The sequence below is a fragment of the Accipiter gentilis genome, unplaced genomic scaffold (assembly GCF_929443795.1).
Source record: "Accipiter gentilis unplaced genomic scaffold, bAccGen1.1, whole genome shotgun sequence".
Classification (NCBI taxonomy): domain Eukaryota; kingdom Metazoa; phylum Chordata; class Aves; order Accipitriformes; family Accipitridae; genus Astur; species Astur gentilis.
This window is the reverse complement of record NW_026060952.1, coordinates 1,370,164-1,608,596: the sequence shown is the minus strand read 5'-3', so window position 1 is coordinate 1,608,596 and position 238,433 is coordinate 1,370,164. Positions and strand designations below refer to the sequence as shown.

Genomic DNA, 238,433 nt, shown 5'->3' with positions numbered 1-238,433 from the left:
TTCATGCCCCCAGCATTGGTCCCTGCCACAAGTTATGCGGCACATGGCCTTGCACAATCTTGCAGCCAGAGGTGCCTCACGAACAGAGCGCAATCTCTTTGATTACCAGGATACAGGCCAGGAGAGATCTTTGGCCTCCGGTTCACGGCAGTTGTCCTGACTCCCCCAGGCCACACACTGTTCACACAGCGGGAGCGAGAGGCCTGTGTCCTTGGTACCCTTGGGGTGTCCTTGCTAGCGCCGAATCCTCCAAGCACGAGGAGGGGATGTACTAACCCCATCCCTGGCATCCCGTAGAGTGCAAACAGCCCCAGCGCCCCGACACCGGATGTTGGGCAGAATCCAGTCCTTTTCTGGGAGCACGCGGCGGCGGGTACCGTCTCCTCCGGGGTGTCACGCACCCAGGGAAAGGGCCGCCCCCTCCCAGGGGGATCCAGAGCTGCTGCTTTTCCCAGCAGGAGACTGAAAGACCTGACAGCACTACTGGAGCGAGGGCTGGGGGAAAGCGTGCCACCGAGCGACACCGCGTGACCTTCCTTCGTGCCCTCGAGGTCCTTTTTCCTATTTCTGCCTCGCTCCGGTCAACGCAGCGAACAGAAGCGCGGGCAACGGTCACAAACGCATTTGCCATCTGGCGCAAGGAGGCTGCGGCTGCAGCTTGGTCCCCGCTTGGCTCGGCTGAATCAACTTGTTGTTCTTCCCCCACCGGAAAAATACTGTTGAAAGCCAAGAGCATTTGCACCCGCAGACCCCGAGAGCCGCCTGTAGTCCCCGGGGGCACCCCAGCCTCCCTTAACCCTTTCCCTCCCCAGGAGGAGCTGGGGAGGCTCTTGAGGTGGGGTGGAACACAGGGAGCCCCCACATTCCTTCCGGGGAGACGCCAAAGAGTCCTTGGCAGCCAACAGCCAGAAGGGACCATGGCGCGGCCACCAACGCAGCTCCCACTGCCTGGGCCCTGTGGCCCCCCGGCGCCCCAGCTTTTCCAGCCATTCGTGCTCCCCAAAACTTTCTACCCTCGAGGTAGGGACCGACCCCAAGCCCTGCAGCCCAGGGATGCTCTTGGGGGGCAAGAGCAGAGGTGACCGCCGGCCATCGCTCCTGTCTCATTCTCTTAGGCTCAGCCAACCCGTGCCGCCTGCCCACGCGGGAGCAGCCCTTCCCTGCAGCCCGGGCACCCCGGGCCCCCCAGGCACCACCAGCAGATATGGCACCCCAGTCTGCTCTGGCACCTTCGCCATCCCCATCACACCCGTTCCCCCGGCACTTTTCGCATGGGGGTTCAGCAAGCCCCGGTGAGCATCCTTGCCCTCGCCCGGGCGGCGCGTGCCCAGTAAAGCCCATCTGCAGAGAATTCCCCAAATATTTGGGGCCACCTCTCCCCTTTCACCTCCTAGATGCCAGTCTCCTCCCCGATTTGCAACCCTGTCCCACCGGCACAGCGGCTCACCCCGTGGGGATCACCCTGGCCACAAGCTCCCCACGCCCCTGGCCCAGAGCTGGGGGATGTCGGCCATCGGGGCTGGCTCAGCGGGTGCTCCTGGACAGCCACCCCGGCCCAGCACGGTTCCCCCCTCACCCACACAGGTCTGCAGAGGGCTCCATGTGGCTGCCTCTTCGACCCCCGGGTCTTCTGCATCCAGTGGACAACCGCCGACCTGCCTCCACCGGCCACCGCCACGCTCGGCCAAGGCGCCGCTTCTCTGCCGGGTGCTGCCCTGTGGGGTCCCGCGGGCTGCGGGGCCCCCCAGGGCCAACCATGATACCTCACACCCTACAAAAATCAGAGGAGTGGGGTGACCCCAGACCCTCTGGAGCCGCCAGTGTCCATCCCTGGCTACCAGCACAGCGAGGGGCAGCTGGCACAGATAAACATCCCCAGCACGGCCACCCCTGTGGGGGCACCCCCGGGCGGCGATGTCCACACCAGCCCCTGCGCTGCCACCAACAACGAAGCCCTTGGGGACACTGCAGGCGACCTTGCAGTGTCCGAGGAGATGGTCCTGGAAGAGGCCCTAAGGCTCTTCGGTTGCTCCCTGGATGGAGTGGGGGTCAGCCAGGATGCTCCCAGCAGGAGCTCCGTGCCCGAGGACGCTGGTGACACCAGCACAGACACCCCAGACCGCGACTTCAGCTCGCTCTCGCTGCCTGAGGAGATGCTCACCCCCGACTACTGCATCCCCGAGCTCAGCGACGCCATGCCGAGCCTCAAAATAGTCAACGGCGGCGGGATGGAGCCCCAGGAGCCGTGGCAGGATGCGGGGATGGACCTGCCACCGTCCCCACCTGCCACGGCCGGCAAGCGGAGGAAGAGGCAGGCGCAGAGCTCCTTGCCAATGGCACCCAGCAAGCGCAGGGCTCTGGCAGCCAACGTGAGGGTGTGTGTGGGGGTGGGGATTAGACAGGGGTGAGAGGGATGGAGATGGGGGGAGTGGGGGGGGTGGGAGAGGAGGGGTGGGGTATATGGCAGGGGGGGTGGGCGGGGGTGGCTAGGGAGGGGTTAGACCAGCTTGGATGGGACCTTTTCTCTTGTCTTTTCAATTAAAAGCTGTTTCTCTAGAACCGCTCGGTGCCTATGTGGGAGGGGGAGGGAGCACAGGGGGCATCAAGAAACAGCCCCCAAGAGGTGCAAAAGCCCCACTGAGCCCCAAATCCGAGCCAGCAAGCCACGAGGGGAACCCAGCCACCCCCAGGGCCCAGTCACCACCAGCGGGGCAGGCGATGGTGGGGGGGGGACGGGAACGGGAACAACTCCCCTCTCCCCTTCCCCAGGGGAAGCAGCCCTTTGGTGGGGAAGCCAGGACAGACAGGTCCCTGCAGGACTCACGGACACGGCCCCATGCAGAAAGCAGCACAGAGCCCCTGCGACAACGACAGACCTTGGGGGCCGGGGGGGACACGGGCACACGCGTCAACAAGGGCTGCAAGGCCTTCGTCTTGAACACCACCAGCGTCCCCTCCAGCGGGGACAGGGCTCGGTGCACAGCCCTTCAAAGCCTCAAGACCATCACGGCCTTCCTCGGGTCCCACTGACCTCAGCCCCCAAGAGCCCAGCTTTGCCTCACTAACACAGCAAAATAACCCCAAATCACCCTAAGAATGGCGAGGGAGGAAGCTGCAGGCCAGGCAGGGACCCTCCTCCACTTCTCTGGCTGCACCTTGGGCAGCTGTAAGACCAGCAAGGAGGGAGAAAAAATCAGAAGGAAAAAAAAAAAAAAATCACTGCACCGGCCAGAAAGTGCCTGAAAACTTCATCCCTCTTCATTGCCCATTTCCCATGCGAGCTCCACAACCTGGGAGCAACGCAGCCAATAGAACCTTCGAGAAGCAGACTCACAGCCTGCTGCAGCTGGCCCTGCTCGAGCAGCCGAGGTGGGCTGGATGATCTCTAGAGGTCTCTTTCAGCATCCATTCTGTGCTGCTGTGACTCTGTCTCTATCATGGTTTAAGCTATAAAAATGAGAGCTATAAAAATGGAACGCTGTGTTAAGAGCACAAGGCTCTGCTAGCAACGACCTTGCTGTGGCTCCTTGCTGTGCTGAGCCCAACCGCGTTTTTAAGAGTAGATTCTTAGTGTGAGCAAAAGTGTGATTATTTTATTTTGTAATTTATGTAAATAAAGTGGGTTTGGTTTGTGTTTTTTTTTTAAATAAGACTCTTCCAGAGCTCAGGTCAGGCTGAACCTGAGGGAAAGGGGCAGACCCTCGCAGAGGGCAGAGCCACATCATGATAGGGGGGCCAGCAGGATCAGGGGGCCATGCGACACCCCCTGCTCACGTCCTGCCGGCTCCAGGAAGATGGTTGCACAAAGGACTCGGGGCGCAGCTCCAGGGACAGGGGTTTGGTGACCTGGCTCCAGCGCCTCTGGGGCCAGGGGCTAGGAGCTGTCGGGGGCTTCAGGGCTGTCAGGGGCTTCGGGACTGGGGGCTGCAGCCCTCCGCTTCAGAGGGACGATGCAGATGCTGTTCTTGGCCTCTTTGACTCTCCACCACGAGCCAAGCCTGCAGATGAGAGAGATGGGGGCTACCCTCCGCCAAGCCCTTGGAGGAGCAGGGGGGGGCTGTGCCCCTGGGCAGCACCAGGGAGGGGGGACAGTACCGGTGCTGCTGTCCAAGGCCAGCCACCAGGAAGTCACCGGCTGCAGAGAACTTGAGGCTGTTAACAAAACCCACCTGGAGGGGACAGGGCAGGGTGAGGGGCTCTGGCAGCCTCCTCCTGCCGCCCAGGGAGGGGAGCCCCCGCCCAGAGATGCCCCAAGCCCAGCTCCAATCCCCCACCTCCCCATCCATACCAACGGGATGTCCCAGAGGGGCTCCAGCTTCCGAAATCCCTCACCGCACTTCCAGAGCTTCACGCTGGCGCTGTGGGAGCCTGGGGCAGAGAGAGAAGACTGCCGTGCACTCCCACCCAGGTAAGGGAGCAGGACGCCCCCCTCTCCACACCCCCACTCCAAAGCAGCTGCCACACACCTGTAGCCAGGAGGTCCCTGTTGCGCAGGGCGGCCACTGCTGAGATCCAGTATGGCTGCTGCAGGCCCTGGGCATCCTGCATGCCATGTGCCTGCCGGGCCAGTGCCAGCGGCTTCTTTTTCGTTAGCCCCCACAGGGCTAGGGACCTGCCAGGGAGGGAAGGGGCGAGGGGGCCGAGGGGGGCACCGCCTGCGCACCCCAGGCACCACCCCGGCCCTGTGCTCACCTGTCATCGGCGCCTGACACCATGTGCTCCTCACTGATGAGCTGGATACAATCGATGGAGCCCCTGTGAAGAGAAGGGGCAACTGCCATCAGTTATGAGCATGCTTTGGGATCCTATTTAGGAGACAAGGGCTCACCGGGGCATCAGCATCCCCACAGTGCCGGCAGGCTCCTAGTGATGCTTGGCACCTGCACACCGCTGCCCCAGCCTGACCCCCCTGCCTGCAGCCCCCTCTCCCGCCCCAGACCTACTGGTGCCCGTAAAACACAAGCTGCGACTCCTCCGGGATCTTCCAGAGCCGCACGGTACCGTCCCGGCCCCCTGCCGTCACACAGCACTCCCGGCTCAGGCTGTCCAGCCCCGTGATGACATCCTGGTGCCCGAACCTGGAGAAGGAGATGGCAAAGTGCTGTGGCAAGCAGGGCCCTCTGCTACCACAACTCCCCCGGGCCTGCTGGCTCTTGTGACTTCTGACATCCCCAGGCAGGAGTGGCTGCGCAGCTTGCGGTGCGGGCAGGAGGCAGAGCTGCCCTTCCTGCTGGGGACGTGGAGGGGAGGATGCTGCTGGAGTCAGAGCATTGGTGGCTTTGTAGCTCCCGAGCTCGGCCACGTCAGCCCAAAGCAGCACAGGATCCTTGGACGGTGGGAGGCAGAAAAAGGGATTCGCCCCGGCGTGGCCCCGCAGAGGGGAGGGAAGGCTTCAGTTTCAACTTTGGCTTCAGCTTTGGCGTGGCCTTCTCCTTCCCTCTGTTTCAACAGCCCAGCAGAGCAGCTGGTGCTTTGTGGCAAAGATGAAGCGCGTGGACAGGCGTTGTCCTAGACCACTGGAAAGAGTGGCTGTCCTGCCACTCTCCGGAGGCTGCCAGGTCCTCCTCCAGCTGAGGTGTCTCCTTTCCTGTTAGACCTCAGGAAGAGGAGATACCCCAGCCTGCAGAGCATCCTAGGGCTGGGGCTCCAGCGTTGTCTCTGCCTGAGCAGAGTCCTCGCTGGGGACTGAGTGTGACCTCATCCGTGCCCTCGTCATCTGTAAACTCAGCCGTGGTAGGTTAAACCTCGACTTCAGCCTTCCTCGTCCCAGGATGAGGAGTGTCTGAGTTGCCAGGGAGGAGACCAAGGGGCTGGTGTCTTTGCTTGGGCCTTGAAGGACTGTGGGGACAAAGCAGCAGAGGTGAGGTGACAGCCCCATATCCCTTCCAGGCAGGGCACATTGCACCTCACGATTCCCAGGGCCAGGAGGGAACCAGGGGGCAGATGGCTCAGCTGGAAGCTGCTGGTTAGGAATACGCCCCTCCCGAAACACCCCTCTTCCCACAGATGTGCTGGGAGCAGAGCCCCCCTTGCCCAGGCTGGGGGGGGAGCTCCATGCCAAGGTCCTTCCTCCTCCCCGCTGCCCTCACTCACTCTCTCTGATGTACTTGTGCTCGTTCTTGTGCTCATCCACATCCCGTCCAAGGAGTCCTGGGGGGACACAGCATGTCAGGGACCCACTGGCCATCAGGGACCCACCAGCCAGCCTGTCTGGCCACACAGCTCCCTGGGGAGGGCTGACCCCAGGGTGCAGCATCGGGGAGGGGATGGATGAGCCTCCTGCCAGCCCTACCTGTGCAGGCAGGAGTGGGAGAGAGTGAAGGGGTGCCCCACAGGTCCTGCACTGGGACACAGGGACCCTGGGAGAGAAAGGGACCCTGGGGCTAGGGGCTCACCGATGAACCTGACAGCCTCCAGCCGCAGGGACTCCTGCGGGCTCCGCAGGTAGGTCTGCCTCTTCCACAGGTAGTACGTGGCCCTGCTCCTCTCCCTGGCCAGCTGGAGAGAAGGGTGCAGAGTTGGCACAGAGATGGCCCCCCCGTTGGGCCATCCCTCCACCAAGGACCACCCTTCTTCTCCCCAGCAGGACATTCCCAGCTCTCCGCTCTCCGCATTGGGGTTCGGAGTGAGCAGAGGGCTCCCAGGCAATGCTAGGGTGCCATCCTGGTGGCGGGGTCCACTTTGGGACCCCGGAGGTGAGGACAGCCTGGAGCAGAGCCTGTTCCAGGAGGGTGCATGCAGCTGTGGGGACACTGCCCTTGGTCCCCTCTGCTGGGCACGGGCAGGGCTTACCCAGGGCAGATCCCAGGGGTGTTCGGGCTATGCTTACCAAGCACTCGCAGATCCTCCATGCCTGCGCCGTCTCGGCCAGTCGCACCAGCTGCCTCCACTTCAGGAACTGGCCAGCGCTGCGGAGGGCTTCCTGGGAGGCCTGGTGAGCAGCACAGATGCTACCACCACCATGGGGGGCACAGGACCCTGTGTCCTCCCTCCTGGTGGGGCTCAGAGCCTGTCCTGGACCATGCAGGGAAGACGCACCAGCTGGGGACTGATGCTGCCAGCAGGTTCAGCACCCCAGGGGAAGAGGAGGGCAGCCACCCTCTCTGGCTGGAAGCCTGTCGGGGCTTCAGCGTTTCAGCTTTGGTGGCCCCAGGCTGCTGCGGAGCCGTAGTCCAGTCTCTGGGGCTGCAGGGACCCATGCCAGGGGCTGTGTGGAGGGAGCTGGGTGGGAAAGGGACCCACCTGCCCATCCACCAGGCAGCAGGAGGAAAAAGGCAGCAGTGGGCAGGGAGGGGGGCTCTGCCTGTTCCTAGGGACTCAACAAGCTAGACCTCACAGTGCAGTGTCAGCATTGCCCTCCCCAAAGGACCAGTCAGGTTGGGAATCCCACCTTGGCCACACTCTCGTCCTGGTCATGCAGGTGAAAGAGCAGCGGCAGCAGGCTGTCCCACACCACCTTCTTCATCTTCTTCTTTTCAGCACCCACCACGAGCCCCATTGCAATTTGGAAGAGATGGATGGAGAGCTCCCGCACCGTGTCCAGCTCCTGGGGGAAGAGGGGAGGAGGACCTCAGCCACAAGCCCATGGCAAGCAAGGGGCTGACATGGAGACAGACATCCCCAAAATGGCTGCAGGCAGCCCTGCTGCAAAAGGCAGCGAGCTGCGGCATGCAGATGGTCTGCCCAGGGAGACTGGGGTCTCCGGGGCTGAGGGCCAGAGAGGGAGGCCCTGCAGAAGGCTGGAGGATGCTGCCAGAGCAGGGTGTGCATTGGTGGGGCTCAGCACGCCTGCTGCCATCCTGCCACCACTGTCCCCCGCTGCGGCAGGGAGGCCGAGCCGGAGTGAGTCCTTGGTGGGGGGTTTGTGACACAGCACGGAGCCACCAAGGGCAGCAATGGGGTCTGGGGACTGCAGGGCAAAGCATCCCCCTGCAGAGCACAGGGGCTGCAGTGGGAGGCGTGAATGGAGGTGCCCAGGAAGGGGGACATGGGGCTCTCCCCCAGCCTTACATTGTTGAAAAGCAGCAGGAGCTTTCCAGCCAGTGCCAGGGCAGTGAGGCTGAGTCTCTTCCCCTCCAGCAGCCAGAGCATGTTGCCAAGCACGGGCAGGGCCGCGGCGCTGGCATCACTGTCATCGTCCAGCAGCTGGTCCATAACGTACGGCAGCAGGATAAGGGCTTTCCTTTCCTGTGTGAGACATGCCACCTCCTTTTTGTAAAGGAGCCACCGATCACAGGGGTGAAAACCCTCTCCACGAACACCGGCCTCCCCACTGGGTTCTCTGCAGGCAGTGCAGGTTACGAGGGCAAGGTCCCGGCAGACAGGGCTCACCAGCATGCCCATGGGAAGAGCAGGGCACAGAGGGGGAGGACAGACAGCACTGGCTCCTTGCCAGCCCTTCGGCTGCCCCCTTCTCCACCAGACCCCCCTGGATAGGCTGGTGGGTGACTGGCGCTGCCTGGAAAGCTGCCCAAGCTGCCAGCAGCCCCTGCCATGGCTGCTGTGTTTCACCCTGGGGCTCAACACCTCACGGCCAGGCCCTGCAGACCCCACGCTCAGGCCGGTTGCTCTGCTGCCAGCATCCCTGCTGGGACGTGCTGGCAGTGGGAGCCCGTTCCCGTCAGCACTGCTGCTTCTCTCCTTGGCATGGCACAGCCATGGGGCAGAGGGCCGGGGAGGCAGGAGAGCTGGCAGCAGCCAGCACAGCCCACAATGCCCAGGAAAGCCTGAGCTGCCACGTTACCCACTGTTCCACCCTGGGCTGCTGTCCCGGCTGCCCCCTACTCACTGTGTCAGGCCTCTCGGTGAGCCTGAGGATGGCCCTGAGCACCAGGCTGGGCATCCCCAGGCACTGGCTCTGCAGATAAATGGGGAAGATTTCCAGGGCACGGACCAGCTCTTCACTGATGTTGGTAAAGTCCAGCATCTGAAACACAGGCAGTGGGAGCTGGTGAGGTGTGGTGCTGGCTCCAACCATCAGCTCAGGACAAGGACGCAGGGCAAGACCAAGCCCAGACGGAGAGAGGCAGCAGGGATTGCAGAGAGTCCCCGTGCCCCACACCACAGCACATTGCTTGCTCATCTGCTCCTCCATGGTACCAACCAGAGCCCACCCACTGCCCCAGCTTTCCCCACAGTGGTGGGCATGGGAGAACCGAGCATTGGGGGGAGCTTGGAGTGGTGCCATCAGGCTCACCTCAATGAAGAAGACCATAGCGACCATCTGCCAGGTGGGGTCCTCTGTCCGGAGGAGCTCTACCAGATGGCAGAAGATGGCGGAGCGCAGGCGCCTTGGCATCTTCATCATCTCCCTGACGGGGAAGGAGGCACTGTCAGGCCTGAGCCAGGCAGGCACAGCTTTTGGGGGTTTGCACCAGCCTGGACATCGCCAGTCTGTACCACTTTCTCCAAGTAATGGGGACCCCACTGCCATCAGCCCCAAGGGAGGGGGTGGCATGGGGTACCCTGTCCCCAAGGAGCAGGGAGAAGGGGCTCTCACCTGGCGATAATGCGCACTCCCATGAGGTGGGTCTGGGAGCTGAGCAGGGTGTCCCAGCCACCCTGCGCCTCGATGGCCAGTACCTGGCTCTCAAAGCCCATGCTGCAGAGCAGCACTTTCATGGACTGCACCGCAGACCTGCACAAGGAGAAATGCTTAGCTCCCACCCTGGCTTGGCTCCGGGTGGTTGGCAGGGATGAGAGGAAAGGGATGGAGCACCTGATGGGAGTGAGCTGATCCTGTCGGTGCTCCGTCCAGAAGATGTGCACTTCCTGCAGCGTCAGCTCCGTGGTGAATGACGCTTGGAAAAGCAGCGCCAGGAAAAGCTGGGGGAAAATTGCCTCCACCTGCCACAGGCAGACAGGCTGCAGGAGGATCTCGCTTATCGCCCTGGTTGCCTGCAGAAGACACCCGGACGCTGAGATGTCCCCTCATCCCTGGGGAGGTAAAGCCTTGGGGCGGGCAGGGAAGGGGAGCAGGGGCCCCGGACAGCTGAGATCAGCCCCGGAGGTCAGCAAGGCTTCGTCCAGCAACTCACAGCCAGGGAGAGGATGCGCGGGTTGTCCTTGGTGGAGGTGGAGGTCTTGCGCAGTGACTGGTTCACCAGCAAGCTGAGCAGCTCCCTCAGCACCTTGTCCGCAGCCCGGAGGTCAGACATCATCGCCCTCCACATGGCCCTGGCGACACTGCAGGGACACGGGGCTCTGTCAGCAGGGACACCCCAGAGGATGGCCGGGCTGAAATCCCTCGGGAGGGTCTTGGGGCCCCTCTCCTAGTGTGAGAGGAGCCCCCAAAGGCTGGTGGTCCCCTTACCGGGTGCACGTCGGGGAGCACTGCAGCAGGCTGGCCACCAACTCCCTGGGGTGTTTGCGCACAAGCACCACCAGGGCCCTGTCCAGGCTTTTGCGGGCTACCACCGCCCTGACGGAGGGCCGGCTTCTGTAGATGGCCCACACAACGTTCAGCACCTGGAGGGGAGACACGGGCGGGAGTGGGGATGTCAGCATGGTGAGCGCGGCCATTTCCCCAGCTCCTACTGGGAGCTGCTTCCGTTCCTAGTGCGGTATGCCAGCTCGAGACGGCATCAGTGCTAGCCAGGCACAGAGCCAGGGGAGGAACAGTCCCCCAGTGGGCTGGAGCATCAGCTGTGCCACCCATGGGCTATTCACCTGCCCCGGCTGGAAGGCACGGTCCGCCACAAGGACATCCACCATGTGGGCAGCCAGCCTGATGCTGTAGGCGCTTGGGTGTCTCAAGCTCTTGATAGCCATGAGGATGATGTCTGCCTGGTCGGAGGACTGGAGGTATTTTGTGAACATCTGCAGGATGAAGGAGAGGAGGGGAGATTTGTTGCCTCACCCAGAGCATCACCCAGAGCATCTTGACTGTGCAGTGAGAGCGGGGCACGGAGCCAGGCTGCGCTGGGGAGGAGACTGATGGTGGGCATCAGGGTCCCGCAGGGGACTGAAGCTCCCTGAGGGCCTTTGCCTAGGGAACAGCGTGAGCCCCTGTCATCCCCACGCATCGGGTGTCCCTTCACTCACACTGAGCCAAAGGCACTTCTTACCAAGAAGATTTTGCGGGTGTGGCTGATTTTCAAAAGCTGCCAGGGCTTCATTGCTTGCCAGTCCTCCTGGAGCTGCAGCTGCTCTGTGCCATGCAGCCAGGGCCACCTGCCTGGGGGGGAGCAAAAACGGGGTGCTTAGAGAGAGGGTGCAGAAGTGGAAGTGCAGTCTGAGAGCATTGGGCAGAAAAGTTGCTGGCAAAGAAAAAGGGCACCAGACAGGTCCAGGGAGCAGATACCCAGGGAGGGTCCAGGGCTATTGTGAGCGGGGGCAAGGCAAAATGACTTTTCAGACTGCAGGCAGGCAGGCAGGTTGGATAAGGCTTTCTCTCGTCAAGGAGAGTGGCCCCTGACTGCCCATGCCTGGGGGATCCAGCCCGACACAGCTTGTCTTACTTCTCTGCTGCAGGACAAACGTGTGCAGGTGATAGAGAGCTTCTGCAGCCTCAGGACGCATCCCCTTGTCCTTGCAGGTGCAACAGAGGGTGAGGTGCCCCACCAGCTTCCCCAGCATTACAAACTGATGTGTCTTGGAGCACTGATGCCTGCGGACTGTGGCTTGGGCAAAGCAGGGGCAGACCTGGGGGAAGAGAGGCAGTGTGAGCACAACGGGAGCCCCAGCTGCTCCCAGAGCAGCTAGGCAGCAGCCAAGAGCAGGGCAGGGCTGCCGGACCCAGGTTCCTGCCTGTGCCCGGGGCAGCCCTGCCCTGCCCTGCCCTGCCCTGGGAGAGAGCATCGACAGGACAGGGGCAGGGCAAAGACCCCTGCTCCCGACCTGCTGGCTGGGTGCCCAGCTTCCCTGGGAGGTGCCGGGGCTCAGGGGCACAGGGACAGGGCACTGGGGCTGCCCAGACCAGGAGCTCGGTACCTGCGGCAGGGAGTAGGTGGTGATGAAGTTCACCAGCCTGGCGATCCGTGCCATGGCCCTCTCCTGCACCTCTGCCAGCTGGGAATCGGTGAAGGGCAGCAGCAGCTGGGAGGAGAAAAGCTGCTGGTGTGCCAGGGAGGTGGCATGGCACAGCATGGCACAGCCAGGCTTGCTCTGGGGCAGTGCCTGGGATGGGGCATGTGTCCTTCTTGACCCTCACAGCAACCTGCTGCGGGCAGGCAGGTCACTGCATCCCGCTTCTGCTGCTGCCTCTGCTGCCTTCCATTCACTCCCCACCAAAAAACATCCCTCTGCCTCCCACCCAAGGACTCCAAGGCTTTGGGGTGACCACCTCACTGGGGACCTGTGGTGGGGGCTCTGGGATATGGCCCATGGTGAAGCTGGAGGGGGAAAGCCCCAGGGCTGGGCTCCCCTTGCCAGACAGGCAGGTCCATCTGGGAGGCAGTGTTGGGGAGGACGGGCAGCGGGCAAGGCTGCAGAGGTGGCGTGGGCTGGGGCAGGAGAAGGGGCTCTGGCGGGAGCCAGGAGGCAGGGGGGGGGGGGGGGGGCATGGCTGGTAAGGAGAGACATTCCCTGCCCCCCTCCTTGCACCAGGTGCTGGGGGTGGGCACCGCTCAAGCCAGGGGTCACTGCCCATGGGGACCCTGTGCCAAGGTCAGACCTCCAAGATGTTCTGTAGCTCCACGATGCCAAGGGTGCCGGCACTGCGTACCAGCACCTGCAGCATGCTGTCCATCGTGGCCAGGGTCTGTGAGGGGGACAGAGTCTTGGGGGCAGCCCTGGAAGCCTGGCAGGGGACGGCCATGGCCCTGCGGTGCCCAGGAAGGGGCCTCGCAGCCAGGGAACTCCCCATGGTTCACCCCCTGGCACACCTTGGAGTAGAGTGAAGCATCAGGGCCCTGAGTGTCCTCCTGAGGAGGCAGGTGGAAGATGTTGCAGAAGCAGGCATACAGGAGGCTGTTCTTCTTCTCCTGCAGAAGCAGCCCCGCTCTGCTGTGGGGACAGAGGAGGAGGCAGACCCTGGGCTTAGAGACCTGAGCTGAGCCCCATGCCATGGGGGACCCCTCAACCCTCCATCACACTGGCACTTGCCTTTGCAGGAAAAACCCTGTGGCACCCCCTGCCCTGTTCTCTGCCTCCCTCTCAGACCCAGGACTGGGGATGCCCCCCACCTGGGACCGGTGCCATCGGGGCCACCAAGCTGGGGGCTGGGGCAGGTACCTCATGGAGATGATGGCCAGCATGGCTTGCTGCTGCACCATAATGCCCTGGGGGCCAGCAGGCTCCTCTTGCAGCAGCACCTGGGGAGCACAGCAGCGTGGGACAGCTCAGGATGGGGCAGTTTCCTTCACCCAGCAAGAGCCTGTGGGGCTGGCAGAGCCCAGGTGCCCCCATCCTGGCACCCCCTCCCCACCCAGCACCCAGTGGTCCCAAGCCCCATGGCTGGAAGGGCTGTGGCCATCACAGAGCCACAGGCTGGCCAAGGGACCTGCAAACATCCAGCCAGGCCGCCCAGGTGGCTTTGGAGCATCTCCAAGGATGGAGACCTGGAGCAGTGCTCATCCGCAACCCCCCTGCCTGGCCAAGCTCTCATCTGCCCCCGGGGCTGTGTCGCTGCCTGCTGCCCCTGCCCCTGCCCCTGCCTCAGCCTGACTGGCCGTCCCCTCACCTCGATGGTCTCCACCACCTCCGGCTGGCAGAAGTAAAGCATGTCCCACACAGCGGAGTCCACGCTGGTGGTGCTGCAGACGGTGCAGATGGAGGCCAGAAACCTCAGCTTCTGGGCCTCTTGCTGCCAGCCAGGGAGGAGACAGACAGACAGACAGTGTCAGGGGGGAGAGACAGCCAGGTGGGGGGCCCAGCACAGCCCCCAGCACCTTCTGAGCACGGGACAGGGGCCGAAAGACAGGCTGGGAGACACGGGCACAGCCTCATAGAAGTGGCCACGGATACCTTTGGTCTGCTCCTGAGGAAGGCTCGAATGATGTCCAGGGTATTGTCTTCCTCCCTGGGCAAAGCCAAGGCAGAGCAGCACAGATCTGGCCAAGAGAGAGCAGGAAGGGCTGGGGGGCAAGCAGCAGGGAAAACCCGAGCCCTCTGCCCAGCTCCCAGGGATGCCACAAGCCCTTGCTCAAGGCTGGGACACCGGTGTCCCCTGTGTGCCCCAGGAGAAAGGGTGTGATGCTGGAGGGCAGCACAGGGAGGGGGCCCTGCTGTGGTCTGGTAAGGGATGCGCTGGCACCAGGGCACAGGGAGAGTCCCTGTCCCAGAACGCCAGAACAGAGCTCCCTTCCCGGCCACTGCGCTGTGGGAGCTCTGATGCCAGCCTGGCTGGGGGATGTGAGCCTGGCCCAGGACAAGGCAGGGCAGGCTGGGGAGCCCCCTGCTCCACAGCACCCGCACACTCACCTGCCCGCAGCAGCTGGACCTCGGACATCTCATGGGGCTTTGGCCTGGATCTGGGAGCCGGGGCAGCTCCAGCCTTCTCCACCCAGGCCTGCCTAACGTGGCCAGGGGGTCTCTCCGCCATCCTGCAGGAGGGAGGGAGGAAAGGGGTGAGGAGGACCCCCTGCCACCCCAGGGGTGGTGGGGGCAGAGGTGGCTGTGCTCAGGGGCTCCTCGCTCCCATCCTGTCCCAACACTGTCCTCCCAGACACTGCGGGAGCAGGGCTGGCTGCCACAGGGTGTCGCAAAGTACCCCAATGTCACTCCCCTAAGCCCCCTGATCCCCCCTCCCCAGAAGCCCTCTGGCTGCCCCGGAGCACATGGACCCCTCCTCGCCCTGGGGGGACGGGACTGGCTCCCTCTTCCTCCTCCTCCCGCTATGGGGCTGGGGTTTGTCTGTATGGGGGCATCCCCCTTGTCGCAGACACCCCTCTGTCCTCTGTCCCTTCCCTCCCAGGGCCTGGTGCCACCCCCACCTATGGCCAGGCCGAGCCGGGGAGCAGCCCCCAGCCCCTCAGGCACGCCGAGGCTCTTCCCTCGTCCTCAGGAGGCGCAGGACAAGGCCCGCCGGGCTCCCCTCGCTCGAAGGCAGGTGGGCACACCGGGACACCAGAGGCCTTCCTGTGCGCTCAGCCACAGCGATCTGCGACCGTTGGGGTCTGCTGGCTTGCCCTGGTTACGGCTGCCGCGGCAGGCGGCAGGGTTCCATCGGCCGTTCGCTGGCACGAGGGAGGGGGGGAGTCCCCCCTCCCCCCCTCCCCGGGGCCTACGCCCCCGCTGGGCTCAGCCCGGGCCTGCTGGGTCGTCTGAGCGGGCGCGGGGGCCCGGGCCGGGGTGCTGGGGGACGCGCTACGCCCGGGGGGGTGGGGCCGGGAGCGAGGTGGCGTGGGCACAGAGGGGTCGGTGCGTGGGGACGGGCGGGAGGTGAGGCGAGAGGCCGGTGGGCAGCGGGAGGCTGCGGGTCGGGCCGTTGCGGCGAGCTCGGCCCAGCAGCGGGGAGCAAGGCGGACGGCAGCGGCGGCGGGGCCGGCAGGTGGGTACGGGCGGGAAGGGGACGGGAACGGGGGAGCGGGGGAAGAAGGAAGGAAGGGGGAAAGGGGAGGGGGAGAGGGGTCTGGTGATGGGTCAGGGATGGGGTCGATGAGGGGGTCAGGGATGGGGTCAGGGATGGGTCAGGGATGGTCAGTGAAGGGCTGGGGGCCACTTGTCTGGGAGGTCCAGCCGTGGGGTGGGCGCAGTGATCAGCTGGGTGGTGCCGTTCAGGTTTGTGCAGCCTGTGCGGGTGTAGCGTGGTTTGGAGCGATGGGGGGGTGCAGGCAGGGTGGGCTGCGCTGTGCAGGGGTGCAGTCTGTTTTGGGTGCTGGGGGAGGTGCCCTGGACAGACGTGTCATTCATGCTGGGGAAGCAGAACCAGGCGCTGGTGAGCCGGTGCAGCGGTTCCTCCTGCGCAACATTCTTAGGAAAACTCTCCTTTTTCTTTCCTTTTCCTTGCTCCTTCGCTTCCAGATCTCCGTGGTCGCAGTTTGTGCTGCCTCACCTCCAGCACAGCGTGCAGAATGAAACGACGGTCACAGAATTCGTCCTCCTGGGGTTCTGCAGCACCCCAGCCCTGCAGCGCTGCCTCTTTGGCCTTTTCTCTGCCCTCTGCTCTGCCACTCTGATGGGAAACGCACTTGTCTTTCTGCTTATCTGCCTGGACTACTGCCTCCCCATGTACTTCTTCCTCTGCCACCTCTCCATCGCGGACATCTGCTACGCCTCCAGCAATGTCCCCCGTATGCTAAGGAGCCTCCTTGGACAAGGCAGAACCCCCTCCTTTGCTGGGTGTGGGGCACAGAGCCATCTTTATTTAATCTTTGCACTTACGGCGTGCGTGCTGCTGGCCATCATGTCTCACGTTCGCTATGTGGCAATCTGCCGTCCCCTGTGCTATGCCCTCATCGTGATCTGGAGGCTGCGCCTCACCCTTGCCACGGTTTTGTGGGCTTTGGTGTTTGTATTTGGTACACTGCAAGCCTCTCTGGCTTTACACCTGCCTTTCTGTGGCCCCTGCGAGGTTGTCCACTTCTCCTGTGAAATTCTTGCTGTCTCAAAGCTGGCCTGCCCTGCCGCTCCTGCCAATAAAGTCCTGATCTTTGCTGTTTGTGTGTGCTTCTTCCTCTTCCCTTTAGCCCTAATCCCGATTTGCTCCCTGGACAGCCTGGCCACCGATCTGCGCATCCGCTCTGTGCCAGGATGGCACGAAACCACCTCCACCTGTGGCTCCCACCCGACCATGGTGGGTGTCTTTTATGGAAACGCCATCTTCGTGTACGCGGGGCCCGGGAGCGGTAACTCCTCTGGGAGGGAGAAAGTTCTTTCCCTTTTCTACAGTCTCGTCAGCCCCAGTTTGAACCCCGTCATTGACAGTCGGAGGAACAAGCAGGTGAAGGAAGCCTTGCTGAAGCTTCAGAGAAGGAAGAGGGTCTTTCATTCCGTCTAGCTGGCGCTCTAGGCTTTCACCTGTCTCCTGTCTTTCTGCTCTTTCTTCTTGAGCTCTTGCAGTATTTCTCACGGAATGTTAAGTGGTTAAAAGTGTCCTCGTTTCAGCTTGGATAGAGTTAACTGTCTTCCTAGTAGCTGGTACAGTGCTATGTTTTGAGTTCAGTATGCAAAGAACCTTGATAACACTGATGTTTGCAGTTGTTGCCGAGGAGTGTTTAGACTAAAGTCAAGGATTTTTCAGCTTCTCATGCCCAGCCAGCGAGAAAGCTGGAGTTGGCACAGGACACAGCCAGGGCACCTGACCCAAACTGGCCAACAGGGTATTCCATACCATGCGACATCCCATCTAGTATAGGAACTGGGGAGTGGGGGGGGAATTGCTGCTCGGGGACTAGCTGGGTGTCGATTGGTGGGTGGTGAGCGATTGCACTGCGCATCATTTGTACATTCCGATCCTTTTATTATTGCTGTTGTCATTTTATTAGTATTATCATTATTAGTTTCTTCCTTTCTGTTCTATTAAACCGTGCTTATCTCAACCCACGAGTTTTACTTCTTTTTCCGGATTTTCTCCCCCATCCCACTGGGTGGGGGGGGAGTGAGTGAGCGGCTGGGTGGTGCTTAGTTGCTGGCTGGGGTTAAACCACGACAGAGACAGAGTCACAGCAGCACAGAATGGATGCTGAAAGAGACCTCTAGAGATCATCCAGCCCACCTCGGCTGCTCGAGCAGGGCCAGCTGCAGCAGGCTGTGAGTCTGCTTCTCGAAGGTTCTATTGGCTGCGTTGCTCCCAGGTTGTGGAGCTCGCATGAGAAATGGGCAATGAAGAGGGATGAAGTTTCCAGGCACTTTCTGGCCGGTGCAGTGATTTTTATTTTTTTTTTCCCTTCTGATTTTTTCTCCCCCCTTCCTGGTCTTGCGGCTGCCCAAGGCACAGCCAGACAAGCGGAGGAGGGTCCCTGCCTGGCCTGCAGCTCCCTCCCTCGCCATTCTTGGGGTGATTTGGGGTTATGTTGCTGTGTCAGTGAGGCAAAGCTGGGCTCTTGGGGGCTGAGGTCAGTGGGACCCGAGGAAGGCCGTGATGGTCTTGAGGCTTTGAAGGGCTGTGCACCGAGCCCTGTCCCCGCTGGAGGGGACGCTGGTGGTGTTCAAGACGAAGGCCTTGCAGCCCTTGTTGTCGTGTGTGCCCGTGTCCCCCCCGGCCCCCAAGGTCTGTTGTTGTCGCAGGGGCTCTGTGCTGCTTTCTGCGTGGGGCCGTGTCCGTGAGTCCTGCAGGGACCTGTCTGTCCTGGCTTCCCCACCAAAGGGCTGCTTCCCCTGGGGAAGGGGAGAGGGGAGTTGTTCCCGTTCCCACCCCCCCACCATCGCCTGCCCAGCTGGTGGAGACTGGGCCCTGGGGGTGGCTGGGTTCCCCTCGTGGCTTGCTGGCTCAGATTTGGGGCTCAGTGGGGCTTTTGCACCTCTTGGGGGCTGTTTCTTGGGGTCCCCTGTGCTCCCTCCCCGTCCCACACAGGCACCGAGCAGTTCTGGAGAAGGAGCTTTTAATTAAAAAGACAAGAGAAAAGGTCCCATCCAAGCTGGTCTAACCCCTCCCTAGCCACCCCCGCCCACCCCCCCTGCCATATACCCCACCCCTCCTCTCCCACCCCCCCCACTGCCCCCATCTCCATCCCTCTCACCCCTGTCTAATCCCCCCCACACACACACACCCTCACGTTGGCTGCCAGAGCCCTGCGCTTGCTGGGTGCCATTGGCAAGGAGCTCTGCGCCTGCCTCTTCCTCCGCTTGCCTGCCGTGGCAGGTGGGGATGGTGGCAGGTCCATCCCCGCACCCTGCCACGGCTCCTGGGGCTCCATCCCGCTGCCGTTGACTATTTTGAGGCTCAGCATGGCGTCGCTGAGCTCGGGGATGCAGTAGTCGGGGGTGAGCATCTCCTCAGGCAGCGAGAGCGAGCTGAAGTCGTGGTCGGGGGTGTCTGTGCTGGTGCCAGCAGCATCCTCAGGCACGGAACCTCTGCTGGGAGCATCCTGGATGACCCCCACTCTATCCAGGGCGCAACCGAAGAGCCTTAGGGCCTCTTCCAGGAGCATCTCCTCGGACACTGCAAGGTCGCCTGCAGTGTCCCCAAGGGCTTCGTTGTTGGCGGCAGCGCAGGGGCTGGTGTGGACATCGCTGCCCAGGGGTGCCCCCACAGGGGTGGCCGTGCTGGCGATGTTGATCTGTGCCAGCTGCCCCTTGATGTGCTGGTAGCCAGGGATGGACACTGGCAGCTCCAGAGGGTCTGGGGCCACCCCACTCCTCTGGTTTTTGTAGGGTGTGAGGTATCGTGGTTGGCCCTGGGGGGCCCCGCAGCCCGCGGGACCCCACAGGGCAGCACCCGGCAGAGAAGCGGCGCCTTGGCCAAGCGTGGCGGTGGCCGGTGGAGGCAGGTCGGTGGTTGTCCACTGGATGCGGAAGACCCGGGGGTCGAAGAGGCAGCCACATGGAGCCCTCTGCAGACCTGTGTGGGTGAGGGGGAGCTGTGCTGGGCCGGGGGAACTGTCCAGGGGCACCCGCCGAGCCGGCCCCGATGGCCGACATCCCCCAGCTCTGGGCCAGGGGCGTGGGGAGCTTGTGGCCGGGGTGATCCCCACGGGGTGAGCCGCTGTGCCGGTGGGACAGGGTTGCAAATCGGGGAGGAGACTGGCATCTAGGAGGTGAAAGGGGAGAGGTGGCCCCAAATATTTGGGGAATTCTCTGCAGATGGGCTTTACTGGGCACGCGCCGCCCGGGCGAGGGCAAGGATGCTCACCGGGGCTTGCTGAACCCCCATGCGAAAAGTGCCGGGGGAACGGGTGTGATGGGGATGGCGAAGGGGCCAGAGCAGACTGGGGTGCCATACCTGCTGGTGGTGCCTGGGGGGCCTGGGCTGCAGGGAAGGGCTGCTCCCGTGCGGGCAGGCGGCACGGGTTGGCTGAGCCTGAGAGAATGAGACAGGAGCGATGGCCGGCGGTCACCTCTGCTCTTGTCCTCCAAGAGCATCCCTGGGCTGCAGGGGTTGGGGTCGGTCCCTACCTCAAGGGTAGAAGGTTTTGGGGAGCACGAATGGCTGGAAAAGCTGGGGCGCTGGGGGGCCCCAGGGCCCAGGCAGTGGGAGCTGCGTTGGTGGCCGTGCCATGGTCCCTTCTGGCTGTTAGCTGCCAAGGACTCTTTGGCGTCTCCCCGGAAGGAATGCGGGGGCTCCCTGTGTTCCGCCCCACCCCCAAGAGCCTCCCCAGCTCCTCCTGGGGAGGGAAAGAGTTAAGGGAGGCTGGGGTGGCCCCGGGGCCTACAGGCGGCTCTCGGGGTCTGCGGGTGCAAATGCTCTTGGCTTTCAACAGTATTTTTCCGGTGGGGGAAGAAGAACAAGTTGATTCAGCCGAGCCGAGTGGGCACCAAGCTGCAGCCACAGCCTCCTTGCGCCAGATGGCAAATGCGTTTGTGACCGTTGCCCGCGCTTCTGTTCACTGCGTTGACCGGAGCGAGGCAGAAATAGGAAAAAGGACGTCGAGGGCATGAAGGAAGGTCATGCAGTGTTGCTCGGTGGCACGCTTTCCCCCAGCCCTCGCTCCAGTAGTGCTGTCAGGTCTTTCAGTCTCCTGCTGGGAAAAGCAGCAGCTCTGGATCCCCCTGGGAGGGGGTGGCCCTTTCCCTGGGTGCGTGACACCCCGGAGGAGACAGTACCCGCTGCCGCGTGCTCCCAGAAAAGGACTGGATTCTGCCCAACGTCCGGTGTCAGGGCGCTGGGGCTGTTTGCGCTCTACGGGATGCCAGGGATGGGGTTAGTACATCCCCTCCTCGTGCTTGGAGGATTCGGCGCTAGCAAGGACACCCCAAGGGTACCAAGGACACAGGCCTCTCGCTCCCGCTGTGTGAACAGTGTGTGGCCTGGGGGAGTCGGGACAACTGCCGTGAACCGGAGGCCAAAGATCTCTCCTGGCCTGTATCCTGGTAATCAAAGAGATTGCGCTCTGTTCATGAGGCACCTCTGGCTGCAAGATTGTGCAAGGCCATGTGCTGCGTGACTTGTGGCAGGGACCGATGCTGGGGGCATGAAGGCAAGCGCGCTTCTAAAAGCATAAAACTCCATTTCATTTCAGAGCGCAGCTGAGCCACCCCGCTCCTCAAGACTCTGCCATCTGCACCGCTGTGGCTGGGACCGGGCAGTGCTGCACATCCCAAAGGCCACCAAGTCACACCCGTGTCCCTGCTTTTCCGGGAGCTTCTGCGATGCGAGCGATGTTCTGGGGGCTGATCTCTTGGACTACAGCTACCCCGTCCCTGACCGGCAGCTGGCCAGGAGGGTTGTGTCCAGGGTGGAATTCCACCTCTCTGACAAGAACCTGGCCAAGGATGCTTTCCTCCTGAAACATGTCCAGAAGAACAAGATGGGCTTCGTCAGCATCAAACTGCTGACGTCCTTGAAGAAGGTAGGCAGCGCGTTGCGTTGGCCAGCCGAGGTGGGAAGTGGCCTCCATGTGGAAGACGCCTGGATGTCTGGGTGTCTGGGTGTGCTCTGGCTGTCTGCCATGGCCAAAACACTGCTGTGTTATCAACAGCTTTCTAGCTACCAGTACAGAGCACAGCACTACGAGGGCTGCTGTCAGGTAAAGGAACTCCAACCCATCCAGATCCAATACAGAAGGAAAGTGGAGAAACAACAGAGGGAGCAGCCCAGGGACACAGAGCCCCAGGTCTCATCTGGCCGCTCCTGTGACCATACGGTGTATGCAAAATCAAATACCTGAAGTGCTCCCTTAGATGCAGTTTACAGCCAGGGGACAAGAAGGTGGCAGTTCTGCATTTTGCAGCTCCCAGGCTGGTGGCAGAGCCAAAGCAAAAAAAACAAACCCCAAACCAAACCAACCAAGAGAGGTAAAACTGGAGCGCAGGGAGCAAATGCTTTTCTTTCACCTTAGGCCAACTGCTTGGACGCTCTCTATGCTGCCCTGCCACAGAGGGCATCCCTCTCGTACCAGTAAGAGACATAAGAGTGAATTAAAGCCAGGACCCCAAACCACACCAAAAACCTGGTCGTGATGAAGAAGAAAGTGGAGAATGCATCAAATATAACAGAAAATTATTTTGGACATTCCCAGTTTACATTTGGAAAAAAGAGAAAAAAAAAGAGGAGGAATTAGGTATTAAAAGAAGAGCACTGAATGATAAAGCCATAGCAGTCCCTCTACCACTACAAACCCACACCCCCACACACACGTACGCACACAGACTTAACACCACCAAACTCCCCTTGACTGTGACGTTCACCTCAGCTTGCTGGTCTAGAGATACTGAATGCCTGAAGCACACCAAGGATAACTGAAAACATCTGCATGGCTTTAATGGGAATCCTCCAACTGAAACAAAGCACTTTCTCCCTCTGTCTGCGTTGGCACATCCCCGAGTCACGCTCTCACTCCTCTCCTTCAAAGTCAAGATTGCTAAACGGGAAAAGCGGGAGTGGGGAAAGGCGAAGGGAAGAGAAAAAGAGGGAAAGCATCATCAGTGGAAGACCTGCCAGCTGCTGCTGATTCAGCCCTGTTTGGGGGACCACCCCAGCAGAGAGGAGTTGGTTTGCATGCCACGGTCCTCACTGCCTGTTCCCAGGGACAGGCCGTTTGCTCAGCCTTGCCGGCCAAAGCGTGGGAAAAGCGTAGGTGTGCGCCGTCGCTTGCTGAGGAGCACGGTCACGATCACATGCAATCCTTTACCTTTTTCCTCCCTGGATTCAAAGGGTTTCTGTCTTCAAAGTGAGAGCCTTCCATATGGTCGTTTGTGACATTTCATCCAGGATAACAATCTCAGAAGGATCAGTCCTGCAATAAATATTTTACATAGCAATCCGTGATTATGGGAACTGATGCCACCAAGGGCATTAGCATCAGCAAGAGGAACAGCGGAGCCCCGAGAATCAAAGCTCTGCATAACCGTGGGAGGTTTTGCTGGATGAGGAGTTTTGGGAGGCAAGCCGGGGAGCTGCAGAGCAACAGCTCTGTGCAAAGGCTCTTGCTGGGGCTTAGCCCCGGTCCGGGTTCCTAAGCCACTGCTGGTACAGATCACGCCTGCAACTCCTCATGTGTTAAGTATGAGGATCTCCAGCTACCGTAAAAGCACTGATGAGGCAAGGTTTGGGGGTCAAACGCGAGTGCTGCAGCCACTCTGCTTGCGGTCAGAGCCTTGCAATCACTTCCTGCAGCCCTGCCCCCGAATTCGATTTTCCCACCAAGCTGCCTGCTGGTTTCTGTGGGATGCCCCACAAAGAGGCAAGTGGAGAAAACTCTGCCAAACACCATCAAGCTAATCTTGCCGGGGGTCCTGGCGCTTGGTGGGGCTTTACCCGTCACTGCTTTGCTTTGGGATATCCACGTCACTGGTCTTCCCCACGTTCAGCTGAACTGAACTTGCAGCAGCAGCAGCTTCCATGGCCCTCCTGGACTCCTGATGTAAAAAAGGGACAAATCACGTTCTCTGTCTTTGATCAAAGTGGAGATAAGCTGAATGCCCAGCACAAACTTAGCAGTCTGCCCTCCGCTTCTGCCCCTTGGCAGCTATAGGTATTAGTGCAGCAGGGGAGAAACCGTTCACTCCAAAGATTTCGGGGCAGGGGGACTGTGTGTTCAAAACATGATTATGAGCAAGTCTTGCCAGCAGCAGCAGCCGCAGCAGCATCTAATAATAATCATCATAATGATAATGACCTTTGTGAAAAATGACTCGTTTTAAAAATTACACCTGTATTCAAGCGTTCAGCTCACTGCTACTTGAGGAAACAAAGGTTACAAAAGTTACAGGCTATTGGGATCTATTTCGATTGAGTGCTGATCTTCCCCCAACATTTCCAGACAAGCTGTAAGAGAAACAGGCAATCTCACAGACACACGGAGATGTCCAGCCCCGAGGACACAGCAAGCCTTACCTCTTCTTCTTCTCCGGCTTCATTTCTGGCATCGTCCAACTTCTTCTTCCTTTCTGGCATAAGGTCATCCAGAAAGCTGAGCTCTCGCTTTGAGAAGCAGAAATCCATCGCTTTCCGGACAAATACGAGAGCCAAAACCTTCATGAATAAGAGGGAAGATGCGGTGAGCTCAGAGACGATGCCACCTCTCACAACAACGCTGCAAACACCCCGCTGCCGAGCGGTGGCAGCTCTTACCATCATGGGAAAGATGATGGCGGCACGGGACACCTTGATGGTCCAGAGCAGGACGAGGCAGGTCAGCTGGATCGCCGTGAAGAAATGCACCTTTCGCAAGGGCACGTGCCGCAGGTAGATGAAATCCGGCTGGTGTTTCGCTGGCATCCAAAACAGCTTCAAGCGATCAAAGAACTGCGAAATAAAAGGGAAAGGTTGCCACCTTGGGACTGCGGCAAGTTTCTGGCCCTCTCGAGACGTGGAGGCACTTTGCAGCATCTCGCTTGCCGTCAGAAATACTGGATCCCACCGCATTCCTCCTGGGAGCAGCACCCATTTTCCCTTCGCTCCATCTAGCAACCGGCTTGCCCCTGAGAGCTGCCCACCAAACGGCAACTATTCCATGCCATTCCATTATTAGCATTTCTCGGCCCACTGAATCCCCCCGCGAGGATTTCCACCAGTGGTAGAAACTGCCTTCCCTTTGCACCAAATTCCCCCGCTTTTCACGTAACCAAACACTGACCTGCCCTAAACCCTGCAACAGAGAGCGCTGAACTTGCCTGGTCCTCCCAGCCCTCTATACCTCCTGTGCCTCCACCAATCTCTTTCTTACACAAAAGAGTTTCATTGCTTGCTCTGCGAGAAGTTTTTCCCATGCCACTGCTTTTTTCCCTGCTGCTACAGAGACAAAATACCAGGGAGCCGACATGCTGCACGCTGTAAAAGAGTCCGTACCTGAATTCTTCTGAGCGACAACACACCCATGTAGAGAAAGACGCCATAAAGCACAGGCATTGGTATAAACTGGGGGGGGGGGGGGGGGAAGAAAAAAAAAAGAAAGAATGCAATCGTTTCTTTTTCTGTATTGCATTTTCAGTATTACCACCCTCTTCCACAGGCACTGCCTAAAATTGCTTGAAGCTTTCCAGCTTCCATTCAGGCTTAGAGATGGGTCAGATATTAACCATTGTTTTGCCATTTTGTGCGCACGAATGAGCTAAGGCTCTGCTTTAGGCTGAACTTGGGAGTTATCTCTCCTCAGAATAATCCTATTTTCCAGAAAGGTTGGAGGAAAATAGGCGATTTCACCCGTGCTACCCTATGCCGCATTCTCTGGCGGTAGAAGAAACACTTCTGCCTATTCTTGGGGCAACAGGCAAAGGCCACAGGCCTCCTTTTAGCCTAGAGACGAGATTACTTTGTGGGAGGAACGTGCAAGGAAGCCCACAGGGATGACCTCAGTGTGTTTAGCTCCTGGGAACGGCTGCTCCGCGGCATTTGGGGAGCAAATTGCAGCCACTAAAGGGCTGCCTGTTTGAAACAGAGCAGATGTGCTTGTCTGAATATGCTCAACTGTAACCCATAAACATGGGTGGGCCTGAAAGACACCCAAAAATTCAAGCAGTTGCGTTGCTTGCTCGCCTCGAGCACACCAAACGGGGGCCTGAAGGGCTGCAAAACCTAACCGAGGCTGGTTCCCACCGTTGGTCAAGCCCCAAGGGTTGGGACCACCTCCTCCTCCTCCGCTCCACAACTAACTACTCAGGCCTGCAGAGAGGGGAGTGTTTTTCTGTAACCTCCAACAAGCTCACGGTTGTTGGGTGGTTTGCATTTTCCTCTTACCTTTAACACGGAAGTGAAGAAGACAGAGCAGCCCATGAGCACAAAGATCAGCAAGCCAGTGACTCTCTGCTCTCGTATCCCCAGCAACTTGGGTTGTTCTCCTGGAGCTGAGCAGTCAGACTCTACTTTGAGGCTATTCACGTGGGTGATGGACAGGACGGTCGCAGCCACAAACCAGGGCAGCCCCATCACAGAGCACACCCCGAGCATCACGGCCACCACAAAAAGGTCCAGGTGGTACCCGCATCCTTTCTGCAGGCAGGAAAACAAGAAACAGAGCATCCCATAGCACAAGAGCAAGGATAACGTCGCAAGTCAGACTCAAACCCTGCTCGAGCACAAGTCAACTTCTTCAGAATTCAAAACAAGAAATGGAAACAAGCAAGGGTGTATGCAGGCTTTGCACAAGCACCTGGCATGAAAATCTGGCAGGAGTTCAGACACAATGGATATGCAGAGCTTGTGCATTAAATACTTCTCCAAAAAACAACAAGCCACAACCCAAAAGCACCAAACCATTTTTTCCACTCACAAAGAAAACTGCACCACTTGCAAGGAAGGTGTGACTCTGAGTTATCCCTGGCAGCGCATCAAAACAATTCATTCCCCACACCTGCTGCTGCTGCCATTTTAAAACAAAAACGCAGTTCTCTATTGCTCCAAGATTAATTTGCTCCTCCAAAAGGTTGCTCATCTGAACTGCCCTGTCACTTGCTCCCTGCATCATCGTTAATCCAGGAGAGCATCCTGCCACGCAGCCTGACCTTGTCCCAAACCAATGCCTTCAGAAAGCATCGGGAATAAGAGCTTCCCCCCAGACCTGCAGCCCAGAAGGGGCTGGAGTCATCTCTCGCAGGCCCTTACCTTCAGCTTGTGCTCCTTCCTGTTCACAATAACGGCACTGATCTGCTGGTCCATGAATATCAAGATGGTGCAGAGCAGAGCTGGGACGAGCGCAGCCAACACCGTCCACCAAGGGTTGGGTCCTATGGGGTTGATGAACCACCCGCGGTCGTCTCTGGTAGGCTGCAACAAAGCCCATACATCAGCATCGTCTCCCAGCCCAGGCACTCCACTGGCTTTCATTTTCCCCTCCCTCCTTGCGTCAGAGCACCTCCCAGCCCTGGCTTCATGTCCCCCTCTCCCGGGGGCTTCAGCAGTGCCAGTCTCCTCCTTGCAAGCAGCTCTAGATACTTCCCCTGTAGGTATCTAGTTTTGGGGCCATCTTCTCATTTCTAGGAGGAAGCAAGGCACTTGGAGGTGGAAGAGGAGATGGTCACACCACCAGCATCTCCTCCAGACTCAGCCCTGCCCTGCCCCGGCATCACCTTGTGGCACCCCCACGTGCCAAAACACCCCGTACCTTGAACGCATGGGGGACCTGGAGCTTCGGCAATGGGATCCCAACCACAAAGTCAAGGAGCACCATGATGACGATGGTGAGGAAAACAGCAAAGTTGCTCACTGTGGACCGTACCTGGGGCGAGAAACCAGAGGTGAGAGGGGCATGGCAAACAGGGCCGTAAGGTGAGATGCAAGAGTTGCAGACATCCACAACATTAAGGCTGCTTAACCAAATCCCACCACCCCTCTGAGCACATGCAGCCTGATCCCTTGCTTAGATACTGCTGCTGTGTTTGTCCCTGTGAGATCTGGGGTCAGACAATAAAAAAAAGCTTAACTAGGCCAACAAGGGTTGGTTTAAGTCAAAATCTAAAAATAATAATAATAATATTAAAAATAAGAAAACACATGTCTGCCACTACAGCTACACTCACAGCTACAATGGCAACAAGGCACTGAGGCATCCTTTAGTCCTCAAAAGGAAGCTCCTCATTCGAATCTACTTTCCACTCGAGCACATAATGCGCAGAAGGTAGGGGAAAAAAACCAAACCGAAAACCCCAACCCCCAAAACTTTGGGAAACCTGACTTCCTACTACCTGAGGAGAAGAAAAAAAATTAAAAAAAATCAAACCCCAAAAATCTTCAATCTGGGGCAGGTCACGAGGCAGGTGGGAAACGCTACGATGATTTTGCACTCATGGAAATGAGTGTGGGACATCCAAGCTCTTGGAGGGCTTGGCCTGCAAGGCCAACGTTTCCCAGCTTGACCAAGGCAGGGCAAATACTGCTTAGTGCTCCAGGAAAGCCATTTTGGGAAACGAGTGCGGAGATGGACACTGGCCACCTCCTTCTACTTACTCTGGTTGGAAAGTAGCGGCTGGTTTTAAACTTCTTCAAGAAGCTTGACAGGGCAAAGGTGGCGAAGAAGAGGATGCAGCACCAGAAGAACACGTCAGGCGTGTAGGGGCCGTCGCGTCCACAGGCAGGTCCTTGAAACTCCCCACGCAAATACTGACATTTCTGGAGAAACAGAGCGTCAGGACACAAAGGCAGTGCACGTGCGGCAGGGAAACCTCGCATAGCTAGGGGGTTTTGAGGATCTTGGTCCAAGATCCACAACCCTGTAACTGCTCCTGCCAATGGAGATTTATATTTAATGAGCAGCAGCAGCTGAACAAGTGACACATCGAACTACACAGCGGAGAAATGAGATGTGAGGAGACACCATACGCTAGTAACACATTACAAGAAACACTCATCCAGGTGACACTCTTCCATCAGTTGCTTGCATTCATAGCACTGTGTTTCCTTAACTGCATCTGGCTTCAGTCCTCACATCTTCCCGCAAAAAACAACATGCCAGGCTCTCCCAACCCTGTGAAGAAAACCTCATCAGCTTTCCTAACTAAAAAGTAATTCTTTTAAAAATTATTTTTAAACCTGAAAAGGACTAGGATTCACAGGACTAGCATCATTACATTCACTTCACAGTCCTCCTCAAAATGGGAGAACAAAAGATAATTGACGTGACAAACGCCACAGTTACAGACGTTCCTTCCTGGGGGTGCAGTTCGCACACCTAGGAGCTCATGCATGCACGAATGGGTGACGCCAGGCAGCAGCCTTCTTACGTGCCTCTGACCTCAGGAAGAAACAGATAACATGAATACTTTTACTCCATTTGCATCCTGAGGACCAGAGATGAAGCCCAAGATTTGCCTAGATGACACAGTCAGTTCCTTTAAGGGATGAAATTGTTCGTTTGAGTTTGGCTTCAAGGACTCCCACAGCTGGCGATTAACTAAGAGGTATGCTACAGCGAGGAGCCCGACACACAGACTGCAGGACAACTCATCACGCCAGGCCTCTGAGCTTGCAGTTCTCCGCAGGGCCCGGTGCTGCCTGAGCAGGTGGATGGACTTCCCAGTTCCAGAAATACAAGCTCGTGAATCAAACCCTCCTCAAGCACGCAGGCAAAACTGGCTGCGCTTTAGCGAAGCAAACCAACAACGAGGCTTCCTTTGTTTGGGTGCCTCCTGTCTGACGATGCTCTGGGCTACTTTCTCTTCCTGGCAGCAACAGGAATAAGTTGCTCTCATACCTACCAGCTTCTGACAGAGAAAGAGGATGATCTCGTTCTTGCCTGCTAGGACCAGGGGTGGCAATAACGCAGTCTGCCGAGACTGGAAGGGGATGCCTTGGAGGCGGAAACACGCGGGTGTTCATTACTCCTGGGCACTCGGAATCACGGGAGGAGATGATGCCGAAGGGCCTGATCCGATTCACAAACTGACGCACCTTAGGACTGAAAAGGCTTCTCCTTCCACTAACTTACTTTTCTCTGCAACAACAGCCTCAGGAGAGTAACTTCTCCGTAACCCTTTACACTACAGCAACTACAATACTTAATCCTAATGTACCTTACAAGAAAACTACTGCGGTCTTCTCTACTAGAGGGCCAACGCTGCTGCGCTTTACATTTTATTAACCTTTTGAAACAACGCACTAGCTTTCCTTGCAATCGCATTACGTGGGCTTCCTGGGACTTTATATATGCACGTTCGTTTTCTCTGGCTAAATCAGATTTGGAACGCAGGGGTGGCCATCTGAAAACACTGCAAAACATTCTTTTTACATACATCAGTTCTCTGGTGAAGGCAACAACTGAGGAGGATCTTCAGCTAATGTAAAACTGCGAAGCTCAGAGGAGTCGTACTCCAGCTAAAGATCTGCGCACTACTAGGCAGGAATGTCAAATTAAGCAATGCCCAACAGATACAAGTCATTGGACCTTTTCTTTTACAAGTAGGAAAGAAAGGGTACACAGAAAGATAGTGGTCTGTAGAAAATGCATGTAAATCATCAAGATTTCCAAGGATTACTCGAATCGCTTCCTGGAGAGGCCAAAACAAGAAAGGAAGGAAGAATATTAACAAGATAGCCACAATCCCACTGCCAAGTACAGTTTTCAGGCTTGGGAAAAAAAAATAACATTACAGTTTGCAGGAGTCATGGAAGAGCAGGTTCCAGATATTTTGCTTTTCCTCCTCCCCTTCTTCCCCCTGCTCCCTCCCATCACCTTAGAGCACGCTGCCCTAACAGATTCACAGAAACTGAAGTGAACGAATATCTTAACCCTGAATTAACATAGAAGCAATACTATGGAGAGTGGAGGTGTGCTTTTAAATTTAACAAGTTCTACATTTAAGAAGCCTCCTCCTTGCCAGCACAACACATGCAGTATTGACCTGTTTCAAAAATAAACATATTCCCCTTTTTCGGAATATTGACCCAATTCAGTTACAAAGGAACTGTAATTCAGCCCCAACAAACTCCTGCTTTATAAACGGGAAACTTTTTCTAGGAATACCTTTTGTTGGGAAGTGGCTTGCTGAAAAAGGACATGGGCCTGTGGAAAAGTTCACACAGAGCAGAGTTCTGTGTGAAAGAATGTCAGTTTGAGCAACAAGACTAGGCCTTGGCTGAAAATAGCTGGCTTTACTGATATTGGGAGAAAAACAACAGCTGGTCTCGCTGTTATCAGGAGAAAGACAGGGACGGTGTGACCTTGGCATAACTTCACAAGTAACTTTTGAAGAAGTTCTCATGAGAAAGTTACTGAACACGCGTAGCTGCCAACCACAAGTGGGTGTGTTTTAGTAATGAATAAACATTAGCAATGTACCAATCATATTAGGACTAGTAGGCATAATTATCGCAAACTGTATAAATATGAGCTATCCGTGCAAATAAAGTTGAATCACTTCTATCACTCATATTGGGTCGACTTATGTGCATTCCTCCGCCGCTCCAACAAATGGTGCCCGAACGGGGACCGAAGAAAGGGGAATAATTGGAGCGACGGACACTGAGAAGCACCGGTAGCAGCGACCGGGGGGCAAAAGATTAACCGAACGCTGATCGTCTTGGTTGGTGTGTTAACTCTCGTGCCTGGACCATCCAAAAGGGGTTCGCCGTCAGTGAGGGCTACTGGAAAAAGGCTGCAAAGACTTTTTAACCGAGGTCCCTTAATCAAGGTAGCACCCAGGAGTATCAAGAAGCCGGCCGGCAATGGATCAAGAGGTAGCCCTAAAATTATTACAGTGCTTTTTAGAAAAGCGGGGAGTAAACTGCATTAAGCAAATTTCGGGGTTGGTCGCGTTAAGGGATGCTTTAAGAATCCAGATTTATTATTTAAGGAGAGTGAATGGCGTAGATTAGGAGACGTATTATGGGATATGGTAACTGATGATGATAAATCAGCTAAAAAACTAATGAAGCAAGGACAGAAACCTTTCAATTAGTGTGGGTACAGCTTTTGAGCTTAGTACCTGGAATGCTATCGGAACCTCCCTATGGGATGAAATTAGTGACGGGTCTAAAGAAGTTAAAGATCTTGTAACTTTATGGAAATTGATTAAGACAACTCTGTAAGAAATGAAAGCAGATCGTAAAGCGTCTGCGTCTGCTTTTGCTGCTCTCTCTCTCCAACCGCAAGCGAAAGGGAAAAGCGGGGAGAAAAACATAATGCAGCGAGAGAGACTTTTTGGAGCTTGTTCGCCTACTCTCGTGCCCTTGACTTCTGCTCCACTCCCTGGGACTGCCGATATTAATCAGCCATCCGACAGTTCCCAAGCCTCCCTAACCGTACGATTAAAGGAAACCCTACAGAATCAGGGAGTGAGTAAAAATCTGCCTACGAAAAACCAGCCCTCAGATACCACCGTTCAACATGAACAAATTATACCTAGCATACACCCTGATTCAAATAATGCAAACAAGGACTTGGCTACTCTAATAATAGAACAAAAAGAGACAATGTTAGAATTGTTAAAGGAAATGGGGAAAAGAGACGGGGAAACCAACCGCACCCGTGACAGACGCAGAGCCGCCTGTAATAGCCGCTGCAGAAGAAAGGCAGAGACATTGGAGGGGTGTAATAACAGATGCCATTATAGAAGGGACTATGCTCTAAGCATTCCCAGTTATTGCATCAAATGGACAGAAAAAATGGGAGGTGTTTGACTGGAAGGTCATCGAGAAATTAAGGAATGCTGTGAGTCAGTACGGAATCAAATCTGCGTTAACTCACCAAATACTGCAATTCATTTTTTCTGCTGATACGCTGATACCTCGAGATATTAAACAGCTAGCACAGTTGATTTTGACACCCGCCCGAATGTTAGTGTTTTTCTGGCAGTGGGAGAAGCTCTGTGATAGGGAACAAGCAACATCACGACAACAAACAGATCCCCTATGGGGAGTAACCGTGCAGATGCCGATGGGTGCTGGACCCTTCGCATCAGGGAACGCTCAGTTACAATGTGTCACTGAGGTTCATCATCTATCACAGATCTTGGCGTATCAAGCTTTTCTTACCGTACCAGACAATATGTACAGCCATGCTTTTACCCAGGTGAAACAGGAGAATACAATTTATGACCACCCTGACATGAACGAGGGCATGAAAGAAAACATGTTCAAAATACTCGCTTTTGAAAATGCTACTGAAAAGACACGCAAAGCATTGTGTAATTTGCCGAAAAATGCAGACATCGTTGATATGATAGAATACACGGATCGATCAGTGGACTCACAGAAAGTAGCCTATGCTGCCACAGCTCTCCAAGGAGCTACAAAGAAACACAAGGCCAGTAAGACACCCTTGGTCAAGTGTTCTAACTGTGGCAAACGTGGACACATTAGGAGCAAATGTACAGGTACTGTTAACAGTAAGTGCTGCAACAAGTGTAAGAAAGATAACCATACCACCAAGAATACAGGAAGAAGGGAAACTTTACACCGACTGCGAAGGCCCCTCGCGCGACGACACGAACGCAAGGGGCTTGAGCTGCCAGCCCTCAGGCAGCCTCGCAACCACCAGATCCGCCACCGCAGGAAGCTCCAGAGTGGATGTGGAAACCGCAGTCAACATAAAGGGACCATTGGGGTTTGGACTTAGTGCATTTTTAATGGGGCAATCTTCAACAGCTCTAGAAGGAATTCTGGTGCTCCCAGGGCTTATTGATGCAGATTATTGTGGGACTGTGAAAACTATGATTCATGTTTTAATCCCTCCTGTTTCTATTCCTAAAGGTACCAGAATAGCACAATTAGTTCCATTCAGGTCGTGTGTTCCGAACCCAGGTGAAGTACAACGTGGAGATGGTGGATTCGGCTCCACAGGGAAACCGCAGGTATACTTTGCCATGGACACAACAAGAGGTAAACCAGAAAAGGTAGTGCAATTGGAAGGGCCCGATGGAGTTGTTGTCAAGAAACCAATGACAATCAATACAGGTGCTGATGTTATGATTATTTCACAATGCATTTGGCCTCCATCATGGCCATCGATCAATCCAAACTTTGGTATTGCAGGGATAGGGGGCACACAAGCCACCTTAGTAAGTCAGCTACCAATTACATTTGTGTTCCCCGATGGTGAACACATTACGACGTGTCCGTATGTCATGACTACCCCAACTGAATTGTTTGGCCTCGTAGCCCATGATTTATTGAGCCAAATGAAGGCAATGTTAGTGACGCATCCTTTTTAGGAGCGGTCACTGAGGGGTAGCCGATTCTGAAAATTAACTGGAAAACAGATGAACCTGTTTGGATTGATCAGTAGCTGCTAAATTCTGAAAGGCTACTAAAAATACAAGGGTTAGTTGAGGACCAGTTGAGAGCGGGACAAGTTGTTCCTTCTACTAGTCCATGGAATACATCAATATTTACCATTCCCAAGAAAAGTGGGAAGCGGAGACTGTTACATGATCTGAGCTGTGAATGTGGTGATGCACAGTATGGGAGCCCTGCAGCCAGGTCTGCCATCTCCAGTTATGCTTCCAGAAGAATGGGATTTGTTAATTATAAATCTAAAAGATTGCACCCAGATGGCGCTGAACGGTTCGCCTTTTCGGTACCATCGATTAACAAGGCAGAACCCTATAAGAGATACCATTGGGTCGTGTTACCGCAATGAATGCGCAATTCCCCCACGATGCGTCAGGTGTATGTGGCCTGGGCATCAGAGCCTGTAAGAAAGCAGTTACCTCAGTAACTTGCCACAGGATGAGATTTTAACTCAATTGCAGGACATCTTAAGCCATCGCGGAGTAATAATCACTCCTGAAAAGGTGCAAAAGGCAGCACCTTGGAAGTATTTGGGGTGGCACATAAATGCTAGCAATGTTAAACCTCAGAAGGTTCAAATAACATGAGAAATTTCAATGTTACATCATGTCCAGAAGCTTGTGGGAGATATCCAGTGGGTGCGGAATCTTTGCGGTATCACTAATGGCAATATGACCCCTCTGGTAGAACTCTTGGGTATGAGAACACTGTGCAGATGAGAAACGGGAAATGACAGAGCTGACCAATTGGTTGCAGCGCCACGGGAGCCTCCTCCAGGGAATCGTTTTCAACAAAGCACGGCAATCGCATGCGTTCTTGCACCAACCCGCTAGGATGTTAGCAAAGCAATTTGACTTACCACTTACTGATGCCCAAGGTATCCTTAAAGCATGCCCTGATTGTCAAAAGGAAGGGCTCGGCTTGGGCTGTGGGGTTAACCGACGAGGTCTTTTGCCATTGCAGTTGTGGCAAATGGATTTCACCCATGTCATGTGGTTTGGTGCAAAGCGTTCTGTGCATGTGTGTATTGATACCTATCCTGCTGCCATGTGGGCCACGGCACGAACTGGAGAAAAGGCCTTACATATTGAATGACATCTTCACGCTTCTTTTGCAGTACTGGGTGTGCCTCAAGAAATTAAGATGGACAACGGCCCAGCCTGTGGTTCTACACGATTTGCTCGATTTTGTAATTTGTGGGGAATTCACCACGGTACCGGTATTCCACATCTTCCCACAGGACAGGCTATTGTCGAATGGGCCAACCAAACCCTAAAAGAACATGCTGCAAAAACAAAAGGGGGGAACCCAGGGCTTACTCCCAGAGGAACGATTGGCCAAAGCCTTATTTGTGCTAAATTATCTTAGATTGACAGGTGATCACAAAGACCCACCAATGGTAGCGCATCATGTTCTTTTACAGGCAGAAAGGACGCAACAAAGTACAGGAATCATGGTAATGTATAAGGACCCAGAATCCAGGAAATGGTGCAGATCAGCAGAAGTAAAACTTACTGGGAGATCCTGGCTAAGTGGGACAAGCCATGGCTTCGCACTGATGCTGGACCCGGAATTGTTCCAATGGCGACTGGCACGGCACCGGCGGGTGCTGGAGCCACTGATCTGACAGATTCTAACTAATAGAGTATTACTAGTGGACACGGAGTCCTTCAGAGAGGTTTTCAGAACAGCGTGCCTTATTGTATATAGAACCTGCTTTAGGTAAAAAGTGTGTAAAGCATAATTTGATTAAACATAGTGTGATTACGGGAAGACAGTGTGGGGTAAAAGTTAGTTAAAGCCAAAATTAGGGGTAAGGTCTATTTCCATTAATAACCTGGGAACGAGGTTGATTGTGTTTCCACAGATACAGGCCCACGATGGACTCCTGTTCGATTTGCATGACCATCATCATCTGGAGCATCATAGATGATGTGGCAATATGAATACTACCTCAGCCAAAAACTAATGTATAGGTCACCTTGGCTAACATAACAGGTCAAGATTCTCTGTGCATCGCAACTGTATCGTAAAGCCCATGAACCAATAGACAAGATGGCTATGACTCGTGCAGCGCGCCTGGCCAGCGAGCGCATGCGTCATAGATTGCAACCGAGGCGGACTTTTGGCACCCGCTGGCCACGTGTGCTAAAACCCGTTCCTCTGCAAATGTATAAATACTGGGATTTTCCGAAGAGCATCGGGCTGGTGTACGGTGAGGCCATCGTTGCCTCTGTGGGGACGCCCACGGAAAGCTGGCACCTACCGATTGCTGGGCTGAGTTCGTGGAGCAAGATGGCACAAGAATGTATAGATGGTTCATTTTCCTCATGGTCTGGGTCATTAGGGGTAACGGGTTGGCTCAAAGAATTATGGGCATTATTGTAGTTACTGTGATTTTAGCTATTGTAACAGTTTTACCTTGTTCAGCTTATTAAGGAAAATGGCATCCCAAGTTATTAAGCAAGCCTGGATTGCTCAAAAACAAAAAGAGGGAGAAAGATTTAAACGGAGACCTACAGTGGATTCAACCTTGTTGTGGTATTACAAATACAGACTTACAGCCGCTGCTGGATTTATTGAGGGGCAGCGATAGCTTAACTTCTACAAGACAACTAAGTGCACCGGGACGGCAAGCCTTGACAGCAATTGGACAAAAAAAAATCACATCCTCCATGTCTGGCAGATACGTTCCTGATTTACCCATAAATTTGAAACCTTATGCTGAGATTGATATGGAACACACTGACTGTAGTAAGCAGCATGACAGTGACACCGGTGATTGATCCACATCGGTTAACACCATGGGACAGTAAGAATGTTTGGGTGTCACTAGCTAAAGCTATTAATCAAACCTCTTTTTGTGTGCTTATGTATTTTATTAGGTATAATGTTGTTTTTACTGTGTTTAATTAATTGTGTTCACAGATCTTTGCAAAGGGCAATACAGCAGGTGTTAAAATTTTACCTCAATCTATATACAAACAAATAGATTGGCTGAAGAAACATACACAAAGATCCAGCAAGAAACTAGTTGGTTTGATGGAGTGTTACAATCAATATTCGGCGGGATAACACTATGGGTAATGTCATTGATTAAGGAAGCCTTATGATGGTTGGGTATATTGATATTAATCTGTGTAATAGTTAGAATTCCGTATGGGTGCATGATAAAAGGAGTCTCAAAGCTGACACACCAAGCTCTACTCGCACAAAAAGAAAAAGGGGGAATTGTTGGGAATTGGCTTCATGAAAAAGGACATGGGTCTATAGAAAAGCTGTGCGAGCAGAGTTCTGTGTGAAAGAATGTCAGTTTGAGCAGCAAGACTAGGCCTTGGCCGAAAATAGCTGGCTTTGCTGATATCAGGAGAAAAACAGGGACAGTGTGACCTTGACATAACTTCATAAGTAACTTTTGAAGAAGTTCCCATGAGAAAGCTACGGAACATGCATAGCTGCAAATCACAAGTGGGTGTGTTTTAGTAATGAATAAACATTAGCAATTTGCCATTGTTGTCCAGGCCCATTGCCTTTTCCAGTCTGGCCCATTTCCAGCTTGGAGGTGCTCTTAGGATTAGTCTGGAGGCAAAGATCACACTGTTGTGCGATCACACTGCCTCACCGTGGCGTATAAATTCCTAGCCACAATTTCTCCTATCAGATGATTATACAGGGCTTCTGTTCCCCCATGTCTTTTCCTATGTTCCTCCCCTATCAAATGCCATAATAAGCAAGAGGGAACGATTAGCTTTCCCTGTGGGGTATGAGCCCACCCCTCTTCATTATATGACCCTTCTAAACCTGTAATGAGCTTTTGATCTTCCTTAGTGTATTCTGGCTTACCTTCTAGGGAAATCCACCTATCAGGAATTAAGGCCCCTTCTGTTTTTACCTGTGTTTTGGCCACTTGTTTTGCCTCTCTGTCCGCCAGCTCGTTCCCTTTTTCCAAATCTGAGCTCGCTTTCTGGTGTGCCTTAATATGCATAATTGCTACTTTCTTAGGGAGCTGGACAGCTTCCAGTAACTTCAGAATTTCTTCTGCGTGTTTGATATTTTTCCCTTGAGAACTCACTAGTCCTATCTCCTTCCAAATTGCTCCACGTGCGTGTACAACTCCAAAGGCATATTTTGAGTCTGTATAAATGTTCACAACTTTGCCCTGGGCCAATTCCAGGGCGCGGGTTAGAGCAATTATTTCTGCCTTCTGTGCGGAGGTGTTCCTGGGCAAAGCCCCCGATTCTATTACCTCTTGGCTGGCAGTGACGGCATATCCCGCGTGTCGATTACTGTTTAGGACGTAACTGCTTCCGTCTGTGAAGCGAGTTTCCCCGTTTTCCATGGGGCCGTCTTTCACGTCTGGGCAACTGGCGTACGTTGCTTCGATGGTTTCCAAACGGTCACGATGTACCGGTTCTCCTGTGTTCCTGCTGAGAAAAGAAGCTGGGTTGACAATGTTAGCGACTACAATCTCCACGTCATCCCGCGCTACCAATATAGCTTGATATCTCAGGAATCTTTGTGGAGAGAGCCAGTGTCCGCCTTTTGCTTCCGGTACTGCTGATACTGCGTGAGACACCAGAACAGTCATCTTCTGGCCCAGAGTAAACTTTCGGGCTTCCTGTGTATTTAGTATCACAGCCGCAACCGCCCGCAGGCATCCAGGCCAACCTTTTGCAGTCGTGTCTAACTGCTTAGAGAGGTAGGCAACTGCCCATCGATACGGGCCCAGGTTTTGTGCTAATATTCCCAGAGCAATGCCCTGCTTCTCATGGGAGTAAAGAAGAAACAGCTTACTCGCATCTGGGAGTCCTAAGGCCAGGGCCGACATCAAAGCCTTTTTCGGTAGCTCAAAGGCTCGTTCAGTCTCCGTATTCCACTCAAGGTGTTTCTGCTTAGTGGCTGTCAACGCATACAGTGGTTTAACAAGCAATCCGTAATTATAGATCCACAATCGGCACCACCCTGTCATTCCCAGAAAAGTCCATAACTCTTCTACTGTCTGAGGTCTCCCAGTTTGACATATTGCCTCTTTACAGGCCTGTCCCAAAGGTCTTTGTCCCGCACTAATTTCATAGCCCAAATAATTCACTTTGCCTTGCATTACCTGTGCCTTTTTCTTGGATACCCGGTACCCCTGAAGTCCCAGGAAATTCAACAGACTCGCCGCCCACGTCGTACAATCTTTCTCTGTTTTGGTGGCGATCGGGATATCATCCACATACTGCAACAGCTTCCCCTCCTCAGACGGGGTTTCCCAGGATTCCAAGTCTTTCGCAAACCGATTGCCAAAAACGGTAGGCCTATTCTTAAATCCTTGTGGCAAGGCCGTCCAAGTGAGCTGGGTCTTTCGACCGCTCTTGGGCTTTTCCCATTCAAATGTGAGTAAGTCTTGCCTGGCTTCATGGAGAGGGAGGCAAACGAAAGCATCCTTCAAATCTAAAACACTAAACCAAGTCAATTCAGGTGTTAGTACGGTTAACAGGGTCTATGGGTTCGCCGCTACCGGGTAAAGATCTTCAGTTATCTTATTCACCGCCCATAAGTCTTGGACCACCCAATATGACCCATCGGGCTTCCGAACAGGTAATATAGGGGGATTGAATTCAGACTCACACTCTTTTAATAGTCCCAACTGCAAAAATTTTTCTATCACCGGCCGGATTCCTTCTCTGTCTTTCTTCTTTAGGGGATATTGTTTAATTCTTACCAGCTTTTGGCCTTCCTTGATCCTAACTTCAACAGGTGGAGCACTTTTCGCTCTTCCAGGTGCATCGGTAGCCCATACCCCCGGGTACACTTGCTTTAAGATGTCCTCATTAATGATTCCTTCTAGGGGGAGACTGGTTAAGGTTAGGCTCAATATTTGAATATTTTGCTGATCTTTTACCTCCAGAGTAATTTCTCCCTTCTTGAATACAATTTTTGCTCCCAATGGTTCCAACAAGTCCCTTCCCAAAAGGGCCTTTGGGGAGTTCGGCATATATAAAAATTTATGAATGCCCCACTGTTTTCCTAATTTATATTCTAAAGGTTTACAAAACTATGCCTTTTCACTTTGGCCAGTCGCTCCTTTCACCGTGACATAATCATTCCCCGGGGCATCAAAGCCTGATTCAAAACCGAGTATGTTGCTCCTGTATCTACCAAAAATTCTACCTCTTGTTCTGTTTTCCCTAGCTTAATTATAACCGGTGGATCCGCTAGGGTAGATTCCCCAGGTTCTCGTCAGTCTCCCTTCACAGAGGCTACTGTTCTTCCTGTTTGAGCCCTCTGATGCTCCTTGTTCCCTGGGCATTCCCTCTACCAATGACTGAATTTCTTACACAAAGCGCATTGATCCTTGCCCAGTCGGGGCAAGTCTCGTCTAGGCCCTCTTCCCCTTTCTTCCCGAATAACAGCCATTAATTTCCTTTGTCCTTGCCTATATCCTTCTTCTCTGTTACTAAACACCCTCCGTGCTTTTGTGGTACAGAACAGAGATGTAGCAAGAAAGGAAAAAAAAGAAGGGAGGGAGAACAAAGGGAGAGAGACACAAAGACTGAAAGAAGGACAAAGGGATGGCAGAAGAAAAAAATAGTGATAGGCTACAGGACAGAGATGGAGGAGTTCCAAAAAGACACAGGGAGCATGACAGAACGAGAGTGAGAAACAAGGGACAGAGCAGGACAGCACTGGAGGAAAAAACAACTGTCATTGATAGGCTGTGAGAGAGACATGGAGGAAGAGAGAAAAGAGAAGGGACAGCTAGCTGGAGAGGGGGATACAGTTAGAAAGGATGGAAGAGGGAAGGGAACAGAGAGAAATACAGAAAAGATGGCAAGAGGAAGCAAGGCAGAGGGACAGCAATAGAAGAAACAAGGGACAGGGATCTGGACAGATGAAGAAAAAAGCAGGAGAAACATACAACATGATACGATGGGACAGAAAGTAACACAGAGCGTCAGATGATAATAATGACAAGAGATAGAGAGAGACTATGAAAAGCACAGGAGGTTGGAGAGAGAGAGAGAAGACATGAATGAAAAGAGTAGAGAGCACCACAAAGGGTCAGGGAAAGAGAAGGACAACAGAATAAAAAAAACCCTCACATATTACACACACGTTATCCACTCATCAAGCCCATTTCAGAGTTACACAGTACCTCAGCCCCTTTAAGAAAAGTAACACATGCGCCCGAGCCCATTTCGGCGCCGCACCGCGCCCGAGCCCATTTCAGCGCCGCACCGCGCCCGAGCCCATTTCACGGGTCTCTACCTACAGCTCCAATTTCAAAGTTCTGCAATCACTAGAGGAAGGAATGCACCCCCTTTCCATTAACCCAGCAGCAGCTACATTTACCTCAAGGTATCTACAACTCGCCCTTGGATGCCTAATTCCAACAGACACTTTCACTTACTTCAACAGCTAAGTTTACCTATGGGCACTAAACGCCCATGCTTCCCTCTACGCTTCCCTTTGTGATTGCCATTAGTACTGTAATTCCCACAAGGACACATAATTACCTGCCTTTTTTACATTTTATTTTTAGTGCTTCATTTGGTCCATTACTCATTCCACATAGATTCAGCTATGTCAGTATTTCAATCCAATTCTACAATGTACTTTTTCTACAATATATAGAAAAGACTTATGGCCTCACTCGTCAAATATTTGACACTATTAGATTTAGTCCTCTTTTAATCACTATTTTTACAAATACATGTAAACTCCAAAAATTTAGCATTACCTGAAGAAGAAATGCCACTATTTAGTACCTGCAATGCTCTACGGAGTGGTCTTTTCCACATTCCTCGCTCCCATTACATACATCGCTGCACATCCAGAAGTTTTACTCCCTGAGGTGACATTACCGCCATGATCCCTGTTCCCGGGCACCAAACGAGTGACCTCCAATCATCTTGACAGCCCGTCCACTTCCACACCTCGACACAAAACCAGAAATTGAAAAATATCATTACATCACAAGCTACAAAGAGCAACCAAATATTTTACAAACCCACCACAGACAAATACAGTTACACTCACGCACTTCACAACCCTGGCCTACTCCATGCTGGCCATCTAGTCCAACTCCCCCCACAAAATCCTCAACTGTCTTCCAAAGACCATCCACCGAACAACATATCTCTCTGTGCTGACTGGCAATTACCAGGTTCCAGGGGAGCGCTCCACAGGAACACCGTTCCCGGGAGCCTTGGAAAAAAACAAACAAACAAACAAACAAACAAATCGCCCTGCCTTTGAAAACCCAGGCCCGAGGCAGACCCCAGTCCAAACACTGGCGATCAACACTGCCTCATGGAGCAGCTGGGACCAGGGAAAAGAAAAAATAAATGGGGCAGGGGAGGACACACCAAAAACCAACCCATATCCCAGCTGGGGTTTTTTATTCTAAGTTTGGGGTTTTTTTCCTAATTCCCTGAAAAACATCTCAACTCTACATCCAACCTGAAAGGAAAAAAAACCAAAAAGGCTTAACCACAGAACCCTACAAGGTTAGAGACATTCACAACACACCACTCGTTCAGATCACATGAACGCCAGCCCTCACTCTCAACTCATCCATCATACCGTCCACAGGCCTCAAGAGGCCGTCACCCCGTCTGCAGCAGCAGGGGCCTCAAAAAAGCACCCTACCTGCAAAAACCCAGGCCCCAGCCCAACCTCCTTCCAACCAACCTCCCCACAAACTGCCCTTCCGTTACACCAACATTTCAACACGCACCATCATCTCCACCATCCGTGCATTTTCAACCCGATAATTAGCTTTCACAGTGCCACGTGTCACAGTCCAACCTCCGTAGCGCCATGTCACCTAAACGCAAGGTTCCTTCAAGCACCTCTCGTGCCCTGTCATCACCTGCAAAAACAACACACAAAGCTTGTCAACAGACACTTCATCCTCGAGAGAGAAGTCCTCCACCACTCCCCTACCCTGCTTCCCACCTATTCCAAAAATAACACATCCTCACAGCCAGTGTCCTCCATGACACTTGAAAAAACCAGAGCATCACAAACACAGAGCTGTCCCAAAGTTACCGATCGCTCCAAGACCCATCACGCTGCTACTTAGACCTCAAGGCCTTGACCATTTCTAGAGACTTGCCACAAAGCATCTGCATAAACAAGATGAACACCATTGCCCAGTTCCTGCCTTACTCAATGCTAGTTCACAGTCCAATTGCGATCCCCTCAACTCTGCATGCAAAGAGCCCAAAGTCATTAAACCTTCTACGCTGCCTCTACAATGCCATACAAGACACACACAAACATAGAGCCATGTAATTCACATGCAAATGTAATGCCATACAAGGCAGTACTCTTACCTCAGTCAAGGCAAAACAACTCAGAGCCTTGCCATACCAGACAAAACAGAACAGGGCCAATGCAAGAGACTCTCACGTGACAGTCAATACAAGTACAGACCAAAACAATACAAAACCAATACAGAACCATAGAAGGCAAGGCAGTCTCAGGTGGCAATCCATACAAGTACAGAGCACTGCAATACAAAACACAATGCAGGGCCAGGCAATGCGAGACAGTCTCACATGACAGTCGATACAAATACACAACAAAACACCACAGGGCAAAGGCAAATACAGACCAATACAATGCAAGAAAACTGCAAAACACAGCAAAGCAAAGCAGTCTCATAGAGCCACCGGATGCATCTTCCTTCAGAGTCCACTCACAGACTCAACTCCTTACAGTGCTCTGCTGCCTTCCCCCATCGCTCTGTGGGACACATCCTGTCCCTCCACATCTGAAAAAAACCCAAACCAAACATATTGAATGAGTCACCTGGATGCAGAGCAAGAGCTTCACAACTCCAGAGGTCTTGATTCCATCTACAAAGACCATCTGGAATGCAGCTACAGCCTGTCATTTTAAAAACAACAACAAAAAAAAAACAACACACAACCAAAAAACAAACAAAAAAACAACAAAAAAACCCAACACACACACCCCCCTGCCCACTGTAGGGTTCAATTATATGGAACTTAGTTACTGGCCCTGAAAGTAGCTCATGGTCGCAAGAGAGTTCCAGACACCTTTGAAGGCTCTGAACAGAACAAACAAGAAGATAGAAGAAGAAAGATCCCAATTAGAAAAACACAGGTGCACATTCCACGATAAAGGGAACTTGGCACAACCGACCTCAATTCAGGGGCTTATCTCGACCAGTTGGACTAAGACAAGTTTTGCATGCTCTAACATAGCCAATTATATCCTGTGTGTATGCACGTGTACAGAGCGAGTATAACTAACTATCTTATGTTTCTACGCGTGGACAGTATCGATGTAACCAATCACCGCTTACGCTTGTGCGCGTGGACACCACATGCTTGCGTGCAGCAGCCAATCAAAGCTTCTAAACAACTTAGAGAGTTGTGTAAGAATGATCAGCTAAGCTCAATAAAGGGGCGACTTTGATCATCATACTGGTGTTCTATCATCCGGGCCCCGCACGGAGTAACCCTAAACCCTACACCCCACCAACCAAAAAAACCCAGGGCCAAACTTGGAGCCCATCACGTGCAAGTCTTAACACCTTAGAGACTCAAATCCGCTTCACTGCCCCTCAACAACCCCTGCCACACGGCTCCAATTGTCTCCGTGAAACACTATCGGCACGGCTGTCCGCGCAGGCCGCTGATGGCTACTCGAGCCGAGATGACTGTACAACCCTCGCCTAAACGGTCTAGGCACATCAACGTTTCACCTGTAGACTCTTATCGCTGTTCCACCTACCCCTGACTCCACACCCCCCCAGGCAGAGCAGCTCCAAGCCAAGCACACCGTGTGCAGAACGTCACCACGTGGAACGCCACCAACGAGGTGATTCAACGAGAGAGAAAACTCTCAGCAAGAAGAATGACCCCTGGACGGGAGGCGCCGTCGGGCAAGATGACCTACGGGGCCGCAACCGCGAGGCCAGGAGGCTCCACAGCAGACCCAGAGGAGTCAAATGGAGCGGCCCGTTACAAGACAGCACTGTCAAAACCCAGACGACAGATGCGCCAGAAGCCTGGCGTCGAGACCTAAGGATGTCAGGATGCGGGGAAGAAGTCCCACTCCGAGAAAACGGACGGCTAGAGAGCAGAGCTGCCGATGCAGGCTGAAAAAATGCTGCCATAGAGCACTGACCGGAACCCGCCAAGACCGATCCATGCTTTAGAGCTCCGAGCGCAAGAAAAGAAGCACCCGATTGGCACCAGGCCAATGAGTAAGAGCATTCAAAACCCTAGGGACAGCACCCGAAGCGCATGCCTCGCTCCTCTGGCGCAAAGCGCGACAAGGACATCGAGACCCGAGGAAGGTCTAAGCGCACAAGACAGACTACACAAACTACACGCCACCGCGGACACGGGCTGGAACTGCCCTGCCCGGCACACACGGGTCTCGTGCTGAAAAGCAACCCGCTCCCTTCTCCTGCGCAAAGGCGACTGCTTTGGGACAGCCCTCTCTCCTGCGCTAACTTTAAAACTCCTCCCTGCTATTCCCAGCTTTGTCCCTTCCTCTCAGCCTGGTCCCTCAACTTAGCTTTCAGAGGGCTGAGGGTCCAAATCCATCCTCCACAAAACCACACGGGCTAACTGGGATGTTCCTCAAGGCGAACATTGCTCTTCAACATCTGCAATGAAAAAAACAAACACAAACAAATCAGAAAAGGGAGTAAGCATCCCGCTGGCCAACGCCAACTACTTCCCCAACTCCCCCCTCCTCACAAGTGCCACCGTGTTCACTTCCCCGCTCATTCCAGACTCAGACCCTGCAGCCATCATCACTCGTGGTATCTAAGGTACCGAGAGAAACCACGTTAGCGTGGCACTCGTGAGAAGCCATCGGCCCCACGCTCCTCCTCGCTAACCCACAGCTCACCTGAAACGCTCATCCAATTCAAAGATAGCCCACACAGCACCTCCACAACAGAAGGTAAAGGCTGAACCGAGCAGCCCCATAATACTTTGCTATTCAACACCGACCCGGCCGACGACCGCCTCACCTTCTCGGACCGCTCACCGGCATGCAGCTTTTCGGGAGACCTTATAGCAGACTTCACGGTACGTAAAGGGTGCCTATAAGAAACCTGCAGAGGGACTTTTTACAAGGGAGTACAGCCATAGGACAAGGCGGTAATGGCTTTAGTCCTAAGGAGGGTACATTTAGTTTAGGCGTTAGGAAGACGTTTCTCACTAGGGGTGGCGAGGCACTGGAACGCGTTGCCCAGAGAACCTGCGGATGCTCCCTCCCTGGAAGCATTCAAGGCCAAGTCAGATGGGGCTTTCAGCAACCTGGTCTTGTGGACGGCGTCCATGGGGGAGGGTTGGAACTAGAGGATCTTTATGGTGCCTTCCAACCCAAACCATTCTACGATTCTATGACATTCAAATCCAACTGCAAAACTCCTCTGAGAAGGGCTGGTGAACCCTCCTCCCTTTCCCCAGCAGTCCCAAAACTTAAGAAACCCCTTTTCTTCTCCTCAACTGTCAGGAAAGGAACCCCACTGCTTCCTGACACCTCCTGCCCTCAATCTGCACTCCTGAACCCCCTTCAGTGGCTACTCCTCAAGAGCCGCTCTTCTGAGCAACATCCCAAATTCTGGGGGCACCCCCTAACCTACAGCTCCCCAGAGACTCTGAGCTCTGCTACATGCCCACAAAAGAAAGTCAAGTCCCAAGCCTTGTAATCTACAAGGGGCCTGCCACCAGCTGCAAAGATTCTAAGGACAACGTGGCATTCTGTGGGCAATGAGGAAAGGCACCCCAAACCCTGAAGGGCACTGTGCCTCACGGCCCTTCTGCTTTCATCAGTAGTACTAAAACTCCATATACAAATACATACAAGATGCTCACCCTAACCCCTGCTAAACAATGTCACCATCAGTCCCGTTAAGAGAGATAACAACTTACACAGCAGAACTGTTAAAAAACCAACGTTCCTTCTTCAATAAAGTTGGGAATTGCAGGAAAACACAATGCATGAAGAATAAAAAAAAAAAACAAACAACAAAAAAACCCCCAAACAATGCATACTATTAAACCATCTTTCTACCCCTGAACTGATGCAGAAACTGACACTAGGCCTAGTAGATGTAGAAATAGAACGTATGTTTAGACTCAGTGTATTGCTAAATAAAAGACTCAGGAATTTGTTAGAAGGTTAACAACTGCCTCTGTAAGTTGATTTACATAGACAAGCCAAGGACATAAAGCACAAGATTCCTGTGTCTGTAATATAAGACAAAATAACATGCCCTCTTTGAGGAGGTATTCTGTTTGATAAGAAAATATGTTCTGTCTCTTGTGGTGACTGAGCCAAAAGCTAGGTGATAAGCAGAGAAGTTGTTTGTGGGGCCCAGAAGGGGATCGTACTGCGCAAACTCGTACAACAAAGTTCAAACAGCGGACAAGTGAGGAAGCCTATGGAAGACCACCAGAGGACTCCAGAAGACCACCAAAGACCTTCAACACGCATGCATAAAGGACATTTACATATGCTAATGACTTCTCGGAAAATCAATGAATATGTATATTATTTCTCAGAAACTTTATGAATATGTATGTAAGGCAGGTATTTAACCTATACAATTAGTCCCAGCCAGAAAGCACATTTGGAGGAGCGATCCTCCGTTCTTCCAGCGCTGCAATAAAGAATACTTAACTCCATCACTGAATGCTCATTTCGAGAAACAGAACACTCGAAACAAAATTACTGACCTGAAAAAAAGAAAGGGGGAAAAAAAAAAAGCTGCATACAAGTGTGTCGTGGTTTCAGCCCAGCCGGTAACAAAGGACCACGCAGCCGCTCGCTCACTCCTCCCGCCCCCCTCCGGTGGGATAGGGAGGAGACAGAGGAGAGAAAAGGAAAAAAAAAAAGGAACCTCAAGGGTTAAGATAAAGGCAGTTTACTGGGACAACACAAAACAAAATTGCAACAACAACAACAACAACAACGGTACTAACGAAAGAGTAAACAAAAAGAGTGATGCACAGTGCAACTGCTCACCACCTGGAACCCAACGCTCCACCACTTCCCCCACCGAAAGTCGAGCGCTCCCCGGGCCCGATCCCCATTTATATACTGAGCATGATATCACATGGTATGGAATAGCTCCTTGGCTAGTTCAGGTCAGCTGCCCCAGCTATGCCCCCCACATCCCAGGTTCCTGTAAAAATTAACTCTATCCCAGCTGAACCCAGGACAAAGTGTTACTTTCTACCACACATGCTGCTGAACCTTGACTGGTCCTGAAGCTCTTACCTCAGGCAGACAGCTCTTCCCAAAGGGCTGAGCCAGCTCAAAAGCTGCAAAGCACTCAAGGAAGAACTGAGCACCAACACCAGAGAAACCCAGGAGCACAATGAGCTCCCTCAGCAGAGCCTGTGGCTCAAATACCCCCGAGCCCCCGCCCACCACCCTTAGCACAATCCCCTGGGAAAGGGGAAGGGCAAACCACCAGCAGCTATAAAGTCAGCTGGAGGAGCAGCAGCACTGTTCTCACCTGCCTTAAATTTACAGCAAATGAGACCCTGAACAGAGAAAGTGACCCTTACTGACAACGATGATACCTGCTCCTGTGCTACAGCTACACCTATTGCATCAGCAATGGGACCAGGTAGGGAATTCAACTTAATTTGTCTGGGGCCTAGATAGAAAACAATAGATGCCCTTCCAAACTAGGTAGGAAACTAGCTCATTAAATGCAATGACAATGTTGTTATCAAAAATGATGTGCTTTAGTTTCCTATAAAAAAGCCAAAACACTCTGGGGTTATGCTTCATTTCTAGCAAGACTGTGCATACCTCCTTACTTCTACCAGAACTACCTTCTGGATAGGAATGAATCAAAAAGCAGAATTAGATCCCTTAAGAATTCCGTCTCCAAAATATCTCTGGTTGCAAAACAAATTATTTCCTGTGAATAGCCAATGATGCAGAGTCCCCCTGAGCATGTCTCCAGCTGACTCCCTTAACAGAGGTACAAGAGCCCCAAAGCACAAAAGACACCAAAAAAACCCCATGGAAATACATGGGGGGGAACAGGCAGCAGCCATGCCCTACAAGGACAGGCCAGGGCAGGGCAGGGGGGCAACAACACCCCCTGCAGTCATGCAGGAAAGGGTCAGCAGAAGCCACACCCCCGCGGTTTGGGGTGGGGGGGAGGGGGGCTGCAGCCACAAATGACACCAAGAAAACATGGAACTTCAGGGATACACAGCGGGTGGGGGGAAGGGGGTGATGCCCCCACCAATCGGCATGGGAAAAAACTCACAGGGAAGGTGGGTTAGATGGCTAGTTTGCGGTGGTAAGATATGTGCACAAGAACATGCACAGGCTGGGGGGGGTCATGCATGAGGTTTACCTTCACCAGGGGCTCCACCCAGGTAATCCAGAGTAGGTAACCTCATCTGGGATAATCTGCAACAGCAATTCCGCTCTGGGTTCTTGACCCAACACCAGATAATCCACACTGCCTGCCCCATGGAGGGGGTGCTTCCCACAGGATGGGGCATCTGTTGAGCATCACCACACCCTTATGACAACACATCTGAAAAATTAAAATCACAAACTGTATTTCAGCATATTAAGAAAATAACACCAAATGAGTAGAGGAATTCCAGCAAAGGGGGAGGCTAGCAGCTGCCCTAATTAGGACTCGAGCTAAACAGGTCAGCTCACAATACAACACTTCCTTTAGAATGTAGACTGATGAAAACTGGTTTGCTGTTAGATAACTGTATAAGTGAGATTTGATAAATGATCATGTATTAACATTATTGTTGAAACAGTAGACAAAGGGTACCTGGGGACATAATTACAAAAGTGTAGTGAAGTGACTAACTAGTAATTATTCATAAGTTTTGCAGTTCTTTGCTCTTATGACTAGATGTTCCTGTACGCTAAATGAGAACAATGCTGAAACTGACCACATGTGATTGAAACTGCATTAAGCTTCAAGATCAAAGAACAAGGACAAGAATAAAGACTTCGAGGACAGCCAGCAAGAACTTCAAATAGGTCGGTGGTCGCAAAAGCAGCCCTTCATCTCAAATGGATCCTTCATTGCGCATGATTGGATGTAGGCAGTACTATGATAATTGGTTGCCGTCGTTTTTATGTATATGTGTACTAATCTGATTAATAAGCAATTAGTTATTCTATATAACCTGTTTGTGCTAAAGCTGTGGCATGCACACTAGGTGGAACTATCCCCCGTGCATCCAGCACTGCAATGAAGAATGCCCGCTTTCTAAAACTCCAAAACGAGTCTTAGGGAGTTTCTTTGACCAGCTTTTCAGTATCAGAGGTACAAGGGAGGAAAGAAAAAAAAAAAAAAAAAAAAAAGAAAAAATGGGCAGGGGTGTGGGAAAGAGAAGGGACCAGGGGAGGGACCAGAACGCCGAAGAGGGGAGACGGGGCCCCGAGGGCCCAGGGCTCACCACAGCTCTTGTTCTTGGCACTGCCAGGAGAATTTGCCAGTTCAGATGCTTCTTTCTGCTCCTCTCCTGCTCCCCACCTCTTCTGTAACTCCGGCAGCACGGCCATCCTCCCCCTAGGAGTAACACAGGTCTTGCAAGACGAGGCTTCCTAGGCACGGAGCCTCGCTCGCTCGCACGCTATGTGGCCGTGCGGCATACGGACCCCGCGGTGCACCTCAGCAAGCCCCAGGGTCTGCTGTATCCTTCTGCATGTGGCATCAGGGTTGCAGGAGCGACAGCAGCCAGGCAGCAGACGCTGGCGAGAGATTTACAACAAAAAATAATGCCTGGTTCAGGTGACAGCCTGAAGGCAGGCCACAAGAGACCCAAAGCTGCTTCGTGCCAGAGGGGCAGCTCTGTTCGGCAGGAAAGGCCGCGGCCCAGCACACCAGATGCGAGCGGCCCACCTGCAAGCCAGCGATACCCCGGCGACCCTGGGGCTCGGTCGGGGTGGGCACCTCCGTGCTATCAGAACGCTGCTCTCCTAATCCTGCACGCACGCAAGGCTTCTTGCGCGGGGCTTGTCTCTTATCGAAAAGACGCTGCACAGTGTTACTTACCGCCCTGCCCTCTGGCGTGCAAAGTAATCAGACGTGAGGCAGGGAAAGCAAAGAGGCCTGTCGGGATATTAGATGTCCTCAGCAGAGGACCACAGAGCCCTCGAGGTTCCATCTTTGCTCCCTACAGGAGCGTGGCTCCGCACTCCTTGCCGCTCCTGCCAGCAAGCGTCACAACTGCCCTTTGCCGCCTGCAACACGGCCCCAGTACTGCCGCTTACAGAGCGAGAGGCGCTCGCTATAAAGCGGCGATGAAGAACAAGGACGGCCCGTCGAGATGGCAGGAGGAACACAGAGAGCCTCCAGCATTAGCCAGACAGGGCTTGCAACTCACCTCGTGTCCTGGTTTAACGCCAGCCAGCAACGAAGGCCCACGCGACCGCTCACTCGCTCCCCCGCCCCCAGCGGGACGGGGAGACAATCGGAAAGGGCAAAAGTGAGAAAACTCGTGGCTTGAAACGAAAACAGTTTAATCATCATTAAAAAGAAACAACAACAACTTGTAAGGAAAAGAAGGAAAAAAAATTACAGAGAACATGGTGCAGGCAACACATCAGGGGTCTGGAGCCTGATGGATGATGGGGGGTGGTGGTGTGGAATACGGAGGAGGGAAAGGAGGGAGGCAGGGCAGGAGACAGGAGAGCAGGGGGCGCAGGGGGAACCAACTCGTGTGGGTGAAGGGGGTGGGGTGGAGCAGCGGGGAGCATATGGGGGAGACACGGACACAGGGGGTAGGGTATGTGTGGGTACAAAAGTGCACGGGGTGTACTAAAACAAGTTGTGCTGCTTCACAAAAACATGGTCCCACCTGAATTCAGTAGGGTTTCTTCTGCTCTTAAACATTAATCAGGCACTTAAAGCCTTCAGTAGACTTGTAAGTCCAAACCTCCAACAATTTACGTACTCTTATCATTTCTGATATCCATGATATGTGAAAATAAATCTTTGAGTTTAATAGTTGTCACTGAGAAAGATACGTGTTAATCTAAACCACACAAGGGGAATAATATCATGTTCGCCATGTAGACTTTACTAAGAGCTTGAAATTAACTTCTCAGGATCTTTTAAGCTTCTAAGCATAAAATAATTAGTGTAGCTTACAGATGTGGAAGAGAAATATTTTGGTATCATAACCAAAGTAGTCTTCTCCTCTATGAATGGCAACACAATCTGTAATACTGCATCGACACTTCAAAACCCATTCTGTCTCTCCCCTTTTGTCATCCAATGTTGTCTTTTAGATATTTCAAGAAATTCTTTCATGGTCTATCCCATAAAATGAGAAGTAGATTATTACGGAAGAGCTCCACAGATAAAAAGTTAATGCATTAGACTAACTGTGATATAAAAATCACTGGAGATATATTTATGTGTGATGTTCTGATGAATTATCTAGTTGTTTACAATTGCTAGGACTTCTCTCAGTAGTAAATCACTGGCAATGTGCATGAACACGAGAAACTATTCATGGGGCACATTCATCCTTTAGCAGTTAAATGAAGTTTTTAAATCACAAAATTGGCTGTTACACAGTCTGTGTAAATTACATGATAGTAACCCAAACCACAAGACCATGTCTCTCCTACTTTGCTCTGTTGCAGAAGAATCTCAGCTTGCAAAGCACATCAGTTTTCCGTAACACAGATAACCAGGGTTCACACAGTCAGACTTTTCAGTCAGAAGGCCACAGAAAGAATCATAAAGAGACCAAGTATCTTTTCCTTAAGCATCCTGTTTACAGACAGCTATGGTACCTCCGAGTGCTATGAACGTTACTTTCTCTAAAACTATCTTCCATTTAGTTTTCCTTTTTTTTTTTTTTTCCTTTTCTTCCCCTGAAAACAATCTTATAGCTTAATCCTTATAGGATTTTTTTCAAGTTTTGGTTTTTTCTAACGAGTATCAACACATGAACACTCTAAATAGTTTCAGGAAGGTCAGTATTTGCTACAGTTGCACTTGATCCAACATCCCACTTTTTTTTCCACCAAGCAAAGGAGTTCAACCAAGTTTCTTTCAAGAGCCATACAGGAGAAAGTACAGATTCTGCTCTGTCTGCTAACAAGCAGGCGAAGGAGCTGCTACCAATTTGAATACTATACAGGCTCTGCTGTGCCCATTTTCAACTGGGGAAGAGAAATAGCCCTTCCTGTTTCAACATTTAGGTCCACTTTTTCTCATTTGCAAAGCAGATCCACTGCCTTGGGAGACTGACCAGAATTACCTGGAACAAACATTATTTTTGCCTAGGATCTGTTTGTTAGTTGAGAAAACAGTCACTACGTCCCTGTGATAATATGACACGATTTCATCAAGACATTTCTGTCTCAAGGGGCCCAGCTGTATTTTATTTTCTAGTAACACAGTATCTATCCAATTCCGGTCTCTGACTTAAGAGATGAGCAACATGCAATTTCTTCAATGTCTACTTATCACGTGAGGAAGTCAACAAACCTCTTTTCACAGTTACAAGTGTAAGAAACTATGAATATGATATTGTTTATTAAGATTTATGTCAAACCCAGTATAAAGATTAAACTGCAAAAAGACATGAGATCACTTATGTAATAAACGGGTTAAATTTGTTCAGGAAATCAAGAAGGGGGAAGAGATGTTGAGAGTTAACATGCCTTGTGTAAATGACAATACTTGCTCGAATTATGTGTAGAGGTCCCGGAAAGAGGGCACTTGCTATAACTTACTAGATAAGGGGGAAAAAGTAATGGGTATCACTCCCTAGATAAGGAAAGGAAGAACAACAGCTGCATTCCTCCACATCAAAAGACATTCCATATCAAAGGACAGTCATCCTTGAGAAGATCTACCGAATCTGCATGATAACAGACTTACACCAGTGAAGAAAGAAGAAACAGGACAAGGCGGAGACTTACAAGAAAAGGGTACATGAAATGTATATAAGGAATGTAACTGTAACCAAAAGTACGGCAGTTGGTGGAGCGCAGACTCCCCTGCCGTCCAGCGCTGTATTTGCTCATATTCTACTTGCTATAATTAATAAAATTTTAATTGGATTATGATCCCTTGTGGTCGCAATTTATGACAATTTTGGTGCCGTGACTCGGATAAGGAACGGTGGGCTTCTGTCCTCCGGGGAGGCGCCCCGCGGCAATCCGCGGCCCCGTGACCGACAGCCTACCTCAACCTTACCGACGAACCTAAATTCTAGAATAGTGAGCAAAGGAGAGACCGGTAAAATCCCATAAAAATTCTGTGCACGGGAGTCCGGACGAAGACGCAGGACGCGTAAGTATATTGCGAATTTGTTCGCGGGTTTGCCGTTCGGGCGGGATTGGGTTTCCTGGATTATAACAAATGAGAGGTTCGATATACTGAACCAAGCGAGTGTGGACTCTTAAGTACTGCGTTTCCCATCTCCCGCGAGGGACTGGGCCAGGAACAAGGGGAGCGAGTGAGTGTGTGTGTGTGGATAATCCAGAAGATGGGGGCGAAGGGCAGCAAGCCTTCGACTCCCATGGGAAGGGTACCCACTGTACCTAAGAATACCCCTCTGGCATATATCTTAGACGATTGGAGATATTTCCCTAGAACATTAGGGAAAGATAAGCAAAAAAATGATAGAATATTGTACTAAGGTATGGGGAGGGAAGAAGATTTCTAAAAATGTCTTTTGGCCAGTCTATGGGTCAGAAGAAGATTGGGTAAGACAGCAATTAAACCTCTGGGTTAATAATAAAAAACCCCTTAACCCGGAGGAGAGTCAGTATGCGGAAGTGTGGCTAGAAAGACCGGGAGCTAGACTTTACCCACTGAATGAAGTAAAAATTAAACAAAAGAAAAAGAAGGAAGAGTTGGATGAAACCCTTCTAACCCCCCCCCCTTACATTCCTCCTCCTGCTCCCGCAGCCCCTCCAGAGGTCCCCAGAGCGCCCACTCCCCAACCAGAGTCGGAACAAGGGTCCCCCCTTCCTCCTAGACGTGTGACTAGGAGCCAAAAAGGGGCAGCTCAGATATATCCTCTAAGGGAAATGCCCATGGGGGGGACCTCAACCTGTGATTGGATATATTTCTGTACCCCTAAGCTCGGCTGACCTGCGAGATTTTAAAAGAACCGAGATGGGAAACTTAATTGAAGACCCACTCGGAGTGGCAGAAAGATTAGATCAATTTTTGGGACCAAACCTTTATACTTGGGATGAGATGCAATCTATCCTTGGTCAATTATTTACTACCGAGGAAAGAGATATGATTAGACGAGCAGGAATGAGACTGTGGGATGCTCAGCATGCCCAGGGACCCCAAGCAGATATTAAATGGCCACTCCAAAGACCTAATTGGGATAATCAGGATCCGGTGCATAGAACTCATATGCAGGACCTGAGAACTATAGTAATTCAGGGGATTAGAGAAGCAGTACCCCGTGGCCAGAATATCAATAAAGCATTTAATGAAATGCAAAAGAAAGATGAGAGCCCCACTGAGTGGCTAGAACGACTGAGGAAAGCCCTTCAGCTGTACTCTGGGGTAAATCCAGACGACCCTTTAGGACAAGCGCTCCTCAAAACTCAGTTTGTGGCAAAATCATGGGAAGATATCAGAAAGAAAATTGAAAAGTTGGAAGACTGGCAGAATAGAGGGTTGGATGAATTATTAAGAGAAGCTCAGAAAATCTACGTAAGGCGGGAAGAAGAGAGCAGCAAGCGACAAGTAAAAATGATGGTAGCAGCAGTCAGAGAGGATCGCAAAAGGCGGATTGATGAACATGGATTTGCTGGAACGAAACAAGGAAACGTAGTAGTAAAGAAGGAACAGAGATGTTGTTTTTACTGTGGAAAGAAGGGACATATGAAGAAGAATTGCAGAGAAAGGATCAGGGATGAGAAAATATTGAAAACAGAATAGGAGAGTCAGAGGCTCTATATCTTAGGGGACCAGAGTCATCATGAGCCCTTGATAAAATTAAAAATAGGTCCCCATAAACAAGAGTTCACCTTTTTAGTAGACACTGGGGCTGAGAAATCGACTATTAGGCAAATACCTGAGGGATGTAAAGTTTCCCCTGAAAAAGTACAAGTAATTGGAGCAAAAGGGGAACCCTTTAAAGTAAGCAAAATCAAAAATGTGGTGTTCGAAACTAAAAATAAATTTGGAATGGGTGAACTCTTGCTCGTCCCTGAAGCAGAATTTAATCTGTTAGGACGGGATTTAATTGTCGAATTACAATTAGAAATTAAAGCAAAAAACCAAGAGCTAATGGTGTCAGCTTATCCTTTAACTATGGACAATCAAAAACAAATTAACCCTGATGTCTGGTACTCTCCGGACACAATAAGTAAACTGGAAATCCCACCGATTAAAATTCAAATCTCCGAACCCCACATACCTGTGAGGGTGAGGCAATATCCCATATCCCTAGAAGGACGGAGAGGATTAAAACCAGAAATTGATCGATTGTTAGCACAAGGAATCTTAGAGCCTTGTATGTCACCCTTTAACACCCCTATTTTGCCTGTAAGGAAGCCAAATGGGAAATATCGGCTTGTACATGATTTAAGGGAAATAAACAAAAGAACTATCACCCGGTTCCCTGTAGTAGCAAATCCATACACACTGCTAAGCAAGCTAGGACCCCATAACTCCTGGTATAGTGTGATTGATTTAAAGGATGCCTTTTAGGCCTGTCCACTGGCAGAAGAATGCCGTGATTATTTTGCATTTGAATGGGAAGACATAGAGACAGGCCGTAGACAGCAATTGAGATGGACCGTGCTCCCCCAAGGGTTCACTGAATCCCCTAATCTGTTTGGACAAGCCCTGGAAGAGCTCTTAAAAGAATACCAGGTACAAACAGGAAACGTACTGTTACAGTATGTAGATGATCTGCTCATAGCAGGGAATAATAAGGAGGATGTAAGAAAAGAAAGCATTCGACTCCTAAACTTTCTTGTACAAAAGGAACTGCAGGTATCACAAGAAAAATTGCAATTTGTGGAGGAAAAAGTGAAATATTTGGGGCATTATTTGTTTAACGACAAGAAGATATTAGATCCAGAGCGCATTAAAGGAATTTTAGAATTACCTATGCCTGTCACTAAGAGGCAAATTCGACAGGCATTAGGGCTATTTGGGTATTGTAGACAATGGATAGAGAACTACAGTTTTAAAGTTAAATTTTTATATGAACAACTGTCTAAAGACAAAATACCCAAGTGGACCCCTCAGGATCAAGAGCAGTTTGCCAGTCTCAAAAGGGAGCTAAGTCAAGCACCGGTTTTAAGCCTCCCAGATTTAAAGCGGCCATTCCATTTATTCGTTAACATACATGAAGGAACGGCATTCGGAGTATTAACTCAGGAATGGGCCGGACAAAAGAAACCGGTGGCATACTTATCAAAGCTGTTGGATCCTGTCAGCAGGGGTTGGCCAAGTTGTTTACAAATCATTGTTGCTGCTGCCTTATTACTTAAGGAAACGAATCGCATTACCTTTAATGGAGAAGTTGTCTTATATACACCTCATAACATCAGGGGAGTGCTACAACAAAAAGCAGAAAAGTGGCTTACAGATAGCCGATTATTAAAGTATGAAGGAATACTTATAGAATCCCCTAAACTATCTTTAAAAACTATTGGAGCAGTTAATCCCGCTGAATTTTTATACCCAGGAGAAGGCAATGAACTATTGCACAATTGTTTTCAAACAATTGAACAGCAGACACGCATTAGGCCAGACTTAGAAGAAGAACTACAATGTGGAGAAGTATTATTTATAGATGGGTCATCACGAATAGTGGAAGGTAAACGATTATCCAGATATGCCATCGTTAAATTGGAAAAAGGAGAATTTAAAACAATAGAATCAGGCCCCCTGAGTGCCAGCTGGTCGGCTCAAGCCTGTGAGCTGTATGCATTGTGGAAAGCATTAGTGTCGCTGAAGGGAAAGGATGGAACTATATATACAGACTCACGCTATGCGTTTGGAGTGGTACATACCTTTGGAAAAATATGGGAGGAAAGAGGATTTATTAACTCACAGGGAAAAGAACTGATACACCCGGGATTAATTCGGCGAGTTTTGGGGGCATTGAAAATGCCGAATAAAATAGCAGTTGTACATATAAAGGGACACCAGCGAGGTACAAGTTATCAAGTTAGGGGAAATAATACAGCTGATACAGAAGCAAAACGAGTGGCAGGCAATTATAATACGATTTTGACTATGCAACAAATATCTGTTAGTAAAAATTTGAGCTTTGAGTCTGCAGAAAAGGAAAAATTAGAGCAAATGGGAGCTAAGGAACAGGATGGTAAGTACATATTGCCAGATGGGAGAGAAGTCTTGCCGAAGGGCATAGCACTCGAAATATTTTCAAAAATACACAGCAAAACACACTGGGGAACCCAGGCGTTAGTTGATCATTTCAATCAACAGTTTGCCTGTATAGGCGTATATAACATAGCAAAGACAGTCACGACAGCCTGCGAGACCTGTCAAAAGGTTAATCGAAACAACATGAGACAAAAACCTCTTGGAGGACGTTCCCCAGCATACAGACCTTTTTCACACATACAAGTGGATTTTACTGAACTACCCAGGGTGGGGCATTACAAATATTTATTGGTAATGGTGGATCATTTAACACATTATGTTGAGGCTTTTCCTACTTCCAAGGCAACTGCTAACCAAGTTACTAAGGTATTACTTGAATACATTATACCTCGATATGGTGTACCTGATGTAATTGACTCAGACAGAGGAACACACTTTGTGTCAAAAATTGTTAGAGATCTAACAGAAAGCTTAGGTATTAAGTGGGAATACCATACACCATGGCATCCACAAAGTTCGGGAAAAGTTGAAAGGATGAATGGGGAAATCAAAACTATTTTGACTAAATTAATGATAGAAACTAAATTATCATGGATTAAGTGCCTACCCATGGCACTATTAATTCTCAGAACCAGACCCCGAGCAGATGTAGGAATATCAGCGTTTGAAATGGTGTATGGGATGCCCTATAGAATTGAAAGTCCACAAACAAATGTTTTGATTCGAGATCGTGTGATTAATGAATATGTTTCACAATTAGCAGAACATCGTAACAAGCTTTGGGAACATGGACTGATTGTGCAACGACCTCCGTTGGACTTAAAAATTCACAATTTTAAACCTGGGGACTGGATATTGGTTAAAACGTGGAAAGAAGAAACCCTAAAACCCAATTGGGAGGGACCTTATCTTGTTTTGCTTACAACAGAAACAGCTGTCCGGACTGCTGAACGTGGATGGACTCATGCTAGTCGCATTAAAGGCCCAGTGACGAGACCCCACTGGAAGGTAATCAGTACTCCAGGTGACACCAAGATAACCCTGAAAAGATAACGTCATGATAGAGACTTTATTTGATTATTTTGCCGCATTACCTTTTAGTGTAAAGTGTATATTGCTGTTTATATTTGCTATAATTACTTCTTTTTTTATCTACTATATATGGAAACATACAAAGTGTGCTAAAGGAAATTGCTAAACCTATGCGACCATACAATATTGAATATACACAAATGTAAATAATTTGAGCACTCTAGATATATGAATTAGGTGTAATAATTTGAACTATAATTATTATCCATTTGCTTGTTTCAGGTGTAAGGTATGCCAGAATAAATGGTGGACACACTGTGAATATGAATACCCTCCTATAGGAGTTTGCACACAGTATTGGAAAAATCCAAAGAACTCTCACTGAATGGAAACTAAAACAATTAGAGTCTAAACAAGAAATTATTTGAAAATCCCATGAATGGTGGGAAATTTTTACTAAAGGAATAAACCCACAATATTATTGTTACCATTCCAACAAACCAGTCCCCTTTGTAGCTGAAATCTTGGCTATAAAGTACAGAAGGGAAATACTAACTGTGTCTTGCTTTGTCCCATTAGTCAAAGCTGCAAGGTGGGAAGCCTATTTAAACAGGCAGAAAGCCCCAAACAGCTGTTCTCCTGAAGAATTCCCTTGCTGCCGAGAAGATGATATACCCCGTGGCTCGAAGCAACCGAGTCGACGGGCAAGGCAGAGGAGGAACAAACTGTGGAGAAAAGAACCAAAACAATGGGACACAAAAGCAGCAATGGTCGAACTTCCCCAGGACTGGTAAAAATAAACTTAAATTGACAAAATTGACAGACACCCTTTTTCCTGGTATACCATTAGTTTGGTTATTGATAATGACCCAAGCAAATGGAAACCCTCATGAACCTATGGCCTGGAAATTATATAATTTACCAGAATCAAAATTAATTCAAACTCAGATCGGTCCAGGAAAGTGGAACTTCTCCGTGCATCTATATTCCCTGATACCTATAGAAGGGGGCCCCCAAGATGCAGCAATGCTTCAAGTCCAATGCAAGGCATTTTATATATGTCCAGCAAGTAACCCTGGCAAAAGTTATTGTAATTATCCAGGTCATTTTTACTGTGGCTATTGGGGTTGTGAAACTATTGCTTCAAATTGGAAAACGCAGGGAGATAAATATATAGATGTAACTTGGGGACCCCCAGGCTGCACTCCCCCAACACATGATTTTAGTGGAGACCCTATAAAACCCTGTGTCGAAGTGTCCTGTAAAAGAATTGAAATCACCATAAAAAACCCCAAGATGACACATGGTTAATTGGCCGTATCTGGGGAATTAGATATTGGGAACACGGAACGGATAGGGGAAGTTACTTTAGAATAGTTAAAGAAAAACTTCCTCATGATCCTTTGTTGATAGGACCAAATCTGGTCCTGAATCCACCCACTTCTTCTGAAGAAAAAGTTGCCCCCGTAATTGTTGTAACCCCTTCTCCAGACTCTCTTTCGGAAACAACTAATGATACTGTGACTGAATTCTCCTTATCCAGGGACCTAGAGTTGTCAGAATCCAAAGACCCCTTATGGAATCTAATGCAAGTCTCTTATCGTGCTCTTAATGAAAGCAAACCAAATTTAACTAAAGAATGCTGGTTATGTTATAATGTTAGACCACCATATTTTGAGGCAATTGGAAAACCAGGTAAGATTCAATGGTCTAATGGTTCAAACCCACGAGAATGTCCATGGGATGACCGGAGGAATCATACGCAAGGAATCACTATTCAATTAGTAACAGGCCAAGGAAAATGTATAGGTACAGTGCCCAAAAAGTACCAGCCTTTGTGCAACCGAACAGTCACTAACACCAACATAGAGAAACATAAGAATCAAAGGGACAAATGGGCTATCCCGACACCAGGAGCTAAATGGGTTTGTTCAGACATTGGAGTAACGCCCTGCCTATCCCTAAACGTGTTTAATCAATCTCAGTTTTGCATACAGGTGATTATTGTTCCTCGTCTGATCTATCATACCTCTGAGGAAGTGCTACGCCACTTTGAAGGAGACCTGAATAGACAAAAACGAGAGCCAATTACAGTGGTAACCCTGGCTACACTGCTGATAGCGGGCGGAGTTGGAGCAGGTACAGGCATAGCCTCCCTAGTAAAAGGCCAGGAATTACAAAGTTTGCAGATGGCTGTAGATGAGGATTTAGCAAAAATAGAACAATCTATCCAAAATTTAGCCACTTCAGTAAAATCTTTATCAGAGGTAGTGCTGCAAAATAGAAGAGGATTAGATCTATTGTTTTTAAAGGAGGGAGGGTTATGTGTAACTCTCAATGAAGAGTGTTGTTCTTTTGCTGATCACACGGGAGTAGTCCAGGACACCATGTCTGAACTCCGGAAAAGATTGGACAAACGTAAAAAGGATCGCGAAGCGAACAAATCATGGTATGAAAACTGGTTTAATGTTTCACCTTGGCTAACCACTTTGTTGTCTGCTTTAGCAGGACCGCTTATTATGTTGATTTTGGGACTTGTATTTGGGCCTTTTATATTACGCTATATTTTACACTTTATTAAAGAACGGTTAGACATGGCTAAACTGCTTATTTTAACTACGAGGTCTGGGGAAAAATATAAGAGTGTACCTATTAATGAGGATGAAGATTGTTGTGAAAACGTTATACCACGTGAAAACTATACATATTGTAATTGTGAAGTATTACCTTGTGAATGTTATGATAAATGTTGCGATTATGAGAAAAGTTTGACTTACAGTACCAAAAGTGAAAGTAACGTCTAATAAACAATAATAGGACAAAAAGAAAAAGGGGGGATTGTAAGAAACTATGAATATGATATTGTTTATTAAGATTTATGTCAAACCCAGTATAAAGATTAAACTGCAAAAAGACATGAGATCACTTATGTAATAAACGGGTTAAATTTGTTCAGGAAATCAAGAAGGGGGAAGAGATGTTGAGAGTTAACATGCCTTGTGTAAATGACAATACTTGCTCGAATTATGTGTAGAGGTCCCGGAAAGAGGGCACTTGCTATAACTTACTAGATAAGGGGGAAAAAGTAATGGGTATCACTCCCTAGATAAGGAAAGGAAGAACAACAGCTGCATTCCTCCACATCAAAAGACATTCCATATCAAAGGACAGTCATCCTTGAGAAGATCTACCGAATCTGCATGATAACAGACTTACACCAGTGAAGAAAGAAGAAACAGGACAAGGCGGAGACTTACAAGAAAAGGGTACATGAAATGTATATAAGGAATGTAACTGTAACCAAAAGTACGGCAGTTGGTGGAGCGCAGACTCCCCTGCCGTCCAGCGCTGTATTTGCTCATATTCTACTTGCTATAATTAATAAAATTTTAATTGGATTATGATCCCTTGTGGTCGCAATTTATGACAATTTATGACACAAGCACTTTTCAAAGATGTGACATTTCGCTCCTGTCATCAGCTGACCCTGAACAAGTTGGAAAATATAAAAGGATCAATAAATGTGAGAAAGACCTATGGTATGAGGGAACCCAGACAAACCGGTGCAGCAGCTTTCTTCCCTATTGATTGGAAAAGAATGCTGTTTGGCTGCTGCTTCTACGGATAATCCACAAATTATTTGCTATTCAGCAACTTCATAATATACGCTGAAACAAGAAGCAGGTATTACAGCTCCAAGTCTGAGGAAACAGCATCAATGATTAAGACAGCTCTAACATGGAAGGCCTGGTAAGTGGCAGTGGTATAAGGCACTAGCAATTTATCAGGGCTCTCTTTCAAATGCTGGCATTTTCTGTGACTTGGATTTTGCCTATTGTTATGAGATGATTACATCACCTATCACACAAGTGTAGCTTTGTTAACTTTGAAAGAAAAGCTGCTAGACAATATACAACACAAAGTTAGACAAGCGAGGGAAGTACACAGTGATGTCACAGGCAATCTGGAATTGGGCACCCGACTTGAATTCCCGGCTTTGAAAACCTCTCTCCAAATGACTTGCCATCCTTTCACTAAGATCCAGCAGCAGTTCTCTCCTGTGCCTCATGCTCTTCTGTAGTCAGCCAAAGCCCACGGAGCTGCACTGTAAGCTTGAAGACCAGGGTGCCAGCTTCGTGTCCTATTTCTGTCACCTAGTTCTTATGTACCGTTTCTTGCTAATCAAAAGGCCCAGTGAATCCTCCTCACACATCACACTTGAGGTAGTACATCCAAGCATTATTTCTGCCGCGCTACATTTGCACGGATTAGCTGCTGAACCCTCCAGATGATGTACTGCTTTTCAAGAAGGGTGTAGTATAACTGGTGAGGGTCTACAGTAAGTCCAAGAGGGTGCTTCAACGATGTACAGGAGTCTGACTTCAAAGCATAAATTGAAAAACAGCCGCTTAACCTAGAAAGGGCAATACTGAAGAGAAAGAACAATGTTTAAACTCTAAAAGGTAGCTATAAGGAAGAACTTTTCTGTGCATCCACTGCACACAGTTACACGGAATCATGGGGCTTAAATTACAACCTGAAAAACTTAGGGTATGTGGCAATCTTTGCAACAGTAGTAATAATTACAGGAAATGTTTAAGAATAAATTAGGCAAGCATTTGTCAAGAATGGTACAGAAAGTTGATCATTCACCTCTAGAATGAGAGCAACGCTAGACTATCTTCAAAGGTTCTTCTTTCCCCAGTGCTGTCCCTCTCTGTATTTCTACGCTCATCCAATACAAGCATCATCCCCAGCTGTGTACTTACAATTCTATATGCATATGCACATGTCTAGAGATGCACATTTATTTCTTCGTTACACACAGCTGAAGGAGACTACTCATAGGTAAGCCAATTTACATAAACAGCTTCTGAAAGTAAAACACCTCAGCCTCTTGCAAAACGTCAGCCCAACAGAACACCGGGAGCGGTATGTAAATCCTTATGCCAAAACTGCATTCTCTTAAATCTTATGAAAACCATTTCTAACATAAAGCCTGACCTGACTGGTCTATTTTCTGACACTCCCCTTCTCTGTCATCAGGTACTTATTAGATAGTAAAACAACTGACGGGGTAAACACCATAACTAGCACAATAGCTGACTTCCGTAGCAGTTGCATATCAGGTCTGAAGAAATGTGAGTTTAGTAGGTAGATACACATTCAGAAATGCACAAGAACTGAAAGGAGTAATCTGTAACTGGTAGACTAAGAACACTGCAATAGCATGCAATGTAAATCAACATGCACCTATAGGGAAGGGAAAGGAAGTACGGAAACATTCTTCTGGATTAAAAAAAAAAATAAAAAAAAATACGCAGCAATGGTAGGAAAAGGTACTTGGAACGTGCCACTTTCAATCCACTGAAACAATGTCTGCAACAGCAGTAAGAACACTGGCAAACTACCTTCTCTGTTCCACAGGGCCTTGAAACCCATACGCATTGTCTGTTGCCAGGTGCCCTTAGGAAACAAAGGCGCTGCGATCAGTAGAAGCGTGTAGAACACCAGAAATGAAACTTTTGAGTATGTCACATGCAAGATCCTCATTCTCCGTACACTCTACAAGGTTACACAATTGTAAAATACTTTGTAAGAATGAGAATCCTGAAGTTTGCCTTGGACTAAAAAAGTTTTAAAACTCCGTTTTGAGGTTTTTTCCCAAGGGTTTTAGAAATAAAAGCATCTTGGTAAAGTGATTTTCACACACTGCACAGACACAAGCAGTGCTTCTCCCACTGCGAGAGGAGTATCAAAATACTCTTATCTAATATGTTATAGACAAAAGTGACCAAGGTCACAGGAGAATCTGTACTTTCCCACTGATTACAAGGAACGGGCCAGCTGCTTTGTGCCTCCTATGCAGCTGGAGCATGCAGTTGCCTGGTAACTTGTTCTGAGCTATTGCATCTTAATCACATATACATGGAGGAATACCAAGCTGACCGCTTAGGTTTATCAGCCAAAACAGTTTACAGCAACACAATAGTTTAGAGCAATTCAGGAAGTTTAACACTGAATTTAGGTATGCGCTTATATGGTTTGACGAACAGAACTTTTATAAATGAAAGGGAAACAACAGGTGACTTTAGAGCATACAAAAGGTATAGTCTACAAACCAAATATCAATTATTAGCAATGTTTCCCTGTTCAAAGGGCATCACTTAATGTCTCAGACTCAACAAGCATGAACTGACAGACTGTTATGATTTGAAAATTTTAAAAAAGTTCCAATAGTGTGCCCAAAACAGAGCTGTTTCAGTGTTCAGGCTAGACTCGTTGTCTCCAGTAAATACATATCTTAATTCTAACACAGGATAAAAACCGATTTATAAATGTCCTCTTGTAAAAATGAAACTGTTCCAATCACCCTGTTCACTCCTATTTAAGATATTAAATAGGGCAAATCAGAAGTAACTTGAACCAATCCCTCCCACCCAGCTATAAACCAGGACCATATACAGCCCTTGCAGAATACACAAGACCCTGTCTCATTCCAGCCATGTCATTAGCACAAGCTGTGCAAACCCATGCAAATCAACAGGTTTTCCAGGCATAAAAGCAGACTCCAACAGCAGTTAAGCCACTTCTTACAACTGACAATGTCATACTTCCATCACTGATTATAGCACAAGAACAAAAGAGAATGGGTCTTTATTGTCCTTCATGAACTTGAGGGGCTGCAAGAAACCAGTGAAGTTACAAGCCTGGATTCTGTAATGTCGCTATCAGCATAATTTCCAGATCAAAGATCCGGCCTCCTGTTACGATCATCAAACATAATTTTGAGTTCAGGGGACAGGTCATCACAACACTATGTTAGGTAGAGTATAAAACCTTATCATCAGATTCTCAGCTAGTTTAAGTCAATGTATTCTGTGTGTTCCGCTGAAGTCAATGAAACTAAACACACTATCATAGGAAAGAGATATTTCAGCACGCCTCAGACCTGGAAAACTGTCTTGAAAAATGCCCGTAACTTTTAACACAAATTCTCTGCACTTCCCATGATCTCTCAACAGCGAGCAGTAGTAAGACCCTAACAGTTACTTGCAACCTATTTCTTGCATAGCATTCATTTTTATTTTAATTTTAAAAGGGGCAACTAATACATAAGATTTTTGCAGCTACTCACAAAAATCAATAAGCAAAGACATTTGTTCCAAGACTTAAATTTCTTGTATAATTAAAAAAACTAGCAAAGCTCTGTAAAGTAAAATAGATACATTTACCTACTAATGTAGGAAACTACAGACAAACTTCAGGAAATGACCAAAGGTGCAGAGGATAGGCTAATGCCTATTAGCATTAGGTAGAAAAACAAGGTAGAAAAGGTAGAAATGCCTATTAGCATTAAGGTAGAAGAACAACAACAACAACAACAAAAAACCACCAGAAGTTCTACAGAAAAATGAGTGAGCAGCCCACAGCACTGGCAGACAACAGATTTTTTTATCCCCGCTTCCTCCACCCCTTCTTCTTATCCCCCCACCCCCGTTTTTTTTTAAAGGAAATAATTATTCTATTCTGAAACATATTGCCAGTGATGCAGTTGAAGCCAAAAGTTTAAATGAGTTCAGGAGAGAATTAACCGAATTCTAACACATGTGCCAACACAACTGCTATAGAAAGCATCTGCATCATGGTGAAATGCAAACAGCTACTCTGATAACGACACATTATTATTCACTAAATTTGCCTTTTACCCTGTTGTATAGTTACTAATGTTGAAAAGAGTCACTGCTGTGCAAGAAACTAAAACTTACAGCGCTTTATGCTCGGAGAGAACTGTGTGTGGCCCATCAGCTCGTGGCTGTGAAGTCTTACAACTTAACACGTTGCAGTTGCACACCAGCAGGTTCTGAGGTGGACTGCCGACTGTATTCAATAGTCACAGCTTATGTAGGAGGATATGATAAACTTGACTTATTTGCCTTTAACCGATGCTCCAAATATGTTAAAGTCGTTCTTAAAGCAGGTTACTGGTTTGATTACCCTTCATACAAAATCCTCCTTCAAATGGAGGTTTCTCTTCTCTTCTTTTCAGATTTAAGGCATGAACAGAAACCACACCTGCATCATCACTGAAATCAGTGCCTATTTTTCAATAAACTTTAACAGCAGCATCAGAATTCGTCCTCAAGTACCGTTCATAAAGCAAATGCTTCATTCTTCAAAACTTTTTTTAGCAAAGGTTAGTAATGCTGTACCACAGACTCTCACGCCCAGTCACACATGTTCTTCCCGAGACTGTTACGCAGCTTAGTATTTTAAAAATCGCCATCCTAACTGCGTACCTGATACTACTGGTTCTCCCCTTTTTAAAGTCTGATGTTAAGGAAAAGCTGCAAGTCCTACAAAACCAGGCAGACTTGCTTGTTCATGCCAAAGAGAAAAAGGTTAAGCATTATTAAAAAATAAGACTATTGCCTACCTTTAAGTATCCATAAAGCTATCAACATGAACCGTATGGTGGCCTGTTAGCATCGCTATTTGAACACGGGCATGCAAAATGTCCTTCAGTTAAATTCCAAAATCTATGAAGTAATTGGTGGGCAATTCCCCAAGGATAAAACGTCTATCAAAAGCCAACAGTAAGCCAGAAATCGCTTTCCGTTTCATAGGGTAAAAAAAAATAAATACAGTGAATCCTGAAAAAAGAAATAGATATTAGACAGGGAACGCCTATATAGTTATAGGGCAAGTAATAAAACATTTAGTGTTTTGATTTTATTTTTATTTATGTCATCACAATAGTTAGACAAACATGGAAACATTTGCAACAGCAATACTTGGGTCACTTTAAAATCTTGGTAACACTGAAATACAGGGCAGCGAAAGCTAATGATGTGGGGAGGGGACTTTAGGTCTTCTTATTTTCAGACACATTCACACACACACACACATATATCTATATACACACGCGCACTCCACAACTCCAAAGAGCTATCTTAACTATGTCTGCCAGTAAACGGAAATAGTAGGCAGAAAGGAACCATATCTATACTAAGACAGTTAGCTGTGTCGTAAAACTGAAGATCACTGCAACCAGTGCCATCTTAAAGAAGAAGAAAAAAAAAAAAAAAAAAAAACCAACACCAAAAAACCTGAAAGGAACCATCGCTGTGCATGTCATAAGCATGAAGTTATTTTAACCTGGTGACTACTCTGCTCTATACTTTAAGCATCGTGAAGTTTTTATGTGTTTTTAAGGTCTAAGGTTACTATTTTAAATGACCTACTTGTAGTGGCAGCCCAAGTAGCATTCTGGAGAACACCACAGTGCCCACAACTTCTACAGGTCAGTGCAGTCTGATCAAGCACTACATTTCTAGGGGAGGAAAACAAAAAACCACTACCGCTCATTTATTCAATTGAAAAGCTTATTACCTGCACCTTCCAAAGCAACAGGCTACAGGAACACTGAATGCAAAGTAAACCAGACCCATCTGGAATAATCTGACCTCTCAGCTCCAAGTTACACATCTTTCATTTCGTATTTTAAGGGATTAACAGCATTTGGATGCACAGAAACTGTCTTTACAGTGATGTCTGCAGACCTCCGAGTCACAAGTTAAAAATGTCTTCCTAAATTATAACAGTATTAGCACTTCCTCTGAAAGGAGTGAAAAAAACACAACCAGGGAAGGAGGAAAGTGACACACCACCAAGGTTTTTTTTCCCAGAGATAACAAAATCCTGAGAGAACAAGATGCTTGTGCTATCAGAATAAAAATCCCCAAAGAAACAAAAGAGTTTACCTTTCCCTTGGAAAAGTTACTTTTGAGTCAAGATCTGCTCTTTTTCTCTCCCAAGCATGAAATCTCTCTTCAGCTTAAGACTCTCTTCTACTGCAGTAGAAATTTAGTGCACATGCTGGAACCTGGACAGAATCTTATTTAAAAAAACAAACAATACAATAGTACTACAGTGGCTAGAAATCTTTTACATATTCTGATGAAAAGACTCAACTTATTTCTAGGAAATAAAGTGTTTGGGGCCAAAGCCAACAGATGATGTTCATGTAAGGTTAAATTTTTATTAATTTTTTTTTTTTTTTTTTTAAATTGATATATTGAAAAAAGCTGGAGAAGGAAGCGGGGACAGAAATGAAAAACCACTCAGGGAGTCAGTGGTATAGATTGTCACCATGCAATCTCAATATTGTAATTGCAGATCACATAGTCAGAACAAGCCAGTCAAAAGTAGCACACTCCCTGGGAGAGGGGGGGGAGTCTCTCCCCTTGTCTTTCAAGCCAAGACCCAACTAGCAGAAGGCAGCTTTTCTGTCAGATAAAGCAAGGCAAAAGGATCATGTACAGCAACTTCCTTGCAGCCTCTTGCTCCTGAGCACCCTTCTTCACCTCTTTCTCTCTTTCTTCTGGTGATGGGAAGGCAAAGCATGTTCTGCTCCTGTGAGCCCATACTGCTTGTCCCTATAGTCACAGCAGGCACCTGTGATTCCTCTCCGAAGACATTTACGCATAGAAATCAGTTGAGTGGTGTGTTACGGAAGCATAAGCTGCAGTGGACGTGATTTTGAATCAGTTAATTTTGTGCCCATCATGACAAAATAAAACCGGCAATTTCTTACTTCATAGAAATCCTCCTAAAGTAGTAGTTGCCCCCAATCGCTGTCAAGTTTTTGTATCACAGGAGAACAAATGCAGCCAAAAGAACATTTTCTCTAAAAGGACCGCTCCGAACTACACAAGCAGGCAGGCCCAGGCAGCTCCCGATTTAATAAAGCGTATGTACACAGCACCACTTAGTGGTGCAAGCGGAGTCACCGCTGACAGGAATGAGAAGCTTGAACACCAACCTTCCCTCCCCGGCCCCCTGGACACTGCAGCCTGATCTTGACAAATTGACCGCCTGGATAAAGCAAGCTATCTGGCAACTAAAAAGATCCATTGTACTTTTCTGCTCAGTACACCTAAAGATACAGATTCACCCTCGAAATCTCGGCAATTTCTTAAATACCACCAACACTCAGAACAGGTTTCAAATGGCAACGTGGCAGGACAAAGTAATAAATGCTTATCCTTAAGTCTGCTAACTTTCTAAACCTTTGCCTAGACCTTAAGGAAATGTAAAAACAAACAAACTACTGCAAAGTTCAATACGCAAGCCACGCAAAGTTAAGGCTATCAAGTAGGAACCTGATTACAAGTATAAATCATGCAACAGCTACTCTATGACATGGATGTCCTGAACAGATCATCCTCTACAGTGTAAGTCCAAGGTACAAACCCATCAGCACCTTCTTCCCTCTCTGTATCGCTGTGGTTACCTGCTCTGTGCCCAGAGCCAAAAAGAATCCCAACGTTGGAGTTACTGTTCCTTTTATGCCCAGCCCCATACTTCTTTCCCGACGGAGAGGTGACGCACCTGATTTGAGGTGGAGTGCAGACAACCTTCTCATCTAGTGCTGGGCAGTTTATTTGTCCCATAAACAAACCCCAGGAAAGAGAATGCACGGTTGGACGGGTGCACTTGAGGTTTTGACCATGCGGTAGCACCGTTAACTGCTGAAAGAGCAGGGCTCTCTGCCGCTCCGTGTCCATGTCACAACTGCCCTCACGTCCCCAGTCTGCACCCAGCTCCTCCAGGGTGTGCAGAGGGGCTTCCAGCCCTGGCTCAGCAGGCGTCCACATAAGATCCCCCAGCCAAGAGGGGGGTGTATGCTCACCTGCCACATCGATACCGTGGGTACATTAAAAGCCACCCCCCAACTCTTTCCCCAGAAGTGACTGGGGGAGGCTTTTCAGTCATCTGGCTGTAAACCCCCTCCCCCTCAGGGAGACCAACATCCAGGCATGCCTTGCTCTAACTCCCCAAATCCACTGCCCTCCGAGGAATAAAAGGCGTCTGGGCCACTCCCCCGGCTCTAATCTGCAGATATGCCTGGCTTCCCAGAAGTAGGCTGAGAAAGCCAGCATTAAGGCAGTCCTTCCCATGCCCAGATCCACAAAATCCTCAGAGAAAAGAAGAAAAATAGCCACTTCACTGCAGCAGGAAGTAAATAAACTTGGGGGACACAGGAGGCCAGTTCTCCTGGGGTCAATGGAAAGGAGGGCTAGATGCAACGTATCTGAGGATTTTCCATGTGCACAGCTGAAACAGCCATGCCTCAAGCAGGGATGCGTCCCATTTATGGCAGTTCCTCGCCACTTCTCATCCCCAAAAGACAAACTCGGGCCTCTGCCTTCTCCGTGTGTAGCTCCCCACTCCCTTCAGCATGGAGCTGCGAGGCTCTGGGTTTGTGGAGAACCACAGGTGGGAAACCGAGGCTACTAATGGTGACCACAGAGAACAGACCAGCTCGGAGGGGGCGAGGAGGGCCGATGCACAATTTCTACGTTTGAATTTGTTGGGAACTTGGTGGGAGTCACAAGCTTGCAAGCCACAACCCCAGCTATCCAAGACATGGGCTTCCCAAGATCACAAACCTCCGGGGACGGGGACGGCGCCTGCGCCGGCGAGCGAACGCCGGGCTGCCCCAACGCGAAGCACGGCGCATGCGCCCGGGAGGCGCGTCCGCACGGCTGGTCGGGGAGCGGGCGCAGCGGGAAGCCCGCGGAAAACCACGCGAAACCGGCAACGCTCCCGAGTCTGACCTGGTCGGACTCCGGGGGCCGCGAGGACTACGCCGCGCCCGAGAGCCGCGCTGCTGCCCGGCCGCCGAGTCCGCGAAAACTACAGCTCCCGGCATGCCCCGGGAGGCAGCCTGCCCTGCTGCCTGACCCCGAGGGGACGCCGCTTCCGTTCCCCCCCACCTCCCCACGCCGGCGCAGCGGCAGTTCCCGCCGAGCCCCCAGCGCCGCTCCGGGTAGCTCCGGCACGGCGCGGCCCCGCTGCCGCTCCGTGCGTGCAACACGGACCCCGCCGTCCTCCTCGGGGCTTTCCCCGGGACCCGCCGGCCGACTGCGCAGCCCCGCCACGGGGCCCGGTGAGCCCCCACCCCCGCGCGCCCGTTCTCTCAGCCGCCCTGTCAGCGCCCCCCCCCCCCCACCCCACCCCACCCCCGCGCGCACGTTCTCTCAGCCGCCCTGTGAGCCCCCAGGGCTCCCCCTCGGCCTCGGCTCCCCCACGGCCGCGGCACCCCCACCGCCCCCGGGCCACCCCCGCCTCCGACGTTCGTGCTCCGAGGGGCGCCCGGCCCCGCTCACCTTCTCCCTCGGGCCAGCCGCAGCCCGGTCACCGCTCAGCTCCGCTCTGCTCCGCTCCTGCCTGGGCTCCCGACGGCCCCTCCCCCGGCAGCCCCTCCTCCCCCGGCGGCCCCCCCCTTGCCAGGGAGGGGGCGTCGCCATCAGCCTCTCACTGCCCGCACCTGCGGCTCCTCCAGCCCCGGCCCGCAGCTGTGGTACCGAAACCCGGAACCAAACCCCTCACCACCAAGGTGAAGTGAAGCAGCAGGCACTGCCTTGAATGAGTGACAGATGTCAAGAGTCATCTGATGTGGAAGAGGTGTTAACTGGGGTCAAAATACAGATTTTAATACCCATCTTATTTTAGTTCTAAGACTTGGCGATTGCCAGGTATCATCTTTTCGATTTCCCCAGGTCCACCCGCGAGCGAGGCCACAAGGGAGATTTCTTCCAGAGAGAGGATAGAGTTATTAAGTCTCAAGACCACGATTTGCTTTTCTCCTTCATGAAGAGGTGAGTGGATCATATAGCATCACTAGTCACCCAAGCAGTTAAGCCTGAACTTTTCACCTGTCCTTTAATGCCGTCAACTCCAAGCTAAATTTTTCCCGTTATTAAGAGGGGACCAAAGATCATGTGAAGTATTATTATCCTTTCTACAAATACACCCCCATCTTGGAGCTTTAGCTACTAGAGAAGGTCTTGGGAGTTTGGGGTCAGAGGAGCTAGCTGCAAGTACAAACTTTCATACAGCTCTGTTTAGGATGTGTGATGTTTCTCTGGTTGTCTAAACCGGTCTAAATTTCCACAGATGGTCCCGACTCTGGGTGGCTCTAACAAGGATCCTGGAACTCCAGTAAGTTCTAAACATCGTTTTATATTTTAAACATGATCCCAAGTTCCTTTTTGCACTTGTCTCTACGGTTTTGGCAGCTGACAGCCCCGAGGGGTGCTTGTACAAGTTTCTCCCGAAGGGCGAGTAAATTAATTCTTTTGTCCGTGAGGTGGATGGTGTGGTAACGTTATAATTCACAACGCTATAATTCCTTCTTTCAAATTTAAAAAAAAAATAATTGCCTTTTAAATCCATCCAATTGAATCTGCTAAAATGATTCTCGTTGTTCTACCTCTTTTCTCAAGTTTTGGTTAAATTCAATGTCAGTATTCTCCACGGAACTAGATTTTCATCTGACTTTGGAATCGGAAAGGCAGGCTGTTACTGAGGTTAAATTCTGTGTCTTTACAAAACTTTGAATCAGTTACAAAACTAGATTATTTTTTTTAATTCAAATTACAAAACCGGTTAATATCAAGATGAATAGTTCAAACAATAATTGTTTCATTTTGTTTATCTCATGTTTAGAACCCCTCAAAAAAACCCACATACACCCTCTAAACACACAAAAAGATTATTGCCCTCGACAATATTCCTAATAGCAACCCCAACATTATAAACTTTACACAACTGTTTTCCCAAATAGATAACGTGAAACTTACTTATAGATTTTCCGTTTTAAAGGGACAGTTTCTTTAGACTTCCAGTTTCTTGTTGGGTGCTTTCTTTATTCTCGAATAATGAAGCCAAGGTTCTTCTCCCAGACCTTTACTGCTACAAGTGTTGTTAAAATGACTCGATACGGTCCTTTCCACTTCTCGGTGATTTTATATATATTCAGTCTCCTGGTCGGAAGGGATGCGCTGCTACGTCCAGTTCTAAGGGTCCAGCTGTGGAGACATACTGACAAAGTTCTTGAAAAGAATTGCTTAAAGAAATCATAACACCTTTTAAAAACATATCTCCAAAGATACTCAGAACACAGGACTCTTGATATGGTCTTTCATACAACATTTCCTAAAGACTTGACTTTTCTTTCTCTTCTGGCTATACTCCGATTCTTAATAGAGCCACGGGTAACGCTTTAACCCATGTGAGGAGGGAGGTTTCCTGACAAATTTTACTCGACAGTTGCTTAAGGATATAGTTCATTCTCTCTCTCTCTCTCTCTCTGCCCACACGCTTGCTTGTGGTCTATGTGGGGTGTGATAGTCTCAATCCATAGATAATACTTGGCTCAACTTGTCTCATAATCTTTGCTATAAAATGAGGGCCATTGTCAGATGACATTCTTACAGGCACCCCATATTTTGGTACTATCTCTTTGAGCAAGACTTTGACTACTTCCCTTGCTTTGTTGGTGCGACAAGGGAAAGCCTTGGGCCACCCAGTAAAGATATCAACTAAAACTAGGACATATCCTTATTTTCAAGGCAATTCTATAAAATCAATTTGCTAATATTCTTCTAAAAAATTTCCTTATTTAATAATCCCAAAGATGATCTTATTACTGGTTCGGGGATAAATTTACATATACATTTCACGTCCACTTATAATTGTTTAAACAATCTTTGTCATATTTCGCTTTCTGTTTCCCAGTATACTTTGTGATGTTCAATGGGGCAATTTCTCTTATTATTGTGGGTGGGACTATTATTCGACCTGTCGGTGTTACAGCCTATCCTGTTTCATTTTGTTAGCCTGCAATCTAATAATTAATTCTTCATCTTTTTCATTATAATTTGGAGTTTCTTTAGGCAATTTTATACCTTTCTCTGGAACTAGTGCTAGGATGCCTTTTTCTGCAGCCTCTTCAGCAGCTTTATCAGCCAGTCGGTTACCTGCGTTAGGACCGGTCTTACCTAACGGATGTGCTTTACAGTGCATCATCGTGACTGCTGTTGGTTTTTGAATGCTTTCTAACAATTTCAGTATTTGTTCTGCGTGCTGAACGGCGGTTCCTGGTGCAGATAACAGTCCTCTTTCTCCCCGTATCGCTCCATGCGCACGTACCACTCCAAAAGCATACTTTGAGTCTGTCCAAGTGTTGACTCGCTTTCCTTGACTTAGTTCCAGAGCTCGAGTAAGAGCTATCAATTCAGCCTTTTGGGCAGAGATCATCGAAGGCAAAGTTGGCAACGCAAGTACCTCCTCAGTAGTTATTGTCTATCTCGATAAAACGTTTTCCTTCACAGATGGAACCGCTTCCGTCGGCATATAGTTCCCAATCTGTTTCTTCTAGTGGCACATCTCAGAGATCCAGTCAGCTGGAGTAAACTCTTTCGATTGCCTGCAAGCAGTCACGTTCCAGTTCTCCTTTAACTCGGTCAGTTGTTGAAAACGCAACAGGGTTAACGGCGGTAGTAGTTTTTAGGTAAACATCATCTTGTTCCAGCAACAACACCACTTGGTATTTCAGCATTCTGCTAGGGGATAACCAGTGCCCCCCTTTCCGTTTTAGCACAACAGTTATCATATGGGAAACGTACAGTAATCCTTTCTCCTCAGGCGAACTTACGAGCTTCCTGGATCAGTAGCACAGTTGCAGCGACGGCTCTCGGACGACCAGAGCATCCCAGACTCACGTTATCCAATCGCTTCGAGAAGTAGGCCACAGCTCGCCCACTTGGCCCTAAATATTGGGCCAGGATACCCAGAGCTCTACCTCTTCTTTCACGAGCAGAAAGTTCAAGTGTCTCTTGTGAGATCTGGCAAACGCTAGGGCTGGCACCCCTATTACAGCCTGTTTCAATTCTTGGAAGGTAGCTTTCTCGGCATCGGTCCAATCCGTCGTTTGAGGTTTTGAGCTGCTCCTATAAAGGTCAGGCCAGCAAGCCACAATTTATAATCTACAGGTGACACCACTCGACCATTCCCGGAAATGCTTGTCATTCATTTTTTTAGTCTTAGGTTCAGGGAGACGACACATTGCCTCTTTTCTCTCAGTTCCCAATTGTCTCTGTCCTTTTAGGATTTTAAAACTCAAATTTAAGTTTCTTCTTTCTGGGTTATTTGGGTTTTTTTCTTTTGACACTCGATATCTACTGATTCCCAAAAAGTTCAAAAAGTTAAGAGTTAACTTTGTGCATTGTTCTTCCGTCTCAGCTACCATTAACAGATCGTCCATATATTTCAGCAAGATTTCTTGATTATTTTCTTTCTTCCAAATCTCTAATTCTCGTGCCAATTGATTTCCAAAAATGGTAAGACTATTCTTAAAGCCTTGAGGCAAGACTGTCCACGTATATCGTGTTTTTCTCCCAGTCTCAGGATTTTCCCATTCCAAAGCAAAAACCTCTTGACTATTGGGATCCAAGGGAATATAGAAAAAGGCATCTTTTCGGTCCAACACTGTGAACCATTCTCATTTCTCCGTTAGGGTTGTTAACAAAGTATAAGGATTTGCTACGACCGGATGAATACCTTGTACTATTTGATTTATTGCTCTGAGGAGGTCTTGAACTAATCTATCATCTTTTTCATCAGCCTTTTAAAAGGCAAGATCGGGGTGTTATATCTGGATTCACATTCTATTAACAATTTGTATCTTAAAAATTTTTGTATTACCATTACTAACTCTTTCCGACTTTCCGGTTTTAGGGGGTATTGTTTCATTCTTACTGGATTCGATCCTGGCTTTAAATCAACTCTCACAGGTTCTGCTTTTTGGATTTACCGGGAACTTCCCAGTCCAGACGACTGGAATGACAGCATTACACTTGGACCGGTATAATCTTCTGCTTTCGGTAAACATCCTGTTAACAACAAAGCCGCTGCTTCGATACGTTTAGTTTCTGGAATTAAAATTTTAAGCTCTCCATTTTTAAATTTAATTTCTGCCTCTAAGTTCTCAAATAGACCTCTCCTTAACAGGAGTTTAGGAGAATTTGGCACATACAAAAACTGCCGAGTGACCCATTGCTTTCCTAATTTCATTGTTAAAGATTTAAAGAAGGGTCTAGTTTCTCGTTCGCTTGTTGCACCAACACCACCAATTTCTTCAAAACTTAACTCTCCCTCTGAGGTATTTAAAACTGAAAAGGTGACTCTAGTGTCAACTCAAATTCAATTTTCTGTTCTCCCAGTTTAGCTGTAACCAGAGGTTCTGCTGGGAGACTCCCCTCCGGTCCCCGTCCGATACGTTCACTTAAAAAGAACAAATCTACATATGGCACTTTATTCCATTTACTCTCTCTCCTACAAAACAACAGTAATTGCAATATAGTATTGTAACTCAAAGTTCTGTTTGTTTACCATTTTTCCTGCAGTTCACCCCAACGTGCCAATAAACATCCCAGCGGTGATGTTTCTGGTAACTTTTCATCAGCAGTTCTATTTCCTGCACTCTTATTCTTAAACAATTTTGCTAATGCCATTATACTTATATACATTCAAATACCAAATACCAAACAAATGCAAACGACAGCTGTCCCAAATAATACACAAAGTCCAACCCAGCAATAGCTTTCGCTTATGACTTACGGGCAGACGCCTAGGCTTCCACTGCAGACGGCTACCCTCCAAGCCCCAACCCTGGGAAGCTTTCGCCGCGCCTCACGGGCAGGCTTTCCAAACAAATTCCAAAGAAGCAGCGCCTTACCTTTTTTCCAGGGAACGCTGCGAGGAGCTTTGCGTGTTGAGGGTGACGGTTCTCCCCGAGAATACCTCGGTGCCGGCCGGAGCTCGATCGACACGCCATCTCGTCCAGTCTCACTCGCAAGGTCCCATCTGGGTCGCCAAAACCGTTACCGAAATCCAGAATAAAACTCCTTAACGCCAACGTGAAGTTAAGAAGCAGGCACTTTGTTTATCGCAGCGCTGGGGACACGGGGGATCGCTCCTCCAAAGGCGTGTCCCACTTAGTATCAAAATCCATCAGTTTTTACAGGCTTTTCCCGTCAGGTCATTGTTACCTAAGCTCCTTCCGTAAAAACGCATACTATGCTCGTTCTTAAATTTAACCGTTGTAACGATCGGTCCTGTGATTATATAACCTTACCAATATTCTTATTTAAAAAACAATCATTGGTCAGTGACACTTGGCTCTGCTGACTGGCATCGTCGATACTCAAATCGAGATGGGAAGGGTAAGGGGGTTTCCAAGCAGCAAACTGGTGTCCACGACGGTTTCCTTAGTTTCCTGAAACAGAACGTAGGAAAACCAGTAACTTCCTGGTGAGGTTTCTAGGGTTAGCTGTTTCAAACTTTAACAATATTACGGTTCCTAGCGTCACGCATAACACAGCTCCTAAAGTTTCTATGGCTACGTTTCAAACTTAACAATCCTATACGTTACGCTTCACAATTTTACTTCTTAATCAAACCTAACTCTTCTATGTGATTAAATGTTGATTTCTTTACCAGAACATTTGCAACAGCTGGAGCCCAGCAGGAACAGGGGGGGCACGGCCCGACCCCCCCCAGCGCCTCACCTCCTCCTCCTCCCCTGGGCTCCCTCACAGCCCCTCGCCCCGTGCAGAGGGAGCGCAAACGCAGCCCGGAGGGCAAGGGGCCGGCCGGCCAGCGTCTATTCAGTCAGTCGCGCGCCTATCGAGTCCTGCCAGCGAGTCTGCTCCGGGGCTCGGGGCGCCCCCCGGCGCTCCCCCTGCCCCTCGGACACCTCTGATAGCACATTTCCATACGTTCTGTATGGCACGTCGAAATATTTGGGTGGTTTTAATACTTTGTACCAGCTGTGGTTTGCTGCTAGGTGACTGTAAAAGTGAGATTTGGTAAATAATGGTTAGAAATCTTATACTAACGCTACAACTGAAACAACAGACAAGAGTATAGCCGAGCAATTAACTAGCAGAGGTAGGTACTCCTAAGTTTTGCAGTTCTTTGCTCTTATGACTAGATGTTCCCCTGTAAGCTAAATGGGAACAATGCTGAAACTGACCACATGTGATTGAAACTGCGTTAAGCTTCAAGATCAAAGAACAAGGACAAGAATAAAGACTTCGAGGACAGCCAGCAAGAACTTCAAATGGGTCGGTGGTCGCAAAAGCAGCCCTTCGTCTCAAATGGATCCTTCCTTGCACGTGATCGGATGTAGGCAGTGCTATGATAATCGGTTGCCATCGTTTTTATGTATATGTATACTCATCTGATTAATAAGCAATTAGTTATTCTATATAACCTGTTTGTGCTAAAGCTGTGGCACGCACACTAGGTGGAACTATCCCCCGTGCATCCAGCGCTGCAATGAAGAACGCCTGCTTTCTAAAACTCCAAAACGAGTCTTAGGGAGTTTCGTCGACCGGCTTTTCAGTATCAGAGGTACAAGGGAGGAAAGGAAAAAAAAAAAAAAGCAAAAAAAAAAAAAGCAGGGGTGTGGGAAAGAGAGGGGACCAGGGGACGGAGGGGGCAGGGAGGGACCACAACACCGAAGAGGGGAGACGGGGCCCCGAGGGCCCGGGGCTCACCGCAGCTCTTGTTCTTGGCGCTGCCAGGAGACTTTGCCAGTTCAGCCGCTTCTTTCTCCTTTTCTCCTCCCTTCCTCTTCTGTAACTCCAGTCGCTTGGCTGTCCTCCGCATAACGGAACACGCGAGCCCCTCGCAGCTCTTGCGAGATGAGGCCTCCTAGACACGTAGCCTCGCTCGCTCGCTCACTACGTGGCCGTACCGCGCTGCTGGTCACGCATACAGACCCTGGCGGTCTGACCTGCTGTGGACTACGAGGAGGGATCCTCCCACACCCACAGAGGCAGGGTCCCTCTGGCCTGCAGCGGGAGGCAGCTGCCAGCCAGATGGCCTTCCGTTTCTTCTTCTTTACCTTTCTGTGGCCTCTCCAGCTTCAGCAGCTCCCGTCCACAGCCAGTAAGCGCTCCGCCTGTCCCTCTGCGCTCCCGTGCCGTGAGGAGAGGGAGGCCGGGCAGAGACAGGCCACGCGAGCCTGAGGCTGCTGCAGTCAGCGGCATCCCCGGGGATGAACGGACAACCGCACTCACGGCGTGGCCTCTGGCAGAGGGAAAGAGGCAGCAGCGACCGTTATCACCGCAGCTCCACCCTGGCCAGAGCCCCTCCGTCCGCAGGGGCTTCCGCGGACGGACGCCGCTCCTTCCCCGCGCCGCTGCTAACGGCACCCGCCTTAAGGGAGACTCGAGAACACCGGAGGGCCAGCTTGCCGCCCTCACGACAGGGCTCGGGGGCTGCCTGCGGCTGCAGCACAGGCTTCAGGGGAGGGGCTGCAGCTGGGGGCAGCCGCAGGGGCCGAGCGGGGCTGGGGAAAGGCGGCGGGGGAGCTCCGGCGACTCGGGGAGGCGCCCGCTGGCCGCGCCTGGGGGGGTGCCCGCCTCCGTCCCCTCTTCCCTTCTGTCGGCTCTCGGGGACCTGCCCGGCGCTGCCCTGGCCCGGCTCGCCTCCGGCGGACCGGGAGCCTGCCGCGGCGGCCGCTTCGCAGCTTCCCGTCCCGCCGGCCCCGGGCGGCCAGCGGGCAGGAGGCACCCGCCGCCGCGGCCGCCGCCGCCCCCGCCGGAGGGGATCGCTCGCCTCACCCGCGGTCCCGGCGCTCGCCCGCTGCCGCCGACACCCGCGCCCTGCGCGCCGCCACGCTGCTCCCGGGGACCGCGCATGTGGAATATGGAGGAGGGAAAGGAGGGAGGCAGGGCAGGAGATAGGAGAGCAGGGTGCGCAGGGCGAAACAACTCGCGTGGGTTAAAAACTCGTGTGGGTGAAGGGGGTGGGCTGGAGCAGGAGATGGGGGTGTGCATGGCGGAGACACGGACCTAGTGGGGAGGGTAGGTGAGGGTACAAAGGTGCACGGGGGGGTACTAAAACCAGACGTGCTGCTTCACAGAAATACGGTCCCACCTGAATTCAGTAGTAGGCTTTCTTCTGCGCTTAAACACTAATCAGGCATTTAAAAGCTTCAGTAGACTTGCAAACTGAAACCTCTGACAATTTACGTAGTCTTCTAATTTCTGATATCCAGGATATGTGAAAATAACACTCTCAATTCAACAGTTTTCACCGAGAATGATATGTGTTAACCTAAATCACACAAAGTGAATAATATCATGTTAGCCATGTAGCCTTTATTAAGAGGTTGAAATTAGCTTCTCGGGATCTTTTAAGCTTCTAAGCGTAAAATAATTAGTGTAGCTTACAGATGTGGAAGAGAAATCTTTTGGTATCATAACCAAAGTAGTCTCCTCTATGAATGGCAACACAATCTGTAATACTGCATCGACACTTCAAAACCCATTCTGTCTCTCCCCTTTTGTCATCCAATGTTGTCTTTTAGATATTTCAAGAAATTCTTTCATGGTCTATCCCATAAAATGAGAAGTAGATTATTACGGAAGAGCTCCACAGATAAAAAGTTAATGCATTAGACTAACTGTGATATAAAAATTACTGGAGATATATTTATGTGTGATGTTCTGATGAATTATCTAGTTGTTTACAATTGCTAGGACTTCTCTCAGCGGTAAATCACTGGCAACGTGCACGAACACAAGAAACTCTTCACGGGGCACATTCATCCTTTATGCAATTAAATGAAGTTTTTAAATCACAAAAAGATTTGGCTGTTACACAGTCTGTGTAAATTACATGATAGTAACCCAAACCACAAGACCATGTCTCTCCTACTTTGCTCTGTTGCAGAAGAATCTCAGCTTGCAAAACACATCAGTTTTCTGTAACACAGATAACCAGGGTTCACACAGTCAGACTTTTCAGTCAGAAGGCCACAGAAAGAATCATAAAGAGACCGAGTATCTTTTCCTTAAGCATCCTGTTTACAGACAGCTACGTTACCTCCAAGTGCTATGAAAGTTACTTTCTCTAAAACTATCTTCCATTTAGTTTTCCTTTTTTTTTTTTTTTTTCCCTTTTCTTCCCCTGAAAACAATCTTATAGCTTAATCCTTATAGGATTTTTTTCAAGTTTTGTTTTTTTCTAACGAGTATCAACACATGAACACTCTAAATAGTTTCAGGAAGGTCAGTATTTGCTACAGTTGCACTTGATCCAACATCCCACTTTTTTTTCCACCAAGCAAAGGAGTTCAACCAAGTTTCTTTCAAGAGCCATACAGGAGAAAGTACAGATTCTGCTCTGTCTGCTAACAAGCAGGCGAAGGAGCTGCTACCGATTTGAAAACTGTAGAGGCTCTGCTATGCCCATTTTGAACTGGGGAACAAAAATAGTATTTAGGTCCACTTTTTCTCATTTGCAAAGCAGATCCACTGCCTTGGGAGACTGACCAGAATTACCTGGAACAAACATTCTTTTTGCCTAGGATCTGTTTGTTAGTTGAGAAAACAATCACTATGTCTCTGTGATAATATGACACGATTTCATCAAGACATTTGTCTCAAGGGGCCCAGCTGTATTTTATTTTCTAGTAACACAGCATCTATCCAATTCCGGTCTCTGACTTAAGAAATGAGCAACATGCAATTTCTTCAATGTCTACTTATCACGTGAGGAAATCAACAAACCTCTTTTCACAGTTACAAGCACTTTTCAAAGATGTGACAGTTCCCTCAGGTCATCAACTGACCCTGAACAAGTTGGAAAATATAAAAGGATCAATAAATGTGAGAAAGACCTTTGGTATGAGGGAACCCAGACAAACCGGTGCAGCAGCTTTCTTCCCTACTGATTGGAAGAGAATGCTGTTTGGCTGCTGCTTCTACGGATAATCCACAAATTATTTGCTATTCTTCTTAGCCAAAGGGCTAAGGCAGTACCATCAGCAACTTCATAATAAACCCTGAAACAAGAAGCAGATATTACAGCTCCAAGTCTGAGGAAACAGCATCAATGATTAAGACAGCTCTAACATGGAAGGCCTGGTAAGTGGCAGTGGTATAAGGCACTAGCAATTTATCAGGGCTCTCTTTCAAATGCTGGCATTTTCTGTGACTTGGATTTTGCCTATTGTTATGAGATCATTACATCACCTATCACACAAGTGTAGCTTTGTTAACTTTGAAAGAAAAGCTGCTAGACAATATACAACACAAAGTTAGACAAGCGAGGGAAGTACACAGGGATGTCACAGGCAATCTGGAATCGGGCACCCGACTTGAATTCCCGGCTTTGAAAACCTCTCTCCAAATGACTTACCATCCTTTCACTAAGATCCAGCAGCAGTTCCCTCCTGTGCCTCATGCTCTTCTTTAGTCAGCCAGAGCCCACGGAGCTGCACTGTAAGCTTGAAGACGAGGATGCCAGCTGCGTGTCCTATTTCTGTCACCTAGTTTTTACGTACCGTTTCTTGCTAATCAAAAGGCCCAGTGATTCCTCCTCACACATCACACTGGAGTTAGTACGTCCAAGCATTATTTCTGCCGCGCTACATTTGCACGGATTAGCTGCTGAACCCTCCAGATGATGTACTGCTTTTCAAGAAGGGTGTAGTATAACTGGCGAGGGTCTACAGTAAGTCCAAGAGGGTGCTCAACGATGTACAGGAGTCTGACTTCAAAGCATAAATTGAAAAACAGCCGCTTAACCTAGAAAGGGCAATACAGAAGAGAAATAACAATGTTTAAACTCTAAAAGGTAGCTGTAAGGAAGAACTTTTGTGTGCATCCACTGCACACAGTTACACGGAATCATGGGGCTTAAATTACAACCTGAAAAACTTAGGGTATGTGGCAATCTTTGCAACAGTAGTAATAATTACAGGAAATGTTTAAGAATAAATTAGGCAAGCGTTTGTCAAGAATGGTACAGAAAGTTGATCATTCACCTCTAGAATGAGAGCAACACTAGACTATCTTTAAAAGTTCTTCTTTCCCCACTGCTGTCCCATGGCCAGGCACCGGCCCGGCCCGGCCCAGGCCAGGCCCCGGCCCGCCGGCTCGGCCAGGCCCGGCCCGGCCCAGGCCAGGCCCCTGCCCGCCGGCTCGGCCCCTGCCCGCCGGCCCGACCCGGCCAAGGCCAGGCCCCTGCCCGCCGGCTCGGCCCGGCCCCTGCCCGGCCAAGGCCAGGCCCCTGCCCGCCGGCTCGGCCCGGCCCCTGCCCGGCCAAGGCCAGGCCCCTGCCCGCCGGCTCGGCCCGGCCCGGCCAAGGCCAGGCCCCTGCCCGCCGGCTCGGCCCGGCCCGGCCCGGCCAAGGCCAGGCCCCTGCCCGCTGGCTCGGCCCGGCCCGGCCCGGCCAAGGCCAGGCCCCTGCCCGCCGGCTCGGCCCGGCCCGGCCGAGGCCAGGCCGAGGCCAGGCCCCTGCCCGCCGGCTCGGCCCGGCTCGGCCAGGCCAAGGCCAGGCCCCTGCCCGCCGGCTCGGCCCGGTTCGGCCCGGCCGAGGCCAGGCCCCTGCCCGCCGGCTCGGCCCGGCCCCTTCCCGGCCAAGGCCAGGCCCCTGCCCGCCGGCTCGGCCCGGACAAGGCCCGGACAAGGCCAGGCCCCTGCCCGCCGGCTCGGCCCGGCCCGGCCAAGGCCAGGCCCCTGCCTGCCGGCTCGGCCCGGCCAAGGCCAGGCCCCTGCCCGCCGGCTCGGCCCGTCTCGGCCCGGCCCGGCCAAGGCCCGGCCAAGGCCAGGCCCGGCCTGGCCCAGGCCAGGCCCCTGCCCGGACAAGGCCAGGCCCCTGCCCGCCGGCCCGGCCCAGCCAAGGCCAGGCCCCTGCCCGCCAGCTCGGCCCCTGCCCGCCGGCCCGGCCCAGCCAAGGCCAGGCCCCTGCCCGCCGGCTCGGCCCCTGCCCGCCTGCCCGGCCCAGCCAAGGCCAGGACCCTGCCCGCCGGCTCGGCCCGGCCCGGTCCGGCCAGGACAAGGCCAGGCCCCTGCCCGCCGGCTCGGCCCGGCCCGGTCCGGCCAAGGCCAGGCCCCTGCCCGCCGGCTCGGCCCGGCCCGGCCAAGGCCAGGCCCCTGCCCGCCGGCTCGGCCCGGCCCGGCCCGGCCAAGGCCAGGCCCCTGCCCGCCGGCTCGGCCCGGCCCGGCCGAGGCCAGGCCGAGGCCAGGCCCCTGCCCGCCGGCTCGGCCCGGCCCGCGCAAGGCCAGGCCCCTGCCCGCCCCAGGCCAGGCCCCTGCCCGCCCCAGGACAGGCCCGGCCAAGGCCAGGCCCCTGCCCGCCGGCTCGGCCCGGCCCGGCCAAGGCCAGGCCCCTGCCCGCCGGCTCGGCCCGGCTCGGCCCGGACAAGGCCAGCCCCTGCCCGTCGGCCCGGCCCGGCCAAGGCCAGGCCCCTGCCCGCCGGCTCGGCCCGGCTCGGCCCGGCCCGGCCAAGGCCAGGCCCCTGCCCGCCGGCTCGGCCCGGCTCGGCCCGGCCCGGCCAAGGCCAGGCCCCTGCCCGCCGGCTCGGCCCGGCTCGGCCCGGACCGGCCAAGGCCAGGCCCCTGCCCGCCGGCTCGGCCCGGCTCGGCCCGACCCGGCCAAGGCCAGGCCCCTGCCCGCCGGCTCGGCCCGGTTCGGCCCGGCCAAGGCCAGGCCCCTGCCCGCCGGCTCGGCCCGGTTCGGCCCGGCCAAGGCCAGGCCCCTGCCCGCCGGCTCGGCCCGGCTCGGCCCGGACAAGGCCAGCCCCTGCCCGTCGGCCCGGCCAAGGCCGGGCCCCTGCCCGCCGGCTCGGCCCGGCCCGGCCCGGCCAAGGCCGGGCCCCTGCCCGCCGGCCCGGCCCGGCCCAGGCCAGGCCCCTGCCCAGCGGCTCGGCACGGCCCCGGCACGGCCCCTGCCCGGCCAAGTCCAGGCCCCTGCCTGCCGGCTCGGCCCGGCCCCTGCCCGGCCGAGGCCAGGCCCCTGCCCGCCGGATCGGCCCAGCACCTGCCCGGCCAAGGCCAGGCCCCTGCCCGCCGGCTCGGCCCAGCCCCTGCCCGGCCAAGGCCAGGCCCCTGCCCGCCGGCTCGGTCCGGCCCGGCCCGGCCCGGCCCAGGCCAGGCCCCTGCCCGCCGGCCCGGCCCGGCCCACGCCCGGCCCCTGCCCGCCGGCTCGGCCCGGCCCGGCCCAGCCCAGGCCCGGCCCCTGCCCGCCGGCTCGGCCCGCCCAAGGCCAGTCCCCTGCCCGCCGGCTCGGCCCGGCCCGCCCAAGGCCAGGCCCCTGCCCGCCCCAGGCCAGGCCCCTGCCCGCCCCAGGCCAGGCCCGGCCGAGGCCAGGCCCCTGCCCGCCGGCTCGGCCCGGCCCGGCCAAGGCCAGGCCCCTGCCCGCCGGCTCGGCCCGGCCCAGCCCGGCCCGGCCAAGGCCAGGCCCCTGCCCGCCGGCTCGGCTCGGCCCGGCCAAGGCCAGGCCCCTGCCCGCCGGCTCGGCCCGGCTCGGCCAAGGCCAGGCCCCTGCCCGCCGGCTCGGCCCGGCTCGGCCCGGCCCGGCCAAGGCCAGGCCCCTGCCCGCCGGCTCGGCCCGGCTCGGCCCGGCCCGGCCAAGGCCAGGCCCCTGCCCGCCGGCTCGGCCCGGCTCGTCCAAGACCAGGCCCCTGCCCGCCGGCTCGGCCCGGCTCGGCTAAGGCCAGGCCCCTGCCCGCCGGCTCGGCCCGGCTCGGCCCGGCCCGGCCAAGACCAGGCCCCTGCCCGCCGGCTCGGCCCGGCCAGGCCCAGCCCGGCCAAGACCAGGCCCCTGCCCGCCGGCTCGGCCTGGCCCGGCCGAGGCCAGGCCCCTGCCCGCCGGCTCGGCCAGGCCAAGGCCAGGCCCCTGCCCGCGGGCTCGGCCCGGTTCGGCCAGGCCAAGGCCAGGCCCCTGCCCGCCGGCTCGGCCCGGCTCGGCCCGGCCCGGCCCAGGCCCGGCCCCTGCCCGCCGGCTCGGCTCGGCTAAGGCCAGGCCCCTGCCCGCCGGCTCGGCCCGGCCCAGCCCGGCCCGGCCAAGGCCAGGCCCCTGCCCGCCGGCTCGGCCCGGCCCGGCCAAGGCCTGGCCCCTGCCCGCCAGCTCGGCCCGGCTCGGCCCGGCCCGGCCAAGGCCAGGCCCCTGCCCGCCGGCTCGGCCCGGCTCGGCCCGGCCCGGCCAAGGCCAGGCCCCTGCCCGCCGGCTCGGCCCGGCTCGGCCAAGACCAGGCCCCTGCCCGCCGGCTCGGCCCGGCTCGGCCCGGCCCGGCCAAGGCCAGGCCCCTGCCCGCCGGCTCGGCCCGGCTCGGCCCGGACCGGCCAATGGCGGGCCCCTGCCCGCCGGCTCGGCCCGGCTCGGCCCGGCCCGGCCAAGGCCAGGCCCCTGCCCGCCGGCTCGGCCCGGCTCGGCCCGGCCCGGCCAAGGCCAGGCCCCTGCCCGCCGGATCGGCCCAGCACCTGCCCGGCCAAGGCCAGGCCCCTGCCCGCCGGCTCGGCCCAGCCCCTGCCCGGCCAAGGCCAGGCCCCTGCCCGCCGGCTCGGTCCGGCCCGGCCCGGCCCAGGCCAGGCCCCTGCCCGCCGGCCCGGCCCGGCCCAGGCCCGGCCCCTGCCCGCCGGCTCGGCCTGGCCCGGCCGAGGCCAGGCCCCTGCCCGCCGGCTCGGCCCGGATCGGCCAGGCCAAGGCCAGGCCCCTGCCCGCGGGCTCGGCCCGGTTCGGCCAGGCCAAGGCCAGGCCCCTGCCCGCCGGCTCGGCCCGGTTCGGCCCGGCCAAGGCCAGGCCCCTGCCCGCCGGCTCGGCCCGGTTCGGCCCGGCCAAGGCCAGGCCCCTGCCCGCCGGCTCGGCCCGGCCCGGCCAATGCCAGGCCCCTGCCCGCCGGCTCGGCCCGCCCGCCCAAGGCCAGGCCCCTGCCCGCCCCAGGCCAGGCCCCTGCCCGCCCCAGGACAGGCCCCTGCCCGCCCCAGGACAGGCCCGGCCGAGGCCAGGCCCCTGCCCGCCGGCTCGGCCCGGCCCGGCCAAGGCCAGGCCCCTGCCCGCCGGCTCGGCCCGGCCCGGCCAAGGCCAGGCCCCTGCCCGCCGGCTCGGCCCGGCCCGGCCCGGCCAAGGCCGGGCCCCTGCCCGCCGGCTCGGCCCGGCCCGGCCCGGCCAAGGCCGGGCCCCAGCCCGCCGGCTCGGCCCGACCCGGCCCGGCCAAGGCCGGGCCCCAGCCCGCCGGCCCGGCCCGGCCAATGGTGGGCCCCTGCCCGCCGGCTCGGCCCGGCCCGGCCAAGGCCAGGCCCCTGCCCGCCGGCTCGGCCCGGCTCGGCCCGGCCCGGCCAAGGCCAGGCCCCTGCCCGCCGGATCGGCCCAGCACCTGCCCGGCCAAGGCCAGGCCCCTGCCCGCCGGCTCGGCCCAGCCCCTGCCCGGCCAAGGCCAGGCCCCTGCCCGCCGGCTCGGTCCGGCCCGGCCCGGCCCAGTCCAGGCCCCTGCCCGCCGGCCCGGCTCGGCCCAGGCCCGGCCCCTGCCCGCCGGCTCGGCCTGGCCCGGCCGAGGCCAGGCCCCTGCCCGCCGGCTCGGCCCGGATCGGCCAGGCCAAGGCCAGGCCCCTGCCCGCGGGCTCGGCCCGGTTCGGCCAGGCCAAGGCCAGGCCCCTGCCCGCCGGCTCGGCCCGGTTCGGCCCGGCCAAGGCCAGGCCCCTGCCCGCCGGCTCGGCCCGGTTCGGCCCGGCCAAGGCCAGGCCCCTGCCCGCCGGCTCGGCCCGGCCCGGCCAATGCCAGGCCCCTGCCCGCCGGCTCGGCCCGGCCCGCCCAAGGCCAGGCCCCTGCCCGCCCCAGGCCAGGCCCCTGCCCGCCCCAGGACAGGCCCGGCCGAGGCCAGGCCCCTGCCCGCCGGCTCGGCCCGGCCCGGCCAAGGCCAGGCCCCTGCCCGCCGGCTCGGCCCGGCCCGGCCAAGGCCAGGCCCCTGCCCGCCGGCTCGGCCCGGCTCGGCCCGGCCCGGCCAAGGCCAGGCCCCTGCCCGCCGGCTCGGCCCGGCTAGGCCCGGCCCGGCCAAGGCCAGGCCCCTGCCCGCCGGCTCGGCCCGGCTCGGCCAAGACCAGGCCCCTGCCAGCCGGCTCGGCCCGGCTCGGCTAAGGCCAGGCCCCTGCCCGCCGGCTCGGCCCGGCCAGGCCCGGCCCGGCCAAGACCAGGCCCCTGCCCGCCGGCTCGGCCCGGCCAGGCCCGGCCCGGCCAAGACCAGGCCCCTGCCCGCCGGCTCGGCCCGGCCCGGCCAAGGCCAGGCCCCTGCCCGCCGGCTCGGCCCGGCCCGGCCAAGGCCAGGCCCCTGCCCGCCGGCTCGGCCCGGCCAGGCCCGGCCCGGCCAAGGCCCGGCCCCTGCCCGCCGGCTCGGCCCGGCCAGGCCCGGCCCGGCCAAGGCCAGGCCCCTGCCCGCCGGCTCGGCCCGGCCCGGCCCGGCCAAGGCCAGGCCCCTGCCCGCCGGCTCGGCCCGGCCCGGCCGAGGCCAGGCCGAGGCCAGGCCCCTGCCCGCCGGCTCGGCCCGGCCCGCGCAAGGCCAGGCCCCTGCCCGCCCCAGGCCAGGCCCCTGCCCGCCCCAGGACAGGCCCGGCCAAGGCCAGGCCCCTGCCCGCCGGCTCGGCCCGGCTCGGCCCGGCCAGGCCAAGGCCAGGCCCCTGCCCGCCGGCTCGGCCCGGCTCGGCCCGGCCAAGGCCAGGCCCCTGCCCGCCGGCTCGGCCCGGCTCGGCCCGGCCCGGCCAAGGCCAGGCCCCTGCCCGCCGGCTCGGCCCGGCTCGGCCGGGCCCGGTCAAGGCCAGGCCCCTGCCCGCCGGCTCGGCCCGGCCCGGCCCAGGCCCGGCCCCTGCCCGCCGGCTCGGCCCGGCTCGGCCCGGCCCGGCCCAGGCCCGGCCCCTGCCCGCCGGCTCGGCCCGGCTCGGCCCGGCCCGGCCCAGGCCCGGCCCCTGCCCGCCGGCTCGGCCCGGCCAAGGCCGGGCCCCTGCCCGCCGGCTCGGCCCGGCCCGGCCCGGCCAAGGCCGGGCCCCAGCCCGCCGGCTCGGCCCGACCCGGCCCGGCCAAGGCCGGGCCCCAGCCCGCCGGCCCGGCCCGGCCAATGGCGGGCCCCTGCCCGCCGGCTCGGCCCGGCTCGGCCCGGCCCGGCCAAGGCCAGGCCCCTGCCCGCCGGCTCGGCCCGGCTCGGCCCGGCCCGGCCAAGGCCAGGCCCCTGCCCGCCGGATCGGCCCAGCACCTGCCCGGCCAAGGCCAGGCCCCTGCCCGCCGGCTCGGCCCGGCCCGGCCGAGGCCAGGCCGAGGCCAGGCCCCTGCCCGCCGGCTCGGCCCGGCCCGCGCAAGGCCAGGCCCCTGCCCGCCCCAGGCCAGGCCCCTGCCCGCCCCAGGACAGGCCCGGCCAAGGCCAGGCCCCTGCCCGCCGGCTCGGCCCGGCCCGGCCAAGGCCAGGCCCCTGCCCGCCGGCTCGGCCCGGCTCGGCCCGGACAAGGCCAGCCCCTGCCCGTCGGCCCGGCCCGGCCAAGGCCAGGCCCCTGCCCGCCGGCTCGGCCCGGCTCGGCCCGGCCCGGCCAAGGCCAGGCCCCTGCCCGCCGGCTCGGCCCGGCTCGGCCCGGCCCGGCCAAGGCCAGGCCCCTGCCCGCCGGCTCGGCCCGGCTCGGCCCGGCCCGGCCAAGGCCAGGCCCCTGCCCGCCGGCTCGGCCCGGCTCGGCCCGACCCGGCCAAGGCCAGGCCCCTGCCCGCCGGCTCGGCCCGGTTCGGCCCGGCCAAGGCCAGGCCCCTGCCCGCCAGCTCGGCCCGGTTCGGCCCGGCCAAGGCCAGGCCCCTGCCCGCCGGCTCGGCCCGGCTCGGCCCGGACAAGGCCAGCCCCTGCCCGTCGGCCCGGCCAAGGCCGGGCCCCTGCCCGCCGGCTCGGCCCGGCTCGGCCCGGCCAAGGCCGGGCCCCTGCACGCCGGCCCGGCCCGGCCCAGGCCAGGCCCCTGCCCAGCGGCTCGGCACGGCCCCGGCACGGCCCCTGCCCGGCCAAGTCCAGGCCCCTGCCTGCCGGCTCGGCCCGGCCCCTGCCCGGCCGAGGCCAGGCCCCTGCCCGCCGGATCGGCCCAGCACCTGCCCGGCCAAGGCCAGGCCCCTGCCCGCCGGCTCGGCCCAGCCCCTGCCCGGCCAAGGCCAGGCCCCTGCCCGCCGGCTCGGTCCGGCCCGGCCCGGCCCGGCCCAGGCCAGGCCCCTGCCCGCCGGCCCGGCCCGGCCCACGCCCGGCCCCTGCCCGCCGGCTCGGCCCGGCCCGGCCCAGCCCAGGCCCGGCCCCTGCCCGCCGGCTCGGCCCGCCCAAGGCCAGTCCCCTGCCCGCCGGCTCGGCCCGGCCCGCCCAAGGCCAGGCCCCTGCCCGCCCCAGGCCAGGCCCCTGCCCGCCCCAGGCCAGGCCCGGCCGAGGCCAGGCCCCTGCCCGCCGGCTCGGCCCGGCCCGGCCAAGGCCAGGCCCCTGCCCGCCGGCTCGGCCCGGCCCAGCCCGGCCCGGCCAAGGCCAGGCCCCTGCCCGCCGGCTCGGCCCGGCCCGGCCCAGGCCCGGCCCCTGCCCGCCGGCTCGGCTCGGCTAAGGCCAGGCCCCTGCCCGCCGGCTCGGCCCGGCCCAGCCCGGCCCGGCCAAGGCCAGGCCCCTGCCCGCCGGCTCGGCCCGGCCCGGCCAAGGCCAGGCCCCTGCCCGCCGGCTCGGCCCGGCCCGGCCAAGGCCAGGCCCCTGCCCGCCGGCTCGGCCCGGCTCGGCCCGGCCCGGCCAAGGCCAGGCCCCTGCCCGCCGGCTCGGCCCGGCTCGGCCAAGACCAGGCCCCTGCCCGCCGGCTCGGCCCGGCTCGGCCCGGCCCGGCCAAGGCCAGGCCCCTGCCCGCCGGCTCGGCCCGGCTCGGCCCGGACCGGCCAATGGCGGGCCCCTGCCCGCCGGCTCGGCCCGGCTCGGCCCGGCCCGGCCAAGGCCAGGCCCCTGCCCGCCGGCTCGGCCCGGCTCGGCCCGGCCCGGCCAAGGCCAGGCCCCTGCCCGCCGGATCGGCCCAGCACCTGCCCGGCCAAGGCCAGGCCCCTGCCCGCCGGCTCGGCCCAGCCCCTGCCCGGCCAAGGCCAGGCCCCTGCCCGCCGGCTCGGTCCGGCCCGGCCCGGCCCAGGCCAGGCCCCTGCCCGCCGGCCCGGCCCGGCCCAGGCCCGGCCCCTGCCCGCCGGCTCGGCCTGGCCCGGCCGAGGCCAGGCCCCTGCCCGCCGGCTCGGCCCGCTTCGGCCAGGCCAAGGCCAGGCCCCTGCCCGCCGGCTCGGCCCGGTTCGGCCCGGCCAAGGCCAGGCCCCTGCCCGCCGGCTCGGCCCGGTTCGGCCCGGCCAAGGCCAGGCCCCTGCCCGCCGGCTCGGCCCGGCCCGGCCAATGCCAGGCCCCTGCCCGCCGGCTCGGCCCGCCCGCCCAAGGCCAGGCCCCTGCCCGCCCCAGGCCAGGCCCCTGCCCGCCCCAGGACAGGCCCGGCCGAGGCCAGGCCCCTGCCCGCCGGCTCGGCCCGGCCCGGCCAAGGCCAGGCCCCTGCCCGCCGGCTCGGCCCGGCTCGGCCCGGCCCGGCCAAGGCCAGGCCCCTGCCCGCCCCAGGCCAGGCCCCTGCCCGCCCCAGGCCAGGCCCGGCCGAGGCCAGGCCCCTGCCCGCCGGCTCGGCCCGGCCCGGCCAAGGCCAGGCCCCTGCCCGCCGGCTCGGCCCGGTTCGGCCCGGCCAAGGCCAGGCCCCTGCCCGCCGGCTCGGCCCGGCCCGGCCAATGCCAGGCCCCTGCCCGCCGGCTCGGCCCGCCCGCCCAAGGCCAGGCCCCTGCCCGCCCCAGGCCAGGCCCCTGCCCGCCCCAGGACAGGCCCCTGCCCGCCCCAGGACAGGCCCGGCCGAGGCCAGGCCCCTGCCCGCCGGCTCGGCCCGGCCCGGCCAAGGCCAGGCCCCTGCCCGCCGGCTCGGCCCGGCTCGGCCCGGCCCGGCCAAGGCCAGGCCCCTGCCCGCCGGCTCGGCCCGGCTCGGCCCGGCCCGGCCAAGACCAGGCCCCTGCCCGCCGGCTCGGCCTGGCCCGGCCGAGGCCAGGCCCCTGCCAGCCGGCTCGGCCCGGCTCGACCAGGCCAAGGCCAGGCCCCTGCCCGCGAGCTCGGCCCGGTTCGGCCAGGCCAAGGCCAGGCCCCTGCCCGCCGGCTCGGCCCGGTTCGGCCCGGCCAAGGCCAGGCCCCTGCCCGCCGGCTCGGCCCGGCCCGGCCAATGCCAGGCCCCTGCCCGCCGGCTCGGCCCGGCCCGCCCAAGGCCAGGCCCCTGCCCGCCCCAGGCCAGGCCCCTGCCCGCCCCAGGACAGGCCCGGCCGAGGCCAGGCCCCTGCCCGCCGGCTCGGCCCGGCCCGGCCAAGGCCAGGCCCCTGCCCGCCGGCTCGGCCCGGCCCAGCCCGGCCCGGCCAAGGCCAGGCCCCTGCCCGACGGCTCGGCCCGGCCCGGCCAAGGCCAGGCCCCTGCCCGCCAGCTCGGCCCGGATCCGCCCGGCCCGGCCAAGGCCAGGCCCCTGCCCGCCGGCTCGGCCCGGCTCGGCCCGGCCCGGCCAAGGCCAGGCCCCTGCCCGCCGGCTCGGCCCGGCTCGGCCCGGCCCGGCCAAGGCCAGGCCCCTGCCCGCCGGCTCGGCCCGGCTCGGCCAAGACCAGGCCCCTGCCCGCCGGCTCGGCCCGGCTCGGCTAAGGCCAGGCCCCTGCCCGCCGGCTCGGCCCGGCCCGGCCCGGCCCGGCCAAGACTAGGCCCCTGCCCGCCGGCTCGGCCCGGCCAGGCCCGGCCCGGCCAAGACTAGGCCCCTGCCCGCCGGCTCGGCCCGGCCAGGCCCGGCCCGGCCAAGACCAGGCCCCTGCCCGCCGGCTCGGCCCAGCCCGGCCAAGACCAGGCCCCTGCCCGCCGGCTCGGCCCGGCCAGGCCCGGCCCGGCCAAGGCCAGGCCCCTGCCCGCCGGCTCGGCCCGGCCAGGCCCGGCCCGGCCAAGGCCAGGCCCCTGCCCGCCGGCTCGGCCCGGCTCGGCCCGGCCAGGCCAAGGCCAGGCCCCTGCCCGCCGGCTCGGCCCGGCTCGGCCCGGCCAAGGCCAGGCCCCTGCCCGCCGGCTCGGCCCGGCTCGGCCCGGCCCGGCCAAGGCCAGGCCCCTGCCCGCCGGCTCGGCCCGGCTCGGCCGGGCCCGGCCAAGGCCGGGCCCCTGCCCGCCGGCTCGGCCGGGCCCGGCCAAGGCCAGGCCCCTGCCTGCCGGCTCGGCCCGGCCCGGTCAAGGCCAGGCCCCTGCCCGCCGGCTCGGCCCGGCCCGGCCCAGGCCCGGCCCCTGCCCGCCGGCTCGGCCCGGCTCGGCCCGGCCCGGCCCAGGCCCGGCCCCTGCCCGCCGGCTCGGCCCGGCCAAGGCCAGGCCCCTGCCCGCCGGCTCGGCCCGGCCCGGCCAAGGCCGGGCCCCGGCCCGCCGGCTCGGCCCGGCCCGGCCCGGCCAAGGCCGGGCCCCTGCCCGCCGGCTCGGCCCGGCCCGGCCAGGCCAAGGCCGGGCCCCAGCCCGCCGGCTCGGCCCGACCCGGCCCGGCCAAGGCCGGGCCCCAGCCCGCCGGCCCGGCCCGGCCAATGGCGGGCCCCTGCCCGCCGGCTCGGCCCGGCTCGGCCCGGCCCGGCCAAGGCCAGGCCCCTGCCCGCCGGCTCGGCCCGGCTCGGCCCGGCCCGGCCAAGGCCAGGCCCCTGCCCGCCGGATCGGCCCAGCACCTGCCCGGCCAAGGCCAGGCCCCTGCCCGCCGGCTCGGCCCAGCCCCTGCCCGGCCAAGGCCAGGCCCCTGCCCGCCGGCTCGGTCCGGCCCGGCCCGGCCCAGGCCAGGCCCCTGCCCGCCGGCCCGGCCCGGCCCAGGCCCGGCCCCTGCCCGCCGGCTCGGCCTGGCCCGGCCGAGGCCAGGCCCCTGCCCGCCGGCTCGGCCCGGATCGGCCAGGCCAAGGCCAGGCCCCTGCCCGCGGGCTCGGCCCGGTTCGGCCAGGCCAAGGCCAGGCCCCTGCCCGCCGGCTCGGCCCGGTTCGGCCCGGCCAAGGCCAGGCCCCTGCCCGCCGGCTCGGCCCGGTTCGGCCCGGCCAAGGCCAGGCCCCTGCCCGCTGGCTCGGCCCGGCCCGGCCAATGCCAGGCCCCTGCCCGCCGGCTCGGCCCGGCCCGCCCAAGGCCAGGCCCCTGCCCGCCCCAGGCCAGGCCCCTGCCCGCCCCAGGACAGGCCCGGCCGAGGCCAGGCCCCTGCCCGCCGGCTCGGCCCGGCCCGGCCAAGGCCAGGCCCCTGCCCGCCGGCTCGGCCCGGCTCGGCCCGGCCCGGCCAAGGCCAGGCCCCTGCCCGCCGGCTCGGCCCGGCTCGGCCCGGCCCGGCCAAGGCCAGGCCCCTGCCCGCCGGCTCGGCCCGGCTCGGCCAAGACCAGGCCCCTGCCAGCCGGCTCGGCCCGGCTCGGCTAAGGCCAGGCCCCTGCCCGCCGGCTCGGCCCGGCCAGGCCCGGCCCGGCCAAGACCAGGCCCCTGCCCGCCGGCTCGGCCCGGCCAGGCCCGGCCCGGCCAACACCAGGCCCCTGCCCGCCGGCTCGGCCCGGCCCGGCCAAGGCCAGGCCCCTGCCCGCCGGCTCGGCCCGGCCCGGCCAAGGCCAGGCCCCTGCCCGCCGGCTCGGCCCGGCCAGGCCCGGCCCGGCCAAGGCCCGGCCCCTGCCCGCCGGCTCGGCCCGGCCAGGCCCGGCCCGGCCAAGGCCAGGCCCCTGCCCGCCGGCTCGGCCCGGCCAGGCCCCTGCCCGCCGGCTCGGCCCGGCCAGGCCCGGCCCGGCCAAGGCCAGGCCCCTGCCCGCCGGCTCGGCCCGGCCAGGCCCGGCCCGGCCAAGGCCAGGCCCCTGCCCGCCGGCTCGGCCCGGCCAGGCCCGGCCCGGCCAAGGCCAGGTCCCTGCCCGCCGGCTCGGCCCGGCCAGGCCCGGCCCGGCCAAGGCCAGGCCCCTGCCCGCCGGCTCGGCCCGGCTCGGCCCGGCCAAGGCCAGGCCCCTGCCCGCCGGCTCGGCCCGGCTCGGCCCGGCCCGGCCAAGGCCAGGCCCCTGCCCGCCGGCTCGGCCCGGCTCGGCCCGGCCCGGCCAAGGCCAGGCCCCTGCCCGCCGGCTCGGCCCGGCTCGGCCGGGCCCGGCCAAGGCCAGGCCCCTGCCCGCCGGCTCGGCCGGGCCCGGCCAAGGCCAGGCCCCTGCCCGCCGGCTCGGCCCGGCCCGGCCCAGGCCAGGCCCCTGCCCGCCGGCTCGGCCCGGCTCGGCCCGGCCCGGCCCAGGCCCGGCCCCTGCCCGCCGGCTCGGCCCGACCCGGCCAAGGCCGGGCCCCTGCCCGCCGGCTCGGCCCGACCCGGCCAAGGCCGGGCCCCTGCCCGCCGGCTCGGCCCGACCCGTCCCGGCCAAGGCCGGGCCCCAGCCCGCCGGCCCGGCCCGGCCAAGGCCGGGCCCCTGCCCGCCGGCTCGGCCCGACCCGTCCCGGCCAAGGCCGGGCCCCAGCCCGCCGGCCCGGCCCGGCCAAGGCCGGGCCCCTGCCCGCCGGCTCGGCTCGGCCCGGCCCGGCCAAGGCCGGGCCCCTGCCCGCCGGCTCGGCCCGGCTCGGCCCGGCCCGGCCAAGGCCGGGCCCCTGCCCGCCGGCTCGGCCCGGCTCGGCCCGGCCCGGCCAAGGCCGGGCCCCTGCCCGCCGGCTCGGCCCGGCTCGGCCCGGCCAAGGCCGGGCCCCTGCCCGCCGGCTCGGCCCGGCTCGGCCCGGCCCGGCCAAGGCCGGGCCCCTGCCCGCCGGCTCGGCCCGGCTCGGCCCGGCCCGGCCAAGGCCGGGCCCCTGCCCGCCGGCTCGGCCCGGCCCGGCCAAGGCCGGGCCCCTGCCCGCCGGCTCGGCCCGGCCCGGCCAAGGCCGGGCCCCTGCCCGCCGGCTCGGCCCGGCCCGGACAAGGCCAGGCCCCTGCCCGCCGGCTCGGCCCGGCCCGGCCCAGGCCAGGCCCCTGCCCGCCGGCTCGGCCCGGCTCGGCCCGGCCCGGCCCAGGCCCGGCCCCAGCCCGCCGGCCCGGCCCGGCCAAGGCCGGGCCCCTGCCCGCCGGCTCGGCCCGGCCCGGCCCGGCCAAGGCCGGGCCCCTGCCCGCCGGCTCGGCCCGACCCGGCCAAGGCCGGGCCCCTGCCCGCCGGCTCGGCCCGACCCGGCCCGGCCCGGCCAAGACCAGGCCCCTGCCCGCCGGCTCGGCCCGGCTCGGCCCGGCCCGGCCAAGGCCAGGCCCCTGCCCGCCGGCTCGGCCCGGCCCGGCCAAGGCCAGGCCCCTGCCCGCCGGCTCGGCCCGGCTCGGCCCAGCCCGGCCAAGGCCAGGCCCCTGCCCGCCGGCTCGGCCCGGCTCGGCCCGGCCCGGCCCAGGCCCGGCCCCTGCCCGCCGGCCCGGCCCGGCCAAGGCCGGGCCCCTGCCCGCCGGCTCGGCCCGGCCCGGCCAAGGCCAGGCCCCTGCCCGCCGGCTCGGCCCGGCTCGGCCCGGCCCGGCCAAGGCCAGGCCCCTGCCCGCCGGCTCGGCCCGGCTCGGCCCGGCCCGGCCAAGGCCAGGCCCCTGCCCGCCGGCTCGGCCCGGCTCGGCCCGGCCCGGCCCAGGCCCGGCCCCTGCCCGCCGGCCCGGCCCGGCCAAGGCCGGGCCCCTGCCCGCCGGCCCGGCCCGGCCAAGGCCGGGCCCCTGCCCGCCGGCTCGGCTCGGCCCGGCCCGGCCAAGGCCGGGCCCCTGCCCGCCGGCTCGGCCCGGCTCGGCCCGGCCCGGCCAAGGCCGGGCCCCTGCCCGCCGGCTCGGCCCGGCTCGGCCCGGCCAAGGCCGGGCCCCTGCCCGCCGGCTCGGCCCGGCTCGGCCCGGCCCGGCCAAGGCCGGGCCCCTGCCCGCCGGCTCGGCCCGGCTCGGCCCGGCCCGGCCAAGGCCGGGCCCCTGCCCGCCGGCTCGGCCCGGCTCGGCCCGGCCCGGCCAAGGCCGGGCCCCTGCCCGCCGGCTCGGCCCGGCTCGGCCCGGCCCGGCCAAGGCCGGGCCCCTGCCCGCCGGCTCGGCCCGGCCCGGCCAAGGCCGGGCCCCTGCCCGCCGGCTCGGCCCGGCCCGGCCAAGGCCGGGCCCCTGCCCGCCGGCTCGGCCCGGCCCGGCCAAGGCCAGGCCCCTGCCCGCCGGCTCGGCCCGGCCCGGCCCAGGCCAGGCCCCTGCCCGCCGGCTCGGCCCGGCTCGGCCCGGCCCGGCCCAGGCCCGGCCCCTGCCCGCCGGCCCGGCCCGGCCAAGGCCGGGCCCCTGCCCGCCGGCTCGGCCCGGCCCGGCCCGGCCAAGGCCGGGCCCCTGCCCGCCGGCTCGGCCCGACCCGGCCAAGGCCGGGCCCCTGCCCGCCGGCTCGGCCCGACCCGGCCCGGCCCGGCCAAGACCAGGCCCCTGCCCGCCGGCTCGGCCCGGCTCGGCCCGGCCCGGCCAAGGCCAGGCCCCTGCCCGCCGGCTCGGCCCGGCCCGGCCAAGGCCAGGCCCCTGCCCGCCGGCTCGGCCCGGCTCGGCCCGGCCCGGCCAAGGCCAGGCCCCTGCCCGCCGGCTCGGCCCGGCTCGGCCCGGCCCGGCCAAGGCCAGGCCCCTGCCCGCCGGCTCGGCCCGGCTCGGCCCGGCCCGGCCCAGGCCCGGCCCCTGCCCGCCGGCCCGGCCCGGCCAAGGCCGGGCCCCTGCCCGCCGGCTCGGCCCGGCCCGGCCAAGGCCAGGCCCCTGCCCGCCGGCTCGGCCCGGCTCGGCCCGGCCCGGCCAAGGCCAGGCCCCTGCCCGCCGGCTCGGCCCGGCTCGGCCCGGCCCGGCCAAGGCCAGGCCCCTGCCCGCCGGCTCGGCCCGGCTCGGCCCGGCCCGGCCCAGGCCCGGCCCCTGCCCGCCGGCCCGGCCCGGCCAAGGCCGGGCCCCTGCCCGCCGGCTCGGCCCGGCCCGGCCCGGCCAAGGCCGGGCCCCTGCCCGCCGGCTCGGCCCGACCCGGCCAAGGCCGGGCCCCTGCCCGCCGGCTCGGCCCGACCCGGCCCGGCCCGGCCAAGACCAGGCCCCTGCCCGCCGGCTCGGCCCGGCTCGGCTCGGCCCGGCTCGGCCCGGCCCGGCCAAGGCCAGGCCCCTGCCCGCCGGCTCGGCCCGGCCCGGCCAAGGCCAGGCCCCTGCCCGCCGGCTCGGCCCGGCTCGGCCCGGCCCGGCCAAGGCCAGGCCCCTGCCCGCCGGCTCGGCCCGGCTCGGCCCGGCCCGGCCAAGGCCAGGCCCCTGCCCGCCGGCTCGGCCCGGCTCGGCCCGGCCCGGCCAAGGCCAGGCCCCTGCCCGCCGGCTCGGCCCGGCTCGGCCCGGCCCGGCCAAGGCCAGGCCCCTGCCCGCCGGCTCGGCCCGGCTCGGCCCGGCCCGGCCAAGGCCAGGCCCCTGCCCGCCGGCTCGGCTCGGCCCGGTTCGGCCCGGCCAAGGCCAGGCCCCTGCCCGCCAGCTCGGCCCGGTTCGGCCCGGCCAAGGCCAGGCCCCTGCCCGCCGGCTCGGCCCGGCTCGGCCCGGACAAGGCCAGCCCCTGCCCGTCGGCCCGGCCAAGGCCGGGCCCCTGCCCGCCGGCTCGGCCCGGCTCGGCCCGGCCAAGGCCGGGCCCCTGCACGCCGGCCCGGCCCGGCCCAGGCCAGGCCCCTGCCCAGCGGCTCGGCACGGCCCCGGCACGGCCCCTGCCCGGCCAAGTCCAGGCCCCTGCCTGCCGGCTCGGCCCGGCCCCTGCCCGGCCGAGGCCAGGCCCCTGCCCGCCGGATCGGCCCAGCACCTGCCCGGCCAAGGCCAGGCCCCTGCCCGCCGGCTCGGCCCAGCCCCTGCCCGGCCAAGGCCAGGCCCCTGCCCGCCGGCTCGGTCCGGCCCGGCCCGGCCCGGCCCAGGCCAGGCCCCTGCCCGCCGGCCCGGCCCGGCCCACGCCCGGCCCCTGCCCGCCGGCTCGGCCCGGCCCGGCCCAGCCCAGGCCCGGCCCCTGCCCGCCGGCTCGGCCCGCCCAAGGCCAGTCCCCTGCCCGCCGGCTCGGCCCGGCCCGCCCAAGGCCAGGCCCCTGCCCGCCCCAGGCCAGGCCCCTGCCCGCCCCAGGCCAGGCCCGGCCGAGGCCAGGCCCCTGCCCGCCGGCTCGGCCCGGCCCGGCCAAGGCCAGGCCCCTGCCCGCCGGCTCGGCCCGGCCCAGCCCGGCCCGGCCAAGGCCAGGCCCCTGCCCGCCGGCTCGGCCCGGCCCGGCCCAGGCCCGGCCCCTGCCCGCCGGCTCGGCTCGGCTAAGGCCAGGCCCCTGCCCGCCGGCTCGGCCCGGCCCAGCCCGGCCCGGCCAAGGCCAGGCCCCTGCCCGCCGGCTCGGCCCGGCCCGGCCAAGGCCAGGCCCCTGCCCGCCGGCTCGGCCCGGCCCGGCCAAGGCCAGGCCCCTGCCCGCCGGCTCGGCCCGGCTCGGCCCGGCCCGGCCAAGGCCAGGCCCCTGCCCGCCGGCTCGGCCCGGCTCGGCCAAGACCAGGCCCCTGCCCGCCGGCTCGGCCCGGCTCGGCCCGGCCCGGCCAAGGCCAGGCCCCTGCCCGCCGGCTCGGCCCGGCTCGGCCCGGACCGGCCAATGGCGGGCCCCTGCCCGCCGGCTCGGCCCGGCTCGGCCCGGCCCGGCCAAGGCCAGGCCCCTGCCCGCCGGCTCGGCCCGGCTCGGCCCGGCCCGGCCAAGGCCAGGCCCCTGCCCGCCGGATCGGCCCAGCACCTGCCCGGCCAAGGCCAGGCCCCTGCCCGCCGGCTCGGCCCAGCCCCTGCCCGGCCAAGGCCAGGCCCCTGCCCGCCGGCTCGGTCCGGCCCGGCCCGGCCCAGGCCAGGCCCCTGCCCGCCGGCCCGGCCCGGCCCAGGCCCGGCCCCTGCCCGCCGGCTCGGCCTGGCCCGGCCGAGGCCAGGCCCCTGCCCGCCGGCTCGGCCCGCTTCGGCCAGGCCAAGGCCAGGCCCCTGCCCGCCGGCTCGGCCCGGTTCGGCCCGGCCAAGGCCAGGCCCCTGCCCGCCGGCTCGGCCCGGTTCGGCCCGGCCAAGGCCAGGCCCCTGCCCGCCGGCTCGGCCCGGCCCGGCCAATGCCAGGCCCCTGCCCGCCGGCTCGGCCCGCCCGCCCAAGGCCAGGCCCCTGCCCGCCCCAGGCCAGGCCCCTGCCCGCCCCAGGACAGGCCCGGCCGAGGCCAGGCCCCTGCCCGCCGGCTCGGCCCGGCCCGGCCAAGGCCAGGCCCCTGCCCGCCGGCTCGGCCCGGCTCGGCCCGGCCCGGCCAAGGCCAGGCCCCTGCCCGCCCCAGGCCAGGCCCCTGCCCGCCCCAGGCCAGGCCCGGCCGAGGCCAGGCCCCTGCCCGCCGGCTCGGCCCGGCCCGGCCAAGGCCAGGCCCCTGCCCGCCGGCTCGGCCCGGTTCGGCCCGGCCAAGGCCAGGCCCCTGCCCGCCGGCTCGGCCCGGCCCGGCCAATGCCAGGCCCCTGCCCGCCGGCTCGGCCCGCCCGCCCAAGGCCAGGCCCCTGCCCGCCCCAGGCCAGGCCCCTGCCCGCCCCAGGACAGGCCCCTGCCCGCCCCAGGACAGGCCCGGCCGAGGCCAGGCCCCTGCCCGCCGGCTCGGCCCGGCCCGGCCAAGGCCAGGCCCCTGCCCGCCGGCTCGGCCCGGCTCGGCCCGGCCCGGCCAAGGCCAGGCCCCTGCCCGCCGGCTCGGCCCGGCTCGGCCCGGCCCGGCCAAGACCAGGCCCCTGCCCGCCGGCTCGGCCTGGCCCGGCCGAGGCCAGGCCCCTGCCAGCCGGCTCGGCCCGGCTCGACCAGGCCAAGGCCAGGCCCCTGCCCGCGAGCTCGGCCCGGTTCGGCCAGGCCAAGGCCAGGCCCCTGCCCGCCGGCTCGGCCCGGTTCGGCCCGGCCAAGGCCAGGCCCCTGCCCGCCGGCTCGGCCCGGCCCGGCCAATGCCAGGCCCCTGCCCGCCGGCTCGGCCCGGCCCGCCCAAGGCCAGGCCCCTGCCCGCCCCAGGCCAGGCCCCTGCCCGCCCCAGGACAGGCCCGGCCGAGGCCAGGCCCCTGCCCGCCGGCTCGGCCCGGCCCGGCCAAGGCCAGGCCCCTGCCCGCCGGCTCGGCCCGGCCCAGCCCGGCCCGGCCAAGGCCAGGCCCCTGCCCGACGGCTCGGCCCGGCCCGGCCAAGGCCAGGCCCCTGCCCGCCAGCTCGGCCCGGATCCGCCCGGCCCGGCCAAGGCCAGGCCCCTGCCCGCCGGCTCGGCCCGGCTCGGCCCGGCCCGGCCAAGGCCAGGCCCCTGCCCGCCGGCTCGGCCCGGCTCGGCCCGGCCCGGCCAAGGCCAGGCCCCTGCCCGCCGGCTCGGCCCGGCTCGGCCAAGACCAGGCCCCTGCCCGCCGGCTCGGCCCGGCTCGGCTAAGGCCAGGCCCCTGCCCGCCGGCTCGGCCCGGCCAGGCCCGGCCCGGCCAAGACTAGGCCCCTGCCCGCCGGCTCGGCCCGGCCAGGCCCGGCCCGGCCAAGACTAGGCCCCTGCCCGCCGGCTCGGCCCGGCCAGGCCCGGCCCGGCCAAGACCAGGCCCCTGCCCGCCGGCTCGGCCCAGCCCGGCCAAGACCAGGCCCCTGCCCGCCGGCTCGGCCCGGCCAGGCCCGGCCCGGCCAAGGCCAGGCCCCTGCCCGCCGGCTCGGCCCGGCCAGGCCCGGCCCGGCCAAGGCCAGGCCCCTGCCCGCCGGCTCGGCCCGGCTCGGCCCGGCCAGGCCAAGGCCAGGCCCCTGCCCGCCGGCTCGGCCCGGCTCGGCCCGGCCAAGGCCAGGCCCCTGCCCGCCGGCTCGGCCCGGCTCGGCCCGGCCCGGCCAAGGCCAGGCCCCTGCCCGCCGGCTCGGCCCGGCTCGGCCGGGCCCGGCCAAGGCCGGGCCCCTGCCCGCCGGCTCGGCCGGGCCCGGCCAAGGCCAGGCCCCTGCCTGCCGGCTCGGCCCGGCCCGGTCAAGGCCAGGCCCCTGCCCGCCGGCTCGGCCCGGCCCGGCCCAGGCCCGGCCCCTGCCCGCCGGCTCGGCCCGGCTCGGCCCGGCCCGGCCCAGGCCCGGCCCCTGCCCGCCGGCTCGGCCCGGCCAAGGCCAGGCCCCTGCCCGCCGGCTCGGCCCGGCCCGGCCAAGGCCGGGCCCCGGCCCGCCGGCTCGGCCCGGCCCGGCCCGGCCAAGGCCGGGCCCCTGCCCGCCGGCTCGGCCCGGCCCGGCCAGGCCAAGGCCGGGCCCCAGCCCGCCGGCTCGGCCCGACCCGGCCCGGCCAAGGCCGGGCCCCAGCCCGCCGGCCCGGCCCGGCCAATGGCGGGCCCCTGCCCGCCGGCTCGGCCCGGCTCGGCCCGGCCCGGCCAAGGCCAGGCCCCTGCCCGCCGGCTCGGCCCGGCTCGGCCCGGCCCGGCCAAGGCCAGGCCCCTGCCCGCCGGATCGGCCCAGCACCTGCCCGGCCAAGGCCAGGCCCCTGCCCGCCGGCTCGGCCCAGCCCCTGCCCGGCCAAGGCCAGGCCCCTGCCCGCCGGCTCGGTCCGGCCCGGCCCGGCCCAGGCCAGGCCCCTGCCCGCCGGCCCGGCCCGGCCCAGGCCCGGCCCCTGCCCGCCGGCTCGGCCTGGCCCGGCCGAGGCCAGGCCCCTGCCCGCCGGCTCGGCCCGGATCGGCCAGGCCAAGGCCAGGCCCCTGCCCGCGGGCTCGGCCCGGTTCGGCCAGGCCAAGGCCAGGCCCCTGCCCGCCGGCTCGGCCCGGTTCGGCCCGGCCAAGGCCAGGCCCCTGCCCGCCGGCTCGGCCCGGTTCGGCCCGGCCAAGGCCAGGCCCCTGCCCGCTGGCTCGGCCCGGCCCGGCCAATGCCAGGCCCCTGCCCGCCGGCTCGGCCCGGCCCGCCCAAGGCCAGGCCCCTGCCCGCCCCAGGCCAGGCCCCTGCCCGCCCCAGGACAGGCCCGGCCGAGGCCAGGCCCCTGCCCGCCGGCTCGGCCCGGCCCGGCCAAGGCCAGGCCCCTGCCCGCCGGCTCGGCCCGGCTCGGCCCGGCCCGGCCAAGGCCAGGCCCCTGCCCGCCGGCTCGGCCCGGCTCGGCCCGGCCCGGCCAAGGCCAGGCCCCTGCCCGCCGGCTCGGCCCGGCTCGGCCAAGACCAGGCCCCTGCCAGCCGGCTCGGCCCGGCTCGGCTAAGGCCAGGCCCCTGCCCGCCGGCTCGGCCCGGCCAGGCCCGGCCCGGCCAAGACCAGGCCCCTGCCCGCCGGCTCGGCCCGGCCAGGCCCGGCCCGGCCAACACCAGGCCCCTGCCCGCCGGCTCGGCCCGGCCCGGCCAAGGCCAGGCCCCTGCCCGCCGGCTCGGCCCGGCCCGGCCAAGGCCAGGCCCCTGCCCGCCGGCTCGGCCCGGCCAGGCCCGGCCCGGCCAAGGCCCGGCCCCTGCCCGCCGGCTCGGCCCGGCCAGGCCCGGCCCGGCCAAGGCCAGGCCCCTGCCCGCCGGCTCGGCCCGGCCAGGCCCCTGCCCGCCGGCTCGGCCCGGCCAGGCCCGGCCCGGCCAAGGCCAGGCCCCTGCCCGCCGGCTCGGCCCGGCCAGGCCCGGCCCGGCCAAGGCCAGGCCCCTGCCCGCCGGCTCGGCCCGGCCAGGCCCGGCCCGGCCAAGGCCAGGTCCCTGCCCGCCGGCTCGGCCCGGCCAGGCCCGGCCCGGCCAAGGCCAGGCCCCTGCCCGCCGGCTCGGCCCGGCTCGGCCCGGCCAAGGCCAGGCCCCTGCCCGCCGGCTCGGCCCGGCTCGGCCCGGCCCGGCCAAGGCCAGGCCCCTGCCCGCCGGCTCGGCCCGGCTCGGCCCGGCCCGGCCAAGGCCAGGCCCCTGCCCGCCGGCTCGGCCCGGCTCGGCCGGGCCCGGCCAAGGCCAGGCCCCTGCCCGCCGGCTCGGCCGGGCCCGGCCAAGGCCAGGCCCCTGCCCGCCGGCTCGGCCCGGCCCGGCCCAGGCCAGGCCCCTGCCCGCCGGCTCGGCCCGGCTCGGCCCGGCCCGGCCCAGGCCCGGCCCCTGCCCGCCGGCTCGGCCCGACCCGGCCAAGGCCGGGCCCCTGCCCGCCGGCTCGGCCCGACCCGGCCAAGGCCGGGCCCCTGCCCGCCGGCTCGGCCCGACCCGTCCCGGCCAAGGCCGGGCCCCAGCCCGCCGGCCCGGCCCGGCCAAGGCCGGGCCCCTGCCCGCCGGCTCGGCCCGACCCGTCCCGGCCAAGGCCGGGCCCCAGCCCGCCGGCCCGGCCCGGCCAAGGCCGGGCCCCTGCCCGCCGGCTCGGCTCGGCCCGGCCCGGCCAAGGCCGGGCCCCTGCCCGCCGGCTCGGCCCGGCTCGGCCCGGCCCGGCCAAGGCCGGGCCCCTGCCCGCCGGCTCGGCCCGGCTCGGCCCGGCCCGGCCAAGGCCGGGCCCCTGCCCGCCGGCTCGGCCCGGCTCGGCCCGGCCAAGGCCGGGCCCCTGCCCGCCGGCTCGGCCCGGCTCGGCCCGGCCCGGCCAAGGCCGGGCCCCTGCCCGCCGGCTCGGCCCGGCTCGGCCCGGCCCGGCCAAGGCCGGGCCCCTGCCCGCCGGCTCGGCCCGGCCCGGCCAAGGCCGGGCCCCTGCCCGCCGGCTCGGCCCGGCCCGGCCAAGGCCGGGCCCCTGCCCGCCGGCTCGGCCCGGCCCGGACAAGGCCAGGCCCCTGCCCGCCGGCTCGGCCCGGCCCGGCCCAGGCCAGGCCCCTGCCCGCCGGCTCGGCCCGGCTCGGCCCGGCCCGGCCCAGGCCCGGCCCCTGCCCGCCGGCCCGGCCCGGCCAAGGCCGGGCCCCTGCCCGCCGGCTCGGCCCGGCCCGGCCCGGCCAAGGCCGGGCCCCTGCCCGCCGGCTCGGCCCGACCCGGCCAAGGCCGGGCCCCTGCCCGCCGGCTCGGCCCGACCCGGCCCGGCCCGGCCAAGACCAGGCCCCTGCCCGCCGGCTCGGCCCGGCTCGGCCCGGCCCGGCCAAGGCCAGGCCCCTGCCCGCCGGCTCGGCCCGGCCCGGCCAAGGCCAGGCCCCTGCCCGCCGGCTCGGCCCGGCTCGGCCCAGCCCGGCCAAGGCCAGGCCCCTGCCCGCCGGCTCGGCCCGGCTCGGCCCGGCCCGGCCCAGGCCCGGCCCCTGCCCGCCGGCCCGGCCCGGCCAAGGCCGGGCCCCTGCCCGCCGGCTCGGCCCGGCCCGGCCAAGGCCAGGCCCCTGCCCGCCGGCTCGGCCCGGCTCGGCCCGGCCCGGCCAAGGCCAGGCCCCTGCCCGCCGGCTCGGCCCGGCTCGGCCCGGCCCGGCCAAGGCCAGGCCCCTGCCCGCCGGCTCGGCCCGGCTCGGCCCGGCCCGGCCCAGGCCCGGCCCCTGCCCGCCGGCCCGGCCCGGCCAAGGCCGGGCCCCTGCCCGCCGGCCCGGCCCGGCCAAGGCCGGGCCCCTGCCCGCCGGCTCGGCTCGGCCCGGCCCGGCCAAGGCCGGGCCCCTGCCCGCCGGCTCGGCCCGGCTCGGCCCGGCCCGGCCAAGGCCGGGCCCCTGCCCGCCGGCTCGGCCCGGCTCGGCCCGGCCAAGGCCGGGCCCCTGCCCGCCGGCTCGGCCCGGCTCGGCCCGGCCCGGCCAAGGCCGGGCCCCTGCCCGCCGGCTCGGCCCGGCTCGGCCCGGCCCGGCCAAGGCCGGGCCCCTGCCCGCCGGCTCGGCCCGGCTCGGCCCGGCCCGGCCAAGGCCGGGCCCCTGCCCGCCGGCTCGGCCCGGCTCGGCCCGGCCCGGCCAAGGCCGGGCCCCTGCCCGCCGGCTCGGCCCGGCCCGGCCAAGGCCGGGCCCCTGCCCGCCGGCTCGGCCCGGCCCGGCCAAGGCCGGGCCCCTGCCCGCCGGCTCGGCCCGGCCCGGCCAAGGCCAGGCCCCTGCCCGCCGGCTCGGCCCGGCCCGGCCCAGGCCAGGCCCCTGCCCGCCGGCTCGGCCCGGCTCGGCCCGGCCCGGCCCAGGCCCGGCCCCTGCCCGCCGGCCCGGCCCGGCCAAGGCCGGGCCCCTGCCCGCCGGCTCGGCCCGGCCCGGCCCGGCCAAGGCCGGGCCCCTGCCCGCCGGCTCGGCCCGACCCGGCCAAGGCCGGGCCCCTGCCCGCCGGCTCGGCCCGACCCGGCCCGGCCCGGCCAAGACCAGGCCCCTGCCCGCCGGCTCGGCCCGGCTCGGCCCGGCCCGGCCAAGGCCAGGCCCCTGCCCGCCGGCTCGGCCCGGCCCGGCCAAGGCCAGGCCCCTGCCCGCCGGCTCGGCCCGGCTCGGCCCGGCCCGGCCAAGGCCAGGCCCCTGCCCGCCGGCTCGGCCCGGCTCGGCCCGGCCCGGCCAAGGCCAGGCCCCTGCCCGCCGGCTCGGCCCGGCTCGGCCCGGCCCGGCCCAGGCCCGGCCCCTGCCCGCCGGCCCGGCCCGGCCAAGGCCGGGCCCCTGCCCGCCGGCTCGGCCCGGCCCGGCCAAGGCCAGGCCCCTGCCCGCCGGCTCGGCCCGGCTCGGCCCGGCCCGGCCAAGGCCAGGCCCCTGCCCGCCGGCTCGGCCCGGCTCGGCCCGGCCCGGCCAAGGCCAGGCCCCTGCCCGCCGGCTCGGCCCGGCTCGGCCCGGCCCGGCCCAGGCCCGGCCCCTGCCCGCCGGCCCGGCCCGGCCAAGGCCGGGCCCCTGCCCGCCGGCTCGGCCCGGCCCGGCCCGGCCAAGGCCGGGCCCCTGCCCGCCGGCTCGGCCCGACCCGGCCAAGGCCGGGCCCCTGCCCGCCGGCTCGGCCCGACCCGGCCCGGCCCGGCCAAGACCAGGCCCCTGCCCGCCGGCTCGGCCCGGCTCGGCTCGGCCCGGCTCGGCCCGGCCCGGCCAAGGCCAGGCCCCTGCCCGCCGGCTCGGCCCGGCCCGGCCAAGGCCAGGCCCCTGCCCGCCGGCTCGGCCCGGCTCGGCCCGGCCCGGCCAAGGCCAGGCCCCTGCCCGCCGGCTCGGCCCGGCTCGGCCCGGCCCGGCCAAGGCCAGGCCCCTGCCCGCCGGCTCGGCCCGGCTCGGCCCGGCCCGGCCAAGGCCAGGCCCCTGCCCGCCGGCTCGGCCCGGCTCGGCCCGGCCAAGGCCAGGCCCCTGCCCGCCGGCTCGGCCCGGCCCGGCCCGGCGAAGGCCAGGCCCCTGCCCGCCTGCCCGGCCCCTGCCCGCCTGCCCGGCCCGGCCCGGCGAAGGCCAGGCCCCTGCCCGCCGGCCCGGCCCGGCCCAGGCCAGGCCCCTGCCCGCCGGCCCCCCTCACCCCATCCAGCCGCTCGCCCTCCCTCTCTTCCCGCCGCCTCCGCACACAGCCGCAGCCCGGCGCTGCCCGAGGAAACCCTCACCTGACAGCAGCCGCCACCTCCGCACAGCCCCGCACCCCCGGGGTGAGCTGAGCTGATGGGCTGAGCTCCAATCTCCCCAGAAACCTCTGCCCTGACACCAGAGTCTCTGTAAACAGTTTCTGACCTCTTTTGGCACGTCACAGGATAGTAACCCAAACCACAAGACCATGTCTGTCCTACTTTGCTCTGTTGCAGAAGAATCTCAGCTTGCAAAACACATCAGTTTTCCGTAACACAGATAACCAGGGTTCACACAGTCAGACTTTTCAGTCAGAAGGCCACAGAAAGAATCATAAAGAGACCGAGTATCTTTTCCTTAAACATCCTGTTTACAGACAGCTATGGTACCTCCAAGTGCTATGAAAGTTACTTTCTCTAAAACTATCTTCCATTTAGTTTTCCTTTTTTTTTTTTTTTTTTTCCTTTTCTTCCCCTGAAAACAATCTTATAGCTTAATCCTTATAGGATTTTTTTCAAGTTTTGGTTTTTTCTAACGAGTATCAACACATGAAAACTCTAAATAGTTTCAGGAAGGTCAGTATTTGCTACAGTTGCACTTGATCCAACATCCCACCTTTTTTTTCCAACAAGCAAATGAGTTCAACCAATTTTCATTCAAGAGCCATACAGGAGAAAGTACAGATTCTGCTCTGTCTGCTAACAAGCAGGCGAAGGAGCTGCTACTAATTTGAATACTATACAGGCTCTGCTGTGCCCATTTTGAACTGGGGAAGAAAAATAGCCCTTCCTGTTTCAACATTTAGGTCCACTTTTTCTCATTTGCAAAGCAGATCCGCTGCCTTGGGAGACTGACCAGAATTACTTGGAACAAACAGTCTTTTTGCCTAGGATCTGTTTGTTAGTTCAGAAAACAGTCACTACGTCCCTGTGATAATATGACACGATTTCATCACTACATTTCTGTCTCAAGGGGCCCAGCTGTATTTTATTTTCTATTAACACAGCATCTATCCAATTCCGGTCTCTGACTTAAGAGATGAGCAACATGCAATTTCTTCAATGTCTACTTATCACGTGAGGAAGTCAACAAACCTCTTTTCACAGTTACAAGCACTTTTCAAAGATGTGACAGTTCCCTCCGGTCATCAACTGACCCTGAACAAGTTGGAAAATATAAAAGGATCAATAAATGTGAGAAAGACCTTTGGTATGAGGGAACCCAGACAAACCCGTGCAGCAGCTTTCTTCCCTATTGATTGGAAGAGAATGCTGTTTGGCTGCTGCTTCTACGGATAATCCACAAATTATTTGCTATTCTTCTTAGCCAAAGGGCTAAGGCAGTGCCATCAGCAACTTCATAACATACCCTGAAACAAGAAGCAGATATTACAGCTCCAAGTCTGAGGAAACAGCATCAATGATTAAGACAGCTCTAACATGGAAGGCCTGGTAAGTGGCAGTGGTATAAGGCACTAGCAATTTATCAGGGCTCTCTTTCAAATGCTGGCATTTTCTGTGACTTGGATTTTGCCTATTATTATGAGATCATTACATCACCTATCACACAAGTGTAGCTTTGTTAACTTTGAAAGAAAAGCTGCTAGACAATATACAACACAAAGTTAGACAAGCGAGGGAAGTACACAGGGATTTCACAGGCAATCTGGAATCGGGCACCCGACTTGAATTCCTGGCTTTGAAAACCTCTCTCCAAATGACTTACCATCCTTTCACTAAGATCCAGCAGCAGTTCTCTCCTGTGCCTCATGCTCTTCTGTAGTCAGCCAAAGCCCACGGAGCTGCACTGCAAGCTTGAAGACCAGGATGCCAGCTGCGTGTCCTATTTCTGTCACCTAGTTTTTACGTACCGTTTCTTGCTAATCAAAAGGCCCAGTGATTCCTCCTCACACATCACACTTGAGTTAGTACGTCCAAGCATTATTTCTGCCGTGCTACATTTGCACGGATTAGCTGCTGAACCCTCCAGATGATGTACTGCTTTTCAAGAAGGGTGTAGTATATCTGGCGAGGGTCTACAGTAAGTCCAAGAGGGTGCTCAACCATGTACAGAAGTCTGACTTCAAAGTATAAATTGAAAAACAGCTGCTTAACCTGGAAAGGGCAATACTGAAGAGAAATAACAATGTTTAAACTCTAAAAGGTAGCTGTAAGGAAGAACTTTTGTGTGCATCCACTGCACACAGTTACACGGAATCATGGGGCTCAAATTACAACCTGAAAAACTTAGGGTATGTGGCAATCTTTGCAACAGTAGTAACAATTACAGGAAATGTTTAAGAATAAATTAGGCAAGCATTTGTCAAGAATGGTACAGAAAGTTGATCATTCACCTCTAGAATGAGAGCAACACTAGACTATCTTCAAAGGTTCTTCTTTCCCCACTGCTGTCCCTCTCCGTATTTCTACCCTCAAACACAAGCATCATCCCCAGCTCTGCACTTACAATTCTATCTGCATATGCACATGTCTAGAGATGCACATTTATTTCTTCGTTACACACAGCTGAAGGAGACTACTCATAGGTAAGCCAATTTACATAAACAGCTTCTGAAAGTTAAACACCTCGGCTTCTTGCAAAACGTCAGCCCAACAGAACACCGTCAGCCCAACAGAACACCGGGAGCGGTATGTAAATCCTTATGCCAAAATTGCGTTCTCTTAAATCTTATGAAAACCATTTCTAACATAAAGCCTGACCTGACTGGTCTATTTTCTGACACTCCCCTTCTCTGTCATCAGGTACTTATTAGATAGTAAAACAACTGACGGGGTAAACACCATAACTAGCACAATAGCTGACTTCCGTAGCAGTTGCATATCAGGTCTGAAGAAATGTGAGTTTAGTAGGTGTATAGGTAGATACACATTCAGAAATGCACAAGAACTGAAAGGAGTAATCTGTAACTGGTAGACTAAGAACACTGCAATAGCATGCAATGTAAATCAACATGCACCTATAGGGAAGGGAAGTACAGAAACATTCTTCTGGATTAAAAAAAAAAAAAAAAAAAAAATACGCAGCAATGGTAGGAAAAGGTACTTGGAACGTGCCACTTTCAGTCCACTGAAACAATGTCTGCAACAGCAGTAAGAACACTGGCAAACTACCTTCTCTGTTCCACAGGGCCTTGAGACCCATACGCATTGTCTGTTGCCACTTGCTGTTAGGAAACAAAGGCACTGCGATCAGTAGAAGCGTGTAGAACACCGAAAATGAAACTTTTGAGTATGTCACATGCAAGATCCTCATTCTCCGTACAGTCTACAAGGTTACACAATTGTAAAATACTTCGTAAGAATGAGAATCCTGACGTTTGCCTTGGATTAAAAAAGTTTTTAAATTCCGTTTCGAGGTTTTTTTCCCCAAGGGTTTTAGAAATAAAAGCGTCTTGGTAAAGTGATTTTCACACACTGCACAGACACAAGCAGTGTTTCTCCCACTGCGAGAGGAGTATCAAAATACTCTTATCTAATATGTTAGACAAGAGTGACCAAGGTCACAGGAGAATCTGTACTTTCCCACTGATTACAAGGAACGGGCCAGCTGCTTTGTGCCTCCTACGCAGCTGGAGCATGCAGTTGCCTGGTAACTTGTTCCGACCTATTGCATCTTAATCACATATACACGTAGGAATACCAAGCTGACCGCTTAGGTTTGTTACTGATTTAGGGGGAAATGTTACTGATTTATTATTGATTTGTTATTATTAGAATTAATCATATTTAATTTTAATAGGAATATAGAATTATATATTTTTATGGCATTTCATATATTTAACCAACAACCAACAGCTGCTGTGAAATCCTCTGTATAACCCTGTACCAAGGCCGGAGGAATTGGCCAAAATCATTTAGTAGGAATATTTAGGATTTAAATAACAAGTAATAAAATATATATATCTTAGTTAACAAGTTTGAGATTTAAGGTGATTTTGAGTAGATTATAACAACAGTATAGTCATAGAAATTTAGGAACATACAAGATGTGCTGTGCACAATAATAAAAGAATAAGTATTGTTTAAAATTAGTTAACCATAGAAACTTTGACTGATTTGTTAGCTTTGTAGTGTTTTGTTTTAGGAGACTGAGAGAGAGATCGTTATGGACCTTAGTTCTGTTACATGAAACCCCACTTTGGTCAACATTACAGGTAGTGGAACCAGGTGAAATCAGCCAATGAGTGTCTTAGTATAAGAATATTAATAAAGTGACGTGATTGAGGACCAATCATTGAAAAGGTTAAATTTGGGAATTAACATTGAATGTATTTTATGTAATCAAATATATGATGGCGAAAGTTGTACTGCGCAGAATCACCTAAGAGGTCAACTATCGGACAAAGTGAGGAAGACTGTGGAAGACCACCAGAGGGCTATAGAAGACCACCAGAGACCTTCAATGCGCATGCGTAAAGGACATTAACATATGCTAATAACTTCCCAGAAATTTAATGAATATGTATAACATTTTTTGGAAATCTAATGAATATGAATGAATAAGTTTAATATAAGGTGTATGATTTTGGTGTTCGGGGTGCGTGGTTCGTGAGAGGACTCACCCGCGCACCCGGCCGTCAATAAAGAAGTGTCTGCTTATCTACACTAAATTGGTGTTGATAAGTTCTTTATTCCGAGTTTTTCGGCAACAGTTTCTGGCGACCCAGGTGGGACCTCGCTGAGAGAGACCGGAGGAGTCGGGGACCTGATCGGTTCCAGCCGGCACCGAGGATTTCTCGGGGATACCCATCGATCCCCGATCCATAAGGCTCTTTGCGACGTCCCCTGGATTTTGGTAAGACACTTCTTTTCTTTTTATATTAAGGATAGTGGGTTAGAGTCCCACTAAAGTGGGTTAGAGTCCCACTAAAGTGGGTTAGAGTCCCACCGGTGGGTTAGAGTCCCACCGTATCGTCTGCCTGTCAGACGCGGCGAAAGCTGCGCAGGGTTGGACTGAAGGATCCTGAAGGAAGTGGAAGCCTAGGCGTCTGCCCATAAGACATAAGCGAAAGCTATTGCTGGGTTGGACAATTTGGGAGTGGGTTAGAGTCCCACAACTTTTGAAGATTCTGGGTTAGAGTCCCAGCTTCAAAAGCATTTGGGAGTGGGTTAGAGTCCCACAACTTTTGAGGATTCTGGGTTAGAGTCCCAGCTTCAAAAGCATTTTGGAGTTTTGGGTTTGAGTCCCAATTTTTAAGGAATCTTTAAGAATATACGTGTATTTTTGTGAAAAGGTGTGGGTGTGAGTGTTGTAAGTGTAAGACGTGTACGAACTGAGTGTGGAGTATGGAAGAATGAAGTGTGGGTTTGAGTAATTATATATCTTGTATGGTATTTGATATATAACTTGCCAGGGGATATTGGTTATGACTCTTGCCTAGGGAAGTCGGCTTTGTCCGTGCCCTAGTCGAGTAGGTGGACTCCATTACCTGGCAACAATTGTCATCAATATTTATTTGATATCTGACATTTGATATTGGTTTGGTATCGGACATTTAAAAATTGAATATTGATATTTGATATATAATAGTTATCTAGTATTGGGCATTAACATAATGGCATTGGCCAGAATATTTAAAAGTAGGAGTATGGGAAATTTGTCTACTGATGCAAAGATACCGAAAAACTCTCCGTTAGGATGTTTATTAGCACACTGGAAAGATTTTCAGGATGATTTGCGGAAAAATCAAATGATTGAATATTGTAATAATTGGTGGCCTTCATATATATTAGAAGATCAGGAAAGGTGGCCCATGAATGGAACACTGAATTATAACACTATCTTGCAATTAATGTTGTTTTGTAAAAGGGAAGGGAAACAGGATGAAATGCCATATGTGGATTTATTCTTTTATCTAAGACAGAGACGGGATTGGCAGGAAGAATGTAAGCTAACTAGTAGAGACAATTTGGTCATGGCTATAACATCTGACAATAGGAAAGAGAAGAAATGTTGTTTGGCGTGTGGCACTGGAAAAGAGTGTGTAAAGGAGAAAATTGTCCCCAGAGAAGATGAAGGGCCGGAGTTGGATATATCCCCTCCTAGGAGGGGAAGGAATTGGAATCAAGGGCATAGGGAACGGATGGAAGCAGAAAGCAGTGGAATAGAAGATCTGGGGGAGGGACCATCTGAAGTTGTAATTCATACCCCCATTTCTCGGAGGACTCGACAGCAGGCACAGACAATAGCTCCCTTGCGTCAGGGGGTTGGGAATGACGGGCCGGTGTATGTAAAAGTGCCCTTTTCGGTCACGGACTTGATGGCTTGGAAGCAGGCAGCTGGAGTATATAGGGAAGATCCTGAGAGGGTAGGTAGAGTGGTGGATACTATAATCAGAACGCAAAATCCGGATTGGAGTGATTTACAGGTGATCTTGGATAATTTGTTAGATGATACAGAAAAACAGATGGTACTAAAGACTGGCAAAGCACAGGCAGAAGTGGCTGTAGTAAGTGGAATAACAGGTGGAACTATAGAGCAGAATTTTCCGTCTGGGGATCCGCAGTGGGATCCAAATAAGGAGGAACATAGAGAAAAGTTGAGACGGTATCAGAAATGGATTTTATATGGAATTAAACATGCTATGCCTAAATCTTTGAATTGGTCTAAAATATATGAGGTGAGACAAGATAAAAACGAGTCTCCATCAGCGTTTTTGGAGAGACTGAAAGAAGCTGCCAGGAAATATACTGATTTAAAGATAGATACAGAGGCAGCCCAGATACAGCTGGCTTTGATTTTCATGGGACAATCGGCACCAGACATAAGAAAGAAACTTCAGAAATTGGAGGGAGAGGATTCAAGGAGTTTGAATAAAATGCTGGAGGCAGCATGGAAAGTATATAATAACAGGGAAAAGGAGGAAAGGAGAATCAGAGAAAATAGATTATTGGCAGTAATGATAGGTACAGCAGACAGAGGACGAGGTAGAGGAAAAGGGCGAGGTATCAGTGGACGAGAAGGATTTAGGAATTTTAGTAACCGAAGTTTTAACACCCCCTTAGGAGTCAATCAGTGTGCTTTGTGTAGGGAGGAAGGACATTGGAAAAGAGATTGTCCCAGAAATGAGCAGTGTTCGGGACAAAATATTCAAAAGGAGGTAGCCAGAATGATGGTTTTGGATGAATGAAGGGGACCGGAGGGGAACCCAGCTGAGCCTCTGGTTATAATTAAGCTGGGAGAAAAGGAAGTTAAATTCTTAGTGGATACAGGAGCGACATTTTCTGTATTAAATACTTGTAAAGGAAAAATTGGAACAAAAACAGCGAACATAGTGGGAGCAACAGGGAAAGAAGAAAACAGACCATTCTTGCAACCCCTGGATTTGAAGTTTGGAAATAAAATAATTACACATGAATTTTTGTATGTACCAGAATGCCCGATACCCTTATTAGGAAGGGATTTGTTATCCAAGTTAAATGCACAAATTGTGTTTGAGGAAGGAGAACTCTTTTTGAAAATACCTGAGTCAAAAACCGGAGAAATCCTGATGATACAAGAGAAAGTGGAAGAACAGGAAATTCCACCAGAGGTGGAATTCGCAGTAATTCCTACAGTGTGGGAAACAGATATACCTGGTAAATCAAAATTGGCAGCACCTGTAAAAATAGATTTAAAGGAAGATGCAGGAACAGTAAAAATTAAACAATATCCAATTAAGCCAGAAGTTAGACAGGAACTGAAGAAATTGATTGATAAATTCATAGAGTACAAAATCTTGGAGGAATGTGAATCGGAATATAATACTCCTATTTTACCAGTCAAAAAACCCTCAGGTGGATATAGGTTGGTGCAAGATTTGAGAGCAGTGAATCAGATAGTCAAGGATATATATCCTGTGGTAGCAAATCCTTATACGTTGCTAACAGCGTTAAAGGAGACTCATCAGTGGTTTACAGTGCTTGATTTGAAAGATGCTTTCTTTTGTATACCTTTGGAGAAAGAAAGCAGAAAGCTGTTTGCTTTTGAATGGGAGAATCCACAGACAGGGCGAAAGATGCAGTTAACGTGGACAAGATTACCCCAAGGATTTAAAAATAGCCCGACAATTTTTGGGAACCAACTAGCAAAAGAGCTTGAAATTTGGAAACAGGACAAACCAAGGCCTGAACACCTACTTTTACAATATGTGGATGACATCCTGATTGCTACGGAGGAAAGATTTACCTGCATGCAGGTAACCATTGATCTCTTAAACTTTCTGGGACTAAATGGGTACAAGGTATCCAGGAAGAAAGCTCAAATAGCACGGCAGACTGTGATATATCTGGGCTTTGAGATCTCAAAAGGGCAGCGACAATTGGGAAAAGATCGCAAAGAGACTGTTTGTAGCATACCTGAGCCGAAAAACATCCACGAACTCAGAGCATTTCTGGGAATGGCCGGGTGGTGTCGTCTCTGGATTATGAACTACGGTTTAATAGCTAAACCGTTGTATGAAGCCCTAAAGAACTCTTCCTTTGTGTGGGGTCCAAAACAGCAGAGGGCCTTTTTGGAGTTAAAACGTGCTTTAATGTCTGCACCTGCTTTAGGCCTTCCTGATTTAACCAAGGATTTTCAGTTGTTCGTCCATGAAAGACAACGCTTGGCACTTGGTGTGTTAACTCAGAAGATGGGAAGCTGGAAGCGACCGGTTGGATACTTCTCCAAACAATTGGACACAGTGAGTAAAGGATGGCCAAATTGCCTTCGAGCGGTGGCTGCAACAGTAATGCTTATACAAGAAGCTCGGAAATTGACGATGGGAAAAACTATAATAGTCTATGTCCCACATATGGTGAAAACTGTTTTGGAACAAAAGGGGGGATATTGGTTATCTCCGAGCAGGATGATGAAATACCAGGTAATACTAACTCAACAGGATGATGTAATTTTGAAAACGACTAACCTGGTAAATCCGGCAGTGTTTTTAAGTTCTATACAGGAAGAAGGACAATTGGAACATGATTGCTTGGCTGCTATTGAATATGTTTATTCCAGTCGTGAAGATTTGAAAGATGTACCACTGGAGCAACCGGACTGGGAGTTGTATACTGATGGTAGCAGCTTCATGGAACAAGGAATCCGATACGCTGGATATGCGGTAACAACAGATACCACGGTTATAGAAGCAAAAGCATTGGCAAGTAATACTTCAGCTCAAAAAGCGGAACTTATTGCTTTGATTCGAGCTTTGGAATTAAGCGAAAACAAAAAAGTGAACATTTGGACAGACTCAAAGTATGCCTTTGGGGTGGTACATGTCCATGGGGCACTGTGGAAAGAAAGAGGATTGTTGTCCTCTCAGGGATCAAATATTAAACATCAAGGTGAAATTTTAAAATTATTACAGGCAGTTCAAAAACCAGATCAGGTAGCAATCATGCACTGTAAAGCACACCAAATTGGAAACACAAAGGAAATTACTGGAAATAATTTTGCCGATAGAGCAGCAAGAAAGGTAGCCAAGGAACGAGCATGGCAAATGGCACTAATTCCCTCCAAAACAGTAACTCTTCCCAGGGAGGAACCAAGATATTCAGAAGAGGATGACAAGTTAGGCCAATTATTAAATGCTAAGAAAAATCAAGCCGGATGGTGGGTAACACCTACAGGACAGGTGGTACTTCCACCCGTTCTGATGAGAGAAATAATTCAAACGAAACATCAGGAATGTCACTGGTGAGCAGAAGCCTTAGCATCCTCCTTACAAAAACAAGTAGTATCGCTTAAAATGTTAGGAATGGTAAAAATGATAACTGCAAAATGTGAAGTATGTTTGAAAAATAATCCAGTGGTCAGGAAAAAGGTACAAATGGGTCGAATAAAATCTGGTACAGAGCCTGGAGATTACTGGCAAGTAGATTTTTCAGAATTACCTAGGCAGAATGGATATCGGTACATTCTGGTGGGGGTTGATACTTTTACAGGATGGCCAGAAGCTCTTCCCTGTCGTTCCACACAAACAAAGGAAGTAGTAAAGTGGTTACTACGAGAAATAATTCCAAGGTTTGGAGTTCCAATAGGAATTTCTTCTGACAGAGGTCCACACTTTGTTGCGGAGGTAATTCAAAATGTTAGTAAAATTCTGGGTATAGCATGGGATCTGCATACCCCATGGAGACCGCAATCCAGTGGGAAAGTGGAGAGGATGAATCAAACTCTAAAAAGGCAAATAAGTAAAATTTGTCAGGAGACTAATTTAAAATGGCCTCAAGCACTTCCATTGGCATTATTAAGAATCAGAGTACAACCAAAGAGTGGAACCTCAGTCAGTCCTTATGAATTGTTGTATGGGAAACCTTATGAGTCCCCGGAACCAAACCCAAATATGCATGTAAAAGGAAAACAAGATGTGTATAACTATTTGCTTTCCCTAGGAAAAACTTTGGCCGTGATTCGGAGGATTGTAGTGTGGAATAGACCATTATCCTTGGAAGCTCCGGTCCATGACTTCCAACCAGGAGATTATGTCTACGTGAAAACGTGGGCTTCTGAACCCTTGCAAGGACGTTGGAAAGGACCTTTCCAGGTACTGTTAACCACCTTCACGGCGATTAAGATTGCCGAATCAGAGGCTTGGATACACTACACTCGAGTGAAGAAAGCACCTGCTACATGGAAGATCATCAGCCGTAACCAGAAGACTTTGAAACTGACTCTAAAACATGTCTAATTTTTTATATCAGTTTGTGATTGTTCTATTCATAGTAGTTTGGCAGATGGTGTTGGTGGAAACCTGGACGGAACTGATGAATAGGAACAAGAGACAAGTAGAAACAGAGCAATTGATTGGCATTCCAGAAAAATCGGTTGAGGAAAATTTGATGTTAGGATTGATTAAAGGATTTGCCCATTTACAAAATGTTACTCAGATCACTGCTTGTTTACCAATACCAAGAGCAGTAGGGGAAACTATCCCTTGGGGAATTTTAACCATGAATTTAACCATCCTGGAACACAAAAACGAAACCACTCACTGTAAACAAGTGCCAGTGACACAATGGTTTGAGCAGGTAAAGGTTATCAGAAAACAATGGAAATGGATGGGCAGGGAAGTAGATTGTCTGAAATTATTGAATCATCAATTCACCCCGGCCTCCCCTTTAGGAGATATGTTTGCTATGGGTAGTCCTATGGGATGGTGCTCGTATGATGTACAAGTCAAAACTAACGAAAGTCGGAGTATTATGGAATGGAAATGTAATGAGACTAATCAGACCATCCCAGGAAACCCAGTTAGCTGGGATTCGATATGGTCTATGGCCATAATGTTTCAATTTCAGTATATGGCCAAAACTTCTTGGTGTATTACTTGGGATGGATTAGTTGTTACAGCCTGGCCATCTATAAATGACAGAACGAGTTCACTGCGGATAAAAGAGAAAATGGTATCTTGGTGGAAATGTGAAAAGGTTTATGATTGTAGTACTACAGACCCAGCAATAGAAAGAATTCCCCCTTTGGCTGCGGCCTTGAAATATGGCTGCTTGTGTAGAGGACTTAAAAATGATCTCAAACTAACTGAAACATTCTTACCTAAAAGGGGAACCTTTCTTAGTTGTAGAAAAATTACCATTCAGAGTCCAGGACATTTAGTTTGGGCACTAAGTGATGGAACCTGGACAACTCAATTATCACTGGATGGTACAGTAAAGCAAATTAGCTTAGGCATGCCAACATTGTGTCCGATTTGGAAGAAATCACCATTCAAAGGGCCTTTGGAGAATTTAAGGTTAAAACGGACCAAGAGGTCTGAAACAGGTGACGATATATGGAATGAACCATCAACAGGAGTAAAAATTGGCTGGGCTCTTGAATCTCTTTTGAACCCCATAGCTTCATACAGAAATAGAGAATGGCTTTATCATCTAACAGGCCAGGTAGAAAAATTGGCGAACATTACGAAGAAAGGGTTTAAGGAATTAAATATCCAACTGCAGGCAACTTCCAGGATGACTCTTCAAAATAGAATGGCCCTAGACCTACTTTTACTTAAAGAACATGGAGTGTGTGGATACCTTAAGGATAGATTAGACCATTGTTGTATTCATATTCCTAATGTTACTCAAGACGTAGAACATGATCTGGAGCTATTGAGCAAAGTTGAGAAAGAAACCGAGGCCATTCGAGAGGATATGTCGGAAGATTGGCTGGGAAAAATCTTTAGCGGGTTAGGATGGAATCTGAGTTCTTGGTTAAAATCTATAATTAAAACTCTGTTTCTGTTGTTAATTATTTTTATGATGATCATGCTGACGTATGGTTGTCTAAAGAGACAACTTACAAACAGAATTGCAGTCAATCGCATGATCATGAGAGAGGTTCCAATTGTTCTACCAGAGTACAGTCCACCACCACAATATGCTGAAACAAATAACGATTTGTTAAGTACTAGTAGAGAAATGTTATGTAGATAATGTGAAAGTATTGAAATAATTTTCAACACTTTCAAAGGGGGGAAATGTTACTGATTTAGGGGGAAATGTTACTGATTTATTATTGATTTGTTATTATTAGAATTAATCATATTTAATTTTAATAGGAATATAGAATTATATATTTTTATGGCATTTCATATATTTAACCAACAACCAACAGCTGCTGTGAAATCCTCTGTATAACCCTGTACCAAGGCCGGAGGAATTGGCCAAAATCATTTAGTAGGAATATTTAGGATTTAAATAACAAGTAATAAAATATATATATCTTAGTTAACAAGTTTGAGATTTAAGGTGATTTTGAGTAGATTATAACAACAGTATAGTCATAGAAATTTAGGAACATACAAGATGTGCTGTGCACAATAATAAAAGAATAAGTATTGTTTAAAATTAGTTAACCATAGAAACTTTGACTGATTTGTTAGCTTTGTAGTGTTTTGTTTTAGGAGACTGAGAGAGAGATCGTTATGGACCTTAGTTCTGTTACATGAAACCCCACTTTGGTCAACATTACAGGTAGTGGAACCAGGTGAAATCAGCCAATGAGTGTCTTAGTATAAGAATATTAATAAAGTGACGTGATTGAGGACCAATCATTGAAAAGGTTAAATTTGGGAATTAACATTGAATGTATTTTATGTAATCAAATATATGATGGCGAAAGTTGTACTGCGCAGAATCACCTAAGAGGTCAACTATCGGACAAAGTGAGGAAGACTGTGGAAGACCACCAGAGGGCTATAGAAGACCACCAGAGACCTTCAATGCGCATGCGTAAAGGACATTAACATATGCTAATAACTTCCCAGAAATTTAATGAATATGTATAACATTTTTTGGAAATCTAATGAATATGAATGAATAAGTTTAATATAAGGTGTATGATTTTGGTGTTCGGGGTGCGTGGTTCGTGAGAGGACTCACCCGCGCACCCGGCCGTCAATAAAGAAGTGTCTGCTTATCTACACTAAATTGGTGTTGATAAGTTCTTTATTCCGAGTTTTTCGGCAACAGGTTTATCAGCCAAAACAGTTTACAGCAACACAATAGTTTAGAGCAATTCAGGAAGTTTAACACTGAATTTAGGTATGTGCTTATATGGTTTGATGAACAGAGCTTCTATAAATGAAAGGGAAACAACAGAAGTTATTTATATGTGATTTCAGAACATACAAAAGGTATAGTCTACAAACCAAGTATCAAGTACTAGCAATATTTACCTGTTCAAAGGGCATCATGTAATGTCTCAGACTCAACAAGCATAAACTGACAGACTGTTATGATTTGAAAATTTTAAAAAAGTTCCAATAGTGTGCCCAAAATGGAGGTGTTTCAGTGTTCAGGCTAGACTCCTTGTCTCCAGTAAATACACATCTTAATTCTAACACAGGATAAAAACCGATTTATAAATGTCCTCTTGTAAAAATGAAACCGTTCCAATCACCCTGTTCACTCCTATTTAAGATATTAAATAGGGCAAATCAGAAGTAACTTGAACCAATCCCTCCCACCCAGCTATAAACCAGGACCATACACAGCCCTTGCAGACTACACAAGATCCTGTCTCATTCCAGCCACATCATTAGCATAAGCTGTGCAAACCCATGCAAATCAACAGGTTTTTCAGGCATAAAAGCAGACTCCAACAGCAGTTAAGCCACTTCTTACAACTGACAATGTCATACTTCCATCCCTGATCATAGCACAAGAACAAAAGAGAATGGGTCTTAATTGTCCTTCATGAACTTGAGGGGCTGCAAGAAACCAGTGAAGTTACAAGCCTGGATTCTGTAATGTCGCTATCAGCATAATTTCCAGATCAAAGATCCGGCCTCCTGTTAAGATCATCAAACATAATTTTGAGTTTGGAGGACAGGTCATCACAACACTATGTTAGGTAGAGTATAAAACCTTATCATCAGATTCTCAGCTAGTTTAAGTCAATGTATTCTGTGTGTTCCGCTGAAGTCAATGAAACTAAACACACTATCACAGGAAAGAGGTATTTCAGCATGCCTCAGACCTGGAAAACTATCTTGAAAAATGCCCATAACTTTTAACACAAATTCTCTGCACTTCCCACGATCTCTCAACAGCGAGCAGTAGTAAGACCCTAACAGTTACTTGCAACCTATTTCTTGCATAGCATTCATTTTTATTTTAATTTTAAAAGGGGCAACTAATACATAAGATTTTTGCAGCTACTCACAAAAATCAATAAGCAAAGACATTTGTTCCAAGATTTAAATTACTTGTATAATTTAAAAAACTATCAAAGCTCTGAAAAGTAAAAAAGATACATTTACCTACTAATGTAGGAAACTACAGACAAACTTCATGAAATGACCAAAGGTGCAGAGGATAGGCTAATAGGCTAAGGTAGAAAAACAACAACAACAAAAAAAAACCCAGGAGTTCTACAGAAAAATGAGTGAGCAGCCCACAGCACTGGCAGACAACAGATTTTTTTATACCCACTTCCTCCACCCCTTCTTCCTATTCCCTCCCCCCCCCCTTTTTTTTTTTTAAGGTAAATAATTATTCTATTGTGAAACATATTGTCAGTGATGCAGTTGAAGCCAAAAGTTTACATGAGTTCAGGAGAGGATTAACCGAATTCTAAGACATGTGCCAACACAACTGCTATAGAAAGCATCTGCATCACGGTGAAATGCAAACAGCTACTCTGATAACGACACATTATTATTCACTAAATTTGCCTTTGCCTTTTACCCTGTTGTATAGTTACTAATGTTGAAAAGAGTCACTGCTGTGCAAGAAACTAAAACTTACAGCGCTTCATGCTGGGAGAGAACTGTGGCCCGTCAGCTCGTGGCTGTGAAGCCTTACAACTTAACACGTTGCAGTTGCACACCAACAAGTTCTGAGGTGGACTGCTGACTGTATTCAATAGTCACAGCTTAGGTAGGAGGATATGATAAACCTTACTTATTTGCCTTTAACCGATGCTCCAAATATGTTAAAGTCGTTCTTAAAGCAGGTTACTGGTTTGATTACCCTTCATACAAAATCCTCCTTCAAATGGAGGTTTCTCTTCTCTTCTTTTCAGATTTAAGGCATGAACAGAAACCACACCTGCATCATCACTGAAATCAGTGCCTATTTTTCAATCAACTTTAGCAGCATCAGAATTCGTCCTCAAGTACCGTTCATAAAGCAAATGCTTCATTCTTCAAAACTTTTTTTAGCAAAGGTTAGTAATGCTGTACCACAGACTCTCACGCCCAGTCACACATGTTCTTCCCGAGACTGTTACGCAGCTTAGTATTTTAAAAATCACCATCCTAACTGCATACCTGATACTACTGGTTCTCCCCTTTTTAAAGTCTGATGTTAAGGAAAAGCTGCAAGTCCTACAAAACCAGGCAGACTTGCTTGTTCATGCCAAAGAGAAAAAGGTTAAGCATTATTAAAAAATAAGACTATTGCCTACCTTTAAGTATCCATAAAGCTATCAACATGAACCGTATGGTGGCTTGTTAGCACCAATACTTGTACACGGGCATGCAAAATGTCCTTCAGTTAAATTCCAAACTCTATGAAGTAATTGGTGGGCAATTCCCCAAGGATAAAACGTCTATCAAAAGCCAACAGTAAGCCAGAAATCTCTTTCCGTTTCATAGGGTAAAAAAAAAAAATAAATACAGTGAATCCTGAAAAAAGAAATCGATATTAGACAGGGAACACCTATATAGTTATAGGGCAAGTAATAAAACATTTAGTGTTTTGATTTTTTTCTTTTTATTTATGTCATCACAATAGTTAGACAAACATGGAAACATTTGCAACAGCAATACTTGGGTCACTTTAAAATCTTGGTAACACTGAAATACAGGGCAGCGAAAGCTAATGATGTGGGGAGGGGACTTTAGGTCTTATTATTTTCAGACACATTCACACACACACATATATCTATACACACACGCGCACTCCACAACTCCAAAGAGCTATCTTAACTATGTCTGCCAGTAAACGGAAGTAGTAGGCAGAAAGGAACCATATCCATACTAAGACAGTTAGCTGTGTCGTAAAACTGAAGATCACTGCAACCAGTGCCATCTTAAAGAAGAAGAAAAAAAACAAAAAAAAACCAACACCAAAAAACCTGAAAGGAACCATCGCTGTGCATGTCATAAGCATGAAGTTATTTTAACCTGGTGACTACTCTGCTCTATACTTTAAGCATCGTGAAGTTTTTATGTGTTTTTAAGGTCTAAGGTTACTATTTTAAATGACCTACTTGTAGTGGCAGCCCAAGTAGCATTCTGGAGAACACCACAGTGCCCCCAACTTCTACAGGTCAGTGCAGTCTGATCAAGCACTACATTTCTAGGGGAGGAAAACAAAAAACCACTACCGCTCATTTATTCAATTGAAAAGCTTATTACCTGCACCTTCCAAAGCAACAGGCTACAGGAACACTGAATGCAAAGTAAACCAGACCCATCTGGAATAATCTGACCTCTCAGCTCCAAGTTACACATCTTTCATTTCGTATTTTAAGGGATTAACAGCATTTGGATGCACAGAAACTGTCTTTACAGTGATGTCTGCAGACCTCCGAGTCACAAGTTAAAAATGTCTTCCTAAATTATAACAGTATTAGCACTTCCTCTGAAAGGAGTGAAAAAAACACAACCAGGGAAGGAGGAAAGTGACACACCACCAAGGTTTTTTTTCCCAGAGATAACAAAATCCTGAGAGAACAAGATGCTTGTGCTATCAGAATAAAAATCCCCAAAGAAACAAAAGAGTTTACCTTTCCCTTGGAAAAGTTACTTTTGAGTCAAGATCTGCTCTTTTTCTCTCCCAAGCATGAAATCTCTCTTCAGCTTAAGACTCTCTTCTACTGCAGTAGAAATTTAGTGCACATGCTGGAACCTGGACAGAATCTTATTTAAAAAAACAAACAATACAATAGTACTACAGTGGCTAGAAATCTTTTACATATTCTGATGAAAAGACTCAACTTATTTCTAGGAAATAAAGTGTTTGGGGCCAAAGCCAACGCATGATGTTCATGTAAGGTTAAATTTTTATTAATTTTTTTCTTTTTTTAAATTGATATATTGAAAAAAGCTGGAGAAGGAAGCAGGGACAGAAATGAAAAACCATTCAGGGAGTCAGTGGTATAGACTGTCAGCACGCAACCTAAATATTGTAATTGCAGATCACATAGTCAGAACAAGCCAGTCAAAAGTAGCACACTCCCTGGGAGAGGGGCGGGAGTCTCTTCCCCCTTGTCTTTCAAGCCAAGACCCAACTAGCAGAAGGCAGCTTTTCTGTCAGATAAAGCAAGGCAAAAGGATCATGTACAGCAACTTCCTTGCAGCCTCTTGCTCCTGAGCACCCTTCTTCACCTCTTTCTCTCTTTCTTCTGGTGATGGGAAGGCAAAGCATGTTCTGCTCCTGTGAGCCCATACTGCTTGTCCCTATAGTCACAGCAGGCACCTGTGATTCCTCTCCGAAGACATTTACGCATAGAAATCAGTTGAGTGGTGTGTTACGGAAGCATAAGCTGCAGTGGACGTGATTCTGAATCAGTTATTGTTTTGCCCATCATGACAAAATAAAACCGGCAATTTCTTACTTCATAGAAATCCTCCTAAAGTAGTAGTTGCCCCCAATCGCTGTCAAGTTTTTGTATCACAGGAGAACAAATGCAGCCAAAAGAACATCTTCTCTAAAATGACCACTCCGAACTGCACAAGCAGGCAGGCACAGGCAGCTCCCGATTTAATTAAGCGTATGTACACAGCACCACTTAGTGGTGCAAGCGGAGTCACCGCTGATAGGAATGAGAAGCTTGAACACCAACCTTCCCTCCCCGGCCCCCTGGACACTGCAGCCTGATCTTGACAAATTGACCGCCTGGATAAAGCAAGCTATCTGGCAACTAAAAAGATCCATTGTACTTTTCTGCTCAGTACACCTAAAGATACAGATTCACCCTCGAAATCTCGGCCAATTTCTTGAATACCACCAACACTCAGAACAGGTTTCAAATGGCAACGTGGCAGGACAAAGTAATAAATACTTATCCTTAAGTCTGCTAACTTTCTAAACCTTTGCCTAGACCTTAAGGAAATGTAAAAACAAACAAACTACTGCAAAGTTCAATACGCAAGCCACGCAAAGTTAAGGCTATCAAGTAGGAACCTGATTACGAGTATAAATCATGCAATAGCTACTCTATGACATGGATGTCCTGAACAGATCATCCTCTACAGTGTAAGTCCAAGGTACAAACCCATCAGCACCTCCTTCCCTCTCTGTATCGCTGTGGTTACCTGCTCTGTGCCCAGAGCCAAAAAGAATCCCGACGTTGGAGTTACTGTTCCTTTTATGCCCAGCCCCATACTTCTTTCCTGACGGAGAGGTGACGCACCTGATTTGAGGTGGAGTGCAGACAACCTTCTCATCTAGTGCTGGGCAGTTTATTTGTCCCACAAACAAACCCCAGGAAAGAGAATGCACGGTTGGACGGGTGCACTTGAGATTTTGACCACGCGGTAGCACCGTTAACTGCTGAAAGAGCAGGACTCTCTGCCGTTCTGTGTCCATGTCACGACTGCCCTCACGTCCCCAGTCTGCACCCAGCTCCTCCAGGGTGTGCAGAGGGGCTTCCAGCCCTGGCTCAGCAGGCGTCCACATAAGATCCCCCAGCCAAGAGGGGGGTGTATGCTCACCTGCCACATCGATACCGTGGGTACATTAAAAGCCACCCCCCAACTCTTTCCCCAGGAGTGATTGGGGGAGGCTCTTCAGTCATCTGGCTGTAAACCCCCTCCCCCTCAGGGAGACCAACATCCAGGCATGCCTTGCTCTAACTCCCCAAATCCACTGCCCTCCGAGGAATAAAAGGCGTCTGGGCCACTCCCCCGGCTCTAATCTGCAGATATGCCTGGCTTCCCAGAAGTAGGCTGAGAAAGCCAGCATTAAGGCACTCCTTCCCACGCCCAGATCCACAAAATCCTCAGAGAAAAGAAGAAAAATAGCCACTTCACTGCAGCAGGAAGTAAATAAACTTGGGGGACACAGGAGGCCAGTTCTCCCGGGGTCAATGGAAGGGAGGGCTAGATGCAACGTATCTGAGGTTTTTCCATGTGCACAGCTGAAACAGCCATGTCTCAAGCAGGGATACGTCCCATTTACGGCAGTTCCTCCCCACTTCTCATCCCCAAAAGACAAACTCGGGCCTCTGCCTTCTCCGTGTGTAGCTCCCCACTCCCTTCAGCATGGAGCTGCGAGGCTCTGGGTTTGTGGAGAACCACAGGTGGGAAACCGAGGCTACTAATGGTGACCACAGAGAACAGACCAGCTCGGAGGGGGCGAGGAGGGCTGATGCACAATTTCTACGTTTGAATTTGTTGGGAACTTGGTGGGAGTCACAGGCTTGCAAGCCACAACCCCAGCTATCCAGGACATGGGCTTCCCAAGATCACAAACCTCCGGGGACGGGGACGGCGCCTGCGCCGGCGAGCGAACGCCGGGCTGCCCCAACGCGAAGCACGGCGCATGCGCCCAGGAGGCGCGTCCGCACGGCTGGTCGGGGAGCGGGCGCAGCGGGAAGCCCGCGGAAAACCACGCGAAACCGGCAACGCTCCCGAGTCTGACCTGGTCGGACTCCGGGGGCCGCGAGGACTACACCGCGCCCGAGAGCCGCGCTGCTGCCCGGCCGCCGAGTCCGCGAAAAACTACAGCTCCCGGCATGCCCCGGGAGGCAGCCTGCCCTGCTGCCTGACCCCGAGGGGACGCCGCTTCCGTTCCCCCCCACCTCCCCACGCCGGCGCAGCGGCAGTTCCCGCCGAGCCCCCAGCGCCGCTCCGGGTAGCTCCGGCACGGCGCGGCCCCGCTGCCGCTCCGTGCGTGCAACACGGACCCCGCCGTCCTCCTCGGGGCTTTCCCCGGGACCCGCCGGCCGACTGCGCAGCCCCGCCACGGGGCCCGGTGAGCCCCCACCCCCGCGCGCCCGTTCTCTCAGCCGCCCTGTCAGCGCCCCACCCCTCACCCCCGCGCGCCCGTTCTCTCAGCCGCCCTGTCAGCGCCCCCCCCCCCGCGCGCACGTTCTCTCAGCCGCCCTGTCAGCGCCCCCCCCCCCCATCCCCGCGCGCCCGTTCTCTCAGCCGCCCTGTCAGCGCCCCACCCCTCACGCCCGCGCGCCCGTTCTCTCAGCCGCCCTGTCAGCGCCCCCCCCCCCCACCCCCGCGCGCACGTTCTCTCAGCCGCCCTGTGAGCCCCCAGGGCTCCCCCCCGGCCTCGGCACAGGCGGCCCCCACCTCCCCCGGGCCACCCCCGCCTCCGACGTTCGCGCTCCGAGGGGTGCCCGGCCCCGCTCACCTTCTCCCTCGGGGCAGCCGCAGCCCGGTCACTGCTCAGCTCCGCTCCTGCCTGGGCTCCCGGCAGCCCCTCCCCTTGCCAGGGAGGGGGCGTCGCCATCAGCCTCTCACTGCCCGCACCTGCGGCTCCTCCAGCCCCGGCCCGCAGCTGTGGTACCGAAACCCGGAACCAAACCCCTCACCACCAAGGTGAAGTGAAGCAGCAGGCACTGCCTTGACTGAGTGACAGATGTCAAGAGTCATCTGATGTGGAAGAGGTGTTAACTGGGGTCAAAATACAGATTTTAATACCCATCTTATTTTAGTTCTAAGACTTGGCGATTGCCAGGTATCATCTTTTCGATTTCCCCAGGTCCACCCGCGAGCGAGGCCACAAGGGAGATTTCTTCCAGAGAGAGGATAGAGTTATTAAGTCTCAAGACCACGATTTGCTTTTCTCCTTCATGAAGAGGTGAGTGGGTCATATAGCATCACTAGTCACCCAAGCAGTTAAGCCTGAACTTTTCACCTGTCCTTTAATGCTGTCAACTCCAAGCTAAATTTTTCCCGTTATTAAGAGGGGACCAAAGATCATGTGAAGTATTATTATCCTTTCTACAAATACACCCCCATCTTGGAGCTTTAGCTACTAGAGAAGGTCTTGGGAGTTGGGGGTCAGAGGAGCTAGCTGCAAGTACAAACTTTCATACAGCTCTGTTTAGGATGTGTGATGTTTCTCTGGTTGTCTAAACCGGTCTAAATTTCCACAGGTGGTCCCAACTCTGGGTGGCTCTAACAAGGATCCTGGAACTCCAGTAAGTTCTAAACATCGTTTTATATTTTAAACATGATCCCAAGTTCCTTTTTGCACTTGTCTCTACGGTTTTGGCAGCTGACAGCCCCGAGGGGTGCTTGTACAAGTTTCTCCCGAAGGGCGAGTAAATTAATTCTTTTGTCCGTGAGGTGGATGGTTTGGTAACGTTATAATTCACAATGCTATAATTCCTTCTTTCAAATTTAAAAAAAATAATTGCCTTTTAAATCCATCCAATTTAATCTGCTAAAATGATTCTCGTTGTTCTACCTCTTTTCTCAAGTTTTGGTTAAATTCAATGTCAGTATTCTCCACGGAACTAGATTTTCATCTGACTTTGGAATCGGAAAGGCAGGCTGTTACCGAGGTTAAATTCTGTGTCTTTACAAAACTTTGAATCAGTTACAAAACTAGATTATTTTTTTTAATTCAAATTACAAAACCGGTTAATATCAAGATGAATAGTTCAAACAATAATTGTTTCATTTTGTTTATCTCATGTTTAGAACCCCTCAAAAAAAACACATACACCCTCTAAACACACAAAAAGATTATTGCCCTCGACAATATTCCTAATAGCAACCCCAACATTATAAACTTTACACAACTGTTTTCCCAAATAGATAACGTGAAACTTACTTATAGATTTTCCGTTTTAAAGGGACAGTTTCTTTAGACTTCCAGTTTCTTGTTGGGTGCTTTCTTTATTCTCGAATAATGAAGCCAAGGTTCTTCTCCCAGACCTTTACTGCTACAAGTGTTGTTAAAATGACTCGATACGGTCCTTTCCACTTCTCGGTGATTTTATATATATTCAGTCTCCTGGTCGGAAGGGATGCGCTGCTACGTCCAGTTCTAAGGGTCCAGCTGTGGAGACATACTGACAAAGTTCTTGAAAAGAATTGCTTAAAGAAATCATAACACCTTTTAAAAACATATCTCCAAAGGCACTCAAGATACTCAGAACACAGGACTCTTGATATGGTCTTTCATACAACATTTCCTAAAGACTTGACTTTTCTTTCTCTTCTGGCTATACTCCGATTCTTAATAGAGCCACGGGTAACGCTTTAACCCATGTGAGGAGGGAGGTTTCCTGACAAATTTTACTCGACAGTTGCTTAAGGATATAGTTCATTCTCTCTCTCTCTCTCTCTCTGCCCACACGCTTGCTTGTGGTCTATGTGGGGTGTGATAGTCTCAATCCATAGATAATACTTGGCTCAACTTGTCTCATAATCTTTGCTATAAAATGAGGGCCATTGTCAGATGACATTCTTACAGGCACCCCATATTTTGGTATTATCTCTTTGAGAAAGACTTTGACTACTTCCCTTGCTTTGTTGGTGCGACAAGGGAAAGCCTTGGGCCACCCAGTAAAGATATCAACTAAAACTAGGATATATCCTTATTTTCAAGGCAATTCTATAAAATCAATTTGTTAATATTCTTCTAAAAAATTTCCTTATTTAATAATCCCAAAGATGATCTTATTACTGGTTCGGGGATAATTTTACATATACATTTCACATCCACTTATAATTGTTTAAACAATCTTTGTCATATTTCGCTTTCTGTTTCCCAGTATACTCTGTGATGTTCAATGGGGCATTTTCTCTTATTATTGTGGGTGGGACTATTATTCGACCTGTCGGTGTTACAGCCTATCCTGTTTCATTTTGTTAGCCTGCAATCTAATAATTAATTCTTCATCTTTTTCATTATAATTTGGAGTTTCTTTAGGCAATTTTATACCTTTCTCTGGAACTAGTGCTAGGATGCCTTTTTCTGCAGCCTCTTCAGCAGCTTTATCAGCCAGTCGGTTACCTGCGTTAGGACCGGTCTTACCTAACGGATGTGCTTTACAGTGCATCATCGTGACTGCTGTTGGTTTTTGAATGCTTTCTAACAATTTCAGTATTTGTTCTGCGTGCTGAACGGCGGTTCCTGGTGCAGATAACAGTCCTCTTTCTCCCCGTATCGCTCCATGTGCACGTACCACTCCAAAAGCATACTTTGAGTCTGTCCAAGTGTTGACTCGCTTTCCTTGACTTAGTTCCAGAGCTCAAGTAAGAGCTATCAATTCAGCCTTTTGGGCAGAGATCATCGAAGGCAAAGTTGGCAACGCAAGTACCTCCTCAGTAGTTATTGTCTATCTCGATAAAACGTTTTCCTTCACAGATGGAACCGCTTCCGTCGGCATATAGTTCCCAATCTGTTTCTTCTAGTGGCACATCTCAGAGATCCAGTCAGCTGGAGTAAACTCTTTCGATTGCCTGCAAGCAGTCACGTTCCAGTTCTCCTTTAACTCGGTCAGTTGTTGAAAACGCAACAGGGTTAACGGCGGTAGTAGTTTTTAGGTAAACATCATCTTGTTCCAGCAACAACACCACTTGGTATTTCAGCATTCTGCTAGGGGATAACCAGTGCCCCCCTTTCCGTTTTAGCACAACAGTTATCATATGGGAAACGTACAGTAATCCTTTCTCCTCAGGCGAACTTACGAGCTTCCTGGATCAGTAGCACAGTTGCAGCGACGGCTCTCGGACGACCAGAGCATCCCAGACTCACGTTATCCAATCGCTTCGAGAAGTAGGCCACAGCTCGCCCACTTGGCCCTAAATATTGGGCCAGGATACCCAGAGCTCTACCTCTTCTTTCACGAGCAGAAAGTTCAAGTGTCTCTTGTGAGATCTGGCAGACGCTAGGGCTGGCACCCCTATTACAGCCTGTTTCAATTCTTGGAAGGTAGCTTTCTCGGCATCGGTCCAATCCGTCGTTTGAGGTTTTGAGCTGCTCCTATAAAGGTCAGGCCAGCAAGCCACAATTTATAATCTACAGGTGACACCACTCGACCATTCCCGGAAATGCTTGTCATTCATTTTTTTAGTCTTAGGTTCAGGGAGACGACACATTGCCTCTTTTCTCTCAGTTCCCAATTGTCTCTGTCCTTTTAGGATTTTAAAACTCAAATTTAAGTTTCTTCTTTCTGGGTTATTTGGGTTTTTTTCTTTTGACACTCGATATCTACTGATTCCCAAAAAGTTCAAAAAGTTAAGAGTTAACTTTGTGCATTGTTCTTCCGTCTCAGCTACCATTAACAGATCGTCCATATATTTCAGCAAGATTTCTTGATTATTTTCTTTCTTCCAAATCTCTAATTCTCGTGCCAATTGATTTCCAAAAATGGTAAGACTATTCTTAAAGCCTTGAGGCAAGACTGTCCACGTATATCGTGTTTTTCTCCCAGTCTCAGGATTTTCCCATTCCAAAGCAAAAACCTCTTGACTATTGGGATCCAAGGGAATATAGAAAAAGGCATCTTTTCGGTCCAACACTGTGAACCATTCTCATTTCTCCGTTAGGGTTGTTAACAAAGTATAAGGATTTGCTACGACCGGATGAATACCTTGTACTATTTGATTTATTGCTCTGAGGAGGTCTTGAACTAATCTATCATCTTTTTCATCAGCCTTTTAAAAGGCAAGATCGGGGTGTTATATCTGGATTCACATTCTATTAACAATTTGTATCTTAAAAATTTTTGTATTACCATTACTAACTCTTTCCGACTTTCCGGTTTTAGGGGGTATTGTTTCATTCTTACTGGATTCGATCCTGGCTTTAAATCAACTCTCACAGGTTCTGCTTTTTGGATTTACCGGGAACTTCCCAGTCCAGACGACTGGAATGACAGCATTACACTTGGACCGGTATAATCTTCTGCTTTCGGTAAACATCCTGTTAACAACAAAGCCGCTGCTTCGATACGTTTAGTTTCTGGAATTAAAATTTTAAGCTCTCCATTTTTAAATTTAATTTCTGCCTCTAAGTTCTCAAATAGACCTCTCCTTAACAGGAGTTTAGGAGAATTTGGCACATACAAAAACTGCCGAGTGACCCATTGCTTTCCTAATTTCATTGTTAAAGATTTAAAGAAGGGTCTAGTTTCTCGTTCGCTTGTTGCACCAACACCACCAATTTCTTCAAAACTTAACTCTCCCTCTGAGGTATTTAAAACTGAAAAGGTGACTCTAGTGTCAACTCAAATTCAATTTTCTGTTCTCCCAGTTTAGCTGTAACCAGAGGTTCTGCTGGGAGACTCCCCTCCGGTCCCCGTCCGATACGTTCACTTAAAAAGAACAAATCTACATATGGCACTTTATTCCATTTACTCTCTCTCCTACAAAACAACAGTAATTGCAATATAGTATTGTAACTCAAAGTTCTGTTTGTTTACCATTTTTCCTGCAGTTCACCCCAACGTGCCAATAAACATCCCAGCGGTGATGTTTCTGGTAACTTTTCATCAGCAGTTCTATTTCCTGCACTCTTATTCTTAAACAATTTTGCTAATGCCATTATACTTATATACATTCAAATACCAAATACCAAACAAATGCAAACGACAGCTGTCCCAAATAATACACAAAGTCCAACCCAGCAATAGCTTTCGCTTATGACTTACGGGCAGACGCCTAGGCTTCCACTGCAGACGGCTACCCTCCAAGCCCCAACCCTGGGAAGCTTTCGCCGCGCCTCACGGGCAGGCTTTCCAAACAAATTCCAAAGAAGCAGCGCCTTACCTTTTTTCCAGGGAACGCTGCGAGGAGCTTTGCGTGTCGAGGGTGACGGTTCTCCCCGAGAATACCTCGGTGCCGGCCGGAGCTCGATCGACACGCCATCTCGTCCAGTCTCACTCGCAAGGTCCCATCTGGGTCGCCAAAACCGTTACCGAAATCCAGAATAAAACTCCTTAACGCCAACGTGAAGTTAAGAAGCAGGCACTTTGTTTATCACAGCGCTGGGGACACGGGGGATTGCTCCTCCAAAGGCGTGTCCCACTTAATATCAAAATCCATCAGTTTTTACAGGCTTTTTCCGTCAGGTCATTGTTACCTAAGCTCCTTCCGTAAAAACGCATACTATGCTCGTTCTTAAATTTAACCGTTGTAACGATCGGTCCTGTGATTATATAACCTTATCAATATTCTTATTTTAAAACAATCATTGGTCAGTGACACTTGGCTCTGCTGACTGGCATCGTCGATACTCAAATCGAGATGGGAAGGGTAAGGGGGTTTCCAAGCAGCAAACTGGTGTCCACGACGGTTTCCTTAGTTTCCTGAAACAGAACGTAGGAAAACCAGTAACTTCCTGGTGAGGTTTCTAGGGTTAGCTGTTTCAGACTTTAACAATATTACGGTTCCTAGCGTCACGCATAACACAGCTCCTAAAGTTTCTATGGCTACGTTTCAAACTTAACAATCCTATACGTTACGCTTCACAATTTTACTTCTTAATCAAACCTAACTCTTCTATGTGATTAAATGTTGATTTCTTTACCAGAACATTTGCAACAGCTGGAGCCCAGCAGGAACAGGGGGGGCACGGCCCGACCCCCCCCAGCGCCTCACCTCCTCCTCCTCCCCTGGGCTCCCTCACAGCCCCTCGCCCCGTGCAGAGGGAGCGCAAACGCAGCCCGGAGGGCAAAGGGGCCGGCCGGCCAGCGTCTATTCAGTCAGTCGCGCGCCTATCGAGTCCTGCCAGCGAGTCTGCTCCGGGGCTCGGGGCGCCCCCCGGCGCTCCCCCTGCCCCTCGGACACCTCTGATAGCACATTTCCATACGTTCTGTATGGCACGTCGAAATATTTGGGTGGTTTTAATACTTTGTACCAGCTGTGGTTTGCTGCTAGGTGACTGTAAAAGTGAGATTTGGTAAATAATGGTTAGAAATCTTATACTAACGCTACAACTGAAACAACAGACAAAAGTATAGCCGAGCAATACTGAGGGAAGTGTTGGGGGTGAGGATGTGGAAGGCAAGTAGGAGGGTCAAGAAATGAGTGTAGTCTCAAATGAACAGAGAGCAGGGAGAAAAAGGCTTCAGTTGAGAACAAGAAGTGCTTGCCACCACACTCCCGCTTCATTGGCTTTCCTTCTGTATTTGTTATGAAAATGGTATCATAAGAAGGAAAATACTCATTAGGAATATTTTGACTTATGAAGTGGAAGTTGACATGCCTATAAAGAAGACAAGGCAAATTAGGTCAGGGCCTAGTTACACTTGAAAGTAAACAGCCGTTCTGACTGGGGAGAGTAGTTCATAGGACTACAGTCCTAATACCACCCCCCCACCCCCGCCAGCTTTTTGGAAAACGCCTAGAAAAAAAAGTTTGAAAAATGAGCTCATAGAGAAGGGGGGTGGGGGAGCCCACTAGGTGACTAAAAGCTACGTCTGTAGTTGGACAAAGCTACTCTGCGAGAGAGAAATCCATCTTCCCTCAGTGGCAGAGTAAAGGCAACAATTAGAAATCAGGAGTTGTAATAAGCTATCTTTTTAAAATCAAGTGTTGAGGCTGTCCTTTGAGCATTTCCTCATCCCATTCCAGCCAAAGTGGGTCAGATACCTTAAATAGTTCTAAGCGTCTCTTGACTAACCCAGCTAAGATTTGAAGCCGTCCATTTGTGAAGTAGGAAAATAGCCGGTTTGAATAATGCCATCATTAATCCCTGTAGCCTTAGGGTCTGGATATGGACTCTTTGACAAGCATGATGAGTTGTAGAGACCTTTTTAATGGGTGTCCCCCTTTTGCTACTAGTGTTTCTGTAGAGACCCTTGATCCATTAAGTACAGTTCTTACCTCCGGTGCCCCTCCTTTCTCTCTCCTGGTTTCAGCTGGTAATGCTCTGCCTGACTGGGCAGTGAGCTAGCGAAAGCAGATTTGAGCACCTTCTACAAGCAGAGCTTAACTTGTGCTGCTCTGCGTGCTGATGTACATCTCTTGGATTTAGATTAAACCAGATGTATGTAGAGCTAAGCCTCTGAGCTATAAAAGTGGAACGCTGTGTTAAGAGCACAAGGCTCTGCTAGCAACATTAGCTGCAGATTGGTTGATGTTTTCCTTCATCCTCTTCCATAGACAAAACCTGCTGAATTTACTGAAACAATGCTGAATTTACTGCAACAACTCTGTTTAACAGACCACTTTGTCCCTGCTCTGCAATCAACTCTAATGTCCTTTCAGAATCAGTAGAAGCACAGCCAATACATTGAACTAAAAGAAGCCAGTGTTAAATTGTCTTGTTTAATGTGATTGGGAAGCTGATGGGAATAACCTTAAGTCAAAAGTGCTGTGAAACTGAAATGGGTCCAAAAAAACTTGTGCTGTACATAGTGTCGCCCTTAGTGGATTTCAAACCTTTTCATTTCCTGGCGATCAGTTCCAACTGTCTAGCGCAATGCAAATAAGCTGTCTTCAGATAGCAGCAACTTGGATCTTTTCTTATATCCACAAGTGTTTTTTAAAGAAGTTGCTTCTAAGTTAGGTCAAGTTATCTAAAAACCATAAGCAGGATCTTTTTTCCCTCATTTATATTAATGCTGGGCAAAAGGGCAGAAGCTGATTTGGAAACCTGTAAGTGGAAGGGTGTTTTGCAGTAAGGTGGTGGTTGTTGTTTTGTTGGGTTTTGTTTTTCTCTTTTGTGGAGTCTTCGGTATTTTATTTTCTCCCCCAGTACTCCTAGGCTGCAGAACCAGCCTCCAAGGCACTATGGAATGACTTCTGCAATTAGCTTGGCTCCTCCTACGGATAGAGATTCCATTCATACTCAGAAGCTGCTTGAAGCGATGAAAGCATTGGGGGTATTTGAAGAGGAGGAAGAACTGAATCACAGGTATAACAAGACTGTAAAATTTGTTAATGTCCTGGGGTTTTTTTAGGGCAAACTTAACATGAGTTTTCTTTACAGGCTGGTCGTTCTTGGCAGACTGAATAACTTGGTCAAAGAATGGATTTCAGAACTTGGTGAGAGCCAGGTAAGGTTTTTTGATAGGTTCTTATCAAAACAGCTGAAGCCTTTTAGTTTCTTTCAAAGGCGATACTACTAGGATTTATGCTAAAGTTCAACATTTAACTTCCTTCTTAAGTATCAAGGAGATCTGTAGTAAAAGCCATTGAAATAATGTATAAAAGATCCTTTAGATGAAGACCTTCAAGTCCTTGGGGCACCGAATAAGTTTGTGAAGTGGCTCTGTCAGTTGACTTGTAGCGGTTAACAAAGCTGAAACAAGACATTGTGGGGGGAGACAGATGGTAACAGGGCAGTAAACTTGCCCCAGACAGCCTACAGCACTCAATCTAGTTTGAAATTATTACTCTAGACTTGCCTTTGGTATGGCTCTTAGATGGTGTTCATTTATGTGGGTCTGCTGCAGGGAAGACTGATAATAGGTCTTTGTTTAAACTGATGAAGCGACTGCTACAGTACTCACCTTTTTTGTTGTTGTTGTTGTTTGTGAGTTGCCAGCACTCCCTTCAGAAAAACAGAATCAGTCTATTAGACTAACAGCTCAGTATGGGAGGGAGAAGACATTGTTTATGGAGGCTGTTGTAGTCTTTCTAAGTAACTTCTATGCTAGTTAAACTTGCACGTAGGTCAACGTGTATCTTCTGTTCTCCAGAAAACTCTTTCTCTTCTACCCACAGAATCTTCCCCCTTCAGTAGTAGCAAATGTTGGTGGCAAAATATTTACATTTGGTTCTTACAGGCTTGGAGTACACACTAAAGGTAAACTTTTGGTGTCTGGTCATAGTTATAATGTTTGAAAGTGTCTTCCAACAGTAACAGAACAAATGGCATCTCTTTGCAGGTGCTGACATAGACGTGGCTTGTGTTGCTCCTAGACATGTAGAAAGATCAGATTTCTTTCAGTCGTTCTTTGAAAAACTGAAACGTCAGGAGGAAATAAAAAACCTAAGAGTAAGCAAGCTCTCTCCTTGATAGATTGTGCAACTCTGACAATAAGAATATTCCTGTTAAAGACTCCTATTGGTAGTGATTGTCTTGCAAACCAAAATGAAAAAGGGCCTTGTTTCTGAGCCCCTTCTAAAATACTGTCTACGCAGCATGAAAGTGTGGAAGTCAAGCTTTTGGTTCCCTTCCCCAGTGACTGTATGTCCGATCCGAATCTCTGTGGTTCACTTCTCCCCTACCCATGGTTTGGGAATGAGTGGGCTATAGTATCAAAAAGCAAGGTTGTGCCTAGGAGCCTTGCGTTCATCCTAGCTGTAGTAAGGGGCTTGGCAAGAAAGTAACTGCATGCAGGTAGAGGAAGGGGCAGCCTGAGAGCTAAGGAAGTTGAATGTGATGCGGAAAGGTTTCTGTCAGTACCTTTGCCATGGTGTTCCTTGGGTGTACTTTAGGACCTCGAATTCATTCTTCTCTGGTCCTGTTCTTCTCTGGCTACTCAGCCCAAGACTTTGTAGAAGAGATGCACAGTCAGCTTTGCATAAAGTCAATAGGAGCTGTGCTGTGAATGTTCAAAACTGCCTTGTAAAATGACCCTCCGGTGCATATGCTGTGTACTTTGCATATAGAACCGAACTCCTGAGAAGCGTTTCTCTCAGGCTGGTCTTCCTTGTGCAGACATTTTGAAAGACTTCACGTGCATAGCTAATGAGCCTTTGTTTAGGTGACCGAAGACAGGGTCAGTGGGCTGTGGCACAGTTCTGACGAGTGGGCTACAAAATTGAAAACTGTCCCATAAGGTAGCTGATAGCATCTCAGGCATGGTAGAAAATAAAAATACAGGAGGCTAGTGCGCGCTGCAAACGCGGACAGAATGTTCTCGATTTCTCTGGATGTTAACCAGGAGTAAGATAGCTACAGAAATCTCTTGCTTTTCTTCCTCACCACCAAGGTAAGTACCTTACAACCTCTGATACTGATGGCTCATTGTGCACTGTTTGTTCATTACAATACGTGATCAGCCTCCGGATCTCTTGGCTAAATAACTTGTTAAAGCTAGTATTATACCGTCTTAGTGCTATACCGCTTGCAGCTTATGAACAATTCTTCTGGTTTGGAAGCAACTCAGTCTTTATACTGAGTAGTTAGCAGTGTAAATTCTGCATTTGATCGTAGTTCAGGAGAAACATTAAAGTAGCAAACCATGTTTTCTTACACAGTTATCCTCTCCTTTCCAGGCAGTTGAAGACGCATATGTACCAGTTGTCAAGTTTGAGTTTGATGGCGTTGAAGTAAGCATTTTTTGGGTTTTTTTAAGTGAGTAAATTTTTTCTTGCTTTGGAATAGGATAACTTTTCCAGGGAGCTGTGACTGTGCTATTTTGGACCGCAAAGTATCCCAGGAGAAGACATTGCAGTAGAATGGGAGTTTATAGGAAAATAAGCCCCTAGGGAGCCTAGCAGGCATGGGAGCATCAGGGACATCTTTTTCTAGGCCTGTGCTGTAGACCAGGGTAGCCTGCTTGAATAGCATTTATCCCTAGGATCATGCAGAGTGGGAGCAGAGGCGGTGTCCTTGCTCAGTCTTCTTAGCTCTGCCAAGCTAGGTATCTACAGAGGGATGTGTACAGTGTAGTTCACTGTACGAATCGTGTGAGCAGACTAAATGTTTTGCTGCACATCCAAAATGAAGTGGTCATGGGACAAACAATCTGGAACATGGAAAGTGAAAGTACTCATTTGACTCCCGCCTGGGTCTGTCAGCTGCAGGAATCCAGCTATCTTGAATACATCCTATACAATGAATCAAGACCTGCCTGCTGCAGTCCCTAAAGCAAGTTACTGCTTGGTATCACTATCACAAAGAGATTTATTCAGTGACCTTTTTGTGGCCTTCATCTGGTACAGACTTTCACAGGATAATCTTCTTGCCTCAGACTGTACTAAAAAGCAGATACTTCAGGATCAAAAGGGCTTACTGCATAAAGGAAATGCTCTCTCCTTTGCTGAAGTATAGTTGAGGTGACTGAACTTAAGTCTTAATTCTGTGAATAATTTTAAGTTCCCTTTTAATTGAAACTCTAAGTCTAGAGTAATCTTTTCCAACTTAAAATGCCCTCTTCCTTTCCCTAGCTTAAAAAGAAAGGGGTGATGCAGTGAAGGCTTTGTAAATAAAATTGGGAACTTCTAGAAATTGTATTGAATCTTCTGGCAAGTAAATCTCTTGGGAGATGTATCTATAGTCACATAATTCTAAATACAGATGTTAACCACTCTTTTTAGACTTGAGTAACTGTCCCCCACCAGTGTGCTGTTTGCAAACTGCGGGGCATTCTAACGGTTGGCACTTTTTCCCTCTTAAGATTGATCTCGTCTTTGCAAGACTGTCTGTGCCAATTGTTGCTGATAATCTTGATCTCAGAGACAACTCGTGTCTCAGAAGCCTGGATATAAGATGTATACGGAGCTTAAATGGTAAGCATATTTGCACATCTTTAACAAGAAAATGTTACTAAAGTTGGTATGGAATGCACGTTACACACCCCAAGTTTCTGTACAGGATGCAGAAACTGATCCCCTGTATACTTGAGATCTGAGGAGGTGGCGAGTGGGCTTAAATTCAGCTGTTTCAAGTTGTGTGTTTAGATAGACCTGTGTTTCATGTTTCTTCGATTGGGGGGTGTGTGGTGTTCCAGTTTGCCACAGAAACTGCTTCAGGTGAATAGGTAGAGCACTTGATAGAGAAGATTGTGTGGCAGTTCATTAAAAAAAAAAGGATATTTAAAATACCTGAAGCCGAAGTTGCTCACTGTTTAACGCTGACTGGTTTAATTGTTCCTGGCTGTCGAAAGAAACCTAGCTTTCGGAATCCTGTCGAAGGGCCTTATTGACAATTGTTGGCTGTAGTCTAAAGTATGAAAAAGCTGTTGAGGGTACCAGTTACCTGAGGTGATACGGAATGTGTAACCTCTAATTTGTTATGTTATGTGCCTGTAAGTTTATGTGTAACCTCTGATTTTTAAGGTAATACAAAGCAAGTAATGCAAACTTGTTTTCATAGACTTGCAGGAGAAACTGTAAGCTATTGATCCAGTACAGCACAGAACTGACTCGTACCTGTTACCAGGAAGTGCTGTACTTCAACTGTTTTTTCTTACAGGCTGCAGAGTTACTGACGAAATCCTGCACCTAGTGCCAAATAAAGAGACCTTCCGGCTCACGCTCCGTGCAATTAAACTGTGGGCAAAACGTGAGTAATGTGATTGTTTGTGATCTTTAAACTTTCCAGAGGCACCTCGTGCTGAAAAAACAATGGCACTAGAAGTCCTTCATCTTTGGATAGCTGTTTAAATATCAGGTTTTAGTTCAAAACCTGTGTTTTAGTTTAGATTCAAGGACTGTCTGTGGGGTAGATTCTGTGTTTTTTTTTAATGGGGGTGGAGTGGGGAGATGAGGGGAGTGCCTACAAGACAAGGTGCTGCATTGCTTACCAGGAACCTGACTAGAAAGGATAAAAAGTGCCCAGTGAAGTATAAAAGCTTGATAGATAAGGAATAAGAAAATACCGTTTGCGCATGTGACTAGAGCAAGTGCTAGAAGAATGGCAGAACCTTCTTCTCAAGGGAAGTTGGAGCGAAGCAGTAGCTGTAGCAGTGCAGGCAAATTTCAGAGTAGCGGTATTTTGGGAAGTGGTGTGGTAACGATTCTTTTTCGCATCGCTGTAAGGACCAACAGTTTTGGCCTCGTTGCACTGCAAAAATAACTGACTTGGAGGCTGAAGGGTGCTAGGTATCCTATAGGTTGTGAAGGTGGTGCTGTAAATTTGAAGGACTATGCTTGGGCACGGGAAGACTACAGGGCAACGACAATGTCTGCATTGTAGGACGTGGCATTTACTCCAACGTGCTGGGATTTCTTGGTGGGGTTTCCTGTGCTGTGCTAGTAGCGAGAACGTGTCAACTCTATCCAAACGCTTTGTCTTCTACTCTGGTGAACAAGTTCTTCTTGGTTTTTTCAGAATGGTAAGAGCTATTGATGACTATTTTGATTTGCGTAAAGCAGTAACACTTTCTGAGGTGGTTCTTTATATAAGATTTAGACCAACACCATTCAGTCCTACCCTGAATTACATGGCAGAGTCAGTGCCTGGCTTTTCTTGTTTAGGGAGTGGCCAAGACCTGTATTGCTGAAACAACAGGAAGAGAGCAATCTTAACTTAGCAGTATGGGACCCCAGGGTATGTAGACATGGAATTTTGAAGCCTTGAACCTTTCTTCTAAGCTAAGCTGCTGGTGCTGAGCACAATTGTTTTAACATCACAGGTGAACCCATCAGACCGATACCGCGTAATGCCTATCATCACCCCAGCCTATCCGCAGCAGAACTCTACGTACAACGTATCTACATCAACGCGAGCGGTAATGGTGGAGGAGTTCAGACATGGTAAAGTTCTTTCCATGCTTATTAACTGCTTAAAAGGTGTCATTCTTGCAATATGAAACCACATTACCTGACTTGGTTATATTCCGTGCGGTGTTGTGCCCTTTTAGGCAGAAGAGTTCTCTGGGAAGTCTACCTGTTGCAGGCAACAAGGGAGCAGTTTTACAATGAACTGTTGTAGTAGGCGTGTATTGTGTCAAGGGAATTCCTGCTTTTTGATCTGTCAATTACTGTTCAAAACCTTTCTCTTGTAAAGTTTCTATCACGCTCTGCTAGTCTTAAAAACAAAATGGTAGTAAGGTTTTCAACCTTAATTGTAGGTCTTGCAGTTACGAATGAGATTCTCCAAGGAAAATCAGGCTGGTCAAAGCTCTTTGAACCACTGGACTTTTTTCAGAACTACAAGTATGTATGAAATCTGTTACCTGAACTTGAAATGATTGCCGTACTGGTTAGCATAGTGACTTTTAGCTTGCAGTCGAAATACAAGATGGCATTGATATGTTTGTTTTTCAGAAGCTGGAGGTAGTCATAGGAATTTTGGTAAGGATAAGTATAGGGAAGATAGAAAAACTGTTTGTGTTTTGCCACTGACACTGTTTTTATTAACAAAAATACCAGCTCTGATACTTAGAATGCAGCAGAACACGATTCTGAAGGATGTAATCAGTTTTTCTTCAGTTAATACTGTGCTGCCTGCAGGATATAATGTGTCTTGTCTGGAAGTCATTTTCTATACATTTAAGGCAGTTTTGGTTTCATTTGAAGGAATATCAAGTCCTGAGCTAGAATGTTACTTTTTCTTTTCTTCTAGACATTATATTGTGCTGACTGCTAGTGCCTCTACTAAAGAGCATCACTTAGAGTGGTAAGTCTTGCTTTGAGTGTGGGTTCAATACATCATTGACGCTCAATTCAGTGTTGCGCTTCATTTGGTTAATACAGTTCACAAAACTAAAGTATTTGACTGTGCAGCTCGGCATGGAATACAGTAGGGAGGTAAGTAGACAGTTCCTCAGCAAAACTAAAAGCTTTCTTGTAAAGGGAAGTTAGCGTAAGTTATCTTGCTGTTTAAGAAGTTAAGCTAAAGACCTAAGTCATGATGAGAAGGAACAAAGAGGGTTAGCATGCGTATGCTCTGTGCCATCTGGAGAAGCAGACTCCTTAGGAGTCTAAGGAGACTACTTACCCAAGGCTACTTCAGTTAGGAAGATGTTCTTTGTTGCAGAGACTGAAGTAAATGGGGATTACTTGATGTCATCAGATGTGTAGTGGACACTGGAGAGCTTGATCTTTTACTGACTTATAGAGCAGTGGTCTCCAAACTTTTGTGCACTCCTGTGAGCAAAACAAAAAAAAACAAGTAATTTTTGAACACATAGTTGCGGTCTATATCTACTTCTTTACAAGTTACGTACACATTACTGAAGTTCTAATCTTTTCTTCCCGGACCCAGTGGATTGTCTTGTGCACCCCCTGGGGTACATCCCCCTCCGACACTTTGAAGACGACTGTTGTAGAGCCTTAGAAGGCTTGGTTTCATAGCTTTTTTACTGGATGCAATATTTAATTTAGGACTAGATTGCACTCAATGCTAAGTTGCTCTGGTAATGTAGTCTGCCTGTTCCAGAGCCTACTTTTCTCCAGTGAAGTGAAACAAGGCTGTTTAATCGGGGTGAAACCTGACCGTCTGCACAGAGTACCTGAATGGTGATAAATAGTGTTTACTACGTTTTAATCTAGTAGTGTGCTCAGGCATCTTGTGTTTAGTGCTGGAAATGATCATCTCGGCATGCTTGGTAGTGGATAGGTAAATTGCAGGAGTGCTGATCTACTTTGTGAAAGGTAATGTGAGAACCCCTTCAACTGTGGTTAGAGAAAATGACTGCTGCTGACGTGGTATTTGTCACTGTCTCAAGGCAGACATGCCAGTAATAACTTGTTGAACCTGTGTGAATGGGGTGACTAACTGTGAGTCTTGAAATAAGGGGAAACGGTGAGGAATTAAGGTACTGTAATGTGTGTGGTGTTCTTTTTCTGAAGAAATGAGTGCTTTGCCTGCCTTGCTCAAGTAAGCAAGGAAAATAGCTGTGTGTACCAGACCCCTGTTCTGAGGGCACCTTGGTTATACTTCAGGGTTCGGCTTGCGGTCTAAGGCAAATGATTGAATTCTTGAGCTACCTCTGAAAGACACTTTATCTCCTGTTTAAAAACAGGTCTAGTAGGTAATACCTCTTACCTGAACTTGTTAATGTGTTCGCTTAAAAATCGTGTCAGCTACAGCTTGATGTCAGTCGCAGTTAGGTATACAACAAGGAGTTCTGGGCAGAGGGCTTAGAGCCAAATAGTTTTTAATGTGAGATGTTTTAAGTGGAGAAGGCTTATTGTATCTCACAATAAAGATGAGGAAAGTTCTGGCTGCAGTAAAAGCTGACGTTTTTGCAGTGACAGAAATGGCAGCAAACGGGGCTTAGTTTTGCATCTGGGAAAATGAAAAGCAGAAGACAAACTTGCTTCCGTTTGCTATAAGAACAAGTTTAGTTCACCAACTCTTGAATGGATTTGGGAATAGATGGCACATCTCTGTTGTTCATCAACATAAGATACTTGTGAAGAACGTACAGAGTTCTGACTGCTTTCAAGGGTAGCAGTGTTTTAGGTAGAAGGGTAAAATGCCAGTACTTCATTTAAAAGAATAGCCTTGGTGGTCATGATACATTTCTTGGGTAAGTCTCTGATGAGACTGTGTTGACTGGATCGTTTGTTTATTAAAGGAACGATATTTTTCAGTTTGGCTGGAAGAGGGTAAACTCTTTTCACAGATCAGTCTGCAAGAAGAATAGCATCTTTACTCAGGTGTAATGGAAGAGTTGTGCTTGAGCCTTTTCTAAACAGTTGTTCTCCTTGATCTTTGGGGTAAAAAGGAGCTTTGCTGCACTTCAAAATGCAGCCAGAGGTGCTGGGAATCTGCTTCTTGTTGACATTTTCATCATAGGTTATATGTTGAAGTGTTGTGTCTGACCTGTTAAGAGTACAAGTAAAACTTACTTACTGCCTCTGTCTTTGGAAACTTTGAAGCTCCAATGTCCCTGAAAACATCTCCAACTCCAGTGTGTGTGATATAAATATCTAGTATCTGCTGAGCTGAATGAAACTTACTACTTACTTACTGACTGGTTAGCATTTTTGGTATTAGCATTGTATTATAAGAAGGCAGATAACTACTGTGCTGGATACAGTCAAAAATGAGTAAATGTCTCTTGTTCTTATCAGGATTGGCCTTGTGGAATCTAAAATTCGTGTGCTGGTTGGAAACTTGGAGAGGAATGAATTTATATCTATTGCACATGTAAAGCCACAGTCTTTCCCTGGCAGCCGAGAACTTTGTAAACAGTGAGTTTCATTACTTTTCTGAACTAGAGTTTGGCCCATGTATTGTACCTCGTTTATATTCCTTCACCTCAGCTTACCTGTGAGAGATGTTCAGTTACGTACCTACTGTTTTGTAGGTAGGAGGTCTGGCGGGCAAGGTTCTGAGCATGTAGGATCTTTTTAAAGAAGGGAGAACTTGAGGGAGGAGTTCTCGGAGAACTTGAGTATGGGCTGACTCCAATCTTTAGCTGCTGCGTACAACTAAACTGTTTTGCTTAATCCCTTCTTGAGAGTAGATGCTAGCACCCAAATAACTGGCATCTGTGCATAAATGATAGATTTGTGACTCTGTCTTTTTAGGAGTGGATATGTGTCAATGTGGTTTCTTGGAATCGTGTTTAGGAAAGCGGAGAATGCAGAAAGTGTTAACGTTGATTTAACGTGCGTTATACAGTCATTCAAGGATACAGGTAAGCCTCTATTTTGCTCTAGTCTCGTAGGGTTTCGATTTTTAATTCTAGTGCAAGTTGCTTCACAAAGTGAATTGTGCTTCCTTCTGGTATTAGCTATTAGCTATTTCTGTAGAGCGTGACACGTAGAAGATTAGCCTTAGAAACATACTATTTTGACACTTTGGCAATGTAAGTCCACCTTGAAACAGAAGTGTGTACTACAGCCCTATGTACCATATCCCATATGTGAAATAACAGTTCTGCAGATCATAGTGAACGATCAGAAAGGAACTGCGATTCCTGAAGTGGACAGTCAGATGTGAAGCCAGGAGAGAGATGCCCGTTTACTGGGTGTAGCTACACTTGTCAAAAGCAGTTGTCAGTTACTGAACTTTGGAAGTGGGAATTAACTGTATCAGGCTCTAAAATAAGTTGTGAATGCCTGCTGACAGTATTGTTTCCAAAATAACAGTTTCTGTACGATACCATCCCAGAACTTTGAAAGGCAGTGAGTGGTCACATTGTAATGACATGCAGTCTTGCACGTCAAGCTCCGTGTTCATCTTCCTTTATTCCTTTTGATAGTGTATTGGTTTTGTTTGGCAAGGTTTTGGTAGCGGGGGGGGTGGGGGGGGTTACAGGGGTGGCTTCTGTAAGAAACTGCTGGAAGCTTCCCCTGTGGTCGAGAGAGAGCGAGCCCATATTAGCCGGCTCTGAGACAGACCCGCCGCCGGCCAAGGCCGAGCCAATCAGTGATAGTGGTAACGCCTCTGTGATAACATTTTTAAGAAGGAAAAAAAAGTTGGGACGGAGAGAAACTGCCGCCGGAGTGAGGAGTGAGAACATGTAAGAGAAACAAGCCTGCGGACACCAAGGTCAGTGAAGAAGGAGGGGGAGGAGATGCTCCAGGCGCCGGAGCGAAGATTCCCCTGCAGCCCGTGGTGAAGACCCGGGTGAGGCAGGCTGTCCCCCTGCAGTCCAGGGAGGTCCACGGTGGAGCAGATCTCCACCTGTAGCCCGTGGAGGACCCCACACCGGAGCAGGTGGGTTCCCGAAGGAGGCTGTGACCCCGTGGGAACCCCGCGCTGGAGCAGGTTCCTGGCAGGACCTGCGGATCTGTGGAGAGAGGAGCCCACGGAGCAGGCTTTCTGGCAGGACTTGTGACCCCGTGGGGGACCCGTGCTGGAGCAGTGTGCTCCTGAAGGACTGCACACCGTGGAATGGACCCATGCTGGAGCAGTTCGTGAAGAACTGCAGCCCGTGGGAATGGCCCACGTTGGAGGAGTTCGTGGAGGACTGTCTCCCGTGGGTGGGACCCCACGCTGGAGCAGGGGAAGAGTGTGATCAGCCCTCGTCCTGAGGAGGTGAAGCGGCAGAAAATAACGTGTGATGACCATAAACCCCATCCCTGTCCCCCTGTGCCGCTGGGGGGGCTTGGTGGTGAAATCCGGGAGGGTAGTTGTGCCCGGGAAGAACGGAGGGGTGGTGGGAAGGTGTTCTGAGATTTCATTTTACTTCTCATTACCTTGCTCTGGTTGATTTGTAATAAATTGAGTATGTTTTGCAAATTCAGTCTGTTTTGCCCGTGACGGTAATAGTGAATGATCTCTCCTGTCCTTATCTCGACCCGCGAGCCTTTTGTTATATTTTCTCTCCCCTATCCAGCTGAGGATGGGGGAGTGATAGAACGGCTTTGGTGGGCACCTGGTGTTCAGCCAGGGTTAACCCATCACAGATAGATGCAGAAATAAAGTCATATCGCAAGCGTTGTTAGATAATGCTAGAATAAAGGGGCTTGGGGGTGAGCAGTCATTTGAAAGTACAGGTCTTTGGTTCCAAAGTCTGTTTACTTCTTCCCAAGCTGACTGCTCTTGTGCCTTTCAGAAGTGCACGTGTGCTGTGAGGCTTATGCCTTGCTATCGTAACGACAAACTAAGGAAATCGGGTTACTCTTCGGGAGTGACGAGTGTGTTTGGACAAAAAGTTCTAAGCAGTGGACTCCTTTAAACTCTTCATCAGTGCAAACAAACATTTCTCCATGGTACCAGCATGAGCTGTGTGTTGTGTTGCTCAGACAACATGAGTAAATGCAGTAAAAGCGGACCTTCTTTTTAGCTCATGCTTTGGGATATGAGACAAGCACAGAAAAAAGGCATCAAAACGCTTGTCTGAGTTTCAGGCCAGGTGGGGTGACTTCCTCAGACTTGCACTGTTACCCGAACCGATGCTTGTCTTGTACGTTACATCCAGTGGCACTGTGTTTGAATGTTGTGGCAAATGTAAATCATGTCAACAACTTTGACAAATACCCAATGCAAACATTCCCACTGAGCTACAACACTAAATTTCCCGTTAGTTTACAGCCAGGCTAACCACCTCAATGTGCTAAAGGAAGGTATGAAGATTGAGGCAGCTCATGTGAAGAGAAAGCACCTCCACCATTTTTTGCCTGCAGAAACCTTACCGAAAAGAAAGAAGGTATATTAAAAATTGGGCTCTTCTGGCAATATTTTTTTTTTCCTTTAATAATTACTTGAAGACTTCATTATTTTGATGTTGTTGTTTCAGCAAAGCATGCCAGGTACTAGTCAAAATGCTGGTGGGCTTCAGCGCAAAAGGACTTCTTCAGATGGAAGCTGTTTGGACAGTTCCAGAGACACGGGCTCCAGAACACCGGAAAATTCCTCTTCATCACATAAGATTGCTAAAGTGGACACCTCTCCAGCCGAGAGAGAAAGGTTAGCACCATAACCTTAAAGCTGTGAAGAAGCTGCTTTTTAACTGACTCGCGATGGGAATGAGGTCTGGGATTTCTTGGTTGAATCTGTGTTGTTCATAAGCACGTGGAGGGCTCTAATGGCTTCAGGAAGAAAGCTGTCATCTCCTTTGGGCACGTGGGGGGAGGCAGGTTAAAGAAATCCTTGAAAAAATGAATTTAATATCCATGAAGACATGTCGGAAGAAAGGAGAAGTGGATACCGGAGGAATTATTTGGTCTTGAATGTAGATCTCCTTGGGTTAGTGTGTAACTTGAAGCCGGAGTGTTTTCCATGTAGGTAATTTTGTTCTTTCTAACAAAAAGTATGGTTAATGCCAAGCAGTATGATGTTCTAACGAAGTGCTGATCTTGATCACAGCAACACTAGAGCTGCTGCTGCCTTGGTGCAGCAGTATGAGAACTCGGGCAGTAAAAGTGTGTGTCACTTCCTGGGAGGTCTGCTTGTTCATAAGCTACTTCAGCCCAGGAGGAATATGTAATCTTGAGAGTAATAGCCCAAGAGTACCAAATGTGTAATGCCTGCTGTGTTCAGACCATTTGGTACTGGAGGAGTGGCACTAAAACTAAAATAAAATGGGATGCCCGTATGGGTAGAGCAGATCCATTCATGGAAAGCAGTACAGAGTGCTGGAGGTACTAAGCTGGAAGACAGTGCAAGTACATAGAGACTGACTAAAGAAAACGCTGAAGTTTAAATTTGCGGTCTGAAGTTCAGCGGTCAAAATGAAGATCTCGTGCTAGATTGCCTGGGAGTTTGTTGTTTGGTAGAGCTGTGACAATGAGCTAAGAAGACAGACATTTGTCTTGCATGGGCTTTCTGGAAAGGAAATGTATAGTATTTTACAAACGAGCTTTTTATAACTCTAGCATCTGACTCTTACAGAAATGCTGCGCACCAGAAATCTAACGGTGCTAACAAGAGAGAGAAGCTACCTCGTGTAGCTGAGCCATCAGTGTCTAAGGGACTCTCCATTCCTGTTACTGATTCAAGTATGTATTGACGTGGTGGGTGGAATGCAGTCTTTAATTTCACGGCTGAACTCTAGAAGCGCGGTGTCTCTTACAGAAGTGGAGGCTACAGTTGCAATAAGAACATTGGGACCTCCAGTTGGTAGCACCATTCCAGGACGTAACACAGTTTCTCAACCAGGAGGACGTTTTGTCCAAGGACAGCATGAATTAAGTGGGACTGGAATTACAGATCCTAAGAACAGTGCACCTAAACGACCTTATTCAGTGACCACTGAAGGACCTCATTCACCTCCATCAGAAGAACGCCCCAAAACACTAGCAGATGGAGAAAAGGTAAGGAAGGGGGGCTAGGCCAGGGAGGGTTTGAAGTAGAATTAATTCTTGATGTACAATGCATGACATAACTGAGAAGAAATGCATATATACATCCCCAATGGATTCAGGAATCTAAATTTAAGCATAATGCTAGTTTTACTAGGATGTAGGTGTGAGAAATTGTCTTGAACGGACTGTATAGCTATTAAACAATTTTTTTTCCCTGAGATCTGGCACTAGTGACTGGTTTTGGTCTGGTGGCAGGCTCTCTAAATACTACTGTACTTGTATATTACTGCACTGACCCATTGCTCAATGAACTGGAAGCAGTTCTTCATTCAGAAAAAACCCAAATCTCAAAAGGAAGAGGACATGAATGTTATAAATGTAGACGTATGAGCTAATCTTGTTCTGGCAGATGATTTTCGAATGCCTCTTGATAGTTTTGCTGCTTTAGAAATCAGCAGCCTACTCAACAGGTTGTCCACTGCTGAAACGACCGTGTGGAGTTGCTTGTTAAATCTGGGTTTTGTGGGAGCTTTTGATTAATGCTTGATTTGTTTTCTTGCTATACATAACTCTCCTTAAACAGCTGTTTGTGTGGCTTGACCTCTGATTTGAGGCAAAGAACAACTAGAAAAAACTCCATTTTGACACTTGTAAAGAATCAGCTTGCAGAACTGTTACCTACTATTGAATACTTCAGGTACAGATTTCAAGGTTTGGGTAGTACGACTTCTTGCGAGGCTTGAGATTCCTGTGCGGTAAGGGGAGTGTTGTCTAAATGTTGTTTTAAGAATGGCCACTAACACAGTTAATGTGTTGACTGGAAGCTGTACTCAAATATGAAGGTAACTTCAGTATAGCAATTATTTTGAGTCTGTGTATTCTGTTCTTCTAGTTAACTGGCCAGGATTCAGCATTCAAAGGCGGCGGCAGTCCAGAAGATGTCAGCAGCAGATCTACAGACAATGTAATTAGGAAGGGGTTTTACTCGGTGGGCTAACTGAAAAGCTGAATGGACTCTGCTAGTGCCTAGACTACTTCACATCAATACTCTACGCGTTTATTGATGTAAACAAAAATATGCTTTTTAGTTTAACTTCTTTCAGCCTTCATTTCCCAAATATGTTCTTGTAAGAGTTATCCCTATTAGTCTTTTTAAAAGTCTTGACTGTCACTAGCTGAAACAGCTTTGGAAAAAGCCACAAAAACCAAGCTGCCCTGTGACTTGGATTCAGAATGTAGGTAAACAGGTTAACTAGTTACTGCAACCACATTGTGGTGTCAAGTGTGTCTGAACGTGCTTGTATTCATTTGTGCTTTCCTAGTGCATGTGCATATATTGTTCTTCTCCTAAACTATTTTCCCGGTTGGCACATACACTCCTGGGCATCTATCACAATGGTGCTCAGCTTCCTCAGCTAGCTAGTCCCCTGCCTAACACGGCCACGCGCTACACAAGTATTGCCTCCCATGGAGGCCCATAAATAATTGTGGTATTGAAGACAACGCAGCAGAGGATGCTACCAAGGTATGGAGATGATAGACGTGTCCCATGCCGTTGTATCTGATTTTTGTCTTGAGACTGCTCCAGCATGAGACTTGAGGGCTTTTTTTGTTGTCGCTGGGTAGGAAAGCTAAACTCGGAACACACAGCTTGAAGATGTACTTAAACATTGCAATAGCCAAGGCTGTTGTGGCACTGCTACCCACCTGCAAGGGAGAGTCTTGAAAGGAATTGGCATGCAGAGAGTGTTTTCAGATAAACCCTGAAAGCTGTTCTACGTGGTTACATGAAAACTTGTAGTAGTCTGAAGTTCCGGTTCTGTAAACTGGTAACACTGCTTACCCAGTTAAGTGCATGAGGGTTTTTTGAGGGGTGGGGAGAAATTCTGATCCCATGAAACAAATGTTGTGCTCTCTCTCTATTGTAACTTCTTTATAACTTGGTGTTTTTGTAAATGAAGTTGTATGTTTTTCCAGAGAATTTTCGTATGTACTGTAAAATACTGTCTTCCAAAAAGATTTTTTTTTAAATTATTATTAATTTTTTTTAATGCACGTGGGATCTGCTTAAAAACCTCAAACAAGTAAACCAAATGTAAGGCGGGCAGGGCAGTGCCAGAAAAAGTATGTTCTACAAAATGATGATGTCATGGTAGAGTAAATTTGAGGAGACTAGGAACACTGCTTTCCTGCTTCTAGTATTTCCAGGTTTTGAATTAACACCCTCTGAATAGTGCAGCTTGCAAACTGCGCTGACAGCTGAAGTCCCATTTTGCTGTGCGGACAACAGATACCCCTGACTTCTTTTAAAATTAGTTGCTTGGCTTAAACCGCAATTCTGAGCTCTGATCATTTTAAGCATCCACCTCAAACCCTAGTGACAAGACCGAAGGGGCATGTAGCTACCTTGCACGGTCTTCATTCTCCAGCATTCCCCCTACTGCTGGTATTCCAAACTTGTGGAGAAAGCATGACCATGACCGTATACTTACCTTTTTTCCTTATTACCTCTGGTTTCCAGCTTGCTTCAAGTGCAATTCATCTCTTAGAAAATGTGCCTTAGTGGGTTTGAGAGGTCTTATTCCTCCTTATCCCCTCGAAAAAACCCCAAAACTTAAGAGTGCAAGGCTTACGTTTACTCACAGGTTAAAATTAAGAAAGAGAACCTATGTTACTTCAGTGGCTTTTAGCAGAGCTACACCCTGAGTTTATAAAATGGTTACCTTGGTTTTGTGACCTGGGTTAAAACCATGGTCTTTCAATACTGTCAAGTCTGTGTACTAGTTACAGTAGGTATACAACTTCAGCACTTGTGTAAATAAAACTCCATCGTTAATTTGAAGGAATTAAAGCTGAAGTAGGTGATAAGATAAACGGCAAAGCAACTATGAAAAGTGTTTTGTAATGGCCTACAAGCCTGTAATATTACCATGCTTTTAAACAAATTCTTCCACTTGACCTGTTAAAGGCTGTTGTGCCCTTAACCTCTAGTCAGCACATGCATTTCTGCAGCTGGTCTCAAACTAACCTAGCTAGTTGATATCAAAGTATATGCCTGTACATGGATTTATTTTTTTTAACTCTTGCTTTGCAGAATTATCTTCTAATTGTGCTTTGTTGTTGTTGTTGTTGTTTTTCCCCCCCTCACTCTTAGGGTGTTAAGAAGAAGTTTAGGAAGAAGTCAGGTTACTAGTTTCCTGGACTTGATCCAGCATGGGTCAGATTACACGCTTTATTTTAATGTACCCTGACTCAGCGCTTGGCCGCGTGCAGAGAGATGTTGCTGTTCTGGAGTTTCCCTGGCTATTGCAGAGGTTGGATGCTGCCCCAGCACTATGCAGATTAGATTACAGCTGTTTTAAATAAAGTTCAAACTGCACCAGTTCAACTGAAGTGTTTTCCTTTGTTTATGGAGCAAGTCTTCTGTCAAAGTGATTGAAAGGCAAGTTCCTCATGCATAAAGACTCCTCTCCCTACAATACTCAGAAGGAAGCAGCCCAAGCTAGAGACAGTATTGCCAAGCGTGGTTCCTGTCCTTTAGGGTGAATCCCTCCAGCAGGCTTTTCTATGCTCTGGGAAACATCTGCGGTTATAACTTTGCAGCTGCTGTTGGCTCTAGCAGTCCTGTCTGAATCTGGTCCAGCGCAGGTCACCAAGAGTCAGTGCTAGAAGCAGCGCTTCTTAGCTGTTAGCAATTGCATCATCACATCGCTTCCTGGCATAGTGTCTTATCGCTGATCATCTGGGGACAGAGGTTTTTATTCATTTGCCAGATGGAGCTGGTAGTAGGGCAAGTTCTTTCTGGAATACCTGAAGGAGAGAAAAGCTGTATGTGGCCTTCTTTCTCATTTTTGTTTTTACTGAAAAGCAAAGCAATCGGTGCTAGCTTTGCAAGATCCTCAGGGTTATCGACAAACCCCAGGTAAGTAAATGCCTAAACTAAAACAAACCCCAGTAACAAATGCATTGTTTTCTCTTGCTTCTGCCACAATACATCCCCCTAAGACCCTAAACCCAATACTGAATGTATTTAATTGTGATTGTGCTGAACACAAGATGACCAGAGCCAGAAAATACCTTGGACTTGAAGGTGAGGGAGGCTCCTTGATGCCAGACTTCCTGCAAACTTTGCTGTTTTCTGTCTGCTTTCTTAGCTGGTTGCTGTGTGTGTGGCTTGGAGGTCCAGCTGGAGGGGGTGAGGGATGCATGATCAGTCTCCTTAAAGAGGAGCAGCTCTGCGTTGAGATTGTGTACGGTTAGTAACTTTGAGCAAGACGTTCCATTGCAGGAATTAACGTCTCCTGTGGTTTTACTTGTTAGGTCTAAGCAAAGAAGTGGTTCATGTGAAGTCGCCTCCGCTTCTGCTACTGCAGTGGGTTGGTGTAACTTCTTGCTACTGCTTCTGCAACTGCAGAAACTAGAGAGAGCAAGTAATAGAGGGGTTGGGGGGTCCAGCCGCAGCCCCCTGCTTCCTGGCCAGCTCTGCTGTTGCTCTGCCTTTCGTCGAGTGCTGCGGGGCCAGGTTGGACTAAGCAGAGTCCAGTGGGGTGTTTTCCGAGAAGGAGGCGAGGGGTGGGCTGTTGAGCACTGCCTGCTGCCTCCTAGCATGCTGGTCAGCATGGACTCCCTCCCCTTCCCTGTGCCTGAGGGTTTCTTCAGCCACCATCTACCCCTGGGGTGCCCAGCTCCGAGCGTGGCCCGAGTATGACTACCTGTGGTTGGTAGTCGGTTTGTTTTGTGTTTTCAGGTTTTCTTCCTTGGAATCATGTTGTCCACAAAGAAATGTCATTATCCATCCCATTTCTAATTCAGTATCTACCGATCTAGTGTGACCCAGAGCCTGTGTGAAGGAGGAGCCGCCCCAAAGGATCCTGCAGCGACCTGTTTGTCCACAATCCTTTCTCCGAGTCCACTTCTGGAACTGCAGGGGCAGTGCTTGTGTGCAGAGTCCCGGAACAGCAGCACTGCCAGGGAGCCCCAGCGCCTGCTGTGTCCAGAGCTGCTCTTTCCACTGCCACACTCTCCTCCTGAGCCCTTCTGGTGTTGTAAGGCCGGAGTGCTCCAGCAGCTTGGCCACAGTTCTCCCGTGTGGCCATCCTGTGACAGCAGGCAGGGAAAGGCACTGGGCACTGCTGGGACAGAGCTCGCCATGCTCCAGAGCAGCATTTGCGTCATGGAAGGAGACCCCCTCAGGGCAGTGCCTTAAGGCTTAGGTCTTCTTCCAAAGTTTCTCTCAAGAACATGCAGGCTCTGGCCATGTCCACCAAAAATTACCCTGTCCCGTATTTTTAAGCTGCTTTTTAAGCTCCAGACTAGCTGAACGAGAAGACATCCACTGTACATTTAATTGAGAAAGATGTACGCAAGACGCACCAGCTGGGGACTGATGCTGCCAGCAGGTTCAGCACCCCAGGGGAAGAGGAGGGCAGCCACCCTCTCTGGCTGGAAGCCTGTCGGGGCTTCAGCGTTTCAGCTTTGGTGGCCCCAGGCTGCTGCGGAGCCGTAGTCCAGTCTCTGGGGCTGCAAGGACCCATGCCAGGGGCTGTGTGGACGGAGCTGGGTAGGGGCAGGGCTGCAGGAGGTGATTGCAGGGCTCTGACCCCAAGCAGAGTGGCTGCAGCACTCGCGTTTGACCCCCAAACCTTGCCTCATCAGTGCCTTTACGGTAGCTGGAGATCCTCATACTTACACATGAGGAGTTGCAGGCGTGATCTGTACCAGCAGTGGCTTAGGAACCCGGACCGGGGCTAAGCCCCAGCAAGAGCCTTTGCACAGAGCTGTTGCTCTGCAGCTCCCCGGCTTGCCTCCCAAAACTCCTCATCCAGCAAAACCTCCCACGCTTATGCGGAGCTTTGATTCTCGGGGCTCCGCTGTTCCTCTTGCTGATGCTAATGCCCTTGGTGGCATCAGTTCCCATAATCACGGATTGCTATGTAAAATATTTATTGCAGGACTGACCCTTTTGAGATTGTTATCCTGGATGAAATGTCACAAATGACCGTATGGAAGGCTCTCACTTTGAAGACAGAAACCCTTTGAATCCAGGGAGGAAAAAGGTAAAGGATTGTACGTGAACGTGACCGTGCTCCTCAGCAAGCGACGGCGCACACCTACGCTTTTCCCACGCTTTGGCCGGCAAGGCTGAGCAAACGGCCTGTCCCTGGGAACAGGCAGGGAGGTCTGTGGCACGCAAACCAGCTCCTCTCTGCTGGGGTGGTCCCCCGAACAGGGCAACATCAGCAGCAGCTGGCAGGTCTTCCACTGATGATGCTCTCCCTCTTTTTCTCTTCCCTTCGCCTTTCCCCACTCCCGCTTTTCACGTTTAGGAATCTTGACTTTGAAGGAGAGGAGTGAGAGCGTGACTCGGGGATGTGCCAACGCAGACAGAGGGAGAAAGCGCTTTGTTTCAGTTGGAGGATTCCCATTAAAGCCATGCAGATGTTTTCAGTTATCCTTGGTGTGCTTCAGGCATTCAGTATCTCTAGACCAGCAAGCTGAGGGGAACATCACAGTCAAGGGGAGTTTGGTGGTGTTCAGTCTGTGTGTGTACGTGTGTGGGGGGGTGTGGGTTTGTAGTGGTAGAGGGACTGCTACTGCTTTATCATTCAGTGCTCTTCTTTTAATACCTAATTCCTCCTCTTTGTTTTCCTTCTCTTTTTTCCAAATGTAAACTGGGAATGTCCAAAATAATTTTCTGTTATATTTGATGCATTCTCCACTTTCTTCTTCATCACGACCAGGTTTTTGGTGTGGTTTGGGGTCCTGGCTTTAATTCACTCTTATGTCTCTTACTGGTACGAGAGGGATGCCCTCTGTGGCAGGGCAGCATAGAGAGCGTCCGAGCAGTTGGCCTAAGGTGAAAGAAAAGCATTTGCTCCCTGCGCTCCAGTTTTACCTCTCTTGGTTGGTTTGGTTTTGGGTTTGTTTTTTTTGCTTTGGCTCTGCCATCAGCCTGGGAGCTGCCAAATGCAGAACTGCCACCTTCTTGTCCCCTGGCTGTAAACTGCATCTAAGGGAGCACTTCAGGTATTTGATTTTGAATACACCATATGGTCACAGGAGCGGCCAGATGAGACCTGGGGCTCTGTGTCCCTGGGCTGCTCCCTCTGTTGTTTCTCCACTTTCCTTCTGTATTGGATCTGGATGAGTTGGAGTTCCTTTACCTGACAGCAGCCCTCGTAGTGCTGTGCTCTGTACTGGTAGCTAGAAAGCTGTTGATAACACAGCAGTGTTTTGGCCATGGCAGACAGCCAGAGCACACCCACACACCCAGGCATCCTCCACGTGGAGGCCACTTCCCACCTTGGCTGGCCAACGCAACGCGCTGCCTACCTTCTTCAAGGACGTCAGCGGTTTGATGCTGACGAAGCCCATCTTGTTCTTCTGGACATGTTTCAGGAGGAAAGCATCCTTGGCCAGGTTCTCGTCAGAGAGGTGGAATTCCACCCTGGACACAACCCTCCTGGCCAGCTGCCGGTCAGGGACGGAGTAGCTGCAGTCCAAGAGATCAGCCCCGAGAACATCGCTCGCATCACAGAAGCTCCCGGCAAAGCAGCAGGGACACGGGTGTGACTTGGTGGCCTTTGGGATGTGCAGCACTGCCCAGTCCCAGCCACAGCAGTGCAGATGGCAGAGTCTTGAGGAGCGGGGTGGCTCAGCTGCGCTCTGAAATGAAACGGAGTTTTATACTTTTAGAAGCGCGCTTGCCTTCATGCCCCCAGCATTCGTCCCTGCCACAAGTTATGCGGCACATGGCCTTGCACAATCTTGCAGCCAGAGGTGCCTCACGAACAGAGCGCAATCTCTTTGATTACCAGGATACAGGCCAGGAGGGATCTTTGGCCTCCGGTTCACGGCAGTTGTCCTGACTCCCCCAGGCCACACACTGTTCACACAGCGGGAGCGAGAGGCCTGTGTCCTTGGTACCCTTGGGGTGTCCTTGCTAGCGCCGAATCCTCCAAGCACGAGGAGGGGATGTACTAACCCCATCCCTGGCATCCCGTAGAGTGCAAACAGCCCCAGCGCCCCGACACCGGATGTTGGGCAGAATCCAGTCCTTTTCTGGGAGCACGCGGCGGCGGGTACCGTCTCCTCCGGGGTGTCACGCACCCAGGGAAAGGGCCACCCCCTCCCAGGGGGATCCAGAGCTGCTGCTTTTCCCAGCAGGAGACTGAAAGACCTGACAGCACTACTGGAGCGAGGGCTGGGGGAAAGCGTGCCACCGAGCGACACCGCGTGACCTTCCTTCATGCCCTCGAGGTCCTTTTTCCTATTTCTGCCTCGCTCCGGTCAACGCAGCGAACAGAAGCGCGGGCAACGGTCACAAAGGCATTTGCCATCTGGCGCAAGGAGGCTGCGGCTGCAGCTTGGTCCCCGCTTGGCTCGGCTGAATCAACTTGTTGTTCTTCCCCCACCGGAAAAATACTGTTGAAAGCCAAGAGCATTAGCACCCGCATTCCTTCCGGGGAGACGCCAAAGAGTCCTTGGCAGCCAACAGCCAGAAGGGACCATGGCGCGGCCACCAACGCAGCTCCCACTGCCTGGGCCCTGTGGCCCCCCGGCGCCCCAGCTTTTCCAGCCATTCGTGCTCCCCAAAACTTTCTACCCTCGAGGTAGGGACCGACCCCAAGCCCTGCAGCCCAGGGATGCTCTTGGGGGGCAAGAGCAGAGGTGACCGCCGGCCATCGCTCCTGTCTCATTCTCTTAGGCTCAGCCAACCCGTGCCGCCTGCCCACGCGGGAGCAGCCCTTCCCTGCAGCCCGGGCACCCCGGGCCCCCCAGGCACCACCAGCAGATATGGCACCCCAGTCTGCTCTGGCACCTTCGCCATCCCCATCACACCCGTTCCCCCGGCACTTTTCGCATGGGGGTTCAGCAAGCCCCGGTGAGCATCCTTGCCCTCGCCCGGGCGGCGCGTGCCCAGTAAAGCCCATCTGCAGAGAATTCCCCAAATATTTGGGGCCACCTCTCCCCTTTCACCTCCTAGATGCCAGTCTCCTCCCCGATTTGCAACCCTGTCCCACCGGCACAGCGGCTCACCCCGTGGGGATCACCCCGGCCACAAGCTCCCCACGCCCCTGGCCCAGAGCTGGGGGATGTCGGCCATCGGGGCTGGCTCAGCGGGTGCTCCTGGACAGCCACCCCGGCCCAGCACGGTTCCCCCCTCACCCACACAGGTCTGCAGAGGGCTCCATGTGGCTGCCTCTTCGACCCCCGGGTCTTCTGCATCCAGTGGACAACCGCCGACCTGCCTCCACCGGCCACCGCCACGCTCGGCCAAGGCGCCGCTTCTCTGCCGGGTGCTGCCCTGTGGGGTCCCGCGGGCTGCGGGGCCCCCCAGGGCCAACCATGATACCTCACACCCTACAAAAATCAGAGGAGTGGGGTGACCCCAGACCCTCTGGAGCCGCCAGTGTCCATCCCTGGCTACCAGCACAGCGAGGGGCAGCTGGCACAGATCAACATCCCCAGCACGGCCACCCCTGTGGGGGCACCCCCGGGCGGCGATGTCCACACCAGCCCCTGCGCTGCCACCAACAACGAAGCCCTTGGGGACACTGCAGGCGACCTTGCAGTGTCCGAGGAGATGGTCCTGGAAGAGGCCCTAAGGCTCTTCGGTTGCTCCCTGGATGGAGTGGGGGTCAGCCAGGATGCTCCCAGCAGGAGCTCCGTGCCCGAGGACGCTGGTGACACCAGCACAGACACCCCAGACCGCGACTTCAGCTCGCTCTCGCTGCCTGAGGAGATGCTCACCCCCGACTACTGCATCCCCGAGCTCAGCGACGCCATGCCGAGCCTCAAAATAGTCAACGGCGGCGGGATGGAGCCCCAGGAGCCGTGGCAGGATGCGGGGATGGACCTGCCACCGTCCCCACCTGCCACGGCCGGCAAGCGGAGGAAGAGGCAGGCGCAGAGCTCCTTGCCAATGGCACCCAGCAAGCGCAGGGCTCTGGCAGCCAACGTGAGGGTGTGTGTGGGGGTGGGGATTAGACAGGGGTGAGAGGGATGGAGATGGGGGCAGTGGGGGGGGGTGGGAGAGGAGGGGTGGGGTATATGGCAGGGGGGGTGGGCGGGGGTGGCTAGGGAGGGGTTAGACCAGCTTGGATGGGACCTTTTCTCTTGTCTTTTCAATTAAAAGCTGTTTCTCTAGAACCGCTCGGTGCCTATGTGGGAGGGGGAGGGAGCACAGGGGGCATCAAGAAACAGCCCCCAAGAGGTGCAAAAGCCCCACTGAGCCCCAAATCCGAGCCAGCAAGCCACGAGGGGAACCCAGCCACCCCCAGGGCCCAGTCACCACCAGCGGGGCAGGCGATGGTGGGGGGGGGACGGGAACGGGAACAACTCCCCTCTCCCCTTCCCCAGGGGAAGCAGCCCTTTGGTGGGGAAGCCAGGACAGACAGGTCCCTGCAGGACTCACGGACACGGCCCCATGCAGAAAGCAGCACAGAGCCCCTGCGACAACGACAGACCTTGGGGGCCGGGGGGGACACGGGCACACACGACAACAAGGGCTGCAAGGCCTTCGTCTTGAACACCACCAGCGTCCCCTCCAGCGGGGACAGGGCTCGGTGCACAGCCCTTCAAAGCCTCAAGACCATCACGGCCTTCCTCGGGTCCCACTGACCTCAGCCCCCAAGAGCCCAGCTTTGCCTCACTAACACAGCAAAATAACCCCAAATCACCCTAAGAATGGCGAGGGAGGAAGCTGCAGGCCAGGCAGGGACCCTCCTCCACTTCTCTGGCTGCACCTTGGGCAGCTGTAAGACCAGCAAGGAGGGAGAAAAAATCAGAAGGAAAAAAAAAAAAAAATCACTGCACCGGCCAGAAAGTGCCTGAAAACTTCATCCCTCTTCATTGCCCATTTCCCATGCGAGCTCCACAACCTGGGAGCAACGCAGCCAATAGAACCTTCGAGAAGCAGACTCACAGCCTGCTGCAGCTGGCCCTGCTCGAGCAGCCGAGGTGGGCTGGATGATCTCTAGAGGTCTCTTTCAGCATCCATTCTGTGCTGCTGTGACTCTGTCTCTATCATGGTTTAAGCTATAAAAATGAGAGCTATAAAAATGGAACGCTGTGTTAAGAGCACAAGGCTCTGCTAGCAACGACCTTGCTGTGGCTCCTTGATGTGCTGAGCCCAACCGCGTTTTTAAGAGTAGATTCTTAGTGTGAGCAAAAGTGTGATTATTTTGTTTTGTAATTTATGTAAATAAAGTGGGTTTGGTTTGTGTTTTTTTTTTAAATAAGACTCTTCCAGAGCTCAGGTCAGGCTGAACCTGAGGGAAAGGGGCAGACCCTCGCAGAGGGCAGAGCCACATCATGATAGGGGGGCCAGCAGGATCAGGGGGCCATGCGACACCCCCTGCTCACGTCCTGCCGGCTCCAGGAAGATGGTTGCACAAAGGACTCGGGGCGCAGCTCCAGGGACAGGGGTTTGGTGACCTGGCTCCAGCGCCTCTGGGGCCAGGGGCTAGGAGCTGTCGGGGGCTTCAGGGCTGTCAGGGGCTTCGGGACTGGGGGCTGCAGCCCTCCGCTTCAGAGGGACGATGCAGATGCTGTTCTTGGCCTCTTTGACTCTCCACCACGAGCCAAGCCTGCAGATGAGAGAGATGGGGGCTACCCTCCGCCAAGCCCTTGGAGGAGCAGGGGGGGGCTGTGCCCCTGGGCAGCACCAGGGAGGGGGGACAGTACCGGTGCTGCTGTCCAAGGCCAGCCACCAGGAAGTCACCGGCTGCAGAGAACTTGAGGCTGTTAACAAAACCCACCTGGAGGGGACAGGGCAGGGTGAGGGGCTCTGGCAGCCTCCTCCTGCCGCCCAGGGAGGGGAGCCCCCGCCCAGAGATGCCCCAAGCCCAGCTCCAATCCCCCACCTCCCCATCCATACCAACGGGATGTCCCAGAGGGGCTCCAGCTTCCGAAATCCCTCACCGCACTTCCAGAGCTTCACGCTGGCGCTGTGGGAGCCTGGGGCAGAGAGAGAAGACTGCCGTGCACTCCCACCCAGGTAAGGGAGCAGGACGCCCCCCTCTCCACACCCCCACTCCAAAGCAGCTGCCACACACCTGTAGCCAGGAGGTCCCTGTTGCGCAGGGCGGCCACTGCTGAGATCCAGTATGGCTGCTGCAGGCCCTGGGCATCCTGCATGCCATGTGCCTGCCGGGCCAGTGCCAGCGGCTTCTTTTTCGTTAGCCCCCACAGGGCTAGGGACCTGCCAGGGAGGGAAGGGGCGAGGGGGCCGAGGGGGGCACCGCCTGCGCACCCCAGGCACCACCCCGGCCCTGTGCTCACCTGTCATCGGCGCCTGACACCATGTGCTCCTCACTGATGAGCTGGATACAATCGATGGAGCCCCTGTGAAGAGAAGGGGCAACTGCCATCAGTTATGAGCATGCTTTGGGATCCTATTTAGGAGACAAGGGCTCACCAGGGCATCAGCATCCCCACAGTGCCGGCAGGCTCCTAGTGATGCTTGGCACCTGCACACCGCTGCCCCAGCCTGACCCCCCTGCCTGCAGCCCCCTCTCCCGCCCCAGACCTACTGGTGCCCGTAAAACACAAGCTGCGACTCCTCCGGGATCTTCCAGAGCCACACGGTACCGTCCCGGCCCCCTGCCATCACACAGCACTCCCGGCTCAGGCTGTCCAGCCCCGTGATGACATCCTGGTGCCCGAACCTGGAGAAGGAGATGGCAAAGTGCTGTGGCAAGCAGGGCCCTCTGCTACCACAACTCCCCCGGGCCTGCTGGCTCTTGTGACTTCTGACATCCCCAGGCAGGAGTGGCTGCGCAGCTTGCGGTGCGGGCAGGAGGCAGAGCTGCCCTTCCTGCTGGGGACGTGGAGGGGAGGATGCTGCTGGAGTCAGAGCATTGGTGGCTTTGTAGCTCCCGAGCTCGGCCACGTCAGCCCAAAGCAGCACAGGATCCTTGGACGGTGGGAGGCAGAAAAAGGGATTCGCCCCGGCGTGGCCCCGCAGAGGGGAGGGAAGGCTTCAGTTTCAACTTTGGCTTCAGCTTTGGCGTGGCCTTCTCCTTCCCTCTGTTTCAACAGCCCAGCAGAGCAGCTGGTGCTTTGTGGCAAAGATGAAGCGCGTGGACAGGCGTTGTCCTAGACCACTGGAAAGAGTGGCTGTCCTGCCACTCTCCGGAGGCTGCCAGGTCCTCCTCCAGCTGAGGTGTCTCCTTTCCTGTTAGACCTCAGGAAGAGGAGATACCCCAGCCTGCAGAGCATCCTAGGGCTGGGGCTCCAGCGTTGTCTCTGCCTGAGCAGAGTCCTCGCTGGGGACTGAGTGTGACCTCATCCGTGCCCTCGTCATCTGTAAACTCAGCCGTGGTAGGTTAAACCTCGACTTCAGCCTTCCTCGTCCCAGGATGAGGAGTGTCTGAGTTGCCAGGGAGGAGACCAAGGGGCTGGTGTCTTTGCTTGGGCCTTGAAGGACTGTGGGGACAAAGCAGCAGAGGTGAGGTGACAGCCCCATATCCCTTCCAGGCAGGGCACATTGCACCTCACGATTCCCAGGGCCAGGAGGGAACCAGGGGGCAGATGGCTCAGCTGGAAGCTGCTGGTTAGGAATACGCCCCTCCCGAAACACCCCTCTTCCCACAGATGTGCTGGGAGCAGAGCCCCCCTTGCCCAGGCTGGGGGGGGAGCTCCATGCCAAGGTCCTTCCTCCTCCCCGCTGCCCTCACTCACTCTCTCTGATGTACTTGTGCTCGTTCTTGTGCTCATCCACATCCCGTCCAAGGAGTCCTGGGGGGACACAGCATGTCAGGGACCCACTGGCCATCAGGGACCCACCAGCCAGCCTGTCTGGCCACACAGCTCCCTGGGGAGGGCTGACCCCAGGGTGCAGCATCGGGGAGGGGATGGATGAGCCTCCTGCCAGCCCTACCTGTGCAGGCAGGAGTGGGAGAGAGTGAAGGGGTGCCCCACAGGTCCTGCACTGGGACACAGGGACCCTGGGAGAGAAAGGGACCCTGGGGCTAGGGGCTCACCGATGAACCTGACAGCCTCCAGCCGCAGGGACTCCTGCGGGCTCCGCAGGTAGGTCTGCCTCTTCCACAGGTAGTACGTGGCCCTGCTCCTCTCCCTGGCCAGCTGGAGAGAAGGGTGCAGAGTTGGCACAGAGATGGCCCCCCCGTTGGGCCATCCCTCCACCAAGGACCACCCTTCTTCTCCCCAGCAGGACATTCCCAGCTCTCCGCTCTCCGCATTGGGGTTCGGAGTGAGCAGAGGGCTCCCAGGCAATGCTAGGGTGCCATCCTGGTGGCGGGGTCCCCTTTGGGACCCCGGAGGTGAGGACAGCCTGGAGCAGAGCCTGTTCCAGGAGGGTGCATGCAGCTGTGGGGACACTGCCCTTGGTCCCCTCTGCTGGGCACGGGCAGGGCTTACCCAGGGCAGATCCCAGGGGTGTTCGGGCTATGCTTACCAAGCACTCGCAGATCCTCCATGCCTGCGCCGTCTCGGCCAGTCGCACCAGCTGCCTCCACTTCAGGAACTGGCCAGCGCTGCGGAGGGCTTCCTGGGAGGCCTGGTGAGCAGCACAGATGCTACCACCACCATGGGGGGCACAGGACCCTGTGTCCTCCCTCCTGGTGGGGCTCAGAGCCTGTCCTGGACCATGCAGGGAAGACGCACCAGCTGGGGACTGATGCTGCCAGCAGGTTCAGCACCCCAGGGGAAGAGGAGGGCAGCCACCCTCTCTGGCTGGAAGCCTGTCGGGGCTTCAGCGTTTCAGCTTTGGTGGCCCCAGGCTGCTGCGGAGCCGTAGTCCAGTCTCTGGGGCTGCAGGGACCCATGCCAGGGGCTGTGTGGAGGGAGCTGGGTGGGAAAGGGACCCACCTGCCCATCCACCAGGCAGCAGGAGGAAAAAGGCAGCAGTGGGCAGGGAGGGGGGCTCTGCCTGTTCCTAGGGACTCAACAAGCTAGACCTCACAGTGCAGTGTCAGCATTGCCCTCCCCAAAGGACCAGTCAGGTTGGGAATCCCACCTTGGCCACACTCTCGTCCTGGTCATGCAGGTGAAAGAGCAGCGGCAGCAGGCTGTCCCACACCACCTTCTTCATCTTCTTCTTTTCAGCACCCACCACGAGCCCCATTGCAATTTGGAAGAGATGGATGGAGAGCTCCCGCACTGTGTCCAGCTCCTGGGGGAAGAGGGGAGGAGGACCTCAGCCACAAGCCCATGGCAAGCAAGGGGCTGACATGGAGACAGACATCCCCAAAATGGCTGCAGGCAGCCCTGCTGCAAAAGGCAGCGAGCTGCGGCATGCAGATGGTCTGCCCAGGGAGACTGGGGTCTCCGGGGCTGAGGGCCAGAGAGGGAGGCCCTGCAGAAGGCTGGAGGATGCTGCCAGAGCAGGGTGTGCATTGGTGGGGCTCAGCACGCCTGCTGCCATCCTGCCACCACTGTCCCCCGCTGCGGCAGGGAGGCCGAGCCGGAGTGAGTCCTTGGTGGGGGGTTTGTGACACAGCACGGAGCCACCAAGGGCAGCAATGGGGTCTGGGGACTGCAGGGCAAAGCATCCCCCTGCAGAGCACAGGGGCTGCAGTGGGAGGCGTGAATGGAGGTGCCCAGGAAGGGGGACATGGGGCTCTCCCCCAGCCTTACATTGTTGAAAAGCAGCAGGAGCTTTCCAGCCAGTGCCAGGGCAGTGAGGCTGAGTCTCTTCCCCTCCAGCAGCCAGAGCATGTTGCCAAGCACGGGCAGGGCCGCGGCACTGGCATCACTGTCATCGTCCAGCAGCTGGTCCATAACGTACGGCAGCAGGATAAGGGCTTTCCTTTCCTGTGTGAGACATGCCACCTCCTTTTTGTAAAGGAGCCACCGATCACAGGGGTGAAAACCCTCTCCACGAACACCGGCCTCCCCACTGGGTTCTCTGCAGGCAGTGCAGGTTACGAGGGCAAGGTCCCGGCAGACAGGGCTCACCAGCATGCCCATGGGAAGAGCAGGGCACAGAGGGGGAGGACAGACAGCACTGGCTCCTTGCCAGCCCTTCGGCTGCCCCCTTCTCCACCAGACCCCCCTGGATAGGCTGGTGGGTGACTGGCGCTGCCTGGAAAGCTGCCCAAGCTGCCAGCAGCCCCTGCCATGGCTGCTGTGTTTCACCCTGGGGCTCAACACCTCACGGCCAGGCCCTGCAGACCCCACGCTCAGGCCGGTTGCTCTGCTGCCAGCATCCCTGCTGGGACGTGCTGGCAGTGGGAGCCCGTTCCCGTCAGCACTGCTGCTTCTCTCCTTGGCATGGCACAGCCATGGGGCAGAGGGCCGGGGAGGCAGGAGAGCTGGCAGCAGCCAGCACAGCCCACAATGCCCAGGAAAGCCTGAGCTGCCACGTTACCCACTGTTCCACCCTGGGCTGCTGTCCCGGCTGCCCCCTACTCACTGTGTCAGGCCTCTCGGTGAGCCTGAGGATGGCCCTGAGCACCAGGCTGGGCATCCCCAGGCACTGGCTCTGCAGATAAATGGGGAAGATTTCCAGGGCACGGACCAGCTCTTCACTGATGTTGGTAAAGTCCAGCATCTGAAACACAGGCAGTGGGAGCTGGTGAGGTGTGGTGCTGGCTCCAACCATCAGCTCAGGACAAGGACGCAGGGCAAGACCAAGCCCAGACGGAGAGAGGCAGCAGGGATTGCAGAGAGTCCCCGTGCCCCACACCACAGCACATTGCTTGCTCATCTGCTCCTCCATGGTACCAACCAGAGCCCACCCACTGCCCCAGCTTTCCCCACAGTGGTGGGCATGGGAGAACCGAGCATCGGGGGGAGCTTGGAGTGGTGCCATCAGGCTCACCTCAATGAAGAAGACCATAGCGACCATCTGCCAGGTGGGGTCCTCTGTCCGGAGGAGCTCTACCAGATGGCAGAAGATGGCGGAGCGCAGGCGCCTTGGCATCTTCATCATCTCCCTGACGGGGAAGGAGGCACTGTCAGGCCTGAGCCAGGCAGGCACAGCTTTTGGGGGTTTGCACCAGCCTGGACATCGCCAGTCTGTACCACTTTCTCCAAGTAATGGGGACCCCACTGCCATCAGCCCCAAGGGAGGGGGTGGCATGGGGTACCCTGTCCCCAAGGAGCAGGGAGAAGGGGCTCTCACCTGGCGATAATGCGCACTCCCATGAGGTGGGTCTGGGAGCTGAGCAGGGTGTCCCAGCCACCCTGCGCCTCGATGGCCAGTACCTGGCTCTCAAAGCCCATGCTGCAGAGCAGCACTTTCAGGGACTGCACCGCAGACCTGCACAAGGAGAAATGCTTAGCTCCCACCCTGGCTTGGCTCCGGGTGGTTGGCAGGGATGAGAGGAAAGGGATGGAGCACCTGATGGGAGTGAGCTGATCCTGTCGGTGCTCCGTCCAGAAGATGTGCACTTCCTGCAGCGTCAGCTCCGTGGTGAATGACGCTTGGAAAAGCAGCGCCAGGAAAAGCTGGGGGAAAATTGCCTCCACCTGCCACAGGCAGACAGGCTGCAGGAGGATCTCGCTTATCGCCCTGGTTGCCTGCAGAAGACACCCGGACGCTGAGATGTCCCCTCATCCCTGGGGAGGTAAAGCCTTGGGGCGGGCAGGGAAGGGGAGCAGGGGCCCCGGACAGCTGAGATCAGCCCCGGAGGTCAGCAAGGCTTCGTCCAGCAACTCACAGCCAGGGAGAGGATGCGCGGGTTGTCCTTGGTGGAGGTGGAGGTCTTGCGCAGTGACTGGTTCACCAGCAAGCTGAGCAGCTCCCTCAGCACCTTGTCCGCAGCCCGGAGGTCAGACATCATCGCCCTCCACATGGCCCTGGCGACACTGCAGGGACACGGGGCTCTGTCAGCAGGGACACCCCAGAGGATGGCCGGGCTGAAATCCCTCGGGAGGGTCTTGGGGCCCCTCTCCTAGTGTGAGAGGAGCCCCCAAAGGCTGGTGGTCCCCTTACCGGGTGCACGTCGGGGAGCACTGCAGCAGGCTGGCCACCAACTCCCTGGGGTGTTTGCGCACAAGCACCACCAGGGCCCTGTCCAGGCTTTTGCGGGCTACCACCGCCCTGACGGAGGGCCGGCTTCTGTAGATGGCCCACACAACGTTCAGCACCTGGAGGGGAGACACGGGCGGGAGTGGGGATGTCAGCATGGTGAGCGCGGCCATTTCCCCAGCTCCTACTGGGAGCTGCTTCCGTTCCTAGTGCGGTATGCCAGCTCGAGACGGCGTCAGTGCTAGCCAGGCACAGAGCCAGGGGAGGAACAGTCCCCCAGTGGGCTGGAGCATCAGCTGTGCCACCCATGGGCTATTCACCTGCCCCGGCTGGAAGGCACGGTCCGCCACAAGGACATCCACCATGTGGGCAGCCAGCCTGATGCTGTAGGCGCTTGGGTGTCTCAAGCTCTTGATAGCCATGAGGATGATGTCTGCCTGGTCGGAGGACTGGAGGTATTTTGTGAACATCTGCAGGATGAAGGAGAGGAGGGGAGATTTGTTGCTTCACCCAGAGCATCACCCAGAGCATCTTGACTGTGCAGTGAGAGCGGGGCACGGAGCCAGGCTGCGCTGGGGAGGAGACTGATGGTGGGCATCAGGGTCCCGCAGGGGACTGAAGCTCCCTGAGGGCCTTTGCCTAGGGAACAGCGTGAGCCCCTGTCATCCCCACGCATCGGGTGTCCCTTCACTCACACTGAGCCAAAGGCACTTCTTACCAAGAAGATTTTGCGGGTGTGGCCGATTTTCAAAAGCTGCCAGGGCTTCATTGCTTGCCAGTCCTCCTGGAGCTGCAGCTGCTCTGTGCCATGCAGCCAGGGCCACCTGCCTGGGGGGGAGCAAAAACGGGGTGCTTAGAGAGAGGGTGCAGAAGTGGAAGTGCAGTCTGAGAGCATTGGGCAGAAAAGTTGCTGGCAAAGAAAAAGGGCACCAGACAGGTCCAGGGAGCAGATACCCAGGGAGGGTCCAGGGCTATTGTGAGCGGGGGCAAGGCAAAATGACTTTTCAGACTGCAGGCAGGCAGGCAGGTTGGATAAGGCTTTCTCTCGTCAAGGAGAGTGGCCCCTGACTGCCCATGCCTGGGGGATCCAGCCCGACACAGCTTGTCTTACTTCTCTGCTGCAGGACAAACGTGTGCAGGTGATAGAGAGCTTCTGCAGCCTCAGGACGCATCCCCTTGTCCTTGCAGGTGCAACAGAGGGTGAGGTGCCCCACCAGCTTCCCCAGCATTACAAACTGATGTGTCTTGGAGCACTGATGCCTGCGGACTGTGGCTTGGGCAAAGCAGGGGCAGACCTGGGGGAAGAGAGGCAGTGTGAGCACAACGGGAGCCCCAGCTGCTCCCAGAGCAGCTAGGCAGCAGCCAAGAGCAGGGCAGGGCTGCCGGACCCAGGTTCCTGCCTGTGCCCGGGGCAGCCCTGCCCTGCCCTGCCCTGCCCTGGGAGAGAGCATCGACAGGACAGGGGCAGGGCAAAGACCCCTGCTCCCGACCTGCTGGCTGGGTGCCCAGCTTCCCTGGGAGGTGCCGGGGCTCAGGGGCACAGGGACAGGGCACTGGGGCTGCCCAGACCAGGAGCTCGGTACCTGCGGCAGGGAGTAGGTGGTGATGAAGTTCACCAGCCTGGCGATCCGTGCCATGGCCCTCTCCTGCACCTCTGCCAGCTGGGAATCGGTGAAGGGCAGCAGCAGCTGGGAGGAGAAAAGCTGCTGGTGTGCCAGGGAGGTGGCATGGCACAGCATGGCACAGCCAGGCTTGCTCTGGGGCAGTGCCTGGGATGGGGCATGTGTCCTTCTTGACCCTCACAGCAACCTGCTGCGGGCAGGCAGGTCACTGCATCCCGCTTCTGCTGCTGCCTCTGCTGCCTTCCATTCACTCCCCACCAAAAAACATCCCTCTGCCTCCCACCCAAGGACTCCAAGGCTTTGGGGTGACCACCTCACTGGGGACCTGTGGTGGGGGCTCTGGGATATGGCCCATGGTGAAGCTGGAGGGGGAAAGCCCCAGGGCTGGGCTCCCCTTGCCAGACAGGCAGGTCCATCTGGGAGGCAGTGTTGGGGAGGACGGGCAGCGGGCAAGGCTGCAGAGGTGGCGTGGGCTGGGGCAGGAGAAGGGGCTCTGGCGGGAGCCAGGAGGCAGGGGGGTGGGGGGGGGGCATGGCTGGTAAGGAGAGACATTCCCTGCCCCCCTCCTTGCACCAGGTGCTGGGGGTGGGCACCGCTCAAGCCAGGGGTCACTGCCCATGGGGACCCTGTGCCAAGGTCAGACCTCCAAGATGTTCTGCAGCTCCACGATGCCAAGGGTGCCGGCACTGCGTACCAGCACCTGCAGCATGCTGTCCATCGTGGCCACGGTCTGTGAGGGGGACAGAGTCTTGGGGGCAGCCCTGGAAGCCTGGCAGGGGACGGCCATGGCCCTGCGGTGCCCAGGAAGGGGCCTCGCAGCCAGGGAACTCCCCATGGTTCACCCCCTGGCACACCTTGGAGTAGAGTGAAGCATCAGGGCCCTGAGTGTCCTCCTGAGGAGGCAGGTGGAAGATGTTGCAGAAGCAGGCATACAGGAGGCTGTTCTTCTTCTCCTGCAGAAGCAGCCCCGCTCTGCTGTGGGGACAGAGGAGGAGGCAGACCCTGGGCTTAGAGACCTGAGCTGAGCCCCATGCCATGGGGGACCCCTCAACCCTCCATCACACTGGCACTTGCCTTTGCAGGAAAAACCCTGTGGCACCCCCTGCCCTGTTCTCTGCCTCCCTCTCAGACCCAGGACTGGGGATGCCCCCCACCTGGGACCGGTGCCATCGGGGCCACCAAGCTGGGGGCTGGGGCAGGTACCTCATGGAGATGATGGCCAGCATGGCTTGCTGCTGCACCATAATGCCCCGGGGGCCAGCAGGCTCCTCTTGCAGCAGCACCTGGGGAGCACAGCAGCGTGGGACAGCTCAGGATGGGGCAGTTTCCTTCACCCAGCAAGAGCCTGTGGGGCTGGCAGAGCCCAGGTGCCCCCATCCTGGCACCCCCTCCCCACCCAGCACCCAGTGGTCCCAAGCCCCATGGCTGGAAGGGCTGTGCCCGTCACAGAGCCACAGGCTGGCCAAGGGACCTGCAAACATCCAGCCAGGCCGCCCAGGTGGCTTTGGAGCATCTCCAAGGATGGAGACCTGGAGCAGTGCTCATCCGCAACCCCCCTGCCTGGCCAAGCTCTCATCTGCCCCCGGGGCTGTGTCGCTGCCTGCTGCCCCTGCCCCTGCCCCTGCCTCAGCCTGACTGGCCGTCCCCTCACCTCGATGGTCTCCACCACCTCCGGCTGGCAGAAGTAAAGCATGTCCCACGCAGCGGAGTCCACGCTGGTGGTGCTGCAGACGGTGCAGATGGAGGCCAGAAACCTCAGCTTCTGGGCCTCTTGCTGCCAGCCAGGGAGGAGACAGACAGACAGTGTCAGGGGGGAGAGACAGCCAGGTGGGGGGCCCAGCACAGCCCCCAGCACCTTCTGAGCACGGGACAGGGGCCGAAAGACAGGCTGGGAGACACGGGCACAGCCTCATAGAAGTGGCCACGGATACCTTTGGTCTGCTCCTGAGGAAGGCTCGAATGATGTCCAGGGTATTGTCTTCCTCCCTGGGCAAAGCCAAGGCAGAGCAGCACAGATCTGGCCAAGAGAGAGCAGGAAGGGCTGGGGGGCAAGCAGCAGGGAAAACCCGAGCCCTCTGCCCAGCTCCCAGGGATGCCACAAGCCCTTGCTCAAGGCTGGGACACCGGTGTCCCCTGTGTGCCCCAGGAGAAAGGGTGTGATGCTGGAGGGCAGCACAGGGAGGGGGCCCTGCTGTGGTCTGGTAAGGGATGCGCTGGCACCAGGGCACAGGGAGAGTCCCTGTCCCAGAACGCCAGAACAGAGCTCCCTTCCCGGCCACTGCGCTGTGGGAGCTCTGATGCCAGCCTGGCTGGGGGATGTGAGCCTGGCCCAGGACAAGGCAGGGCAGGCTGGGGAGCCCCCTGCTCCACAGCACCCGCACACTCACCTGCCCGCAGCAGCTGGACCTCGGACATCTCATGGGGCTTTGGCCTGGATCTGGGAGCCGGGGCAGCTCCAGCCTTCTCCACCCAGGCCTGCCTAACGTGGCCAGGGGGTCTCTCCGCCATCCTGCAGGAGGGAGGGAGGAAAGGGGTGAGGAGGACCCCCTGCCACCCCAGGGGTGGTGGGGGCAGAGGTGGCTGTGCTCAGGGGCTCCTCGCTCCCATCCTGTCCCAACACTGTCCTCCCAGACACTGCGGGAGCAGGGCTGGCTGCCACAGGGTGTCGCAAAGTACCCCAATGTCACTCCCCTAAGCCCCCTGATCCCCCCTCCCCAGAAGCCCTCTGGCTGCCCCGGAGCACATGGACCCCTCCTCGCCCTGGGGGGACGGGACTGGCTCCCTCTTCCTCCTCCTCCCGCTATGGGGCTGGGGTTTGTCTGTATGGGGGCATCCCCCTTGTCGCAGACACCCCTCTGTCCTCTGTCCCTTCCCTCCCAGGGCCTGGTGCCACCCCCACCTATGGCCAGGCCGAGCCGGGGAGCAGCCCCCAGCCCCTCAGGCACGCCGAGGCTCTTCCCTCGTCCTCAGGAGGCGCAGGACAAGGCCCGCCGGGCTCCCCTCGCTCGAAGGCAGGTGGGCACACCGGGACACCAGAGGCCTTCCTGTGCGCTCAGCCACAGCGATCTGCGACCGTTGGGGTCTGCTGGCTTGCCCTGGTTACGGCTGCCGCGGCAGGCGGCAGGGTTCCATCGGCCGTTCGCTGGCACGAGGGAGGGGGGGAGTCCCCCCTCCCCCCCTCCCCGGGGCCTACGCCCCCGCTGGGCTCAGCCCGGGCCTGCTGGGTCGTCTGAGCGGGCGCGGGGGCCCGGGCCGGGGTGCTGGGGGACGCGCTACGCCCGGGGTGGTGGGGCCGGGAGCGAGGTGGCGTGGGCACAGAGGGGTCGGTGCGTGGGGACGGGCGGGAGGTGAGGCGAGAGGCCGGTGGGCAGCGGGAGGCTGCGGGTCGGGCCGTTGCGGCGAGCTCGGCCCAGCAGCGGGGAGCAAGGCGGACGGCAGCGGCGGCGGGGCCGGCAGGTGGGTACGGGCGGGAAGGGGACGGGAACGGGGGAGCGGGGGAAGAAGGAAGGAAGGGGGAAAGGGGAGGGGGAGAGGGGTCTGGTGATGGGTCAGGGATGGGGTCGATGAGGGGGTCAGGGATGGGGTCAGGGATGGGTCAGGGATGGTCAGTGAGGGGCTGGGGGCCACTTGTCTGGGAGGTCCAGCCGTGGGGTGGGCGCAGTGATCAGCTGGGTGGTGCCGTTCAGGTTTGTGCAGCCTGTGCGGGTGTAGCGTGGTTTGGAGCGATGGGGGGGTGCAGGCAGGGTGGGCTGCGCTGTGCAGGGGTGCAGTCTGTTTTGGGTGCTGGGGGAGGTGCCCTGGACAGACGTGTCATTCATGCTGGGGAAGCAGAACCAGGCGCTGGTGAGCCGGTGCAGCGGTTCCTCCTGCGCAACATTCTTAGGAAAACTCTCCTTTTTCTTTCCTTTTCCTTGCTCCTTCGCTTCCAGATCTCCGTGGTCGCAGTTTGTGCTGCCTCACCTCCAGCACAGCGTGCAGAATGAAACGACGGTCACAGAATTCGTCCTCCTGGGGTTCTGCAGCACCCCAGCCCTGCAGCGCTGCCTCTTTGGCCTTTTCTCTGCCCTCTGCTCTGCCACTCTGATGGGAAACGCACTTGTCTTTCTGCTTATCTGCCTGGACTACTGCCTCCCCATGTACTTCTTCCTCTGCCACCTCTCCATCGCGGACATCTGCTACGCCTCCAGCAATGTCCCCCGTATGCTAAGGAGCCTCCTTGGACAAGGCAGAACCCCCTCCTTTGCTGGGTGTGGGGCACAGAGCCATCTTTATTTAATCTTTGCACTTACGGCGTGCGTGCTGCTGGCCATCATGTCTCACGTTCGCTATGTGGCAATCTGCCGTCCCCTGTGCTATGCCCTCATCGTGATCTGGAGGCTGCGCCTCACCCTTGCCACGGTTTTGTGGGCTTTGGTGTTTGTATTTGGTACACTGCAAGCCTCTCTGGCTTTACACCTGCCTTTCTGTGGCCCCTGCGAGGTTGTCCACTTCTCCTGTGAAATTCTTGCTGTCTCAAAGCTGGCCTGCCCTGCCGCTCCTGCCAATAAAGTCCTGATCTTTGCTGTTTGTGTGTGCTTCTTCCTCTTCCCTTTAGCCCTAATCCCGATTTGCTCCCTGGACAGCCTGGCCACCGATCTGCGCATCCGCTCTGTGCCAGGATGGCACGAAACCACCTCCACCTGTGGCTCCCACCCGACCGTGGTGGGTGTCTTTTATGGAAACGCCATCTTCGTGTACGCGGGGCCCGGGAGCGGTAACTCCTCTGGGAGGGAGAAAGTTCTTTCCCTTTTCTGCAGTCTCATCAGCCCCAGTTTGAACCCCGTCATTGACAGTCGGAGGAACAAGCAGGTGAAGGAAGCCTTGCTGAAGCTTCAGAGAAGGAAGAGGGTCTTTCATTCCGTCTAGCTGGCGCTCTAGGCTTTCACCTGTCTCCTGTCTTTCTGCTCTTTCTTCTTGAGCTCTTGCAGTATTTCTCACGGAATGTTAAGTGGTTAAAAGTGTCCTCGTTTCAGCTTGGATAGAGTTAACTGTCTTCCTAGTAGCTGGTACAGTGCTATGTTTTGAGTTCAGTATGCAAAGAACCTTGATAACACTGATGTTTGCAGTTGTTGCCGAGGAGTGTTTAGACTAAAGTCAAGGATTTTTCAGCTTCTCATGCCCAGCCAGCGAGAAAGCTGGAGTTGGCACAGAACACAGCCAGGGCACCTGACCCAAACTGGCCAACAGGGTATTCCATACCATGCGACATCCCATCTAGTATAGGAACTGGGGAGTGGGGGGGGAATCGCTGCTCGGGGACTAGCTGGGTGTCGATTGGTGGGTGGTGAGCGATTGCACTGCGCATCATTTGTACATTCCGATCCTTTTATTATTGCTGTTGTCATTTTATTAGTATTATCATTATTAGTTTCTTCCTTTCTGTTCTATTAAACCGTGCTTATCTCAACCCACGAGTTTTACTTCTTTTTCCGGATTTTCTCCCCCATCCCACTGGGTGGGGGGGGAGTGAGTGAGCGGCTGGGTGGTGCTTAGTTGCTGGCTGGGGTTAAACCACGACAGAGACAGAGTCACAGCAGCACAGAATGGATGCTGAAAGAGACCTCTAGAGATCATCCAGCCCACCTCGGCTGCTCGAGCAGGGCCAGCTGCAGCAGGCTGTGAGTCTGCTTCTCGAAGGTTCTATTGGCTGCGTTGCTCCCAGGTTGTGGAGCTCGCATGGGAAATGGGCAATGAAGAGGGATGAAGTTTTCAGGCACTTTCTGGCCGGTGCAGTGATTTTTTTTTTTTTTTTCCCTTCTGATTTTTTCTCCCCACTTCCTCGTCTTGCGGCTGCCCAAGGCGCAGCCAGACAAGCGGAGGAGGGTCCGTGCCTGGCCTGCAGCTCCCTCCCTCGCCATTCTTGGGGTGATTTGGGGTTATGTTGCTGTGTCAGTGAGGCAAAGCTGGGCTCTTGGGGGCTGAGGTCAGTGGGACCCGAGGAAGGCCGTGATGGTCTTGAGGCTTTGAAGGGCTGTGCACCGAGCCCTGTCCCCGCTGGAGGGGATGCTGGTGGTGTTCAAGACGAAGGCCTTGCAGCCCTTGTTGTCGTGTGTGCCCGTGTCCCCCCCGGCCCCCAAGGTCTGTTGTGGTCGCAGGGGCTCTGTGCTGCTTTCTGCGTGGGGCCGTGTCCGTGAGTCCTGCAGGGACCTGTCTGTCCTGGCTTCCCCACCAAAGGGCTGCTTCCCGTGGGGAAGGGGAGAGGGGAGTTGTTCCGGTTCCCACCCCCCCACCATCGCCTGCCCCGCTGGTGGTGACTGGGCCCTGGGGGTGGCTGGGTTCCCCTCGTGGCTTGCTGGCTCAGATTTGGGGCTCAGTGGGGCTTTTGCACCTCTTGGGGGCTGTTTCTTGGTGCCCCCTGTGCTCCCTCCCCGTCCCACACAGGCACCGAGCAGTTCTGGAGAAGGAGCTTTTAATTGAAAAGACAAGAGAAAAGGTCCCATCCAAGCTGGTCTAACCCCTCCCTAGCCACCCCCGCCCACCCCCCCTGCCATATACCCCACCCCTCCTCTCCCACCCCCCCCACTCCCCCCATCTCCATCCCTCTCACCCCTGTCTAATCCCCCCCACACACACACACCCTCACGTTGGCTGCCAGAGCCCTGCGCTTGCTGGGTGCCATTGGCAAGGAGCTCTGCGCCTGCCTCTTCCTCCGCTTGCCGGCCGTGGCAGGTGGGGACGGTGGCAGGTCCATCCCCGCACCCTGCCACGGCTCCTGGGGCTCCATCCCGCCGCCGTTGACTATTTTGAGGCTCAGCATGGCGTCGCTGAGCTCGGGGATGCAGTAGTCGGGGGTGAGCATCTCCTCAGGCAGCGAGAGCGAGCTGAAGTCGTGGTCGGGGGTGTCTGTGCTGGTGCCAGCAGCATCCTCAGGCACGGAACCTCTGCTGGGAGCATCCTGGCTGACCCCCACTCTATCCAGGGCGCAACCGAAGAGCCTTAGGGCCTCTTCCAGGACCATCTCCTCGGACACTGCAAGGTCACCAGCAGTGTCCCCAAGGGCTTCGTTGTTGGCGGCAGCGCAGGGGCTGGTGTGGACATCGCTGCCCGGGGGTGCCCCCACAGGGGTGGCCGTGCTGGCGATGTTGATCTGTGCCAGCTGCCCCTTGATGTGCTGGTAGCCAGGGATGGACAATGGCAGCTCCAGAGGGTCTGGGGCCACCCCACTCCTCTGGTTTTTGTAGGGTGTGAGGTATCGTGGTTGGCCCTGGGGGGCCCCGCAGCCCGCGGGACCCCACAGGGCAGCACCCGGCAGAGAAGCGGCGCCTTGGCCAAGCGTGGCGGTGGCCGGTGGAGGCAGGTCGGTGGTTGTCCACTGGATGCGGAAGACCCGGGGGTCGAAGAGGCAGCCACATGGAGCCCTCTGCAGACCTGTGTGGGTGAGGGGGAGCCGTGCTGGGCCGGGGGGACTCTCTGGGGGCACCCACCGAGCCGGCCCCGATGGCCGACATCCCCCAGCTCTGGGCCAGGGGCGTGGGGAGCTTGTGGCCGGGGTGATCCCCACGGGGTGAGCCACTGTGCCGGTGGGACAGGGTTGCAAATCGGGGAGGAGACTGGCATCTAGGAGGTGAAAGGGGAGAGGTGGCCCCAAATATTTGGGGAATTCTCTGCAGATGGGCTTTACTGGGCACGCGCCGCCCGGGCGAGGGCAAGGATGCTCACTGGGGCTTGCTGAACCCCCATGCGAAAAGTGCCGGGGGAACGGGTGTGATGGGGATGGCGAAGGGGCCAGAGCAGACTGGGGTGCCATACCTGCTGGTGGTGCCTGGGGGGCCTGGGCTGCAGGGAAGGGCTGCTCCCGTGCGGGCAGGCGGCACGGGTTGGCTGAGCCTGAGAGAATGAGACAGGAGCGATGGCCGGCGGTCACCTCTGCTCTTGTCCTCCAAGAGCATCCCTGGGCTGCAGGGGTTGGGGTCAGTCCCTACCTCAAGGGTAGAAGGTTTTGGGGAGCACGAATGGCTGGAAAAGCTGGGGCGCTGGGGGGCCCCAGGGCCCAGGCAGTGGGAGCTGCGTTGGTGGCCGTGCCATGGTCCCTTCTGGCTGTTAGCTGCCAAGGACTCTTTGGCGTCTCCCCGGAAGGAATGCGGGGGCTCCCTGTGTTCCGCCCCACCCCCAAGAGCCTCCCCAGCTCCTCCTGGGGAGGGAAAGAGTTAAGGGAGGCTGGGGTGGCCCCGGGGCCTACAGGCGGCTCTCGGGGTCTGCGGGTGCAAATGCTCTTGGCTTTCAACAGTATTTTTCCGGTGGGGGAAGAACAACAAGTTGATTCAGCCGAGCCGAGTGGGCACCAAGCTGCAGCCACAGCCTCCTTGCGCCAGATGGCAAATGCGTTTGTGACCGTTGCCCGCGCTTCTGTTCACTGCGTTGACCGGAGCGAGGCAGAAATAGGAAAAAGGACGTCGAGGGCATGAAGGAAGGTCATGCAGTGTTGCTCGGTGGCACGCTTTCCCCCAGCCCTCGCTCCAGTAGTGCTGTCAGGTCTTTCAGTCTCCTGCTGGGAAAAGCAGCAGCTCTGGATCCCCCTGGGAGGGGGTGGCCCTTTCCCTGGGTGCGTGACACCCCGGAGGAGACAGTACCCGCTGCCGCGTGCTCCCAGAAAAGGACTGGATTCTGCCCAACGTCCGGTGTCAGGGCGCTGGGGCTGTTTGCGCTCTACGGGATGCCAGGGATGGGGTTAGTACATCCCCTCCTCGTGCTTGGAGGATTCGGCGCTAGCAAGGACACCCCAAGGGTACCAAGGACACAGGCCTCTCGCTCCCGCTGTGTGAACAGTGTGTGGCCTGGGGGAGTCGGGACAACTGCCGTGAACCGGAGGCCAAAGATCTCTCCTGGCCTGTATCCTGGTAATCAAAGAGATTGCGCTCTGTTCGTGAGGCACCTCTGGCTGCAAGATTGTGCAAGGCCATGTGCTGCGTGACTTGTGGCAGGGACCGATGCTGGGGGCATGAAGGCAAGCGCGCTTCTAAAAGCATAAAACTCCATTTCATTTCAGAGCGCAGCTGAGCCACCCCGCTCCTCAAGACTCTGCCATCTGCACCGCTGTGGCTGGGACCGGGCAGTGCTGCACATCCCAAAGGCCACCAAGTCACACCCGTGTCCCTGCTTTTCCGGGAGCTTCTGCGATGCGAGCGATGTTCTGGGGGCTGATCTCTTGGACTACAGCTACCCCGTCCCTGACCGGCAGCTGGCCAGGAGGGTTGTGTCCAGGGTGGAATTCCACCTCTCTGACAAGAACCTGGCCAAGGATGCTTTCCTCCTGAAACATGTCCAGAAGAACAAGATGGGCTTCGTCAGCATCAAACTGCTGACGTCCTTGAAGAAGGTAGGCAGCGCGTTGCGTTGGCCAGCCGAGGTGGGAAGTGGCCTCCATGTGGAAGACGCCTGGATGTCTGGGTGTCTGGGTGTGCTCTGGCTGTCTGCCATGGCCAAAACACTGCTGTGTTATCAACAGCTTTCTAGCTACCAGTACAGAGCACAGCACTACGAGGGCTGCTGTCAGGTAAAGGAACTCCAACTCATCCAGATCCAATACAGAAGGAAAGTGGAGAAACAACAGAGGGAGCAGCCCAGGGACACAGAGCCCCAGGTCTCATCTGGCCGCTCCTGTGACCATACGGTGTATGCAAAATCAAATACCTGAAGTGCTCCCTTAGATGCAGTTTACAGCCAGGGGACAAGAAGGTGGCAGTTCTGCATTTTGCAGCTCCCAGGCTGGTGGCAGAGCCAAAGCAAAAAAAACAAACCCCAAACCAAACCAACCAAGAGAGGTAAAACTGGAGCGCAGGGAGCAAATGCTTTTCTTTCACCTTAGGCCAACTGCTTGGACGCTCTCTATGCTGCCCTGCCACAGAGGGCATCCCTCTCGTACCAGTAAGAGACATAAGAGTGAATTAAAGCCAGGACCCCAAACCACACCAAAAACCTGGTCGTGATGAAGAAGAAAGTGGAGAATGCATCAAATATAACAGAAAATTATTTTGGACATTCCCAGTTTACATTTGAAAAAAAGAGAAAAAAAAAGAGGAGGAATTAGGTATTAAAAGAAGAGCACTGAATGATAAAGCCATAGCAGTCCCTCTACCACTACAAACCCACACCCCCACACACACGTACGCACACAGACTTAACACCACCAAACTCCCCTTGACTGTGATGTTCACCTCAGCTTGCTGGTCTAGAGATACTGAATGCCTGAAGCACACCAAGGATAACTGAAAACATCTGCATGGCTTTAATGGGAATCCTCCAACTGAAACAAAGCACTTTCTCCCTCTGTCTGCGTTGGCACATCCCCGAGTCACGCTCTCACTCCTCTCCTTCAAAGTCAAGATTGCTAAACGGGAAAAGCGGGAGTGGGGAAAGGCGAAGGGAAGAGAAAAAGAGGGAAAGCATCATCAGTGGAAGACCTGCCAGCTGCTGCTGATGTTGCCCTGTTCGGGGGACCACCCCAGCAGAGAGGAGTTGGTTTGCATGCCACGGTCCTCACTGCCTGTTCCCAGGGACAGGCCGTTTGCTCAGCCTTGCCGGCCAAAGCGTGGGAAAAGCGTAGGTGTGCGCCGTCGCTTGCTGAGGAGCATGGTCACGATCACATGCAATCCTTTACCTTTTTCCTCCCTGGATTCAAAGGGTTTCTGTCTTCAAAGTGAGAGCCTTCCATACGGTCATTTGTGACATTTCATCCAGGATAACAATCTCAGAAGGATCAGTCCTGCAATAAATATTTTACATAGCAATCCGTGATTATGGGAACTGATGCCACCAAGGGCATTAGCATCAGCAAGAGGAACAGCGGAGCCCCGAGAATCAAAGCTCCGCATAAGTGTGGGAGGTTTTGCTGGATGAGGAGTTTTGGGAGGCAAGCCAGGGAGCTGCAGAGCAACAGCTCTGTGCAAAGGCTCTTGCTGGGGCTTAGCCCCGGTCCGGGTTCCTAAGCCACTGCTGGTACAGATCACGCCTGCAACTCCTCATGTGTTAAGTATGAGGATCTCCAGCTACCGTAAAAGCACTGATGAGGCAAGGTTTGGGGGTCAAACGCGAGTGCTGCAGCCACTCTGCTTGCGGTCAGAGCCTTGCAATCACTTCCTGCAGCCCTGCCCCCGAATTCGATTTTCCCACCAAGCTGCCTGCTGGTTTCTGTGGGATGCCCCACAAAGAGGCAAGTGGAGAAAACTCTGCCAAACACCATCAAGCAAATCTTGCCAGGGGTCCTGGCGCTTGGTGGGGCTTTACCCGTCACTGCTTTGCTTTGGGGTATTCACGTCACTGGTCTTCCCCACGTTCAGCTGAACTGAACTTGCAGCAGCAGCAGCTTCCATGGCCCTCCTGGACTCCTGATGTAAAAAAGGGACAAATCACGTTCTCTGTCTTTGATCAAAGTGGAGATAAGCTGAATGCCCAGCACAAACTTAGCAGTCTGCCCTCCGCTTCTGCCCCTTGGCAGCTATAGGTATTAGTGCAGCAGGGGAGAAACCGTTCACTCCAAAGATTTCGGGGCAGGGGGACTGTGTGTTCAAAACATGATTATGAGCAAGTCTTGCCAGCAGCAGCAGCCGCAGCAGCATCTAATAATAATCATCATAATGATAATGACCTTTGTGAAAAATGACTCGTTTTAAAAATTACACCTGTATTCAAGCGTTCAGCTCACTGCTACTTGAGGAAACAAAGGTTACAAAAGTTACAGGCTATTGGGATCTATTTCGATTGAGTGCTGATCTTCCCCCAACATTTCCAGACAAGCTGTAAGAGAAACAGGCAATCTCACAGACACACGGAGATGTCCAGCCCCGAGGACACAGCAAGCCTTACCTCGTCTTCTTCTCCAGCTTCATTTCTGGCATCGTCCAACTTCTTCTTCCTTTCTGGCATAAGGTCATCCAGAAAGCTGAGCTCTCGCTTTGAGAAGCAGAAATCCATCGCTTTCCGGACAAATACGAGAGCCAAAACCTTCATGAATAAGAGGGAAGATGCGGTGAGCTCAGAGACGATGCCACCTCTCACTCCAACGCTGCAAACACCCCGCTGCCGAGCGGTGGCAGCTCTTACCATCATGGGAAAGATGATGGCGGCACGGGACACCTTGATGGTCCAGAGCAGGACGAGGCAGGTCAGCTGGATCGCCGTGAAGAAATGCACCTTTCGCAAGGGCACGTGCCGCAGGTAGATGAAATCCGGCTGGTGTTTCGCTGGCATCCAAAACAGCTTCAAGCGATCAAAGAACTGCGAAATAAAAGGGAAAGGTTGCCACCTTGGGACTGCGGCAAGTTTCTGGCCCTCTCGAGACGTGGAGGCACTTTGCAGCATCTCGCTTGCCGTCAGAAATACTGGATCCCACCGCATTCCTCCTGGGAGCAGCACCCATTTTCCCTTCGCTCCATCTAGCAACCGGCTTGCCCCTGAGAGCTGCCCACCAAACGGCAACTATTCCATGCCATTCCATTATTAGCATTTCTCGGCCCACTGAATCCCCCCGCGAGGATTTCCACCAGTGGTAGAAACTGCCTTCCCTTTGCACCAAATTCCCCCGCTTTTCACGTAACCAAACACTGACCTGCCCTAAACCCTGCAACAGAGAGCGCTGAACTTGCCTGGTCCTCCCAGCCCTCTATACCTCCTGTGCCTCCACCAATCTCTTTCTTACACAAAAGAGTTTCATTGCTTGCTCTGCGAGAAGTTTTTCCCATGCCACTGCTTTTTTCCCTGCTGCTACAGAGACAAAATACCAGGGAGCCGACATGCTGCATGCTGTAAAAGAGTCCGTACCTGAATTCTTCTGAGCGACGACACACCCATGTAGAGAAAGACGCCATAAAGCACAGGCATTGGTATAAACTGGGGGGGGGGGGGGGGGGAAGAAAAAAAAAAGAAAGAATGCAATCGTTTCTTTTTCTGTATTGCATTTTCAGTATTACCACCCTCTTCCACAGGCACTGCCTAAAATTGCTTGAAGCTTTCCAGCTTCCATTCAGGCTTAGAGATGGGTCAGATATTAACCATTGTTTTGCCATTTTGTGCGCACGAGTGAGCTAAGGCTCTGCTTTAGGCTGAACTTGGGAGTTATCTCTCCTCAGAATAATCCTATTTTCCAGAAAGGTTGGAGGAAAATAGGCAATTTCACCCGTGCTACCCTATGCCGCATTCTCTGGCGGTAGAAGAAACACTTCTGCCTATTCTTGGGGCAACAGGCAAAGGCCACAGGCCTCCTTTTAGCCTAGAGACGAGATTACTTTGTGGGAGGAACGTGCAAGGAAGCCCACAGGGATGACCTCAGTGTGTTTAGCTCCTGGGAACGGCTGCTCCGCGGCATTTGGGGAGCAAATTGCAGCCACTAAAGGGCTGCCTGTTTGAAACAGAGCAGATGTGCTTGTCTGAATATGCTCAACTGTAACCCATAAACATGGGTGGGCCTGAAAGACACCCAAAAATTCAAGCAGTTGCGTTGCTTGCTCGCCTCGAGCACACCAAACGGGGGCCTGAAGGGCTGCAAAACCTAACCGAGGCTGGTTCCCACCGTTGGTCAAGCCCCAAGGGTTGGGACCACCTCCTCCTCCTCCGCTCCACAACTAACTACTCAGGCCTGCAGAGAGGGGAGTGTTTTTCTGTAACCTCCAACAAGCTCACGGTTGTTGGGTGGTTTGCATTTTCCTCTTACCTTTAACACGGAAGTGAAGAAGACAGAGCAGCCCATGAGCACAAAGATCAGCAAGCCAGTGACTCTCTGCTCTCGTATCCCCAGCAACTTGGGTTGTTCTCCTGGAGCTGAGCAGTCAGACTCTACTTTGAGGCTATTCACGTGGGTGATGGACAGGACGGTCGCAGCCACAAACCAGGGCAGCCCCATCACAGAGCACACCCCGAGCATCACGGCCACCACAAAAAGGTCCAGGTGGTACCCGCATCCTTTCTGCAGGCAGGAAAACGAGAAACAGAGCATCCCATAGCACAAGAGCAAGGATAACGTCGCAAGTCAGACTCAAACCCTGCTCGAGCACAAGTCAACTTCTTCAGAATTCAAAACAAGAAATGGAAACAAGCAAGGGTGTATGCAGGCTTTGCACAAGCACCTGGCATGAAAATCTGGCAGGAGTTCAGACACAATGGATATGCAGAGCTTGTGCATTAAATACTTCTCCAAAAAACAACAAGCCACAACCCAAAAGCACCAAACCATTTTTTCCACTCACAAAGAAAACTGCACCACTTGCAAGGAAGGTGTGACTCTGAGTTATCCCTGGCAGCGCATCAAAACAATTCATTCCCCACACCTGCTGCTGCTGCCATTTTAAAACAAAAACGCAGTTCTCTATTGCTCCAAGATTAATTTGCTCCTCCAAAAGGTTGCTCATCTGAACTGCCCTGTCACTTGCTCCCTGCATCATCGTTAATCCAGGAGAGCATCCTGCCACGCAGCCTGACCTTGTCCCAAACCAATGCCTTCAGAAAGCATCGGGAATAAGAGCTTCCCCCCAGACCTGCAGCCCAGAAGGGGCTGGAGTCATCTCTCGCAGGCCCTTACCTTCAGCTTGTGCTCCTTCCTGTTCACAATAACGGCACTGATCTGCTGGTCCATGAATATCAAGATGGTGCAGAGCAGAGCTGGGACGAGCGCAGCCAACACCGTCCACCAAGGGTTGGGTCCTATGGGGTTGATGAACCACCCGCGGTCGTCTCTGGTAGGCTGCAACAAAGCCCATACATCAGCATCGTCTCCCAGCCCAGGCACTCCACTGGCTTTCATTTTCCCCTCCCTCCTTGCGTCAGAGCACCTCCCAGCCCTGGCTTCATGTCCCCCTCTCCCGGGGGCTTCAGCAGTGCCAGTCTCCTCCTTGCAAGCAGCTCTAGATACTTCCCCTGTAGGTATCTAGTTTTGGGGCCATCTTCTCATTTCTAGGAGGAAGCAAGGCACTTGGAGGTGGAAGAGGAGATGGTCACACCACCAGCATCTCCTCCAGACTCAGCCCTGCCCTGCCCCGGCATCACCTTGTGGCACCCCCACGTGCCAAAACACCCCGTACCTTGAACGCATGGGGGACCTGGAGCTTCGGCAATGGGATCCCAACCACAAAGTCAAGGAGCACCATGATGACGATGGTGAGGAAAACAGCAAAGTTGCTCACTGTGGACCGTACCTGGGGCGAGAAACCAGAGGTGAGAGGGGCATGGCAAACAGGGCCGTAAGGTGAGATGCAAGAGTTGCAGACATCCACAACATTAAGGCTGCTTAACCAAATCCCACCACCCCTCTGAGCACATGCAGCCTGATCCCTTGCTTAGATACTGCTGCTGTGTTTGTCCCTGTGAGATCTGGGGTCAGACAATAAAAAAAAGCTTAACTAGGCCAACAAGGGTTGGTTTAAGTCAAAATCTAAAAATAATAATAATAATATTAAAAATAAGAAAACACATGTCTGCCACTACAGCTACACTCACAGCTACAATGGCAACAAGGCACTGAGGCATCCTTTAGTCCTCAAAAGGAAGCTCCTCATTCGAATCTACTTTCCACTCGAGCACATAATGCGCAGAAGGTAGGGGAAAAAAACCAAACCGAAAACCCCAACCCCCAAAACTTTGGGAAACCTGACTTCCTACTACCTGAGGAGAAGAAAAAAAATTAAAAAAAATCAAACCCCAAAAATCTTCAATCTGGGGCAGGTCACGAGGCAGGTGGGAAACGCTACGATGATTTTGCACTCATGGAAATGAGTGTGGGACATCCAAGCTCTTGGAGAGCTTGGCCTGCAAGGCCAACGTTTTCCAGCTTGACCAAGGCAGGGCAAATACTGCTTAGTGCTCCAGGAAAGCCATTTTGGGAAACGAGTGCGGAGATGGACACTGGCCACCTCCTTCTACTTACTCTGGTTGGAAAGTAGCGGCTGGTTTTAAACTTCTTCAAGAAGCTTGACAGGGCAAAGGTGGCGAAGAAGAGGATGCAGCACCAGAAGAATACATCAGGGGTGTAGGGGCCGTCGCGTCCACAGGCAGGTCCTTGAAACTCCCCACGCAAATACTGACATTTCTGGAGAAACAGAGCGTCAGGACACAAAGGCAGTGCACGTGCGGCAGGGAAACCTCGCATAGCTAGGGGGTTTTGAGGATCTTGGTCCAAGATCCACAACCCTGTAACTGCTCCTGCCAATGGAGATTTATATTTAATGAGCAGCAGCAGCTGAACAAGTGACACATCGAACTACACAGCGGAGAAATGAGATGTGAGGAGACACCATACGCTAGTAACACATTACAAGAAACACTCATCCAGGTGACACTCTTCCATCAGTTGCTTGCATTCATAGCACTGTGTTTCCTTAACTGCATCTGGCTTCAGTCCTCACATCTTCCCGCAAAAAACAAAAACAACATGCCAGGCTCTCCCAACCCTGTGAAGAAAACCTCATCAGCTTTCCTAACTAAAAAGTAATTCTTTTAAAAATTATTTTTAAACCTGAAAAGGACTAGGATTCACAGGACTAGCATCATTACATTCACCTCACAGTCCTCCTCAAAATGGGAGAACAAAAGATAATTGACATGACAAACGCCACAGTTACAGACGTTCCTTCCTGGGGGTGCAGTTCGCACACCTAGGAGCTCATGCATGCACGAATGGGTGACGCCAGGCAGCAGCCTTCTTACGTGCCTCTGACCTCAGGAAGAAACAGATAACATGAATACTTTTACTCCATTTGCATCCTGAGGACCAGAGATGAAGCCCAAGATTTGCCTAGATGACACAGTCAGTTCCTTTAAGGGATGAAATTGTTCGTTTGAGTTTGGCTTCAAGGACTCCCACAGCTGGCGATTAACTAAGAGGTATGCTACAGCGAGGAGCCCGACACACAGACTGCAGGACAACTCATCACGCCAGGCCTCTGAGCTTGCAGTTCTCCGCAGGGCCCGGTGCTGCCTGAGCAGGTGGATGGACTTCCCAGTTCCAGAAATACAAGCTCGTGAATCAAACCCTCCTCAAGCACGCAGGCAAAACTGGCTGCGCTTTAGCGAAGCAAACCAACAACGAGGCTTCCTTTGTTTGGGTGCCTCCTGTCTGACGATGCTCTGGGCTACTTTCTCTTCCTGGCAGCAACAGGAATAAGTTGCTCTCATACCTACCAGCTTCTGACAGAGAAAGAGGATGATCTCGTTCTTGCCTGCTAGGACCAGGGGTGGCAATAACGCAGTCTGCCGAGACTGGAAGGGGATGCCTTGGAGGCGGAAACACGCGGGTGTTCATTACTCCTGGGCACTCGGAATCACGGGAGGAGATGATGCCGAAGGGCCTGATCCGATTCACAAACTGACGCACCTTAGGACTGAAAAGGCTTCTCCTTCCACTAACTTACTTTTCTCTGCAACAACAGCCTCAGGAGAGTAACTTCTCCGTAACCCTTTACACTACAGCAACTACAATACTTAATCCTAATGTACCTTACAAGAAAACTACTGCGGTCTTCTCTACTAGAGGGCCAACGCTGCTGCGCTTTACATTTTATTAACCTTTTGAAACAACGCACTAGCTTTCCTTGCAATCGCATTACGTGGGCTTCCTGGGACTTTATATATGCACGTTCGTTTTCTCTGGCTAAATCAGATTTGGAACGCAGGGGTGGCCATCTGAAAACACTGCAAAACATTCTTTTTACATACATCAGTTCTCTGGTGAAGGCAACAACTGAGGAGGATCTTCAGCTAATGTAAAACTGCGAAGCTCAGAGGAGTCGTACTCCAGCTAAAGATCTGCGCACTACTAGGCAGGAATGTCAAATTAAGCAATGCCCAACAGATACAAGTCATTGGACCTTTTCTTTTACAAGTAGGAAAGAAAGGGTACACAGAAAGATAGTGGTCTGTAGAAAATGCATGTAAATCATCAAGATTTCCAAGGATTACTCGAATCGCTTCCTGGAGAGGCCAAAACAAGAAAGGAAGGAAGAATATTAACAAGATAGCCACAATCCCACTGCCAAGTACAGTTTTCAGGCTTGGGAAAAAAAAATAACATTACAGTTTGCAGGAGTCATGGAAGAGCAGGTTCCAGATATTTTGCTTTTCCTCCTCCCCTTCTTCCCCCTGCTCCCTCCCATCACCTTAGAGGACGCTGCCCTAACAGATTCACAGAAACTGAAGTGAACGAATATCTTAACCCTGAATTAACATAGAAGCAATACTATGGAGAGTGGAGGTGTGCTTTTAAATTTAACAAGTTCTACATTTAAGAAGCCTCCTCCTTGCCAGCACAACACATGCAGTATTGACCTGTTTCAAAAATAAACATATTCCCCTTTTTCGGAATATTGACCCAATTCAGTTACAAAGGAACTGTAATTCAGCCCCAACAAACTCCTGCTTTATAAACGGGAAACTTTTTCTAGGAATACCTTTTGTTGGGAAGTGGCTTGCTGAAAAAGGACATGGGCCTGTGGAAAAGTTCACACAGAGCAGAGTTCTGTGTGAAAGAATGTCAGTTTGAGCAACAAGACTAGGCCTTGGCTGAAAATAGCTGGCTTTACTGATATTGGGAGAAAAACAACAGCTGGTCTCGCTGTTATCAGGAGAAAGACAGGGACGGTGTGACCTTGGCATAACTTCACAAGTAACTTTTGAAGAAGTTCTCATGAGAAAGTTACTGAACACGCGTAGCTGCCAACCACAAGTGGGTGTGTTTTAGTAATGAATAAACATTAGCAATGTACCAATCATATTAGGACTAGTAGGCATAATTATCGCAAACTGTATAAATATGAGCTATCCGTGCAAATAAAGTTGAATCACTTCTATCACTCATATTGGGTCGACTTATGTGCATTCCTCCGCCGCTCCAACAAATGGTGCCCGAACGGGGACCGAAGAAAGGGGAATAATTGGAGCGACGGACACTGAGAAGCACCGGTAGCAGCGACCGGGGGGCAAAAGATTAACCGAACGCTGATCGTCTTGGTTGGTGTGTTAACTCTCGTGCCTGGACCATCCAAAAGGGGTTCGCCGTCAGTGAGGGCTACTGGAAAAAGGCTGCAAAGACTTTTTAACCGAGGTCCCTTAATCAAGGTAGCACCCAGGAGTATCAAGAAGCCGGCCGGCAATGGATCAAGAGGTAGCCCTAAAATTATTACAGTGCTTTTTAGAAAAGCGGGGAGTAAACTGCATTAAGCAAATTTCGGGGTTGGTCGCGTTAAGGGATGCTTTAAGAATCCAGATTTATTATTTAAGGAGAGTGAATGGCGTAGATTAGGAGACGTATTATGGGATATGGTAACTGATGATGATAAATCAGCTAAAAAACTAATGAAGCAAGGACAGAAACCTTTCAATTAGTGTGGGTACAGCTTTTGAGCTTAGTACCTGGAATGCTATCGGAACCTCCCTATGGGATGAAATTAGTGACGGGTCTAAAGAAGTTAAAGATCTTGTAACTTTATGGAAATTGATTAAGACAACTCTGTAAGAAATGAAAGCAGATCGTAAAGCGTCTGCGTCTGCTTTTGCTGCTCTCTCTCTCCAACCGCAAGCGAAAGGGAAAAGCGGGGAGAAAAACATAATGCAGCGAGAGAGACTTTTTGGAGCTTGTTCGCCTACTCTCGTGCCCTTGACTTCTGCTCCACTCCCTGGGACTGCCGATATTAATCAGCCATCCGACAGTTCCCAAGCCTCCCTAACCGTACGATTAAAGGAAACCCTACAGAATCAGGGAGTGAGTAAAAATCTGCCTACGAAAAACCAGCCCTCAGATACCACCGTTCAACATGAACAAATTATACCTAGCATACACCCTGATTCAAATAATGCAAACAAGGACTTGGCTACTCTAATAATAGAACAAAAAGAGACAATGTTAGAATTGTTAAAGGAAATGGGGAAAAGAGACGGGGAAACCAACCGCACCCGTGACAGACGCAGAGCCGCCTGTAATAGCCGCTGCAGAAGAAAGGCAGAGACATTGGAGGGGTGTAATAACAGATGCCATTATAGAAGGGACTATGCTCTAAGCATTCCCAGTTATTGCATCAAATGGACAGAAAAAATGGGAGGTGTTTGACTGGAAGGTCATCGAGAAATTAAGGAATGCTGTGAGTCAGTACGGAATCAAATCTGCGTTAACTCACCAAATACTGCAATTCATTTTTTCTGCTGATACGCTGATACCTCGAGATATTAAACAGCTAGCACAGTTGATTTTGACACCCGCCCGAATGTTAGTGTTTTTCTGGCAGTGGGAGAAGCTCTGTGATAGGGAACAAGCAACATCACGACAACAAACAGATCCCCTATGGGGAGTAACCGTGCAGATGCCGATGGGTGCTGGACCCTTCGCATCAGGGAACGCTCAGTTACAATGTGTCACTGAGGTTCATCATCTATCACAGATCTTGGCGTATCAAGCTTTTCTTACCGTACCAGACAATATGTACAGCCATGCTTTTACCCAGGTGAAACAGGAGAATACAATTTATGACCACCCTGACATGAACGAGGGCATGAAAGAAAACATGTTCAAAATACTCGCTTTTGAAAATGCTACTGAAAAGACACGCAAAGCATTGTGTAATTTGCCGAAAAATGCAGACATCGTTGATATGATAGAATACACGGATCGATCAGTGGACTCACAGAAAGTAGCCTATGCTGCCACAGCTCTCCAAGGAGCTACAAAGAAACACAAGGCCAGTAAGACACCCTTGGTCAAGTGTTCTAACTGTGGCAAACGTGGACACATTAGGAGCAAATGTACAGGTACTGTTAACAGTAAGTGCTGCAACAAGTGTAAGAAAGATAACCATACCACCAAGAATACAGGAAGAAGGGAAACTACACCGACTGCGAAGGCCCCTCGCGCGACGACACGAACGCAAGGGGCTTGAGCTGCCAGCCCTCAGGCAGCCTCGCAACCACCAGATCCGCCACCGCAGGAAGCTCCAGAGTGGATGTGGAAACCGCAGTCAACATAAAGGGACCATTGGGGTTTGGACTTAGTGCATTTTTAATGGGGCAATCTTCAACAGCTCTAGAAGGAATTCTGGTGCTCCCAGGGCTTATTGATGCAGATTATTGTGGGACTGTGAAAACTATGATTCATGTTTTAATCCCTCCTGTTTCTATTCCTAAAGGTACCAGAATAGCACAATTAGTTCCATTCAGGTCGTGTGTTCCGAACCCAGGTGAAGTACAACGTGGAGATGGTGGATTCGGCTCCCCAGGGAAACCGCAGGTATACTTTGCCATGGACACAACAAGAGGTAAACCAGAAAAGGTAGTGCAATTGGAAGGGCCCGATGGAGTTGTTGTCAAGAAACCGATGACAATCAATACAGGTGCTGATGTTATGATTATTTCACAATGCATTTGGCCTCCATCATGGCCATCGATCAATCCAAACTTTGGTATTGCAGGGATAGGGGGCACACAAGCCACCTTAGTAAGTCAGCTACCAATTACATTTGTGTTCCCCGATGGTGAACACATTACGACGTGTCCGTATGTCATGACTACCCCAACTGAATTGTTTGGCCTCGTAGCCCATGATTTATTGAGCCAAATGAAGGCAATGTTAGTGACGCATCCTTTTTAGGAGCGGTCACTGAGGGGTAGCCGATTCTGAAAATTAACTGGAAAACAGATGAACCTGTTTGGATTGATCAGTAGCTGCTAAATTCTGAAAGGCTACTAAAAATACAAGGGTTAGTTGAGGACCAGTTGAGAGCGGGACAAGTTGTTCCTTCTACTAGTCCATGGAATACATCAATATTTACCATTCCCAAGAAAAGTGGGAAGCGGAGACTGTTACATGATCTGAGCTGTGAATGTGGTGATGCACAGTATGGGAGCCCTGCAGCCAGGTTTGCCATCTCCAGTTATGCTTCCAGAAGAATGGGATTTGTTAATTATAAATCTAAAAGATTGCACCCAGATGGCGCTGAACGGTTCGCCTTTTCGGTACCATCGATTAACAAGGCAGAACCCTATAAGAGATACCATTGGGTCGTGTTACCGCAATGAATGCGCAATTCCCCCACGATGCGTCAGGTGTATGTGGCCTGGGCATCAGAGCCTGTAAGAAAGCAGTTACCTCAGTAACTTGCCACAGGATGAGATTTTAACTCAATTGCAGGACATCTTAAGCCATCGCGGAGTAATAATCACTCCTGAAAAGGTGCAAAAGGCAGCACCTTGGAAGTATTTGGGGTGGCACATAAACGCTAGCAATGTTAAACCTCAGAAGGTTCAAATAACATGAGAAATTTCAATGTTACATCATGTCCAGAAGCTTGTGGGAGATATCCAGTGGGTGCGGAATCTTTGCGGTATCACTAATGGCAATATGACCCCTCTGGTAGAACTCTTGGGTATGAGAACACTGTGCAGATGAGAAACGGGAAATGACAGAGCTGACCAATTGGTTGCAGCGCCACGGGAGCCTCCTCCAGGGAATCGTTTTCAACAAAGCACGGCAATCGCATGCGTTCTTGCACCAACCCGCTAGGATGTTAGCAAAGCAATTTGACTTACCACTTACTGATGCCCAAGGTATCGTTAAAGCATGCCCTGATTGTCAAAACGAAGGGCTCGGCTTGGGCTGTGGGGTTAACCGACGAGGTCTTTTGCCATTGCAGTTGTGGCAAATGGATTTCACCCATGTCATGTGGTTTGGTGCAAAGCGTTCTGTGCATGTGTGTATTGATACCTATCCTGCTGCCATGTGGGCCACGGCACGAACTGGAGAAAAGGCCTTACATATTGAATGACATCTTCACGCTTCTTTTGCAGTACTGGGTGTGCCTCAAGAAATTAAGATGGACAACGGCCCAGCCTATGGTTCTACACGATTTGCTCGATTTTGTAATTTGTGGGGAATTCACCACGGTACCGGTATTCCACATCTTCCCACAGGACAGGCTATTGTCGAATGGGCCAACCAAACCCTAAAAGAACATGCTGCAAAAACAAAAGGGGGGAACCCAGGGCTTACTCCCAGAGGAACGATTGGCCAAAGCCTTATTTGTGCTAAATTATCTTAGATTGACAGGTGATCACAAAGACCCACCAATGGTAGTGCATCATGTTCTTTTACAGGCAGAAAGGACGCAACAAAGTACAGGAATCATGGTAATGTATAAGGACCCAGAATCCAGGAAATGGTGCAGATCAGCAGAAGTAAAACTTACTGGGAGATCCTGGCTAAGTGGGACAAGCCATGGCTTCGCACTGATGCTGGACCCGGAATTGTTCCAATGGCGACTGGCACGGCACCGGCGGGTGCTGGAGCCACTGATCTGACAGATTCTAACTAATAGAGTATTACTAGTGGACACGGAGTCCTTCAGAGAGGTTTTCAGAACAGCGTGCCTTATTGTATATAGAACCTGCTTTAGGTAAAAAGTGTGTAAAGCATAATTTGATTAAACATAGTGTGATTACGGGAAGACAGTGTGGGGTAAAAGTTAGTTAAAGCCAAAATTAGGGGTAAGGTCTATTTCCATTAATAACCTGGGAACGAGGTTGATTGTGTTTCCACAGATACAGGCCCACGATGGACTCCTGTTCGATTTGCATGACCATCATCATCTGGAGCATCATAGATGATGTGGCAATATGAATACTACCTCAGCCAAAAACTAATGTATAGGTCACCTTGGCTAACATAACAGGTCAAGATTCTCTGTGCATCGCAACTGTATCGTAAAGCCCATGAACCAATAGACAAGATGGCTATGACTCGTGCAGCGCGCCTGGCCAGCGAGCGCATGCGTCATAGATTGCAACCGAGGCGGACTTTTGGCACCCGCTGGCCACGTGTGCTAAAACCCGTTCCTCTGCAAATGTATAAATACTGGGATTTTCCGAAGAGCATCGGGCTGGTGTACGGTGAGGCCATCGTTGCCTCTGTGGGGACGCCCACGGAAAGCTGGCACCTACCGATTGCTGGGCTGAGTTCGTGGAGCAAGATGGCACAAGAATGTATAGATGGTTCATTTTCCTCATGGTCTGGGTCATTAGGGGTAACGGGTTGGCTCAAAGAATTATGGGCATTATTGTAGTTACTGTGATTTTAGCTATTGTAACAGTTTTACCTTGTTCAGCTTATTAAGGAAAATGGCATCCCAAGTTATTAAGCAAGCCTGGATTGCTCAAAAACAAAAAGAGGGAGAAAGATTTAAACGGAGACCTACAGTGGATTCAACCTTGTTGTGGTATTACAAATACAGACTTACAGCCGCTGCTGGATTTATTGAGGGGCAGCGATAGCTTAACTTCTACAAGACAACTAAGTGCACCGGGACGGCAAGCCTTGACAGCAATTGGACAAAAAAAATCACATCCTCCATGTCTGGCAGATACGTTCCTGATTTACCCATAAATTTGAAACCTTATGCTGAGATTGATATGGAACACACTGACTGTAGTAAGCAGCATGACAGTGACACCGGTGATTGATCCACATCGGTTAACACCATGGGACAGTAAGAATGTTTGGGTGTCACTAGCTAAAGCTATTAATCAAACCTCTTTTTGTGTGCTTATGTATTTTATTAGGTATAATGTTGTTTTTACTGTGTTTAATTAATTGTGTTCACAGATCTTTGCAAAGGGCAATACAGCAGGTGTTAAAATTTTACCTCAATCTATATACAAACAAATAGATTGGCTGAAGAAACATACACAAAGATCCAGCAAGAAACTAGTTGGTTTGATGGAGTGTTACAATCAATATTCGGCGGGATAACACTATGGGTAATGTCATTGATTAAGGAAGCCTTATGATGGTTGGGTATATTGATATTAATCTGTGTAATAGTTAGAATTCCGTATGGGTGCATGATAAAAGGAGTCTCAAAGCTGACACACCAAGCTCTACTCGCACAAAAAGAAAAAGGGGGAATTGTTGGGAATTGGCTTCATGAAAAAGGACATGGGTCTATAGAAAAGCTGTGCGAGCAGAGTTCTGTGTGAAAGAATGTCAGTTTGAGCAGCAAGACTAGGCCTTGGCCGAAAATAGCTGGCTTTGCTGATATCAGGAGAAAAACAGGGACAGTGTGACCTTGACATAACTTCATAAGTAACTTTTGAAGAAGTTCCCATGAGAAAGCTACGGAACATGCATAGCTGCAAATCACAAGTGGGTGTGTTTTAGTAATGAATAAACATTAGCAATTTGCCATTGTTGTCCAGGCCCATTGCCTTTTCCAGTCTGGCCCATTTCCAGCTTGGAGGTGCTCTTAGGATTAGTCTGGAGGCAAAGATCACACTGTTGTGCGATCACACTGCCTCACCGTGGCGTATAAATTCCTAGCCACAATTTCTCCTATCAGATGATTATACAGGGCTTCTGTTCCCCCATGTCTTTTCCTATGTTCCTCCCCTATCAAATGCCATAATAAGCAAGAGGGAACGATTAGCTTTCCCTGTGGGGTATGAGCCCACCCCTCTTCATTATATGACCCTTCTAAACCTGTAATGAGCTTTTGATCTTCCTTAGTGTATTCTGGCTTACCTTCTAGGGAAATCCACCTATCAGGAATTAAGGCCCCTTCTGTTTTTACCTGTGTTTTGGCCACTTGTTTTGCCTCTCTGTCCGCCAGCTCGTTCCCTTTTTCCAAATCTGAGCTCGCTTTCTGGTGTGCCTTAATATGCATAATTGCTACTTTCTTAGGGAGCTGGACAGCTTCCAGTAACTTCAGAATTTCTTCTGCGTGTTTGATATTTTTCCCTTGAGAACTCACTAGTCCTCTCTCCTTCCAAATTGCTCCACGTGCGTGTACAACTCCAAAGGCATATTTTGAGTCTGTATAAATGTTCACAACTTTGCCCTGGGCCAATTCCAGGGCGCGGGTTAGAGCAATTATTTCTGCCTTCTGTGCGGAGGTGTTCCTGGGCAAAGCCCCCGATTCTATTACCTCTTGGCTGGCAGTGACGGCGTATCCCGCGTGTCGATTACTGTTTAGGACGTAACTGCTTCCGTCTGTGAAGCGAGTTTCCCCGTTTTCCATGGGGCCGTCTTTCACGTCTGGGCAACTGGCGTACGTTGCTTCGATGGTTTCCAAACGGTCACGATGTACCGGTTCTCCTGTGTTCCTGCTGAGAAAAGAAGCTGGGTTGACAATGTTAGCGACTACAATCTCCACGTCATCCCGCGCTACCAATATAGCTTGATATCTCAGGAATCTTTGTGGAGAGAGCCAGTGTCCGCCTTTTGCTTCCGGTACTGCTGATACTGCGTGAGACACCAGAACAGTCATCTTCTGGCCCAGAGTAAACTTTCGGGCTTCCTGTGTATTTAGTATCACAGCCGCAACCGCCCGCAGGCATCCAGGCCAACCTTTTGCAGTCGTGTCTAACTGCTTAGAGAGGTAGGCAACTGCCCATCGATACGGGCCCAGGTTTTGTGCTAATATTCCCAGAGCAATGCCCTGCTTCTCATGGGAGTAAAGAAGAAACAGCTTACTCGCATCTGGGAGTCCTAAGGCCAGGGCCGACATCAAAGCCTTTTTCGGTAGCTCAAAGGCTCGTTCAGTCTCCGTATTCCACTCAAGGTGTTTCTGCTTAGTGGCTGTCAACGCATACAGTGGTTTAACAAGCAATCCGTAATTATAGATCCACAATCGGCACCACCCTGTCATTCCCAGAAAAGTCCATAACTCTTCTACTGTCTGAGGTCTCCCAGTTTGACATATTGCCTCTTTACAGGCCTGTCCCAAAGGTCTTTGTCCCGCACTAATTTCATAGCCCAAATAATTCACTTTGCCTTGCATTACCTGTGCCTTTTTCTTGGATACCCGGTACCCCTGAAGTCCCAGGAAATTCAACAGACTCGCCGCCCACGTCGTACAATCTTTCTCTGTTTTGGTGGCGATCGGGATATCATCCACATACTGCAACAGCTTCCCCTCCTCAGACGGGGTTTCCCAGGATTCCAAGTCTTTCGCAAACCGATTGCCAAAAACGGTAGGCCTATTCTTAAATCCTTGTGGCAAGGCCGTCCAAGTGAGCTGGGTCTTTCGACCGCTCTTGGGCTTTTCCCATTCAAATGTGAGTAAGTTTTGCCTGGCTTCATGGAGAGGGAGGCAAACGAAAGCATCCTTCAAATCTAAAACACTAAACCAAGTCAATTCAGGTGTTAGTACGGTTAACAGGGTCTATGGGTTCGCCGCTACCGGGTAAAGATCTTCAGTTATCTTATTCACCGCCCATAAGTCTTGGACCACCCAATATGACCCATCGGGCTTCCGAACAGGTAATATAGGGGGATTGAATTCAGACTCACACTCTTTTAATAGTCCCAACTGCAAAAATTTTTCTATCACCGGCCGGATTCCTTCTCTGTCTTTCTTCTTTAGGGGATATTGTTTAATTCTTACCAGCTTTTGGCCTTCCTTGATCCTAACTTCAACAGGTGGAGCACTTTTCGCTCTTCCAGGTGCATCGGTAGCCCATACCCCCGGGTACACTTGCTTTAAGATGTCCTCATTAATGATTCCTTCTAGGGGGAGACTGGTTAAGGTTAGGCTCAATATTTGAATATTTTGCTGATCTTTTACCTCCAGAGTAATTTCTCCCTTCTTGAATACAATTTTTGCTCCCAATGGTTCCAACAAGTCCCTTCCCAAAAGGGCCTTTGGGGAGTTCGGCATATATAAAAATTTATGAATGCCCCACTGTTTTCCTAATTTATATTCTAAAGGTTTACAAAACTATGCCTTTTCACTTTGGCCAGTCGCTCCTTTCACCGTGACATAATCATTCCCCGGGGCATCAAAGCCTGATTCAAAACCGAGTATGTTGCTCCTGTATCTACCAAAAATTCTACCTCTTGTTCTGTTTTCCCTAGCTTAATTATAACCGGTGGATCCGCTAGGGTAGATTCCCCAGGTTCTCGTCAGTCTCCCTTCACAGAGGCTACTGTTCTTCCTGTTTGAGCCCTCTGATGCTCCTTGTTCCCTGGGCATTCCCTCTACCAATGACTGAATTTCTTACACAAAGCGCATTGATCCTTGCCCAGTCGGGGCAAGTCTCGTCTAGGCCCTCTTCCCCTTTCTTCCCGAATAACAGCCATTAATTTCCTTTGTCCTTGCCTATATCCTTCTTCTCTGTTACTAAACACCCTCCGTGCTTTTGTGGTACAGAACAGAGATGTAGCAAGAAAGGAAAAAAAAGAAGGGAGGGAGAACAAAGGGAGAGAGACACAAAGACTGAAAGAAGGACAAAGGGATGGCAGAAGAAAAAAATAGTGATAGGCTACAGGACAGAGATGGAGGAGTTCCAAAAAGACACAGGGAGCATGACAGAACGAGAGTGAGAAACAAGGGACAGAGCAGGACAGCACTGGAGGAAAAAACAACTGTCATTGATAGGCTGTGAGAGAGACATGGAGGAAGAGAGAAAAGAGAAGGGACAGCTAGCTGGAGAGGGGGATACAGTTAGAAAGGATGGAAGAGGGAAGGGAACAGAGAGAAATACAGAAAAGATGGCAAGAGGAAGCAAGGCAGAGGGACAGCAATAGAAGAAACAAGGGACAGGGATCTGGACAGATGAAGAAAAAAGCAGGAGAAACATACAACATGATACGATGGGACAGAAAGTAACACAGAGCGTCAGATGATAATAATGACAAGAGATAGAGAGAGACTATGAAAAGCACAGGAGGTTGGAGAGAGAGAGAGAAGACATGAATGAAAAGAGTAGAGAGCACCACAAAGGGTCAGGGAAAGAGAAGGACAACAGAATAAAAAAAACCCTCACATATTACACACACGTTATCCACTCATCAAGCCCATTTCAGAGTTACACAGTACCTCAGCCCCTTTAAGAAAAGTAACACATGCGCCCGAGCCCATTTCGGCGCCGCACCGCGCCCGAGCCCATTTCAGCGCCGCACCGCGCCCGAGCCCATTTCACGGGTCTCTACCTACAGCTCCAATTTCAAAGTTCTGCAATCACTAGAGGAAGGAATGCACCCCCTTTCCATTAACCCAGCAGCAGCTACATTTACCTCAAGGTATCTACAACTCGCCCTTGGATGCCTAATTCCAACAGACACTTTCACTTACTTCAACAGCTAAGTTTACCTATGGGCACTAAACGCCCATGCTTCCCTCTACGCTTCCCTTTGTGATTGCCATTAGTACTGTAATTCCCACAAGGACACATAATTACCTGCCTTTTTTACATTTTATTTTTAGTGCTTCATTTGGTCCATTACTCATTCCACATAGATTCAGCTATGTCAGTATTTCAATCCAATTCTACAATGTACTTTTTCTACAATATATAGAAAAGACTTATGGCCTCACTCGTCAAATATTTGACACTATTAGATTTAGTCCTCTTTTAATCACTATTTTTACAAATACATGTAAACTCCAAAAATTTAGCATTACCTGAAGAAGAAATGCCACTATTTAGTACCTGCAATGCTCTACGGAGTGGTCTTTTCCACATTCCTCGCTCCCATTACATACATCGCTGCACATCCAGAAGTTTTACTCCCTGAGGTGACATTACCGCCATGATCCCTGTTCCCGGGCACCAAACGAGTGACCTCCAATCATCTTGACAGCCCGTCCACTTCCACACCTCGACACAAAACCAGAAATTGAAAAATATCATTACATCACAAGCTACAAAGAGCAACCAAATATTTTACAAACCCACCACAGACAAATACAGTTACACTCACGCACTTCACAACCCTGGCCTACTCCATGCTGGCCATCTAGTCCAACTCCCCCCACAAAATCCTCAACTGTCTTCCAAAGACCATCCACCGAACAACATATCTCTCTGTGCTGACTGGCAATTACCAGGTTCCAGGGGAGCGCTCCACAGGAACACCGTTCCCGGGAGCCTTGGAAAAAAACAAACAAACAAACAAACAAACAAACAAATCGCCCTGCCTTTGAAAACCCAGGCCCGAGGCAGACCCCAGTCCAAACACTGGCGATCAACACTGCCTCATGGAGCAGCTGGGACCAGGGAAAAGAAAAAATAAATGGGGCAGGGGAGGACACACCAAAAACCAACCCATATCCCAGCTGGGGTTTTTTATTCTAAGTTTGGGGTTTTTTTCCTAATTCCCTGAAAAACATCTCAACTCTACATCCAACCTGAAAGGAAAAAAAACCAAAAAGGCTTAACCACAGAACCCTACAAGGTTAGAGACATTCACAACACACCACTCGTTCAGATCACATGAACGCCAGCCCTCACTCTCAACTCATCCATCATACCGTCCACAGGCCTCAAGAGGCCGTCACCCCGTCTGCAGCAGCAGGGGCCTCAAAAAAGCACCCTACCTGCAAAAACCCAGGCCCCAGCCCAACCTCCTTCCAACCAACCTCCCCACAAACTGCCCTTCCGTTACACCAACATTTCAACACGCACCATCATCTCCACCATCCGTGCATTTTCAACCCGATAATTAGCTTTCACAGTGCCACGTGTCACAGTCCAACCTCCGTAGCGCCATGTCACCTAAACGCAAGGTTCCTTCAAGCACCTCTCGTGCCCTGTCATCACCTGCAAAAACAACACACAAAGCTTGTCAACAGACACTTCATCCTCGAGAGAGAAGTCCTCCACCACTCCCCTACCCTGCTTCCCACCTATTCCAAAAATAACACATCCTCACAGCCAGTGTCCTCCATGACACTTGAAAAAACCAGAGCATCAAAAACACAGAGCTGTCCCAAAGTTACCGATCGCTCCAAGACCCATCACGCTGCTACTTAGACCTCAAGGCCTTGACCATTTCTAGAGACTTGCCACAAAGCATCTGCATAAACAAGATGAACACCATTGCCCAGTTCCTGCCTTACTCAATGCTAGTTCACAGTCCAATTGCGATCCCCTCAACTCTGCATGCAAAGAGCCCAAAGTCATTAAACCTTCTACGCTGCCTCTACAATGCCATACAAGACACACACAAACATAGAGCCATGTAATTCACATGCAAATGTAATGCCATACAAGGCAGTACTCTTACCTCAGTCAAGGCAAAACAACTCAGAGCCTTGCCATACCAGACAAAACAGAACAGGGCCAATGCAAGAGACTCTCACGTGACAGTCAATACAAGTACAGACCAAAACAATACAAAACCAATACAGAACCATAGAAGGCAAGGCAGTCTCAGGTGGCAATCCATACAAGTACAGAGCACTGCAATACAAAACACAATGCAGGGCCAGGCAATGCGAGACAGTCTCACATGACAGTCGATACAAATACACAACAAAACACCACAGGGCAAAGGCAAATACAGACCAATACAATGCAAGAAAACTGCAAAACACAGCAAAGCAAAGCAGTCTCATAGAGCCACCGGATGCATCTTCCTTCAGAGTCCACTCACAGACTCAACTCCTTACAGTGCTCTGCTGCCTTCCCCCATCGCTCTGTGGGACACATCCTGTCCCTCCACATCTGAAAAAAACCCAAACCAAACATATTGAATGAGTCACCTGGATGCAGAGCAAGAGCTTCACAACTCCAGAGGTCTTGATTCCATCTACAAAGACCATCTGGAATGCAGCTACAGCCTGTCATTTTAAAAACAACAACAAAAAAAAACAACACACAACCAAAAAACAAACAAAAAAACAACAAAAAAACCCAACACACACACCCCCCTGCCCACTGTAGGGTTCAATTATATGGAACTTAGTTACTGGCCCTGAAAGTAGCTCATGGTCGCAAGAGAGTTCCAGACACCTTTGAAGGCTCTGAACAGAACAAACAAGAAGATAGAAGAAGAAAGATCCCAATTAGAAAAACACAGGTGCACATTCCACGATAAAGGGAACTTGGCACAACCGACCTCAATTCAGGGGCTTATCTCGACCAGTTGGACTAAGACAAGTTTTGCATGCTCTAACATAGCCAATTATATCCTGTGTGTATGCACGTGTACAGAGCGAGTATAACTAACTGTATCTTATGTTTCTACGCGTGGACAGTATCGATGTAACCAATCACCGCTTACGCTTGTGCGCGTGGACACCACATGCTTGCGTGCAGCAGCCAATCAAAGCTTCTAAACAACTTAGAGAGTTGTGTAAGAATGATCAGCTAAGCTCAATAAAGGGGCGACTTTGATCATCATACTGGTGTTCTATCATCCGGGCCCCGCACGGAGTAACCCTAAACCCTACACCCCACCAACCAAAAAAACCCAGGGCCAAACTTGGAGCCCATCACGTGCAAGTCTTAACACCTTAGAGACTCAAATCCGCTTCACTGCCCCTCAACAACCCCTGCCACACGGCTCCAATTGTCTCCGTGAAACACTATCGGCACGGCTGTCCGCGCAGGCCGCTGATGGCTACTCGAGCCGAGATGACTGTACAACCCTCGCCTAAACGGTCTAGGCACATCAACGTTTCACCTGTAGACTCTTATCGCTGTTCCACCTACCCCTGACTCCACACCCCCCCAGGCAGAGCAGCTCCAAGCCAAGCACACCGTGTGCAGAACGTCACCACGTGGAACGCCACCAACGAGGTGATTCAACGAGAGAGAAAACTCTCAGCAAGAAGAATGACCCCTGGACGGGAGGCGCCGTCGGGCAAGATGACCTACGGGGCCGCAACCGCGAGGCCAGGAGGCTCCACAGCAGACCCAGAGGAGTCAAATGGAGCGGCCCGTTACAAGACAGCACTGTCAAAACCCAGACGACAGATGCGCCAGAAGCCTGGCGTCGAGACCTAAGGATGTCAGGATGCGGGGAAGAAGTCCCACTCCGAGAAAACGGACGGCTAGAGAGCAGAGCTGCCGATGCAGGCTGAAAAAATGCTGCCATAGAGCACTGACCGGAACCCGCCAAGACCGATCCATGCTTTAGAGCTCCGAGCGCAAGAAAAGAAGCACCCGATTGGCACCAGGCCAATGAGTAAGAGCATTCAAAACCCTAGGGACAGCACCCGAAGCGCATGCCTCGCTCCTCTGGCGCAAAGCGCGACAAGGACATCGAGACCCGAGGAAGGTCTAAGCGCACAAGACAGACTACACAAACTACACACCACCACGGACACGGGCTGGAACTGCCCTGCCCGGCACACACGGGTCTCGTGCTGAAAAGCAACCCGCTCCCTTCTCCTGCGCAAAGGCGACTGCTTTGGGACAGCCCTCTCTCCTGCGCTAACTTTAAAACTCCTCCCTGCTATTCCCAGCTTTGTCCCTTCCTCTCAGCCTGGTCCCTCAACTTAGCTTTCAGAGGGCTGAGGGTCCAAATCCATCCTCCACAAAACCACACGGGCTAACTGGGATGTTCCTCAAGGCGAACATTGCTCTTCAACATCTGCAATGAAAAAAACAAACACAAACAAATCAGAAAAGGGAGTAAGCATCCCGCTGGCCAACGCCAACTACTTCCCCAACTCCCCCCTCCTCACAAGTGCCACCGTGTTCACTTCCCCGCTCATTCCAGACTCAGACCCTGCAGCCATCATCACTCGTGGTATCTAAGGTACCGAGAGAAACCACGTTAGCGTGGCACTCGTGAGAAGCCATCGGCCCCACGCTCCTCCTCGCTAACCCACAGCTCACCTGAAACGCTCATCCAATTCAAAGATAGCCCACACAGCACCTCCACAACAGAAGGTAAAGGCTGAACCGAGCAGCCCCATAATACTTTGCTATTCAACACCGACCCGGCCGACGACCGCCTCACCTCGGACCGCTCACCGGCATGCAGCTTTTCGGGAGACCTTATAGCAGACTTCACGGTACGTAAAGGGTGCCTATAAGAAACCTGCAGAGGGACTTTTTACAAGGGAGTACAGCCATAGGACAAGGCGGTAATGGCTTTAGTCCTAAGGAGGGTACATTTAGTTTAGGCGTTAGGAAGACGTTTCTCACTAGGGGTGGCGAGGCACTGGAACGCGTTGCCCAGAGAACCTGCGGATGCTCCCTCCCTGGAAGCATTCAAGGCCAAGTCAGATGGGGCTTTCAGCAACCTGGTCTTGTGGACGGCGTCCATGGGGGAGGGTTGGAACTAGAGGATCTTTATGGTGCCTTCCAACCCAAACCATTCTACGATTCTATGACATTCAAATCCAACTGCAAAACTCCTCTGAGAAGGGCTGGTGAACCCTCCTCCCTTTCCCCAGCAGTCCCAAAACTTAAGAAACCCCTTTTCTTCTCCTCAACTGTCAGGAAAGGAACCCCACTGCTTCCTGACACCTCCTGCCCTCAATCTGCACTCCTGAACCCCCTTCAGTGGCTACTCCTCAAGAGCCGCTCTTCTGAGCAACATCCCAAATTCTGGGGGCACCCCCTAACCTACAGCTCCCCAGAGACTCTGAGCTCTGCTACATGCCCACAAAAGAAAGTCAAGTCCCAAGCCTTGTAATCTACAAGGGGCCTGCCACCAGCTGCAAAGATTCTAAGGACAACGTGGCATTCTGTGGGCAATGAGGAAAGGCACCCCAAACCCTGAAGGGCACTGTGCCTCACGGCCCTTCTGCTTTCATCAGTAGTACTAAAACTCCATATACAAATACATACAAGATGCTCACCCTAACCCCTGCTAAACAATGTCACCATCAGTCCCGTTAAGAGAGATAACAACTTACACAGCAGAACTGTTAAAAAACCAACGTTCCTTCTTCAATAAAGTTGGGAATTGCAGGAAAACACAATGCATGAAGAATAAAAAAAAAAACCAAACAACAAAAAAACCCCCAAACAATGCATACTATTAAACCATCTTTCTACCCCTGAACTGATGCAGAAACTGACACTAGGCCTAGTAGATGTAGAAATAGAACGTATGTTTAGACTCAGTGTATTGCTAAATAAAAGACTCAGGAATTTGTTAGAAGGTTAACAACTGCCTCCGTAAGTTGATTTACATAGACAAGCCAAGGACATAAAGCACAAGATTCCTGTGTCTGTAATATAAGACAAAATAACATGCCCTCTTTGAGGAGGTATTCTGTTTGATAAGAAAATATGTTCTGTCTCTTGTGGTGACTGAGCCAAAAGCTAGGTGATAAGCAGAGAAGTTGTTTGTGGGGCCCAGAAGGGGATCGTACTGCGCAAACTCGTACAACAAAGTTCAAACAGCGGACAAGTGAGGAAGACTATGGAAGACCAGCAGAGGACTCCAGAAGACCACCGAAGACCTTCAACACGCATGCATAAAGGACATTTACATATGCTAATGACTTCTCGGAAAATCAATGAATATGTATATTATTTCTCAGAAATTTTATGAATATGTATGTAAGGCAGGTATTTAACCTATACAATTAGTCCCAGCCAGAAAGCACATTTGGAGGAGCGATCCTCCGTTCTTCCAGCGCTGCAATAAAGAATACTTAACTCCATCACTGAATGCTCATTTCGAGAAACAGAACACTCGAAACAAAATTACTGACCTGAAAAAAAGAAAGGGGGAAAAAAAAAAGCTGCATACAAGTGTGTCGTGGTTTCAGCCCAGCCGGTAACAAAGGACCACGCAGCCGCTCGCTCACTCCTCCCGCCCCCCTCCGGTGGGATAGGGAGGAGACAGAGGAGAGAAAAGGAAAAAAAAAAAGGAACCTCAAGGGTTAAGATAAAGGCAGTTTACTGGGACAACACAAAACAAAATTGCAACAACAACAACAACAACGGTACTAACGAAAGAGTAAACAAAAAGAGTGATGCACAGTGCAACTGCTCACCACCTGGAACCCAACGCTCCACCACTTCCCCCACCGAAAGTCGAGCGCTCCCCGGGCCCGATCCCCATTTATATACTGAGCATGATATCACATGGTATGGAATAGCTCCTTGGCTAGTTCAGGTCAGCTGCCCCAGCTATGCCCCCCACATCCCAGGTTCCTGTAAAAATTAACTCTATCCCAGCTGAACCCAGGACAAAGTGTTACTTTCTACCACACATGCTGCTGAACCTTGACTGGTCCTGAAGCTCTTACCTCAGGCAGACAGCTCTTCCCAAAGGGCTGAGCCAGCTCAAAAGCTGCAAAGCACTCAAGGAAGAACTGAGCACCAACACCAGAGAAACCCAGGAGCACAATGAGCTCCCTCAGCAGAGCCTGTGGCTCAAATACCCCCGAGCCCCCGCCCACCACCCTTAGCACAATCCCCTGGGAAAGGGGAAGGGCAAACCACCAGCAGCTATAAAGTCAGCTGGAGGAGCAGCAGCACTGTTCTCACCTGCCTTAAATTTACAGCAAATGAGACCCTGAACAGAGAAAGTGACCCTTACTGACAACGATGATGCCTGCTCCTGTGCTACAGCTACACCTATTGCATCAGCAATGGGACCAGGTAGGGAATTCAACTTAATTTGTCTGGGGCCTAGATAGAAAACAATAGATGCCCTTCCAAACTAGGTAGGAAACTAGCTCATTAAATGCAATGACAATGTTGTTATCAAAAATGATGTGCTTTAGTTTCCTATAAAAAAGCCAAAACACTCTGGGGTTATGCTTCATTTCTAGCAAGACTGTGCATACCTCCTTACTTCTACCAGAACTACCTTCTGGATAGGAATGAATCAAAAAGCAGAATTAGATCCCTTAAGAATTCCGTCTCCAAAATATCTCTGGTTGCAAAACAAATTATTTCCTGTGAATAGCCAATGATGCAGAGTCCCCCTGAGCATGTCTCCAGCTGACTCCCTTAACAGAGGTACAAGAGCCCCAAAGCACAAAAGACACCAAAAAAACCCCATGGAAATACATGGGGGGGAACAGGCAGCAGCCATGCCCTACAAGGACAGGCCAGGGCAGGGCAGGGGGGCAACAACACCCCCTGCAGTCATGCAGGAAAGGGTCAGCAGAAGCCACACCCCCGCGGTTTGGGGTGGGGGGGAGGGGGGCTGCAGCCACAAATGACACCAAGAAAACATGGAACTTCAGGGATACACAGCGGGTGGGGGGAAGGGGGTGATGCCCCCACCAATCGGCATGGGAAAAAACTCACAGGGAAGGTGGGTTAGATGGCTAGTTTGCGGTGGTAAGATATGTGCACAAGAACATGCACAGGCTGGGGGGGGTCATGCATGAGGTTTACCTTCACCAGGGGCTCCACCCAGGTAATCCAGAGTAGGTAACCTCATCTGGGATAATCTGCAACAGCAATTCCGCTCTGGGTTCTTGACCCAACACCAGATAATCCACACTGCCTGCCCCATGGAGGGGGTGCTTCCCACAGGATGGGGCATCTGTTGAGCATCACCACACCCTTATGACAACACATCTGAAAAATTAAAATCACAAACTGTATTTCAGCATATTAAGAAAATAACACCAAATGAGTAGAGGAATTCCAGCAAAGGGGGAGGCTAGCAGCTGCCCTAATTAGGACTCGAGCTAAACAGGTCAGCTCACAATACAACACTTCCTTTAGAATGTAGACTGATGAAAACTGGTTTGCTGTTAGATAACTGTATAAGTGAGATTTGATAAATGATCATGTATTAACATTATTGTTGAAACAGTAGACAAAGGGTACCTGGGGACATAATTACAAAAGTGTAGTGAAGTGACTAACTAGTAATTATTCATAAGTTTTGCAGTTCTTTGCTCTTATGACTAGATGTTCCTGTACGCTAAATGAGAACAATGCTGAAACTGACCACATGTGATTGAAACTGCATTAAGCTTCAAGATCAAAGAACAAGGACAAGAATAAAGACTTCGAGGACAGCCAGCAAGAACTTCAAATAGGTCGGTGGTCGCAAAAGCAGCCCTTCATCTCAAATGGATCCTTCATTGCGCATGATTGGATGTAGGCAGTACTATGATAATTGGTTGCCGTCGTTTTTATGTATATGTGTACTAATCTGATTAATAAGCAATTAGTTATTCTATATAACCTGTTTGTGCTAAAGCTGTGGCATGCACACTAGGTGGAACTATCCCCCGTGCATCCAGCACTGCAATGAAGAATGCCCGCTTTCTAAAACTCCAAAACGAGTCTTAGGGAGTTTCTTTGACCAGCTTTTCAGTATCAGAGGTACAAGGGAGGAAAGAAAAAAAAAAAAAAAAAAAGAAAAAATGGGCAGGGGTGTGGGAAAGAGAAGGGACCAGGGGAGGGACCAGAACGCCGAAGAGGGGAGACGGGGCCCCGAGGGCCCAGGGCTCACCACAGCTCTTGTTCTTGGCACTGCCAGGAGAATTTGCCAGTTCAGATGCTTCTTTCTGCTCCTCTCCTGCTCCCCACCTCTTCTGTAACTCCGGCAGCACGGCCATCCTCCCCCTAGGAGTAACACAGGTCTTGCAAGACGAGGCTTCCTAGGCACGGAGCCTCGCTCGCTCGCACGCTATGTGGCCGTGCGGCATACGGACCCCGCGGTGCACCTCAGCAAGCCCCAGGGTCTGCTGTATCCTTCTGCATGTGGCATCAGGGTTGCAGGAGCGACAGCAGCCAGGCAGCAGACGCTGGCGAGAGATTTACAACAAAAAATAATGCCTGGTTCAGGTGACAGCCTGAAGGCAGGCCACAAGAGACCCAAAGCTGCTTCGTGCCAGAGGGGCAGCTCTGTTCGGCAGGAAAGGCCGCGGCCCAGCACACCAGATGCGAGCGGCCCACCTGCAAGCCAGCGATACCCCGGCGACCCTGGGGCTCGGTCGGGGTGGGCACCTCCGTGCTATCAGAACGCTGCTCTCCTAATCCTGCACGCACGCAAGGCTTCTTGCGCGGGGCTTGTCTCTTATCGAAAAGACACTGCACAGTGTTACTTACCGCCCTGCCCTCTGGCGTGCAAAGTAATCAGACGTGAGGCAGGGAAAGCAAAGAGGCCTGTCGGGATATTAGATGTCCTCAGCAGAGGACCACAGAGCCCTCGAGGTTCCATCTTTGCTCCCTACAGGAGCGTGGCTCCGCACTCCTTGCCGCTCCTGCCAGCAAGCGTCACAACTGCCCTTTGCCGCCTGCAACACGGCCCCAGTACTGCCGCTTACAGAGCGAGAGGCGCTCGCTATAAAGCGGCGATGAAGAACAAGGACGGCCCGTCGAGATGGCAGGAGGAACACAGAGAGCCTCCAGCATTAGCCAGACAGGGCTTGCAACTCACCTCGTGTCCTGGTTTAACGCCAGCCAGCAACGAAGGCCCACGCGACCGCTCACTCGCTCCCCCGCCCCCAGCGGGACGGGGAGACAATCGGAAAGGGCAAAAGTGAGAAAACTCGTGGCTTGAAACGAAAACAGTTTAATCATCATTAAAAAGAAACAACAACAACTTGTAAGGAAAAGAAGGAAAAAAAATTACAGAGAACATGGTGCAGGCAACACATCAGGGGTCTGGAGCCTGATGGATGATGGGGGGTGGTGGTGTGGAATACGGAGGAGGGAAAGGAGGGAGGCAGGGCAGGAGACAGGAGAGCAGGGGGCGCAGGGGGAAACAACTCGTGTGGGTGAAGGGGGTGGGGTGGAGCAGCGGGGAGCATATGGGGGAGACACGGACACAGGGGGTAGGGTATGTGTGGGTACAAAAGTGCACGGGGTGTACTAAAACAAGTTGTGCTGCTTCACAAAAACATGGTCCCACCTGAATTCAGTAGGGTTTCTTCTGCTCTTAAACATTAATCAGGCACTTAAAGCCTTCAGTAGACTTGTAAGTCCAAACCTCCAACAATTTACGTACTCTTATCATTTCTGATATCCATGATATGTGAAAATAAATCTTTGAGTTTAATAGTTGTCACTGAGAAAGATACGTGTTAATCTAAACCACACAAGGGGAATAATATCATGTTCGCCATGTAGACTTTACTAAGAGCTTGAAATTAACTTCTCAGGATCTTTTAAGCTTCTAAGCATAAAATAATTAGTGTAGCTTACAGATGTGGAAGAGAAATATTTTGGTATCATAACCAAAGTAGTCTTCTCCTCTATGAATGGCAACACAATCTGTAATACTGCATCGACACTTCAAAACCCATTCTGTCTCTCCCCTTTTGTCATCCAATGTTGTCTTTTAGATATTTCAAGAAATTCTTTCATGGTCTATCCCATAAAATGAGAAGTAGATTATTACGGAAGAGCTCCACAGATAAAAAGTTAATGCATTAGACTAACTGTGATATAAAAATCACTGGAGATATATTTATGTGTGATGTTCTGATGAATTATCTAGTTGTTTACAATTGCTAGGACTTCTCTCAGTAGTAAATCACTGGCAATGTGCATGAACACGAGAAACTATTCATGGGGCACATTCATCCTTTAGCAGTTAAATGAAGTTTTTAAATCACAAAATTGGCTGTTACACAGTCTGTGTAAATTACATGATAGTAACCCAAACCACAAGACCATGTCTCTCCTACTTTGCTCTGTTGCAGAAGAATCTCAGCTTGCAAAGCACATCAGTTTTCTGTAACACAGATAACCAGGGTTCACACAGTCAGACTTTTCAGTCAGAAGGCCACAGAAAGAATCATAAAGAGACCAAGTATCTTTTCCTTAAGCATCCTGTTTACAGACAGCTATGGTACCTCCGAGTGCTATGAACGTTACTTTCTCTAAAACCATCTTCCATTTAGTTTTCCTTTTTTTTTTTTTTTCCTTTTCTTCCCCTGAAAACAATCTTATAGCTTAATCCTTATACGATTTTTTTCAAGTTTTGGTTTTTTCTAACGAGTATCAACACATGAACACTCTAAATAGTTTCAGGAAGGTCAGTATTTGCTACAGTTGCACTTGATCCAACATCCCACTTTTTTTTCCACCAAGCAAAGGAGTTCAACCAAGTTTCTTTCAAGAGCCATACAGGAGAAAGTACAGATTCTGCTCTGTCTGCTAACAAGCAGGCGAAGGAGCTGCTACCAATTTGAATACTATACAGGCTCTGCTGTGCCCATTTTCAACTGGGGAAGAGAAATAGCCCTTCCTGTTTCAACATTTAGGTCCACTTTTTCTCATTTGCAAAGCAGATCCACTGCCTTGGGAGACTGACCAGAATTACCTGGAACAAACATTATTTTTGCCTAGGATCTGTTTGTTAGTTGAGAAAACAGTCACTACGTCCCTGTGATAATATGACACGATTTCATCAAGACATTTCTGTCTCAAGGGGCCCAGCTGTATTTTATTTTCTAGTAACACAGTATCTATCCAATTCCGGTCTCTGACTTAAGAGATGAGCAACATGCAATTTCTTCAATGTCTACTTATCACGTGAGGAAGTCAACAAACCTCTTTTCACAGTTACAAGCACTTTTCAAAGATGTGACATTTCGCTCCTGTCATCAGCTGACCCTGAACAAGTTGGAAAATATAAAAGGATCAATAAATGTGAGAAAGACCTATGGTATGAGGGAACCCAGACAAACCGGTGCAGCAGCTTTCTTCCCTATTGATTGGAAAAGAATGCTGTTTGGCTGCTGCTTCTACGGATAATCCACAAATTATTTGCTATTCTTCTTAGCCAAAGGGCTAAGGCAGTGCCATCAGCAACTTCATAATATACGCTGAAACAAGAAGCAGGTATTACAGCTCCAAGTCTGAGGAAACAGCATCAATGATTAAGACAGCTCTAACATGGAAGGCCTGGTAAGTGGCAGTGGTATAAGGCACTAGCAATTTATCAGGGCTCTCTTTCAAATGCTGGCATTTTCTGTGACTTGGATTTTGCCTATTGTTATGAGATCATTACATCACCTATCACACAAGTGTAGCTTTGTTAACGTTCAAAGAAAAGCTGCTAGACAATATACAACACAAAGTTAGACAAGCGAGGGAAGTACACAGTGATGTCACAGGCAATCTGGAATTGGGCACCCGACTTGAATTCCTGGCTTTGAAAACCTCTCTCCAAATGACTTGCCATCCTTTCACTAAGATCCAGCAGCAGTTCTCTCCTGTGCCTCATGCTCTTCTGTAGTCAGCCAAAGCCCACGGAGCTGCACTGTAAGCTTGAAGACCAGGGTGCCAGCTTCGTGTCCTATTTCTGTCACCTAGTTCTTATGTACCGTTTCTTGCTAATCAAAAGGCCCAGTGAATCCTCCTCACACATCACACTTGAGGTAGTACATCCAAGCATTATTTCTGCCGCGCTACATTTGCACGGATTAGCTGCTGAACCCTCCAGATCATGTACTGCTTTTCAAGAAGGGTGTAGTATAACTGGTGAGGGTCTACAGTAAGTCCAAGAGGGTGCTCAACGATGTACAGGAGTCTGACTTCAAAGCATAAATTGAAAAACAGCCGCTTAACCTAGAAAGGGCAATACTGGAGAGAAAGAACAATGTTTAAACTCTAAAAGGTAGCTATAAGGAAGAACTTTTCTGTGCATCCACTGCACACAGTTACACGGAATCATGGGGCTTAAATTACAACCTGAAAAACTTAGGGTATGTGGCAATCTTTGCAACAGTAGTAATAATTACAGGAAATGTTTAAGAATAAATTAGGCAAGCGTTTGTCAAGAATGGTACAGAAAGTTGATCATTCACCTCTAGAATGAGAGCAACGCTGGACTATCTTCAAAGGTTCTTCTTTCCCCAGTGCTGTCCCTCTCTGTATTTCTACGCTCATCCAATACAAGCATCATCCCCAGCTGTGTACTTACAATTCTATCTGCATATGCACATGTCTAGATATGCACATTTATTTCTTCGTTACACACAGCTGAAGGAGACTACTCATAGGTAAGCCAATTTACATAAACAGCTTCTGAAAGTTAAACACCTCAGCTTCTTGCAAAACGTGAGCCCAACAGAACACCGGGAGCGGTATGTAAATCCTTATGCCAAAACTGCATTCTCTTAAATCTTATGAAAACCATTTCTAACATAAAGCCTGACCTGACTGGTCTATTTTCTGACACTCCCCTTCTCTGTCATCAGGTACTTATTAGATAGTAAAACAACTGACGGGGTAAACACCATAACTAGCACAATAGCTGACTTCCGTAGCAGTTGCATATCAGGTCTGAAGAAATGTGAGTTTAGTAGGTAGATACACATTCAGAAATGCACAAGAACTGAAAGGAGTAATCTGTAACTGGTAGACTAAGAACACTGCAATAGCATGCAATGTAAATCAACATGCACCTATAGGGAAGGGAAAGGAAGTACGGAAACATTCTTCTGGATTAAAAAAAAAAAAAAAAATACGCAGCAATGGTAGGAAAAGGTACTTGGAACGTGCCACTTTCAATCCACTGAAACAATGTCTGCAACAGCAGTAAGAACACTGGCAAACTACCTTCTCTGTTCCACAGGGCCTTGAAACCCATACGCATTGTCTGTTGCCAGTTGCCCTTAGGAAACAAAGGCGCTGCGATCAGTAGAAGCGTGTAGAACACCAGAAATGAAACTTTTGAGTATGTCACATGCAAGATCCTCATTCTCCGTACACTCTACAAGGTTACACAATTGTAAAATACTTTGTAAGAATGAGAATCCTGAAGTTTGCCTTGGACTAAAAAAGTTTTAAAACTCCGTTTTGAGGTTTTTTCCCAAGGGTTTTAGAAATAAAAGCATCTTGGTAAAGTGATTTTCACACACTGCACAGACACAAGCAGTGTTTCTCCCACTGCGAGAGGAGTATCAAAATACTCTTATCTAATATGTTATAGACAAAAGTGACCAAGGTCACAGGAGAATCTGTACTTTCCCACTGATTACAAGGAACGGGCCAGCTGCTTTGTGCCTCCTATGCAGCTGGAGCATGCAGTTGCCTGGTAACTTGTTCTGAGCTATTGCATCTTAATCACATATACATGGAGGAATACCAAGCTGACCGCTTAGGTTTATCAGCCAAAACAGTTTACAGCAACACAATAGTTTAGAGCAATTCAGGAAGTTTAACACTGAATTTAGGTATGCGCTTATATGGTTTGACGAACAGAACTTTTATAAATGAAAGGGAAACAACAGGTGACTTTAGAGCATACAAAAGGTATAGTCTACAAACCAAATATCAATTATTAGCAATGTTTCCCTGTTCAAAGGGCATCACTTAATGTCTCAGACTCAACAAGCATGAACTGACAGACTGTTATGATTTGAAAATTTTAAAAAAGTTCTAATAGTGTGCCCAAAACAGAGCTGTTTCAGTGTTCAGGCTAGACTCGTTGTCTCCAGTAAATACATATCTTAATTCTAACACAGGATAAAAACCGATTTATAAATTTCCTCTTGTAAAAATGAAACTGTTCCAATCACCCTGTTCACTCCTATTTAAGATATTAAATAGGGCAAATCAGAAGTAACTTGAACCAATCCCTCCCACCCAGCTATAAACCAGGACCATATACAGCCCTTGCAGAATACACAAGACCCTGTCTCATTCCAGCCATATCATTAGCACAAGCTGTGCAAACCCATGCAAATCAACAGGTTTTCCAGGCATAAAAGCAGACTCCAACAGCAGTTAAGCCACTTCTTACAACTGACAATGTCATACTTCCATCACTGATTATAGCACAAGAACAAAAGAGAATGGGTCTTTATTGTCCTTCATGAACTTGAGGGGCTGCAAGAAACCAGTGAAGTTACAAGCCTGGATTCTGTAATGTCGCTATCAGCATAATTTCCAGATCAAAGATCCGGCCTCCTGTTACGATCATCAAACATAATTTTGAGTTCAGGGGACAGGTCATCACAACACTATGTTAGGTAGAGTATAAAACCTTATCATCCGATTCTCAGCTAGTTTAAGTCAATGTATTCTGTGTGTTCCGCTGAAGTCAACGAAACTAAACACACTATCATAGGAAAGAGATATTTCAGCACGCCTCAGACCTGGAAAACTATCTTGAAAAATGCCCGTAACTTTTAACACAAATTCTCTGCACTTCCCACGATCTCTCAACAGCGAGCAGTAGTAAGACCCTAACAGTTACTTGCAACCTATTTCTTGCATAGCATTTATTTTTATTTTAATTTTAAAAGGGGCAACTAATAAATAAGATTTTTGCAGCTACTCACAAAAATCAATAAGCAAAGACATTTGTTCCAAGACTTAAATTTCTTGTATAATTTAAAAAACTATCAAAACTCTGTAAAGTAAAATAGATACATTTACCTACTAATGTAGGAAACTACAGACAAACTTCAGGAAATGACCAAAGGTGCAGAGGATAGGCTAATGCCTATTAGCATTAGGTAGAAAAACAAGGTAGAAAAGGTAGAAATGCCTATTAGCATTAAGGTAGAAGAACAACAACAACAACAAAAAACCCCCAGAAGTTCTACAGAAAAATGAGTGAGCAGCGCACAGCACTGGCAGACAACAGATTTTTTTATCCCCGCTTCCTCCACCCCTTCTTCTTCCCCCCCCACCCCCGTTTTTTTTTAAAGGAAATAATTATTCTATTCTGAAACATATTGCCAGTGATGCAGTTGAAGCCAAAAGTTTAAATGAGTTCAGGAGAGAATTAACCGAATTCTAACACATGTGCCAACACAACTGCTATAAAAAGCATCTGCATCATGGTGAAATGCAAACAGCTACTCTGAGAATGACACATTATTCTTCACTAAATTTGCCTTTTACCCTGTTGTATAGTTACTAATGTTGAAAAGAGTCACTGCTGTGCAAGAAACTAAAACTTACAGCGCTTTATGCTCGGAGAGAACTGTGGCCCATCAGCTCGTGGCTGTGAAGTCTTACAACTTAACACGTTGCAGTTGCGCACCAGCAAGTTCTGAGGTGGACTGCCGACTGTATTCAATAGTCACAGCTTATGTAGGAGGATATGATAAACTTGACTTATTTGCCTTTAACCGATGCTCCAAATATGTTAAAGTCGTTCTTAAAGCAGGTTACTGGTTTGATTACCCTTCATACAAAATCCTCCTTCAAATGGAGGTTTCTCTTCTCTTCTTTTCAGATTTAAGGCATGAACAGAAACCACACCTGCATCACCACTGAAATCAGTGCCTATTTTTCAATAAACTTTAGCAGCAGCATCAGAATTCGTCCTCAAGTACCGTTCATAAAGCAAATGCTTCATTCTTCAAAACTTTTTTTAGCAAAGGTTAGTAATGCTGTACCACAGACTCTCACGCCCAGTCACACGTGTTCTTCCCGAGACTGTTACACAGCTTAGTATTTTAAAAATCGCCATCCTAACTGCGTACCTGATACTACTGGTTCTCCCCTTTTTAAAGTCTGATGTTAAGGAAAAGCTGCAAGTCCTACAAAACCAGGCAGACTTGCTTGTTCATGCCAAAGAGAAAAAGGTTAAGCATTATTAAAAAATAAGACTATTGCCTACCTTTAAGGATCCATAAAGCTATCAACATGAACCGTATGGTGGCCTGTTAGCATCGCTATTTGAACACGGGCATGCAAAATGTCCTTCAGTTAAATTCCAAACTCTATGAAGTAATTGGTGGGCAATTCCCCAAGGATAAAACGTCTATCAAAAGCCAACAGTAAGCCAGAAATCTCTTTCCGTTTCATAGGGTAAAAAAAAATAAATACAGTGAATCCTGAAAAAAGAAATAGATATTAGACAGGGAACGCCTATATAGTTATAAGGGCAAGTAATAAAAATTTAGTGTTTTGATTTTATTTTTTTTTTCTGTCATCACAATAGTTAGACAAACATGGAAACATTTGCAACAGCAATACTTGGGTCACTTTAAAATCTTGGTAACACTGAAATACAGGGCAGCGAAAGCTAATGATGTGGGGAGGGGACTTTAGGTCTTCTTATTTTCAGACACATTCACACACACACACACACACATATAGATATATACACACGCGCACTCCACAACTCCAAAGAGCTATCTTAACTATGTCTGCCAGTAAACGGAAATAGTAGGCAGAAAGGAACCATATCTATACTAAGACAGTTAGCTGTGCCGTAAAACTGAAGATCACTGCAACCAGTGCCATCTTAAAGAAGAAAAAACAACCACCACCACCAACAACCAAAAAACCTGAAAGGAACCATCACTGTGCATGTCATAAGCATGAAGTTATTTTAACCTGATGACTACTCTGCTCTATACTTTAAGCATCATGAAGTTTTTATGTATTTTTAAAGTCTAAGGTTATTGTTTTAAATGGCCTACTTGTAGTGGCAGCCCAAGTAGCATTCTGGAGAACACCACAGTGCCCACAACTTCTACAGGTCAGTGCAGTCTGATCAAGCACTACATTTCTAGGGGAGGAAAACAAAAAACCACTACCGCTCATTTATTCGATTGAAAAGCTTATTACCTGCACCTTCCAAAGCAACAGGCTACAGGAACACTGAATGCAAAGTAAACCAGACCCATCTGGAATACTCTGACTCAGTCTCAGCTCCAAGTTACACATCTTTCATTTCGTATTTTAAGGGATTAACAGCATTTGGATGCACAGAAACTGTCTTTACAGTGAAGTCTGCAGACCTCCGAGTCAAAAGTTAAAATGTCTTCCTAAATTATAACAGTATTAGCACTTCCTCTGAAAAGGAGTGAAAAAAACACAACCAGGGAAGGAGGAAGTGACACAACACCAAGGGTTTTTTTCCCAGAGATTACAAAATCCTGAGAGAACAAGATGCTTGTGCTATCAGAATAAAAATCCCCAAAGAAACAAAAGAGTTTACCTTTCCCTTGGAAAAGTTACTTTTGAGTCAAGATCTGCCCTTTTTCTCTCCCAAGCATGAAATCTCTCTTCAGCTTAAGACTCTCTTCTACTGCAGTAGAAATTTAGTGCACATGCTGGAACCTGGACAGAATCTTATTTAAAAAAACAAACAATACAATAGTACTACAGTGGCTAGAAATCTTTTACATATTCTGATGAAGAGACTCAACTTATTTCTAGGAAATAAAGTGTTTGGGGCCAAAGCCAACAGATGATGTTCATGTAAGGTTAAATTTTTATTAATTTTTTTTTTTTTTTTTAAATTGATATATTGAAAAAAGCTGGAGAAGGAAGCGGGGACAGAAATGAAAAACCACTCGGGGAGTCAGTGGTATAGACTGTCACCATGCAATCTCAATATTGTAATTGCAGATCACATAGTCAGAACAAGCCAGTCAAAAGTAGCACACTCCCTGGGAGAGGGGCGGGAGTCTCTCTCCCCTTGTCTTTCAAGCCAAGACCCAACTAGCAGAAGGCAGCTTTTCTGTCAGATAAAGCAAGGCAAAAGGATCATGTACAGCAACTTCCTTGCAGCCTCTTGCTCCTGAGCACCCTTCTTCACCTCTTTCTTTCTTTCTCTCTTTCTTCTGGTGATGGGAAGGCAAAGCATGTTCTGTTCCTGTGAGCCCATACTGCTTGTCCCTATAGTCACAGCAGGCACCTGTGATTCCTCTCCGAAGACATTTACGCATAGAAATCAGTTGAGTGGTGTGTTACGGAAGCATAAGCTGCAGTGGACGTGATTTTGAATCAGTTAATTTTGTGCCCACCATGACAAAATAAAACCAGCAATTTCTTACTTTATAGAAATTCTCCTAAAGTAGTAGTTGCCCCCAACAGCTGTCAAGTTTTTGTATCACAGGAGAACAAATGCAGCCAAAAGAACATTTTCTCTAAAAGGACCACTCCGAACTACACAAGCAGGCAGGCCCAGGCAGCTCCCGATTTAATAAAGCGTATGTACACAGCACCACTTAGTGGTGCAAGCGGAGTCACCGCTGACAGGAATGAGAAGCTTGAACACCAACCTTCCCGCCCCGGCTCCCTGGACATGAACGATGTCTGGTCTGTCTGTCCTCACTCGCAAAATACCACTACAATGCCTTTACTACAAGAGAGTACATCTGCCAAGCAAAACAAGTCCAAGAGGGCTGAACCTCAAGGCCAGCAGAACCAACGGCTGCTGAGCATCAAACAGATGCATCCACTCTGAAGAGCTTTCAGAATTCTGCAGCACTCTACCACACGGTTTCTGGCGACACAGCCTGAAGCAGGGTTTAAACAAATGATCCAGCTTAGTATCTGCCTGTAGTGCAAAGAATAGCAATCTCTTGGCCCACGATTTGGGTTTTATATAGACTTGGGCCATAAACAAATGCAACAGATGTAGAAAAACTGAAGACCGACAGCAACTGGAACGTAACTATTCTTTTTCCACTCCATCAACCCGTTGGAAAACTCACTCACTCGTGCACTTACGTAACTGAGCACAAAGAGAACAAAAAGAAAGGCTTTTATTCAGAACAAATTAGTGTGTCTTTACAGGAAAGTAACAGTTTCAACTTACAAAACCAGCATCATCATTAGTGATGCACCTTTCCTGAATAAGGGATAAAAGAAGAGGATAACCATTGCTTTTACTGATACGTTCTTAATAATTAGCTGAGCACTTCTAAAGAGGAAGAACTTTGCTGCTTTCAGGACCGAAGTAAGAAAAAGTCTAAAGCATAGTCTTCCTGACGTGGGAAGACGTGTCCGCAAGAGAGGCACAAGATCCGATACAGAAATGTATCTACGTCTCGCTGAAAATTTGCACTCTAAGCATCACCAGCTTCTGCTTCCAGGGCAGTATACCACCAGCTTAACCGGAGGGTAGTAATTTTACCCCACACAAGAAGTCAGAACACGCACTATCCTTTAAGGAGGCAGAACAATAACCAAAGCAGGAAGAGGCTTAGAAATTAAGGCAAGATGGCACTTGCTCAGACACACAGTGAGGAGGTGCAAGCTGGGTAAGACAGCAAAATGGAGATTGTTCCTCGTTCACACAGAGCTCATTTTGACTCGAGTTGGTCGTCCTCTCCTCTTCCCACAAAATTAGGAATGCTTTTACGTAGGAAGTCCTGACTTTGTAGCCATCTATGCCGACAAACAACAAACTATTCTAGGTCTGCTCTTGTGGTATTTAGGAAGTCGCAGAATTCAGCTTAGGGATGCATAATCACAGTATTTAATTACTGTTGCAGTACTGACCTACCTACACCAGCAGATAATAAACTAAAAATCATAGTGCTTCTGATTTGGTATAAGCCAACAGACCTCCAGATTTTTTTCAGAGCACGTAAAGGTACAGCTCTCTGGGCATCACATGGTAATCATAACTGCCAAATGACTTGACAAGCTTGTAAACATCCAAACTGCTGCAAACACATCTATACATACAATAATGGATAAAACGTAGATGCATTCCACCTACACGCTTATGCAGGCAAACACTCGTGAGTTAAAAGCCACTGTATGAACCAGCTTACGGGGCGCTTAACAAAGCCAGTGATTCCCTGGCACACCTGAAGACCAGAAAAACATTCACCAAATAAAGTTAGGGACATGCTCTTTTTTTTTTTTTTTTTTTTTTTTTTTTTTTTAAACTGTAACGTGTACTAAGACAGCAAGGTCACTTTTCCAGCATCATTCATACACACATATGCCCCAGAAGCTACTTGAAATTACCTTGTGTAATGGAATTGTCTGGAAAGCTCAGCTTAAAGTAGCTGAGCTCAGTGACTGATTGATTTACAGGTACAGAAAATAAATGCGTGCAGCATTTTAACAATGCTGACTTACCAGTGTTATGTTATTTCCATTTAGCAAAATCTGGTCTAGCTTTGTGATTCTTCTGCCCTCAGACGGAGTCTCACTGAAGCAGCGTTAAAAACAAATAAGTAAGCACACATAACCAGGGACAACAGTTCCAGTTTTGATTACAGAATAAATCTCTACATTAAGATGGCAGTTGTTGGAACTAAGAAATGAATTGGCCACGCTGCAGCCTGATCTTGACAAATTGACCGCCTGGATAAAGCAAGCTATCTGGCAACTAAAAAGATCCATTGTACTTTTCTGCTCAGTACACCTAAAGATACAGATTTCACCCTCGAAATCTCGGCAATTTCTTGAATACCACCAACACTCAGAACAGGTTTCAAATAGCAACGTGGCAGGACAAAGTAATAAATGCTTATCCTTAAGTCTGCTAACTCTCTAAGCCTTTGCCTAGACCTTAAGGAAATGTAAAAACAAACAAACTACTGGAAAGTTCAATACACAATCCACGCAAAGTTAAGGCTATCAAGTAGGAACCGGATTACAAGTATAAGTCATGCAACAGCTACTCTATAACATGGATGTCCTGAACAGATCCTCCTCTACAGTTTAAGTCCAAGGTACAAACCATTCAGCTGGCAAGTATTCCAAAAATATAAAACCTCTTTGCTTACAGAGCTTACACAGTATTTTTCCCCAGGAAACCAAATGTTCAAGAGGAACAGGAGGCAGAAACAACCTTTACAATTCTGTAACGTCTTCTAGCACCGTATCTGAAAATCCAGTTTCAAGGAAAATAAGGCCCCGAATTTAAAAATAAAACTATTTCCAGTTATTTCCATGTCACACTGAGCTGTGATTTTACCTGTAAAACAAAAAAATCAGAACAAGACAACTGATCCATACAAAAAAGGCTCTCCTATCCGGCTCTCTTTCAAATGCTGGCATTTTCTGTGACTTGGATTTTGCCTGTTATTATGAGATCATTACATCACCTATCACACAAGTGTAGCTTTGTTATCTTTGAAAGAAAAGCTGCTAGACAATATACAACACAAAGTTAGACAAGCGAGGGCAGTACACAGGGATTTCACAGGCACTCTGGAATTGGGCACCCGACTTGAATTCCTGGCTTTGAAAACCTCTCTCCAAATGACTTACCGTCTTTCACTAAGATCCAGCAGCAGTTCTCTCCTGTGCCTCATGCTCTTCTTGAGCCAGCCAAAGCCCACGGAGCTGCACTGTAAGCTTGAAGGCCAGTGTGCCAGCTGCGTGTCCTATTTCTGTCACCTAGTTCTTATGTACCGTTTCTTGCTAATCAAAAGGCCCAGTGAATCCTCCTCACACATCACACTTGAGGTAGTACATCCAAGCATTATTTCTGCCGCGCTACATTTGCACGGATTAGCTGCTGAACCCTCCAGATGATGTACTGCTTTTCAAGAAGGGTGTAGTATAACTGGTGAGGGTCTACAGTAAGTCCAAGAGGGTGCTCAACGATGTACAGGAGTCTGACTTCAAAGCATAAATTGAAAAACAGCCTCTTAACCTAGAAAGGGCAATACTGGAGAGAAAGAACAATGTTTAAACTCTAAAAGGTAGCTATAAGGAAGAACTTTTCTGTGCATCCACTGCACACAGTTACACGGAATCATGGGGCTTAAATTACAACCTGAAAAACTTAGGGTATGTGGCAATCTTTGCAACAGTAGTAATAATTACAGGAAATGTTTAAGAATAAATTAGGCAAGCGTTTGTCAAGAATGGTACAGAAAGTTGATCATTCACCTCTAGAATGAGAGCAACACTAGACTATCTTCAAAGGTTCTTCTTTCCCCACTGCTGTCCCTCTCCGTATTTCTACCCTCAAACACAAGCATCATCCCCAGCTCTGCACTTACAATTCTATCTGCATATGCACATGTCTAGAGATGCACATTTATTTCTTCGTTACACACAGCTGAAGGAGACTACTCAGAGGTAAGCCAATTTACATAAACAGCTTTTGAAAGTTAAACACCTCAGCTTCTTGCAAAACGTCAGCCCAACAGAACACCGTCAGCCCAACAGAACACCGGGAGCGGTATGTAAATCCTTATGCCAAAACTGCATTCTCTTAAATCTTATGAAAACCATCTCTAATATAAAGCCTGACTTGTCCATTTTCTGACACTCCCCTTCTCTGTCATCAAGGTACTTATTAGACAGTAAAACAACTGACGGGGTAAACACCATAACTAGCACAATAGCTGACTTCCGTAGCAGTTGCATATCAGGTCTGAAGAAATGTGAGTTTAGTAGGTAGATACACATTCAGAAATGCACAAGAACTGAAAGGAGTAATCTGTAACTGGTAGACTAAGAACACTGCAATAGCATGCAATGTAAATCAACATGCACCTATAGGGAAGGGAAGTACAGAAACATTCTTCTGGATTGAAAAAAAAAAAATATACGCAGCAATGGTAGGAAAAGGTACTTGGAACGTGCCACTTTCAATCCACTGAAACAATGTCTGCAACAGCAGTAAGAACACTGGCAAACTACCTTCTCTGTTCCACAGGGCCTTGAAACCCATACGCATTGTCTGTTGCCAGGTGCCCTTAGGAAACAAAGGCGCTGCGATCAGTAGAAGCGTGTAGAACACCGAAAATGAAACTTTTGAGTATGTCACATGCAAGATCCTCATTCTCCGTACAGTCTACAAGGTTACACAATTGTAAAATACTTTGTAAGAATGAGAATCCTGACGTTTGCCTTGGATTAAAAAAGTTTTAAAACTCCGTTTTGAGTTTTTTTTCCAAGGGTTTTAGAAATAAAAGCATCTTGGTAAAGTGATTTTCACACACTGCACAGACACAAGCAGTGTTTCTCCCACTGCGAGAGGAGTATCAAAATACTCTTATCTAATATGTTATAGACAAGAGTGACCAAGGTCACAGGAGAATCTGTACTTTCCCACTGATTACAAGGAACGGGCCAGCTGCTTTGTGCCTCCTATGCAGCTGGAGCATGCAGTTGCCTGGTAACTCGTTCCGACCTATTGCATCTTAATCACATATACATGGAGGAATACCAAGCTGACCGCTTAGGTTTATCAGCCAAAACAGTTTACAGCAACGCAATAGTTTAGAGCAATTCAGGAAGTTTAACACTGAATTTAGGTATGCGCTTATATGGTTTGACGAACAGAACTTTTATAAATGAAAGGGAAACAACAGGTGACTTTAGAGCATACAAAAGGTATAGTCTACAAACCAAGTATCAATTATTAGCAATGTTTCCCTGTTCAAAGGGCATCACTTAATGTCTCAGACTCAACAAGCATGAACTGACAGACTGTTATGATTTGAAAATTTTAAAAAAGTTCTAATAGTGTGCCCAAAACAGAGCTGTTTCAGTGTTCAGGCTAGACTCGTTGTCTCCAGTAAATACATATCTTAATTCTAACACAGGATAAAAACCGATTTATAAATTTCCTCTTGTAAAAATGAAACTGTTCCAATCACCCTGTTCACTCCTATTTAAGATATTAAATAGGGCAAATCAGAAGTAACTTGAACCAATCCCTCCCACCCAGCTATAAACCAGGACCATATACAGCCCTTGCAGACTACACAAGACCCTGTCTCATTCCAGCCATATCATTAGCACAAGCTGTGCAAACCCATGCAAATCAACAGGTTTTCCAGGCATAAAAGCAGACTCCAACAGCAGTTAAGCCACTTCTTACAACTGACAATGTCATACTTCCATCACTGATTATAGCACAAGAACAAAAGAGAATGGGTCTTTATTGTCCTTCATGAACTTGAGGGGCTGCAAGAAACCAGTGAAGTTACAAGCCTGGATTCTGTAATGTCGCTATCAGCATAATTTCCAGATCAAAGATCCGGCCTCCTGTTACGATCATCAAACATAATTTTGAGTTCAGGGGACAGGTCATCACAACACTATGTTAGGTAGAGTATAAAACCTTATCATCAGATTCTCAGCTAGTTTAAGTCAATGTATTCTGTGTGTTCCGCTGAAGTCAATGAAACTAAACACACTATCATAGGAAAAAGATATTTCAGCACGCCTCAGACCTGGAAAACTATCTTGAAAAATGCCCGTAACTTTTAACACAAATTCTCTGCACTTCCCACGCTCTCTCAACAGCGAGCAGTAGTAAGACCCTAACAGTTACTTGCAACCTATTTCTTGCATAGCATTCATTTTTATTTTAATTTTAAAAGGGGCAACTAATAAATAAGATTTTTGCAGCTACTCACAAAAATCAATAAGCAAAGACATTTGTTCCAAGACTTAAATTTCTTGTATAATTTAAAAAACTATCAAAACTCTGTAAAGTAAAATAGATACATTTACCTACTAATGTAGGAAACTACAGACAAACTTCAGGAAATGACCAAAGGTGCAGAGGATAGGCTAATGCCTATTAGCATTTTGTAGAAAAACAAGGTAGAAAAGGTAGAAATGCCTATTAGCATTAAGGTAGAAGAAGAACAACAACAACAACAACAAAAAAACCCCAGAAGTTCTACAGAAAAATGAGTGAGCAGCCCACAGCACTGGCAGACAACAGATTTTTTTATCCCCGCTTCCTCCACCCCTTCTTCTTCCCCCCCCACCCCCGTTTTTTTTTAAAAGAAATAATTATTCTATTCTGAAACATATTGCCAGTGATGCAGTTGAAGCCAAAAGTTTAAATGAGTTCAGGAGAGAATTAACCGAATTCTAACACATGTGCCAACACAACTGCTATAAAAAGCATCTGCATCATGGTGAAATGCAAACAGCTACTCTGAGAATGACACCTTATTCTTCACTAAATTTGCCTTTTACCCTGTTGTATAGTTACTAATGTTGAAAAGAGTCACTGCTGTGCAAGAAACTAAAACTTACAGCGCTTTATGCTCGGAGAGAACTGTGGCCCATCAGCTCGTGGCTGTGAAGTCTTACAACTTAACACGTTGCAGTTGCGCACCAGCAAGTTCTGAGGCGGACTGCCGACTGTATTCAATAGTCACAGCTTATGTAGGAGGATATGATAAACTTGACTTATTTGCCTTTAACCGATGCTCCAAATATGTTAAAGTCGTTCTTAAAGCAGGTTACTGGTTTGATTACCCTTCATACAAAATCCTCCTTCAAATGGAGGTTTCTCTTCTCTTCTTTTCAGATTTAAGGCATGAACAGAAACCACACCTGCATCATCACTGAAATCAGTGCCTATTTTTCAATAAACTTTAGCAGCAGCATCAGAATTCGTCCTCAAGTACCGTTCATAAAGCAAATGCTTCATTCTTCAAAACTTTTTTTAGCAAAGGTTAGTAATGCTGTACCACAGACTCTCACGCCCAGTCACACGTGTTCTTCCCGAGACTGTTACGCAGCTTAGTATTTTAAAAATCGCCATCCTAACTGCGTACCTGATACTACTGGTTCTCCCCTTTTTAAAGTCTGATGTTAAGGAAAAGCTGCAAGTCCTACAAAACCAGGCAGACTTGCTTGTTCATGCCAAAGAGAAAAAGGTTAAGCATTATTAAAAAATAAGACTATTGCCTACCTTTAAGGATCCATAAAGCTATCAACATGAACCGTATGGTGGCCTGTTAGCATCGCTATTTGAACACGGGCATGCAAAATGTCCTTCAGTTAAATTCCAAACTCTATGAAGTAATTGGTGGGCAATTCCCCAAGGATAAAACGTCTATCAAAAGCCAACAGTAAGCCAGAAATCTCTTTCCGTTTCATAGGGTAAAAAAAAATAAATACAGTGAATCCTGAAAAAAGAAATAGATATTAGACAGGGAACGCCTATATAGTTATAGGGCAAGTAATAAAACATTTAGTGTTTTGATTTTATTTTTTTTTTCTGTCATCACAATAGTTAGACAAACATGGAAACATTTGCAACAGCAATACTTGGGTCACTTTAAAATCTTGGTAACACTGAAATCCAGGGCAGCGAAAGCTAATGATGTGGGGAGGGGACTTTAGGTCTTCTTATTTTCATACACATTCACACACACACACACACATATAGATATATACACACGCGCACTCCACAACTCCAAAGAGCTATCTTAACTATGTCTGCCAGTAAACGGAAATAGTAGGCAGAAAGGAACCATATCTATACTAAGACAGTTAGCTGTGCCGTAAAACTGAAGATCACTGCAACCAGTGCCATCTTAAAGAAGAAAAAACAACCACCACCACCAACATCCAAAAAACCTGAAAGGAACCATCACTGTGCATGTCATAAGCATGAAGTTATTTTAACCTGATGACTACTCTGCTCTATACTTTAAGCATCATGAAGTTTTTATGTATTTTTAAAGTCTAAGGTTATTGTTTTAAATGGCCTACTTGTAGTGGCAGCCCAAGTAGCATTCTGGAGAACACCACAGTGCCCACAACTTCTACAGGTCAGTGCAGTCTGATCAAGCACTACATTTCTAGGGGAGGAAAACAAAAAACCACTACCGCTCATTTATTCGATTGAAAAGCTTATTACCTGTACCTTCCAAAGCAACAGGCTACAGGAACACTGAATGCAAAGTAAACCAGACCCATCTGGAATACTCTGACTCAGTCTCAGCTCCAAGTTACACATCTTTCATTTCGTATTTTAAGGGATTAACAGCATTTGGATGCACAGAAACTGTCTTTACAGTGAAGTCTGCAGACCTCCGAGTCAAAAGTTAAAATGTCTTCCTAAATTATAACAGTATTAGCACTTCCTCTGAAAAGGAGTGAAAAAAACACAACCAGGGAAGGAGGAAGTGACACAACACCAAGGGTTTTTTTCCCAGAGATTACAAAATCCTGAGAGAACAAGATGCTTGTGCTATCAGAATAAAAATCCCCAAAGAAACAAAAGAGTTTACCTTTCCCTTGGAAAAGTTACTTTTGAGTCAAGATCTGCCCTTTTTCTCTCCCAAGCATGAAATCTCTCTTCAGCTTAAGACTCTCTTCTACTGCAGTAGAAATTTAGTGCACATGCTGGAACCTGGACAGAATCTTATTTAAAAAAACAAACAATACAATAGTACTACAGTGGCTAGAAATCTTTTACATATTCTGATGAAGAGACTCAACTTATTTCTAGGAAATAAAGTGTTTGGGGCCAAAGCCAACAGATGATGTTCATGTAAGGTTAAATTTTTATTAATTTTTTTTTTTTTTTTTTAAATTGATATATTGAAAAAAGCTGGAGAAGGAAGCGGGGACAGAAATGAAAAACCACTCAGGGAGTCAGTGGTATAGACTGTCACCATGCAATCTCAATATTGTAATTGCAGATCACATAGTCAGAACAAGCCAGTCAAAAGTAGCACACTCCCTGGGAGAGGGGCGGGAGTCTCTCTCCCCTTGTCTTTCAAGCCAAGACCCAACTAGCAGAAGGCAGCTTTTCTGTCAGATAAAGCAAGGCAAAAGGATCATGTATAGCAACTTCCTTGCAGCCTCTTGCTCCTGAGCACCCTTCTTCACCTCTTTCTTTCTTTCTCTCTTTCTTCTGGTGATGGGAAGGCAAAGCATGTTCTGTTCCTGTGAGCCCATACTGCTTGTCCCTATAGTCACAGCAGGCACCTGTGATTCCTCTCCGAAGACATTTACGCATAGAAATCAGTTGAGTGGTGTGTTACGGAAGCATAAGCTGCAGTGGACGTGATTTTGAATCAGTTAATTTTGTGCCCACCGTGACAAAATAAAACCAGCAATTTCTTACTTTATAGAAATTCTCCTAAAGTAGTAGTTGCCCCCAACAGCTGTCAAGTTTTTGTATCACAGGAGAACAAATGCAGCCAAAAGAACATTTTCTCTAAAAGGACCACTCCGAACTACACAAGCAGGCAGGCCCAGGCAGCTCCCGATTTAATAAAGCGTATGTACACAGCACCACTTAGTGGTGCAAGCGGAGTCACCGCTGACAGGAATGAGAAGCTTGAACACCAACCTTCCCGCCCCGGCTCCCTGGACATGAACGATGTCTGGTCTGTCTGTCCTCACTCGCAAAATACCACTACAATGCCTTTACTACAAGAGAGGACATCTGCCAAGCAAAACAAGTCCAAGAGTGCTGAACCTCAAGGCCAGCAGAACCAACGGCTGCTGAGCATCAAACAGATGCATCCACTCTGAAGAGCTTTCAGAATTCTGCAGCACTCTACCACACGGTTTCTGGCGACACAGCCTGAAGCAGGGTTTAAACAAATGATCCAGCTTAGTATCTGCCTGTAGTGCAAAGAATAGCAATCTCTTGGCCCACGATTTGGGTTTTATATAGACTTGGGCCATAAACAAATGCAACAGATGTAGAAAAACTGAAGACCGACAGCAACTGGAACGTAACTATTCTTTTTCCACTCCATCAACCCGTTGGAAAACTCACTCACTCGTGCACTTACGTAACTGAGCACAAAGAGAACAAAAAGAAAGGCTTTTATTCAGAAGAAATTAGTGTGTCTTTACAGGAAAGTAACGGTTTCAACTTACAAAACCAGCATCATCATTAGTGATGCACCTTTCCTGAATAAGGGATAAAAGAAGAGGATAACCATTGCTTTTACTGATACGTTCTTAATAATTAGCTGAGCACTTCTAAAGAGGAAGAACTTTGCTGCTTTCAGGACCGAAGTAAGAAAAAGTCTAAAGCATAGTCTTCCTGACGTGGGAAGACGTGTCCGCAAGAGAGGCACAAGATCCGATACAGAAATGTATCTACGTCTCGCTGAAAATTTGCACTCTAAGCATCACCAGCTTCTGCTTCCAGGGCAGTATACCACCAGCTTAACCGGAGGGTAGTAATTTTACCCCACACAAGAAGTCAGAACACGCACTATCCTTTAAGGAGGCAGAACAATAACCAAAGCAGGAAGAGGCTTAGAAATTAAGGCAAGATGGCACTTGCTCAGACACACAGTGAGGAGGTGCAAGCTGGGTAAGACAGCAAAATGGAGATTGTTCCTCGTTCACACAGAGCTCATTTTGACTCGAGTTGGTCGTCCTCTCCTCTTCCCACAAAATTAGGAATGCTTTTACGTAGGAAGTCCTGACTTTGTAGCCATCTATGCCGACAAACAACAAACTATTCTAGGTCTGCTCTTGTGGTATTTAGGAAGTCGCAGAATTCAGCTTAGGGATGCATAATCACAGTATTTAATTACTGTTGCAGTACTGACCTACCTACACCAGCAGATAATAAACTAAAAATCATAGTGCTTCTGATTTGGTATAAGCCAACAGACCTCCAGATTTTTTTCAGAGCACGTAAAGGTACAGCTCTCTGGGCATCACATGGTAATCATAACTGCCAAATGACTTGACAAGCTTGTAAACATCCAAACTGCTGCAAACACATCTATACATACAATAATGGATAAAACGTAGATGCATTCCACCTACACGCTTATGCAGGCAAACACTCGTGAGTTAAAAGCCACTGTATGAACCAGCTTACGGAGCGCTTAACAAAGCCAGTGATTCCCTGGCACACCTGAAGACCAGAAAAACATTCACCAAATAAAGTTAGGGACATGCTCTTTTTTTTTTTTTTTTTTTTTTTAAACTGTAACGTGTACTAAGACAGCAAGGTCACTTTTCCAGCATCATTCATACACACATATGCCCCAGAAGCTACTTGAAATTACCTTGTGTAATGGAATTGTCTGGAAAGCTCAGCTTAAAGTAGCTGAGCTCAGTGACTGATTGATTTACAGGTACAGAAAATAAATGCATGCAGCATTTTAACAATGCTGACTTACCAGTGTTATGTTATTTCCATTTAGCAAAATCTGGTCTAGCTTTGTGATTCTTCTGCCCTCAGACGGAGTCTCACTGAAGCAGCGTTAAAAACAAATAAGTAAGCACACATAACCAGGGACAACAGTTCCAGTTTTGATTACAGAATAAATCTCTACATTAAGATGGCAGTTGTTGGAACTAAGAAATGAATTGGCCACGCTGCAGCCTGATCTTGACAAATTGACCGCCTGGATAAAGCAAGCTATCTGGCAACTAAAAAGATCCATTGTACTTTTCTGCTCAGTACACCTAAAGATACAGATTTCACCCTCGAAATCTCGGCAATTTCTTGAATACCACCAACACTCAGAACAGGTTTCAAATAGCAACGTGGCAGGACAAAGTAATAAATGCTTATCCTTAAGTCTGCTAACTCTCTAAGCCTTTGCCTAGACCTTAAGGAAATGTAAAAACAAACAAACTACTGGAAAGTTCAATACACAATCCACGCAAAGTTAAGGCTATCAAGTAGGAACCGGATTACAAGTATAAGTCATGCAACAGCTACTCTATAACATGGATGTCCTGAACAGATCCTCCTCTACAGTTTAAGTCCAAGGTACAAACCATTCAGCTGGCAAGTATTCCAAAAATATAAAACCTCTTTGCTTACAGAGCTTACACAGTATTTTTCCCCAGGAAACCAAATGTTCAAGAGGAACAGGAGGCAGAAACAACATTTACAATTCTGTAACGTCTTCTAGCACCGTATCTGAAAATCCAGTTTCAAGGAAAATAAGGCCCCGAATTTAAAAATAAAACTATTTCCAGTTATTTCCATGTCACACTGAGCTGTGATTTTACCTGTAAAACAAAAAAATCAGAACAAGACAACTGATCCATACAAAAAAGGCTCTCCTATCCGGCTCTCTTTCAAATGCTGGCATTTTCTGTGACTTGGATTTTGCCTGTTATTATGAGATCATTACATCACCTATCACACAAGTGTAGCTTTGTTATCTTTGAAAGAAAAGCTGCTAGACAATATACAACACAAAGTTAGACAAGCGAGGGCAGTACACAGGGATTTCACAGGCACTCTGGAATTGGGCACCCGACTTGAATTCCTGGCTTTGAAAACCTCTCTCCAAATGACTTACTGTCTTTCACTAAGATCCAGCAGCAGTTCTCTCCTGTGCCTCATGCTCTTCTTTAGCCAGCCAAAGCCCACGGAGCTGCACTGTAAGCTTGAAGGCCAGTGTGCCAGCTGCGTGTCCTATTTCTGTCACCTAGTTCTTATGTACCGTTTCTTGCTAATCAAAAGGCCCAGTGAATCCTCCTCACACATCACACTTGAGGTAGTACATCCAAGCATTATTTCTGCCGCGCTACATTTGCACGGATTAGCTGCTGAACCCTCCAGATGATGTACTGCTTTTCAAGAAGGGTGTAGTATAACTGGTGAGGGTCTACAGTAAGTCCAAGAGGGTGCTCAACGATGTACAGGAGTCTGACTTCAAAGCATAAATTGAAAAACAGCCTCTTAACCTAGAAAGGGCAATACTGGAGAGAAAGAACAATGTTTAAACTCTAAAAGGTAGCTATAAGGAAGAACTTTTCTGTGCATCCACTGCACACAGTTACACGGAATCATGGGGCTTAAATTACAACCTGAAAAACTTAGGGTATGTGGCAATCTTTGCAACAGTAGTAATAATTACAGGAAATGTTTAAGAATAAATTAGGCAAGCGTTTGTCAAGAATGGTACAGAAAGTTGATCATTCACCTCTAGAATGAGAGCAACACTAGACTATCTTCAAAGGTTCTTCTTTCCCCACTGCTGTCCCTCTCCGTATTTCTACCCTCAAACACAAGCATCATCCCCAGCTCTGCACTTACAATTCTAGCTGCATATGCACATGTCTAGAGATGCACATTTATTTCTTCGTTACACACAGCTGAAGGAGACTACTCAGAGGTAAGCCAATTTACATAAACAGCTTTTGAAAGTTAAACACCTCAGCTTCTTGCAAAACGTCAGCCCAACAGAACACCGTCAGCCCAACAGAACACCGGGAGCGGTATGTAAATCCTTATGCCAAAACTGCATTCTCTTAAATCTTATGAAAACCATCTCTAATATAAAGCCTGACTTGTCCATTTTCTGACACTCCCCTTCTCTGTCATCAAGGTACTTATTAGACAGTAAAACAACTGACGGGGTAAACACCATAACTAGCACAATAGCTGACTTCCGTAGCAGTTGCATATCAGGTCTGAAGAAATGTGAGTTTAGTAGGTAGATACACATTCAGAAATGCACAAGAACTGAAAGGAGTAATCTGTAACTGGTAGACTAAGAACACTGCAATAGCATGCAATGTAAATCAACATGCACCTATAGGGAAGGGAAGTACAGAAACATTCTTCCGGATTGAAAAAAAAAAATATACGCAGCAATGGTAGGAAAAGGTACTTGGAACGTGCCACTTTCAATCCACTGAAACAATGTCTGCAACAGCAGTAAGAACACTGGCAAACTACCTTCTCTGTTCCACAGGGCCTTGAAACCCATACGCATTGTCTGTTGCCAGGTGCCCTTAGGAAACAAAGGCGCTGCGATCAGTAGAAGCGTGTAGAACACCGAAAATGAAACTTTTGAGTATGTCACATGCAAGATCCTCATTCTCCGTACAGTCTACAAGGTTACACAATTGTAAAATACTTTGTAAGAATGAGAATCCTGACGTTTGCCTTGGATTAAAAAAGTTTTAAAACTCCGTTTTGAGTTTTTTTTCCAAGGGTTTTAGAAATAAAAGCATCTTGGTAAAGTGATTTTCACACACTGCACAGACACAAGCAGTGTTTCTCCCACTGCGAGAGGAGTATCAAAATACTCTTATCTAATATGTTATAGACAAGAGTGACCAAGGTCACAGGAGAATCTGTACTTTCCCACTGATTACAAGGAACGGGCCAGCTGCTTTGTGCCTCCTATGCAGCTGGAGCATGCAGTTGCCTGGTAACTCGTTCCGACCTATTGCATCTTAATCACATATACATGGAGGAATACCAAGCTGACCGCTTAGGTTTATCAGCCAAAACAGTTTACAGCAACGCAATAGTTTAGAGCAATTCAGGAAGTTTAACACTGAATTTAGGTATGCGCTTATATGGTTTGACGAACAGAACTTTTATAAATGAAAGGGAAACAACAGGTGACTTTAGAGCATACAAAAGGTATAGTCTACAAACCAAATATCAATTATTAGCAATGTTTCCCTGTTCAAAGGGCATCACTTAATGTCTCAGACTCAACAAGCATGAACTGACAGACTGTTATGATTTGAAAATTTTAAAAAAGTTCTAATAGTGTGCCCAAAACAGAGCTGTTTCAGTGTTCAGGCTAGACTCGTTGTCTCCAGTAAATACATATCTTAATTCTAACACAGGATAAAAACCGATTTATAAATGTCCTCTTGTAAAAATGAAACTGTTCCAATCACCCTGTTCACTCCTATTTAAGATATTAAATAGGGCAAATCAGAAGTAACTTGAACCAATCCCTCCCACCCAGCTATAAACCAGGACCATATACAGCCCTTGCAGACTACACAAGACCCTGTCTCATTCCAGCCATATCATTAGCACAAGCTGTGCAAACCCATGCAAATCAACAGGTTTTCCAGGCATAAAAGCAGACTCCAACAGCAGTTAAGCCACTTCTTACAACTGACAATGTCATACTTCCATCACTGATTATAGCACAAGAACAAAAGAGAATGGGTCTTTATTGTCCTTCATGAACTTGAGGGGCTGCAAGAAACCAGTGAAGTTACAAGCCTGGATTCTGTAATGTCGCTATCAGCATAATTTCCAGATCAAAGATCCGGCCTCCTGTTACGATCATCAAACATAATTTTGAGTTCAGGGGACAGGTCATCACAACACTATGTTAGGTAGAGTATAAAACCTTATCATCAGATTCTCAGCTAGTTTAAGTCAATGTATTCTGTGTGTTCCGCTGAAGTCAACGAAACTAAACACACTATCATAGGAAAAAGATATTTCAGCACGCCTCAGACCTGGAAAACTATCTTGAAAAATGCCCGTAACTTTTAACACAAATTCTCTGCACTTCCCACGATCTCTCAACAGCGAGCAGTAGTAAGACCCTAACAGTTACTTGCAACTTATTTCTTGCATAGCATTCATTTTTATTTTAATTTTAAAAGGGGCAACTAATAAATAAGATTTTTGCAGCTACTCACAAAAATCAATAAGCAAAGACATTTGTTCCAAGACTTAAATTTCTTGTATAATTTAAAAAACTATCAAAACTCTGTAAAGTAAAATAGATACATTTACCTACTAATGTAGGAAACTACAGACAAACTTCAGGAAATGACCAAAGGTGCAGAGGATAGGCTAATGCCTATTAGCATTAGGTAGAAAAACAAGGTAGAAAAGGTAGAAATGCCTATTAGCATTAAGGTAGAAGAAGAAGAACAACAACAACAACAACAACAACAAAAAACCCCCAGAAGTTCTACAGAAAAATGAGTGAGCAGCCCACAGCACTGGCAGACAACAGATTTTTTTATCCCCGCTTCCTCCACCCCTTCTTCTTCCCCCCCCACCCCCGTTTTTTTTTAAAGGAAATAATTATTCTATTCTGAAACATATTGCCAGTGATGCAGTTGAAGCCAAAAGTTTAAATGAGTTCAGGAGAGAATTAACCGAATTCTAACACATGTGCCAACACAACTGCTATAAAAAGCATCTGCATCATGGTGAAATGCAAACAGCTACTCTGAGAATGACACATTATTCTTCACTAAATTTGCCTTTTACCCTGTTGTATAGTTACTAATGTTGAAAAGAGTCACTGCTGTGCAAGAAACTAAAACTTACAGCGCTTTATGCTCGGAGAGAACTGTGGCCCATCAGCTCGTGGCTGTGAAGTCTTACAAGTTAACACGTTGCAGTTGCGCACCAGCAAGTTCTGAGGTGGACTGCCGACTGTATTCAATAGTCACAGCTTATGTAGGAGGATATGATAAACTTGACTTATTTGCCTTTAACCGATGCTCCAAATATGTTAAAGTCGTTCTTAAAGCAGGTTACTGGTTTGATTACCCTTCATACAAAATCCTCCTTCAAATGGAGGTTTCTCTTCTCTTCTTTTCAGATTTAAGGCATGAACAGAAACCACACCTGCATCATCACTGAAATCAGTGCCTATTTTTCAATAAACTTTAGCAGCAGCATCAGAATTCGTCCTCAAGTACCGTTCATAAAGCAAATGCTTCATTCTTCAAAACTTTTTTTAGCAAAGGTTAGTAATGCTGTACCACAGACTCTCACGCCCAGTCACACGTGTTCTTCCCGAGACTGTTACGCAGCTTAGTATTTTAAAAATCGCCATCCTAACTGCGTACCTGATACTACTGGTTCTCCCCTTTTTAAAGTCTGATGTTAAGGAAAAGCTGCAAGTCCTACAAAACCAGGCAGACTTGCTTGTTCTTGCCAAAGAGAAAAAGGTTAAGCATTATTAAAAAATAAGACTATTGCCTACCTTTAAGTATCCATAAAGCTATCAACATGAACCGTATGGTGGCCTGTTAGCATCGCTATTTGAACACGGGCATGCAAAATGTCCTTCAGTTAAATTCCAAACTCTATGAAGTAATTTGTGGGCAATTCCCCAAGGATAAAACGTCTATCAAAAGCCAACAGTAAGCCAGAAATCTCTTTCCGTTTCATAGGGTAAAAAAAAATAAATACAGTGAATCCTGAAAAAAGAAATAGATATTAGGCAGGGAACGCCTATATAGTTATAGGGCAAGTAATAAAACATTTAGTGTTTTGATTTTATTTTTTTTTTCTGTCATCACAATAGTTAGACAAACATGGAAACATTTGCAACAGCAATACTTGGGTCACTTTAAAATCTTGGTAACACTGAAATCCAGGGCAGCGAAAGCTAATGATGTGGGGAGGGGACTTTAGGTCTTCTTATTTTCATACACATTCACACACACACACACACATATAGATATATACACACGCGCACTCCACAACTCCAAAGAGCTATCTTAACTATGTCTGCCAGTAAACGGAAATAGTAGGCAGAAAGGAACCATATCTATACTAAGACAGTTAGCTGTGCCGTAAAACTGAAGATCACTGCAACCAGTGCCATCTTAAAGAAGAAAAAACAACCACCACCACCAACATCCAAAAAACCTGAAAGGAACCATCACTGTGCATGTCATAAGCATGAAGTTATTTTAACCTGATGACTACTCTGCTCTATACTTTAAGCATCATGAAGTTTTTATGTATTTTTAAAGTCTAAGGTTATTGTTTTAAATGGCCTACTTGTAGTGGCAGCCCAAGTAGCATTCTGGAGAACACCACAGTGCCCACAACTTCTACAGGTCAGTGCAGTCTGATCAAGCACTACATTTCTAGGGGAGGAAAACAAAAAACCACTACCGCTCATTTATTCGATTGAAAAGCTTATTACCTGTACCTTCCAAAGCAACAGGCTACAGGAACACTGAATGCAAAGTAAACCAGACCCATCTGGAATACTCTGACTCAGTCTCAGCTCCAAGTTACACATCTTTCATTTCGTATTTTAAGGGATTAACAGCATTTGGATGCACAGAAACTGTCTTTACAGTGAAGTCTGCAGACCTCCGAGTCAAAAGTTAAAATGTCTTCCTAAATTATAACAGTATTAGCACTTCCTCTGAAAAGGAGTGAAAAAAACACAACCAGGGAAGGAGGAAGTGACACAACACCAAGGGTTTTTTTCCCAGAGATTACAAAATCCTGAGAGAACAAGATGCTTGTGCTATCAGAATAAAAATCCCCAAAGAAACAAAAGAGTTTACCTTTCCCTTGGAAAAGTTACTTTTGAGTCAAGATCTGCCCTTTTTCTCTCCCAAGCATGAAATCTCTCTTCAGCTTAAGACTCTCTTCTACTGCAGTAGAAATTTAGTGCACATGCTGGAACCTGGACAGAATCTTATTTAAAAAAACAAACAATACAATAGTACTACAGTGGCTAGAAATCTTTTACATATTCTGATGAAGAGACTCAACTTATTTCTAGGAAATAAAGTGTTTGGGGCCAAAGCCAACAGATGATGTTCATGTAAGGTTAAATTTTTATTAATTTTTTTTTTTTTTTTTTAAATTGATATATTGAAAAAAGCTGGAGAAGGAAGCGGGGACAGAAATGAAAAACCACTCAGGGAGTCAGTGGTATAGACTGTCACCATGCAATCTCAATATTGTAATTGCAGATCACATAGTCAGAACAAGCCAGTCAAAAGTAGCACACTCCCTGGGAGAGGGGCGGGAGTCTCTCTCCCCTTGTCTTTCAAGCCAAGACCCAACTAGCAGAAGGCAGCTTTTCTGTCAGATAAAGCAAGGCAAAAGGATCATGTATAGCAACTTCCTTGCAGCCTCTTGCTCCTGAGCACCCTTCTTCACCTCTTTCTTTCTTTCTCTCTTTCTTCTGGTGATGGGAAGGCAAAGCATGTTCTGTTCCTGTGAGCCCATACTGCTTGTCCCTATAGTCACAGCAGGCACCTGTGATTCCTCTCCGAAGACATTTACGCATAGAAATCAGTTGAGTGGTGTGTTACGGAAGCATAAGCTGCAGTGGACGTGATTTTGAATCAGTTAATTTTGTGCCCACCGTGACAAAATAAAACCAGCAATTTCTTACTTTATAGAAATTCTCCTAAAGTAGTAGTTGCCCCCAACAGCTGTCAAGTTTTTGTATCACAGGAGAACAAATGCAGCCAAAAGAACATTTTCTCTAAAAGGACCACTCCGAACTACACAAGCAGGCAGGCCCAGGCAGCTCCCGATTTAATAAAGCGTATGTACACAGCACCACTTAGTGGTGCAAGCGGAGTCACCGCTGACAGGAATGAGAAGCTTGAACACCAACCTTCCCGCCCCGGCTCCCTGGACATGAACGATGTCTGGTCTGTCTGTCCTCACTCGCAAAATACCACTACAATGCCTTTACTACAAGAGAGGACATCTGCCAAGCAAAACAAGTCCAAGAGTGCTGAACCTCAAGGCCAGCAGAACCAACGG

General features: G+C 52.0%; 3 protein-coding genes and 1 long non-coding RNA gene across 4 annotated transcripts; 2 read left to right on the top strand and 2 right to left on the bottom strand.

Annotated features, from left to right (window-relative positions):
• Positions 1 to 21,536: 21,536 nt before the first annotated feature.
• On the bottom strand, positions 21,537 to 197,591 carry LOC126037140 (electroneutral sodium bicarbonate exchanger 1-like). Its single transcript, XM_049797412.1, has 12 exons — positions 197,539 to 197,591; positions 196,078 to 196,258; positions 186,051 to 186,212; positions 27,021 to 27,134; positions 26,522 to 26,683; positions 25,658 to 25,909; positions 24,770 to 24,838; positions 24,053 to 24,226; positions 23,816 to 23,953; positions 23,237 to 23,337; positions 22,611 to 22,715; positions 21,537 to 22,340 (listed from the first exon to the last, which is right to left on the bottom strand). Exons 2-11 carry the CDS (start codon positions 196,168 to 196,170, stop codon positions 22,628 to 22,630), a joined length of 1,353 nt encoding a protein of 450 aa, XP_049653369.1. The 5' UTR covers positions 196,171 to 196,258; positions 197,539 to 197,591; the 3' UTR covers positions 21,537 to 22,340; positions 22,611 to 22,627.
• LOC126037145 (undifferentiated embryonic cell transcription factor 1-like) lies at positions 127,846 to 129,137 on the top strand. Its single transcript, XM_049797418.1, has 2 exons — positions 127,846 to 128,327; positions 129,069 to 129,137. Exons 1-2 carry the CDS (start codon positions 127,896 to 127,898, stop codon positions 129,117 to 129,119), a joined length of 483 nt encoding a protein of 160 aa, XP_049653375.1. The 5' UTR covers positions 127,846 to 127,895; the 3' UTR covers positions 129,120 to 129,137.
• Positions 141,430 to 142,488, top strand: LOC126037156 (uncharacterized). The gene is made up of 3 exons (XR_007505535.1): positions 141,430 to 141,509; positions 142,143 to 142,281; positions 142,424 to 142,488. It is a non-coding gene; the product is annotated as an uncharacterized LOC126037156 (long non-coding RNA).
• LOC126037143 (electroneutral sodium bicarbonate exchanger 1-like) lies at positions 178,462 to 184,075 on the bottom strand. The gene is made up of 8 exons (XM_049797416.1): positions 183,846 to 184,075; positions 182,957 to 183,025; positions 182,240 to 182,413; positions 182,003 to 182,140; positions 181,424 to 181,524; positions 180,798 to 180,902; positions 180,355 to 180,527; positions 178,462 to 179,450 (listed from the first exon to the last, which is right to left on the bottom strand). Exons 1-6 carry the CDS (start codon positions 184,053 to 184,055, stop codon positions 180,815 to 180,817), a joined length of 780 nt encoding a protein of 259 aa, XP_049653373.1. The 5' UTR covers positions 184,056 to 184,075; the 3' UTR covers positions 178,462 to 179,450; positions 180,355 to 180,527; positions 180,798 to 180,814.
• Positions 197,592 to 238,433: the final 40,842 nt, after the last annotated feature.

Bases quoted from the DNA above. Each gene is read 5' to 3' on its own strand.
- LOC126037145 (XM_049797418.1), top strand. From the start codon at position 127,896: ATGCGCCCAGGAGGCGCGTCCGCACGGCTGGTCGGGGAGCGGGCGCAG. The intron at 128,328-129,068 runs GTGAGCCCCCAC...CGATTTCCCCAG, and splicing joins CAGCCCCGCCACGGGGCCCG to GTCCACCCGCGAGCGAGGCC.
- LOC126037143 (XM_049797416.1), bottom strand. From the start codon at position 184,055: ATGCTCGGGGTGTGCTCTGTGATGGGGCTGCCCTGGTTTGTGGCTGCG. The intron at 183,026-183,845 runs GTAAGAGGAAAA...CCCCCCCCCCAG, and splicing joins TCTTCACTTCCGTGTTAAAG to TTTATACCAATGCCTGTGCT. The intron at 182,141-182,239 runs GTAAGAGCTGCC...TTATTCATGAAG, and splicing joins CCATCATCTTTCCCATGATG to GTTTTGGCTCTCGTATTTGT.
- LOC126037140 (XM_049797412.1), bottom strand. From the start codon at position 196,170: ATGGAAAACGGGGAAACTCGCTTCACAGACGGAAGCAGTTACGTCCTA. The intron at 26,684-27,020 runs GTACGGGGTGTT...GCTTTGTTGCAG, and splicing joins AGGTCCCCCATGCGTTCAAG to CCTACCAGAGACGACCGCGG. The intron at 25,910-26,521 runs GTAAGGGCCTGC...TCCTGCCTGCAG, and splicing joins GGAAGGAGCACAAGCTGAAG to AAAGGATGCGGGTACCACCT.